This window comes from Neolamprologus brichardi, chromosome 15 (genome assembly GCF_056152115.1).
Source record: "Neolamprologus brichardi isolate AB-2024 chromosome 15, ASM5615211v1, whole genome shotgun sequence".
NCBI classification, from domain to species: Eukaryota; Metazoa; Chordata; class Actinopteri; order Cichliformes; family Cichlidae; genus Neolamprologus; species Neolamprologus brichardi.
Window position 1 is genome coordinate 15,030,217 of NC_142118.1, and position 266,675 is coordinate 15,296,891.

The 266,675-nt window shown below is 39.6% G+C and overlaps 6 protein-coding genes across 12 annotated transcripts; 5 read left to right on the top strand and 1 right to left on the bottom strand.

The window, feature by feature from the left end:
• The first annotated feature begins 8,489 nt into the window (after positions 1–8,489).
• nt5c1bb (5'-nucleotidase, cytosolic IB b) lies at positions 8,490–13,817 on the top strand. Its single transcript, XM_006792615.3, has 6 exons — positions 8,490–8,699; positions 8,836–9,003; positions 11,234–11,363; positions 11,486–11,608; positions 11,968–12,152; positions 13,395–13,817. The coding sequence occupies exons 1-6, from the start codon at positions 8,586–8,588 to the stop codon at positions 13,758–13,760; spliced, it is 1,086 nt and encodes a 361-aa protein (XP_006792678.1). The 5' UTR covers positions 8,490–8,585; the 3' UTR covers positions 13,761–13,817.
• A 14,325-nt stretch (positions 13,818–28,142) lies between these two features.
• Positions 28,143–67,498, top strand: si:dkey-174m14.3 (brain-enriched guanylate kinase-associated protein). 4 transcript variants are annotated; one of them, XM_087852614.1, is made up of 7 exons: positions 28,143–29,126; positions 32,126–32,163; positions 50,128–50,289; positions 55,415–55,481; positions 57,170–57,277; positions 58,719–58,799; positions 65,175–67,498. In XM_087852614.1, the coding sequence occupies exons 1-7, from the start codon at positions 28,143–28,145 to the stop codon at positions 66,585–66,587; spliced, it is 2,853 nt and encodes a 950-aa protein (XP_087708740.1). In that variant the 3' UTR covers positions 66,588–67,498. The 4 variants fall into 4 exon arrangements, with proteins under 4 accessions (XP_087708740.1, XP_035764317.1, XP_035764316.1 ...); XM_035908424.2 differs by lacking the exon at positions 28,143–29,126 and adding an exon at positions 45,327–45,524 and having other exon boundaries at positions 32,096–32,163; XM_035908423.2 differs by lacking the exons at positions 28,143–29,126; positions 32,126–32,163 and adding exons at positions 32,274–32,614; positions 45,327–45,524.
• A 2,044-nt stretch (positions 67,499–69,542) lies between these two features.
• rdh14b (retinol dehydrogenase 14b) lies at positions 69,543–73,257 on the bottom strand. Its single transcript, XM_006792617.3, has 2 exons — positions 72,847–73,257; positions 69,543–70,461 (listed from the first exon to the last, which is right to left on the bottom strand). The coding sequence occupies exons 1-2, from the start codon at positions 73,198–73,200 to the stop codon at positions 69,844–69,846; spliced, it is 972 nt and encodes a 323-aa protein (XP_006792680.1). The 5' UTR covers positions 73,201–73,257; the 3' UTR covers positions 69,543–69,843.
• Positions 73,258–79,135: 5,878 nt separating this feature from the next.
• On the top strand, positions 79,136–100,639 carry LOC102796574 (interleukin-6 receptor subunit beta-like). 4 transcript variants are annotated; one of them, XM_006792619.2, is made up of 16 exons: positions 79,136–79,541; positions 84,736–85,008; positions 85,106–85,232; positions 85,341–85,510; positions 85,587–85,702; positions 87,210–87,236; positions 88,476–88,662; positions 89,555–89,637; positions 89,730–89,940; positions 90,083–90,247; positions 91,257–91,358; positions 93,427–93,567; positions 93,653–93,793; positions 97,096–97,180; positions 97,399–97,480; positions 99,628–100,639. In XM_006792619.2, the coding sequence occupies exons 1-16, from the start codon at positions 79,487–79,489 to the stop codon at positions 100,036–100,038; spliced, it is 2,376 nt and encodes a 791-aa protein (XP_006792682.2). In that variant the 5' UTR covers positions 79,136–79,486; the 3' UTR covers positions 100,039–100,639. The 4 variants fall into 4 exon arrangements, with proteins under 4 accessions (XP_006792682.2, XP_006792683.2, XP_006792684.2 ...); XM_006792620.2 differs by having other exon boundaries at positions 85,109–85,232; XM_006792621.2 differs by lacking the exon at positions 84,736–85,008.
• Positions 100,640–101,846: 1,207 nt separating this feature from the next.
• Positions 101,847–218,947, top strand: rngtt (RNA guanylyltransferase and 5'-phosphatase). Its single transcript, XM_006792622.3, has 16 exons — positions 101,847–102,246; positions 104,262–104,371; positions 104,452–104,555; positions 104,661–104,749; positions 110,848–110,923; positions 113,196–113,445; positions 118,689–118,798; positions 120,519–120,620; positions 142,364–142,499; positions 144,663–144,734; positions 153,574–153,738; positions 169,981–170,049; positions 191,349–191,449; positions 201,246–201,312; positions 212,935–213,058; positions 216,991–218,947. Exons 1-16 carry the CDS (start codon positions 102,183–102,185, stop codon positions 217,155–217,157), a joined length of 1,806 nt encoding a protein of 601 aa, XP_006792685.1. The 5' UTR covers positions 101,847–102,182; the 3' UTR covers positions 217,158–218,947.
• On the top strand, positions 123,912–126,930 carry LOC148098428 (uncharacterized). The gene has a single exon (XM_087852119.1). The coding sequence runs from the start codon at positions 123,986–123,988 to the stop codon at positions 126,299–126,301; it is 2,316 nt and encodes a 771-aa protein (XP_087708245.1). The 5' UTR covers positions 123,912–123,985; the 3' UTR covers positions 126,302–126,930.
• Positions 218,948–266,675: the final 47,728 nt, after the last annotated feature.

A 266,675-nucleotide genomic window follows, 5' to 3' on the forward strand; every position in this document is an offset into this window, starting at 1 on the left:
GTGAGCTAGTTTGAATGAAGTGTCTGTGTCAAATAAAACAAGGGAAGCAAATTACTCTTTCATGTTCCTAATCTGCAAACACACAGAATGACTAAAATTTCCACATTGCGAGTGCTTGATTAATTTACTTTGTTTAAAGCTTTAAAACTCAGTGGCGTTTCTGGGACATGCTCGTTATGCAATCTGGAATTGTTGCTTACACATGGACCTCTGATACGAAACAAAACCTCCACTCTGAATAAATCATGAACACACAGCTGCCTTCTTTTGCTGAAGTGAACCTAAACTTGATACGCTGTGCATAATTCACACATGAACCGTGTGCTTGCTGAGAAAGCTATAGAAAAGCATTCTATACATCATATTTCAGTAAAAATTCACAAGCAAAAGAGAGCGCCTGGGGGTGGGGGATGAGCCAGTCTTCTCCAGTCATGCAACAGAAAGGCTTACAAATGCACACACAAAGGCCTGCTTAAGAAATGGCATTATATCAAAAATTTTATAATCTGCTTACATCAGAAAACTCACAAAATAAAGCTGAAACAAAGATCTGGAAACTTAAATCTTAGCAGAGGATTGAAAACCAGCTTGTGCTGTAATGCATAACAGATGGTGAATACACGTGTCCGATTAACTCGTTGTAACTGGTTAATGCGCACATATGTAGCACCTGCCAAGTGGTAAATTGGTAAGATAAAAAAATATATGCACTAAATTCACAGCCGCTAAAGGAATACTTATATTCCCTGTATTTGTTTTAATTGCTGTTATGTTTGCCCTTTTCGTTCATTTCTTCTTGATCTTTTTGCCAGGAGGGATAAAGTTCACACATCTACATGCCAAATGATTATTTTATACCTGATGAGGGTAAAGCTTTTACATCTTGAAACAGGAGTGGGTAATTCATTTTTCCCCAAGGGTCCATATTAGAAATTGGGATTGCTGTAGATGGCCTCAAACTATAGCTCAACTCAATTTTGCTCATTTTTTAAGCTTATTGGTCTGTCCCTCCACAACAGTCCTAATTACTCATGTGGCCCCTTGGTAAATATTAATTACTAATCCCTCGTCTACTGTGCAAACAACAGTAAAACTAACAAAAACAAAACATTGTCATAGCTTCCATGTTGGAAAAATGAAGCCAATGCATAAGTGCCTTAAAGCTGGATCGTGGTATTACCTACTCATACAATGACTAACAACTTGTCAATCGCAAATCAGTAGCAAGTTAGCAAGTGGTTCCCAGTCAGACCCATCTTTTCAAATCACATCCGTTTTCTGCAACCAATATGGTGACAGTGAAAAGGTTTCAAAATGGAACTTCAAAACCCAATGAAATTTTCACAGCAGCAACTAGGGCTGTTCGATATAACGATATATATCGGATGACGATATAAAAACGTCTATCGTTTAATTTTACGCCTTTCGTTTGTTTCGTGGTGTCGCAAAATAAACTGTTTACGGCAATATTTTTTCATCGTTTTGATGGTCACTGTAGTGGCTATATTAATTTCTTAAAGTTCTCTCTTTCTCTTATATTTAATATAACCACACTACAGACGGACAAGCGCCTGTTTTTATGTGTTGTCCTTAGCAACAACGACGGTAACACCATCGCGTCACGTGTCCGCTTGTTTATGTTCCACATAAAAATCACAATAAAGCTCAAGATCCTGTTGAGAATTTTCAAAATAAACTGAATCGCGTGAAAGAGTATGCAGAGTATTTTCGGATGAGAAGCAAAAAAAGAGCCGCCAGGTGCTAAAAAATAAACCTTAGACTCAAACGTTAGAACAGGCTTTCCCCCGCAGCACACCGTGTAATAAATACTCACAAAGAAAACGGAGGCCGTTACAACTTATGTCTAAAAATGTATAGTTTCATGCATGGGTTAAAACACTCGACTCCAGGTACACGACGCCCAGCTGGAAACACTCCACGCAAGTCGAGCTGCCCGAGATTCACAGAATTTACAAATTTTTTTTTTATATTTTTGTGATTTATATCGATAGATGTCTTATATCGGGATATGAGATTTTGGTCATATCGCACAGCCCTCGCAGCCACAGCCATCTTTAATACTGTCTATGGCAGGGGTAGGCAACTCCAGGCCTTGAGTGCCGGTGTCCTGCAGGTTTTAGATCGCACCCTGGGTTAACACACCTGAATCAAATGATTAGTTCATTACCAGCCTCTGGAGAACTTCAAGAAATGCTGAGGAGTCATTCAGCCCTTTAAATCAGCTGTGATGGATCATGGACACATCTAAAACCTCCAGGACACCGGCACTCGAGGCCTGGAGTTGCCTACCCCTGGTCTATGGTTACAACATGAAAACGGAGCATCACAAAATCTTAGAGACAATCCTGCTGCGTGTCAACCACTTGCCTCATTATCAGAATTTGCTACAGAGGTGAATTCTACAACTTCTTATTTCAGTTTCTGGATTTGCAGTTATTCATCAGGGCTGATGTCTGTGACATTCAGCATTCAGGAACTCTTTTTTTTTGAAGGGAACCCTGTCGGGAGGGCTGATAGACAGGGACAGCTACACTCCTGTGTGGAAAGATCATCCCTGACCTGACCGTTATTCACTGCATCATTCAGAAGTCCATAATCAGTCCAAGATGCTGTAGAACACTTTACCTAGCTGAGTCATTTTCAAATATTTCTTGATATTTAAACTCCAAAGCCTGCTGTTGATCTTAAAGTTGATCTAAAACATGATGCCGCCCTTCCTGTCTGGAGATGCAGATGTGGGAAAGAGACCAATGCACCGCAGATGACACTACACAAGAAATCAGAATCATCAGTACATCATCCAAGCAGGAATTTACTACAATAGGATATTTATTATTTCTCTGAACTGACTGCATTTTGTGCTGTTGCATTTTCACATTATTACATATTAAATATTAAATGGCACAGCTAGTCAAAGTGGAAGAAGTGGAAGTGGGGTTTAATTATGTCATGTTAAACCCATTTGTATTCTTTAAATATTATTGTCTAAAAAAGGAAATCATAAGACTTTTAATATTATGAATATTAAATTAATTAAATATAAATGCAATATTATTGTAAATACCCTGGTTAATTTCTTTTCTTGTTGTTTAACAAAATATACTCTTGAAAATGCACACACGCATGGTTTTAAATGTGTGGTTGCAATGTGGTCTTACCTCGTCTGGCACAGATGAGCTCATGAACACCACAGTTCCTCCCCCCTCCTGTGAGAAAGACGAAGTAAAGCTGGGAGTCAGAGTTTTAAATATGACTTTATGCAATGTAGAAACATATGGTCTGTCCTCAGGTTAAATGAGACAGATGAACATGTCAGCAAACATAAAACCAATAGGCTTGAATGACCTTGTTTGCTTTTCGTGGTCTCTGTTTCTCTGTCTTTAATATATTGATGGGTATATTAGCCTATAGAGCAGTGTAGGCTATCATTAATCATCTCTATACCAGTAATAACCACGGGCCACTACAAAGGAACACTTTTACAAATGTACTCTGCCACAGCTACTCTGAGGCTCAATGATGTCAAGAAGTCATGCATATTAAAGGAAGTAATTATAGCTCCATGCATTTTTTATAAGGCAACTAATAACTCATTACTGTAATGACTGGCATGGATTCTACAAAGTAATTTCCTGTTTTATTTTTTAATTCCACTTAGCTATGATGCCTTGTCAGTTTTACTCTGTGTCTCTGTTTGTTTTCTGGTTTTTTTTTTTTAATAATGCCTCTTTTTAATTAGCTGTCATTGTCCCTTGTTTATGCATCTCCTGTAAAGCTCTTGCCACTGGCCTTCAGTTCCCAGTCGAGCATTTTTTATTATTGCTTCTCCGTATCCTTTCCTGTAACTTTTGAGCACAGGGTGGGTTTTGTATTCTAGTTTGATTTTTCTGGAGACATTTACTGCACTGATTGCTTTGAACTGCCTTCCTGTGTAATCCCTTATTACTCACCTAGTCACCAAAAAAAAAAAACAATTAAAAGGGTAGGGTTCATTTTATCCTTATGCTAAACAAGAAAATAGAATATTTCATCTTTCAAATAAATGCATCTATTTTAGCCTTGTAGTTCTGTGGTTGTAAGGCTTTCCTTTTGGGTATGTCAAATAGAGGAAAAAGTCCGTGTACAGTGACAGATGTGAACCGAACCCTTCAACAAGTCACTAAAAGTTCCTCTGTCAAATTCCTATATTTGGGTCGGCTCCTTATTCAGGGGCCCTACAACTATAAGCAACAGCGTAGAAATTAAAAAAATAAAATTACATGAACTATTTCCTCGACAGACGCAAAAGCCCTGGCATGAGTTGCTTTGCTGGAAAATTATCAACATGATTTTGTAACGCAATGCAATGCAATACGCTGCTCTGTTTGGGTTATAGAGAAATAAGTTTTAGGATTTAGTATTTTCACTGGAATACAATTTCATAATGTGTCAACTGGTTGTTTTACATAATCGCTATGAGGCTTAAGTTAACAGTGCTTCCTCTCCTTCACATCCCCAAGTTTTTACAGTGACACATAATCTCTCTTGGCTGAACAGTTCAGTATTGAGGCTCCAGTATCATCATTAACTAAGATGTCTCTACTTAAGAGTTTGGCAAGGTCACGTCTTGGCTCTGAATTTAGGTTTATTATTAGATTAAAAATAGTGGCAATGTGTTTATACATTCTGAAATTTGTTGCTGAGTTGTCTCAAACCAAGAAACAAAATTTTAGTGCATTAAGAATCCCTTCATAACGTTAAAAAAAGGTGTATTAGTTTCTTCACATCCAGGACTGTACAAGATAGTAGAAGTGGCCTGAGGTCTTGACTTTAGTGCCAGAGCAAAGAGAAAACTGTGACTGAGGTAGCAGACAGACCCTGAGCGACTCAATTCATTCTATTAATTCATTAGCAGAAATTCTCTGTTGGCTATTCTCACCAAACTTTAGTAATTCTTAGTGTACAACAAGTACTTGCCTTAAAAGCACTAAAAGAGATGGATTTTTACAATAATAGAAGTAAATGTTGTCACTGTCTGTCTGTGTACAGTTGTGACTCATATTCTGCTTTCACTGAGCCAGACTTTAGGTTATATTTCTCCAGATTTTCTGAAGGTCCTTCAGAGACTTTCTATGGAAACTGCCTGTTTTTCCACTCATTTTTAGTCCAGTTCTCATATCTGACCATTTCCAGAGAATTGCTTTTTTTGTTAAGCCACTTAACACCGACCTATTAGTTAATATAACAATGCCTCCACATCAGTGCTGATACAGAAGGAGAAGAAGTCAAAACACTAGGCAAAGAAATTGTTTTTTTCCACAGTATTTCAAACTGTTTCAACAAGTCCTCTGTATAATCTGCGAATCTCTGAAGTTCTGTTCGCCAGCCACTGCATAGTAGGTATGGTGACGCCCTTACATTTCAACACTGGACCTCTCCACACCCTCATCCAATGATGTTCTAACATCAAGGTCTAAGACCAGCTTCCGGACCAGTGATTCCCAAAATGTGCCCCGGGAAGGTACTGCAGGTGGGCCGTGGTAATAACAGAACTTCAGTTTGAAATGACTCACAAGTATGTACAGTTACAAATTTATATAAATGTATTTATTCATATGAAAAGTATTAAAACTGGTAATATTTATAAACAACAGCATTTTGAATTAAATTTTCAAGGAAACATATCACCCTCTCTTATATTTGTATGGAGTAACGGTTTAAGATTTGTTGAGCCCAACAGATTTTCCGGTTTTTAAGTGGGCCGCAGCACTCTTGACTTTAGGAATGGCTGTTCTAGACCAGTGGCATTACTGGAAAGGTCCCCAGGATGGGAATTTGGGGCAAGTGCCACCCATTGCTACCCGTCTGTACACGCCCCTGCTCAGTGAAGACAAGCTGCTGCAAATTTCATTAAAAATTTGCAGTAAAACATCTAATTAAAAAAAAATTACACTAAAATTCTTCTGGAGCTGTCTATCTTTAATTAAACCACACCACCTCTCACAAGTGTCACTGCGCAGGAACAAGCGCCCGTGAAACAATAAGACCCGTATCCGTGACAGCACGGGACAAGGCACGAGCCTTTTTGTCGCTGCCTGGTGATGTGTCCCGGTCACTCTCACTAAAGCCTGTAGGAGACACTTTTCCCTCAGCATGAAGGCTGTTAGATCCGCTGCACATGTTAGCTATGAAGGTATCTACAGCACGTGCAGCCATCAAATAAAGTTTGACAGCAGCGGAGTGTTCTTCAAATATTACAACCCTATTCTTCCGCCAAGTTATATAGTTCTTTAACGGAAGAAAAACAAAAAGTCATGTGACGCTAAGCAGCGGCATGCTAAGACTTTATGTTAAAATATTCAAATTAATCGCTACGTGCTCACAGGTGTCCCATAACTGACGCTTTTGCTGCCGTCTAAAAACGTCCCTAGTTTAAAATCAAAGCACCGGGACTGCCTGCTTGTCTCGGTTTACTCGCGAATCACTTCACGTGCACATCCCGTGAAGATAATGAGACCTCAGCGGTCCTGCATCAGTGCGGGTGTCCGCACTTCAGCATCAGCCCCGCGCCTCCGGAGCACTGCGGTATACTCGCCGCGTGAGTTACAGAGAAACTGGACCAGAAATTACACACTCGGTGAATACCGCGTGAGATTATGGAAAGACGTCCTCCTTCAGTCCCGTGCAAAGTTTCCCACGAGTCCCGCAGGACACCTGAGAGCGAGTACCTACCGTCAATCGCCATGATGCTCCGTCCCGGACTCTACCAACTGTAGGGGGGTGGGGGTGTGATGGAGGCGGCCGGTCATTCATTTGTGTGTGTGTGTGTGTCAGAGAGAGAGCGAGAGAGGTTGTGTAACAGTTCTATATGTATATATGTATATGTGTGTATATATATGTGTGTGTGTGTGTGTGTGTAAACATCTAATAATTATATAAAACGGGCTACAAATAATAATATGTGCAGTATAACTGTATTATTGATGTAGGTTGGTTATTTTTGTTCTCCATGGTTACATTCATTTCGATTTCATTCGTTTGTCCAGTTGTAGTAACCTACACTTTAGAAGTGTGCTGTTATGCTACATTATTCCAGTTATTCCACCTCATTTCTGGGGCGTTTAACTGCAATCCAATTGCACTCTCTTTCCAAAAAATTGTAATTGTTGAATAAAAAACCTAAGACCCGATATTGATAAGATAATGATAAATGCTTCTGTTTCTTCTGGAGGAGGGACCCTCCTGCTTCCTCACTTGATCATGAGAAGGCGTAGCCCATCTTCCTCCACCGCTTTTTATCTCCTCAAACCTCTACCTCCCCTCTCTCCTTCCACCTCTCCATCACTCTCCGTTTTTTTCTTTCTCCCCTCCCTTCCTCATCATTTTTCTTTTCTTTTTTCACCCTCGCTTAACTTATTCTTAACTAACAATAAATATAATCAACCATATTTTTACTTGTGCCAAATCAATGTCTTCATTCAAGAATAATTCATCTTAAGAATAAAAACAATAAAAAAAAATAGTAGAGTTTATTCTGTGCTTACGTCTTAAATTGGCGCGGTAACCAGGTAACTTAAACAATCACTTGTTACAACCAAAGTAGAAACAAGGCTGTTAGATGCTCTTATAACCAAGAGCTCTGAATACACTACCACCCGTACCTTGAAGCAGCAGCAGAGGACCACATCGTGTGACACTCCTGTTAGCTAAGAACAGAAAACTGAGGCTACAATTCACAGAGACTGATCAAAATTAGACAACAAAACTTTGGAAAAACATTGCCTGGTCTGATGAGTCTTGATTTCTGCTGCGACATTCAGGTGGTAGGGTCAGAATTTGGCTTAATAATGAATATGAACGCATATGAATATGAATGAATAAATATGAACGCATAGATCTATCATATTGTATCAATGATTCAGGCTGCTGGTAGTCTAATTATGTGGGGGTGTTTTCTTGGAACATTTGGGCACCTTAGTACCTACTGAGCCTTGTTTAGACACCACACCCTGTCCAAGTATTGTTGCTGACTATGTCCTTCCCTTTACGACCACAGTGTACCCATCTTCTCATGGCTGCTTCCAGCAGGAGGACAGCATGCTGTCTCACTGCATTCAAATGGCCTTCACACGCACCACATCTCAATCCAACAGTGCACCTTCGGGGTGTTTTAGACCCGTAGATTCACATCATGAATGTGCAGCTGACAAATTTGCAGCAACCGCATAAGGCTTTCATGCCAGTATGAACATGTCTGAAGAATGTTTCTAGCACTGTGTTGAATCTCTGACATGAAGGATTAAGACAGTTACGAAAGCAATAAAATAGTCCAGCAAGTGGATCTAATATTGCCTGTAAGCTCAATAAAAATAAAATATTGCAGAAAAACAACGCCAGATCAGTTTCTCCTCGTCGTTAACAAACAATCAAGCATTACCCCACACTGCTGACGTCACTACGGGAAGTCACGCCCATTAGGCGTCCCCTTACTTTACATTTCCGCAAAGTTTTGGAGCTGTGGCAGGCTTCCCTTAATCAGGTTTATTACAGTTTTGTTTATAGACATTTATAAGCTAAGAGAAAAGATGAGTGAAATTAAGCCCAAAGATAAAGGGTCGAGTGAAGAGAGCGCCGCGGAACAAGACTGGGCAGCGGCTAAGGCTGCTTTCGAGAACCTCAAATCTAACAAACCCAGACCTGTGAGTGTTTTAATGCTATTTTCCTTTTCGTTAGCATGTTTGCTGTGTTATATACTTTCACGAAGAGTTGTTTGGGTAACAAACCCCTGAACATGTCTTGCATTTTCCTTTTTTCTCCTTGTTCATGCACCCCCAGCCCAAACCCAAGAATGCAGTCACCATCGCCGTCTCCTCTCGCACTCTCTTCAACATGAAGGCCGAGAGGAAGATCTTTGAGGAAGAGGGCTTAGAGAAGTATGTCGCTTTCCAGCAGGAACATGAAAACGAGCCTCTAAAACCAGGACCTGCTTTTCCCTTCGTCAAGGTAGGCCTGGGCCCCTGTACTGTCAAACCTGCTGTGCAGGGCGTGTCCCCTCAGAAGTGTTCATTCACTATTACAACTGTCTGTGATCACATAGTTAAAGCCAGGGAATACTTATTGATAAACAGTAATAGCTAACAAGGGGCTGCATATCTATCCCTACACCTAAGAGGAGGTGGTGTAAATGCAAGTTTTTGGCTGTTGTCACTGCTAGAGCAAACATGGCTAAAATAAGAGAAATACCTAACACCGCACCAATTGCTTAATATTTAACGTCTTCATTGCTTTAAAACCGGTTTTACTACTTGTTACAATGACACGGTACAAGCTAGGAAATCAAATCATTTTTCAACAAAGAAGACTGAGAAGTGTTCCTGTAAAGCCTGATAGGTGCTGAGAGCTGATGTTTGCACAGGTTTATCAGGTTCATTGTCTCACAGAGAGTTATTTTAAAACAGTTCTGGTTTTCTCATTTGACAGTTACTGTCCCTGTGGTTCATAATGAGGTGCTTCAACTTTGCTAGCACAGCTGGTACCATAGCCACTCCTGCCATTCATAACAGCCAAACTGTCCAAACACAGAGCATTACAACATTAATGAATTTGGTACTAAATGCAAGGTTAATGTATTAGGTTGAAGTCATTTTACATAATAAATTATCAGCACAGTGTGTTTTTGTGCAAGAATATACAAAGGGCCCTATCATCATTAATAGATATATACTTTCTATTCCAACAGTTGACTGTCGGATAATAACACATAGATGAAAATATACTGGTAGTGCCCACAGCATGGAATAATAAATGTGACTTTTTTAATAGTAATTTCTCATATGCATGCAGCCCAGAAAGTCTACTCTACCTAGAGGGTATTTTAGATGTAGGTGTCAGATGGGTTCAAGGTGGGGGTGGGACTACATCAGAGATCTGCTGTTGATGGATAAGTTGACAGAAGAGGTCAGCCAGGAGTTTCCATGGACTATGATGTTTGCAGACAACATTGTGATGTAGTGGGAGTAGGGAGCAGGTCAAGGAGAGTCTGGAGAGGCAGAGTTATGCACTGGAGAGAAGAGGAATGAAAGTATGTAGAAGCAAGACAGAATACCTGTGTGTGAATAAGTGTAAGAGTGAAGCTGTAAGGAGGAGAGGTAGTGAAGGTAGATGAGTCTGAACCATCCAAATCAACAGACAGTTCACAAGAGAGGTGTAGGAGAGTGCAGGCAGGGTGGAGTGAGTGGAGACGAGTGTCAGGGGTGATTTGAGACAGAAGGATCGCAGCAAGAGTGAAAGGGAGGGTTTACAAGATGGTAGTAATACCTGCTATAATTTGGAGATGATGGCACTAATAAAATGGTAGGAGGAGGACCTCAGAGAAGGTTCCTGGATGCAGTGTGAAAGAGCTGGTGTGAAAGAGGAGGTGGCTAGGGATAGGGTGAGATGAAGGTGAATGATCCACTGTGCCAACACCTAAAGGGAGCAGCTGAAGGATGAAGATCAAGGGGGGAAAAAATATTCATGGCATCAAGAATTATAATGTTGTAGGAAGTTTTTTTTTCCCTTTTTTCACAAAGTAGTTAAAAGTAAAGACAGACAAGAATGTGATGAATGATGTATAGTAAAGGTCAAGCCAGCTAGGAATTTATCTATTAAGTCATTGCTGGCCGCACTGCCGGTGCACCCATTTGCTATGTATCACCAACCAATCATCGCTCTATAAAGTTTATATTTGTTCCCATTTTTGGGAAATTAGCTCCATTAAAATTATACCAAATGATATACAGGCAACTATCATTCAGTTGCTTTGATACTGGAGAAAATGTGAAATCGTGATGACCTGTCTCGCTGTGAGCCCTCAGAAGATTTACGGACATTTTATGGCAGACATCAGAGTAATGTCTCGGGAAAGTGTCCCACAGAATCTAAAAATATGTGCGTAACCTTTCTGTGTGCAGATCTGACCAAGCTGTGACTTTGAGAAGTAGTGCAAATTAAGTGCTAAAGGTTAATTGTCTTTAACCCTTGAACCATTCTGCTTCCTCGTGGATAGGTGCACAAAATCCTCAGCGCTCTAATGCGTACCCATAGCAAGCATCCGAGACGCACTGACTTGGTTCTGCATTGCTTTAAAAGTGCGATTTAACCAAAAGAATAGTGGTTACTTCTGTTGAGGACTCATATGCAATATCCTTGCTTTGGGTGTATAACATGGTTTGTTTTCTTGTGCTTTCTTAAGGCGCTGATGAACGTCAACACTCGACTGAGGGAGCTCTATCCAGACAACGAGGAGCTGTTTGATATCGTCTTAATGACCAACAACCATGCCCAAGTGGGCGTGCGCCTCATTAACAGCATTAATCACTATGGTATGCTGCGTCGAGGTCTGAGTGTTGAGTGTGATGTTGGATCAAGTCTAGCAATTGCGCATCTAAAATGAGGAAGTCTTTCTTTTTCTGCACATCTTACTTGTTTTTTCTCCTTGCTTCAGATTTGACCATAGAAAGATTCTGCATGACAGGAGGGAAGAGTCCTATTGGTTACCTGAAGGCCTACCTGACAAATCTTTACCTCTCCAAAAGTGCAGACAAAGTCATAGAGGCCATAGATGAAGGTAAGTGATGTTGGTCTAATATTTTAATCAGTACTTTGCAGAGTCTTGGGCTTCCTTCACCACCTTCTAGATGTTTGAGCACTTCTTATATTTACAAGCCTCAATGTTGACTTTGTGACTCATTCACGCTTCAGAGGGAAATCTCAACTTCATAGTAAACTGCAAGAAATAGCTGGTTGAAGGCAGCATGAGATTTACAGCCCGCCCACCATTCAAATGAACACAGAATAAGCTTGTGTGTTACCATGATATTTATTTAAAACAAAGTGAATTAAGGGCTCTTGATAGGCTCAATTTATTGTGTACATACTATCTACTGTTTAGAGATTTTAATCCTTGCTTCGCTTACCTTTCATCAGGAATTGCTGCTGCCACAATGTTCACGCCGGACACAGAGCTGGAGCTAAGCGGCACTCAGTTGAGAGTGGCGTTTGATGGTGACGCTGTCCTCTTCTCCGACGAGTCAGAGATCATCGTGAAGCAGCATGGCCTGGACTCTTTCTTTGAGCACGAGAAACAGTTTGAGAACAAACCTCTCGCTCAGGTAACATATGGTTGTTTCCATCTTCTCCTACATCACTGATGATTTTTTTCTTCCTTTTTATTTTGTTCTTCAGGAAACATGAAGTGAGCATTTTCAAAAAGTTTAAGGACACAGAGAGAGTGCATAATTATAGCTTACATAAAATAGAAGATGGGCTTTGCCCATGAACCTCCAAACCTGTCTCAGGCATGCATGTACCCACACCTCACAAGGTGTGATCAATTGGCAATTCAGCCAAAAGACAGTGGTGGTTGCAGAGGTGTGTAACAACATACACAGAAATTCACATTAACTGCTTACATTTAGAATCTAGACAGAACCTCAGAGAACAAAAATCCCTCCACAAATACTGACATAGTTGCTGCAGGATGTGGCAACATAATCAAAATACAACCAGTTGGCATATGACTACGTCCGCTATTGCAGATATATATATTCTGTCCATCTGTGCAGACTGACTCAGATCCATTGCAACATGTTGGAGACAGGTTGCTTCCCAGCAGGCAACCTGTGCAATTACCTTGCAATCAAAAGTGGTCACCCAAAAGCTGAAAGTGTTCCATGCTACTTGTAATTGAACGCCATATCCCCCCCAAAAAATCAATGCTATCACCAGGCAACTGCTGATGATCCTTATGTTATTAGGATGTTGTCCTGTATTTACTGTTGCATGACTGAGCCACTAGTCAAATACTATAAGTGTAGCCATTCACACTTTTTAACAAGTGTTTTACTCTTTGTTTTTGTAGATAGTTTCACTGTGCAGTCATGGTGAACTGTTGTTTCAGAAGCTGACTCAGTATCAGTAGACAGTACTGGCTGTCACCGCATACTAATGCACCCTACTAGATTCCTCATTAATTACAGTGCAAGCTGCTGATATGAGCATATTACGCTCTGAGAATTATCTGTGGGGTTTACGAACCCCCTTGTGAGTTTGTAAATATGTTTCACATCATCTGAAGCATTTATTTTCCTTGTGTGTGCTTGTGGTTGTGTATATACTATCTGTATTATCAGTCCAGATTACAAGTAGTAGCAGTTTTTCAGTAACTGTGATGTTCTTCACCTATTGCAACCATCCATCGAATAGAAAGATGATTTAAAAGAGAGAGGGCTCTATGTAAATAAAAGCAAACACATTGCAGTGGATTTCTTCAAATCTAACCTATCACACACAGCTTTTTACCTTCATAGTCCTCATTTTAAATTCAATTTACTTTTATTCTTTGACTCTTTCAGGGACCATTAAAGTGTTTCCTGGAGGCCCTGGGAAAGCTCCAGAGAAAATTCTATGCCAAGAACGAGCGTTTGAACTGCCCCATCCGAACCTTCCTGGTCACGGCCCGCAGCGCTGCCAGCTCTGGAGCTCGGGTCTTGAAGACCCTCCGCAGCTGGGGCCTGGAGATCGACGAGGCTCTCTTCCTGGCGGGGGCTCCGAAAGGGCCCCTGCTTCAGAAGATCAGGCCGCACATCTTCTTTGACGACCAGATGTTCCATATTGAAGGGGCCACGGAACTGGGAACCATATCCGCACACGTCCCCTACGGAATCGGACAAAAGTACCACAAGGGCAAACTCATCGAGCAGCCTGAAAAAAAGGAATAACCTAAGAAAGGTTAAAAATAATAATAAATAATACTACTTTTGCTCCAGATTAAATATTTATATTCATAAAAAAATGTCCATTAAAGGAATCCTAATTTTTAAAGGATTTTGCTCATGAATTGGCAATAAGCATTTTCCTCATGAGAGGGAATAACTGATGAACAGGAGACTGTATTTTCACACCAGAGTTACACTAGGTGCTTTACTTTCACTTACTGCTGTCGAGGAAAAGCAACCTTTTGGTCGGTTTTAACGTATGTGCTTACTAGGGGTGCAACAATACTCGTATCTATATTGAACCGTTCGATACAGTGCTTTCGGTTCGGTACGCATATGTATCGAACAATACAAAATTTTTGATTTATTTTATCAACTTTTCTTCTGACGATGCTGTCTGTGTTGAGCGCTCAGTGGATCTGCGTTCGACTACTCCGACCGCCTAGGCTGCACTGTCGAGTGCAGATCCACTGAGCGCAGCGCAAGCTAGCAAGACAGAAGCTAAGCTCGTTGCAACATGGCAAATTGAACCTCCCCCACCCTCATTCAGATCTGGCCTTTGGAACTATCTTAGTTTTCATGTGAAGCATGACCCTGATGGTAAGCGTGTCATGGACAAAAGTAAAACAGTATGTCGGATGTGCCACGCAATGCTCAATTGGTGGGAACTACTGTGTTAGCGCAGTTAGCTTGTTGACGCCGTCCAGTACCCACGCACGGGGCAATCCTCGGTAACTCGTTAACGGCGATTTGCGGCGTTATGGCGTTAATGTCATTTTATTATTTTGTTGTTTCAGCAACATTAAATTTAAAAACTACTTTTGAGTTCAAATATATATTTATAATTTTAATAAATGACAAATTAAAAAGGCATGAACATTTTTTTGTATCGAAAAAATATCGAACCGTGACACCAAAGTATCGAACCGAACCGTAAATTTTGTGTATCGTTACACCCCTAGTGCTTACCACTTGAAAGATCTGCCGAATAAGTTTTCTGCTGTTTTTTTTTTTTATTATTATGTTCATAAAAAAAAGTTTATCCCTTTTATCTGTGAGGTTTTTGGCAAATATATATATAAATATATACATATATAAGTACTGGTACAGATCACCAATTCCATTATTTTTGGTGTTTGGCAAAATCCTCACCCATTTTATATTTTAAAAGGGATTTTAGGAGGTAGAATAACTTCAGCTTACAAGGAGCGCTGATGCTGTTTCTGTGTGTTACTGTACTCATTTATTTTTGAAGTGCCACAAAACTTGATCTTGTTCTGTAGGCTGTTTACGCTGAGTCTGTGTGTCAGCCAAGTCTAGCTGTAACTAGACTTTCTAGGATGGACCGACTACATCTACGTATGCATTTGTATATGTTTGCAGATATTTATGAAATTTATATTGCATAAATATGTACCTTAATGGTCTGCATAACTAAATGTCAGGAAGAAGTTGCACCGATACACTCACATGTTTTTATATGCTGGTATATTCAATCTTTTTCATTTTTGTACTCACATTGTGGTAACACAATGATAGCTTGTCTACACCATTTGACTTTTCTACCAGCGAGTAGTTGGATAAATAAAGGAATGCGATGAAACCCCAGTTGTTGTGTTTCGACAGTGTTGGGTAGTACTTAACTGCACGTACTGTAATTATTTGGAGGCGCTTTATCCTGCTTTATTCTTCATTTGACATAAAAATATACTAAAGATTCTCTCAGATTGTTGTGTTTAGGCAGAGTTTGCCTAGTGAGAGCAACATCTTTCTATAAAAGAGCTAGAAAGTTGCTTTTTTTCTTTTCTTTCCTTATGTCAGGATGCTTCTGATTTATCTCGAGGCCTTTTGAGAAGGCCTGACTGACTCACACACAAACAGATTAATGGCACTTAGTGTAATACTGCAGTTTATACTAATATTTCATATTTTTTGGCACACAGGTTATTTGCTTTAAAAAATGACACATTATGTATATAATACCTCGGTATTTATAGTTCAATAGGATTTTGGTTGCAGAGCTTTTACATTTAAAGGTATTTTTGTCCACCGCTAGGTGGTGCTATTTACCTGTAAGTGCTCCTCTTTGCATTCAGGGCCTCTGGGATAGTCTTTCTTTCTTTCTTTTTTTTTCTTTTCTTTTTTTAATTGAAAGACATTTTCATATACAAAACAAGTCAAGGAAACAGACCAGAATTGTAACAATTTACATTATAAAGATGGTGAAGCAAGTCATTATAACTTTACAGGGAGAAAATAAAGGTTTGTAGGGTAAAGTAATAAGGAACATAGACCTTTTGACACAGGCAGGAAAATTAGAATAGCAAGTATTTTGTGATTTTACAGTATAGTACAGCAGTTTTTTTTATTCATATTTGAAATAAGCTTAAGTGACTTAAAATATTGACAAAAGTAATTCAAGAAGGCGGTAAACATAGGAGAGGCATTCTTCCACTTACATAAATGAATAAAAAACTTACATAGCACTATTAAAAAATTGACAACATCTGAGATTTCAGAATCCAGATTGTCCATAAAGTAAAGAACATCCTTAGATGTGAAGGAAGGTATATTGGAAATTCTGAGTGAAACCCAACAGTGTATTTCAAACCAAAAAGCATTAACATACTGACAAGTGAAAAATAGATGCTCTAGTGTTTCTGGATCGGAAGAACAGAAAGCACAAGAGTCGGCCTCAAAATTAAACCTTTTATACAGGAATTCTCCAACTGGATAAATGCCAGATATGATTCTGAAGTGTGTTTTTTTTGTTTTAGGCGCAAGTGGGTATTTTAGGTAAAAAGAAAATGACTTTTCTTTCAACATGCTATCAAGGTCATGTCTGACATTGACATTATAGTTACAGAATACTATTTCCTTTTCCTAAGGTATTAGAGATTAACTTATTATTAAATTGTTTGTCCTTTATTGAGGTATTACCTATCGTCAGTGAAGGTAAGTTCTTATTAGTGAATACTTTTAAGTATTTACGATAAGATTTAACAATGGTATGGGTGCTGCTTTACAAACCTTATTATAATTATTAAATGAAACGTCTATTTTATACTTATCAATAAATTCTTCATAAGATAGCAAGTTTACGTTTTATCAAGCAGATCAACAACAAAACATACACCGCTATCATAGCAGTCTGATTTAAATAAGGACTTCTTATTGATGACTATAACCCTATTATTCCACAGCACAGAATTGTGAGGTGAAAAATTGTGGGTGAAAATTAGTTTCCCAAAATTCAAAGCTTGCTTATAGAAACTAGACAACTTAAGAGGAATCTTAGATATTTCATAATCACATCTGAGCAAAGAATCTAATCCCCCGACGTTATTAAAGAGTTGGGAATATGGTACCACATAGCATAGGAAGTGCATGTTTTTTATCCATCTGAGCCTGAATGCAGCAATAATGGATTTAAAGTCTAAAGCTCCTCTGGGATAGTCTTGTTTTCCAGGTTGGAAAGTTTTTCCTTCCACTTTCTTGTGGTTTCAAGATGGAATATGGAAAACAAAACAAAAAAAAATGATGACATGTATTTTACGGAAATGACTCTTTTGTTTTACCGTCTTGGTTACTGCTAATAAATCATTTTTAAACCAGTGTAAGTCAAGCTATGGCATTTTCTTCCCTGACTTGATCCTTGATCCATGATTATTACGACAGCACTTGAATGCACATCTTCAGTTACCTGTTTGACTTACAGCCTTAAAATTTTTCACAAGGAGTCACTTTCTTGCAAAAATAAATCTGTTAAGGGTGTTCATGTTCAATCGTCTTAGATGTGCATGATGGAAGGAACCACGAGGGGGCGCTCCAGCTTAACTAGATTAGGTTAGCCGTTACATTTCCTGCATAGACTCAGCTGTATAGAGAAAAAAAATATAGTAACACACGCATAGTTTAGAGAAGCCCATTAAAAGCCTTAAAATCATCCTACCAATACCATCATAAGAATGCTGAACCCTACAAACCTACAATAAGTCCTCTTTTTAGAATACCAAGTTCCCTTTCAGCACATTTCCAGGTAAATATTACTGCCAAGCGCAGAAAGAACAGCGAAATGCAAATCACTGTGTTCTCACTGAACATTAAATCTAATTAGAAGTTAATGAACTATATCCTGCAGCTTTAGATATATTAGAATATCTGAGGTTTACCATTCTTGGGCTGAGATTGCAGAGATAATATGTGGTATATGAAATAAGAACACATTTTATACACACTGACAGTGAACCCTCTCGCTGCCGAAAAGCCAGTCTGGCCATTAAAAAAAGGTCGTCTGTGGTGGGAAGGTGTAATTAATTCTGAAATTGGTTGCAGCGAAAAATGACAACAGGGAAAAGGAAAGATGATTTTCAAGGTTTAAGTCCGCTAGATGATGTGAGTTGATGATGATGATGATGATGATGATGAATGAAGACAGAAGAGCAGACATAAATTTAATCTATACCGTGTATGGACTGATATAACTAGATTTGGAGGTACATGCAAACATATATGATATATACATTATAGCTGATTCCACACGATTTTTCTTCTTCTTTTTCTTCTTCTCAAAACCTAGTGCTTATATCAAAATCTGGTGCTTTTATCAAAACCTGGTTCTTATATCACCCAGAATGGCAACAGGTGGCTCCAAGATTATGGTGTGTAATGCAAATATCACTTAATGCAATCTCAGGTTGTTTGTCAGAAGTAGATTTAAGAAAATGGTTACAGATGTCTGAACACGATTCTTTGTAACTCTAAACTTCAACCTCAACTCGTGCATCATTTGAGGCCTTCATCACCCAAATGAGTCTTTACACAGCTTTTTCCACCTGTGCACTCTTACTCACTGAGACCTTGAACAAAGTAAAGATATTAAAATAAATAAATAAAGATAACATTGAAAAACAGAAAACGATTTACATTTATGGAACAAAATGTAAGTAGCATGTCATGTTGTATTAAGCCAAGGCTAAGGTGGAGTAAAGGATTTTTAGAGTTACTATAACAGGAAAAGTGAAAAATGTGGCTATGAAAGATAGTGAAGATTAAATATAAAGTGACTTATATGGGTAAAATAAATTTCACTAATGTAACTTAGCAGATTTTTTGCAGATTTTTTGTGTCCCTCTTTCTGTTTTTGTAGAGCTTGAATTACTGTCAGCATCGCTGCCAATTTGAGGGGTTTTTTTTTGGGGGGGGGGGGGGGGGGGCTGCTCACTCTGCAGAAGATATTTTTTTAATTTGATCATATAGTTGAGTTATTCATCTTGTCAGGGGAGTAGCTTTGCAACGAAGCAAGGTTTTGTCAGGCAGAAGAAGTGTGAGCATCCCTGAGAGCTGGGACCAACTGGCTGTTGCCATGGATACTTGGTGCTGACACCACAAGAACTGTGTAGGTTTGTTGAAGATATAATTAATAACAAAGGATTAGAGGCAAAGGTAGCATGGGGCTCTGTATGAGAAACCTCATCACACAGTTACTATAATTGGCACCCTTTCCGTGTGTGTGCAACAAAAGTTCTTGAAAAAAACAAAAAACAAAAACAGTAGCACCCTCATTCTCTGCTGTCGCATTTATCTTCTTGACAAGCAATTTGCTCTAAATATGTTCCCTTGGTTTGAGTTTCAGAATGTTTTTTGGAAAGTAATTTATTTGTACCTGCATTACCGTGATTGGTCCATTGATGCATATCCTGGAGATCTTGGGAACATTTATTAGACATAATTAGATAATTGATATGTTTTTATGATACCGTGGCTTTCACGTCGCTGTGCAGAATCTTAAATATGGAACATGTTTACAAGGAGCAATTTACAGACTTAATGAAGGCAAAAGGCTTTATAACAATATGAATCAATGGATACTGGATGTGCAAAGAAAGAAAGAAAGAAAGGATTTGTTAATCTGTAATTTTTCTGTTGTGTTGGCTGCGGCGTTTTTAATTGCATTTTTCAGAAACTACAGTCACCCTAATATCCTAATCATGTCTTTTCTTTTTAGGCTTATTTAATATAAAAGATTTACAGACCACAGGAGTGTGTCTAAAGTTACTGCTTGGAGTGGCCATGATTTTCCCTATCATATATACCACTGGACTAGTGCTTCTTGAGATTCAACACATTTCATACTTTAGTTTTAATAAAACAGAAGAGAAATCACTTGGTTAACTGAATGTCATAAGTTCAACTATTTTGCTAATACAACACTTTCATTTTTCAGTGAAATTTCAAAGTCTTCAGTTGTCTCCAGCATTTCAGTAAAAGTTGCCATGAAACCACTGGCTTACCCATCCTAGCTACTTTTCTATTTTACATTATTGAGCAGTTTACTTAATTTATTTGTTATGTTTAGCTTATACGTAAAACCGTTTGACCCTTTTTTCTTGCAGTTTCAGTAGTTAATATATTAGCCAACAGTCCACAATTTCACAAATTTATTAATTATAACAATTTCAGTGAATTACCTATGCTGTTATCTTGCAGTTTTAGAAAGCAGTTTAACTCCTAGCCATATTTTATATAGCTTCTGTAGCTTCTTAAAGTGTTTATCCCAATGATTGTATGCAGTGTATGATTTATCAAGTTTAGTTATCAATTCCGTTTGCTTATTTATACTATTAGCTAATAGTTTGTTTGTTTTTTACTATTAGCTATACCTTTAGCTGGCGATTTTAGCCATATATTATATATTCCCTTTTCGACCTTTCCTATTACTGTTTTTTGAGGCTTTTTGTCTTTCCTGTGACTTATTTCTACAATCTTCAACCGAATAGGCAGATGAATAAACAGAAATGACAGCAGTGAGTTGTCCCTACTATTTTAATTGAAGAAAAAAGACAAATTAATAGTCTAAACAAGAGAGACTTATATAGCAAGCACTGAAGTGACTTGTTGTAAAACACTGGGTGATATAATTTCCTTGTGCAGTAATGAGCTACAAATATATTATGTCCAAACAAATCCTGTATATTTTGGTACTAGAGTGAGGACACTTTCAAGCGGCAGGAATAATTTTTTTTAACAGCCATTACAAGAAAGCTAAAAAAAAATCCCCTTGGTGTTTGAAGATGCCATGCATAGATAAACCATTTAAAAGAAAAGCAGATATGGTCGTAGGATGTGCTACACATAAGAGTTTGGATAATTTTAGAGCTTCTTCTAACCAGAAATATGGCAAAGGCAGGAAATCCCACACCATATCAATAAAAATGTCAGAGGCCTTTAAAGAGCAAAGGGTGCACATAGGGGGTCAGTAAACTTGCACATCAGGTGCATCATAGGAGGTGTTAAGTAGGTTCTTTTCAGTGATATAAGCATTCAGAAAGTGTAAAAGAAATCTGCAACAAAAGTAGCTATTAGCAGATATATTATTTTAGTGATTTTTTTCAGTGATTCTTTCAACCATTTGGCTAGCAAAAGTTGCAAAAACAGTGAGAAATGTGATCCCAGTAATTCCTTAATATTCTGTGAATCTGCAAAATGGTAAAATTGTTAAAAAGGAAAAAGAAGCTTATCTTCACATTTGACAACTGCAATTATGGAATGTTTGACATTTTTACATGAAAAATGACTCAACAATTCTGCGCACTCCTTTTGGCTTTACTCACGCTCATTGTTAGGTAACTACTGGCAAAGCAGAGCCTTTTTGTTTTCATTTACTTTTCAAAGCTGTCATATCATTGTAATAGGCCGAAACATATAGTGTTATCTGCTAAAATGTACTTAGGCAAAAGTATTGTGCCATGAAACTAAAGTAGTTAAAAATGGTACTCAAGTGGAGTACTGTGAATGTACTTTCACCACTTTTTCTGTAAATACAATTATAGTGTGAGTTTGTGGTGATGAAGTTTGGATTTCTGCAGGTGGCGCTCACTTCTTCGTCTGTTCACCCGTGAAGATGGTCAGCACTTGCAATAACAGCTCAGTGAATCTGCTGCACGATGCCACGCTCACCATTTGCTGTGTGACTGAGTTTGTGGAACACATTAAGTTTTGTGGCATTATTTGTTGAAAGAGGACTGTCGTATAATAATCGCATGTATTGAGGTCATCTGGTCCCCCTCCTCAGCTTCTTATGGAAACATAATGCAGAGTGCATACACTCTCACACAAAGCTATAGACGGTTAATCTACAGTATTCACATGAGGAATGTAGCTTTGCTGAACAAACTTTGATCAGGTGCAGAACTTTTGGTAGATACCTTTTAAAGATAGCTGTTGTCTATGCTAACACATTGGCTGTTTGAAACAGATGCTCATCACCCTTGTGATATGCATTATGTGTTTCTGTAATTGCTGCCTGTCTAGTGTTATTGCAGACCTAGCTGTGTGTTCTGCAGGGATCCCAGGAAACCTATTTCTACACCTCCAGAACGAGCTGGCTCTTATTCAATTTAGCCTATTCTCATTTGATTGCACAGTGTGGTTCTCTAAAAGCGACCCCACAGGTCCGGAGCCATTGACAAGTGTCTCTGCATGAGATGGATAACTGAAGCCACATCGGCACACTGTTTCCTCCTTTTGGCCTTTCATGAGTGCACCTGTTAGATATTATTGACAGGCTCACCTAAGATACAAAACACAGTTAGGAAGCTCTAGGCCTGAGCATCTAATACACATATCTAATGATTGGAAGAGTTTAAACGATTCTCTGAAAATGGTTTGAATGATTTGAAATCAATCACTCATCACTGTTGCTCTGAAAATCCAAGGGGGACAGAGAGGGAGTGAGCTTGGTGATAGCATGTTGCTGGTCCTTTTCTCAGGAGCTATTAATTCACTGGCACATTATATCATTTTGTAGGGTAAAACATTAAATAGTGCAGAGTGGAAATAAAAGATTTGTTTTTCTTCTATAGCATTTTAGATTTATCTGGCCCGAGTGAATGGCCCGCTCTTCGTCACTGACGTCTTTGATGCATGTACCCTGCATTTCTTTTTCATGTAATTGAGTTATGAGTTAAACTGGCTTTTGTCATCTTGAGATGCATCACACTTGCTTCTCGTCCAACCAGTGTTTAGCGTGAGGTTGCGTGGGCAGAAGGGAGAGCAGTATTAGATCAGCGGTAGTAACAGATGAATGCCGTACAGTCATAGTACTTCATGGTCAGTGCTGATCAGCTGTGGCATTTAGACTGCTCTCCGGGCTTAGTAGAGGACACAGAGTGTGGTCCCGGCAGGGGCTCAACCCAGCCAGGCAGCAACACAACTAGCCGGCAAGGGAAAGCAGAGTGCAACTAGTGAGCAAGGAAGCATCACCAATTATCTCCACCTCTGCGCTTGTAGCAGGAATCCATTTCAGCACCATTACCTCTGGGCAGCCATGGGCTGACAGTCTCTCCCGTCAGGGCGATAGTTCTAAATTGGCTCCCACCCCTCTCCTCCTCCAGAGATTGAAAAGAGATTATTAAAGACATTCATCATAGAAGAAGCCTGAGCCTGTCTGGAAAGTCTGAAAATGGTGAGAAATGGCAGCACATTGGAGAAGGCCTGAAGAAAGAGGGGAAAAGAGGGATGGAGCAGGAAGAAAATGATGAGGAGGTATGTCTTTGCTGAAGGCTTGGTGCTCCTAGGAGACAGGGTGGTCCCATGGGTAAATCCAATGGGATGCAGCAGTAGACGGGGTGTGGGGCCCAAGTCTGAGGGAACACATGCGAACAGCAGGCCACCCAGTCATGGCTAAAACCCTACATATCGGATGCAGCACTAATGATACCCCTTGAGACCGTAACAGTCTGGCTACAGCACAACAAGATGCTCCATAACAATCTGTACAGTGTATTATTTTTGTCTGATCCAAGTTGAAATCTTGAAGAAAGACTTTGCAAGCTGGACAAGCTGAAGGTCTGCTGTTGTTGTAAGCTCAGACATTAATTTACACCATAATGCCTTTGACTATTCCCACCAAGAAGATGTTAAAAATGCCATGTCCTGCCCTGGGTCCTAGTTTTGAACATGTATTGTAAGACTAATTTTCAGAACAACTTTGTACACTTTAATGCAGTGTTTTATATCCGTCAAACACTCACTTGCCAGTCTTTACACTCCACCCATGCACAGACTAACAGAGGTGTTATTGATGTAGTTATATAACCACCTGAATATTGATGAACATTACAGCTACAGTATACCCATAAGAATACATGCTCCAATATTGGAAAGCTGTCCTCATGACATAGATTGCATGCATATCAGAAAATGATTAACCTGAGAGTTAGAAGACAATGAAGTGCAACAACAAAATGTGAAGAAGTGAATTTAAAGAGGAATTCTGACAGCAGCAGTGTGTCAGCACACGAATGTGCATATTTTACTGTATATACATATGCGGACAATCGCATTTGGTAATAAAAAGAAAAAGAATCTCCTTTTTTGGATTTATTCAGCACAAGTACAGGTGAGGAAGAGGGTGCAGGGAGGGTTGAGATGAGTGTTAGGGGAGATTTGTGACTCAAGATACAAGAAAGAGTGTAAGGGAGGGTTTACAAGAGGGTAGTGAGACCTGCTGTGAGGAATGGTTTAGAGATGGGGGCACTAACAAAAACATAGGAGGTGGAACTTGAGGTGAAAGAGTTGAAGATGCTAAGATTTGGACAGGATGGGAAATGAGCATATCAGGGGGCCTGTTTCATGCTGAGGGTATAGGACAACTCCACTGCACTGAGGGGGTCAATGATTGGGCCCAGGTACCACAGAATATTGGATATAATTTTGATTTGAGTAACTTTTATTTGATGTACTTTGGTTGATCTTCTGTCTCTCTCCATTAAATGAAAATTACCATAAATATTAGACACTGTTTATTTCTTTCGATGCGAGCAAACATAAAAATTCAACAGGGTATCAAATAACTATTTCCCCCACTCCAAATAATCTTTGTAATAGAAAGGATTTTCAGCTGCTCCTTTGTCACATATTTGATTCTGCAGAGTTTTACACCAGAGTACAAACCCTCAAATTTCTGCAGTCTGCTTTTGATGTAGTAGAGTCCCATTTAACACGACTTGAGTTGATATTAAATAAAGGCAAATCCAAGTTAATAATTTTCTTAAATAACAAAAAATTGTTGCCAAAAAGTTCCTAAGATTAAAATCGTTTAAGGGTTTAAAACTGAAATAGTTAAGTATTTAGGGATCGTAGATCAGAATTTCTCATTTAAAACTGACATTAAAAGTATTGAAATTTAAATTTCTTTTTTAGAAATAAAACTTTTTTCCCCTCTACAGTTGAGAAAAGACTTGGATACTGTCTACCAATGTGCCTGTAACTACATTTTTATTAATGACTGTGGAAACTGCGTCCATGATATACCCTGCCTTTCTCACTATGACAGCTGGTAAACTGGAGTTTAGGTTAGCTTAGCATAAAGACAGCATCTAGCTCTGTTGACAGTTTAACACTATTAATATCTCAGAGCATTTGGCTTGGCTCAATTGGATAATTAACAGGCTACATCTGGCCACTGAGAAGTAGAGAAGACAGGAAACCCCTGTAAAACAACAAATTAGTATATTTATTAAGCTAAAGCTTGTTACGCTAATAAGGTAAGCTAATTCCTTAGTTTTGGTTTCTGTCTTTGTAGCTACTTCATCCCTTTGTAAGACTTTATACTCCACTCCACTCTGCTTGCAACTTTTATTAAGACTTAAAATTTGCATTATTACTATTATCAGGGACCACAGGCAGATGTATGGGCTCAAATTGTGGTCATAAATATTTTGTACTTGTAAATCAGGATTTGTATGTGTAAAAAGAATTTGTGTGTGTGTAAAAAATAATTTGTGTGTGTGTAAAAAAGATTTGTATGTGTAAAGAGAATTTGTGTGTGCGTAAAAAAGATTTGTGTGTGGCCAAAAAATAAGTGTGAAACTCTGCACTCAAGTTTCAAGTTACAAGTACAAATTTTGACCCTATTTTTCTTCTTTTCATGTGATTGGTCAATGTCATGTCAATCACAAATTTAACTATCCAATCAGAGAACAGATGGGTTTGGCTGTCGGAGGGGTGCTTTATGGAGCTTCAGGTCCTTGAAGGGAATAAATGCCCTTTTACATGCCAGCCCAGCATTTCCCTTCATCACCAGGAAGGAAAACAGTCTGTGGTGGTTCGGGTTTGGTGATTTTTGTGTCACAGGTTTACGTGCTTAATACAGGGACCTCCAGAGCCTTTTCAACAGCACTGCGGACCTCGGGAGGGGGGGCAGTGTTGTGGAAATGACACAGTCTTCACTAGTGGGGATAGTTACAAAGCTTTCTTCGTTATGAATTAGCGATACATGTTTTTATTGAACATTTAAAGAACCAGCAACAAAAACAGAAATTCTTGTAGCGGACATAAAGTCAGGGATAGAAATGACAAGAAGCAGGTGCATCTAGTACAGGTAGAGCTACCGCAAAAACCCACAGAGCCCAGCAGCCAGCGCAACAAATTCTGGACCTTTGGCTTTTAGTTGGCAGTTAGCATTAGCAGCACATGCTGCGTCCGATGTGAAAGGACCTTTATGCTGCGTACTGTGACTCACAGCCATGGTCCCGGGTCAGCCCTAACTTTGTGTTAAACTAATCCTAAAGTAATAATGGTATTTCTAACCACTGATATACCACAACTTTATCCTTTCAACAACTACTGTAAGTTAGGTGAACTAGCTTCTATCGGCTATTTATATAGAGATCCTCCAGCTTCAAACTGTATTACCCTTCAAGGACCTGCAGTTCAAAAAAGCGACAGCCAAAACCATCTGTTCTCTACGGAGCCCCGCAGGGGACATGGGAGAAAAAAAATTAAGATGGACTTTTGCGAGATCTCGCAAAACAAACTCGGGATCTCACAAAACAAACTCGGGATCTCGCAAAACTTTTGCGAGATCTCGCAAACGTTTTAGCCGCGTTCTTCGGACGCTGGCTTGAAGCCGACCGGGAGGTCGAGGCACGATGTGCCGGGAAAGCAGTGTTCCTCCCGGCTGTAGTAGGTATCGACCTCCCGTTAGCTTCGAGTTTTGCGAGATCCCGAGTTTGTTTTGCGAGATCTCGCAAAACTTTTGCGAGATCCCGAGTTAGTTTTGCGAGATCTCGCAAAAGTCCGTCTTAATTTTTTTTTCTCCCATGTCCCCTGCGGGGCTCCGTAGTTCTCTGATTGGATTGTTACATTTGTAATTGACATGACATTGACCAATCACATGAAAGGAAGAAAAATAGGGTCAAAATTCATACTTGTAACTTGAATGCAGAGTTTCACACTTATTTTTTGGCTAAGTCCACACACAAATCTTTTTTACGCACACACAAATTCTTTTTACACATACAAATCCTGATTTACAAGTACAAAACTGATTTACAAGTACAAAATATTTATGACCACAATTTGAGCCCATACAGATGCAGTCAAGCTGTAGCCAACAGCTGTGTGGTAGCTAACTAAACCGATCCTCGTGTGTTTTTTGGTGCATTTTTAATATAGTTAGATTCCTTTTAATTTATCTTTAGTAAAAGCCTGCTGCTGTTTTGATGATGGAAAGTCTTGCATGTTATTTCCTGTTAATTACCAGTAACTAGCAGGCATTTGAATCTATGTTATATGGATGCTTTGCTAATGTTAATTGATGGTAAAAGCCATGAAGCTAAAATCAGGACTTTGGAATGCAGGTCCTTCTTCTAACATACACTATGGGATATACACATAACAGAGACATTTGAGAGGAATAGATTGAATAAAGCAGTATAATTGCACACTGCAAAACAATTTCTAAAGTTCACTTGCTTACGTTTGGCATTATTCTGTAACAGACAACTCAAATTCCAACTTATTATTATTTCTCTTAGAATTTCTTAATGATTACGACTATTCTTTTAATGAGATATTGATGAGATCCCAGCAACCAATTACTCGACAAGCCCATCTAGTCTGTGTGTGAGTGTGTGTCAGCTGCCATGTGCTCTGTTGGATCAATTCTCTTCTACAACCACTGACCTGGAAAAAGCCGAAAAAGCTTTGCCTGCTCTGCTATCAATAGACAGTCTAATTAAGACCAGCACTGTCTGCTCAAATAGTAAAGACACTGGCTAGGATTGTATGAAAATTCCCTGTCAGTAAACCTAAACCTGAAGCTTCTGCAGATTAACTGTGACTCTCACTGTATTTGACTGTGGCCTCAGACTATGGATGCCCTTGCCTGTGATAGCAGGGAGTTAGCCTGGCACTGAAGGAGGCCATCTGTTCAGCCTAGAGTGAAATGTATTGGATCGCTGTGAGGTTGCTTGCACAATAGTGAGACGGGATTGGGTTAGAACTCTTTAAAATTGGAGCTATCCATTGGACCATGGATCATCTGCCTTTTAAAACAATTAGAGAGAGGACACATCTGTGTAGACTGGACTTAAGCCGATGGATGGGACAGGCAGCAAAGCCTGCTCCCTCTCTCAGAGAGGCACAGCAAAGAAGGGTCAGCATTTCTCAAAGTCATGGGCCCCCTTGAGTCCGGCTACCCCCATGTTCAATGGTGATCAAGTCTGGCTGGAGGAGCTGATAGACCCTGCTTCTAACCAGTCCTCTCCCAGTCAGCCATCTAGCCCCAGCGATCCAAGCAGCAGTCCAGGAGGCAGCAGGAGTAGCAGTGATGGCACTGACAGCCTGCACAGTTGGAACTCTGGGGTGACCTGCATCCTGCATAAGTCTATCAAGAAGCAGAGCCAGGAAGCTTTTCAGACTCGACTCAGAGGAGACAGAGAGTGGGAGAAGCTTGAAGCAGTTCCTTCTAGCAGGCCTCATGGCAGAGGACATCCACAGGCAGAGCAGGGAGGAGACAGCCACAGCAGAAATGCGCATCAAGGGAGGGGCTCTGTACTTTTACACACCAGCTCTAAGAGCGGCAAACCACAGTGTGTACTGGAGGAAAAGATTGAAGCCAAACTGAAGTTTTCACAGTTCCTGGATGAGGTGACGTCTAATGTGCTTGACCCAAACAGCCTGCAGGCATTTGGAAAACCAGCATCTCCCTCTGGCTTCACCAATACAAATGCTGATCAGCCTCAAGCAGAGATCCACGTGGTGAGCCCCAGGCTACCCTGCTCAATGGCCCAGCATCAAGGCCCTTTAGCCGAGCAGAAGACTCCAGAAGAGCGGACTTCTCCTGACCTGGTAGAAAAAAAGTATCTGGAGACAGACATCGACACTGTAAGGAAGGGCGATGAGCTGCACGAGCTGGAGATAAAAGCAAACACACCAGAACAAATAGATGAGAAATATGTGATTCCACCACCTCCAGAGTTCAGTCAAGGATTTAAGATGAAGAGTCACTTTCCTGAGTTTCACTATGACTTCCCCAGATACCCCTACAGATCTATCTCTCTGCCCAGGGGCATCAACATGGTGAGTGATGAAAGTCTTCCCAGTCTTTAATCAAAGCCAGGCCTCTGAACATATGTTGTGATTGGAACGGAAATTGTTCCTCTCAGTTTTTGAAGAGACATCTGAGTAAATCAAGCCTTTGTATGATTTGAGTGAGCCATTCCTGATTTTTCTGCTCTATTATTAAGAGCGTAAAGAGCTCAAGTAAGCACGGGCATGTCACAGAGTTACAATGTCTTTGTCTAGTGCAGTCTGTGGAGTTTTATTTGAATAATCCAAGAAGCAGTTGCATATAAAATGAATGCTAGAAAAATAAATAAATCAATAAATTATTAAAGCCAGAGTTATGGGGAGAAAATTTAAAAAGAAACTTTTATAGCCCCACTACAGAACTTTGTTATCGCTATCTGAACCAGAAAAACATTCATATACTTGACATTCCTGCCTTTATCCCATTTTGCAGTCTGTATGTTATATAGAGGCCTACTTGCATACACATATAAGACAAAACGAAAGATACAAAACATAACAGTCATTCCAGCATTTTGCCCACTTGAGGGCAGTAGAAATGAACGGCAAACACCACACAGACACCTTAAATGTTGTTGAGTTTCTGACCTCCAACCTATGCGCTAATTTTAGCTCTGATTTGCTCTCCACCATCTGTTAGTTATTCAGTGTGTTGATTTGACTCATATGCAGTTGTTTTTCAGGCTTTTTATTATTTTGCTGAAAAGAACACTGGGATAAAAGCAAAACATTTAAAGTTATGACCACCGAAACGCCTCTAGGTCTAAAAGAAGTTCGAGCTTTGGGGCGATGAGTCTCTCAGAGTCTTACACAGAGTCATTCAGTTTACTGCTAATTATAAAAATATGGCTTGCAAGTGACTTGGGTTCGCCCAAGTCAAGCTCTTTAAAGTTGTCACCTGACTGGTGATTATTGAACCTAGAATATGTAGTCAGAAAGCAGACAAAGCATGTCATCCTGGTGATGACATTATGAGTGTTCCATGCATGTTCTGCTGAGCTAAAGCTTCCAATTAATAGTAAATCATTTGGAGCAAGAATGAGCTGTGGGTGTACGATTTCTCCTGCTGACCCACATAGACATCCTCAGCTGATTCAACAGACTGGGTATACTGATGTGTCTATAAGTTTGCACAGGAGCGCTGCTTCATGCTGACCAATAAGAAGACTTTTATGGGACTCCTCATTAGCATTCTACCCATTAGCAAGTCCTCCACACAAACAATTTGAACTGAACAATGCTGTCATTTACTGACTCAGCCCACTCGCATTTATTTTGTGACATCCATCATTTACTCAGTTTGAAACATAACCTTGCTAAAATGGCTGTGAAAGCAGCGAACCTTGTTGCACAACTGTTTCCTTCTCGAGTAGCAACCAGTGTTTCCACTGGCTTACACCACTAGAGTGCATTACACGTGAGGACAAGCCCGAGGGCTCAATCAGCAATTACTACAACCAGCGAGGGTATTTTTGCAGTCTCAGCATGACATCCATGTCAGTGGTGGATGATGAGGATGATGAAGCACTTGGCTAAGGTTACCTAGTTGCTAAATGTGCACCGCTTTGCTGACTAGGAAGCGTGCAAGCTTATTGTTTTACATCTCCGGGTTTGGGGTCTGGTTTTTTTTAGCATTTCTCACCCCCCGAAAAACAAAACATACTTGACAGATCTTCAAACTCTGTGTCGCTCCCATTTAATAATAAAGGAGAAGATCACATTGCCTTAATTTATTGTCTGATTAAAATTCAGCCTTTGCCGTCACCTTAGCAACTGCTTGAAAAAAGGTGGGTGGTGTGTGGGGGCTGAGAGGCAGGCATGTGAGCCTGTTGGCGTTCATCTCGGTGTGAGTGTCTGTGTGTCGCTGCAAAGTTTCATCTCCTCACACAAGTCCTTGTACTTGTAATGAAACATTCTTTGCACTTGACCTTCTGCTGTGCACACACACACACACACACACACACACACACACACACACACTGAACACGTATTCCCCCCACCCCCCGCTTTAAGGTGTTTTTTGTTGGTGATCTGACTCAAATAATCTCTTTGCAACGACTGCTTCCTTCATTAATTACAGGAGATAAATATGGATGAACGTCTCCCCTAAGTGCAGATGGTAAATTCTGCTTTCTAGCATTCGTCAAATTATGAAACATGATAACATAACAGCGTGGATACCACCCTCGATCGGGCCTAAATTTGAACGGAGATGGGGGAATATTCTCAAATCGATGCATAATTCATCGCTTTTGGAAAAAAACAAAAATGAAAAAAAGCAGCCGATTCATATAAAACCTATTCTCCTTAACAGCCAAGGACTTGAGATGTAAGATTCAACAGATTGAACCACCTGTTCCCCCCACTCTCCACCCCCCCCCCCCCACCTCCCCCTTGTTTCCCCTTCTTTCTATGTCTCTCTCCACATCCTCCTCCCTCTCTTTCCCTCTGTGCTCCTTCTCTCTGATTCAGCACCTCGACAGAGATACTGAGTCGCTGCCAGTATCCCTCATGGGGGGGCTTGCCATGTATCTGCAGTCTGGCTGCAATGGAGGTTTTCACTCTCCCTCCCTCCCTTTCTTCCCCCTTTCCTTCGCCTCGCTTTCTCACTCTCTCCCCTCGCACTCCCGGTATGGTACGATTGTTCTCTTCTCACCTCAAGTGAGCGCAGATGTACACATCCGGGCGCAGTCTGATGAGCGTTGCATGGGGTTTCTCACTAGTAAGGGAAAAAGGGAAGAGGAGCAGATGAGGGAGCATGGATGTGAGTGGGGGGGTGGGGGTGGGGGGGGGGGGAGTGTGGGGACATAAACAAACACATAGGGAAACACAGAGTGTGCTTGCTGAATATGTATGTTTCTTTTCTCGTTCTTTCTTTTTCTTTCTTTCTTTTTTTGTGGAGGGTGTTTGTGCTGCAACGGTGCTCCACTTGGCAGCTTCTGGGCCAGTTTGATGGGTCCGCTCCACTAACATGCTGTCATTTCCTTTAGATGCCTGACGAAGTGATGAACAACATAGACACCATCAGGTAAGCTTCACCCTCTCCCTCTCTCACTCTCCCTCCTTTTCTGCACATATCTTTCAGCACTCCATCATCACGCCCCCACGTTCTCCCTGTCTTCTTCCTTTAAGCTCCTTCCCTCCCACTCTTCCTGTCTCTCTCTCTCTCTGTCTTTCTACTCTTGCACAGTCTCTCCCTCACTCCCTCTTGTCTTTCCTCCTGGCTAAGCTGCTGCTGCTGCTGCTGCTGCTGCTGCTCCGGAGTGGCGTGGTGCTAGTAGCGGCGACAGTTTTAGTGGTGGAGGAGGAGGTGGTGGGGTGGGTGCATGTGTTGGGGGTTTTCTCCGAGCTTTAAGGGAAAGCTGGGTAAACCAATCCAGATAGCATATAGAGAGGGGGTTTTCTCCATCCCCGGCGAGGCTCCGGCAGCAGGATTTTTATCTCTCGGTCTTCAGGATGAAGCTCTGCGCGAGCGGAAGGTACTGCTTCACTGTTTGAATCTTTGATTTGGATTACAAAGCTGCTTTTGGTTGCGTGTGAATATGTGTGTTTATGTGCTCATCTCTACGTGATGTGGCTGCACTTGCCGTGCTCTCTGTTTACTGATGCAGTGCTGTTAGGAATGATGTCTCTTCTCTGATACTTTGTCAAAGATAAAAGGGTGTATTTTGCAGAAGAAGGCTGACACGGTTCCATGCGGGGAACCTCTTGGCTGGAAATCCGCTGCAGTGACTATGGCGTTACTGTAAAAGCTTTTTTCCCAACAGATCAATCAGGAGTTTTTTTATTTATTTATTTATTTTTATTTGAAATAATCTTGAATCTTTTAAGGTTCCCAAAATGTCCATCCACGACTGTTACACATTGGTTTCTGTGTGATTTTTGAACTGTCACCTGTCGGAATGCACCTGTAACACTGATTAATTACTCTGCATGATAAAGCTGTTTTGCCACCACGAATACTTAAGCAAGAGCAGCTCTGATCTGTATGTGTTTCAACATGACAGTCAAAAAAAAACACAAACGTGAGCGCGTGCTGGTGTAGACGGATTTTAATGAGCTCATTACAAAATTGCACTTTTCTGATTTAAATATTTCAGAGAAATTAGAGCAGCAGCGGAAACATGACGAGATGCAGCCCCCCCCTCTACTTCCCACTCTCTGTTTTGCACCTCACTGGCCTACAGTAGACATGTTTTAATTAATACCAGTACTAATGAACCATTATTAATCCGGCTCAGATGAAAACAGATCCCAAGCTTTTCCTTTTGTGTTAGATTACCGATGGTGTTATTACGATTTCAGGAAGATTACAGCTTAAAAGCCATTTAACCAGGCGACGAGGGGTAATTAATCTTGACGGGGTGTTTCTTTAATAGGAGGCATCAATTGTCCTCACCTCTGTGTCACAGCTTTAATTGAATTATAGCAGCTGTGCCGAAATAAGAGGGGGGTAGCCCCGTGTCTATTCTGCTCGCTTTTTGCATAGGAAACCAGGTCACCTGTAGCCTATAAGCAAGCTGTGATGGGGTTAAAGAGAAATCAGGACCCACCTGAGAGTCTGACCCTACCTCTTCATCTCTCCTCCCCCTCACCCTCCACCATATCTGCGAGATGCCTTCGAGTCTAAATGATGAAATGTCCTGAAATCTCTCACACTCCGTTGCTCCTGCTCTCTTGCTCACTCTCTCTTCCTCTTTCGCAATCCCTGTCCCTCTCTTGTCCGGGCTCATGTGTCGGGGCCCTGGAGATGGAGATGTAAATTTTGCATAGCGACACATTGGAGCTCCAACGCAGAGGAGACCTCGGGTGGATTAAACAGATTTAAAGTTTCAAGGAGTTTAAAAAAATTGTTGTCAGAATACTCTAACGGATGAATAACAGTGTGAAGGGTTTTATTTTAAATATAAGATTGATACCGCTTTTTAAAAAGCACGATTGACAGCCAAAGATTGAGCAAAATTATTATGCCGCTGTCTCGGTGAGCGGTGATGGAAGTGACGTCCTTGAGAGGCAGTAAAACAAAAGTCTGGGTTAGTTTTTAGAAATTTAAGATGCTGATTGATGACATTTTTTTTTCTTCCATCAAACCCACTGCGACTGGATATAATTTCAGAATAATGTATGCACATTAAGTACCCTCATTATACAGGAAGAGAAGGCGATTAAAAGGTGCTTCACACTGTTAAGTTTCAGAATGTATCCTGCACTTTATATCTTGGTCTTTTTAAGCCTGTTTTTAAGTAGATCTTTTTAGATATATACAGATTAAAGAAAGAACAACATAAAGTGTCATGAAGAGGCCAGATAAGAGCTTAAATGCTCACTGGGATATGAGCTATAAATAGGCACTCACTCATTTGATGTGTTAATGATGGTGGTGGAGAGAGTTATCCAACACGTGACCTGCCAGGTGTTCACTTGGCTTGAACTCTGGTGACTTTGAAGACCACAGATCTTTTTCTTTTAGTCATTAAGTCATTCAGTGACCCTTTATGCCCTAAAGGGAGGGATCTGTATTCATTATGCTTCTGCACTTTTGCTTTTTGTTTTCTTTTAAAAAAGCTCAGTTAGCCCGCGATAATGTCTCGGCCTCGATCTGAAGGTAAACCGAATCTTCCTACTCCTCTGAAGCTCACTAATTAACATGTCCCGTCTTGTTCGTTTAATCTGCACAAAAGCCAAACGTGAAACAGCAGCTTGTAGTTTTTATAGCTTGGTTATTCCACAGCTCAAATGAACACGATACATGTCAATTATTGAGTTTCATTCGTGCTGCTTTGTGGACTTTGTTCCTTGCGACAGAGCCACGCTGCCTGTTTCCTAATCCAGACTGGCTGCCAGTGGTATGAGAGTGATATCAGTTTTCTCATCTAATTCTTGGCAAGAACACAAATAAAAGGCTCTCCTGAAGTCTTCCACTGCCGTTTAATTTTAACTTAAATTTGCCAACTGGAAGGTTTTTCTCTGCTCGATCATGTGGTAGTCGCTGTTTGTGCTGTGTTTCAGTTATTATTGTTTCTATTTGATGCTAATAATACATATAGAATACTGGGCAGCTGCTCTATTACAAATGAGTCAAACGGCCATGTTTATGTTATAGCAAAGGCACCTGTCAGCGTCTGGGATGTTGTCGCAGGTTAGCGAACAGTTTTCAAAGTCAACATGGTGGATAAATGGTGCCGAAATGGGTGAACACCAGAGTGACTCCGACAAGGGCAAGATTGTTTGCGTTGAAACATTTCCAGAACAGTGATGGCAGGTTGTGGGAGTCAGAGGATTGACAAAAAGATCTGCTGCTTGTGATCATATTCATATGTGTATTCATAGTTTTCACGCAATATTACATCGCTATAGGAACGCCTACCTAGAGGACAAATAGGGGCTTTCCCCGTTTGTTCTGCCAGCTGTTAACTTGGATGCACTTGGAAGTCCCTCAGTCCAGTTTCTTTGGCCATTTTGTACCAATCCATCCTTTTCCATAGCAACTCTGGTTTCTTTTAAACTGGTTTATTTCATAGAGATGTTGCCCGTTAATGGACATTAGTCTCAAAATACTGTATGAGACAGAAACATTACAGATTTTAGCAAAATGTCTAGTTTATATCTTTAGTTCCAAGGTAGATAACAAAAAATATAGCCTACTATATGCAAGACATCAATGGCATTCAGAGTGAATCATTTAAACTCACAATTATGAGACAAACCTCAAGCTGTTCAAAAATATTACTACTAATACCCATAAACTGGATCAGCATGAGATACGCTATATGGATACAATCTCTTGTCCATATAGGAGCAACATCTTTTAATCGTTGAATTCAGGTTTTCAGTCTCAGGTTTATAAAATCAACCATGTGGTCACGTAGTCTGCCTTTACAACCATTTGTGAATGAATGGGTTTCATTTGTGAAAGAGCTCACTAAATTCAAGCGTAGTACTATAATAGGGTGCCACCACCATTGTGGCATATTCCATGATCAACTCTCAGTAGTATTAATGCAAAGTTGAACCACAAAGCAGTAGACCACAATCATCATCAAACTCCTTAGGTAGCTCCTTTAGGTATGATGTATATGTGCACTCTTTTCCATATAGTGTTCCTCCTTCCCCCTCCAAACAGCAACATTATTGACCCATCCAGCTCCAAAATAAACAGAACTGTCTGTACTTTTGTGCACTTCCATCCTGTTGGCAGTCTGAGGAATTCTCCACAGTAAACACGTGTAAAATGCTGCCAAAATGATGCTCTTCCTGGGACCTCACTGTGGTGGGTGCTGTTTATCGATTGCAGATACATAAAACTTGCAGTATATTTACATAACTTTGTTTTTCTCCTTCTGAGAAATGACTATTTGTGGCTTGAAACAGCTGGAAAATTAACAGACTTTTGTTGCAATTCTATGGAGTGTCCCTTAAGTCAGAATGGTGAAAACTACAAAGACCTCAGGGCACCTTCAGATTCCCTGAGCTGTTCCGAAAGGGGAGTTTTGGCTGATCATTATAGATAGAGAGATGTTAGAGCAACAGAGAGGACGTGTTTGAAAGCGGCGTGGGAGAGAGGCTGCTCTGAAGAGGCGAGAACTTAGTTTTGACCTGCTGAAGTGGACAGTGTTGCTCTGACAGACTGATGCTCTCCACTGTCCTCTGTGGTTTGACCAGTCAGCCTCTCTCTCCCACACTGTCTGTAGGTCTCTCTATCCTGAAGCTCTGAGAGCTCCCCCGGGGGCCATTAAACCTATCTTATTATCTTAACCCCATTATTTCTCCTCCCCTTTGCCTTCTTCAGCACCAGCGGTCAGGTTGTGCTGGTCAGATTTATTCCTCATTGTGATGAAGCCTGCCTAATATGACAGCGGCTATAACTCAATTTTTTTGTAATTTGACTTGAATTGGACATTTACATAGTAATCTGCATTGTAGGTCAGTTTGTGGTCAATGGAAGTGACACCATTTTAATGAATTTTAAAGTGAGAGTTAGATTTTTTCTGAACAGAAGCCACTGTGAAAGCCAATGACAAAGAATGGTAATGCTAAAATATAGCTGGTAAGTGAGCTAAAATAGTGTTTAGCACAGAACTATAATGCTAAACTTGATCATTTTCAGACCCAGAAATCTGTCTTTTGTATACAGTCTATAAAAATACAGCAGTATTCACTAAATGGTTGCTAACCTTTGCATAACCCCTGCACAAGAGTGGTTTGTAATGCTTTTCATTTGCAAGGGAAGGAGTTTTGGATAAAATTCTCAAACATGTGTTTTTAGAAGTTGCTGGTGTCACATAGATAAGTACAAGGTTTCTGCTCTTACTATAACAAAATTCAACAACACAAGCAGCTCTGAAGCTTAATATCAAATAGGCTAATTTGAAGGATTTCTAAAAAAGGTGCATGTAAAATGAATCGCCAGGCTAAAAATGACACCAGTCATCGGGACATTGCACTGGATCTTTTGGTTCCTCTGGGTTGTGATTTTGGGCTCTATGGCTTGTTCTGTCAGATGTTTCTGGCATCACAGAGATACGTGCAAGCTTACCGTTCTTACAACTAGATGTAAGATGTAAAACCCGGCAGTGAGCACAAGTCATCAAGACGCTGAGGCAAAACAAATTATAAATCCCTTTTTTTGTTTTTTACCCTTTCCATAAATATAGGGCAAGCGTACTTTACACTACATGAATACGTGACACCACTCTGAGACCTGTAGGGGTTTTCCGTCATGCCGGGCATCAGGATATTGGACCAGATCTTTTGATTCCTGTGCACTGAAAGGGTGGCTTGTTGGGTGATCAACTTGGATTAGGTTCTGGATCTGTTCCTGTCCCTTCTAGAGCAGTTTTTTGCAACTTGATGGGGTATCTTATCTGTCATCGTTCACTTAACCTCTCTGTCCTTAAAATGTTGCGGCTGATTGGCATATAAAATGAACGCAACATATAAAAAACATGTTTTTGTACTAATCGTAGGAATCATGCAAGATTTTAAGAGACGCAGCTCCAGATGAGATGTCAGTTCAGTTGCTGTGGGCTAAATATCTAGTTAGCATGCCTGTGAAAATAGCAGACGCCATGTAAAATCCCAATCTGTTAAAAGTCTGACACAAACTCATGCCTGCACAAGAGGTTACATTGCTGTTGGACAGATACAATTGTGGAACCCATCTTCTCAAATCAAATAAATGCATTTCTTAAAATGTTGAACTGTTATTCAAAACCTTCTTTTTTTTTTAACCAAGCCATAAAGCATTTAAAAGCCAAACTGCAGGGACCTTTGTAATAAAGAGTATCAACCTGTGAGAGTTTAGAAGAAAATTAAACAGATAAATTAAAGCTTTTCAAGCAAATGTCTGCAGCTTATTTGCCTCGGTCAAGCCAGAGGTCACAGATTACCCTTGTTTTCTTTCTAAGCCGCTACATTAATGGGGCTATGCTGGAAAGTTATTAGTGCTATATTGCGTCTTCCCAATATAGTGCCTCTCTGTGTTTTTTTAAAGATCCATTCATGCATCCCTGAGTTGAGGCTTTTTAGGCAGCCTCTTGAGAGTTATGGATGGACCAGTAAGTACATCTGTGTATAAGTGCACGAGGTAAATGCTGAGGAAATGCACACACACATACACGCACAGAAACACAGAGCACTACACTGCAGGCTAGATATGCAGAGGTTGTTCCTTTGTTGCATCTAATCACTACCTGTCCATTCGAGCTCCACTCGTAAACAGCATGCTGCGATGGTGGGTGGCGTGCTGTGCGTGCGTGCGTGTGTGTATACACATGTGTGCACGTGCATCCATGTGTGTATTTGTGTCTGTTCTATTTTTAATGAGCTGAACCCGTTTGAAAGCCGCTTGTGTTTTTCCATCCCGTCTGCTTTTGGTTGTGGTTGCAAACGTGGCAAACACTGGCCTTGTTTTTTGCACCACAACAGCATTTTAACAGCTTTATTTTTTCCCCTCTTTCCAACCAGCAAAATAAATAAATAAATGGATAAAAAAGAAAAGACTGTGGACAGAAATGCTTTTATTTATTTATTTATTTATTTATTTTCTGCTCTCATCCTTTCTGGGAAAATTTAAATTGTGAAAGTAATTCAGAACCACTCAGATGGAACAAAGTAATCAGCGGGAAAACTTTGGTTTCAACTTGTGAAAGGGTTTAAAAGTTGGGGTTTTGTGAGAGGGTGTATTCTGGGTCGAGAAAGACGTGATCTCAGCGTCTTTGCTAGGACAGCTCTCGGAAGGCTTCGCTGGCACTATGAGTATCTTGTCTGAAGGATGAGCTCATTTTTCTTTTGTAGAGCAGCATGTTTTTATGTTTTTAATGCGCTCGGTGTGTGGGTTTGTTTTTTAGGAACGCGTAGGTCATTGTTTTTGCCACTCTGAGGCTCCTAGCTTGAATTTTATCTTTGTTTTTTTAATTATTTCTATTTGCAAATTTGAAAGCTATTTCTGTAGTTCCTCAAGGTGAAGGAAGTATTTGCAGAGTCGTTTAAATGATTTGTGTCATGTATTGTGTTGTTTTCCAGCAGGATTCTGTAAAAACTGCAAAGCCATTAAATAAAACTTGATCAAGACTTGAAGCATGGGCAAGAATAGAAGCAGTCCACTTCTGGAGTGGAATTGATCACGCTTTTTAAAATGGCAAAGTAGAAAAATGCCCGTGGCCAAGGATGTGGCTTCTGATTTTTTTTGACATTCAAATATCAAATTTTTGATTCGGACATGGAAAACAAATTTCTTCCAGGGACTTCCACAAATGCACTCAGTCAAAAGCACAATAAGCCTCCATAAACCCAACATACCTACCTGACCACTTAATTAGGTACACCATTCAACTGCTCATTAACAGCCAATCACATGGCAGCAGCTCAAAGCATTTTTACGTTTGCAGGAATGGGGTGAAGCTGAAGTTCAAACAGAGAATCAGAAAGGGGAAGAAAGAGGGTTTCAATGTGACATGGTTGTTCGTATCAGCTGGACTTAGTATTTCAGAAGCTGCTGATCTACTAGAATCTACTGAGAATGGTCCAAAAATGAGAAACGCAATCACCATTACACCACCAGCAGCCTAAACCGTTGATACAAGTGAGGATGAATCCATGCTTTCATGGTGTTTACAACAAATTCTGACCCTACCATCATACGACAATTCCTAATCGTCTAATGGACATGTCTATATGAATACATGCATTGAGTTTCTGCCAAATGAGTAGCTGACAAGATACTTGCATTAACAAGCAGCTGAACAGGAATACATAATGAAGTGACAGGCGAGGGTATTATGTGTTTATATATTCCCTGAACAAAAATGCCGTGGGGAGGCTTGAATAATTAGGGAATCACAAATGAGTGGTATGCTGAAAACAATACTCTGGTAGGGAAAGTGTTAATGTATTAAATGGTAGAGGCACTCTTGGAAGATAAATAAACAGATAGCATTCAAACCAGTTCTCTAGCTTTGCATTTCATCATTATACCGGTGCCTGTATCAAACCCTCTCTTTAACGCGATGCCATTTTCTACGTCTAAATGTCTGCCTGCAGCTTATTCTGTGGTTGATGTTGGACTCTGTTCTCTGTGTTCACTCCTTCCGTTTTGGCAGAACAGAACTGTTTGTATTTGGGATCGGCAAGCCTCCATCACCTCTTCCGCTCATTCTAAAATCCTCTCGGGATGTTGTCGTGATTTCACACTCCCCTGTGCCGGGTGCCATCAGCAGCACGTGAAATCCGTTCAGCGGGTCATTATCCCCTGCTGCCGCTAATGATGTTGGTAGTTGCTGTGAAACTACTTAGGTGTCTGCTCCCGAGTTAATCAATGCAGGACCGAGAAACAGCTAAGACATAAACCCACACACTGACAGAATAGCACCCTAATTTGAAAGCTGATTTTTGTCTGTGAGGTGGTTGAGTCATACTGTACATGCCATTGGACTGAGTGACTACTGCAGGTTGTTAATCTGAAGGCACAGGGGCCAGAAAGAGCATCATCTCTGCCTTCTTTCCCTGCTGCTGGATGAGTCAGCCACTCGGGTTGCCCCGCTCTAATGCTGAGGTCTGGGCCTGTGATAAGGGTTTTTCCTGAGAGCCAATCTTGCTGAAAGGTAGACGCAATCAGGAAGCCAGGAAGGAAGAAAGAGATTGACGGAAGAGGCAAGGAAAAGGAGAGGAAGGAGGTAAAGAAATGATGACTTTTCAGCAGAGACTTCACACCCGCTCTCTTTGCTTTTCCTTTGTAATTTGGCAAAGCTCGCTTCCTCTTTAATGTCTTTGGCTTTATTGTAAATACTCTGGCTAGCAACCCCCCCCCACAAACACACACACACACACACCCCTCTACTTTTCCATCTCCCTCATTCCACAACTTTAATGCCCTCCTCCTCTTTTACCACCTCCCTCTTCCTCTTCTTTTCAATGCGCTCGAATGTCAGCGTGGCACGAGTGGGTGGCAGGCACCGCCATCCGAACGAGCCCCTTGTAAGGTTTTGCTGCAGTGTGAGGATGGGCACAAGGAAGACGAAGAAGCAAGCAAGCGAGTGAATGAGTGAGGGTGTTGCGTGCGCGGTTGTGCGTTGGCGTTTTGACAGCGGCTGCCTGATGGGGCCTGAGACGTGTCGCTAACAGCTGTCCTTTTTCACTTTTATGGCAGACAGCGTTACTTTAATTCAAGCCTGGGAGAAGGAGGTTGAATAGGCAGAGCTTGTGCCGCAGAGTAAACACAGGCACACACACATACGAACGCACAAGCAGGAACACACCTAGACTTATAGATGCAAACAAATGTGTACATATGCATACGGACAATCAAGCGTACACCTGCACGGATAAACTCACACATTTCTGCCACTTTAATGCTCTCAAATACATGCTCGCACCTGCCAAATCTTAAACACACACACACGGGCGCACACATATTCGAAGCTGGTATGACTCAGAGGGGAGCAGCTGGAGTGAAGGCTCCAGTGGCGGTAGTGAGCTGTCACCATCTGGAGGAGTACATGTCTCCCTGCCTTCTCAGCCAGTAGCAGAAGTCACCTCCCAATAACTGGGCATTAGTAGATTAACATGTTTCTTTATTTCATAATACGTGCGTGTGTGTACACAGCATCAGTGGGTACAACACCCCAAACATGAGCTGTAACTCGCTGCAGTTCCATCCACAGTCGGTCATTGCTTCCTTCCCGGATGGTCAGCCCGCTGCTCGGATCAGAGGAGCTTTGATCAAGCTTTGACAGCCTATCTCATTCAATAACATGCGGCATTTGTCTGTGTGCTGAAGGCTGCACCTGTGCTGCGGACGCCACCAAGACGCAGAGGACTGGAGGGATGGAGGAAATATTTATACAAAAGACTTTCAGTCTTTCAGGCTTGTCAAACTCCTTCATTCACACTGCCTGGATGTGTCAGCTCCTCTTCTTTGTGTTTGGACATATACGAGATGAAGACACTGAGTCTGCAAGGGATGTTTGTTTTTACTGATAAGTCTGATATCCGCCTGTCACAGGAGACTTTCCCCCACCACTAGTGACATGAAACAAGTCAATGTCCTGCCAGGACCCAGAAGCAGTTTTTTTTTAACCTCCAACAGATTTTGTCTAATGGCTCCTGACCACAAGCAAAGGGATTCAGCATTAAATACAATATTTAAGAATGTAGAAAAGTTTTGTGAACATTTATGTTTTCTTAAAAAGATATAGACAAATGTTTCAAACATTTCATTTTTTGTATGAAGGCAGTTGTGGGGGTTGTTTGCTTATCTTCCAGAGTGCTTTCAAAATTTCATCAAACCACACTCATGATGAGGCAGCTTAGTGCTTCTTTGCGTGTTTTTCCATGTCAAACTGTTAACATTTTTTCTTTTAATATACAGCATTTGTGGTCACAAAAGAATACTTCTCATTCAAAATCAGGTTTTCAGTCCCCCCCCCCCCCCCCCCCTGCTGTTTGTGGGAGCCTTTAATTTAAGAAATAAAAATATACACAGAATGTACTCACCGGGCGCTTTATTAGGTACATCTTAATATTAATTGGTTGGACGTTCTTAAATGTTTGTGGCACAGATTCAACAAGGTGCTGGAAACATTCCTTCACTGGTACTAAGGGGCCCAAAGTGTGCCAAGAAAACATTGTCTACACCATTACACCACCAGCCTGAATCATGCAAAGCGGGATGGATCCATGCTGTACGCCAAAATCTGATCCTACCATCTGAATGTCACTTTAGTAATCGAGATTCATAAAGCAGGGAATGTTCTTCCAAGCTTCTGTTGTCCAGTTTTAATGAGCATGTATGAATTGTAGCCTCAGTTTCCTGTTCTTAGTTGACAGAAATGGCACCCAGTATGGTCTTCTGCTACTGTAGCACATCTGTGTAAAGGTTTGATCAGTAGCTTGTTTAGAGATGCTCTTCTGCATACCTTTGTTTCATGAGTGATTGTTGCTTTTGTATCACAGTCAGCAAATGTTGTCAAAGGCTTTCTCTTTAAACCCTAGAGATGGGTTTGTGGGAAAATCCCAGCAGATCAGCAGTTTCTGAAGTACTTTAACCCAGTATACCGGCAAAGCGTGTAACAGACCCACTGGTCCATCCCGTGAATGTCATGCTTTGCTTCACCTACGCATGAAATGGACAGGCATGCTTAAGTTGCAGTACCTTTCAGTGACAGCAGAGGGCGATAATGTATTTAAAAGCAACACAAAAACAGTCATGGACGAACTAATGAAACACATTTACACGCAAACACATATCAGCCACGTAGCTTAATATTACGTGGAACAGAAGGAGCCTGGATTGTACTTCATTCCTACTTTGGTCAGTTTAACTTGTTGGCTTTAAATAAACTATTGCCCTCTACTGGTACTACAATTTAATTCCATTTCACACTTAGGAGAGGCAAAGCGGGGCATCCACAGGATGGTCCAGCAGGTCTATTACATGCTTTGCTGTGATATTGGGTTGATGACTCAGAAAACCCTGCCACGACAATAACTATCTCATGTTCATAGTCCCTTAAATTACCTTTCGTCCTCATGCTGATGCTCAATTTGAACATCAGCAGGTCATCTTGACTGTGTCTACATGCGTAACTACAATGATCTGCTGCCATGTGATTGATTGGATATTTGAGTTAATAAGTGTTCAAACCAATGCAACTAACAAAGTGGCCCGTGAGCGTATATATTCCCTCTCCTTTAATGGATTCCCCTCATATGGTAGCTGAACTTTGCTAGAAAGCTGAAAGGAATCCCTTTATGTCTGAAGGACCGAGTCCAAAGCTTGACATTTACAGCTGTTGTCTCAGACAGTTTTACTTCTCATTTTCGCTTCCGCTGTTTCTTTGCAGGAAACGTTGTGCACCGTCAGTGGAAGAAGTAAGACAAAAATGGTCTTTACTCTGAATTTAGTGCCTTGAATTTAAGGAAACGGGACAAAACTTGTGGGATATTTGCCATTAAAGTGTCCACATTATGCTTAATGGGATTTCCATGTCATTTAGTCTTCTACACAGGGGCTTGCACAGTTAAAAAGACAAAGTCAACACCAAATAGAGTAATTCTCACCCACAAAGAAAAGCTATTGAAGTCCGTCTTATGCCTCATTTGTAGTCCAGACTTTTCCAGACTTTCTGTTACTCATCTACATAACAGTGGTATAAGAGTGGCTAGTTTTGGCACATATTCTCCAAAATATCTCAGCCATGAGCAAAGCACACCAAATGTTCTGGTGTCGGGTACTAAGAGTGAACGCATGAATCTTCACGGCATCTGAAGACCCAGTGAATTATTTTCAGTTTGATGCAATATCCGGAGGGGAAAGTTGCAAACGTTGCTATGTGTGTTCTGTGCTCAAAAGGGGTTTTATGTAGAATGAGAGAAAGTTGGATCATAGCAAATTCGGGTTTTCAGGGGGAGAGGCCATAAATAGACTGGAGCTAAAGAGCATTTCAGACAGAAGGTGAGAAGAGGAGGTGCAGCATGTGAGAAAAATTATGAGAAAAGTAATGCATTTATTTTATTTGTTATTTTTAGTAGCAGATCCCCTACATACAACTACAGGCCCTTTAAAAAATAATATGGGTTCTTTCATATGAATATGACCAACAGAATCTGTCCACAGATCTTAACATCAGTTTTGTCCTGCTTGACTTGTCCTTTCTAAAAGTTGCCATCCTGTCTGTTTGCTTTGTTTGGCAGGGTCAACACAGATAGATCACTCACTAATTCCAGACTTAGCTGGTCTCCTTTGGAAAACTAACATAAATGCTGTCTCCCTGTGGTCAAGCCCTTTAAACACATGAGAGGGAAGGAACACAGACAAACCATGAAAAAGATATACATTGGCAAAACCGCCTTAAAAGTCCCCCGAAATGGCGGCAAACATCCGAAAAAGAGGTAAGAGTGAACGTCTCAGACGCCATTTTTCCATCCATCCTCGTTTTTTATCTGTTTGTCCGTTCATCCGCCCACGAGGTGTCTCCTCTCGCCATCCAGAGGTGCTAAAGCAGCCTCATCCCGCCTCTCCAAGCCCAGAAGTCACGCTGCCTCGTCATCTCATCTCGCTGGAATGAAAACACTCATTATGTCTGACTCAGCTCCTGTTCACAGAGGAGGTCACTAATGGGGGATTTAACATCCCTGGAGCTACTTCACGTTAACTCATCCTCTACCAAACAACAAACACCTGTTTTCCCCTGATGATTCCAACCAATCACAGAGAGGCATGAGGCGAGGAGGTGGGGGCTGCTTGGATAATGCGGCACTCAAATGTCACTCAGTCATTTGAGACATTCATTGAATCACTCTGTGGGCAGGTTTTCGCTACTCACTGACACAGTTCCATAAAACATAAACACTATCCCACTTTCAGTCTGAAGTTAGACTGAAGCTAGAAGTTATTTAGTATTTAGCATTTTTGTATTTATAGTCGAGTAAATGGAGACTAGAGCTGTGCTTGAGGCAGGATACTCAATCTGAGTGCATAAAAAAAGTCTTACAAAGAGAACGTAAACTACTTTTACAGAAGCACAACTTACCTAACACGAGAAAAAATAAGTTCTAAATTTGATAAGATATTATGTTGCTTTGCTAAAAAAAGTGGAAATGAATAATTCAGATGCTCAGTTTTTCATAAACTAAAACTTAATTGGTTTAAAAATAGAAGCAATCCATATCTGTTACAGAGGAATCAAAAATATATGAAAATATGAGCACTGAATTATGTATCTTTTTGCTTTTCTTTAGGAAAAACAAAACATTGTGAGTTTGTACAAGGATCTAGCTGCATTTATGTGTGGCAGAGAAGACAAGAAAAGGTAGACGTGAGGTGATATTTATAGAGCCACAAAGTCTACATGCGGAGAAGATGGGGTGGATGGATGGGTTGACAAAACACTGGACTTTAAGACAGTAAACTGTATTAAGCTTTTATTATTGTAACATTGGACAGTGGTGGTATTCAGTTTTAATCCACCAGTGCTTCACTGACACAGGCCTTGAGCTCCTGGCAACCTCTGGTTACTAGGGCAAAATTAATATTCTCCAGCCAGTTGCTGAGTGCTTGTTGACCAGATGAAAGCTGCACCAAAGAGAGTGCTGCACCACAAACCTTGCTGTGATTGCTGTGTTGACCACATGTAACATGCTGACTTGTCTGCAAACACCCTCCGAATACTCGCCAAGTGGTAGTGAAGCTAAAAACATGATACACAAACCAGAAAAAGACACCATTCCCGATCAAAATAAAACCACCGCCTTACTGCTCCAACCAACACATTTCAAAAAGTGCAACTTTGAGCAGCTTTTTTAAGCAAATGCAAGGAGGTTTTTGGTACAGCTGGCTAAGAATTACACATTTTTCTCTAGCGACCTGTAGTTGCCAGGGGTTACCAACTGGTCTATAGTACAGGGTGGGCCATTTATATGGATACACCGTAATAAAATGGTAATGGTTGGTGATATTAAAGTCCTGTTTGTGGCACATTAGTATTTAGTATATGTGAGGGGGCAAACTCCTCAAGATGGGTGGTGACCATGGTGGCCATTTAGAAGTCGGCCATCTTGGATACAACTTTTGTTTTTTCAATAGGAAGAGGGCCATGTGACACATCAAACTTATTGGTGATGTCACAACAAAAACAATGGTGTGCTTGGTTTCAACGTAACTTTATTCTTTCATGAGTTTTTTACAAGTTTCTGACCACTTATAAAATGTGTTCAATGTGCTGCCCATTGTGTTGGATTGTCAATGCAACCCTCTTCTCCCACTCTTCACACACTGATAGCAACACCGCAGGAGAAATGCCAGCACAGGCATCCAGTATCTGTAGTTTCAGGTGCTGCACATCTCGTATCTTCACACCATAGACAATTGCCTTCAGATGACCCCAAAGATAAAAGTCTAAGGGGGTCAGATCGGGAGACCTTGGGGGCCATTCAACTGGCCCACAACGACCAATCCACTTTCCAGGAAACTGTTCATCTAGGAATGCTCGGACCTGGCACCCATAATGTGGTGGTGCACCATCTTGCTGGAAAAACTCATGGAACGTGCCAGCTTCAGTGCATAAAGAGGGAAACACATCATCATGTAGCAATTTCAAATATCCAGTGGCCTTGAGGTTTCCATTGATGAAGAATGGACCCACTATCGTTGTACCCCATATACCACACCAAACCATCACTTTTGTTGTTCCAACAGTCTTGGAGGGATCCATCCAATGTGGGTTAGTGTCAGACCAATAGCAGTGGTTTTGTTTGTTAACTTCACCATTCACATAAAAGTTTGCCTCATCACTGAACAAAATCTTCTGCATGAACTGAGGGTCATTCTGCAAATTCTGTGCGCCGATCTGGGTCATCCTCGTTGAGATGCTGCAGTAGCTGAAGTTTGTAAGGGAGCCATTTGTGAGTAGCTAATATCCGCCGAAGGGATGTTCAACTAATGCTACTCTCCAGTGACATGCAGCGAGTGCTACGCTGTGGGCTCTTGCTGAATGAAGCTAGGACAGCCACTGATGTTTCTTCATTAGTGACAGTTTTCTTGCATCCACATTTTGGCAAATCCAACACTGAACCAGTTTCACGAAACTTAGCAAGCAGTTTGCTAACTGTAGCATGGGAGATGGGTGGTCTCGTAGGGTGTCTTGCATTGAAATTTGCTGCAATGACCCGGTTACTGCGTTCACCAGATATCAACACAATTTCGATCCGCTCCTCACGTGTTAACCTCTTCGACATGTCAATGGCTGTGAACAAAGAGAGACTTGTAAAAAACTCATGAAAGAATAAAGTTACGTTGAAACCAAGCACACCATTGTTTTTCTTGTGACATTACCAATAAGTTTGATGTGTCACATGGCCCTCTTCCTATTGGAAAAACAAAAGTTGTATCCAAGATGGCCGACTTCTAAATGGCCACCATTGTCACTACCCATCTTGAGGAGTTTGCCCCCTCACATATACTAATGTGCCACAAACAGGACTTTAATATCACCAACCATTCCCATTTTATTACGGTGTATCCATATAAATGGCCCACCCTGTACTGTGTGTCTGGGTTCTTATTTAGCATCCTTATCCTTATTCCCCTAAACCGAACAGCTGTTGTAACACTTCTATCTAGGTCAGAGGATAGGAACACAATATGGTCATTCAACCCTTTGAAATGAGATAGCTGCTAAAAAAATGACACTAATGCACAAATAATGGTCTTTAACCATAAAAAACACTTTTCCGTACACAAATAGTGGTCCATAATAACAGGTGTAATAATAGTGGTCTATAGTGGCCTATAATAGTGCTCATGAGTCACCTTTTTTAGTTCAGCTCAATTGGTATATCCACACTTAGTGTGGATATACCAAACATAGCTACTTTAACCAAAGTCGTCCTCTGTGTCCATGTCTCCTGCACATATCTGGTGCATCTGTGTTGTAATTTGCCTTTAATGGGGAAATTAAAAGAGACATTTGGACGAAACCACTGAGAAATGATCGAGCGGAAATATTCATTTATACCCAATGAGGCTCTGTATGAAGTCTGGTTTGACCCGTTCTACTTTTCATCTTATCGATTGCAGAAAGATTATCATGCATGCTAATTAGATTAAACTGGGCGATACCTCATTTTAGTGTCCTGAAAAAACAAAATCCCTCAAAGGAACCTGTCCCTGTTCTTTTTTTTCCATGTCCCTCAGCCCTCGACTCCCTGAATCTATGATTTCGTTAAATAGTGAGAAAAAGAGACAAAGAGAGGAAGTGACAAAAACGTCGTGACCACATCTCCATCCAATCTGCTATCTGTTATCCGGTCTCAGATAGAGTCATTACCCTCCTTCCTCCATCTGTCCGTCAATATGAGGTCCATTAAGCCCCACCGTGCACACTCAAATCCATCAAGGCAACAGACATTTCCTCCTTTCCCACTCACACTTGCCCTTTTATTAGATTGAAGCTCAGGTAATGCACATACTCTAAAAATACTCATCATTGTGCTGTCTTCCCGTATTACATGTGGGGAATATCGTCGTTTTGTAAATCGGAGCCTTCGGGGTCTATTCGCATGACATATTAGATTTCATTGTCTCATGTTTCATCACTGATTAAAACCTCTTTTTTTTCTCCATTGGGCCTGTATTACTTTCTGATGAGGTTTCTGTGATGTGCTGCAGAGCTTTAATACTGAAAAAGATTGACTAATGCTCTAATGTCTTAAAAAGCTCTGTATCCTTACTTACCCCAGCCTGGATTCTTAATTAGAGATCTGTGTTTTGATCCCATGTTTTCCTCGCACCACGCACTTTTGCAAACAAGTTTTCTACTTTTATCACCCTCTCATGATGCTTCCATCATAACTGCACAGCCATTCAGGGGTGCATTAAAAAGATCTGTAGACTACTTAGATAAGCATGCACTCAAGTTAGGAGCCTGTTTCCTCCATCATGTGCTCTGAACCCGTGTGTGTGTGTGTGTGTGTGTGTGTTTGTGTGTGTGTATAGCTCATTGCTGGAGCAGAAGGAGGACTTACGGAAAAGACTTAACTACACAACACACAAGCTGGAGCTACTGCAGAGCGAATTTGACTCCACACGGCAGTACCTGGAGACGGAGCTGCGCAGAGCACAGGAGGAGTTGGACAAGTTTACTGATAAACTGCGCAGGTAGGCCCCTCAGTACAAACTGTACAACACCCAGGGGGCAAAGATGGTGGCAGTGTGGCACAGAAGATTTCACAAATTGTTTGTGGACTCTGTTTGCAGTCAACATTTCTCAGTTTCAGAAAATTAAGATTCTCTTTTTTTTCTCCACTCGTGAGAGCAAACATGAGCAGAGAGAGTAAAAGACAATAACAACACAGCTCTGTCACAGGAATGTAAACAGCAACAGCAAATGTTTTATATCCCATTTTTTTCACAAATGTTCTGTGGTGGATAGTGCTTGCACTGGACTTTCCACATTCAGCACTTACCCATGGGTATCCGCAGTTAGCCAGGCTGGAGTTCTGGTCCAATGAACACAAGCTTAAAACTGAGGAAAGATAAAATATACTGAGGGAGCTGTAGGAGAAGCCCATTACAGCCCAAACAACACAAGAAGTACGTAGCAGTTGTTTTAGTGGACTTTTTATGAAGTGTGAGATAAAACTTTTTATTTTATTTATTGAGCAGGAAAAAGTTAGACCTGTTGACATTAAACTGGCCTGACTAAAACAGGGTTAGCACAGGTTTCTGTTCTGCAGAACAATAATAGGAATGATAATATTAATATACAAATGTATTCTTCAATCAAATACTGTTTATAAGTCTGTATAAATCAAGGATGTCAAACTCATTTTACATCGGTGGCCCACTTTGATCTTAAGCTGGCCTCCTTTTTTTGTCAGTGTAGGAAAGTTGAACTGTAATCTCTTTAATCCCTGTAAAATCTCAATACAAGAAAAAGAAGCATAATTTCTATAATACATCTCAGTTTTACTACATGATAATAAATGCTGCTCTATTTAATTAAAGAAATCTATCAGCATGACTCTTTGGGTTTAAACCGTGAAAGATAAATATTAAATTTCAGAAGAAGCTCTGGATGCTCATGGTCTAGACCAGTGCTTCCCAAACTTTTTTCGCTGGGCCCCCCTTTGTTTTACAGAAAAATGTTTGCGCCCCCCCTCGCGCGCGCACACACACACACACGCACGCACTAACACATCCTCCAACCACACACACACATATTTTGCTCAATTGCGGTTTATTTCACACCTCAAACATTTAGTAAACAATTAAGCAAATACAAGTAATCTGCAATCAATTACAGGCAGTAAGAAAATAAACTACTAACTCTTTTACACTACGTCCACACTTTTGAAAACGCAGCTGTTTCGTCCACACGTAAACAGCGTTTGGAATCACCCAAAACTGAGATTTTTTAAAAACTCATTTTTTGCGTTTATGTGTGGACGAGGAATACAGAGTTCGTCAGGCAACGTCAAAGGTATGTGCCTTTTTTTCACGTCACGCTGTGCGCACGTTATTGCTTACATGATAGGAATTGCAGAATGGCAGATAGTCAGATTAACAGTATTTTGTCTCTATCTTCAGGTTTTACACACTTACATACACACACACAGTTACTGTCCTTCCATTTACAAAGTCAGAGGCGTCACGGTGTAATTATTTTACATGTAGTTGTTTTTTTCCTGTGTAATAATATTCAACATTGCTATCAATACATTTTTTTTTTTTAAATGCCTCTCTGTGCAAAATGGGTTTAAAAACATAAACAGCTGTGGGATACTGTTTGTCCGTGATTTGAACCGGGGAACAAATCGTGGCAGAATCAGCCTGATATTATTTGTATCCCACTGTAACTTTACTGTATAAAGAGCAAACATCTCCAAAATGTCAGGAGTAGTTAGTCATTACAACAAGTGTTTGTGAACTAAAAATCAAGAATGTGGGATACTGTTTGTCCGTGATTTGAAGAGCCCAACGCTGCTCCCGACGAAGGGAAAACCAATTTTGCAGGGGAGACCTACCTCGACACTTGTGCAGGTGAAGCCAAAGGAAGATATGCTTCACCATATTTTCTAGTCTTTGGCTTAGAATAAAGTTGGTTTGGAAGCATATTCAGCGATGCTTCATCTCCTGCTTTGCGTTTGTGTGGACGCCCCGTGCCAGCAGTGTCCAAGCGTTGTTTTGTTTTTTCCCTTTTCATGCCGCGCCCCCCCTGCAATGGCTCTGCGCCCCCCCTAGGGGGCGGGCCCCACACTTTGGGAAGGTCTGGTCTAGACTGTCCTGTAGTAATAAAGAGGAAAGTTGTTATTAATTCCCAGAAAATTCCCTGTTTTTTAATTTATTCTTTTTATTGTGGAAACATTGTAAAAAACTGAAATTGAAACTGAATAGTAGGTAGTAAAAAAACTGGGATTTTTTTCTGTTGTTTAATTGTGTAATTATTACTTTATTACACTGTTGTATGTGAATTGCTGTGGGGGAGGTCTTTATCAGTAGGACAACTTGTAAAATGTGAAAATACAGTTAGAAGTCCAAAATCTATGCCCTCATCCACATTTTCCAAAGACATGTAGTGAGCTGGATTGTTGTCTTTGGCGGGTCGATTCTGGCCCACGAGCCTTATGTTTGACACCCCTGATATAAAGCATAATACAGGACACAATGATAAACTGAATGCTAAACAAATAATATATATCAGTTTTAAGCGGCGCATGGTTATTCTGTCACCTAAAGGGAAATACACAAAATAAAGAGATCAAATTAGACGTTGGCAGCAGATTATTAAACTCTTTCCAGAAAAGTGTCACCAAACTCACTGCTTCCTTTCCAAATTCAGTTTTATTTCTCTTTCAAGAAGAGAAAGAGGAAATGATGATACTTGGAAATTTGGGTTCTTAAACATTTTGAGCTTATGTCAGCATTTGACAGATGCATTTAACGCCGCATCATTGGTGCTGTAACACAGTGCTACACAAAACAATGTTACTTTTGAAGATTAGTCATATTGAAATAATCAGGGCCCAAGAATGGCACACTGCAGTGTGCCTTTACGTACTGCTCAACTCAAATGTGTTTTGCTTGGAGATTTGACATTTACTGTACACGATGATGAACAATCAAACTACATGTCAGAAGTCTACAATATTACTTTAAAATTCCACTTCAGGGTGATTGCTTATACAAAAATATGGATGGGTGGATGAGCCTATGTTCAGCATCAGACTTCTAAGCTGAAACACAGCTGTACCAGGTGTTAGGAGTAATTGGAAGAGCCACCCTATGAATAACAGAAGGTGCAGTGGCCACTCTCAGAAAATGGTGCCGCTTGCGCTTCGCCGTTTCCAACTTGGCGCCAGGATAATAATATACGTTGCCAAAGAACATGAAAAGAAGCCTGATGAATATTGGCAGCACATTCTTTGGTCAGAAGAGACCAAAATAAATTTGTTTGGATCAGACGGGGTCCGGATTGTTTGGTGTGGACCTGGCCAAGACCAGTGACTGCACACAGCGCAGATCACGAGAAAGAGAAGTGGGAGGGTACTAATACGAGGCTACGAGACAGAAAGACTTCCAGGCAAGATGACCTGTATAGATGGTGCTATAAATTTCTCAAAAATCTAAGAATGTGAGGATATTTCCAGAAATAGCTACAAAAGGCTTTTAACGTAAAAAGCTGAAAATGATTGAATACAAAGATTGACAAAATTCCTCTTTACACTTGTCTAAAACTACTAAAAAACAATCTGAATTCTGCTTTTGTTTTACCTAAAACATGTGTAGGATTCGTCTCATCTTGACTGCTCTAAATATAGCACTTCATTCATGTGCCTAAGGAAAAATGTTTAATACTGCATCACTGTTTAAGCAGTAGACATATGAGGTGATTTTCTGAAACCCCTTATGATCCACTACAGAAAGTATTCCAATGTGATGTAAGCAGAAAATACCTGGAGACTCAAACATAGTGAAATAATAAAGATTATATGTCTACCACGAGCGTTCTAGATTTTATGTGAGAACCAAAGCGGGCTGAAGCTATTATTATTCTCTTTTCAATATCGTAAAGCACGTATTGAGGGGGTCTTTAAGTCATTATATTAGAGATCATCCTTCAATTAAGATCTAAGAATTTAATTGCACAAGTCAATTGTACCACAAGTGTTTGAGAGATCAGCAAATTATGCAGTTCTGCAGTGCAGTGTTTCTTATCTGGGTAACTCACAATACTGTATCATTTTAAATTACCTCCTGGAAAGTATTTTTTTTCTATTATCTTCACCTGCTGTTTATACATGTTTTTACTTGTGGTATCAAAAACAAATGCCAGTTTGTGTTTTAAATAGATTTCATAGATTTTATAGTCCGACACTTTAGTATGTGCATATACAAGATAGAGTGCATGGTTTCCTCAGGACATGATGTAAGTGTGAAAGGCCACACAAGTGTCTGAGTCTGCTGTTGAGGAATTGCTGTCCAATTCCTGGATGGGTGAAGGCTGCTGTTGTGCAGTGGTCATTGGTTGTAGCTGTTTCTGATGATCACGTCAACACGGCGTGTCTCAGGCATCCTCAACAGGAGCCATACTGGGACTAAATGCTGGCCAACAAAGTGTCTGGATATACTACCGATACTCTGCGCAGTGTACAGGTTAGAGCACCTCATCTCGGTACATCTGTCCATTTAGATTTCCACCAAGAACCATCAGATTGGTGACGGTGCTGATATCACTCAGTAAAAAACAAAAACAACAAAAAGCAATTATGGCGCTGACTCAAGACCAATTCCCAAAACTAATCACAGTATCTGCTTTGGTGGTGATTAGACAGATTTAAAACAAAGATAATAATAATTCGTTTCATGACATAAACCTTGCATTTACTAGTATTAAAATGAAAAAAGGAGTTGCATTTTTATATTTGAGGTACTTTTTAGAAACCCCGAGAGGTGTAATTATAAAATATAATCAAAACGTCACCTTTTTCCCTTCATTTTAATTACGTTGACATCCTCAGGCTGGGGTCCTCTGTCAGTAGTGGAGCTGCGGCTCAATATTTATTACTGGTGCCCAAAATCTTTCCATATATGTTACCATGCCTTGTGGGGGAAAAAATCCCTCTATTACGAGACATACAACGTGTTATTCAGCTTTGAATTGTGCAGTGCACTGCTGAGCCTGCCAATCTGCTTATTTCCAGTTGCAGAAGTCTTCGGCTGCTACTGTTTATGTTCAATCTATTACCTGCAAGTGAGCGCTGTTGTTTATTGTGTCACTTAGAATACAAAGTAGCTACTCAGCACTGCAGAGGATCAACCAGGATCTGGAGGAGAAGATCCACAGAAATGTGAGTATCTCAACAGGTGTCTGTGTGTTTTAAACCCTGTGTACATGCTGTACAACAAGCTCTCAGGTTTGCGGTCAACTATTTGCAGTATTTGTAGACAGAAAAGAAGCAAGTAGGCAAGCCTTGAGATTTAGAGATGATACAGAGCACTTGGTGAGCTTGTTTGAATATGAATGCCCTTCAGTTGGTACCACTGACGTTAATTATGGCTTATTACAATTGGCTGTCCTCCTTCCAACAGCAGAGTGATAGCAAACCCATTGTTCCTCAGTGCTCTGCACCTCACTTCATTTGTCAGACATTGCTTTTTTTTTGCTGGTGCAAAGATACAATTAACTAGTCTGCCGGAGAACACTGTATGACCATCAGGTGTCTTCGCTGTTGAATAGACAGCTGAAAATGCTCGTCGAATGGGTTTGTTACAGCACAAGATAATAATCATTGCTGTCGCCATCATTTTGATGACAATGTGAGATACCAAGTACAGGTAATAAAGAGCTGAAGGTCACCCAGCTTTTTGTGTAAAGAAAATTGGTGATTTTTAAAATAAAGGCTGGCAGCCTTTTTTTTTTTTTTTTTTTGAAGTGTTCTCATCAGCTGTTATTGATTCATTTCACGTACACCCTCCACAAGGGTTGGAGGGTTGGAGTGCTGAGTAAGTCTCTCTGTAATAGTAAAGCTTGTTTACTCCTGAGGTGCCGCAAACCCATCTGACCCCTTGGCCCTGCACAACTACAGAGAACGTAATTACAAGACTGATAAACACTGTGATATAGTTTGAGTCTGTTAAACTTTTCAAAGAGGCGGAACTACTGTACGCTCAGGCATTTTAATTACAGCTTCCACAAACCCAAAGCCCTTAGCCAAAATACATTTTACTGACAGGTGATGAAGCTAACGGAAACTTTGCTTTAAAAAAAGTGCAATAAAAAAATGAAGATTTAACTATATGGAAGCTCAGTTTACTGACATTAAAGTTTCCCATTCATCAACAGTAGCTAAGAAATAAGTATGTAATAGGCTGCTGTCGTATTCAGCTGTAAGCAATATGGATTAGGTGTGACAGCCCAAAAATAGGATGCAGGAGACAGAAGTAGAAACCAAAGCAAGCATTTAATCTAAAAAGTCCAAATGAAAATATCCAGAAATACAAAGAAAAGCTACTGAGTTACATGGACAACACAACAAAAGACAAAGGAACACTCTGGGAATATATACATGTGAGGTGGAAATAGAAGGGGAACTAAAGACAGCTGAAGACAATCAAGAGGGCAACCATGAAAAGTAAAACTAAACAAGATAAAGTAGAGCAACAGACAAGTACAAGCAAAAGGGAATTAAAACAGCAACACTCAGAACAGAAAGCACTTACAACGGGCACCAAAATCCAAAAGAGTTAGGTGAAAGGCTAAATATATATACAGTTGCCAATATAAACAGTACTGACAACCTAGATCTCAAAAGAAAATTAGAAAGATCTATCAAAAAATTTCTATTTATGTTTACCGGGTTCATATTTGAATTAAAAACATGTAAGAATCAATTTTGAAAGTTTGTCTGATAGGTCTCTTATAAACAATCTATTCTATAATTTCTATAAATTTAATTCCTAAAAAACACACAAGAAAGAATTACACAGAGGAAAGTACTTTAAAGTAATCTTTAAATCCCTGTTTTGTCATTGTCAGTCACAGCACCACGATGATGAAAAGCGTGCTCTGAGCAGAGAGATCATCGTCCTCAACAACCACCTGATGGAGGCAAAGCTCACCATCGAGAAGCTTCAAGAAGACAATGTAAGTAAAGCAGTGCCCAGCATTCAACTCTGCAGAGCCAGATGATGTTTGGCAGTTTGGGGTTTTCATAGTCTTGCCCGGTGACACTATGATATGCAAACTGGAGCACCAGAAAGGAGCTGCAAATTCTCAGATTATTGGACGAACTCGTGAGTGAGACATGCAAGCTCAGTAGTAAGAAGATGACCATTTTGCATTAAAGTTCAAAATGGACTCATGATTTTACTGTTCCATTACACTGTTGTTGTTATAAAATGAAAAAAGAAATATGACCGGTAGGATCTAACTTTGATTTATAGGCAGCGGGAACATAAATGGATAAGTTAAAAGTTGTTGTTTTTTTATTATTTTGTTTTTATTATACATTTGGTCACTAGGGGTAGTTACCTCTTGAATTATGGCATTTGTAGAGGAAGTGGTTCATTCATTCAGGTATCCCATTGTGGAAACTTAACACTTTTTACCACGTTCTCTGTAGCAGAGACATTGTTAGGCTACATAAGTTATGCTCAACTGGGACAAGAACTACGTGTTGTGTCTGACAAATAATAAAGAAGAAAAATGTTTGGTGTGTTACTGGGCATGTTACTGTAAATGCATAAACTTGTCGACAGATATTAGAATATCAGCAAATAAGATGGCAGTGTGAGTGATGCAACTTTGCACTGACTAAAGGATAAAAGAAGCAGCAATAAAGAGCTGAAGACTAAGTTCAGTGACGTTATATAATGAAGATTTCTTTGTCTCCAGGAACAAATGGCAGATAAACTACCAAAAACTAACATGCAAAATTAAAGCTACAAGGAGTGATGATAGGGCCCTAACACCTTTGGGGACACGGAGATGGGCTGCTCTTGCTGCAGTTGACACTTTTCTTGCAGTCGTGACAGTATTAATCCCTTGACAAGCTAGTTGCTTACAACAGCCTGTGGCCTCTAGTTGGTGTTAGATTACATCCACTAATAATATTTGATATTACATGTGTGGAACGCACAATGAAAACGTGATCATCCGATAATGCTTTCAAACAATGCTGATTTCCTATTGCCATAAGGTGGTGTACAGTGTGCATTAGAGTTGTGAGAATTTCTTGTGATCAGAATTTTCCACATATCCTTAAATGTAAACTCAAAAGCTTTATAATTTAGCATGGCCAAGATCTTTCTCGGAGTCATTTTGTACCCCCCATACCCCCATATTTGTACATTTACACCAGTACACATGTGTTTGCAAATTGTAGTTTTTTTCCCAAGCATGTTTAGTACTTCAAATAAGCAGTTAAATAAGAAGTTTTGTGTTTCTGAAGAAGGAAAAAAGGTTTGGGAGAATAGAGTTTAAGCAGTATTGATCCAAAAGAGAAAAGAAATTTAGCTGGCAACGAAAGTTTTAATATTCATTCTCTGTTCTTTCATTTGATTGTGGCCATTTTGTGCCTCTGCAGGAAATGTACAGAAAGGACTGTAACCTGGCTGCTCAGCTTCTGCAGTGCAACAAGTCTCTTTACAGGGCCCAACTCTCAGAGGTGAGCTGTGCACTCACTTTTACAGGCTTGATTTTTCCAGTGCTCTTTATCCTTTGTAAAAATGCATTTTGCATATGTTCCTCAGTTTTAGTGAGGCCTCAGTCTAATCCCTGGTAGCCTTTCTTCACAAAAGTTGCATACAACCAAGCTTAAGAACTGTATGAGCTTCAGGCTTTTTTGCGCTGACATTTGATGTGAACCCAGAAAGACAGAAAAATCTGTAATTTTTCAGTTCAGCGGTAGACAGGTAAAAGAAAAAGCTTTGGTAAAAGCTAAGGGGGAGGAGAGGTCTGAATGAGGTGTATCTCGAGCAGCACTAAGCTGAATTTTCAGCTGATGACATGAGATGAGCGAAGAGAAATTTGCTGTCTTGACTGTAACATGAAGGTCATCTTGCCCTTTGTGAGCCAGAAAAGATAAGTCTTCCCGAAGCGATGAGTACTGTAGGTCACTGGAGGAAGGACAGAAAGTGAAGAATTAAAGCTTCATGGGTTTTTTTCTTTAAATAACCTTCACCTGAGAGAGATGAAAGAGGCAAGTTTTCAAAAAGTCGATGGCTCTGAGTTAAAAAGACTTTTTTAGCTAGATGCAATCTGGATATATACTATAGATCTATACTATACACAGTGACTATGTGTTGAAGGACATGAACCACAGCTTGATTTACTCATTTTTCTTTTAAGTATAGCAAATCAGCATTAACATCTTCCTTTATAACAAATCAGATTTTTACCTTATTTCTATCCAAACTACAGTGATGTGCATTTACCATATATCATGTGAGAAATATTTAGTTTAGTAAACATAACTGACTTCTGCTTTTTCTCAAATGCAGATCATTTGAAGGCCTGACAATAAAAAGCTGCAATAGCATATACAATCAGATCGATAAGTATTTGGACAATGACAATGAATTCTTATAATTTTGCCTCTGTACAGCACCACAGTGAAAGCGAAATCAAACAAGCAAGATGTGAATAAAGTGCAGACCTTCAGCTTTAATTCAAGGGCTTTAACAAAAGTATTGCATTAGCTTTTTTAGGTGTTATACACATTTTATGGATAATGGTCCAGTTTTATATGCTCATAAGTATTTTGACAATTAACTGCATCTAGTTTTATGTCTAGATGACGCCTATTTGCTTGTTCATTCATGACAATTAAGTAGATAAAAGGTCTGGAGTTGATTCCAGGTGTTATTTCATCTGAACTTGCTTTTTACTCAATATGAGCCGCAAAAATGTGTCAATTCAAGTGACAGAGGCCATCATTAGGCTGAAGAATTGAACTCGACCTATTGGAGAGTCAGCAGTAACTTAAGAGAATGAAGGCTCTTTCCAGCCTAAAAGGCCTAAAAGACCACTGAAGACAACTAAAGTGCATGATGACAGAATTATTTCCGTGATTAGGAAAAAGAAAACCTTTACAACAGCTGATCAAAAACCCTTTTGAGGTGGTAGACATCATGAGAAAGACCTAGAATCAAACCTGTGTCTATGGAACTGGGCCACTAGTGCGTACTGATGACGTGACTGCTGATAGAAACAGCAGGATAAATTCTGCAGTGTGCAGGGTTGTACTCTGCTCAGATTCAGCCAAATGCTCCAAAACTGATTGGACAGTGCTTCACAGTGCAAATGGTTAATGGCCCAAAGCATGCTGGAAAAGCAATTAAAGCATTTGTCATGTTAAATAAAAGAGATATTCTTCAGTGGCCAAGTCAGTTATCTGATCTCAACCCAACAGGACATGCTTTTCAGTTATTTAATATGAAACTGAATGCAGAAAAATGTGCAAACAAGCAGTGACTGAAGATGGCTGCAGTAAAGGCTTAATAGAGCATCTCAAAGAGGACACAGAGTACTTGGTGATGTCCATGGGTTCTAGACTTCAGGCAGTCAGTGTCCGGAAAGGATTTTCACCAAAGTGTTAAAAGCTATCATCTTATTTAAAATTGTGTTAATTTGTTAGGGATAATAGAGGGATAATAAGATACAGCTGAAGTCAACAAGAAGCATCGAAAAAGGCAGAAAGATGGAAGCAAACAGAAATGGGGACACAAAGCAACCCACACAAAAAGGGAAACATAGACTGGGAAAATGCAGAAAGCAGCCAGAAAGGAGAGGGCAACAGTGTTTGTTCTCTTAGTTTTAATATTTGTGGTTTGTGTTGGATGCAATGTTTTAAGGTTTTGGTGATAACTGTTTTCCTCCATGACTTGAAACTGTGACAATAACACCTACACCTCTACTCCACGCACACAGACTGGTGTTTCTGTTCCGGTCACTCAGTGTGCAGTTTAGCCAGAGTGCGGTCACACTGCACCGGTTTTGTTAATCACGTAAAACCACAAAGCAGCATGGGAACTACTTCAAGGCACATTGTGAGCAATTCTGAAGGACACTCAACAGAGGAGGTAAAACTACTGTATGTGGCAAAATACAAATGGAGAGCACGGTGCAGCCTCATCATAGTGTCCTGCTGCTCCTTGTGAAAAGAATGCACGCGGGTATTGATGAGTGTTTTAACACTAGCCCAGCTTGGTGGCACTTTCCGCTGCATCAGCCGTGGGCCTTGTGCCTCGCCAATGTGACAAGGGTAGATTTGAAACTGGCAAGCGTCCACGATGCCTGTCCACGTGTTTTAGGCATATGGCTGAATGGAAATATCAATGCAAACTGCATTTGGTTGCATAAGACTCATAAAATATCCCCAACACTTGCACGGTACACACATTAACACACGCACGTAGGCACCGTTAACAGTATAGGGTCTATTATAAAGTGAAAAACTGTTCTGCAGGCACATTGCCAAACATAATAGGGGTCAGAGGCTATACATGCACTCACTGTATGTCCACCCGTCTGCTGGTCCTGTGGGTGTGAGCTAATCGAAAGTGTATTGATGAATGGCGCTGCAGCATTTTGAAAGGTGCAGTGGCTCTACAGAAGCGCTTTAGTCGTTTGTTCTGCTGCAAAACAATCACAGAGAGGGTGTAAAATGATCACGCTTGGATTTCTGAATGACGCATAAAAGCTAATTGAGATCTTGTTTAAAACAAGCCCAAATGAAAAAAGTGTGTGGACAGTAATTAAGTGGCATTTAGTTTTGTCCGAGATGCAATAAAAGTGCTATTATAAACCGTCTCTTTCATGTTCTCTGTAGTATTTGTCTTTTCTCCATCTACAAAGTTATAATTAGCTTCCTTCTCATTGCCAATTAGGAACAACTGACTAGATTCCTGTTGATGATGTGCTGCAGTTAGCTTAATGCTTGTTGCTATGGAGAGGTAGAGATAGTGGATGGAGGCTTTTTTTTTTATTAAGAAATGCTTGAAATAGAAGAGGAAAGCGACTTATTCTCAGTTCAAAATCAGGTATATTGTTCTCTTTGGTTGAGGTTCGTGACACTGAAGATTACACTTTTTTCCCTGCAGCTGTGAACACAATTCATGCAGTGAAGGCAGGTAAATGTGAACATTTAGGTTGCTGTATCATATTCAGAAACCACCTAAAGTACAATCTAACATAGTGACACACATACTGCATTGTGCAGGGATAACAGAACCTGTGAGCAGCTTGGATAAAACGCTACAATGCTGTGAAGTGTTTGCTCTTTCTTTCTTTTCTTTTTTTTAAACATGTTTGTCACATTTAAATGTTTCAGATCATTAAACAAGTAAAAATACAAAATGCAGTGTTTAAATTTTGATTTCATCTATTAATGGAAAAATAAAAGCATCATGTATCATATTAAAATTAACTGTAAATTTAATTTGACACAAAAACAAGACTTTACACCAGGGATGTCAAACTCCTTTTATGTCGGAGGCCACATACATCCCGACTGCGCATTTAATCTCTGAGATATCTTATTTAAGAAATAAGGTGCCATGTCACCAGAAAGAAATCAATCAGCATGACTCTTTGGGCTTAAATTCTAAGAAATAATATTTGACAAAATACTATACTAAAGATAGGACATTTCATTAGCCTTGTTTTTAAAGCCTTGCTTTTTAGGAACCGTTCCGTGACTATGTTTAGATGAGAGGGGGCTAAGTTATCAGCTAACACTAGATAGCTTGGTAGCCACCAAACCTACAAGAGGTGGTCTTGGTGCCTACCAAGGTGGAAAAAGGTGGGAACAATTCAGACATTCATTATTTAAGTTGGAGTACAGATACAGATAGTACAGAAAAATAAGTATAGACAGGGGTTAAAGTAAGATTCAGCAGGTGGGGGGACCCTAAGATTAGCTGTGGCGCGTGGAGAAAAGCGCCTCATCAATTTCTATCGTGAGCTCCAGTAAATTGTCTTTGTGTACATGCTGTGATCAGCTAACCTATACTGCTGCTACTGCTCTGAGGTTTACTGCTCTTTGTAGATTAACACAGCTGAATTTAACAAGATCATAGCAAATGTTTCACAAGTTATCTTGATGGATTTCAACGCCTGAGCTATTTACACTATCTTTGTATTAGATAGTACAAAGTTGGTATAAAGGTTAAATTTAGTGAATAAATCTAAGGATCATCAGCTTAAATTCAAATTAATCTCTGCTACACTTCATGTAACCTAACCTAGCTCATAAAAAGTGTTGCATTTGAAATTAACCAAAGAGACATATTACTTCTTTAATGCTAGCTCCTCTGCTGAAGTACCGCAACCATAACATATCATCATCATCATCATCATCATCATCATTGTTTATTTATATATCACTTTAAAAACACATAAGGCTGACCAAAGTGCTGAACAATAGAAACATAATAGATACCATAAGAATAATAAATACGATAAAATAATAAACATAGCGAAAACAATAAAATACAAGTCAGTCAACCACTGAGTCAAAAGCCAGTGAATAAAAATGCGTTTTCAATCTGGATTTAAAAACCAGCACTAATGTCGATTGCCTAATGTGAAGAGGAAGATTATTCCAAGGTTTAGGAGCCACGATAGAGAACGCTCGGTCTCCTCTCAGTTTCAGCTGTGATTTGGGGACTGAGAGCAACAGCTGCTCAGCTGACCGGAGCGAACGAGTGGGGACATAGGGCTTCAGCAAATCAGACAGATACGCAGGTGCCAGACCATTTAAAGATTTAAAAACCAATAAAAGAACTTTAAAATGAATCCTAAATTCAATTGGAAGCCAGTGCAGGGAGGCCAGGACCGGAGTAATGTGCTCAAATGTCCTTTTACCAGATAAAAACCGTGCCGCAGCATTCTGTACTAGTTGCAGGCGTGTCCGATTGAAATGTTAGAAAAAAGCAGGGATTCCAATGATCTTTCGCACATTGTCTTCTCAATGTATGTAGATATGCACCAAAGATACAGTTTTGGTTCACTTTAACCTCTGAGTAAATCCTAGAAATGATGCATAAAATATATAAATGTTCCTCTTTCATCTCTTTGTATGTGAAACGTCTGGTGATGGATACACCAATGAGATTATCTTTATGCATTAGCATTCCCTCCATATAGGCTGAAATTGGTTTGGTGTTTGAGGGGGCGCAGTGATGTTTTACTATCGCTTAGTGAATTCGAATAAAACTTCTTTTTTTTTTTTGAAAAAATTAGAATAAAACTAAGTAAACAAAGCATTCTCAGTAGAAAGAATGAGGACAAAAAAAACCCCTAAATGATGACTCAAACTACTGATTTCCTTTTCTTTTTCATTTAGCCCATTTAGGAACCACCAATATGGAAAAGAAATCGAAAAAAGTTATAAAAGACTTGCATCAGATTTGGCTTGCTTCATATAGTGAATCGTATAAGGCTTATATGATTTACTCATGAAAGTGGCCACTTTCTCATTACTTTCATATATTGTTTTAGGAAGTATGCAAAACATACAAGTTTCATTTATATAATTTTTCAAGGGATCTTATATCTGTTTTCACTCTTGTATGCTTTTCATACAAGTTTCACACAAGACAGATACAAACTTTATAAGATTTATATATATCTTCTCCATATGGGCAGATTAATTTTCTGTTTTTAAAAACACCCAGCACAAAACAAAGATGGATTCACTGCAATAATCTGATCTAATGTCTGTTGTTTGTGGAAGCAGTGTCAACATCCATCTGTGGTTCAGTTTTGGAGACAGCATCAGGGTGTCAATCATGCTTGCTGGTCTGTGTGTACATCCACCTGCAAAATATTAGTCTCAATAAAAATAGAATGGACGAATAATAAAGACATTCACTGGTGTTCTGTTTTCATATAGAAAAAAGTAGCTATAGAACCAAACAAATGACCATGCATTAAAAAAAAAACTAAATAAAGGTTTATAGCAAAGGTCTTTGCTATAATTTATAACTAACATTCACCGATTTTCCCTGCTTTACCCTTGTTTCTCTGATACTTTTAGCTGCCTGCTGACTTCCAGGAACGCCTGACCATGCACCTGGAGGAGTCTCCCCTCTGTCACACCTACTCTGACTCTGTCCCGACCTCTCTCATTGCCAAAGTGCTTGAAAAGCCAGATGAGGCTTGCAGCAGCAGCCAGGCCTCCCGCTCCCCCAGCCCGCAAACACAGGAACATGCCTTTATTTTGGAGAGTTTGGGTCCCGGAGAGCGTTTGGGGCTACGCGGAGCCTATAAAACTGACCTGTACAGCAGTGACACAGCCCTGTATTGCCCTGATGACCGTCACCGTGAGCGGAGGCCCAGCATGGATATTCACGGTGAGAGGAAGCTGCTGTACGGGCCCCAGAACTCCACCGACAGTACTCCAGAGGAAGGTTCGGTTGGGTTGAGAGCTGGCTTCTCCCAGGAGCACTTTGCTAAGTTCCCTCCCCCACTGGGTGCAGCCTCCAGTTCTTACTCGAGTTTTAGTGGAGGGGGGTCTGAGGACAAAGGCAACGGACCGCCCAGCAGTGCAGCTTCTTCCCCCCACCATCACTCCCTCTACATGGAATGGAGGGATGCAGGGGACTATGAGAGAAAGAGTGATTCATCCTGGGAGAGGGACAGTCCACGGGGCTTTGCCAATGCTCATCCCTTCCAACAGACAGAGCTGAGCCACCATCAGAACGGCAGCTCTCCCGTCTACAGCCGTACCATGTCCTCCTGTTTCAGTGAGCCCTATGAGCCGCTCCCCCCGTCCTCCTCCCCAAGTGTCGCCTATGGAGACAGCCGTAGAGGCAGCACATTGGCCCCCGAGGAAGAGGAGCTGATTGGTCGGTGGAGACAACTTAGCGTGGAGGACTTAAGTGCTCACACCTACCGCAGCCCAGGACGGGCCTCACCTTACAGCTTCTCGGAGCAGCACTTCTCCGTCCGTCCCGCCAAGATTCGACTTGGGCCACTCTACAGCAGTTTCCAGGAAGGGGCTGACTACTACCACCACGGAGTGGATGTCATGGACCCAGTGTGGGCAGCTGCCAGCCCCAGTCCCGAATGCAGCCCAGGGCTGCGCCAGGCTCACAGCCAAGCTCACCTGTACCGAGCTGAGGACAGTCAGGGGTCAGAGCACAGCTTGTACCACTCAGGGAGCTCTAAAGACAGGGAGGGAAATGTCGCATCTGGAGGCCAGAGCACTGATTATGTAGACCCCAGCCCCAACAGCTCCACCGAGTCTCTTCACCAGAGATCTCTGGAGATGGCTGCAGAACTGCAGCACTATCAAGTGGAGATGCACAGCGTGCCTGCACAGGTGAGCCAGTCGCCACCACCAGCCCCACCCCCTCCTCCTCCGTACAACCAAAAATTTGGCTCCCTGGGACTTTCCAGGAAGGACAGTCTGACTAAGGCGCAGCTTTATGGAACACTTCTGAACTGAAGGACTTTCCAATCAGGTTGCATCTTCAATAGTAGACACAGAGCCCTGGTTTGTTCAGCTACACCTTCTCGTAGTGGAGCCATTTTGACGGCTTGAATAGAAGCCAGGAGATCTTCAGTATCATGAACACGTAACTATTGCTGATCATTTAAAAGCACTGATGGCGCGGCAGTGGATGGCAATTGTTTACATTATAAATTTCTCAAGGCAGTAAGTCAAGTTAGGGGTCAGATGTGGGGAAACAGACAAAGAGGAGCTCACAGAGTCCTTAAAACTTTTGAGAATGTGTATGTGTTAAACTACAAATGTACAAATATATACTAACTTAAAATTGAGTGATATATTTTGTATGTAGCTGTTAGCAAGAGATACATTTAAAAAACAGTGCAAAATCCTATTGGTAATTCTGGAACTTGTAAATAAATTAAAAAAAATCTTCCACTGCTTTATTCTAAAAACCCTGAGAGAGGTATTTTAATTGCCCCTTGACGTGCACAGAGATTTGTTTCAGCCGTTATTTTTAATCTGCTGGAACAGCGATGGCCTTGTGATGATTTACATACAAGTGTTGAAAGGAAGCGAAAAAACAAAGACAAATTAGTACCTTAAACGAACCATGAGACATTTGTTTTGTTTTTCCTTCTGTTAAATGGATTTGACAGTATTGATGGGAGTGTTTTATTGTTATTGATGGAACGTTTGATCTGTTTTACCAGTCAGTATTTCTTTTTTTTTTGCTCTTCTATATCCCCCAAGAGAGAGGTTTCCTGTCCCCTTTCTACCTCAGATTTGGATGCCCACACCCCACCAAACCACTGTAACCCTGTTTATTTCACAACGATGCATGTTTATATATTTTGGTTGTTCTGTTCGCCTAATAAAGCACAAATTATACATACAAGCTCCCAGCCTTTAATGTACACATTTAGGGATTTGAAATGCCGCTGAATAAAAGCGATATCATGTTTTAATATCTTTCACGCAGTTGCATAGCGATCGGTTGTTGTTTCATGATAATTACATGTCTGCTGATCCGCAGTGTTCAGCTGACTGACTGAACCCAGTGGAAGACCTTTCATTATTCAGACTCAGATTGCTGAGTCACTAAGTAGCTCTGCTTTTTCACTGTTGGGAAAAAAATAATTGCAAAAAATAGGTTAGTAAAGAAGGATTTTTGCCAACAAATTCAGAACAGAGAGGAAGTTTATTTGTGTTTTCCCAGGAGTCATCATCAAGAAAATACTACAGAAAAGGAAATGGATCATATTCTGTGAGTGTCTGTGATATATAACGAACTAATTTAGAGCTACTAAGGAAAATTATATCATGGTATACTCCCCTTTGACGTATTAAAAGTGCCACGCCAAGCACTAAATAAATAGGAATTGGACAAAATACCTAAAAATAGAGAGTTTGACTGATATATTAGTCAGCAGATATTGACCAATTGCCTGACCAACAGAAGAAAAAAGTCACGTTCTAATATTTTTCTGGACCACCTTTAGCTTTGGTGATAACACATAATCACCATGGCGTTTTTTTCATTCAACTTGCGCGATGTGATTTCATTTTTCGCCAGAGTCCTGTACTGATGATGGGAGTCTCCAAGAGATTCTCAGTGGGGTTAAAGTGTGGACTCGGTGATAACCAATATATGTGTAAAAAGTAAATTTCCCGCTCTCTGAGCGACTGTTTTTCAATTTGATCCCAATTAAACCTTGACATTGTCACCTTGGAAGAAAAGTACTGATGGCCAAACCAGCTCATTCAGTGTATTTAGGTAGTCAGCTGACCTCCTTCTTTTGGGTACATAGCATTGCCTAACCTAAACCTGACCAACTGAAGCAACCCCACACACTACCCCCACAGACCTGTAAGGTAAGTGCTTCATCCACGTCTGTTCTTGTCCTGATTTGTCAATCACCAGAGTATAACCCCTCTCACCAGACTCATCACACCACATCACCTTTTTTCCATATCTCCAAAGTCCAGCTTTGGTGTTTCGATCTTGATTTCACAATCATTCAGGTTTTTTTCCCCGACCACATTTCTTCCTTGAAGACGATGGCATGTTAATATCATGAAGGATAGTTTTCATTTGATCGATTAACTGGGAAAAATTGATTATTCTGGTAGGAAAATGATTACTTGCAGTCCTTCTCTAAATACCCTTTGGTATCATTTGAAAACTGGTTCATTTAGCACACTTAGCAATTGAGTAAATGGTCTGGAAATGCTCTTGAATTTATTCAAATGCCTTTGAACTTTAAATAATAAAAATGAGGTAAGAGGACTCTCAATCCATCCGCAGGAGGGAGTTGCAGCGCAGCAGCTCACCGATCGGCATCGCTAACCTTGCTGTCCTAGCAGAAAGCATTTACACTTCAAACACATCAAGATGAAGGGAACTGGATCAACTGCTATCACTCCACCACCTCTCCTTCCTCTGCACAGCAAAGCAGATGCTAAAGCATGCAAAAATTTAGCTTTCCAACACCACAGCTGAACCTGAAACAGATACACGTTTCACTCCAAGAGCTGCAGAGCACAAGCACTGACGGGAAAATGTGACAACTCAGCATAGCTTTGAAGAACTCTCTGAGGCGATGCACCCGAGATTTTGCTCCTTTTGACCCGAGGATGCCTGTCTGACTCTAGGTCAACACACAAAACTGTAATCTATGCATTAGACTCATTACAGAATATAGTAAATTATCAAGTTTAGAGTTAATTTTCACATCTGTTTCTATGAAATGTTTTTGTCAGAGACAGGGAAATGTTTCTCCCCCTGCTGAGTCTTTCTAGGAAGTGAGGGTTTGTTTACATGCACTTATATAACCCTGCTACGGCTGTCTGCAAGCTGATTTCTTAAATGGTGTGGAAATTGGAAAGCTATTTAGCTTATTAAAAATTAGGGGAGAAGCAAACCTGGAGGGTTATTGAGATGTAAGCAGATTATTTCACATAACACTGCTTTATTGTTTTTTAAACATCACTTTGATAGGCACACCTTAAAATTAAAATCTTTATACAATCTCTAAGCATTGTGGCACTCTTGCACACACACCACTATCGCACTTCACTCTACAATATGCTCTTCAATTAATGTTATTATCGTCAGGATGGAAATCGTTCTTTTATTTATTGCAAGTGTACGCTTGTAGAATGGTGTCTGTGGGGCTGCAAGAGATTAGCTATCAGGTCCAAGAACACTTAAGTCCACTCCCCAAACTCCATCCACAGAGCTGGACTCTGCTCAGTCAGCGAGTCCAACCATCCTCCTGCTTATGTCCCACAGTTTCTTGGCTGCCTCCTCATCTGTAGCTTTGGGTAACAGCTCCTCCTCCTCGCAGTTAGCAAAGCACTTCCCCGACACTCCTTCCACCTCTAAGGAGCTGGCCAGATAGAGAGGAGTCTGGGCCCCCTCCAATGGACTCTTGAAAAATACCAACGAGGCAAGGTAGAACAGCGGCTTTGCCAGGAGGGGGATTTGGATGTGTCTGCCTAGCCTGGTCCTCACGATCCCCGGGGTGAGAGCATTGACTGTGACCCCCGTCCCCTCGAGGCGATGGGCCAGCTCCAGCGTGAACAGAAGGTTGGCCAGTTTGCTCTGACTGTAGCAGAAGGCCTTATTGTAGTTATTTTCACTGTTCAGGTCATCGAAGTTGATGTGGCCATATTTGTAAAGTTTAGAGGAAACCACTACGATGCGGCTAGGGGCCGAAGCCTTCAGGAGGTCCAGCAGCAGGTGAGTGAGGAGGAAGTGACCCAAGTGATTCACACCGAGCTGCATCTCAAAACCTTCGTCTGTCTTTGTGTAGGGACACTGGTAAATACCAGCGTTGTTGATGAGCACATCAACCTGGGATTCCTCCTGGCAACAAAGATACATTTGAAACATTTAAGACCCCAATTAAGGTTTTATTACAGCTTCTCCAGCATCCAGAGGCATTAATTGTCCATATGCATAACAAAAGATCAAATTTTAACCAAACAACTTAAATAAGTTTTTTCTTCCCTTAGAATGGGCAGTTATGGTGTGACAATGCACATGAGCAGGGCTGGTCTGAGTATAATGAAGGCAATCAGTCTGTATTATCTTATTTAACAAAAAGTATGCATTTTTCTGTCAATTTTCACTCACTTGAGAAACACAAATGCAATTTATGCTTGAATAAATAACCCCATACTCCAAAAAAAAAAAAAGCATTACAAAATATTTTTATTACAACCTTAATGATTCTTCTTAGGGGAAAAGCCAAAAACTTTTCATCCCTTTGCTGAGTACGACTTCTACAGGCTAAATGACCTAATTTATAATTTCAGCTGTAAAATGAAAAAGAAAATAATTCAGATTTTTCAGAAACCATTTGAATTTTTTCACGAACTCAAATGTTAACTGAGTTATGGTCATGGTTAAGAATGCTTGTGAAATGGGCCCATCGGCGGGCCTGTGGTAAATAAAGGGTTAAGTTAATTAATATAATACCTATTTTAATAAAACTTAAAGTATAGCACATTCTGGGTTGCAGAGATCTCCCTGAGACACCCAGTGGTTATACAAGGTATCTGCCAAATTTCTGAGTAAGTAATGTTTTACACCTAAACCACTTTGACTTAAACTATGATGTGTACTTATAAAGACATTATACCTGAATGCTAGAAGGAAGGACAAAAATAAAGCCCCAAAGCATTTCAGTGTGTTATATAACAATACAGTTAATCTGTAACTTTAATTATAACTTCTGTAAGAAACATAGTTTAATATGAACTTTTAAATTACAGAAAAAAATAGAAACGATAAAACTTTCTAATAGCGGAGGCTATACTGAATTGTATTAGATTGTATGTCTTTATCATTTAATTATATTAATTATGGAATGGTATGCTATAATAGCCTGTGGTTACAATTTTTCTTCATCAAACTAATACAGCATTGTGAATTTACCATCTTGAATGTCTATTACAGTACTGTGCAAAAGTGTCAAGCCACCCTTTATTTCTTAAAAGTTTGCTCTGGTGAAGAGATTTATTGAAAAATGTGTATAACATATAGAAAAACACTGTTTTATAGAGCAAAAGCTGAGTTTTCACAATCCTAAAAAGTTTGAAAGTCAATATTTGGTATGACCACCTTTATTCTTAAACACAGCCTGAGCTCTCTTAGGCCAGCTTTCTTCTCATTTCTTTAAGTAGTCTTCAGGAATAGTTCTCCAGGATTCTTGATGCACATTCGAAGCTCTTCTTTGGATGTTTGCTGCCTTTTGTTCTGTTCTTTGCAATAATGTTGAGGTCTGAACTCTGGGGAGGCCAGTCTGCACTGGCAGTGTGTCAGTTCTTTCCTGGATTTTTTTCTCCTATTTCTTAAGTACATTATTTTATCTGCTGCAGACAGTTTTTTGGGCCCACCGCTTTTCCCCACCACTTGTCCAGCTCCCTCAAATTTCTTAAGGACACACTGCTGAGATATGCCAAGTTTTCAACAAACAGCTCTTTGGCAATCACCTTGTTGGTACAATAATATTATTTTATGCCTGTCAAACTGTGTTATCTTTGGCATTTTTGTATATTCAACTTAAGAAATGAGAAGAAATGTTACATTTTGTTATGAAAGACTGACAGTATGTGCCATTATGTGTAGCAATAACACTGGTTCATCTCTTGAGTTGGGTGCTTTTTTTATGCTAGAATGAATGCTCTGAAAATGATCAGATACAAAGAGTGAACTGAAAAAATTTTCGGCTCATTGGAAGCATAATATAAGAAAATGAGTGGTGGCTCAAAATTTTGCACAGTAATCAATGTATAGGAAGCTTTTGGCTCCTCCTGTGTTTACTCTCATTTGTGACTCAATAGTCTAAGCACACAGAGTATTGTTTGTTGTATGAAATGTAAACCCACCTGATGAAAATCTGTGATATCGGACCACATAAACAAAATACTTGAAGCCTTTCAAGGATCACTGCTACAGTTAAACAGTATCGTCTTTGCTGAAGCTTACAATAAAATTGGATATTAACTCTTAACATCTGCCAGGAGACCAACATTTCTAGACTGGCCCCTGTTGGACAATAGTTTATTTGCATCTGTAGTAAATGTGGGTTTGGGGTCCAATACTTAATTTCAGCACCAAGGACAGTCCCCTTGGAGCAATGCCCTGTTTTTTTTCTGCTGAGTTGGGCTTAATAACAAAGTGCACCACAGCTGGTAAATAAACTACAAACATCTACTCTCTTGCTTTGTTTGGGTTCTCATTTACCTGAGTCACCTCCTCACAGAAATTTCGGACTGATCTAAGAGAAGCCAGGTCCAGGTGTTTGATGACCACCTCCCCGTTTTCTGGTCCCGCTTGCTTCTTGATGTCCTGGGCTGCCTCCTCGGCGCTCCGCAGGTCCCGGCAAGCCATAATGACCCGGGCGCGGAGCTTCAGAAGCTCCCCGGCCAGGGCCTTCCCTATCCCGCTGTTTGCCCCGGTCACGATGACTGTCTTGCCTCGCATATTTTCTCCTGAATAACGGAGCAACTTAACGGCTTTCTGACGGGGGAATAAACGCCGCATGAGAAGCAGGACCCCACCGCCAACAACAGCGGCAATTAGCAGAGGAGCGGACATAAAAGCTGTGACGGGTGACAAGTCGGTGAGAGAAACTGTTATGTATCGACAGTAAAAGCTGACCCGGAAATGATTATAGTTTATATATATATATATATATATATATATATATATATATATATATATATATATATATATATATATATATATATATATATATATATATATATATATATATATATATATAATGTGTGTGTGTGTATTTTTAAAGCAAGCACACGACTGAACGTAGGCTGAAACCGTTCACACGCTAACCAAGTTAGCAACATTAGCGACTTCAAACGGTCACATAAAATATCTTCCGGGTTATTTTCGTAACGGAACAATATAATCACGATATGCTAAACTAAACTGTACACCTGTTTGTTTTCACCGAAACAAATATTAAGTTTTTCCTAAAGATGTTTTCTATCGGCTACTACTTTTTAATTGAGCTTATAGAGGTCAGAAATATTACTTTACCTTTTTGTTTTTCATAATGTCATTTACCGCGATATCTGTATCAGCCACTAGATGGAGCTATATGAAAAGCCAAAAAATTTACACAGACGAGATGAGACCTATTTTATTTATCCCATATTCCCATTATTATTATTATTATTATTATTATTATTATTATTAGTAGTAGTAGTAGTAGTATTTGTTCCAGCAGTTGAAATGATTATGAAATAACAAGTAATACAAAAATAACATATCTGGCAGATGACTCTCCACCTCACATATATATTGCATTATAGGTGATCATATGTGGTGTAAAAGATTTTCAACTTATGTCTTAGGGGAGGTGGAAAGAAACATTTTCAACCTGGGCCTGTTCAGTAAGAGGTGCAGTGGTGGTCAGGATTGTCCGTGATGGATAACTGATGACTGATGTTACTTCCTCTCCACCGCAGCTTCGATGGGAGGGTCCAGTTTGCAGCCAATTACAATTTAAGATCCAGGTCTCCTGCTCTGTTTATTCAGTTTCTTAGTGTCACCAGCTCCAATGCTGCACCCCAAGAAGACCACTGTCCTAGCCACAGCATAGTGACAAAACATCTCCATAATTTTGCTGCACGCATGGAAGCCTCCTTAGGAAAGCCCCCTTTTTTGTACACTGGCTCTGTGTTGGCCTGTTGTTGGTGTGGGTGCCCAGGCATTTTGTACAAATACAAACTTCTATAATGATACTTACAGGCTGGAGGTTTTTTCTTCATTCTTTCCTTTCTCTCTCTTTCTGTTTGAGAAACCTATATCTTTAAGTCGCAGGTAGAAGGTTGTGGGCCAGAGTTTGTTGCTGGCCTCCCGTGTCAGAGTCTCCTCTCCTGGACAGTAACTCCATCTATCCGTCTGCAGTTGGAAAACCACTTTATGAGCCTTTCTTCCTGGATCCAGACTCATGAATACTGCCAGCAAAACGTACCTGAGACCTGTCAAACTCTGTCCCTGCACTGCTGCACTAACAGCTGTTTCAGAATCTTGCCTGCCTGCCAGTCATCCCTCCAGAAACTGTCCAAGAAACAGAGAGATAACGCCTCAGAAGCCATTTAAAAATCTTACAAAATAACTTTGTTCACTGAAACCGTACCAAGCAAGCATACTCTACCAGTTGACCAGCTTCTTAATATAACACAAATACACATTAGAGTATGAGTGCAGATTTTCAGTATATAAGTGGTAACAATGTTTCAATCCTTTACAAAAACACACTACTCACCCAGAACTTCATCTTTCGGGCCCTGCACAGCTCAAAGCCAAAGTCATGGTTGGTACATTTATCCTGCTTCCTACTCTCTTTTCTTTTTAGAGCTCTACATTTTTGCTCTGGCTCATTAAACACAGTTTATAATGCTGCTGTGCCGACAAACTGCTCTGTACACTTTGTTTTTTTACAGAAAAACAAAGTGTTGCATAGTTGACGTCAACACACACATTTTCCACAAATGACAGACAGCAAGGTCAGAAAATAAAAGTATACTGTTTTGCCTAGAAATTGCATGTATCATTAATATTCAGTGGAGTGGAAACTGACTGACTACTGAACTAACATTTTTTAAGTGATGGCTATTGGGAATGTTAATGTATTTTGCATTGAACCTGTCAGTAAACAATGTCATAATTATTTTTTTCCCCTCAGTTTTACTTGTTATAATGAAATTTTCTTGCCCTTTGACAGTTGGAATGAGCTCCTCTATAGCTAGGTCTCCCTACCCTGAATCGGTTAAGCATAAAAAAAATGGATGGATTAAATTTTCAGCAAAATATGTTTCGACCATTAGACGGAACTGTATGAGCACAAAACAAGAACAAGTGACTGATAAGAGAGCTCGAGCTTCATATTTCTTGTTGGAAAATATGTCTTCTAATATTTCTTGTTGGTTTGAAGACATAAAAGAAGAGTCTAAATAACCTCAAACAGGAACAGACAATAACAAATAATCCTCCTGGGGCTTTGATTTGTTTGTTGAGGTGCTGACTCATAATCCATCCATGTATCGATCGTATTCTGTTATACAAAAGGACTAGCTTCCTTTATAGCAGTTACGGTAATAGAGGAAATGACACTACAGTTGATTATTCACTTTCTCTGTAGATGATCTCATAGCACAGTGAGCGATAACTGTACCTGTTAATAGGAATTTTGTGTGTTATTTTTCTCCTGTAAGAGGTTTGCTTCTTGGAATGAATTTGTCATGTAACCGGTTGAGGTTGTCGGTTATAGCCGGAGTAACTTATAATTTCTTATTGATGGATTTACTGCATACTGTAACATATGTGCATATAAATTTTAGCAGTAACATGTTAAGAAAATGCTTACGCTGTTTCTAGTACTCCATAATAAGGAGAGCAGTTTTGTCAGACAAAATGATTCAGCTTTTGTGACCTTGTGTAATGGTCCAAACAGCTGAAGGCCAAGTAAAAGTGAATCATTTAAACTCAAGAAATCTGTCCTCTCTTTATTCTTCTATTACACTTGGGGCAATTGCTTCACTCTTTCTGGCTGCGTCTGAAACAAAAGCCCCTGAGTTTCACGGTGCTGAGTTCTGTAATGTGTTTTTAACAACTGCTCACAGCTAAACCATTCTTAACCTGTTATTCGTGATCTGTTCACCTTTTCTTTTTAAATAAATGTTTTGTAACAACCGACTAATTGTTGCCCTTGCTTTTTTGGAAAAAGACATGACTCACAGTGTGCATTAGTAGTCCTAGACAAAATAAATTAGCTGTTTGTTCATTAGCTCTTTTAGAAACTACACTTTTCCCTCCAAGCCTCCAACGTTTGTTGTTTTCATCTCACAACTCTCACTTAAAGTAATCTAAACACATTTCATAATATTCCTTTACCATATTAACTTAAAATAATATAGATATCAGTTTTTTTGATGTCCCCACAGTGTTATGTAAGTTTAACTTTTATCAAAGCATTCTTAAAATGACCAAGTAGAGATCACAAAGGACCTGGAGCTGATCCCAGATCACTTGTAGCACCCTGGACAGGTCTCCAGTCTCTCACAGCGCTGACACAGGGAGACAGACAAGAAATTTACATCCTATGGCCAATCTAGAATCTCGAATTTACACGTATGTCATTTGGAGGAAGCAAGAATACCTGAACAGAATCATAAGTACATGGAAAACAAACAACACACAGAAAAGTCTCAGCTGCCTGGAAGGTTCGAACAACAACATTTTCTTGTGAAATATCCGATTTGAAACTCAAATTCAAAAAAGCCCTAAATGCTCCCTGAGAATCTCCAGAATACTATAAGTCACTAAAAACTGATATTTTGTCACGATGTCATTAGAAGTCACTAAAACTGATTCAGTTTTAGTGACTTCATGAATTCAGTTTATCGACTGACACAACAAGCAAAATTTAGTTGAGGAACGTAGTGATAACATCCTCTATTGTCTCTTGGGTCTACTTAAAGTTTCAAGTCATTTAACATTAACATAAAAGTGGCTGCCTCTGTCAATGTTGGGAATAAATTACGTTCATGTTCTAACAAAATTATTGTTGATAAAGTTGTATTAAAAGAAAATTACCCCAACTTTGATATGATACATGTTAGTTTAAAAAACAAATGCGTATTACATAGTGTGACTGCAGAAAACTATGTGTAGTCTGGTGTTTTTGCAGCCACAGAGCAATGTTGTCACAGTGTCACCACTTGGTGTCACATGATGTGGCAACAGCATCAGAAATGTATTTGTTTGCAGGGCGTCATGGTAATCTAACCAGCATATTTCAGGAGTGTAAGAATGAACAGAGTGACACGGTGAGGCCTAAAAACAACATTTTTCAGTCTGTTGCCCATAAAACTCAGGGAGCAGGGAACATTGCCTACATGTCACTCTTGAATATTTGAGGTACTTTTATCATTTCAAATAACATGTTTAACTGAGGCTTAAGATATGTTGGAGACGTTACAGATTATAGAAGGTCTTTGTTCAGAATGTCGATGTCAGTCTGTCCACGCTTAAGCTCTTTGATGTTTCAGATTTGGTATTTTCTCATGCAGTGGTGCACACAGTGTAGTAGTTGTTAGTATATACTCATCTTAGCAAGAACCCAGACCTGTTAGTTTAAACTGTGATTCTAACTTAGCAATACTTGTGAATGGTTGTGTGACTTCCTGTATTAGGCCTGTGGTAGACTTGCATTTTGTCTAAGGTGTACTCCTGTACTCACCCTCTTCAACTTGTGAACCTATTAAAACGATCATGAAACAGAAAGAAACAAAACGTTATTCGAGTGAATGTACCATATACATCAGAGTTAATTACTATGACTCAAATAACCAATCACTGTTACAGAGGGATACAGATGTGCATATATGAACACACATACCATACCTTTGCACAGATGTGCTACAGCAACACAAGAACAGGGTGCCACTCCTGTCACGTAAGAACAGGAAATTGAGGCTGCAGTTCACAAAGGTTCATCAAAAATGAACAGGGTTGAGAAAACGCTGCCTCGTTTGGCTTGCCTCAATTTGTTTGTTTGTTTCTTTTTTTTTTTGCCTGTCATGTTTGGTTCTTTGGCCGTCAGAATTGTTGTCTGCTTTACACAACCAGTCATCCACCCATTCACACACACATTCACACACTGGTGATGGCAAGCTACATTGTAGCCACAGCCACCCTGGGGCACACTGACAGAGGCGAGGCTGCCGGACACTCTGACCAAAATGAGAAAAATAAGGGAAAATAAGCCAAAAAAAAGAGAGAGAGAGCAGCATAATAAACACAATGCCATCGCATTAATCCAGCTAAGTATAAATAACAGTAAATACTAAATGATGAATGTTGTTATCCAGCACGCAGGACCGACAGCGCACAATGTGCTTTAAGGTAGCAGCCAAGAAAGGTGTGGTTTGTGTCTATGAACAGTGAACACCTGTGTGCGCCTGTGTGCACACCTTTGTGGATGAGCGCGCTTGTATTCAAAAGGTTTCTCCATGTAATGATCTGCTAGAGCGTGTAGGGAGCCATAGCCCTGTCCCCCAGGGCATGAAGCATGCATGGAGAAGATCCAGGCTCCAGACATCCAGAGGCCCCAGAGTACGAGAGCACTCTGTCTGCCTGCCTCAATTTCTACTACAACATTCAGAATATAACATGACATGAAATCCTGGATTGATCCTGGATCGGTCAGTGGTTCAGGCTGCTGGTGGTCGTGTAATGGTGTGGGGGATATTTTCTTGGAGCATTTTGGAACCCTTAGTACCAACTGAGCGTCCTTTAAACACCACATCTGCCTGACAGACACAAGCCTGGAAACTGAAACATAACTCAATAAAAACTAATGAGAGGGGGAAAAAAAACCCAATTAACTCTGCTTTTGAGAATGTTGCTGATGTCCAGGTCATAAAATGCTCTGCTGCTATTGGCTGCGCGTCAGATTATACGAACTGATTTACCGGCAGTCACGTGTGGTTCGCGTGTCTCCCGAGCGAGGAGGTATTTAAATGAGCTCCCTTTCACGTCGCCAAGATAATAACAGACTGAAATAATCAAAGTTTGAAGGCGGTTGAGGAGTTACTTCACTTCCTCTTTATCTCTCTGTCTTTCCAGTTGGGTAATACCTCCTGTTCAGTTCAGGGTTTGCTTCAGTTCCTGTTACATGATGGCTGAAATAAAGCGTTAGTTAGGAAAATGTGGCGGAGGGTCGGGTGCCGTCTATCATAACAGCCTCGGTTGAAGCCGTTGGAGTGCTTCTGTGTTGCTCAGCGGAATAACTGTCAGCTCTAAATGCATTTGAACAGCGGATTTGCCTGAGGTCTGATTACAGGATAAAAAGATGTACACTTTCCAACTTATATTTATCCTGGCTGGAATCTCATCCATTCGTGCTGGTAAGTCAATTTTAGCATTTTATGCGTCGCATAGTTGGAAAAAAAAGTATTAAAGGGATTTCCAGATATGCTGAGCGATAAAACTCAGTTCTGGGCTTTATGGGAAATGCCCATTTTTTTGTTCTACTTTCAGTTAAGAAGGGTAGCTACTCTTGCATGTGTGCTTTATTTGAAATAAATAAAAACCCAAATTTACCTACAAATATTCTCACTTTGAAAGAATAATAACCTCCAGCATTTTAAATAATTATGATCTGAAACAAGATCAGAATCCTAAACTTGTTAACTGTATCAGTGTTTTGCTTTGAATGGTGTTATTTCTGTTTAAGTATGCATTACTAAGAATGACAAATTTTTCTTCTAAAAGCAAAGATCCGGACAGGTGGTAACCATATGTGGCTCCACTGATTTAAGAAAACACCTCATTTTTTAACCAAAGTGAGCAGAACCTGATGAAATGTTTGACAATCCTTCTCCGATTACTGAAAATCAACAAATATTCTACATGGAAGTGTCCCTGCTTGTCTAAATATTTTCCATGAGGACTAGAAGAGAAAAAAAATAAACTTATGCAATAACAAATCTAATCAGATTGAAAAGTTACAGTGCTTTTCCTTTCTAACTTGTACAAGGTTACACCTATTCTGGGAACTCCTCTAATGGTCTGTTGCTTTTCTTTATAACAGATGATTGCATTGTCCTTTTTAGATAAGTTAAAGTAACAACACAACAATTAAATATTGTAAAACTAGCCCATCCTTCTTCAGTGTAACAGTTTTATCAGGAAAAATGTGCTAAATAATCTAAACTATCCAAACTACATTACAAACTATTAACAAGTCTTTATACATATATTTCCCAACTTGAGGGTGAGGTACCTCCAGTGGGCCAGGGAGACCTCCGATAGTCTCATTGATTCATGGGACTCAAACACCATGAATCAAAGGTAAAAATATGTATTAACTCTGGCATAATATTCTTCACCGGTTTTATAAAACTACTATGAAATTATTTGTTAATGTTTCAATTCAATTCAATTGTATTTATATAGCGCCAAATCACAACAACAGTCGCCTCAAGGCACTTTATATTGTACAGTAAGTAATGCTAAGGTTGTGTTTCTGTCATGCCACCACAGGCGGCCCTGATCTCTTGGAAGTCAGGGAACAGGGTACATATGGTGCTACGCATGAGAAAAGCAGCTTGATTCAAACCAGATGCAGTGCAATACACGTTTCAGACATCACACCTGTTCAGAGGAATTTTGAAGATTTAGTTTGTTATTGTTCAGTCACTCAATGTGAGTCCAATGTGCGTAATCTAATCCATTATTATTATTATTATTAGTCATAGCACCAGGGATCATAGTTTTCACAGAAATTTCTCAGAAATTTTTCTTTATAATTGATGATGGTGTAAGAGATGCTGCTGTTTGGAGCATGTCATCTTGTTTATATAGCAGACTCAGGGCCGTGTCAGATCGTCACGATGCTATTATTTGTAATAATGAATCTCAAACAGCTCATGTACCGTTAATGTGAACTGAAATCTTTCTGTGGCTGCTTCACTTAATAAGCTTTAAACCTGAAAGTGTTAGTGAGCACTAACAGAAAGTATTGTGAATTGATAGCATACTTTCCATGAATTCCCCCTGAGGCATTCTGCAGTATGTTACAGATGCAAGGATGAGGATCAGGCGTAGGAACTTGAAATGAGACATTGTGGGAATCTGACTAAACTGCTTTCTGATCTAAATAAAGGTTCACAGGCTTCTAGATTTACATTATTTAAGTCATTGATTGTGATTGGGCCCTGGACCACCCCAGACTCTGTCTATTCTCTACTCTCAGTGCCCAAACAATAATCTTTTTTTTTAACCAACTATAAGCTTCTCTAAGGATGTAAGGCTTAGTCTACACAAAAACAAGCAAAAATGCATTTTTCACAAACGTTTGTTGAGAAGTGGATCATGGGTAGGTTTTCAAAGCGTAAGCTATTGCATTCCAATTAAGTGTTATTGTTTCCAGGGTTATGGCATTACTGGCCTGCTATGCTGCTTGTCTTACTGTAGCTAGGAACACCTGGGATTTTCCTGCTATAACTCATCAGAATGCCTCCAGTTAACACAGACATGGCAGTAAAAACTGTTTAAAATACTGAAGATATGTCCATCCTGCTGATTGATGATTGAGCTTTTCAGGATGATCACGGTTAAGACTCATTAAAAAAACAAAAACAAAACAAAAACCACCTGATTCAATGCTGGCTGTCTAAAATTGAAACTTCTGGTCATCAAAAAATAAGCTTCAAATGTTATAGCTAAAGCAACTTGCACAAGCATGCCAAATTAAGTAAAGTTGTGAGCAAGCTATAAAGTCATCGCATTAGAGGATGGAATAAGCATGATGAGTTTTTCCAGGTAAGAAAACTAACCTGGGCATGGACGGCATGGTGCTATGGTGTAACTTTGATGAAATTACAGAATGAGTCATCAAAGAAAGTCTTGTGTATCATATCGTATTCGTTTTAGGCTGCTGACATACTTGATTGGCTCATTCATCTCAGTTGCGAAACTTCTACGTTGCAGCAAACAGTGCAAGAACAGCTTGATAGCTTTGCATTATTCTGGATGTTACACTGGTTATTTTTGCATTTCAAATGCAATAGATTAATGTTTTAACATTTTTAGCGATCATAACTTTATTACATTTAAATCTTTGCATAAGATGCAAAGCCTAATTAACAAAACTTTCTCTTGTATCGCAGTCAGTCTCCAGTTTGCACAGATTTTTCTGCTGATTTAAAATTGTGTTGGACTAAGAAGTGGGATTAGATTACAGTTAAGTGAGCAAAAGTCTCAAGCCATTTTCTTGAGAAAATGGGGAAATAACAAGCTTAAAAGTCAATATTTGGTATGACCACCTTTATTTTTCAGCACAGCCCAAGCTTTTAGGAATAATTCTCCAGGCTCCTTGAAGAACATTCAAAGCTCTCCTTTGGATGTCGGCTGCCTTTTTGTTCTGTTCTGTGTCAAGACGATCCCACACTGCTCGATAAAGTTGAGGCCGATCCATGAATGATAGTGCTACATTGTGTGTTTTTATATCCTGGTATGCTTTCACTGCATTGGTGTATTTGGGATTATTGTCAGGTTAAATAATGAAGCCATTTCCAGTCAGGTGCTTTCCAGATGATACTTCATGGTGGATCAAAATTTAGTGGTATTTTTCTGTGTTTGGGTTCACATCTCAGATCATTTTTCAGGTTTTTGTTAACTTTTTTCCTCTTTCATGAGGTCGCGTTCATGTGATCATGTGCTGCAGAGTATCTTTTTTACTGCTTGCCACTTCTTCTTTTTTCCTCAGTTACTTTTAAGGACACACTGCACACCATGCTGACATATGCAGAGGTTTCGACTAATTCGCTCTTTGGGAACCAACTGGTTGATGCAAAATCCTATTTTATGCCTGTCAGACTGTGTTTTTAAGACTTTCCAAAAACCTAGAGAACTATTCCTTTTTTTTTTTTTTTTAAAGAAAAATGACAAAGTCTGATTTCCTGGAAGCAAAAATATGAAGAAATGAGAATTGGTTCAAGAAAAAGAAAGGAAGCTGGGTAAGAAGAACCTCGTATTCTCAGAGAAGCAGACTATGACCCAACCCAAGTGTAAAAAAACCCTCTGTACAAGAGGAAGTGTGGGCTAAATACAAAAAAAAAGTGAAAAAGTGAACAAACAGTCAAGGCTGGTATTGTTGCAGTAAGGAGTCAGACCCAAATGTAGCACTCAGAAACAAGGGTTAAAACTAACAAGCAGCTTTATTGCTGAACTTCAACTAACCACAAAATAATGCAGGTTAAAAAATAAGAAATACACTCTTTAAAAAGGGAAAATCAACAAGAAGCAAGGACACAGCCAAGAGGAAGAACTGAGACAATATATACACACAGAATAATGAAGGGAAGGGAAACAGGTGGGATCACAGCTGGGGCTCATTACAACTGACAAAGGAAATAGAACTACACACAAGATACAAGTAAGAACAGACACCAAAATAAAAGCGGAAAAAACAAAACACAAATGCGCAGGCTTGACACAATGACAGAAAGGTGAGCACACTGAGAGACCAGACAGACACGGGGACACAGGTGAGGAAAGGGGTAAGAAAAGATGATGAGTTAGATAAAACCAAGACACATGGACTCAATGAGACATAATCAGAGAAGACGAATTTAGAAGTTGACTGCTGGAGGAAATAAAAAGAATAAAATGAAGTGGTCCTTATAGATCGTTTTTTCTACTCTACCTGAGCACTCTACGACATGCCTCAGTCACCCGTTCACATCCATCCATCCATTTTCTACCGCTTATCCGGGGCCGGGTCGTGGGTCCAGCAGCCCAAACAGAGAAGCCCAGACCTCCCTCTCCCCAGCCACCTCCTCCAGCTTACCCGGAGGAACACCAAGGCGTTCCCAGGCCAGCCGAGAGATATAATCTCTCCAGCGTGTCCTAGGTCTGCCCCGGGGGCCTCCTCCCAGTGGGACATGCCTGGAACACATCACCCAGGAGGTGCCCAGGAGGCATCCTTGCCAGATGCCCGAAACACCTCAACTGGTTCCTTTCGATGTGGAGGAGCAGCGGCTCTACTCTGAGCCCCTCCCGAATGGCTGAACTTCTCATCCTATCTCTAAGGGAGAGGCCAGCCACCCTTCGGAGGAAACCCATTTCTACCGCTCGTATTCGCAATCTCGTTCTTTTAGTCACTACCTACAGCTCGTGACCATAGGTGAGGGTAGGGGCGTAGATCGACCAGTAAATTGAGAGCTTTACACTCAGCTCTCTCTTCATCACAACAGACCGGTACAGTGTCCACATCACTGCAGCCGCTGCACCAATCTGTCTATCGATCTCCCGCTCCCTTCTCCCATCACTCGTGAACAAGACCCCGAGATACTTAAACTCCTCCACTTGGGGCAGGGTCTGGTCCCTGACCCGGAGTGGGCACGGACGAGACCAAGACACCCATTCATGCAAGCGCTTTTTTCCTATGCTTTAGTGCTTTCTGTGAGCCAGCTGTTTTCCCTGTTTCTATGCATCTGATAACCTAAGCAATCCATCTGCCGGCTTCAGTTTTTGCTACAGAGACAAAAGAGGTTTTTTTTCAATTACCTTAATTAAAATGATCATTTCCTCCAGGCCCCAACAGCAACACCTGCAGTGTTTACCCTAAAGATCCATACATCAAAGCGGGAGAGAACATCACAATAACATGTCAGAGCGCGTGTGATGGCACGAGCAAAATCTACTGGAAACTGAACAACGATCGCATTGATGATAGCCTGTCCAGCATGTTGAACCGCACACACACAGTCTTGTCACTCAGAAATTTCACTCACCCTCGTGCGACATTGCAGTGCTATACTGCAGATACTCAGCAAGTCATTGGAGGCACCATTATAGAAACGTACTGTAAGAAGTCATTTTCTTCCATTACCAACATAAATATAGTTGAGCATTCCTGCATTAAAGGGAAATGTAGGACATTAATAACTTAATTTCTCTTCAGCAGCAAAACCCAGAAATATTTCATGCGTCCAGTATAAGCTTAATCAAGAGGAAAGCGGTAGCTTAGACAGCCTCACATGCACATGGGAGCATCACATGAATCCCCCAGTGAACTATACCGTAGAGAGGTAAGTTTTGTATTTTCTTTCTCTTGTGTATAACAACTAATGTAGATTTTTTTTTCCCCTTTGTTTTAATGCTTCTTAAATTATTTAATAGATTTTTCTTTCCTTCAGTGTTTTTTATAAACAAAAGGAAATTTTACAATGCCACTCGAAGAAAACAACATGCACACTCACAGAACTATACACACTTCGAGATGACAACATCACTGTTACCGTGAAAGCCACAACTCATCACTGGAATGTTTCCTCTGAGCCTCGTACATTTGCGCTACATGACATAAGTAAGTGACATGGATTGCATTGCATATAACTATATTTATGAATGTTTTTGATGATGTTGAAATGTCTGCTACTCAGGTAAAAGTCTTCCCCCAAAGGACCTAGCGGTGACTGACTCTGCAGGTTCTCTCTCAGTTAAATGGCGACGACTTTCTCCTTTAAAGCCGGGTCGCTGTGAAGTCAAATGCAGGAAGGTACGTTGCTCTTTCATTACATGCACAGCTGCTCACTTTGAAGCAATAACAAGAATTAGTTACGACACTGCCATAAAAATGCTGAATGAAACACAACAGTTTCAATGACGATAACCACAAGTTACGTCATTTTCATACATTAAACAGCAAGTTACATAAACAGATTTCCAGGAAGACAAAATAAAAAGGAAGTCCCAAAAAATGTGTCATCTCGCTCTACAGTCATGTCAAAAACAAATTCTCCCACTGGAATTAAGAGAGTAAGCAGCAGCCTGATGCTGCTATGCAAATGCACTAGATTAACTGATGAGCAAGTGTAACTAGCACTAACATAATCAGACAGTCTTTCTAGGAATTAATTTCCAAGTAAATTCACCTCCAGGTCAAACTTTGAAAGGACTCTTCAGGAGTCAGTTAGCATGTGAAATTTTAAACTTAATGACAGCAAAATTAGAAAACGACTGAACAAGTAAGACTTGTTTGGAAGGGATGCCAAGAGAAAGCATCTTCTCTCTAAAAGGAACATAGCAGCACAAAAATGTTTGGCCATAATGCACAAGACCACCAAACACAACATATCAGCACAAACAGCTCATAGCAGCTGTCACAGGACCTGGGCCCCTTGTAGTCATTGAGTCAACTATGAACTAGTCCCATCAGATGGGACGAGTATATCTGATAGTTCAAGCTTTGCTGGAACCGGGCATGTGCAACAGGACAGTGATCCCAAGGACAGCAGCAGAGCTACACAAGAATGGCTGAATTTCTCTGAAAAAGAAATGAATAAAGCTGTTGCAATGACACACTCAATGTCCAGTCCATCTGACTGAAATGCTGCGGCGGGACATTACGAGACAAATTCCCACAAACCTCAATGAAGCAATGTGAGAAGCATGTGAGAGACTGATGAAGTCAAACAGAAAATGGTTACTTCGACTTGTTGCTGTTAAAGTTTGTTCTACAAGCTATTAAATCCTGGGCTGTACTTATTTCATCTCATGTGTTGTGGAAGTTTAACTTAATAAAGCCCACAGACAAATGGTGAGCGTAGCTAGCATCCTTTAATCAAAAATAACAAAAAACGCAAGCTTGGTGGGAGCAGCCATCGCGGGGCAAATGACCAGCAGAGTCTCTCCTGAACCCAGAACAGCCCTGGGTTTAAATACCTTCTACAGAAACAGAAGGCAGTGCACAGCTGTTTACACTCCCTTGCTACCTGATACAGTAGTTGAAAACAAAAGACTCTTCCTGTGGAATTGTCTGCTTCCTCCCAACTTCCTGAAATAAAATCACATGGCTGTTCAATGGCATGAATAAGGTGTGAGACATTGAGACCTGCTAAAACCCAAGTAAATAATGTGAATAATACATAAATGCTATAAAGCCTTGGAATGGAAAATAAAATACATTAATTTGTGTAGACACTATATAAGCTCTTTTTGTTTCTGCCAACATGCTTGCAATATTTAACCCTTCATGGCTAACTGGGGACTTGTTTCACTTCCAGGTTTTAGCTGGAGGAGAAATTGTCGAGGTAAGGAAAAGCTGGCTTATCTCAAACCTCTAATCTCTGTGCTATTTGAGGAATGCAGAAATAAAAACACATTTGCTGCACAGGTAGTGAAGGTAAAACTCAAATTAGATAACCTGTAATCACCTAAAAATCATATGCAGTGGTCCCTCACTATAATGCGGTTCACCTTTCGCAGCCTCGCTGTTTTGCAGCACATTGTGTTCTGCGTCCTGATTGGCTGTAGACCATTATCAATCAATCTCGTGCTGTGTCTCCTGTACAGTACAGAATGCGTTCAGTTAGTCAAATGTACTTAAATCTTCAATCAGTAGCAGTGTGACTCTGAAGAGCTGTACTGTATGTTTGTAAGTTTTCTCCCCAACAAACTCAACAATGTTGACAAAATGTTTTTGCACCGTCATTCATTCTATAATACTGAGCTTATTTTTCTACGAAGGTTTGAACTTTGAGAGTGTTTAAACAAGAGATAAAAGTGTGAAAATGTTCATGCCTGTCTGAGAAAAGTGTATAAAGTGTGTAGTGAGGGGTTTTTACAGCCTTAAAACATTTATAATAATTGTAAAAACAAAACAAAGTTGGCTACTTCGCGGATTTCACCTATCGCGGGTTATTTTTTGAACGTAAATCCCGCCATAAACGAGGGACATAATGGACATACTGTGTTAGTTGGAAGAAACAAATAGAAAATAAATAAGCAGCATGTGATATTTCTATAGCTGAATATTTAGGCTGTATCCATAACTGACACAATTGATTTCTCAGTATATTCATTTTTAACTTCATTATAAAATATTTTCAGCATTCAATTTTGACAGCGATTTGATTCGAAACGTTTCTAAGAATTAAAAAATATTATAATACTAATATTATAATTTTCCTTTTAATTAAGTTACAATTAATTATCTTTAGATAAGATTAAACATTACTTTTAACAAATAAAAACATTCAGCTAAAGGATGACTTCTGGCAAACAGTGGTGGCATTTGGCAAGAAAAGTATTTTACTTAAAGTAATAAATTATTTAAAAAGAAATCTAAAACTCCTCAACTTCAAAAAAGTTCCTTGTTGCATGGATTTTTTTCCCTGGATAATCAATTCAACAAAATAAAAAACAAACCTTTATAAATCTCGATTCTTTTTAAACATGCACCCTATAAATTTAGTGACTGTTGGTAAAAGCTTTGAGTATATTTTAGAAGTGAAGTGATGTTCCTAAGAAGAAATGTATGTTTCTCCTAGTGTGACCACAGTGAGACTGGAAACAATACAAGACCATATTGTCTACTAAATGATGAAGCTAATGGGTCCATCACGATCAACAATGTGGATTCCTGCAGTACCTACAGCTTTTCAGTGCGCTGTGTTTTGGGGAAGGCCATCTGGAGTGACTGGAGCAAGGAAATACTATATGTGACCAAACTAAACAGTAAGCATGGGTGTAACTTTGTGCTGAACATTGGTGGTGGTGGTGGTGGTGGGGGGGGGGGGGGGGGGGGGGGGTTCAAGATCTCTGAAATGAGTAAAGAAAATCAACAGCCTACCCCAAAACACTGGCACCTGAATTGGGATACAGCCCATGTGTTTGCAACAAACCGTTTATTTTGCAAATCGAGCTCAACACTGCCCCTAGCGTCCTGGAACACTTCCGTTGTGTTTTGGAGTTTGCATGTGATTTGGATTTTGTAAGTGTTTTGGATTTTGTAAGTGTTTTGGATTTTGTAAGTGTTTTGGAGTTTGCATGTGTTTTGGATTTTGTACATGCTTTGTCTCTAGGGGCCACCTTAGGTTTGAGGCCCTGAGAGGGAACATTATCAAGGAATGTTAAAGGAATGAAGTCTGAAACATTTTGAGTTGCAGGTTTGGACTTGAATGTGATAATACAAAGTCAAAAGTTTAGTCTTTTATGCTGTGTAATATGACTGTAGTGTTAAAAAAAAAATACCTCCAGAGAACCGATGGCATGTAACACGAAGATGAGGGTCAGTCTACAACTTCTGCAGCAGAATTACTAAAAATAATGAACTGCGATGGACTTGCGGTCTTTGACGTACCCCACAGCTCACATTGAGAGAGCTTGGATAGGCTCCAGCTCCCTCCGTGACCCTGAACTGGAGAGGCAGTTCACAAAGTGGATGGATGATTGAATTATTCGCTGGAAACACGTATTTGTTTCCATGAGCTCCAGGATATTATTTAACGTGTGAACAGGCACACTGCTTTCTCTTTTCTTGGCTTCAGACCAAAACCGTTGACAGTTTTCAAATATAATAATATTCCTGCCTGCGTAAAATAGTTTTTTGTATTTTGACCTTTTACAGAGAATCATGTCAACCTGCGCTTGTGGAGAAAAGTGTCTGAACTGGAAGAAAATGGACTTAGAAAAGTCCGTGTCATGTGGACGGTAAGGAAATATCTCATTGGTGTCTTTAAACAGCAGATTTCTGTATGTTCTGTCTATTTTTTTATGTGACAAGCTTCAAATTATCCACACAGGGTATTCCTAAAGACTGTGGAGGCACATTTACTTACACCATAAAACAAACTCATGACAGTGAACACATGACTGGAGGGAATTATACCTTCCGTGGCAACACAACTTGTGATGTTGTTGTAAACCAAGATGCAGACAGAATAAATCTCACAGTCTTCCAGAATAAAGAAGTTCTTGTGGTGAAGTCAGTTTATGTTCCGGCCGTTGGAGAGAGTAAGTTTAAATGCTATTTACTGAGCATTTTTAATGGGCAATTATTATTGATGTACCAGATTGCTTCAGTTTAATGGACAAAGGCTTTGCTGTGTTGTCAAGCAATTTGCTTCTTTTTTCTTTCACTTTATCTAATCGGCAGGCCTTCCTCAAGTTACCAACATCCAGACCTTATCTGATGACAACGTTATTAATGTCAGCTGGATGGCTCCTATGCAGCCAGTCAGTGGGTATAAAATTGACTGGACCCAGGATGGAAGTCAGTACCACTGGAAAGAGAGCGAATACACAAATGTAACACTCAGCGGTACGTTAGAGAGCAGTGTGATAACGGTAAATTGATGACAGGCTGATAGATGGATGTTTAATAAATTCCAAGGGAGCCTTGTGGCTGGAATCTGAGTCATGCCGGTTTATCGGCAAAGACATGATCCATTTGTGTCTTATCTTCCAGCATTATTGGTTCATGGGTGTGGCAAATTATGCATAGTCTGGGTGAGATAGATGTTAAAAGCTGCTCTGTAATCCATTATACATTCTACAGAAAAACAGTTATTTCTTGAAAACTGTGTCCTAAGATGTGTTGCAGTTTGCGGTGTTTCTTTGTGCTCAGTTGTGTTTAAGCAAGCAGAGGAACAGTCAGGCTAAATAGATTTACTCACAATGTTTCTGTGAAGGTCTGGTTCCACGTGCTATTGTGAAGCTATTACTTAATTTTTTCTTGTTTATCACAGTTCTCACCCAAGTGCCTTTCTTAGTGTCCCCACTTTTATTTTTTCTACATTCCTAACCCTGTAGTCATCTCAGGGCTTCTCAAATCTTCTCTCATAACTCTTTGGATGTCTTCAAACCTCAGAAGAGAAAACAGATGAACTAAACTATTTAATTATAAACGTAACTGTTAAAACAAATAAATCATTCTTATCCATTGTTGCACACATATTAAATCTGAAAAGTATACTAGATTATAATAGATACTAATCCTAGGAAGCATTTCATCATATAAACAGATCATAAGAACCACTTCACTTGGTGCACTTGGAGCTTTGGTATGTTTAGATTACACAGCTTTTGGTACTTTAGTTATACTCTTGATAGGCTTCCAGCTAAAATGGATACATATAAAATATTAAAGGCGGTATCATATAAAGCATAGAAAAAATTCAAATTTGGCAGTAGCAGCACAAAACTCCTCTAAGGGATGCACGTAATCACTGTTGAGCTGTGTGGCTAAAAAGCTAAACAAGTATGCTGTAGCACTCACTTGCTAGTTCTCTGTCATCAGTTTTCAGACTAGTCTTCCCCCTCTCTTACAGGCCTCCAGGGAAAAAAGCCATATAATATCACAGTAACGCCCCTCTTTGGTGACAAGACAGGTCATGGCACAAAAGTCCTTCATGTTTGCTCCAGTTTTGGAGGTACGTAATTCAGATGTTTGGATATATACACTACCAGCAAAGGTTTGGACACACCTTATCATTTAATGATTTTTCCTTATTTTCATGACTATTTACATTGTTCTCACTGAAGGCAACAAAACTATGAATAAACACATATGGAATTATGGAGAAAATAGTGCTGTCAGCGTTAATCTCGTTAAAAATGACGTTAACGCCATAACCGCAACCCATAACCGACTGGCTGCACGGCGCTAACGCATTAATGAGCTAACCGCGCTGAAGCGTTGATGCTGTGCAGCCCTCACATGAGGCGAGACGCGTTAACTCACTAACAGAGATTTGCGTTAATGCGGTTATGGCGTTAACGTCATTTTAACGAGATTAATGCTGACAGTACTAGTAGAAAACAAAAGAATGTGAAATAATGAAAAAAATGTTTTATATTTTAGATTCTTCAAATTAGCCAAAATTTGTTTTGATTACTGCTTCACACACTCTTGGCATTCTCTCGATGAGCTTCGTGAGGTAGTCTCCTGAAATGGTTTTCCAACAGTCTTGAAGGAGTTCTCAGAGATGCTGAGCACTTTTTGGCCCTTTTGCCTTCACTCTGCGGCCCATCTCATCCCAAACCATCTCGACTGGGTTTAGGTCAGGTGACTGTGGAGGCCAGGCCATTGGGCGCAGCACTCCATCACTCTCCTTCTTGGTCAAATAGCCTTTACACAGCCTGGAGGTGTGTTTTGGTGTCACTGTCCTGTTGAAAATAAATGATGGTCCAACTAAACGCAAACTACATGGGATGGCATGTCGCTGCAGGATGCTGTGGTAGCCATGCTGGTTCAGTGTGCCTTCTATTTAAAATAAATCCCTAACAGTGACACCAGTAAAGCCGCACCATCACACCTCCTCCTCCTCCATGCTTCACGGTGGGAACCATGCATGTAGAGACCATCTGTTTACCTTTTCTGCATCACATGAAGACATGGCGGGTAGAACCAAAGATCTCAAATTTGGACTCATTAGATAAAAGCACAGATTTCCACTGGTCTAATGTCCATTCCTTGTGTTTTTTGGCCCAAACAAATTTCTTTTGGTTGTTGCTTTTCCTTAGTTGTGGTTTCTTAGCAGCTATTTGACCACAAAGGCCTGATTAACACAGTCTTTCACACAGTCTCTGCTGAACACTTGATGTAGAGATGTGTCTGCTACTGGAACTCTGTGTGGTATTTATCTGGGCTCTAGTCTGAGGGGCTGTGAACTTGCGATTTCTGAGGCTGGTGACTCGGATGAATTTATCCTCAGCAGCAGAGGTGACTCTTGGTCTTCCTTTCCTGGGGCGGTCCTCATGCGAGCCACTTTCATCGTAGCGCTTGATGGTTTAAGGCGACTGCACTTGGGGGACACATCTATTTTTTGTTTCTCTTTACTTAGCTGGTTGGTTTTTGCACAACTGCAGGAACCAACCAACTGATGGTCCCAAGCTCATTAAGAAAGCAAGAAATTCCACAAATGTACCCTGACGAGGCACACCTGTGAAGTGAAAACCATTTCAGGTGACTACATCATGCAGCTCATCGAGAGAAGGCCAAGGGTTTGCAGCACTGTCAACAAAGCAAATGGTGGCTACTTTCAAGAATCTTAAATATAAGACATATTCAGAATTATTTATCATTTTTTTCTTTGCTACATAATTCCATAAATGCTTGCTTCATATATTTGATGTATTCAGTATGTATAGGGGTAGGCAACTCCAGGCCTAGAGGGCCGGTGTCCTGCAGGTTTTAGATCTCACCTTCGGTCAACACACCTGAATCAAATGATTAGTTCATTACCAGGCCTCTGGAGAACTACGTCATGTTGAGGAGGTAATATAGGCTTTTAAATCAGCTGTGTTGGATCACGTACACATCCAAAACCTGCAGGACACCGGCTCTAAAGGCCTGGAGTTGGACACCCCTGATGTAGAAAGTAGTAAATATAAAGAAAACTCATTAAATTAGAAGGTGTGTCCAACTTTTGACTCATTCTGAAACAGTACTTTTTAAAATGCTGTCCCAAGCTGATGTTGCCCCTGTCGCTCCTACAGATCCAGACAGCATTGCTATCACAGTTGTACCTGGCCAGCGACAAGCCTTTGTGAGCTGGAATACGAAATCACAGAAGGAATGCAGCGGTGCTGTTCAAAGCTATACAGTCAACTACAAGGCGCAGGATGGACCGTATCTCAGTGAGTATGCAGCGCACTTGTGCAAAGTTTGCACACTTTCATTTAACACAACATTCATAGCATTTCTTTAATGGGTTTCTTCCAGATGTTACTGTGGATAACAAAACGAGGAACGTCTCTTTGAAAGATCTGAGTCCAGACACCCAGTACACCGTCAATGTCGATGCCAGGGCTCTGACCGGAATATCAACAAGCAGTGATGAGAAATTTACAACCAAAAAATTTGGTAAGTGGTCTATAAGAGCTCTGACTTAGAGGAATGATTCAGAATGAGCCTGTGAGCACATTATCTTTGGTTTGGTGCACCCAATACCACCCTGATACTAAGTTGGTGAATAATCAACAGATGCATCAGCACAATAATCATGCTTTGGCATGTCAGGCCAGTAAAGATTGTTATTTCAGTCAATAGGGACACAGTTTTATTTTTTCGTTTTGTTTTCTGGATTGAACAAAATACAGCAAAAAAAAAAACGTTTTTGCTTAGTTTAGTCCATTCAATGTCTGTGTAGTTTTATTTATTTTATGTTTTTTAGCAACCTTTATATTTAAATCCACTCAAAACATTTGTGAGTTTAATAACTCAATAGCTGTTGTTACCAGTCATGAACCTGTGTTTTCCTACAGTCGAGCTTTAACCAAACACAGCTCAACTGACTCATAGCAGTAATAACAGCCTAATCCCAACATCAGTGCCAAATATTACAATTTGATGATCCTTGGAGAAAATCTCTTTATGGCCTCGATCCAAAGCCTTTGTGTTTTCCAGCAGTTACCTTGGCATGTATCTAAGGACGCAAACAAATAGAAACATTCCTGAAAGTCAGAAACAGGATGCTGCAGTTTTACTGCTCTGAGACCCACAACAGCACTTATTTGCTGACGGCAGACTTGACAACTGCAGAAAAAGTTTAATAATTAATGACGTGTCATTTATTTTCCATAAAATATTAATTGTTTTTGCTGACAAAAAGGCGTGGCAGGATTTACTTTGCTGTTGTAATATTAGCTACAGGTCTATGACCATGGGCATTGCCGTGGTCTCAGCACAACAGCAAAAACTGAACCAAAAACCTAAAACTCAACAACTACTCTGGTTATTAAGTGGTTGTGAATCTCCACATGCAGTCATGGTAACAAGAAAGTACACCCTCTTTCAGCTCAGGTTTTTTTGTATCAGGATATAATACAAGTAACGCAGTTGTTAGTAGGTCTTAAAATTAGGTAAATGCAACATTAAAGCAACTACAAAACATGACATATTATGCTGTGCCATTATTTATTTAACAAAAAATAATCCAAAATGCAGTGTGCAATTAGATAGTGCAATTAGGAAAATGAACAAGTATGGCTTGTTTAGAAGAGTTGCACATGGCAGTTAGCTTAGGCATGCAAAGTTGCACCCGAACAAACCGAGACTTCCTGTCCTTTGGATGAAACCAAAGTGGTGTCATGAACTGGTCATGTAAGGCAGGCAGTAATGGACCCTAGGTGCAGACTCATGGAGGTGAAACCAGACACAAAGACACACACAACTCACATAAACACAGACACACAAAGAGGGACACAGAAGGACACAGACACAAGGGGAAATGTAATATTCAAGAAACTAAATGGGGAATATAAGAAACTCAAAACGGAATAACTAAGACTACTAATGAAAGTGACTCAGGTCTGTTGCCCCAAAGGATACAGGAAATTTGCTGATTTCCACGACACAGTCATGTCTGATTTTAATGCATTTTCCTCTAAACGCTTGATGGTTACTGACGTCATGACTTTTAGCCTAATTTTTTCTGCAGAGAGATTTCTCTAGAACAAAACAGTAAAGCATTTACGGTATATAATTTAATGAAGAAAAAACAGTATATACCTCTCTGCAGAAACAATGAGGCTGTATCCTTTGGGGCTACAAACCTGAGTCATTCTTTTAGAAAAGTACGTGGTGCAGCAGGTTGACGGGAACAATGAGGCGACTGCTGAATGTTACAGGTGCCGTCAGAAAGCCACCAAAGGCAGATTACAGTGTATAGGAAGGATACACCAGGCTTGTGATGTTCTCCTTTATAGTGGACAGAAATTATTTTTTGGAGTGGAACAAATAATTTGTGTGGCATCTTATTTAATGCAGAACACCTGATTGTTATTTAAATAGTTTGAAATTGTTATTTAAAAAAAGGTAAAAGGTAAATGGCTGCAAATAACTTTGTTGTCTGCAAAACTTGTGCATAGGATTTTAAAATTAGCAATTTATGTTTGCATTTATAGTTATGAAATATGATTCATTAAACATGTTTATGGTTTTTACAGTAAAAAATATAACTTTTTCTACTCGGATTTTATGTTTTTTGTCTAATTTTAGATCTGTTGTGTTACTACAGTATGTCAAAATGAAAACATAACTGTAGATTCAGACATGTGAGGTTATGCTGAAAATAATGATACCAAACAAGGCAAAGTAAATAGCAGAAAAATCAGAAGTAGTCAAAAACGGGCAATTATACTCTGGACCCAGAAGGTTAAACATTTTTTAAAGTAATGCAATAGTTACTTTTCCTAGTAATATATCACTTTTAGAATCTTATAACTCAGCTACTAACTCAGTTACTTTTTTGAAGAAGTAACTGGTAACGATAATTAATTACTTTTTGCCCAACACTGGACATGAGAGACTGATAAATTCATACAGAAAACAATTACTTCACATTTGTGTTGCTAAATGTGTTCTACGAGCTACTAAGTCACAAAGTATACTCGGTTTTTCACACAGTGCTTCTTCATTTTCACTTTTGTGAGACCATTTCACAGTGTTATATGTCACGAGCTGCTGGTGATCTCGGGTTATAGTTACCTAATTTCGAGACCTTGTAAGGATTAGATATTTGCTTTATTATGTCCTGATATACAAAACCTTATAGTTGCCTTTATTTTTTACATGACTGCACACAAACTGGTATTACCGAAGCTTGATTTTGTTACTATAAACAACACTTTAAAGTCATTTATTTTTATGTACACTTAAAATGGTACAAATGATCTATGTCTGCTGCTGATATCAGCAATTTAAACCATGAGAAGCAAGTGTTTGAGTGTGAAGTTGATTGGCTCATTAGGGCAAGGAGGGCTAGAGGAAGAGGTTTGAGCCACCCTTGCGGTAAACACTTGTCTGTCTGGGTAGAACGTCACCCAGATAACAGTCAAGAAGTACCTGAAGCTGTCTAGATGTTGATTCGCCTCCCTTTGGAACTATTTATCAACCACGAGAAGACACTGTGACAGATTGCCAGCCGATGGTTGATCAGTGTCAAAATATTTGTTTGCGTGCTAAGAACTAAGATCCTAACCTCTAATGTTATGACTCACTGGACTAGTATCTGAATTAAACCGAATGTTATGAACTTTTTTGTTCTTTGCTGTGGTAATACTAGTTATTTAAAACTGTATAAATCTAGTCAGTGATTTTTTTTTAAGAGTGTTTAATGTCTGTTCTGCAAAGTGCTCAATGATCAATTGAAATGTCTTTAACAGATCCGGATCTTGTTACTCCACTCTGTGTCGCTGGAAGCGTTATCATCTTCCTGGTGTTATTTCTCGGATTATGCTTTGCTGTTCAGTAAGTTTCAGTCTCTTTTTGTTACTGACGATTTGTTATGAGCTCCTTTTGAATGCAAACACTGAACCAAAAACATTTCCAGGCCATCAATAGTGGAAGACAGGCTCTGATGTGTTAAGACACTTAATTGTGGTCATGTTGTGATTACATTTTTGGCACCAAACACTTCTACAGATTTCTTCCTAACGATGTGTTAATGATGTGTGTTATTTGTTTAGATGGAAGAAATTCCAGGAGAAGCCCGTGCCAAATCCAGCCCTCAGCTCTGTGGGTGTTTGGGCGTCGCAAAGTCAACAACAGGTGACGAGGATGTCATAGCCCTTGATTTATAATGCTGAATTTTGCGGGATGGGGCGGTGATATTTTCACATGTAGTTTAGGCTTTTGAGTTATTGTTTCCTCTTCTCATTTTTACTTTTTTAGATTGCTTTCTCATTTGTCTTTTTTTAGTTTTTCAGATTTTTTTTTTTGTCCTGTCTTTTTCCCCGTTTCTAATCTCAAATCACTCCTTGGTGTATAAATAGTCCAGTCATTGTGTCTGTCCACATGGGTTTTCTAGATTTTCTTTGTGCTCATGTGTCTCTGCTTGTTTTTAACTTCACTATGTGTGTTATTATCTGAGGCTGTCCAATGGGATGCATTATATCTGCATTAATGTTGCTGAAGAAGTTGCATGATTAAATTGTAGGTTTTTCATTATCAAGCAAAAAAAGGTAGAAATACATCAGTTTGTGCTTTCTTGAATTGTAGAGAAGCTGAATGTTATTCTATATTTCTGCTAAAGTGACTACTCGGTAATTTACTTTAATTTCACATTTTACAGTGTGAGGGTTTTCTGTTTTACCTTGTCATATGTGTCAGCAAACTGAGTCTCCCTGACTTTGTTGTGTTGAATGAAAAAAGCTGTTTAAGATGTTTTTTCTTGATCGTTGCACATTCACCTCAAATTTCTGAGATCTGAAAAAGGATTCTGTGATTTAATCAAAAAGTTAACTACCAAAATCTGGCGGCCGGATTTATAAAAAATAATAATTGGTATTTTCCGTTGTCCTGAAAGTGGTTTTCTGAATATTATCTTAAACAGTTTCCCCCCAGACTTCCTGAGGCCTGTATTATAAAGGAAGTTCAACACAACCAGGCTTTCTTTGCCTTAGCTGGCTTGACAAAACATAAAACCCCAGTTGGAAATAAGCACTCAGCACTCTGATCAGGTTTATTAAAAACTATAAAAATTTGTATCCCACGGTCTACAAATTAGTATCCCACGGAGAAACAAAAATCCCTTTAGTTTGTCAGAAATTAGTATTATGAAATTAGTTTGACTGAACAAGTATTTTTGGTGTGTTCTGTATTTTTGTAGTCACAGTTCTAGCAGTGAAGACAGATTAGGCTCAAGTATAAAAATATGCATACATTCTTTGTATTACCAAATCCATATATGCACGTTTACAATGCAATGATGGTGCGATACATAGTGTGTAACTTTAGAGCTGGGCTTAGCTTTATCTCTAGGGGCAGATGGCCTTACATTTGACTCTATTCAGTGACTCACATGAATATTTGTGCTGATATGCTATGTTTGTATAAATGCAGAGAGCTCTAATATGTTCTGATGGCACTTTGGGTTTGAGTATAGTCATGCACTGAAATACAGTCAAATAACATTGAGCAACATTTAGTAAGGTGCGATGTCTGTAAATTCCTCAACTACTCCCAATGATAATCTCCAAAATCAATCTTACTGGGCTGACGGATATCGCAGGTCCATGAATAAACTGTCTTATGTGTTTGCTCCATTTCTTCAGTTTTTGTTTTCTGTAATTTGTCAGATTACAACTGAAAAATCTGATCTAAAAATCAAATGTAAAATTTGGTGGAATTTGAGCTTCAGCGATTAAAACAATTCAAGTTGGAGGATTTTAAATTACCTTTTTCTCCCCTCATGTTTTTTTTATGATAGCTATCATGGTCCAGATTCATAAGCATTCATGTGCTGCTCTTTATTTACCTGTTGCCATGGGGAATCCTGGTATCAGAGCTTCACCGATGATTGCTATCCTCTTTCACGCATGCATTCTTCACTCAGGCTGAACATAATCAGGGCTGTTTCAACTCTCTGAGTTAATAGCAACTCAGAGTTTATGCTTTGTTCCCGAGTTTGATGAACCTGCTTTCTGGAACGGCACACTGGTTTTTACAGATGTTTTTTGTCATAGTTTGAAGTTTCTGTCTTGAACTCATTTATGTGTCCATGCACTGTGACTCCTTTAACATCTTCCCTCTTCCAGAGGTCCTCTATCCTGAGTTATCATGTCTATGTAGGGTTTAGCTTTCACTGGCTACAGAAACAATCCATGCCCGAGTCTTGATAATATATAAAAGCTGCTGTAATTCATCCTAGCTTTTTGTTTTACGGCTCCCTTCTGTCTGTGTGTTTGTATCCATAGGGAATCTGCTTCCAGCCATTCAGAAATCCATCTGAAAGCCACTGTGATACAGTATACCCAGAGAAAGCGCAGAGCACATCTACCCCTTCATTAGTTACAGGCGATGATACTTACACAGCCAGTGAATACATAGTGGACTACGCAAACTCAGGAATGAGTCTTGGTCTTTATACGGAGGATGAAAGTCCAGTTGAACCTGCAAAGACGCCTCCCTCTCCTGGAGAATCCACTGCATTAATTTCCTCAGAGAGCAGCACAGCCAACCCCTATCGAAGTCAGAGTTCTGTGGAGAGTCCTGTCCCAGAGACTGCAAAACCGAGTAAGCATGTGCCAGTAAAACAGCAAGAAAGGGCATTACTTAAGACCATATATGTCACATTAGACATGATTGAACAAGATCATAACAGGTGAGAGCAGTGAAGGTAAATGATGCAGATAGATTTGCAGTCAGTCAGCTGTGAAAGAAATAGATATGGATTGATATGACTGTGTGTGTGTGTCATTAAGTTGCCTAGCACTGTGGAACAACAGGATACAAACATGTTTAACCGTTTTTATGTATGTAGTAGCTGCTTTATTAGGTCATCTTAATGTATTCAGCCGTACAGCAAGAATAGGTTTCATTTAATGTGAAGAGATGAAAAGATTTAAGGATATGAGTTATCACCACTGAAAATATGATATAGTGTTCCCAGGATTTAGCATTCTAGACATGCTTTGCTATGACACTGATCCTGGTTTTATGTATAGTCTGTATTATAGTATTGTGATATTTTGTTGTAAATATTTTAGCCATGTATTATATGCTTGATGTTTGTTGAGGTGTGACTCGCTGCATTTATTTTTTTTGCTTTACCGCTTTGTGTCATTTGTAAACTGGAGGAGTCATTAAAATGTAAATTTTGTTGTTGTGTTGATAAATATTTACCGCGCAGAAGCGTCTTTGCCATATGTCTCGTAAACAGACAAAAACAAAAAAGTATGAAATAAAGTGAATAAATGTTGTACTTGACACCCTGTTTTGTTATTTGATGACAAAATGTTTGAAATATTCTGCATGTAGTCATATATTAGTGTGAGCAAGGCTTTGTAATGTGCATGGCACTGAGTGTAATTGGAGAAACCACAGTACACATTCATAAGGAAGTGAGCCAGCTCACTTATATTTTCCACTAATGCACTGTTAGACTGGAAGGGAAAAATGTGTTAATATTTCAAGCTAAATTATGCACACATACACCAGTGTTCTATGGTGTTGTGTGGTGTACACTCAACTCCTGCATGAATTTGGCATAAACAACAGGATTGGATATATCCTGGTTGTATCAGTGGTGCAGGCTGCTGCTGCTGGCGTATGGTTATGTGGGACATTTTTTGGCACGATATCACAAAGCTCAGATCATCTCAAACTAATTTCTTCAACATGACAGTGAGTTCCCTGTATTCAAATGGCCTCAACAATCATCAGAACTCAATCCAAAATAGCAGCTTTAGGAGGTGGTGTTACAGGGGGTTTCCATCATTGATGCAGTTGGCAAATTTTCGTTTCACTTGATCTGGTTGGTGTAAAGAGATCTGCTGAAGTTGCCAATAAACTTTTGAAAACCTTTCAAAACAGAGCCAAAAGACATGAGACAACATGCAATAAAATAAATACTAGAGATACAGGATATTATATGTGTTGTTTAAGCCAAGTAATATCTACCCCACAGCTAAAACAGATAATCAATCAAAGACATCTAAATCTGTCAAAATATACCAAAAGAAAGGTATGAAATATAAAGACAGAAAGAAACGATTACACATTTTTGAGTATTGTCAACAGGTTGGGGAAATAAAAAAGAACTATAGGTCTACATAAAGAGGAGAGGAGCTAAACACGAATAGGATAGTATAGAATAGAATAGAATAGAATAGAATAGAATAGAATAACCACTTTATTGTCATTCAGAATATAAACCAGTTAGAATCAGAATTAAATTTTGGAGCATTTACTCACCATCAAACTGAAGAATATAAATAATAAATAAATTACAATTTAAAGCAGTGTTGACAAATAAACAAAAGAATAAGGTAAGAACGTTTGTGGGTTTTTTGTGTTTTTTTTCTTCTTTGTAAATAAATGAACAAGCTTTCAAGCTGCTGCAGCAACCATTTCAGTCCAAAGGGTGGCGATAATGCACGGATACGATTTGCCGCCGTATAAAAACACCAGTAGAAGAAGAAGAAAAAGGATCACTGAGGTGTTGCTAGCTGATTGCTAAAAACCTAGATTTATGGTAGACAAATGAAAAAGATAGCTGAATTTCTTCAGAGGCTGATCTGCAGTGGATCGGAACAGCCTGCGTTTCGTGTAAAATGCCTCCTAGTCTGTCAGAAGGTTAACCGGGCTTAAACCTGCTGGCTGATTCTCCTGAATTAGGAGCTAAAGGGCCCTGAGTCCGCAGTGCTCGGGTGAATATCTACCCAGCATCTGCTGTGGGGGAGAGAAGCAGCATCAAGCAACGGGGTTATTGATATTAGAGGCTTTTAGATATTACCAACCTCAACTCAACATGTCAAATAACGGACCTCCTCCTCGATGGCGCAATTGTCCTAGAAGAGGGCAACTTGTGGCAGGTTAGTGTGAATTTAACTAAGAGAATAGTGTTTTATTTACCAGATGAAGCTATTGCTACTAGTTAGCTTCGTTCAGTGGTGTTGCTGTGATGCTTGTTGCCTGATATATATCAGTTATTTATTATTTTAGACTGTCAGATTTAAGTAGCAGTAATGGGCTGTGTTGGTCCATGTTCGGTCTTTAAGTACAGAAAGATTATCACATATTTAAGCTCTGTTTCTCTGTTGTAAAAATGAATGCGTTATCTTTTAAATGAAGTGTAAATCAAAGCGCCGATTTCATTGAATGACGTCAACATATTTTGTAAGCTTGATTTAGTTAAAAGGGTTTGTTCTTTTGGTATTTATATGAAATTAACTTAATTTTGGCATTTTTTTTAAATGGAAATTTCTCTGACACTCTTCGTGCGCGCTCTTTTTGCTAGGTCGCTAACGGTAACTATTTAGCAATGTTTTCCGCTTCTTATCAGCTTTTAGGGTGACTTTAATGTTGAACAAACACAACGTATGGTAGTCCATTAGTTTTAAAAGAAAAAGTTTTAAAAAGAGCTTCAGAAAAGTGCTGCTAAGTTGGTATGCTTCACCGTCAAAGAATCACGTGTCCAAACAAACCGGGGCTATGGCTTGAGGAGCTCACGGCGAGCATACGTGTGTGACACGTTACTAATGCTGAGAGGCGTTTAGCACGAGAAGCATTTTATTTTTTTAATGTATTTGAATGCCACTTTTCTTTCTCTTTTGTTTTTTATAATCTATAAACTCTTAACTGTTATTGCAATTGCTGTTTTTGTCTGATAATACTATGATTTCCAGCAGGTATTTTGGTGTTATTCTGGTATAGTCTTTCTATTCTTCTGCTATCTGTACCTGAGCTGTGGTAACGCACAAATTTCCCCGCCGTGGGATCAATAAAATCTTATCTTCTCTTATCTTTATCTTAGGTATGCACCCATCAGCTGCTACATCTGTTTTTGAGCTTCAGGTTTCTTTTAAGATCCAAAAATAACTGAGAAAAAAATTAACCAAAGTATCGGAGAATTCACCTTCCACCAGTTTCATACAGTTATTAGATGTTTTAACTGACTGTAGCTGGATTTAATTTTAGTTGTGACTGTTTTCATCATATTGCACAAAATTCTGCGTGGCTTGTAAGTCTGTGGTCACTTGATGTGCTACATTATGTTCTGTATTAATAGCACAGCTGCCAGCTGATTGATGTGACAGGCTTGAAAGGATAGATGTGGATAAAACTGCGTTGATACGAATGCCAGTATGGACTGTGGATCTGTATAGATCTGTTCCTATATGTATTCCTTATTGCAATGTGCAACTGTCAAAATAACAGCCCAACATAAGTAGAAGGAAGTTATAAGGTCAAAGTTGGACAGTGCAAGTGGATTGATCTAAGTTCCCAGTCTTAAGTGATGCAAGGCTGTCTTGTTAACACTTTATACAAAAGGATTGGTGTTACTGTTTTATTTTGCTCATTCATCATTGTTATCATTACAGTTATGTGATGTTGAGACATTTCTGTAAAACCTGCAATTGCAGGCTTGTCTCCTCTCCGCCTCAACTTTATAACAGTGCAACAGTTTACACCGATGCTCTGTTTGAAGGCACAGCTGGAGTTGGTGGCACTTTTTAATCCAGGCTTTTATTCTAAGAAATTCAGTGTAGTTTACACAAATGGATCCACAGTTTTATTGGCTATTAACCGAGTTCTTTACAAAACAAATGCACTTGGGGTGCTGTCTAATGCTTAATTGAATGTGACCTTGACAAATACTTAGTCAGTGATTTGATTTATTTATTTATTTATGTTTTTTATTGATTTATCTGAATTTGTAGATTTGACTTGGTATGAAGTTAGACTCTTAGCCGTAACCCTAAAAACTAGTCATTAAATTAGGGACAAAGCTGCTGTCCCTGCTCACACAAGATTAGTTTACAAGAAGAGTTTTAATACTAGAATACTGCTGGATTTTTGTTTCATTCATTATATTTCTTCTTCTTAGAGAAATTCCTGCCAATGAAAACGATGTTAGGTCCCAGATATGATGACCAAGTTGCAGAGGAGAACAGGTTTAATCCGAGCATGCTGTCCAACTATTTAAAAAGTCTAAAGGTAAGTACCCTCAGCAAGGACAGAAATATTAAAGTGGCACAGAAAACCTTCCTCACAGTGCCCATTTCTCTCCTCCTCAGGTGAAAATGGGTTTGCTCGTAGACTTGACGAACACGACTCGCTTTTATGACCGCAGTGAAATTGAAAAAGAAGGGATAAAATATATGAAGCTTCAGTGTAAGGGGTAAGATTAAAAAGCATTGTCACAAACTAACTGTCCAAATTCATCATTTTGCAGAACTGTGAATGTTAATGTGTTGAATACTAATGTCATCCTGTACCTTTTTAGCCATGGGGAGTGTCCTTCAGAAGAGACCACTGAGATGTTCATCAGGCTCTGTGAACACTTCAATGAGAAGAATCCCACAGATTTGATAGGTGAGTATTAGGGCTGGGCTATATCATACCGTTCACGGTAATACCGGTGTAATTTTGGGCAACGATAGGAAAATGAAATATCGCGATAGAATATGGGTAAAACGCGCATGCGCAGTGCCTTTGTTTACATACGCACATGGCGGCGATGCAGAATGAGAAGAGCGAAAGTGGATTGTTAAATGAAACAGATGAACCAGAATTGGTTTGTAAAAATGCTGCAACTTCAGTGGTGTGGAACTGGTTTAGCTTTCGTCCGTCAGATACACAACAAAGCACTATTTTTAGTAGAGCATGCTAGCGGGCCGTCGTTATTACCGTGTTGTTTGGAAAATACGGCACGCTTAAAATCAATCCTTTGATTTTTCTGAAAATCGACAGTGCCCCTTATAATCCCGTGTGCTTTATGTTTGAATTCTGGTTGTGTTTACTGACCTCGAAACGATTTTATGTACATGGCGCTGGAAAATCTGTCAAATGTTTTAGTACGACTTTGCTAAGCTACGAACCCACACCGCTTGATGGATTGTCGGAGCATTACGGCTATCGTAGGCAGGAGCCTCGCGGAGTGATACGTACTGTGCTTCAACATAATATTACCGTATTGTGTGCGTATAACCTCTTTAAGTTTTGTGGATATTATACATGGTTATGCTGAGGACATGTCGGCCAATTTCCACTGGAAATGCCTTTTGGTTAAACTGTCTGCAAGGAATTTGCACTGTTATGTTTTTATATAACTTTAATGCACATAAAAAAACAGCTGCTTGTTTAAGTGAAAATACATTGATGGGGTTTTTTGCACTAATAAAGTTGTGGAGTTGTAAAGTATTTTGTCTAGTGTCAATTATATCGTCAGTTATATCGTTATCGCAAATTTTCAAATGTATATCGTGATAAATATTTTTGGTCATATCGCCCGCCCCTCATCATGTGGATTTCATCAATCTAATTGACAGACTAGGTGCACTTTTGAATCTAAGGTCCACCAGCAGAAGGTATACCTCCCAAAGCTTGCTATTGTAACAGGAAGAGTAAAAGTTGTACTGATCATTGCCGACAGCAAAGTAACAATTTAGGAGGTAGCTAATGAGAATGCCAGGGTTCATTTGCTTTGCCTTCCCCGATATCTATTTGCTCTTTTGTGCCTGGGAAACTAGGGTTGGGCTATCACCAGCTTCTGCAGCTCCATCAACAAGCATTTGGGCGCACTCTGAGGAGGGTACATTTGCTCGCCGATGAAAGAGGGTCCTATTAGCAAACTTACTCATGGGCAAATAAATAAATAAATCGCCCTTGTAAAAACTATTGACTATAGGCTCAACCTGTCGTCGATAGTCGATATATTCGTCCAATCGACCAACCCTATGGGAAACAAACAGATGCATATTATAAAAACCTAACCAACTCTTTAGCACACTATCTTTAAACACTTTGCACATAGTATCCCTGGTTACTTTATTTGTCGTGTCACTTTACATTTTTCATATATTATAATGTTGGATCCTGTTTACTAGTGGTGCAACGGATCAAAAGTCTCACGGTTCGGATTGGATTACGTTTTTTTTTTCGTCACGGATCGGATCAATTTTCGGATTAGCAGGAAAAAAAAGAAGACAAAAATTTAACTCGTCATTTACTTAAGTATTTTTTTTTTTCCTAATAAAAAAACATTCAACTCAAGACTTATTCCACGCAATTATATAAAAACAAATTATGGTGCAATATAGGGCAGTACAGAGCTTTCTGTCTACCACTCTGCTGTGATATAATGAGCGGTCACGGTCACGTAGCTTTCTGTTGCCCTGGAGGTCCACCCATTTTTAGTTAGGGCAACAAAAGATGCCTGGGACAGCTCAGCCATAACTTTAAACTTGTCCTGTTCATACATGCTGGGAGCGATCTTGTCACTAAAGTGGATGCGCGACGGGATGTCATAGCGTGGCTCAAGAACCTTCATCATAGTTTAAACTAGTGCTGCCCCGTAAATCTCGTTAAAATGACGTTAATGCCATAACTTCATTAACGCGGCAAATCTCTGTTAGCTAGTTACCGCGGATCGCCCCGTGCGTGGGGCTGCACGGCGCCAATGCGTCAACTAACGCGTTGACTAGTTTAAACCCCTTGTTTTGCACAACAGAATTCGGCCTCCTGTCTGCAGCTAAACACCCCAATAGCTTTTGTAATAGCTTTAGCCCGGTCGGATTGGGCAGCAAAGGGCTGCTTAAATACCGCAAACTCCTCTGCTCCTCCATTTGGACCGCTAGCGCTGACCATAGCTATCGCTTGACAGACTGACCATGCGCACCATACACAAACTTTTTTCTTCTTTTTTGAATCTTCGGATCACGTGCGTGCCGAACCGCGGAGTGGGATCCGTTTGGATTACGGATCAACCGTGATCCGTTGCACCACTACTGTTTACTTATTTGTGGAAAATTATTCAGGTTTAACAGTATTTTCTCTCTGACTAAAATGATACCAGAAGCTGAGTGTTTGGCCAAGAGAAGCCTCTGAGTGTGTCTATGTTTTTCATTTCTTAAGATATCAGATGTGCCAGTGTGACTGGAACCCATTAAGTACTGTGTTTATCACCTCTGCACACAGAAGGATATGAAATGAGACAGAAATAGACTTTAAGTGTAAAAACATCTGGTGCTGTAAATGAGTTTGCACTGTGTGTAATTTAGTCAGACAGTTGTAACAGCTTTGCTTCAGCAGTAATCAAATTCTGGCTATGACTTATCCCAGTCAGTATGAATCTTAATGCCTGAACATCATTTCAAAAACCCACACTTAAAGTACATAGACCTTCTGCTTCATTTACACTGCCACTTTTATTTTGCAGTAAAGAATAAAGTGTCACTGTGTCCTTGTAAGTGTTTTTTTTAAGAGTTTAGTGCTATGTAATTATAATACTACTGCAAAAACCTTGCTACACCCCTTAAAAGTAGACATCAACATAGTTTACTCGTACATTACAGAACACTGTTATTTATAATTTCTAGCTCTTATATTTTAACATTGATAATATTTTTGCGTATGTACTTTCAATCTTGTTTATTGTTACTTAAAAATATTTTTATTTGTGGCTTGTGGGTTGTAAACTTCAAAGAAACTGCTGTTTTTGCTTTGATTCTCTGATATAAGCGTGGTTGATCATTATGCTGATGCCTAGGCTTAGGAAGAGAATGAAGATCTGTATCGTGTTGCAGCTTCTAAATTCATACGCATACTCTCAATAGAAAAGTTTGCTTTTGGAAGAAATGCCTTTGCACTAAATGATCACTATATTAGGCATACCTTGGTATGGCATATTATTATTATTATTATTATTATTATTATTATTATTATTATTGGTAGTACTGGGTTAGATCCCCTTTTTTGCCTTCTGAATTGCCTTTTTTAGTTGATTCCCTTTTCTTTCTTTTTTTTGGTCCAAGTTAAAATGTTAGCATTACACAGCTGCTGGAAAATTTTGGACTGCATCACTGATGCAAATCTCCCGTTCCACCACATCCCAAAGGTGCTCAATTGGATCGATATCTGGTGACTGTGGAGGGCTTTTGAGTACAGTTAAATTTTTGAACTTCCAAAGGATTTGAGCTTTATGACGTGGCATATTATTATTATTATTATTATTATTATTGGAAGCAGCCGTCAGAAGATGAGTACACTATAGTTACAATACTCAGGTGCATCGTTGGTGTTAAGCTGTGCAAGGTTTTCAGTTGCTTTGGTGTTTGCAATGTTGTGTTCAGAGATGTTCTTTTGCATGCATAGTTAGTGGTTATTTGAGCTACTGTTGCCTTCACATTAGCTTGAAGCACTATCCTCTGACATAAACAAGGCATTTTGGCCAGTGAGCTGCTGCTGACAGCATAGTTGATCTGTTTCAGACCATAAACTCTAAAGACAGCTGGACGGGGAAATTCCCCTAGATAAGCAGTTTCTGAAATACTCAAAGTAGCCCGTCAGGCACCACCAGCCACGCCACGTTCAAATTCACTAGAATCATCTTTCTTCAGCTCAGTTTAGGCTTCAATGACTCATCTTGATCATTACATACATTAAATTAATTGAATTGGTGTTGTGTGATTGGTTGATTGGTAACGTTAGCTTTTGTGTCCAGCAGAGGGCAGCCTTACTCCAGGATTGGTTAAACGCAAATTGGAGCGAGGTCTTGTCAGAATATATTTTCACTGTTTAAAATTTCAGCAAACACATTCGTACACTCATGTCAAATATCAAACAGCTTCCCAGTACAACTAGTGCTCTTCTGATGTCTGCACAGTAGCACCATGTTCAGCCCTCACACGGAGTGTCTTTGTACATTTTTAAAATATGCAGTCCTGTGCAAGTCACTATTTTGTCAGCTTGTGGAGGAGTTGCATATCGCAAACAACACTCATCTCCCAGTGAACACTGTGTAGGTGATTTATAGGTGAAGGAATATCAATGAGCACCTTGGCTAAATAGATTTGATCTAAAAGGGAGCAATATAGATGCTGGTGTGTGGGAAGGTTATTTCCACTGTCCCCCCTCCTTTTTTTTTTCTCAAACTAGATTATTATTTTTTTCTCTGTAGCTCTTCAGCTTGTTATTATGAGCTCGAAACAAGCTATTCTAATTTCTAATGCAGGTTGTGACAAATTAAGTTATTATGGGTTTAGTTACAAGCTGAGTATAGACATAGTTAATGGATAGGCTTAAACACATGCACACGAAAGGAGCACCTTGCTTTGCCTTTAAATTAGGCTTACACTGATACTGGCTGATAATGGCTTAGTGCATGCATATCGGTATCAGGCCTGTGTTTAGTTGTGCCGAAACACCTTGCTGCATTTTACATTTACATAAAAAAATAGTTTGCCTATTGCTTTATTTGAAGTCTTTGGAGTGTTCTAGTGGCACACATGATATCCTCAATTGTCATTTAAATGTTTTTTTAGTGGGGAATTAAAAAAAAAAAAAAAGTTATCTCCAGCTATTGTAGTGGTATTGGTCTGTAATGTCCTTTGCCTGAAGGTTAGCCTAGGGGGTCCTTACCGGCCGAAGACGGGGTAACGCCGCTGCACTTTTATGCTACTGACAGCAGGGTGCTCTCTTACACCTCATCCTGTCCAGATTTGCTCTTAACTTGTAACTGCTGCCCGACTTTTAAATCAGACTGCTCAAACATCAGAGCAGAATGTGTGAATGTCATCCCAGCAATCTCATGCCTTTAGCCAGCTGGTGATTAGGCTTTGTTTTCTCCACAGTACACACGTCCAAATTAGACAATTGGTCTGTTAAATGTGATTTCTTTATCGCTGCTGTTGCCAGGCAAACATTCTAATATATTGGGAGACATGCGAGTCAGAAGGTTTCATTTTATATGTATTTTTTAAATTTTTTTTAATCCTGCTGTGCACCTGCTGAAGGGATCTTGTCTGAATAAATGTCAGTTTGTCGCAAATTAGGAGGGTTCTTGTCAGATATGACTGCAATCTTCAGAGTGCTTTTGTGGAGGGTTTCCTTTCCAGAATCTTTTCTTCTGAAAGAGCAGAATTTTCTCTCCTTGTTTATTTTTTCTCATGCTCTTTCCATTCCTTGGATGTTTCATCAATTCCCTGGGTCTTTTCTGTGCGTGCAATGGCTGGTGTCAGATTTTTTTGATGTAGGTATAAAGGCAGGACCCCTCTCTAAGGAGAAAAGGATCTGCCTGTGAGTCCTTTGTGTGTGACTTGATGCCCCTCCTCAAAACATCCAGTCAGCCGCGGTATATCTCAAAGGCGAGCTGGGTTTATTGATGTGAAAGATGTTACATTGGATGAAATTGTGCCCAATGGCATGTTTGTTGAAATAAGGGGGTCTCGTTCATAATTGCCACGTTGAATTGATTGAGCGTAAATTGAGGTGACGGTACACACATCCAAAAAATTGACAAGCTGTGTGAAATGGAAATAAGAACACTATTTATCGTTAAAAAATAAATGTAAATCTATTATTTATGTGAAAACAATAGGGACAGAAAAACAACAAAACAATATATTGTGTAAACTTGAGGTGGAGTTTTCTGAAAGGTTTGCATATTTCTTTTTTCTTTCTCTCTCCTGAAGGTGTTCACTGCACGCATGGCTTCAACCGGACAGGCTTTCTGATATGTGCGTACCTGGTGGAGAAAATGGACTGGAGGTAAGGGCTGACACGCTTCAATCACTTGCACTGCTGGGAGGGCAGTCTCACAATCTTCAGTCGTCTTGCATGACAACACAAACCCTACAACACGGAGCTCCCACCAGTGTTACTCTGGTTTCACTCTCCCAGCCGTATCAGTATTTTTTATTTTTTAAGCTGATATTCCCATCTTCTTCTCAGCATGTGTGTGACTGCAAGAGAGGTTACTCTGTCACTACCAGTCTAAATAAAGCTTTACAAAGAGGCTGGCTGGTTTTGAGTGACCGAGCAGCCGAGATAAATAATTTAGAGCAGCTGAGCAGGAGGGGTGAGGCTGCATCTTTTGTTAGAGGTGGAGCAGCAGTCTGTGATAGCAGAATCCCTGGAAGCTGCAGACATGGAGGCTGGATAAACACCCTCCCACCGCCCACTACTTCCTGTGAAATGAATATCCTGAGAACATTTACAGCTGTCATCCACTATTACGTGTTGGGAGATAAGTAACAACAATGGGCCTTTTTAATGTGTATTACCACATGTAATGTTAAATGGCTTCAAATTTATTTATTTTTTCCTCTGGGAAAAAATTACTATATCCGAAGGGAAAATGGCACATTTAGTGCACAGTAAATGGTACAGTATTAGCATGCTTATTCTGTGATTAAATGCACATAATAACTTTATGAAGGAATGTCTACTGTCTGGTAAATAATGAAGTTTTATTTCTTGTAAAAGCAGGTTTTAGTTCTGAGTTTCTCCACAGTCACCTTAAAATTTTTATTCCTAGCAGAGATTGTTCTTGAGAACAGACAATTTGGCAGTTCTTGAGCATACAAGAAAAAGGTTAAAAGCCTCTCCTTCACCTTTAGTCAGAATAGTTGGCATGCAGTCCCTCAACCTCCCGTCTAGGCACACAGGTCAGAATCAGACCTGCTTAATTTTCAGCTATTTGAAGCTTCTGCATTGAATAAGATAAGAAGAACTTTATTTATCCCGAGGGAAATTCTTTTGTCATACACATGCTCAATGCAGCAAGAGAGACAGAGGAACAGAGGACTAAGATATACAATATGTGCAATAGAATACTAGTATACAGTAATATACAGATGGATGTTTTTGTCAAATCCAAGCATGACCCAGCCTGCTTTACTGTGTTTCAAGGTCACTATTATTTGCTTCAATAAATTTCACATTTAACTGTGTCACGTGACAAATTTAACAGCTTTAATCTCGGAATCAGATAGATTAAGCTCCCCTTTTAGAACCAGCAAATGCTCCTGTAAAGTGGATTCAATTACAATTTGATCATTAGAATATCTGCTTCCCTAGTTTTCAACTGCAAGTAAGAAACTTTTGTAAAAAAATATCTGTATGCTTTTTAGAATTTTGATGGTTTTAAGTGAGGACAAGCTGAGCACGAGCTTTCATACGCCTAATAACAGTTTAAACTAAGGGGCTTTTAATGACTATAGTCATTAAAGCCCACGTGTAGAAGTGTTTAATAATCAAACTGCACTTTCTGTGTTGAAAGGTCTTTCAAACTTGAAACGATTGAATATATTTTGTTGAAACAGGCCAAAGTTTGGAGCTTACAAACACGTTTACTTCAAGAAAAGTGTATTTTCTTTTTTTGCCTCGACTTATTGCAAATGCGGTTTGACATTTCATTTAAAGTGGTAGCAAAAATCTCCTATACAGCTTTTTTTTTTTCTTTTTTTTTCCCTATTGCATTAAATTATTTTTAGTTTGTGTTATTCTGTAAATGTGACTGTTGTTTTTAAGTGTTCCTCCATCCCTGCCTTTGAAACGATGTGGCCTCCGGTTTTTGTCGTGTGGCTCAGCTGCTGCTGCTGCTGTTCGAGTCAAGGCAGTTGGTTGGCGTCCCTCCATCATGGGTTTTAGACAGACACTCGTTTAGAAACATTTGTTCTTGGTTAAAGTCAGCTCACTATCTTCTCTTTTATGCTTGTTCTACTCCACCCCTCTCTCACACATACTGAAGTCTAGTTGTAGATTAAGAGACACTAAATGATCATAACATTAAGGAAAATAAAGCAAATTAAATATTTCATTCTTTTTGTGTTTCCCTTTGGTTTCATGGGAGCCTCATCTTTAGACACCCTGGTATAAAGATAGTGCCTCTACACCATGTAAAAGGTCCACTTATTGTACAGAAAATCATCTATATACCCATATCTTTTACCCACTTTCATGATCGTTTGGTCAACTTGAAACTAGTCTGAAGTTTTTTTTAAAAGGACATCCTGTCTCTGTTATTCGTTCTTATCAGCATCGAGGCAGCGGTGGCTGCTTTTGCCCAGGCTCGGGCCCCGGGGATCTACAAGGGAGACTACCTCAAAGAGCTTTTCCGTCGCTATGGTGACGGGGAGGGCGCACCACCTGCCCCCGAGCTGCCAGAATGGTGCTTTGACGACGACGACGGGGACGTGGACGACGACGGCAACGCGGTTGGCCAGGAGTCGGGCCCCAGCTCCTCTGGGTCGGCGCCGGGCAAGCGGAAGAAAGAGAAGATAAAACTGGTAAGGCCTCTGTGTTCCAGGAAATGGACTCTTAAGTAGAAAATATGTTGATCCTTTTGCTGCGTGACTGGGTGATTTTTGAGTCTACGGGGAGGCCTCCCTTTTAAGAGGCACAAGTATATAATAATCCTGTAAGTCTGTTGCTGAATCCAATAAATCTGATGCTTAAATTTAGAGAAAATTACACTTTCCATTTTCTCAGCTGCTGACAGAGGTGTAATTTTGATTAGATAAAAGCTGCCTGCCAGTGTTAATGTATAGTATTCATCAGTGCCATTCTGAGAAATTACAAACCTCGAATCATCTCCTCTTGCTTATAATCAGTTTTTCCTTCTGTTTACATTGATCTAATGCTTCAGAGTACTTCAAGGAAGTGACTGTATAAGACGCCTAAATCTAAATGGTGCAACAACACGAGTAGCAGCCAGTGTAGAGGCAATGAAAAGACAGAAGCGGCACTTGTATGGTGGAAGGTATTAAAAACATATTTATTGGTGTGAAACATTTGTTCAGATTACAACAGCAGAACATCTGTTTATTACTTTTATTGCACACAGAGCTCACTGACAACCTGAATGGGGCCAAATCTAATATTTGAGAATATGATACAGCACAGGCGAGGTCCAGAGGAGAGAGGAGGAACAGTATACTGTCTCTTGGTTGAGTGGCCGGCTTCGCAGTCAGACTAGTCGGCGGCTATGTGCCTATCATGATCAGGAAGATATTTTGAAGGATAAAACATTTCCACAGTTTCTCTATATGTCGATTTTAATGGGTGAGCCACTTGAGGATATTTGGTGACTCATTTTGGCATGTTTTTATAGAGACACATAATCCAGAGTCAGTTTTCCAGAAGAACCGCACCCCTCACACCCACATTCCTATGTTTGACAAGTCATTTGCTGCTTCCTTGCTGGCCCTGGTCGTATCTGTCTTGCTTTTTCTTTACCAGATGGCTCACTGGCCAGTTAGTTGTTGTTTTGGTTTTTGATGGTTATTCAGCTTCTTCCTCGGAGATTCAGAGAGGATCTCTTCCCACGGTTGGACACGTCCAACTGCACTGTCTTGGGAGTGCCGCTGGAAACAGGAGTTCTGTTCTGCAAGCCAGAACGTTATCCCAAGCAGAACCTGAGGCAGGTGGAGAATCTATTCACGTGCCTCAATGCCAGATTCACTGTGGGTGCAGAGCAGAACGAGACCTACAGTCTCCAGCTGTTAGTAAAGTTTCCTCACTTAGGTCAAAGACCTGTAAGGAGAAGGATAAATTAGATTCCTGTCTCCTATGCACTTAAGAAGTAGCATGGATATATAGCTGATCTTAAATTAGAGAAAATACTTCCTTAAGGGAAGGCTGGTAATTACTGTTAAAATATATCAACTTTCAAAAGGAAACATAATTACACATATAAAAAAAAAAAAAAAAAATCCCCACTCGCCCCTGTGGGCGGTCAATCCTTCAAGCTCAATCCTTCAACCTCTACCAGAGGCCTGGGAGCTTGAGGGTCCTGTGCAGTATCTTAGCTGTCCCTAGGACTGCGCTCTTCTGGACAGAGATCTCCGCTGTTGTTCCTGGGATCTGCTGGAGCCACTCGCCTAGTTTGGGAGTCACCGCACCTAGTCTTTGGAGCCGCACCACTCCGATTACCACTGGGACCACCTTCACCCTCCACATCTTCTCGAGCTCTTCTCTGAGCCCTTGGTATTTCTCGAGCTTCTCGTGTTCCTTCTTCCTGATGTTGCTGTCATTCGGAACCGCTACATCGATCACTACGGCCGTCTTCTTCTGTTTGTCTACTACCACTATGTCCGGTTGGTTAGCCACCACCATTTTGTCCGTCTGTATCTGGAAGTCCCACAGGATCTTAGCTCGGTCATTCTCCATCACCCTTGGGGGCATCTCCCATTTTGACCCCGGGACTTCCAGGTTATACTCGGCACAGATGTTCCTGTATACCATGCCAGCCACTTGGTTATGGCGTTCCATGTATGCCTTGCCTGCTAGCATCTTACACTCTGCTGTTATGTGCTGGATTGTCTCTGGAGCATCTTTACACAGCCTGCACCTGGGGTCTTGCCTGGTGTGATAGACCCCAGCCTCAATGGATCTTGTGCTTAGTGCTTGTTCCTGTGCTGCCATGATTAGTGCCTCTGTGCTATCTTTCAGTCCAGCTTTGTCCAGCCACTGGTAGGATTTCTGGATATCAGCCACCTTCTCTATCTGCCGGTGGTACATACCGTGCAGGGGCCTGTTCTTCCATGATGGTTCCTCGCCTTCCTCCACTTTCTTGGGTTTCTGCTGCCTGAGGTATTCACTGAGCACGCTGTCAGTTGGGGCCATCTTCATAATGTATTCTTGGATGTTCCTTGTCTCATCCTGGACTGTGGTGCTGACACTCACCAGTCCCCGGCCCCCTTCCTTCCGCTTAGCGTACAGCCTCAGGGTGCTGGACTTGGGGTGAAACCCCCCATGCATGGTAAGGAGCTTTCTTGTCTTGATGTCAGTGGCTTCTATCTCCTCCTTTGGCCAGCCTATTACCCCAGCAGGGTACCTGATCACGGGCAGGGCGTAGGTGTTGATATTGTTAAAGACTATTGTTAAAGTGTAATGTGTTATTAAATGCCGTGTTGTTTCTGGCCAGCTGTCCAAAGTCTCCCAAAGCACAAGTCATTTAATATCTCACAGCCAGGCAGACATCATAAAATGACCACAGTGGAAGGAACAAATGATCAATGCTACAATCAATGATATGACAGAATAAATTAATCTATGTATAGTTGCTACTTACTTCTCTATTCGCTGGACGAGATATTGAGGTGATCCTTTGGACCAGTTTGGATCAAAAACAATCTACTGCTGTTGGTAAAATTAAAAAGTCAAACAAATGTCATGATTTTGTTTCTTTTACATATTACTACACAGTTTTTGCATTACAGTCTGATTGTTTTTACTAAATTTTTTTTACCACTGTATTTTGACAACTTCTTAACGCTTCCAACCAGTTGCGGCAGACTAATGCCTCTGAGCCTGGTGCTAATGGAGGTTTCTTCCTGTTAAAAGAGAGTTTTTCCTTCCCACTGTCGCCAAAGTGCTTGCTCAAAGGCGAGGCGATTTGATTGTTGGGGTTTTCTCTGTATTATTGTAGCGTCTTTATCTCAAAGAGTTAAATCTTCACAATATGCAAATTATACCGGCAAATTCTTCTGAAACCATACAACATGTCCTGACTTGCTAGACCTCGCTAGAATGTTTGCTTACTCCCTAGTATAAAGTATTATAAAGTAAGTTTTGTGTCTGATAGCAGGGTGTTACAAACCTACAAATCTTTGCCAGAATGAACAAGTGTTTGTTCTGGCAAATATAAAAATGAGCTCAAATCAAATAATTTTCCAATTGTAGCTCAAACTTAATCAATGAGTGAAAGAAGTGGAATTAACTTTGTGTCCAGTCCAATTGAAAGTCTTCATCAACTCAAATGTGCTTCACTTATTTTTCTTTGTTTTGGACTTGATTGGATTTTTAACCATTTAAAAGGCTGTTTTTAAATTCCTTTTACCCAATCAGAAATTCAAACAACTTTCGCAGAGACTTTTTTGTGTGAAATATGAGACATCTTGTCTAACCTGACGCGCAGATGGTTTTTTACACAGACCCATCTGGGAAGTTATCTTTGGGAACAGTGTGGGTAAAAAAAGGCAGACACTAAAAATAAAATAATATATATGGCAAAATATTGGACCATATTAACCATCTGTCCATTACAGGCTTACTTTGACCAATCGAGAGCAGAGCTGCCTGGTACATCATACTTACAGGGCCAGTCAGGAGACAACAAGGGAAAAAATTACTTGTCCTACAAGAAATCTGCCTAGAAGTAGTTGTCTTAAGAAACTTGTTGTAATGTAAAGACAGTATTTATGTGAATGCCCCAGCAAACTGGTGTTCCCTAATAGAAGAACTTCCTTTTAATTGTTTAATTTTTTTGGGTGGGGGGGCAGGGATAGCTCAGTAGGTAGAGTGGTTGCCCCATGATCGGAAGGTCAGGGGTTTGACTCCACTGAACGGCTACCCTGAGCAAGGTACTGTCCCTACACACTGCTCTCCGGCCGCTGCATTGGTGGCTGCCCACTGCTTCACTGGGTGAATGGGTTAAATGCAGAGGAGTAATTTCCCTATGGGGACTAACACACACATTATTATTATTATTGGAAGAGCCTTAGAAGAAATGAGGAGAGCACAGAGGTACCAAAGCAAAATAAAGGAGAAAGAAGGCAAGATCTTATAAACACATGACTATTATATATGATATTAAACAACATTTTTTTTTTTTTTAAATGCTGATTTAACTTTAGTTTCTGATGTCCTGTACTCTGATTCACTTCACCTTTACAGGGCCATTGGAAGATCATCTGGTGTGAACGTATCAAGAGTCTAGAATAGATGATAAATATATGTATATGTGCAGTAGCCCTAATATGAAATGCACATTGTCCCTCCTAGATTTAAAGGTGAGTAATTAGCTTTATACAGGGAGAAGCTCATACACAAGGTGAAAAGTTATGTATGAGCAACTGAGCTAAAGTGAAAAACGTGCACATTAAATAATAATACTAATAAATAAATATTTTCCTTTATATTTGTATTTTTACCCTTCAGTTTCTTGATAGGTCCTTGGATACTGTGTTGTCAGACTACAGAACAGAAATCATAATTTATAATTTATTAGTATATTAAATAGTATTTCCTATTTATTAAAGCGTGTAGCACAAATCTTCATCATCACATGGTTATGTGATATCAAGCATTTTGTTCACGATTTGCCTAGAAATAACCGGGAATTGCAGATTTCTCATAAATAAGGTAACACAGACCTTTTGCCATATCTTTATGCAGAACACTTGTGCTTGCGTGTGTAATCAACCCCCACAGGCTTACTTTGAGTCAGGAAAAACCCTGCATCTGTTTCCATCACTCATACTGGGAAAAGAGGGTTGATCCAGAGTGAGATGTGGATTCTTGAAATAATTAAAGTGAAAATAACATTCAAAATAGAGAGGAGTGAAAGCAGGATTTTTAATATTTGTACCTGTTGTCTTGCACAGGGATTCATAAAACAAAGAGGCAGCTGTTTGGAAAAGTATCACCGGCACTCAATGTGTTTTTCTTCTCTGTGTAGGAGGGAATAAATGTTTCTTAAAATTCATTCCAAGTTTAGCCTTCTGCTTTTCGTCTTTTATCTTCCCAGGGTGCAGTATTTCTTGAAGGTGTCAATGTGAAAGGCGTCACACAGGTCACCATACAACCCAAGTTAGGCGAGATCCAAAGAATGTGCCAGGAGATGGCCGAGTGGGACAAGTAAGAACCTTCCTTTTACCTTTCTTATTTTCCTCTGGGAAAGTGTGTGTGTCTGTTTACACATGTGTGGGTGTACTGTACTGTGCTATGAGTGACTCATTTGTCTTAAATCACCTTTTTTTCCAGAGAAAAAAATCTTTACACTCTCTGACAGGCGGCAAAGTCAGGAATAGATGTTGCTATTCTGGAGAAATATGCCGCTGCAGCTTTTTTAATGAAATTGCAGAGCATCAGCTCGACTGCAGTGGCTTGTGACAGCGCAAGAAAACAGCCCATGCTGCAATTTCCATGGCCTGCTGTTAAAATTGTTTTTGTTATATATTTGTTTGCTAATATACTAAAATCCTCACATATTTATAGTTTAGGATGTTTTTCAGTGTGTAGCGCCAAAGTTAGTTGTTGTTCTCTTAGTGCACTAGGTGTCATAAACTATGTTATGACTATGAAGCCACAAAGTCAAGCGTCTGAGAGGTGTTTCTTTAATGCATCCAGTTACTTTTGCAGAGATTATATTTGTTTTTGGGAACCTGTGTGTGTGTGCGCACAAAAACTCTTTAAAAATGCCTTCCAATGGTCTTGAGTTAAACAATAGATTTGACTGACTCTGTCAGAGGTTATATGTCAGTGTTGCATCCCAGCTTTAATATATTGAATATTCAAGACAAATAGTTCAGATGTATTTTCAATTATCAGCTTGTTCTTTTTGAACTGATGAGAGAACTATTAGGTTTGCCAGCTGCCTGTTGGTATCCTATCATATGTATGCATACTACACTGCCTGGCCAAAAAAGGTCACCACTGTAATTAGGCAAAGGTAAGAGGCTTCCTCTGGGTGACTCCTTCAGTGATTCATGTTTTGGCTGGCAACAGGTGATGTAACCCTTACTGATGCAATGATTCGCTTTCTAAACAACCGTGTATTAAGACATTGTTTTCACAACCATGTGATATCTCCTTTCAGAAGAGTCTAATTATTGGTTTGCTTCAAGCAAACAAAACAAAACCAAAACAACAAGGATATTGCTGAAACTACTAAAATGGGCTCAAGAACTCTCCAAGGCATTATGTGGTTGGAGAGGATTTAAGAGTTTGAAATCATGTCATCATAAGCACCAATAGTAAAACGTATGACTATGTTTGAGAGTGAAGAAATGGGATAGTATTTTCGCATGCATTCTGCAAAGAAGGATTGGGACTAAACGGCAGCGCAGCTTAAAAATATACAAAACTGAAGCTAAATCAAAAAAGGCTTCAGTTTACTAGTGAGCTTAAATATTTAAACATGCACCCATCATGTCTTGTGCCTACCATACAAGCCTGTGCATGGTGGTGTTATGATCTGGGGTTAGTCAGGTCGAGGTTAAGCCCAAAAGAAATTAGGACAGCTGACTACCTGGATATACTGAACCACCAATTTTGCTCGGATTTTTCTCCCCCCCTTCCCGATGGCACAGGCATAGTCCAAGGTGATGATGTCAGGATTTAAATTGCAAAGGACTCGTTCAGAGAGCATGAGACATCATTTTTAACCCCACTGAATATCTTTGGGATGTGCTAGAAAAGACTTGACTCCCTGATCATTAATAGAAGATCCTGAATGGAATAAATATGATATTTCGTAAGCTTACCGAAACAGCCAACCAAAAATCTTCTAAGCTGTGTTTAGAGCCAGGCTCAAGATCAGGCACACATGTAAGGGCTGTTGTTGCTGTTTTTGCAGGTCTGGTTTTCCTGGTGCGCAGCCTGTGTCCATGGACAGGCAAAATTTGCGTTTCCTCGAGCAGAATCCATACAAAGTCAGCTGGAAAGCCGACGGCACGCGGTGAGTTTATGAGAAATGACTGCTTGTCTTCATGTGTCAGTACAGGTATGAGACTTTGTGTCTCTAACTTCATTGTGTTCAAAGTTCAATGGGTTTTCTTTTGTGTCAGTAGGCATACCGTAAGTTTATGTCCTTAAGAGTTGTCCATCAGGGATGCTCTTTCTCATTAGCTTTTAATTACAGTGATTTTACATGGCTAATCAGCAGGAGTGCTCTTTGTCAATAGAGCACTGATGTCAGTGATGTTCCCTGCATAATTACCTTCATATAACCTGAACAGGATGACTGACTCCAGTCTCTTACCCCATATAAAAGAGATAGCATGGGGCACTTCTTCTGTCCGGTCACATTTTAGGTTGAATTTGTTGTTTTTCTTTTGTTTTATGTCTCTGTTATGTAAAGCCAGTACTGAGGGAAAAAGAAGTGTTAGTATTCTGGTAGTCCGCTGTGAAGCCCTGTTTCCCTCGCTGGTGCAAATGTGCAGTGTGCTGGTGAATATTTAATGACTGCAGTCATTTTAAATAATTTTACATATCGGTGCTTTAGTTTCCCCTAAGAGAAAGACTAGCAGAGTACAGATTTGGCCTCTGACCAAGATCCTGCTAATGTGTGTAATCATCTCGAAATTGTTGTTAAGCTCTGCTCTGACGTTAGACTGAAGAGGGACACTGACCTCTTCCTCTGCTGCCTCTGGCTCTCGTCTGTCACCTTATTTCCCTCCAGCACTTGATTTTGAAAAGTAACCTGATATTTTTTTCAGTTGTGAAAAACAGATGCAGATAGAGGCTCCGTATGCTATGAGTCACCACTCAAGCACAGGATATATTGAGGATATAATGCACCACCTTCTCCTCAAATTCAGCCATTTAAAAATGGTAAAATACTTTTTCAATTTTTAAAAACAGAGGACATATTGCTTGAAATAATATTTAAAATAATCAAAGAAGGTGGGAAAATCCATCTTGGTGAAATGTGCATGATAAAAACTTCAACTGGTGAAATAAAAGGTGTGCTACAAAAATGTATGAACAAACCAAAAGATGGAGCAAATATTGAATTGGTACATGAACTCTAAAATGAGATCATTCTTCCTTGTATTTAATTTCCCATTTTGAAGCAGTATAGTTACTCATAAAGGATCTGTTGCTTTCTTATGAGGTTTATCATTTGATCTAATTTAAAGGTATAGACAGAAGGCAGCAGGTACACAGATCAGCACCAAAAGCCCTAATACCTCCTCCCAAAGGATTAACAAATATCAGGAACTATGTCTTCATGGTCTGGTCTGGTACAGTCTTGACTTGGGCCAAGAATTTCCTAATAACAAATTTTAAACTACATATCATTATACAATGGATACATACCTGTCTGTCGGACACATGAATTTAGAATGTATGACATTTAATAAATAGATGATTAATGGAAAGTGTATTTTTATGTCTTACAACACTCATTTTGGGAGGAAAAACATGAAAACCAGCCCTAATGATTTAATTATATTTGCACTATTAGTAGTGGGAGGAATGCTTGCATGTATGGCATTCCCATGTGTTTAACCTCATTTAGCTCAGAATAATTTTTATTCTTACATGTTGTGGCTACTTTTTCTGGTTAACTTTAAAATAATGAATTTAGGGCATTTTTACTGCTGTCGCATGTCAAAACTGGTTAGATTTGACCCGAACAGTATCTAAGGGTTAACTTTGCTATTGCTTGCCCTTTTTAATAATGTGTTACTGTCATAATTGATTATGTCTTAATCTGCATGTGCATGTGGTTCTAAATGGCTCACTCTTGTCTGAGAAATACTGAAAACAGCAGTGACCACAGTGATCTAGAGTTGATAGTTTTACACAGACGGTGCTGTGGTCTTACTGCAGAATCTGGCTTTGTATGGTTGATGTAAGTACTGTGGAACACAGGGTGAGTGTGGAGGGCTCTAATCGCATGTATGGCAAATTTCTAGGCCAGTGGATTGGTAAACAAAGTAAATTCTGCTGCTAGTTTATTTCCAACACCACCTGATTTATTTATTTATTTATTTTTAACAGCGTCGACTTTCCTGAGCTGTTTGTTCATTTAGAGTCTGCAGATAATCCAGCTGACTGCTTCTTTTAGATCCTTTGGGTTGCTTGCTTGCTTGTTTTGACCCAGTTAAAAAGATAGTAGACTGTTGGAACATATTGTACCCTAGTAGGATCAAGACAGATTCTTCTGACTGAGGTCACAGGAAAGTCACAAACTATTCACAGACACATATAACTTTGGTCTTTCATGGCATTTGTTGACAAAAGGAAAAATACAAGATAACACCTTTCGCTTCAACTGCAGTGTGTTTGAGGTTGAGGCGAGCGACAGCAACTTGCTGTCTTGGTAAAGCTTATATTGGCTTGGGCTGTGTTACAGCCTCCTGTGATACAACTCTGTATTCAGACAGTGCTTTGCTAGATTAGAAGTGAAAGTGATTTCTAAATCCTAGCTGTAATGGGATGACTAATTCAATCGGTGTGATCCAGTCACTTTATTTGGTCTTGATTTCATACTTCCTCTAACCTCAGTCAACTCTTTCTTAAACTCTCCTAGTATAATTGGAGTGCTGGAGGTCCGACTGTCATGTTTGGGTTGTCCTAATACATAGGTGTCAAACTCTGGCCCGCGGGCCAAATTTGGCCCGCAGCCTAATTACATTTGGCCCGCGAAGCCATACCAAATTACTATTAGAGCTGGCCTACTGGTATTATACAGCTAATATATATATTGTTTAGTATTAAGCTTTGCTTGTTCCATATTCAGTTTTCCAGCAAAACTTATTTGAGTCCATAAGAAAAGATTCATTCTTATATCTGGAGGAAGATTTGTTTTTCCCAATAAATATTAATGTTAGCCCGCGACTTTGTTCCAGTTTTGAATTTTGGCCCACTGTGTATTTGAGTTTGACACCCCTGCCATAAGTCATTGTTGATTTTGTCTTCACTCTCCATCCCCTGCCAAGCTGCACCTGTGATTCTGCGGCTGCTCGCTGATGAGCTGATAGATAAGATCTTTTCTTATCCTCTGCATCCTTACCCTATCACCTCTGCCTCCCACAGGGCGCCAGCCTGCCCTGTTGAAACACTATTTTTTTCCAGTGTTTCAACTGAAAAAATAGAATGCAATTGAACAAAAATAGAATGCCTTTGATCCAAAGTAGAATGCCTTTGATCCCTTGTGATGTCATCATTTTGCTGAGAGAAAAAACCCTTAAGTAGGAGCTTTGCTCTGTTAAACGTTGCTGCTCAACGTGACAGTAAGCAAACCCTTTTGGAGAGTTTTGAGAGAATTTTGCGTTACTTAGCAATTCACTGACCAAGCCGACACATTTCACCATGTCAGCTAACCCATCCTTCTGCTCAAATGAGCTTGGAATAGTTAAAGGGAGCATTTTGGGAAACCACTACAAGGTAGAGGCTTTCCTTGGAGAAGGGGGCTTTGGTATTGTAGCCAAATGTCGTGATACCATGACCAACCAAGCTGTGGCTATTAAAGTCAACAAGGGCGACCCTGATATTCTGCAACAGGCAAAACTGGAAATTTTCATCCTGGAGCAGCTGAGAAGGTTGGATCCAGATGCCGCCAACATTGTTAAATGGAACGGCTTTTTCCACGACGGAGAGCGGGTTTGCTTAAAGTTCGAACTCCTTGATCAATGCCTGTGGGACTATATAGGGGACCGGAAAAACCAGGGTCTCCCCATAAACGAAGTCAGGCCAATTTTAGGTCAGCTCACAAATGCTCTGTCCCACCTGGGTTCTTTGGGAATAGTGCACGCTGACCTCAAACCCGGAAACATCATGGTTGTAAACCGCCATGAGTCTCCCATCAAAGTCAAACTTATAGACTTTGGCCTCGCATGTCCTGCGTCTGCAGTGATGCCTGGTGACCGTGTGGGGACGGTTGGTTATAGTGCACCTGAAGTTATGCTTGGCCTTCCTTACAATGAAGCAAGTGACATGTGGTCTCTGGGGCTGGTAGCTGTGGAGCTTGGTACAGGGGTGCCACTCTACCCTGGAAATGAAGACTATGATGTTTTGAAATTCATCATAGAGACTCAGGGTCAGCCACCAGATCATGTTCTAGACTCTGGCGTGTACACTGAAGACTATTTCATTGAAGGCAATGACAACCAACAGCGCTGGACATTTAAGACTGACCAACAATTTCAGTACGAGACAAGATATGAGTCCCTGGAGACAAGATACATAAAACTGACACGTCTCGATGACCTCGAACAAGTAATGATGTTTAGAAGAGGACCTGAAAATGGCCAACGTTTGTTTGTAAGCTTAATTAAACAGATGTTGGCCTTGGATGCAAACCAGCGCATAACACCGTCGGAGGTTCTCCGGCATCCCTTTTTCAACCCTAAGAGTTCCCCTTGCATTGACATGAGTGCTGAAAGACCACAAAACCCTGTGGTCTTTCAGCACCCTTCAAACTTGGAATGCAAGAGATCAGAGAAAATCAGCTGCAGTTTTCAAAACTCGGTTGAATTTTCTCAGCAAGTATTCGTACACACGTCAGCCAGCCCATCCTTCAGCTCAGATGAGCTTGAAATAGTTGAAGGGAGCATTTTGGGAAACCACTACAAGGTAGAGGCTTTCCTCGGAGAAGGGGGCTTTGGTATTGTAGCCAAATGCCGTGATACCAAAACCAACCAAGCTGTGGCTATTAAGGTGAACAAGAACCGCACTGATATTCTGCAACAGGCAAAAAAGGAAATTTTCATCCTGGAGCAGCTGCGAAGGTTGGATCCAGATGCCGCCAACATTGTTCAATGGAACGGCTTTTTCCTTGACAGAGAGCGGGTTTGCCTGAAATTTGAACTCCTTGATCAATGCCTGTGGGACTACATACGGGACCCGAATAACCGGCGTCTCCCCATAAGCGAAGTCAGGCCAATTTTAGGTCAACTCACAAATGCTCTGTCCCACCTGGGTTCTTTGGGAATAGTGCACGCTGACCTCAAACCTGGAAACATCATGGTTGTAAATCGCTATGAGTCTCCAGTCAAAGTCAGACTTATAGACTTTGGCCTCGCATGTCCTGCGTCTGCAGTGATGCCTGGTGACCGTGTGGGGACGGTTGGTTATAGTGCACCTGAAGTTATGCTTGGTCTTCCTTATAACGAAGCATGTGACATGTGGTCTCTGGGGCTGGTGGCTGTTGAGCTTGTTACAGGGGTGCCACTCTACCCTGGAAAAAAATATTATGATGTTTTGAAATTCATCATAGAGACTCAGGGTCAGCCACCAGATCATGTTCTAGACTCTGGCGTGTACACTGAAGACTATTTCATTGAAGGCAACGACAACCAACAGCGCTGGACATTTAAGACTGACCAACAATTTCAGTACGAGACAAGATATGAGTCCCTGGAGACAAGATACATAAAACTGACGCGTCTGGATGACCTCGAACAAATAATGATGTTTAGACGAGGACCAGAAGATGGCCAACGCTTATTTGTCAGCCTAATTAAAGAGATGTTGGCCTTGGATGCACACCAGCGGATAACACCCTCTCAGGTTCTCTGGCATCCCTTTTTCAACCCTGGCCTCTCCAACAGGTTCCCAAGTATCAACACTGAAAAACCATACAGAGTCAATCTCCAGCATGGCATCTTCCACCCTGGACAAAAGTGATAAAAACACAAACTGGGATTGGAAAAGGATATTAACAGCAAATTACACTGGAAATATTAATTAAGCTGCTCCAATAATTATCACTTTGGCTTTTTTTTTTTTATTTTAAATTTTCACTCCCCCTACCCCAGCCAGTCGCAACAGATGACTGTCCCTTCCTGAGCCTGGTTCTGTCGAAGGTTTCTTCCTTTTTAAAGGGAGTTTTTCCTTCCCACTGTCGCTAAATGCTTGCTCATAGGGAATCTTCTGATTGCTGGGGTGGCCAAAACTCTATGGGAAGTAGCAATTCTTGTGAAAATAAAAAAATTAAAAAATTAAAAAAAAATAAGCCTACCAATATTCAAAGCAGAGCAGCGGACACCTTACCATCACATCAGTCCTTTAATCTGACCTAAAACACCATGTTTACAGAAATAAATTCCATACAAATTGGAAATAAATTGTTGTTTTTGATTGTTGATAAATATATAGTGCTACCCTTCAGCCTCCTAGTAGACATACCTGTGTTATAAATGTGAAACTCCTCCGATTTTCGAAAAGTTGACCTCTGACCTTGAAGTCAAGGTCACTGAGATTTAAGCTTCACAGAGATTTTCAGTAGATGCAACCATGGTATTGATTTGAAAAATCTACACAATTACAAACTTGGATGTCCACAGCGCCTCGCCATATACCAAAGATTAAGAGGTGGTTTTTTCTAGGTTTTTATAAAGATTACAAAACACAAATAACAAAAATGTCAACGCTATTTTGATGTTGTCTAATGTAGTGCAAAAAAACAAATGAGGTATATACTACATAGTATACAAAATTTTAGTGGTCCACAATGGGGTCAATGAACAGAATGAAGGAAGTAAGTCTTTTATATGACAATGGTGTGAAAAAGCATTTTCCTATTTATTTGTATGTTTGTCACACTTAAACATTTCAGATCATCAAACTTTTTTTTTTCTTTTTTATGTATAAAGAAAAATCCTTTAACTGTCCAGTTTTCTTGATGTTATGATGCTTCTACCACTGGTTTGTCATTAATAAATCAGACTTTGGCTGCTGCAGCAGAAAAAGACAAAGAGAAAATGTAATCACACAAATCAGAGGTGCAGATTTACACTTTACCTGAAACAGAGCAAAAGTGCTTTTTAAATAGGTTAATGAATATTAAGTAATATAGGCTAGATGTCTGGACATTACTAGTTTCATTTGGGCCTTCTGGGCCATTAGTCCTTTGGCTTATTGCCAGTTACCAGCCAAATAGCTTGTGTATTTTATTATCTTAGTGTGTTAAAGATTCTAGTCCTTATTCTGGTCAAACTGTGCTTCATTATTTGTTTACAGCACAGCTACAGTTCCAGGTGACTTCAAGTCAAAAGGATACTACATGTCAATGGCCAGCAGCTTGTATTCAGTTTGAATATTGCAGTAAATGTACCTGGATCTGTTTCTATTGGGTTTTGAATTTGGTCTCACTGTTACATCCAACTTTTAGAGTGGGATAAAGACAAAAAGAAACAAGAGAGAATGGATTTGTAGTTAGAAATCCAAAGTTGCTTCTGTTTTGCCCACACACATTGATGATGAATTCACATCACTAAGCAGGTTATCAAATGTGGACAGAATGTTAGCAGAATCTTATAATTCTCATAAGATTCTGTTTTTGTGTCATGTTTATGTGTGACATGCTGATATGAATCATAGTCCATCCATCCATCCATCTTCATCCGCTTTATCTGAGGCCAGGTCGCGGGGGCAGCAGCCTAAGCAAAGAGGCCCAGACCTCCCTCTCCCCAGCCACCTCCTCCAGCTTATCCGGGGGAACACCAAGGCGTTCCCAGGCCAGCCGAGAGATATAATCTCTCCAGCGTGTCCTGGGTCTGCCCCGGGGCCTCCTCCCGGTGGGACATGCCTGGAACACCTCACCCAGGAGGCGCCCAGGGGGCATCCTTGTCAGATGCCCGAACCACCTCAGCTGGCTCCTTTCGATGTGGAGCAGCAGCGGCTCTACTCTGAGCCCCTCCCGGATGGCCGAACTTCTCACCCTATCTCTAAGGGAGAGGCCAGCCACCCTTCGGAGGAAGCTCATTTCCGCCGTTTGTATCCGCGATCTCGTTCTTTCGGTCACTACCCACAGCTCGTGGCCATAGGTGAGGGTAGGGACGTAGATCGACCGGTAAATTGAGAGCTTCGCTTTTACACTCAGCTCCCTCTTTACCACGACGGACCGGTGCAGCGTCTGCATTACTGCAGCTGCAGCCCCAATCCGTCTGTCGATGTCCGGCTCCCTTCTCCCGTCACTCGCGAACAAGACCCCGAGATACTTGAACTCCTCCACTTGGGGCAGGAACAACAACAACAAAGTGACTTTTATTTGCTTCATGGATTCGGTTAGGGTTAGGGTTTGTCGAAGATGACGAAAACCTTTTGTGGTCGTTTTATTTAATTCATCTTTAGGAAGTTATTTTATTAGCAGGCTTTTATTTTGTTTTTGTTTGTTGTGATCGAATTAGATTTTTTGGGGTTTTGAATCATAGTATCTTTTGGAATTCCAAAAATGGCTGCCAGGACAACCACACTGATGTGACACACTACAAATCAACTCTTTGATGCTCTGTGCTGAGTCTGCACAATAACCTGCACTTAAACATTCATTTAATATCACGTACACATATACACATACTGTCCCTCAAGAAGACACTGAGAAAAAAGAAAAAGAATAACATTGAGACTGTAACTTTGCCACAATACATTCAGCTCCCTTTCAGTTAACGTTTTTTTTCTCTCGCTGCGATTGCTTTCCAAACATGGGGCATCATGTAAAAGAGGAAGCTTGGAGATGTTTTGTGTAGAAGTATAATATAAAAATGTTGTCACTTTTCAGCCATATGAATTAATGTCTATTTCTTGAGTTGTGGTAAGCAATGTGCCCCATCTTATATTAATATATAAATAAAAATGTTTTCTGGCTTCTTTTAGAATACCTGCAAGTTCTTGAAACTTGTTGACACTCGGCTACAGACATACATATTTGTTATTCACATCCTGCTTTGTGTGTGCGTGTGTGCGTGTTTTGCATGCGCATGTGTGCGAACAACATCAGAATACAAACCACAGCATATTTACACGGCAAAAGTTTGATATGGTAGACTTTGATGGTCTTTGTTGTCAGCATAGTGTCAGCCTGCTGTTTGCGGTTCTCGTGCTTTTTCAGCAGTTCTCTTTATTTATCATTGTTGTCTTTTTGACACACGGTGCATGCAGTACGTCTGACAAAAGCAACGGGGTTTTTTGTAAAAGGATCATGCAGCATTGTGGATATTCACAACGCAGTCTTCGCTTTGGTCTACATACAAGTAATAAAGTTGCACTTGGAAAAGAGAGGCTTTTATCCTCTTTGCGAGGGACAGCCTTTTCTGATGTTACTTTATTGTCCAAAGCCAAGGGATGGATGAAAGCAATCGAAAATCATGTTTCCTTATTAGTGCCCGTGCTTTTTAATTTATCCAGTAAATAGCCATGTGTGTCATACAAGTTTATCTTTTGTGTGTGAAATTGAATTTACACAAAAGAAGTGATGATGAGAGGCGGTTTGGTGAGAAATAGATTTTTTTTCTTCTTTTTATTAAATCAGTGTTATTAAATTCCAACGGTGTAGATCTTCATTGAATCTGGACTGTAGGTTGGACTGGACAATATTAGTGGACTGTGATTGTGAGTCTTCTAGAGGGTGCAGAGCAGGGCCATGGCCCAGTCCTTGATGAATTTAATTGGTGTGACAAGTCTGGCTTCAAAATAAATGTGGCAAAAAACAAGTAAATGTTTATTGGCTTCTTTCCCCTCTCTCTGCACAAGTGCAGTGAGCTAAATGTTTTGCTTCTTGTTGACGAAGAGTTGAATATGTGAATAATCTAATGAACAGTTAAAGGAAGTTTTAATGTAGACATGACAGTGATGAAAATGTTTTATTATTCCTTTGCTGGTTCTTGGAGTCTGTTGTTTTTCTTTACCATGCTTGAGTCAATATCGTTCCAGTAGCAGTAGTCAGAAAACCTAGCTTTGCCTCGAGTAAGGTGTAGTATTCAGTTGTTCCATTTAGAGTAGAGGATCATTGTTTCTTTGTGTGTGACATATGTAGTGGTCACAAATACACAACAGTGGGAGTACAGATTACAAGTTTTACAATTCCAACAATCCCACTCTTGCATTGCAAAGCTGGGATTGTTGCGACTTGTCCAACATTCGAGTGGCAAATCTGACTCATGTGGGAGCACTTCAGCTGAAAATTCCATCTGGCATCTCAAATTTTTGGCTGTCCACTTCAAGTGCAACACAGCATTAATCTGTTTGTCATATAATTGCCATGATATGCTGTAAGATCAGTGGTACCTGCCTTGGTGATCATCAGTATGAAATGGGGATGTGTCCCGCGGTGATTCTTACATTAACATTCAATTCTCGAAATTTTCAAATGCAACTGTATAAGCTTTTTTATTTATTTATTTATTGGTACTGTAGTTGTTGTGGGCAGCATATGCACCCAGATGGCAATTCTTTAGGAACTGAAGGGAGCATACAAAAGGGTCTAGTCTGCCGTTACATGCTAAAAACGGAGATGATGCAGAAGGAGGTCCACAAGCACAGGAAAAAATACAAATGGAAGATGGCAGCTAGTGCACCTGCTGCACTATGCTTTGGTCCATTTACCTCAGAAAGCTTCACCCCAGAGTGGTGGTGGCAGATAAATGTATTTAGCAAAATATTAATATGTGGTGTCCTTGTATTGATATAATACTGTCACACAAAGTATAGTGATACAATACTGTATATATTTTTTGTTTCGTTTTTTACCCGCTCCTGTTGTTCACCTTACAAAATAGTGCCTAAACTGTTTTTGTGTTTCGGTGTTATAAGGATAAGATTGAACTGAAACGGGGAAAAGTCAAATATTGGAGCTGGGAATGACATCACTCCCGATTTAAACACGTTCCAGTAGCAAAATTGGAAAAGCTAGATTTGTTTCACTGATTTGAGGTGATATAACTATTGAATTCCGACTCGGAAACCTGGAAATTCTGACTTCCATGCAACACACTTGTAGCTTTGCTCTGACTCGTTAGTACGAAAGGCAAAGTAAATTATGGAACTGCTTTGCTGTTGACACATTCATTTGCAACAATTAAATATGCAATTTTGCATTATGTTAGATGATAATTGTAAGTAATGAACTAGGTGTCAAAAACACATGTATTTCTACTGGTATTGGTACTAACTACTAAATTTCTGATACTGTGACATCACTAGTATGAAATCCCTTCACTCTTTTTTTCACTTTTTTGCTAGGCCCCCCTTTGTCTGACAAGAAAAATGTTTGCGCCCCCCACCCGCACGCACGCACGCACAAACACATCCTTTAACCACACACACCCATATTTTGCTCCATTGCGGTTTATTTCACACCTCAAACATTTAGTAAACAATTAAGTAAATACAAGTAATCTGCAATAAATTACAGGTAGTAAGAAAATAAACTACTAACTCTTTTACGCTACGTCCACACCCACACGGGTATTTTTGAAAACGCAGCTGTTTCTATGCGTTTGGACCTTTTGTCCACACGTAAACGCCGTTTCGAATCACCGAAAACGGAGATTTTTTAAAACTCCTTTTTTGCGTTTACATGTGGACGAGGAATACAGAGTTCGTCACGCAACGTCAAAGGTATATGCCTTTTTTCACGTCACACTCTGCGCCACGTTATTGTTTACATGAGATGAATTGCAGAATGGCAGATATTCAGATTAACAGTGACAGTATTTTGTCTCTATCTTCAGGTTTTACACACTTACATACACACACACAGTTACTGTCCCTCTGTTTACAAAGGCAGAGGCGTCACGGTGTAATTATTTTACGTGTAGTTGTTTTTTTCCTGTGTAATAATATTCAAAATTGCTATCAATACATTTTTTTCAAAAAATGCCTCTCTGTGGAAATTGGTTTAAAACATAAAAAACTGTGGGATACTGTTTGTCCGGGATTTGAACCGGGGGAACAAATTGTGGCAGGATGAGCCTGATATTATTTGTATCCGCATACAAACAGGTACTTGTCCGTCTGTAGTGTGGTTATATTAAATATAAGAGAAAGAGAGAACTTTAAGAAATGAATACAGCCACTACAGTGACCATCAAAACGATGAAAAAAATATTGCCGTAAATGGTTTATTTTGCAACACCACGAAACAAACGATAGCGTAAGATGAAACGATAAGCGTTTTTATATTGTCATCCGATATTGTTATATCGAACAGCCCTAGTTTGGAAACATATTCAGCTATGCTTCATCTCATGCTTTGCTTGTGTGTGGGAGCCTCATCAAAAACCGGTCCATAAGGCTAGCAGTGTCCATGAGTTGCTTTTGTTTTTTCCCTTTTCCCTCCTGCAATGGCTCTGGGGCAGGCCCCACACTTTGGGAAGGTCTGCCCTACATATTGAATTCAAGATGTTTCTGCCAGGGGCGAAGGTTTGCCCTTCTCAAAACTAACACAAATAGATTTGTGGTCATTTGTTCGATGTGCTGCTGGGGTCTAATTCTAAAATTTCTCAAAGGATTAAAAAAAAAGTATACATAGGCAACAGCAGGACTTGCAGTCTAACATGATGGAAGATTGCCGGGTTGGTGGGTTTTCATTAAGATGGCAGTGGTAAATTGTCATTCTCTTGATGCATTACATGAAATGTGCAGAGCATTTCTTATTAAATGTCCCACTTTCTTTCCAGTGGCATTTTTAAGGCCTGAAATGGACTTTTAATAGGAAATTTGTCTCTCCAAGGTGGCCGTGAAAGATTTTTCTCTTTGCATATTGCCAGGGGTCCTCACTTTAGTTTTACATATTCTTAATCCCTTTGTTACCCTGGTGAGGATAAAAAAGTTTCCAATTCTAATGAAAGCAATTTTTACTTTTAAATGAGTAATTTCTTTTTTTTTTAAATATCACATGCAAGTATAATTTTTTTACAGGAAAAGGTTATGTGAGGAAGAATGTTAATTTTCAGCAGCCTGTAATGGTCTAACAGAGTTGCTGTCAGGATCAAATCGGTGATTCTGGCAGTCTCTTCTTATGACTACAGGGCAACGCATCAACACCTGTGACAGTTAAACTACCTCACTCAGTACCACGATAACATGCGTGACGGTGACAAAGTACTGACGCTTCCCCACTCACCTAAAAATATTATATAGCTTTTCTCGATGCAACCAGTCAGACAGTAAGGGGGGAAAAAAACAAGACAAAAACAAACTTGTCACTTGCCTGCAATCTGCCAAGGAGGTGGCTTCTAATGGGCTTTGGAAAGACAGCAAAATTAGTGGATTTGCCAAGAGGGGAGACATAAACTGAGTTGGGGTTTTTTCACCTCTTCTTATACAGCCTTCTGTCAGGGCTAGATTGGTTTGTGCCCCAAAGATGAAGAGGAGAAGGGCAAAGAGAAGGGAGAGAGCCAATTATGTTCTTAGGCATTTAAACAAACAATGTTGCTCAATTTGGACTCAAAGAAACTGGACTTGAGAAAGTCTTGGACTTTTTTAATTGTCTCTTTAAAGTCCTGTTTCATCCCTGATTACCACTCCAGTGATTTATTTAAAGAGAGGACACCAATCCAGTGCTTTTCTTTTACATCACAGATGAAATAATGTCAGTGAAAGAGACTTCAGTGTCATCTTTCCCATTTTTTTGGGCTCTTTGGTTTTATCCGTAAGACTGCCAGTGTTTTATATAACAAAATAAAATAACACAAAGATTAAAACATTTATTCATTAATCCAGTATGCTTAATAAATAATTACAAACACATATGTGTGTGTTTGTGTTTTATAGTTTCTGTTGGTTATTTAGTTAATTTCTTATTTCTTACTATAACACACAAAATCTTTAAGTGTGTGTATCTGTGAGCCTCCTGTGGGGCCCACACAGTCAAGAGTTTAGCTGCCAAATGGGATTCAAATGTGAAAATTATTATCTATATCAGAGTATTTAAATCAGATTGATATCCACAAAACTTCAGTAATGTATTAGGTATTAAAGTGCCATCAGATTTCCAGGCAACCACCTCACAAATGGCTAAAATTGGGCGTGGGGTCTTTGTTTGTTGTGGTTTTTTGCCTTTTGTGGACAGCACAGCAAGTGGTGTTGTATCGTTTTAATTTCACAGAAACATCTCATTTATATTAACAGAAGCTGACTTTTACATGATATATAATAAGGTCATTGTGTGTTCTACAACTACCTGTCAATTAGCTGATTTTACTCTTTTGTTTCTACACTCTTCATTTCATAACCAGCAGCAAAAACAGGCCAAACAACACTGTAGCAAGGGCGTGTACTAGCCTAGTGTCTGTGATGCCACTCAGCAGACCTTTTGTATAATAGACCGCACCAAAATTCTTTCTTGTAAGTTATTGAAATTTTGTTTCAACAGGGAACTTGTGGGTTACATTACAGGAATTTATTCTTACTGGTGTTCAGTAAGCTTTAAATTAGGGCTGCTCCTCACATTTAATTCACTAGTCTCCTAGTCAATTAAATGCATCCCCAAAAAATGTTTAACCAGTCAAAAAAAACTGTCAAAATTGAGCACAGTTAACATTGTCTATACAATTATAGTGTGTGTAGTTTTTGAACCCATAGTACTGGGTTCCTTAATCCTTGCCCAGGTAGTGGGCAACAATAAAGGATTAGTTGCCTTTGGCTGCATATGTAAGCCTCTTTATAAGAGCTTAAATTTGTAAGTATTTAAATAGTATTTTGAGTCACAAGAGTACTGCATCAAGCAAACAAATACAATATGTACATCCATTTGTTTTGCCCACTTTTTCTTTTTTTGCGCTTCCGTCTAAAATGAGAAATCACCCCGCCCTCCCTATGGGGGGAAAAAGAAAGCACCATCCCTTGAGCTGCCCCTTGACGCATCACTAATGATGTGCAAAGCTGTTGGATCTGATCTAAACCCTCCTCTGGAAATCAGCTGCTGTCAGTCATGCCTTGTAGACTTGCAGAGCCGATACAATGACCGTCTGTGCCTCATTAGGGCCAAAGAGTGTGGGGGATGTGGCTCGGGAATGCACATGCGAAGCACCCAGAGAGCCGAGGAGGAGGCGGGCAGAAGCATCCACTTGTCTGAATAAATGAGCATATTATATTTCACAATTTCCTGTTGTCCATAAGAACAGAATAAAGTATCTGCTGCCAACATAATTTAATAGAAGGAAGGAGGGGAGGAATGGTATTGTGGTATGAAGGTGTGACTGTGATGAGGAGGAGGACCACTGGGAGTTACACAGAACTAATGGTCTCTACTTTCCTCTGAACGTACTTGACAGCCGTGGCTAGTTGGCTAATTAGACAGCGGGGGAACCTCTTCTGCTCTGTGCAGACTTGTTGTGTCCCCACTGGTTGACAGATCTTCTCTGTTGTGACACTCAGCGTTTCTGTTTGATCTTTTTAGCCATTGTTCCTTTTCTGAGATAAAAGATGTTAGCCCTGCACACAAGTATATCTTTCTATCTGCAGGAGTTATCATTTTGCCTAAACTAGGCAACGCAGGCATTTCCTGTTCCCTTTCTTACCCTGCTCCATCCTCAGCTCCACTGAGGATGGAGTCCGTCCCCTCCCACCCAAAAAATGTAAGTGCTGGCCCACTCACCATTTTTTTTTCCTTCTCCACCAACATTTCTTTTCTTTTCTTTTTTTTTTCCATCCCCCTGCAGTTTCCACAGGACGTGTCTCCACCTGTTTTATATCTCAGGATTAGTGTGTTTTTACGCTTTCTCCTGTCAGGTGTGTGTGTGTGTGTGTGTGTGTGTGTGTGTGTGTGTGTGTGTGTGGTCATACTCTACACATAACACCATCTTATGACGGCCACTTTTCTTGACCAGAGTATTCCAGACGTTGTACAGGGTGGGCCATTTATATGGATACACCGTAATAACATGGGAATGGTTGGTGATATTAAAGTTCTGTTTGTGGCACATTAGTATATGTGAGGGGGCAAACTCCTCAAGATGGGTGGTGACCATGGTGGCCAATTAGAAGTCGGCCATCTTGGATACAACTTTTGTTTTTTCAATAGGAAGAGGGCCATGTGACACATCAAACTTATTGGTAATGTCACAAGAAAAACAATGGTCACATATACTAATGTGCCACAAACAGGACTTTAATATCACCAACCATTCCCATTTTATTATGGTGTATCCATATAAATGGCCCACCCTGTATTATAACTTATATTGTCATGTAAAAGTGTCCTGTCTGTGCATTATAAACCATTTGATTTATTTCAATAAAATCCTGGTTCACCACAATATTTGAAAAGGATGGATAATAATTTAATGTATTTAATGAGACGCAGGTGTCTGCGCAATAGGGAACCCACGCTTTGTTGAAAGATTATCTTGTCATGTAAAAAGTGGTCTTCTGGAAATATGAGTGGGCTCATATTGTGACAAATAATCATAATGCCCCCTCAGGGACAATGGTAGTCGACATTCTGCTCTACGCCCTTAGAAAACTTTGCGCAGTCACGTGAACCAGAACTTCAGCTGCAGGTAGTTCTGGTTAGTGTGTCTGGGCAGATTGTCAGTTATGCAGGTCATGGTAGTCTTAAGCACTTTAGTTGAAGGCAACTGCACTTCTTTTTAGGGTCTTGAAAGTGGATATGGACGCCTCTTATATGAGAGATAAAATGACTTCAAGAACCTACCAAAAAAAAAATCCACTTGCCTTCAACTCAGGTGCTTAGACTGTCTAAGTACTTTGAGTGCTTAGAGTGGCACTACTATTTACATCAGACCTCTAGAGCATGAGGACTACTGCTTCACGGACGATCTGATATCCTCGTGTTGGTGTTGTTCCCTCGTCATCATAAATAATGTTGTTCCAGGTTCAACATTGCGAGTGACCAATCACCTTCTGCTGACGTCATCCGCGACCTCGAAAAAAACAAACGCCTTGAAAAAAAATCTACTTCACTTGCGAGAAGAGAAACCGCCTCTGTAAGGACAATATGTATAATGCTTACCGTTTATTAAAGGAAAGTATCCTGAAATGCAAAGAATTCAAGTTCCTGGATCGGCGGACAGAAGCAGTTTCTCTTCTCGCAAGTGAAGTAGATCTTTTTAAGGCGGTATTTTTCAAAGGCACAAAAGGGGGACGTCACAACAATGTGATTGGTCACTTGCAATGTTGAACCTGGAACAACATTTATTATGATGATGTGGGAACAACACCGACACGAGGATATCAGATCATCCACTGCTTCACCATACTGTGGCCCAATATTAAGAATTAATTTGATTGAATCCAGTTTTACTTATCTGGCACCAAATCACAGCAACAGTCACCTCAAGGCACTTTAAATTGTAAGCTAAAGACCCTACAGTAATACAGAGAAAACCCCAACAATCAGACAACACCCCCTGCGAGCAAGTATTTTGTGACAGTGGGAAGGACGAACCCCCTTTTAACAGGAATAAAACTCCAATAGAACCAGGTTTAGGGAGGGGCAGTCATCTTGCATTATAATACATCTATTACAGATGTGCCCCAGCTGCTGGACTTGAAGCAGATTTTAAATAAATATGACCAGAATGACTATTTGGCGAGCAGCTCCCCAGATGTCTGTGTGTGTATCCATGTCTGCAATGAAGATTAAGGCATTAGGGATGAGAGGGGCTAAGGCTAGCTAGGGAATTATTAACTAGTACATTGGCTGATGACCAAAATAAAACAAGACCATACATAAAGACGCTCATATATCATCATATTTCACCAGATATACTTTGGTGCGGTCCGTGTTGGAGGTCCTGGGCCAGACATCTCCTTTGAGAGTCAGCAAGGGTAAAATGGCACTGGCACATTACTTGTGTAACGCACATCACTGTTGCTGGTGTAAACTTCTACACACCCTCACTCTTGGCATCTTGACAAGTTTCCCTTTTTGAACCAGCTGGTATTGGTGGCATATTTATTAGGTCTAATCCTGTTGTTTATAATCGTGGAGAGTCACAGCAGGTATGAGAAATTTTTGTCTTTGTCCTTTGGGAAGTCATTAATCTCAAATTCATCTCTGTCATCCAAATTGGCTTTCCGACAATGCGTACATCCCTTCAGTGTGTGTACTAGCTGTAAGTTGGTACCACATGAAAGTCTTCTACCAATTTTCTTCTGGTTTGAAATACAAGATAATTTGCTGCAGTTTTTACTCACATTGATTAGGATACTTAACCTTTCCAAATACAGCAGGGCTTTAGTTGCTCATTACGACATATTAGTTCTGCTTTATTCAGCACTTGGTATTTTGTTTTAAAGAGCAGCCAGCAGACTGCAGAGTGTAATTGAGTTCATAAGAGGTGTGTAATGAAGCCACTGGATTCTCTCTCAATGGAATTAACAAAGACAAGCCTACTTGACTCTTAACTAATCAACCATTAAACAGAATAATGTCACACATATGGATGGATGTTAAGTTAAACAACAAAAATAAGTTGAGAGTGACATTAATGGGACTTGTCAACTATGGTTGAGTTTCTGGGTTTTGTCATTCTGTACATATTGTTCTTTAAGTAAAAAAAGACAACAAACAGAGCTTAATAAAGATGTATTTGACATGGAAAATCTAATCAAAGCAGTTGGGTAAAAACAATGCTGAATGCTCACACCTGCTGTTATACTTGGAGACTGTTCTGGAGGAAACACAAAGGCAACAATGGTGTCTGTGTTTTTGGGTGTGGCCCATCTTTTTTTAGCTCATTTTTGGGGAACCAACAGAAGGGAAGATCAAGGATTTAAGTCTGTTTAATGTCCCTGTTTCGAAACTGCTTTTAATTATTTGCCAGCTCATTGTGTTTATTGATAAAGCAGCAAACACAACTGTGCCTCTCTGGGTATTCTCCAGGTATTATTTGGTACTGAAATGTATGTATCTATATAATATTGTAATATGTATAATATCTTTAAAACTAGCACCCCGAAACACATCATTTGTTAGCATTTTGTATTCAAATAATTGAAAAATATCAAAGGTAATGGAGTTTGACAGTAAAAAAGTGTATGTATTAGCTGAAAACTTGGCATATTCTGACAGTGGGTGTAGTGTGTCCTGGTAAAGGTGTTAAGTCGAGTCAGGGATTGGCCTCCTCAGAGCCCAGACCTCAACATTGTTAAAATTGTTTTGACAGAGAACAAACAGCCATCATCCAAAGAAGAGTGTTAAATGCATGAAGAACTATTCCTGAACACTGCTTAAAAAAGTATATAAGAAAGCTTATCTAAGATAGTCATACCAAACATTGACTTTCAAGCTTGCTAGAATTGTTCAAAAAAAAGTTTTTGCCTTATTTGCTGCACATTTTGATAGATCCTTGCACCTGTTTCTCATTTTCCTAGTAAAATGAAAAGAAATGAGGAACGGCTCAAGGCTCAGTATTTTCGAATATTGTTCGACCTCAGTTTTATGTATCTTAATGAAAAGATGATAAAGCAACCTGGCCTGATGCACAAAATTCATCTAGCACAGTTCAATTTAGCCCCAATAAGTAGAAAACATTTCATTAAATGAAATACATTAGGTCAGTTTTTCTAAATTAGACAGCACCAGCAGAAGGATGGATCCTTAAATTATAACTGGGTTTCAAATAATTTGGATGATTTATTTTCCAGATGGGGTGTCTACAAAATAATAGATTAACATGCATGTGGTGGGAACCCATATCCAGTTAATTTGTAAGCCCCACGCCTCTAAAGAAAATGCCTGAGAGAAGAACATCTCAGTTCACCTGTAGTGTTTACTTTGGTTATTCAAAGATACCCCCCACCCCATCCTTGTAGTGGTGCAGATGGAGAAATAAGGGTGATAAAAATCTAAAAGGGGTCTTATCCTTCATGCGCTGGCAGTGCGGCACACCTTATGAGTCAAACTAATACCAGCCACATGCTCATATCGTGACCCATGTTTGAAAGCGGGCCTGTTTTAACAGCTTTTAACAGTCCAACAGTCGCTGCTCTCAAGTTTTGAATCTCCCAGATTGGCCTACTCAAGGGTGGAAAAGTAATTTTCCAGCAGTGGATTGTCTTTTCACTTTCTGTTTTGCTTTTACTTAATATTACTTTTGAAGAATCCCAAAGCAGAAAAAAATAAAGATTATGATGGACAAAATACCAGCAAATCCCTTGCAGTGTAATACCATTTAATCCAATAACACAAACAATGTGTGACCCCAGACTGACCATGTTGGTTTTCTTTAAACAAAACAAAAAACCTTTAAAATGGTAACAGTAATAAATATATACTGTAGAGACAACAGCATGAAATCACACAAGGTATGTTACGTTGTTTTATTGCTGCAAAAGTTTAACTTGAGGAAAACAGACTGTAGAAATATTGTTTTGTGCCTCTTTATCTCACCTGCAAAGGTGTGCTGTGGATTAGCTGAGCATGGGCCACTGGTGATGTATGCAGTTTGAAAATAGGTTATTACTCTGTGCTAACAAAGTGTTTTTGTGCTAGTGGAAGACGCTAAGGGACTTCTGTAATAGGAAAAATAATTGGTTTACCATTGAGTGAAAATTTTATTAAGATGCTTTTTGTAAAAAGAAAACAAGTTTTAGTATCAGCCACCTTTTATTGTTTTAAAAGTAAAATAAGCAAGCTTTTATGTGTCTGTTCAGTTTCAGCCACACTGATCACAGCTTTTAGTCTGCAGTTCTCGTTAACTGCAGCTAGAGAAAAGGAAAATTGGGTGCTTTGGTAATTAAGCATCTGTTTGGTGATCTTTCCTTTTTCAGACATGATTAAAAGCTTTTGGACCTTTACCTATGGTTTTTTTTGTTTGTTTGTTTTCGTTTTGCATTTTCAATTGAACACAGCTCAATTGAACACAGCTCAATGGAGGCATACGCAGACTCTCTGTGTTGTTTCTCTTTGCCTACAACAATTAAGCTTTAAAGTATTATTATTATTATTACCATGCTTAATCATCCAAATAAGCTAATGAAAGAAAATTATAGGCCTCTTTGCTTGTCTGGAGAAATTACATGAAAACAAGCAATACGAAACATTTTAATAAAGTGGCACAAAGGCTATAATAGTTTGTGATTACCCCAAAGAAACAATTAAACATACTTTGAGTGAAATGGAAAACATGTACATTTTGAAACACTTATGCTGAGATGTTGTTTTTCTAATCTATTCTGTTCCTGTTCAGGGAATGTGTTGTGAAAGAGCTCTTGATCGACAGGGTCGCATGCCAAACAGTTGTTTTAGTAGTAAAGATTCAGCCAATAGGTGAGGCCAGTGCTTTGCTTTTTTGGGGTTGGAGCTGTTGTCTTTGTTGAAATTTAAATCCCCCCCCCTTTTGTGTAATGGAAACAAGGAAATCCTTATTCTAAAAAAAAAAAAAAAAAAATCATTCAACTTTTGGGTTAAAATTGATGGGAGACACGCATAAATATAAAGCTTATTTTTGGGGGGTATGTTGGAGATGTACGGATTTATGGATGTATGGATATGTTAAAAGATAAACGCTACACAGTACTAAACTTAAGCTAGTTTGCGATGACCATCCCTAGTTGGGCTTTTTCAACACATACAGAAAACATACCATAGTTAGAAAAGAACTGATATCGCATAATTTGTGCACCAGCCAGGATTTTGTAATATTTAATTTAGACATTTGTGACAGCTGGGAGGCTGTTTAATCACTGCTAATGAAATCTAATCTAATCAAAGCTCCCACTTGTAGTTCTGATGAGGATTAGCTTCATTTATGAAGATATCAACCAAGTAGTCCCCAACAGTGTTTTTGATTCATAGCATATAAAAAATGTAAGATTTATTGCCAGGATTTTATTGAATTTATGACAGTGTTACAGTTTCTAATATATTCTTTTAACTACTTGAGTTTGGGTTTCAGTGGTTCTTCTTATAATCATTGCTATCTCAGCGATTAACACAAATAAAACTTGTTAACTTGTACTTACAACTAGCTAATGATGCATCCTGTTTTTCCACAGGTACATGATGCTCATCAATGGAAAAAATGAGGTTTACATGATCGACAGAGACAATGCCGTCTTCCACATATCAAATCTAGAGTTTCCTTTCCGGAAAGAGCCACGTGTCCACCTATCAAATACTCTGTTGGATGGGGTAAGTTATGCTTCTTGTCCAGTGTCCCCTCCAATTCCAAATTTGCTGTCATCCTGCTCCTGCTGCGTAGTCTTTTTATGAAATTAGAAAAGGCTAATTGACACCAGCTGTCAAACCTGGTGCGAAAGGTGAGCACGTTTCAGTTTGAAACAGCAGACTCCAATTGTACACATTCTGGGGAAAGCACTAATGAAATGTTTCAGTTTTCAGTCTTTGTTCTGCGTTGTGTTTTTGTTGTTGCGCTCTGCTGTGTGCTCAGCAGGGGTCGGTGACTTATCCTTCCACTGTAATGCCAGGCTCTGACTTCTACTGGCGTGTCTGTGCAGCGTGTGTCACGCAGGTCCAAGCTGCACCACTGCAGCAGGTGCACATGTATGAGTCATCATGAAAACATAGGAAACTGCTTGCACGTTCATGTCATCAGTGATTATAAATCTCTGGCAGCCAGACTTTGTTTTTGTCTTTAAAATACTGAAGATTACAAATAAATTGCCTTTCATTCTTTATGTGTTGCTCCTGGCTTTGCTTCGTCAAAGTTTTGAGATTTTATGCAAACACTAGGTTTGCGCTTCGTCTTAGCTTAACAGTTTCTGATTGAGGCGGTGAATTTAAGTTCCTCGCTCAGGCAGGACGTCTAATTGCAGCGTGTTAAGTGTTCCTTTGAAGAAGCTGTGTGGCCGTGTGTTTAGATTGCTGCAAGGTTTGTTTTGACTCGTGTTTATTAATCTGTTGATGCTTCTGGCTCTTAGCTGATAGAGGCTGTATTTTGCAGTTTATGAGGATCTCTTTAGAACCCAGCTGTGTTGTCTGATATTCTTCATCTTTAGCCCAGAGCCTCTGGTCTTTGTCTTTACATGCTGTTTTGTGTTACAGTTTTAATGAGCTTTACATCAACTTGGGTTCCAATTTTGGATGAATGCACAGTGTAGATTGAATTCCTGGCAGTTTCCTTTGGTCACATTAATGTATTCATCCGCTGCTGTCTGTCTGCGCCATGGTTCAGTACACCAGATCCATAATGATGGCAGCAGCCTCCTGGAATTACATCATTTCTCCTCTCCAAATCCTCCTTCAGAGCTGTGCATGCCTTGCATTCACACCTTTTCTCCTCTCCACCAATCTAGCTGTGGAAATTTAGTTGTGTTGTCTGGTTCTTCGCCCTGTGAGATGTGAAGTAAAATTACGTCAGCCAGCAGGGGGAGTTTTTATTGTAACATACTTCAAGTAGTCATTAGGATGCAGGTACTCAAGCAGAAGTTTCTCATCTTGGGAAAGTGGCTGGTAGATGACAGATCTATAACAATTAAAAAAAAAAAATTCCTTGATACACTTTGATTCTTGGAATATATTATTTGCTATTTTAGCCTTCCCCCCCTCTTATTCCCAATCTTTATGCTAAGTAAAGCGTAAAGATTGAAGAACTATTTACGAGACTATGAAACAAATATCTTCAAAGCTAGTAGAGGTTAGTTTCTGATCTCAGTAACAGAAGTTTCATACTTCATACTGTTGGTGTTGTTGATAAGGTACTGTTGATATGAGCCTTTCGGCCTCCAAAAATACTCGTTTTGCGTAATAGCTGTGTCCTTGAGTGATGTCTTACCTGTTACTCGTTTATCTGTCAGGTACATCACTAGAGCACAGTTAGGTGCCTCTATATTTTATGAGGGGCGAGGGGATAAATATAGTTCTCTATACGTAGTGAGTCAGTCTCAAATATTTATCAGCTAAAGTATCTTCTTCACTGTTACTGTTGTGTTACTGTTGTGCACATCTTTTAAAACTAATCACGTGTTTCTTATGAGTGTTAACCGTCATGACTGCACCTGACCTCGACCTGACAGCCTTGCATAATAAATGTGCAGTGCTATTTCTGCTTCATGTCCTCCTTGACCACACAGACACACCCATGTGCACGTACTTACACACCACACACCTGGCTTGCTATCTTTTGCACTGCCACAGGCATCTTCCTCTCTCAACATACATCCTCTAGAGAGTTCCCACACTTTCTACATAACACGTTTCAAACAGGCACCTCTTTTATTATGCTGTAATGTTAAGACCTCACGTAATTCAGAACATTTACTTTCTGCATCTTCTCCCCTTTCCTTTGTCGTTTGTCCATCCCCCTTGACCGAATCTTTGTCTTACTCCTTGCAGGAGATGATCATCGACAAGGTGAACGGTCACCCTGTGCCTCGCTATTTGATATATGACATCATCAAATTCAATGTGAGTATGAGAAGGTATCGTCTTTTCTTATGATTTTTATTGCGGAAGAAGTGCCAGGTCAAGATGTCAGGTAGAATAAACTAAAAGGACATTGGATGCATTCTATTAATGTTGCGGTCCGCCTGCAGCTGCTTCTGCCCTCTGCTTTTTTTACTCTTTATTAAAGCAAAAAGGGTTTCTTATTTTGTGGTCTTAGTCGGTAGCTGGTAGCAGGCTGTATATAATCCAAACGGGGGGCTGTATTACGTGAAGAAGCACTGACATGGTTTAGGATTTGCTTATCCCTTATACCTGAAAATTCAAACTCGTGGTTGAGTTCCTTCAGTGCTATAATGCAGCAGAGCAGTGTTGATCCAGGCTTTGCAGTATTTGCATAGAGATGACAGAGCTTCATCATTCTGCATGCTAAAGAGAAAGCGTGGCTCCGTTTGACCCTGCAACATGTCATGACTAAAGCCTGACCTTAACAACAAAGCTGGGGCTAGCAAAGTTTTTTCCTTGTGTTTTGTGTTTTTCTCTTGTACTTTCAGTTGAATTGGTTTTGCCAGCTACACGGACCTGTTTTTGATAACCACTTAGACAAATGTTATTAAATATTAACCTTTAACATTGTCAGTATGATGCATTGTGCAGGATTGACCTGATGAGCAGTCCATTATTTGCTTCAGTGTGGCAGTAAGTGCCTGGTGCGTCTGTGTGTTCTTTTATATGTCTAACAGCATGTTTCTCCTGTTAAATTATTATGACCTTTTTCGTGAACTGCCCGGGAACAATACTGCGAGGCTGGTAACTACTTGCACTCTTTCAAACTCTAAATTTAATTTATCCCTTTAACATGTCTGCATATTGCTAATGGCACGCAGATAGTCACAAACACAAACGAGCCTGCATGTTTACCCTTAGGAGCCCTCTCCTGTCTTCTTTAAAAAGAACTTGATGAATACCTTGGGATGAAGTGGGCGAGGGGGTTACCTCCGCTATTATGTTTCTCTGTCGCCTCCCCTTCTCTATCGATCAGAGGATCACACAGGCAAGCGGCTCGATAGAGGGCTCCAGTGGCGAGGGGGAACGTCTGTGTGAGATGTTGTGGAGGTTAGCAGCACCCCATGACTCCCCACCCCGCTATCAGTAGAGCACTGTATTGATCCTTTCTGGCCTTCTCTATTACCTGGGGTGGGCTGCTCCTTGGTACTGAGGCTTTATCCTGAGATTGAAGGTGGAAATGCAGCAAGGGAGAGAACACAGCACCAGCCTGGCCCATGGCCTAATGTGACCCCCTGCTTATATTTAAAGTTGGGTTGCAGCTTAATAGAGGGATGCTTTTGATTTGAGTCCAAGGAGAAGAATGTTCCCTCTCGCCTTGTTGGGTAATTTCAGGGCATCTAAGGAGTCAGTAAAAAGTTTTACTGACGTTTTGATTGGAAAAACTTTGATTGGAAAAATAGTTGTGCCTGGTTACACTCTGAAAATGACCCCAAGCTAGGGCTAGGGAGTTCTCTTACTTCACTTGTTGTAGATAATTACAAATATTTTTTGTCTTTCTTGAAAGTTGTTGCAGCTTGTCAGTCACTGTCAGCTCCCCCACAGTGGGGGAACAGACAAGACAACAGCATTTACATACGTGCCCCCCAATTTTCTGATTTTTTTTTAAAAAAATTATTATTTTTTTTTTGAAAGCTGTTATTTTGAAATAAAAGAATGGAGGTTTGCAGTTGACATCACTGCCTATCTGCTGACACTTTGATTGACCTCATTATCTTTTATGCTGCTAAAATAATCTTGCTTTCGGTGCATAAGTAGACAAGATAATTGGCTTAACTTGATAAACGGTTGAGCAGAAAGGAGTGCTTATAGCATTCACCACAGAAATGCTATCTGTCGAGGCACGGGCAGGTTTTACAGCCGTCAGTTCCATTTACTTCTGCTTGAAAAGTTAATCTGCAGGTACAGTCTGTAGCTGTTGAATCTGCTCCATCATTTCTTTCAGATCAGCAGAATCAAACTGATAACCTGCAGTCTCCTTTTGTGCAGCTACTTAAAAATTATACTGCATTAACATACACCTTACATCTTTATCAGTAATGACTGTTACTTACAGCAGAAATGAAGAAGTGCAAGTTGCACAGATTAACACAAGACCCAGAGCTGGGTTAGTGTTGGCCTCTAGCTAGTAAAAGCTGCCATTCGATAATCGTGCCTTCTCAGTTGACCTCACGTGCTATAATTTGCTCATAAATCACATCCATTCTGCAGGGAACACAAGCCCTGGCTGCCTTTATTGAGTGTGGCTTACTCAAACAATGGTAATCCACCAATTCATGTTGTTCTACCGTGTTAAATACAAGTGGATTATGCAGTATATTAAGAGTAGTCATAATTCTAAATATGTTGTAGAAGTACTTATGAAGTACCTTGCAACCCCTTGTTAAACACAGCAATATGCTTAACTCTTTGCTGTATCTAAGATGCATTTTTTTTCCTGGTTTTGAACTCTGTCTGAGAAGAAAGACAGCATTGCAGTGACTCATAAAGGAGCAGGAACTGTATACTTCAGGGACTCTTCTCGTACACTTGGATAGAATGTCGTCATAAAATCTGGCCTAAGACCTGCCAGTCTACAAATTTAGACACAAATGTATTCCTGAAGCCAAAGGGAGCGACCCCGGCTCTCAGTGATGGAGGTGGATGACAGGAAATACATTTTCCGGAACTGTAAGCTTTTGTGTGTGTTCAAGGTTTAGATCAAATCTGCCCACAACTGTTGAAATGTGAATTTAAAGCCTGAATACTTGCTTCTTTATATATCAAGTGTTCGCTCATTAATCCGACTGCTTCTAGTCTCAGAAAAATATATAGAGAAAAAAATAGAGAAAAAGTGTTATTCTTCCTCCTTAAAATCTAACTGATGCACTGTATTAGCAGTAACTGATGTTGCCTGTTAAAATAATAGCTTGCTCCAATAGTGCTGTTGTCAAACAGGATGCCGAACAGTTTTAGTCCAAAACATCCTGAAAGCCTCTGTTTTTATTACGAATATCCCGAGGGAAGCTTGGCATTAAACTTGCTTTGACATCTCTTATTTTGCCACCGATATATAATGTAATTTATCCCAAATTATCTGCTTTCAACAGGATTTCAAACACTTTCACTGTTTTTGCTGTATTATTTTAGCCTTGCCAACCTCATGCTATTATCCTTTATTTCTCATTATATTGTTCTCTGGTGTTTAAAAGTTAATGCGTATATATAAACTGCTCAAAAAAATAAAAGAACACATTTTAATCAGAGTATAGCATTGAGGCAGGCAACCTCTGGGGTATTGCTCTGTCAGTTAAGTAACAGAGGGGTTTGTAAATCAGTTTCAGCTACTAACAGGTGCACTAGAGTAGCAACAATGAGTCAACCCTCAAAACAGGAATCTTTTTACAGGTGGAGTCCACTGACAGTTTTCCATCCTCGTCCTTAAAAATTGTTTTTTTCACTAGTTTTGCATTTGACTAGGGTTAGTGTCAATACTGGTAGCATGAGGCTATACCTGGACAATCTGCAGGGGTTGCATAGGTAGTCCAGCTCCTCCAGGATGATGCATCAATGCGTAACATTGAGAGAAAGTTTGCTCAAGAGTGTGGAGGAGATTCCAGGAGATGTGCAGTTACTCTCGAAGAGGGCAGGGCTTTAGAAGGTGCTTGACGCATCAGCAGAACCGGTATCTCCTTCTTTGTGCAAGGACAGCAGGATGAGCACTGCCAAAGCCCAACAAAATGACCTTCTGCAGGCCACTGGTGTGAATGACCAAACTATTAGAAATGGACTTCATGAGGGTAGCCTGAGCATCATCCATTATTCCTTTAGGGGCATTCTCAGGCATGGATATAAGGACACAGGGGAAGTACATACTACAAATACCATTTTTGAGCTGCTGCAATGAAATTTTGGCAGAATGGTGTAGACTACCGCATCAGTTTTTCTCTTTGATTTTCTGGGTGTTTTCAAATTTGGGCTTCTGTAGGTTTTTATTTCCATCAATGTGGCATGCTTTCATTCTTTACATTATCCAGTTCATGTCAGTATAAATGTACAGCATGATTTCTTTTTTCTCCCCCATTGCTACTCTAAACCATGGTTGTTATTGTGACAGCAGTATCAATATGGAGGATATCATAAGTGGCATATTTGCATTTATGATATTCTCTGTGACAGATTAACCCATGGAGTCACAGCCTGAAATGATATTTAGTCCTAGAAATGTTTGGTTAACAGGGTTTTTGTCTGCTGTTTCCCTGTTGAACAGTCGTGGACAGCACATGCCTTGAATCATCCACACTTACATCTTGTTCTGTCCCGATGACACGGCTGACAGATGGTGCCGAATGTGTGGGACATGATACCAGCTGTTGCTCCTGGAGGATGTAGTGCGGTTTTGCAGTCACCCTAAAAGAAAAAGAACTCTTCAAAGAAATGTTTAAACAAGAGTATCTTGAACTTCAATCTGTCTGTGACCTTATTTGAAGTTCCCAAATTGCCCTTATAACATTGTTAAGGCTACATTAAGCAAATTGGAGAGTCTATCACAAGGACACAGCATGACTGGCTTCTCGTTTCTCAAGTTATGGTTAATCTGTTTGCAGACAGTTGGCAACTTAAGCATCCTGCAGACACAGATCAGCATGGGCATCCTAATAAAGTCGCATCCTGATGAATGCAAAGCCAATATTCACTTTATTTCGATTTATTTATTTTTATTTAGTTTCCTGTTCTTAGCTGACAACAGTGATATCTGTAGCACCTGTAGCCTTCTGCTGCCGCAGCTCATCTGCTTCATGCTTGGATGTGTTGTGTATTCAGAGATGCTTTTCTGCATACCTTGTTTTTATCGAATGTTTTTTTTTTGTTGCCTTTGTGTCAGCTTAAAGCAGTCTGACCTTTTTCCTCTGACCTCTGACATCAACAGTGTATATTTTCTCTTTTTCAGAGCATTCTTTGTCAATCCTAAATATGGTTGTGTGTAAAAAAAAAAAAAAAAAAAAAAAAAAATCTCAGCAGTTTCTAAAATAATTAGAACACCAACAACCATGCCACATTCAAAGTCTATTAAACCATCCACTCTGTTGAAACTTCAGCAGGTTGTCTTGACCATGTCTACATGCTTAAATGCATTGAGTTGCTGCTATGTGATTGGCTGATTAGGTATTTGTTTTGGTCATGAGCCATACCTAATAAAGTGGCCAATAAGTCTACGTACCATTAAGTGGGTCAGATTTTACCTGTATTTCTAAAGGCATACACACATAGTGTAAGGGTGTGTGTGTGTGTGTGTGTGTGTATTAAAATTTGTATTAAATATTAATAATATGCCCGTTCAGTTAATTAGCTCTCTGAAATGCTCTCCTCTGTTTTCTCCTAATTTCCACCCTGTGAGTTTTTTCTTCTTCTCAACTTGGTTGCCTTCATTCACTTTACTCCCTTTCCTTTTCTGTGCACCACCATGAGTCAAGAGTGCTAAGGAAAGTCATTTAGTGCTGCTGCATGTGTATTAAACACACTCATTTTTACTACCAATCTGTCACCCATGGAAGCCAATAAGATATTTTGCCATATCAATTTTGTCTCTCTTGTAGCTGTATGTAATCTATGCAGCGTACATAATACAGAAGTCTTTCCAAAGTGCCTGTTTGAAAAGGTATACTTTTCAAGAGGGCTCTGATCTTCTTTTCTGTTTTGCTGAAAATCCGTGTGACTCACAAAATAGCACACTCTAGTAATGCGTCTAATCATAGCTAATTCCAAGGCATTCACTGTCTCGTCCTTTTATTCAGAAATCTTTTCCCCTGCCATTTCCAATAATTCCTTAGAAAGCTGTTGAGAAGAGAAGTGGCCTTTACCAAACACTTCGAGTAGAATACAAATGCTTAGGTCCTAAGCCTTCGGGCCTCTCGATACACATGAGAGAATATTGATCCATCCTGCTGGTGTAAGAGCTGTAAAAATTGCTAATGTTTCGATGAATTGTTTTGATAAATCGATGTTCTTTGTCTAAGAAGCTAAAACCTCATGAAATGGTCCAATACTCAAATAATTGCTGCTTAAAAACTGGCTTTTCATTAAGCTGTACAGTAGACCTGTAACAGTCAGTTCATTGATTTGTATATTTATTTATTTATTTTTCATTCATGTTCAAAAACTTTTGCCAGTTTCAGTAGAAAAAATGGCTGTTGGAACGTTTCTTTTACCCATTTTTTTCCTTGTCTTAGATTGCCATCATTTTAGAAAAATGTGTTAAACTTGTTGGCAATCATCATTTGACAAAAATAATTATCTAATTAACAAAACATAAATGCTTTTAATGTAGTAAAGATCATCTACAGTACATTAATAATTACTATCATGGGCTTTAAGATTGTTTATTTAAGCCCTACAAAGGAAAGATTATTGTATTTTCAATAAGCAGATAGAATGATGTTTGGAACAACATGCTGCTGTTATCGGTGCCAAACACATTTTTAAATTCAATTCCATTATTCTGTTTATTTAGTGGCTGTACCGGAGCCAGTGATTAGCATAGAGAATACTGTTGTGTAACTGCTCGGTTAAAAACAAGTCTATCTTGCCAAAGTATGTAGTTTTCTGGCAAATCATAAAGTGGTTTGAAAATGGATTGTCTGTTCTTTTATAATAAATATCAATTTTAACAGTCAAGGAGGTGTTTGGGTTAGAAATTAAAAAGTATTTTTGTGCTTATCACAGCCGGGTAATTTAAAAAAAAAAAAAAAAGCTTTCTGTGATTTATGATATGTTTTGGCACCAAATAAATTGCAGCTCAGTTGGAGTTTGAGCTCCATTTTTTTCAATTAAATGTCAAATTGTTGCCAAGTATTTGGTTCATGATCATCTGGCAGATTTTCATCACTAACGTCAGAAGTTTTGATAAAAGTGAAGTCTGTGCCTCGTTGTTTTTAATTGCTTTGTCGGCCGAGCAGCAGAAATATGTGGCGGTAACTGTCAAATGTTCGAGGCTTATCAGGCTGTTTTCATCGCAAACTCCTTGGCACCATTTAACACTTGTTACATTTTCTACCTGAGCTTTATTATTTATAACCCGGGACAGGAACAAGCTTTGCTGTACTTTTTCCTGTCAAAGTCACAGTGGACCAGCAGATGGTTGTGGCGGAACCTTTGTGGCCCCCGTCTGTGTAAACGAAAGTAGTGGCTCAGGTTGAAATGCTTGTCTGTGTGGAATAACAGTGATTGACCAACATTGTGGGGAAACTGTTGTCATGGTGACAAAGAAAAGCTGATTTAGCTGTGCAGTGCACTTTTTTTGGGACGAGTTCAGCTGATGTTAAAGTAACCCTTTCACAGGTTTACCATATATAAAAGTATTGGGCCACACCTCTTAATGATTGAAATTAGGTGATTTCTTGCCCATTACCACAGCTGTATAAAATCAAGCACCTAGCCATGCAGCCTGCCTTTATAAACATTTGTGAGTGACTGAGTTGTTCTAATAAGCTTTGTATCAAGCCAGTATGTGAAATTTCATCTCTCCTAGATATTCCACAATCAACTGTAAGTGGTATTAATGCAAAGTGCAAACGTTTAGGAATCACAGAACTTCAACCGCAAAGTGCTAGACCATGTAAAGTTATAGAGCGGGGTCGCTGAGGCGCACATAGTGCGTCAAAGTCCCCAACATTCTGCTTACTCAGGGGAATTCACGGTTTGGATTTCTATGGCATGCATGCATAATGCCAAGGGTTGGATGGAGTGGTGTAAAGCACACCGCCACTGAAGTCTGGAACAGTGGAAAGATATTCTGTGGAGTGATAACTCACGCTTTTCTATGTGGCAGACTGAGACGTCAAAAAGAACATTACCTGCCTCACTACATTGTTCCAACGAAGTTAAGTTTGGTGGAGGAGGGGTATTGCTGTGGGGTTATTTCTCTGTGGTAGGTCGAGGGGAATTTTAATGCTTCAGCTTACCAAGAAATTTTCTGGGAACCATTTGGGAATGTAATTTTCTCATGGTTGCATGAGTTTTGGTGTTTACTGGCACACACAGACTCCTGACTTAAACTCCATCAAACACTTTTGGGATCAGTGGTCTGACCATACATACACTCTTCTGGATGAATGGGCAAAAATTCCCACAGACACATTTCAAACTCTTGTAGAAAGCCTTCCCAGAAGAGCGGAACCTGTTATAGCTGCAAAGGACGGGAGCAACTCCATCATTATGCCGATGAATTTAAACACTCAATAATGGTCAAATATTGGCGAGATATGTAATTGCATTTACACATTTATGGAGTATTGTTTTGTGGTCTAATGTCTGATTGAATATACCTAGCAGTTTGTTTGCAGTTGACTGGGTCATCATGAAAAAAAGTCCCTCGTCCTATTTTCATCAGTCTGTTCACTCTGAGAAAGGATTTCAAGAAGCACCTCAAAGTGTACTTTATGCTACTGTCAAACCAATTGTAAAGTTCTTTTTGTTCCCCTTTTGAAAATGCCTGCCTTGTTCAGATGTACAAAAGTCCTAGTCCTCAACCTCACGAAAAGTAAAATTACCAGTGTTGCCATGGTGACAAAACTGGCAGTTCAGTAATCTTCACATATCTGTAATATGTTTTCACAAAAGAAATGCATTTTAAAATGTATGTGCTAATCTAGCCTCGGAACAACTGCAAGGTTAAATCAAAGTCCAAATAAATATTGCCGTATTTGTCGCATTCGTATAGATGTTAATTGTTCTTGTTTGTGAATAGCCAAGCATAGAATAATCTGTGAATGTTTGCAAGAGGGTAGAGTTGAATAACTGATTTTGTTTTGTGTTTCAGGGACAGCCTGTTGGCCAGTGTGATTTCAATATCCGGCTGTTATGCATAGAAAAGGAAATAATTTCTCCCAGGAACGAAAAGATGAAGACTGGACAGATTGACAAGACCAAGGAGCCCTACAGTGTCCGACAAAAGCCCTTCTATGACATTCATGCTTCACGCAAGGTATTGTAATCAACGGTGCTCTTTTCCCTTTCCAGTCCATTTCCCTCTCCATTTCTTAGACAGATGGCGCCCAGTTGAAGCAAAATCCAGCTTTTCAAACAAAGAAACACAGACGACCCAAATTCCTCACATATTGTTTCCTAAAATGAAATTGTTGAGCTAGTTGTGTCCCAGTTATATCCCTAGACGTTGTTTTCCAGGGCAACAGTAATTCATGAGCAAATTGGTCTGAGCTGGTGGGGGCAGACCAAGAGCAGCTGAAACACATCAATACACCAACTTCTTATAGCAAGCCCAGTCTCATAGAAGGAAGCAGGCGCCCTCTTGAGGTTTGGCCTAAGGGAGCAAACTCACAGCTACCTAGGCTGGGATGGATCATAATAGGTCCCAGGTGTGTGGTAGCTGTAAGCGTAACAATACACTGCTGGTGTTGCAAACTCTGACTAGGAGGGGAAAACGAAACTTCACTTTATAACATTTTGGAGTGGTCGTCTCCTAGCATTGCTTTAATTAGCACATTAATACCATGAATAAACATAAAATACATTTCTATGTTTACTCAGATATATTTACTGTCTATTTTGGGTGATGTTTTTATGCTTTTGTCCTGTCGTACATCTTCATGGCCCAGGTTAGAGTACTGTGCTGTTCATAGGCTGCAAATGGCAGTGACTTTATTTCTCTCAAAAGATGTTAAGCCTCTCTCAAAGGCCTGCTCTTGTGCCCTACAATCACGTCTGTGGGAGGTCAGAGCACAATTAGTTTCATGTTTTGCTCGGACAAAGATCAGTTGGGAATGTTGGCGCTCCATATTCGGCGACGATCAAAGTGTTTGGAGGGGGTGGAGTTTTTGACATTTCTTCTGCTTTTTCCACTTCTTCTTCTGCCAACATTGATATCTTGGTGTTTTTGTGCTTTTGTGCAAAATTCCTAGTATGAATGGTTGCGTTACCTCTGGTCTAACCCTTTGCTATCGTCTTTTCTAAGAACCTTTGTAAGGCATAACCTCTGCGAGCTTTGGGGTTCATGCTGATCGAGATTTTCTCGAAATGAAGTCAGTGCTGTCTGGTTTCTGACTGCTCTATTGTGTTTTTCACTGGCCATCTGCTTCCCATACAGGCATATCTCTGTTGTATGGGACATTAAGAGGGAGAAGCTGGAATCTGTCTCATTAATTCATAGCAGCACAACCATCTACTTCATGGCATATCAACCAGAAATTCCATTTTGGGGATATTTCAGTCACAGGCTGGAGTTGTATGATAGCTTTTGTCTGTTGCTAGGCTCCTGTTTTTTATCTCGCACACTTACACATTCATGTCGCCATTTCCCCACCAATTGGGAACATTTATTCTTTTTGCTTCCTCCACTTTTCCAATTATCTTACAAAGAACCCTTTTAGTTTTACAGAATTTGTCCATCGGGGCAACCAGATAATATATTTTTGGAATTTCCCTCTTATGAGGATTGAGTGGACTTGGCTGACAGTAGCCAATAATTCTGATCTTGCTCTACAATTAATTGTATTCATGGCATGTTTAATTTAGTTTGATATGATGCACACTGCTTCTTCATTAGTTGAAGAAAAACTGTGGCCAAATTAGATTTGCTTACATGAATCTGATATAAATCAGGCCCTTCAATTACAATTATCATAAATTACAAAGCTTGTGAAAAGAAATTGTGTGTAATTTGTTTTTTCATCATTGAATACAGCAAAATAAAATATCGAAGTATAATTTGAAATATCTTTATAAACTAATAGTATTAGTTTTCTGGTTTTTAAAAATTGTGATATAATTTTTTTTTTAATTGAAATTCAGTCACGGCTAATATTTATTGTGATATTGCTCGACAGACTGTGTAGTCCTGCCAAAACTAAATGTGAAGCAGCTGCGATAAGTTTTAATGGGGGGAATTAGATGTTATTGTCTTGAAACTAAAATGAGATGTGTTTATAAGGTTTTTCTGGGTATAAATGCTAGCAGTTGGTCATTTTTACTTGTTGCTAGACGTCATGACAATATCATAATATTTAATACAATATATATATACCTTAATTTGCCCAAGATGTAAATATCTGCCAAGTTATGCTGCTAAGCTCATGACTGTGTTGAAGGAGTTGCCAGACAGACAAAGAGCTAGTGTATTATAGTAATATGCATTTGTATTTACATGTATTTTATATACAAGTACCCATGTTGTCAAACTCCAGTTACACCCACTGTAATAATCACCTGCAGGGAGATGGGAAAAGTTTCAGTGTCTAATATTGCTATAACCTTAAATTCCTGCACTTAACTGTAGCTCTTTGTTTAAATACGGCAGTTTTTTCCTGGTTGTTATGATGAAATCTTTAAGAAAGCGCACTAACTGTCAAATATGCTTTTATCTCAACTTACTAATAAATGTTCACAAGTAAATTCGTTTGTTCTGTGCACTTGTACAATATTCTAAATATCATTTTGGATGGCTGATGTTTCACAATAAAAACAAAAATGCACATTATTCTCAATACATAAAAAAAATCCTCTGGTAAGAGGTACTTCTAAATTGGACTGAGAATGTATTCGGCAGAAATCTCTATATTCCCTTCGTGGCATTAGAAGGGAATGTCTGGTCATTTTCTTGCTTGCAGAGTTTAAGAGTATTGGCAATTTCTACAGAGGATCAGTTTACAAGGTAGAAATTCATATTCCTTCCTGGTTTACAGAAAAGAGTGTTACAGTCTCAGCCCACTGGAAGCTGGCAATATTCCCTTAAGAGTGAACTAATCATAAAATTCAAACAAGTCCAAGTTTTATTAACTTTTAGGTGTGTGACAGAACTTTTTCTAACAGGTGGTTTTTGACCTTGATGATGAACTCTTAAAAAGTTGGAGCTTATTAGTCCTGAAACCTAGCAAAAATTTGGTGGTTATTTTTGGCAGGTATGGGCTTCAGCAGAAGGTATTGTGTGGTTGAGGGCCAATCAGAAATATATATCCACACACGCACAGTGGTCTGAAGAAGAACAAGAACAATACTAGTAACACAGTGTCTAAAGACACAACTTAACTTGTCTCTTTGCCAAGCTTTCTATTATGTCTAGTTACAGTCCGGGTTCATTCCTTAAAGATGTTTTTTGTTTTTTTTGGTTATGCCTGAATGGTTCATAGGTCAGTGTTAAGGGGCTTAACAAACAATTAAAACAAAAGACAAACAGCCAATGTCCAAAGAAAGGCTTTGAAAAACCTTCAGAAAGCCTGTTGCTGAAAATTCAATAATAAAAAAAGTGTAGAAGAATTTAAGAAAATTATTTCATTTTTTTAGCTACTAAAATCCATGTTTTTGGTAGGCAAAAGAATGCAGAATTTGTTTTATTTTAATGAATAACATGAAAATGAGTTGCTGTTGTGAGCACATGAGCAGACGTCTTCTGGTGGAAAGGTCTGTCTGTGGGGGGAAGAAAGAGAAACAAGTTACATCTGTTCAACTCAATTAATTGCTCTTTAAAGTAGGAATAAATTTAAACGGGCTTTTCTTTTTTAATTTCTGTTTTTTAATTCCATTTTTAAAAGCAATCATGCAGTGAGGCCTTTTGTAAAGTGTGCAGTAATTAAATGTGGTTCAGGGTGTATTCAGATTCAATTAAGTCACAGTTTAGTAACCTTAACATTAAAAAAGGATATTAGAAGGTCTAGGTTTGGCTGTGCCCTTTTTATAGAGTTTCTAATATCTCACCATCATGTATCATATTTTAGGCCTAAGATGAATAAAGATCCCCTACAAAATACTGATATCTCCAACACAGCTAGCATCTTCTCCCTGACAACTAGAAAGTCATGAAATGGGGAAAGAAGAACCAACTTTCTTAGCTGAACTCAATGTCATCTTGAAACACCTTTTTTTTCCTAACTGAGATTGAATTTGGATAGAGACCTGAAAAATGGTTATCTGGACACTTTTTTTGTGAGATTGCAGTCTTTTCACAGAGCACGAACCTAATCACACTGGGCGAGATTAAGGTTTAGAGAAGCATGCTGAATATAAAAAAAAAGCAATGAAATCGACTTCCCTTTAAAATGTAAGTAGTGAAGTGAAATAGATTTTAGGGCGAATGCTCTATAAGCATTTTTGTTTGGTTGCTTTTTGTTTGTGTGCTGCTGTGATGGCTGCTTTTCTCCTGCAGTTTCCTGATGACAAAATAAGTTGAAAAGTTGGACCGAAAGTATTCAGAATAGTCGCTTAGAATATCTATTAGTTTGTGTGCAGTTCATGTTGTACAAGTGGCCCGAATAGTTTCCCTTGTTGGCAACGTTGTGCTTTGCTTTAGATTTCACTGGTATTCCTATTAAATGGTCAGTGAGTATAAATTAGTAGTGCACTGATTGTCAGCAGTTGGTGACATATGGCCTTGAGGCTGCCTACACCTGATAAGCAGCTGCAGAATCTGTGCTGAGAGTTTAACCTAACATCATTTGAGTTGTCTGCTTTATACTTTAGGCTGTGAAAAAGGCGAACTGAAACGCGTGCATGTTTTAAATTATACCAGGAATTTATCTCTGCAAAGCCAGAAGGAGACAGAGTTTCTACGTAAGGTTTTAACTAAATGGATGCACTTTCAAAATTCAGTTGGAAAAAGTTAATCCCCGATGGTAGTGCTGCAGATGTGCGAGACTGAAGCAAGCTACACCAACATTTCTCTTGTCAAATAAAACTAGTTCATGGTCAGAAGGCCAAAGTTACGCTTTCAGGTGGCCGATGGCCAAAATGTGATGAGGAGTGATAGGTTTGTAGCTTGAATCTATTCGCTGGAACGTTGAAGACAATATAATTACACAGCAAAGCAAGACACGAAGTAGGCAAAGTTCTTCATGTTTCTCGTGCACGGGAGAGAACCGGACAAACGCCGTTCCTTCGCTTGACCCCAGTTGCTCTCATCCGCTCCCCCGTAACACTGCTCTTTTATTGAGGGTACATGAATATGCATAGGTTCATTAGCGTACGACGTCTACATACAAACAAAGAGTACCTTGCCTGTGCGTTGTGTGTGTGTGTGTTTGTGTGTGTGTGGTGTGTGTGTGTGTGGAGGGTCAGAGTGTGACCCCATAAATGACTTCCCTAAACCTGCTGGTCTGGAAGTCCAGCAGTTCATCTAAACAAAAGGCACTTTGACTAAAACAGATATAGATACGTTTATCCTACCATAAAACAATAAGAGAAGGTACGACCTCTTCCATACTCCCAGAGTGTGGGTGTGGATGCCAGAACACTCTGGAATGCGCACAAAGCCTTTGCAGATTATTAAGGATCACACATCCTGTCACTACACAATCGATTATACACCTCTGCCAATCTAAAACTAATTATAAAACTCTAAGCATATATAAGTAGATATTTCTAAGCATAAATGACAATCAACATTACAAAACCTAACAAGGAGCCTTTTTATTCTTTCCCGGCTCCCGTTTCTCATTATTAGTGGTTCTTGATTTCATGTAAATGTCCTCCCTTCATGGTGCTCTTGTTGCATTTCCCTGACTCATGAGTCAGAGTCCATGTTTGTTAGTCTGAGCAGGTATACTGTGGTGGGGCCGGAGGAAAGTAACGCCTCCGGAACAGCATGTCTCATTAGCTGAAGGCTGTCAGTCGGCTGGTTTCCCGTTGCTCCCTGACCTCACACCTCTGTCAGTCGAGTCTCCAGCTGTTGGTGCTGAAGAAGCAAGCACTCAGGTCTCCATTTTTTTTTTTTTTACCTCCTTCATGTGGCTGTTTTAACTTGGTTAAAAAACACACACACACACAAACACGCTTTAATCACAGCTTAATATAAAAGTTCCTCTGTGGCGATCTACCCAACATACGGGATAATGGGCAAGCTAGTAAGATCAAATCTACATTATTGACCTTCATATCTACAAGATTTATTCGTCCTAATTAAGGCCAGAAAATTATCTAATTTGAGGTTGGGGGGAACTCTAACGGCTCAGCTGCATGTCCCACCTACTTTATGAAATGCACTGCAAAAAAAAGAAGGAAAAAGTGATTTGTCAAGCCTGCACCTAAGGCCATGGTAATACATCCTCCACGGTTAGGTTCAAGAACAAGCTGCACTTCATAACCTGCGTCCTCACTCTCTCTCTTGCTGCTGTGCCTGCTGCTGCACCCACTCATAGAGGGAAACATGTTGACTGTTGTATAAGGGCTTATGCTGCGTGGAAGAACACACAACATGGACTGGATGACTAATGTTTGTTTACCTCAGTTGCTTTGAGATTTTTTAGTTTTCTTCAAAGCCTCCAAGACATTATGTAAGAGCTGATGATGCATGGCATATCTATACAGTAAAGGTCGGATTCACTGATGGGAAAGCAGCTGAATATGTGGCAAAATCAAGTGAGGCAGCTTCTTTTATTTGTTCTGCTTGCCTGCTCTCCTTCCTCCTTCCAGGCTCTGGGCCGATGACGAAACACGTGTCCTCTGGGTCAGGTCAGCAGGTGTTCTTGCATTTTGCTACTCTGCTTTTAGGCTGCTGGTTTCTTCTTCTTTTTAAACCATGGTCATTTCAGGTTGTCCTTCTCCCCATCCATCCTAATAAAAAGCCAGCAGCACAACTTCTATTATGTTAAAAAAATAAAATAAAATTTTTTAAATAGAATTTTTCTTTCTTCCTAAATTTGTAATCATTTCTGTGCTGTGAATTTTAAAGTCAAAATTGTATTATTATTATTTTTAATTTGTACAATGACATAAAAACCTGAGTGATACTGCAGCAATTGCATTATTTCGTTCATAACCATGGAAACAGCATCTAAGCTTCAAGCTCGAAGTTGACATTTCCCATGGCAGCTGCTGGCTGGCTTGAACCTGAAAGGTGAAATTATTACAGACACACTATACATTCCTGTGAGGCCCTATGGACTACAAAATGTCACACTGTGTATCTGTATAGAGAATGTTTTTCACCCTCTTTCCAACACATGATCCTATTAAATGCATCTGTTTCAGAAGAAAGACCTACATAAAGGTAAATATCAATAAAGTCTTGTTTAAATTGCTTATGTAATACATGAGTGATAATCAACAGGAGATGAGAAGCAGCCAATAGACTGTGCCTGTTCATTTAAAACTCTCACACATGTACCATCCGTTTTGAAATGCCTCCATAACGTGTCTTCTTTCAGGCTAACTAAAAGAAACTGCCCCAAATACATTATTACTGCTCACCTGTGTAAGTTTGATATGTATACAACATATGTGTTATATGTATGCAAACTGCCACATAAAATTTTTATAAACTTTTAAAAAATATATATATATAGACATATTGTCTTCATGTAGGTAATCAACCAGAGAAATTTTGTGGTTAATCTAGTAATTCAGGCCTTTGGAAGTTTCATGGGAATATCATGCATCATTAGTTCTTACCAAGTTCACTCTCATCCCTTATAGAGGCATTTTTACAGGTCTCTGCTACAGAGTTTTTGCAGACACATCTTGAGTGTGGTCCATTCTCATACTTTGTAATTTTTCAGGAGCAAAATATACATTATTTAGTATAAGGTCAGTATTGCTACATTTGTTAGTATTAAAAGGTTGAATTGTATCCATTCTGTTTATGCATATACATTTTCTCCACAGCCCAATTACATATAGAAAGCAAGTGCAGTTGTTTTTCCTAAACAAGAAGGGTAGTCTAAAATATTTATGCTCCAGCGTGAAGCAAGAAATTTACTCAACTAATGATCCAATTAGTAAGGAAGAAAATGTCATCTGCAAATATTTTAATTGATTAGAATAGTTTTATTTTATCTGACAAGTAAACCTTTTTTTCTTTTAGACTTTTAGTTGTCTAGTCATTGGACAAGCACACAAATGGAATGGCTTTTTGGTTAACAAGGATTATTTGCCAGTGTGAGCTGTATGCCTGATTGTTAGGGACATACGAGATGTGCCATTACCAATGGCCTGGGTTTGATTCCTTACATAAGGGGATCTGTCTCTTGTCTACACACTCAACTGTCAAATAAAGTGAGCAGTTAAATCAATCTTTTTCTGCTAAAAGTTAGTCTTTTTTTAATGCTTTGGAGTATGCCTTTGCTATTCAAGGTTTTCATTTAATATCAAAGTTTAAGGTCAGTAATAGTATAACCACATCTAAATCCTGACATGTAACTCCTTTGAACTCTTCTACACAAAGTCCAATCTTTTACCTTTCAGATGTGCAGCCAACTCCAAAACCATCACACTCTCTTCTCTTACTTGACAGCACAGCATGCTATCGGAGTCCAGTAAAAGGCTGCCTCCTGGTCATTGCCTTTTCACACTGACACTCTGTCTGCTGTCTGTATGAATGTGTCTGAGTATGTGGGCTGTGTTCAGCACTGCTGTGCGTTTGCAGTAGTCAGTTTATCTTTCCTGTCTTGGAGGCAGACCGGCGATGTGTCTAACTGGCAGTGGTGTAGCTTCAGCTCAGACTTGGACTGGCTAAAGTCCCATCTCTTTCCTATGATCACTTAATTAATGCCCAAAATATTGATATTGCTCAAATATTGTCATTTTTACTGTCTCTTTGCAAAGGTTTCCACTGCTTGTACCAACTTGTAATTTTGTTTTTTTGGTTGTAACCCAGTCTTTAGACAGAGTTTGCTTAATTAGTTATCTATATTTTACAGATGTCCTCACAAAGAAAGCCAAGTAAATACAGTTACCTATATCTCTAAAATAGAATTCAGTCCAATGCAGAAATAACACTGTCAGAGAGGTGTTAACGAAGCTCTGCATTATTAATGCTTTAGTCAATAGGGTTACCGAACCAGACTTAATATTATTCATTATTATGCTGAAATTTTTTCATGATCTTGTAAAAACTTTTTCCAATTTTATGGCAAGAAATGTTGGACCATGTCCATCACTCATCAAGACACCTGTCCGGTTAAACCAAATTCCCCTCATAACACAGTTTGATTTCACGCTGCACCCTTGTGATTTTTCATCATCTTTGGCCTGTTCTAGTTTAATCGTCTAAGTGTTAATAATTGAGTTCTTCTTTTCTCTGTCACGACAACTGAATGCGTAAAATTTTATCTTGATAATGTTTTTTTGGAGTTCCAAATCAAATGCAATCAATTTTCTTTTTTTTTAAAGACACTGACATTTTCAAGACTGGATAACCATGTTTGACTCCAGGCCAGCCAGTGGTTTAGCTGCCTTGCACACTCTGATGTGGGCTTTTCATCTAATAGGCAACTGCACACAGCCTTTATAAAACCATTCACATTAGGGTTGAAAGGTTCCTCCAGCAACAGCCCCACAGTATGACTGGAATATCAATCCATCCTTTCCACCTTTGATTCAGCCCCCGCAACTAGACCTCCTTAGAGTAAAGAGGATGAGCAGGCTGCAGGAAAATACAAAGGCTGCAGGAAACCAAAGTGCATAATAACAGTCCAGCTGTGGTGAGGAAGAGATTGTTATATTGCACAAAAAATAAGAATGAGCTGCATTATCCTGAATGCTTGGATTATTTCTATAAAAACACACCATAAGATGCATTTTGCATACATTATCTTATTTTTACTCTTTATAAAATATCACTGTAGATATTCTTCATTACTTCATTACAAACATTCTGGGACAGATTCCTTATAAATATTTTCACACGTAGCTCTGTTTGGTCACTTGCAACTTTCGCAGTGGAAACATCAATTTATTTGTTTGTTTGTTTTTAGAAATTGAATAGGAAGAGTTCAGTGCACCTTTAATGCCTCCTGGTTTATTTCATCTTGGTAGGACTGCATGGCATTTTGACTTTTAGTAGAAATGCACAGAAAATGTTTCTACGTGTCCATTTTATTTTACTTGGTATTTCACACAAGCATTTGCAGTTCAGCCTAATACAGTCTGTCATTCTTAACCACATGGGGATGGGTCATTCAAAGTCATCTTCTAGAGCACAGCTGTAATTTTGACCAATGGGATGTTTTGTGGGAGCAGCAGAAAAGCTAAAAATGGTGCAGATTGGAGAAGACAACTGGATTAAATAAGAGTAAAATGTTAAAATCTTTACCACAGTAGTGATTCCAGGTTTTTTAGACCAAAAAATCCCCAAAGAAAAGCAATTTCATAACTTTTACGAAGGCTTCATTTTAAGTTTGTTTTTGAAGGTGAATCTGACTTTACTGCAGTTAAATGGATGAGAAATTATGGCGACACAGGTCGAGACGGTCCGATATGAAACTCCAAATGTATTTGATAAATTTGTTTGTTCTTCTCGGTTGACTGGTGGCATTTGCACATTTATTTCTCTGTCACTGTCATTTTTCTCCTTGTGCATCAAGTCATCAGAGCGTCAGGGCCATTACCTAGCTGGCTGTCACCAGCTGTCACTAGAGCTAAAATGATCAGTAGATCGAAGCAAAAGCAATCTGCAACACTTACAGTATCTGCATTCCCAAAGGGCAAATGCCCAGTAGTCTTTTGGTGTATTTTCCCTCCTAAAATCAGCTGCTTTTATTTTTTATGTATCATGAGGTAGTGAGTATCTTTAAAAGCTTTGGAGTGTTGGTCAAAGCAAACAACTTATCTGAAATGATAAAAAAACGTATAATTTATGTGTATACTTTTCACAACAAATTATTATTAAGTTATTCATAAAAAATATTAGTTGAATTTCAGTTCTGGTGAACTGAAATTAGCTCACTGACATAATCTCTGTGCTCCCGAAAACGTTCTAGTCCATCAAGGCATTGACAGAGGACCTGCGTGGTGTCCTGTGCGGTTTTACACTGGGATATTTGCAGTGTATCCTTTTAGATGCCTTGGGCTTCAGGGTGAGGCCTCCTGCTTGTTCCTGCTTTGGGCTCATTGTTGTGTTTCTCAGCTCGTTCCCGAGCCATTTTTGAGGTGTGGTAGGGCCTAATGTCCTGCTGCGGCATGTTGTTGCTCTCTGGCAGTGTCATAGTCATGGTTGGTCTGCCAGAACTGAAGGATTCTCAGCAAAGCATTGCATTCTTCACCTGGGAGTGGTTTTACTGTTTCGACTGGTGAGTGTATAGCTTCTAATAAATATCTATGTTCTGACCATTATGGCATTTTTATTTTATTTTATTTTACTGAATCTGTATATATTCAGATAACCTGAAATGACTTTCTCCTGTGTCCTTTGCTTATATAAAATATGCCTTTTACTCTGTTGCAGAGTAGCATACTTCATATCATTTCAATCCTGTCAGTATTTGCTGGATATCATTCATCACTGTGTCCCTTTGTGAAATGAGCTCGAACGTGAAACACTGGTAAAGAAAATGGTCTAACTTCCATCACTCTGTCATTCAGTTTCTCTCAAGGGGAGAAAACTGCTCTGTATATTACTGGTTGATTTATCTCCCCGAGCGTCTTCATTGTCCTGTCTCTGCCGTGCAGTCTACAATAAAGTCCTGATCTCTTAATGGGGCTTTGCTATTCACCTTAACCTACTTGTCCCAGGCTCAGCTCTGTGTTTCCTTCCTAAAGAGGTTTAACCATAAAAGCAGGGTCGCTGCCCCCTCTCTGCATTATCACTCCAAGGAACTTCCTTACTGTAGGAGTACGTGTGAGTGGAAGTCTTCTTTTCTGCTCATCACTCCATCCAGGGTTCACTGTGCTTGCCGAAGGTGGTGGGTGGGTGTGCTAAGATGGCAAGAGAACTGAAATGGAACTCCCAGATCTTACCGCCTACGTGCCATTCCTTCATAAAGACACCATTTCTTTTTAGTCTGGCTACCTGCCTTCTCCATGTCAGCATGGTTGTCAAGCTTTGTGTGATCTGCTGTGACTCATTCATCATTCTGGAGAGCACTGATGTTGCTCCACTTTCTTTGCAGATATGGCAGGGAGTGAACACTTTGCCGTTGCTTTAGATAAATGCATCTGCGCCCCTCTAAGGCTAATGACTTCTCTTACTTTTCTGGAACACATCGTCTGAAAAAAACGAAAAAGTATTTTGTGGAACTCCTCTAGTGGTATAATAGACATGCTATTTGAATGCAAATTCATCATCTTTGAAGAAGAACTGAATGCTGCTACACGCTTTATGCTGCAAATGACCCAAGGATCATACCATTTTCCATAGCATCCATTTCAGTAAAGGTGATGAGTTATTGTGTAAATCAAGTGGTATAACAGCAGGACAGAGATCAGTGGATGAACAAAAGAATAGATAACCGCAAGAGTCAAAAAAAGTCACACTCTCTAGTCCTGCTGCGCTGGTAAAATTTCATAGAAGCTGTCAGATTTTTTGTTTTTTTATGCTACCAAATGGATAAACTTGACTGTGGAGCCTTTTGACCACAAGTAGTGGAATGAAATGTTTTGAGTTTTTTCACGAGTGGGCCCCCTTTTCATTTTTACTGTGCATACAAGTGTGTGAAAGCAGGTTTTTGCTTCCAGCTTTACATACTCCACTGTCCTAACTGCTGGTTGCAGCACTGTGGAAAGAATCGTAGCAATATGTGAGCAGTAGAGGTAAAAAAAAAATAAAAATAAAAATAAAACTGACTTTGCAGATGTTCTGTGGAAAAAGAAACGCCTCAAGGACAAACACTAATTATAAAGCATATTGTTATTTTAACCTTTAACTTCTAATAATAAGGATGTCAGAATGTTTTGGCACCATGAATATTTTTTTTCAGTAAATAAAAGGTGATAAAAGCCTTTATTTAAAAATGACAGGAAAAAATAGTGCCATGCATGTGGTATAACAGGTAATTTCTATATTTGTGTCTTAATATCAGTATCTTTATATCCCCATTTCTTTTTAAAAATGCAATAAGTGAATAAGTGTCCTTCTTCACAGCAGATTTTTTCCTGATGTATTGTACAGCAGAATCTGCTCTCTTCAAAGAGAATTTTTGTGACAGAGTATATCATCATAGATCACAGAGCAGCTCAATCTGTTGGTCTAATGCTGGACAAAATACTCAGGTCAGCGGGACCTTAACAGGAGAGACCGTCTATATAAGAATTCTATGGTCTTCTGGTTTTAGCAGGCTTTTTGAGCCCTGCGCTGAGTGGAAATTTAGTTGTCTCATTCCACACTTTCTTGTATTTGTGATTGAGCTTATAATTTGGTTTGTCTCCAAGCAGCACCAGGACAGATGACAATCTCTCATCTCCTATACTACAAGTGTGTGTTAGCTCATCTTGGCTCTAATCATAGTTGGCAGTCTTCATATCTACTGAACACTTTGCTATCTCCTAGTCAGCAGGCACTTTACAATGTTCATGGCTGCTTATTGAAATGTCAAGGCTGGACAATAAGTGGAGATGTATGCAGGCAATGTTAATTAAAATTTAATGACCTCACTTTGTCTGTCATTACAGCGAAGACATGATAGAATATATTATAAAAGGTCACCCCTGTTCCACCTTTCAGTACCTTTCTGCATGGCTAAAATGCATTGCTTTCTGCTGTAGCACATCTTGATGGCTTTGATATGATACCTGATATCTACTGCAATGCACTAATGCATTTGCTTTCTGTTTTATTGACCAAAGCCATTTCCTGCTTGCCGACATATATTTACACTGTGCATGAACATACCAAATGCCAAAGATCAGTGAAGGTTTGCAAAAACAGCATAAGAAGCTTCCTCCAACATAACTACAGCAGATAATGATAACACAGACTTTTTTGTTTTGTTTTGGAGGGTTTTTTAATGACTGATACATCATGTTACAATTTCATTATTCTGTTTTAAGATGGTTCCTAAAAAAACATCTGATGTTTCCATATTTTTTATGCATTTGCTCTTGGCCAGCACAGTGAATTAAAATATAATACTGACACAAAGATGTGGGCCACGATGAACTGAGAGGAACTGCAAAGAATTCCTTGTGGGTTCATCTATATGAGTCACACCTCTCATAAATAGTCACGTAGATGATCATTCATATAGTGCATATTTTTGCAACAGAGAGTGTGACATTTCTTGCTTTGCAAGCCCTCTTTCTCAGCCGATTTTGTATTTTCTGCTAGTGTTTGGCCCTGAAATGCTTATATTCAGTTCTGCTGTGTAGCTGTGCAATCATTTATTAGGTTTGACAACTGGCAGAATTTTCCATGCCACATGACACGTTTCTATATCGATTTCTCCCTTTCCCAGCAGTAGCAGCAGCATTAGTAGGTTTCGCTTTCTGCCACTGTGAACATTGACTTTATATTGGCAATATTTCACAGCGAGCACAACACTAACATCCCAACATCACATTAAAGTCTTTGCACAGTTTTATTTTTGTGGAAGGTTGATTTGCCATGCGATTGCAGTTTCATCTCGTTTCTCTTGTTCACTCTTGAAACATTCGTTTAAAGGTCTTGCATTTCAGTTTCTACATTTTCAAATATCACTGAAGATGGAGTACTCGGCTAACCCTGGCTGGCCTCTTCACATTGACCTCCCCCCTGTCAAGCACACAAAAGCCTCAGTCTTCATTTTTATGCTTGACCGAACATGATTTTTTTTTTTTTTTTTTTTGGCATTTTATTTCTCTGCTTACACAGTGTTTGGATTAAAGCAATTAAAAGTTGTTTAATTTTCACAGTTACAGAGTTGTATGCTTCCATTCTCTACATTAAACCTGCAATGAGGCACTATAATTGTACTGCAAAATATGCAGGTTTATGAAATAAATCGAAGTTTAGTGTGCAATAACAAGAGTAAAGAGTATTACATGTTTCGTGGAAGGCATCCTAATAGGTATTAAACTAATTATGTTTTTGAGTTTTTCAAAAGTTTGCTTGAGTATTATGGATTCGAAAAGTTAAGTTCTGCCATGATTTCAGCAGATCAGTTGTTGGATCAGAGAAATCCTTCTAAGCATCCACTTGAGAAATCTCATTCAGAGTGAGCTCATGAATCTGCTTTAACTACAAAAACTGCAAGCTTCTTTGCAACTCACCTTCACCCCAGCTTCTCTTTTCAGGATATATCTGACTGAACCAAGACCATTTGTCTTGCTCTGTAGTTAAAGAGGTGTGCTATTCCCTCTTTATGCTTTACATAGATATGTTTGAAACAGCATTTGGATTCCTCCATCAGCTGACTAAAAGGGGAAACAACTGACTATGCTATGGGTAATAAATAGATATCTCTACACCACTTAATGGACAGGCAGTGGAAAAGTGGAAGCTGATACAGGAAATCTTTGTTAGGTCATACCAATAGACCGTATAAAAGATTAACGTAGCTACTGTGACATCATTCACCAGTTTTTTGAGTTTAATAGCCTTGAGATGAGCTTTTTTTTTCCCGTCACCATCTTGAAATGTGATTTGATGACAAGAGACATGAATAACTGTGAAACCTCACACTCATTGGCTAATGGCTTTCAAACACAAGGTGGAAGCCAGTAAGCATATCCCTGATAATCTTTGTTTTTGATGCTTAGATACTAAAACCCACACTTAATGAAACCGTGGTCTTTCTCCCCATTTCTCCTCATTACCCTCCATTGATGTTTCCAAGAGTCATCTAATAGGTAAACTGTGTTTTTACTGCAGCTCTGGAAGCATCCAGTGTAAAAACCTAAAACCGACTGTAGATGGGTAACAGTATTTATTTGAAAGACAGGACAAAAATTTAAATTGCTCTTGAATTGGGAGATTTCCTCATATGTTCCCCAATGCAGCTGGTATATTCAGCATTAATTTAGAAATGCTAATATCCTTGCTGTCGTTGCCATGGCAGTTGATGTGCTTCATGATGTAGAAAATTAGCTTTTGCTGTACAATAACTCTGTCTCCCCTGGGCATCCCTCCTCAAGTACGGTGCCATTGTTCTCCTTTTCTTAGCAACAGCGACAGTGGTTGGTGTTCATAGAAGAGATGAAATGCTGTCTTTCACGTCATCTGGGACCTAATGATTTCTTGCTATTTTTGTCCTTAACCTAGTCTGTCAAGTTATCTGTATTGATCTCTCAGAGATGCATTATCAGTCAAAAAAGATTAGTGCTTAGTCTCAAGGCTACAAGGAGAAAATAACATATCAGGCTTGTCCTTGTAACTCTGAGTGATTTGCCAAATATAAGCCTTCCGGTTATGCTGAAACTCGATACTTCATTGCTTTTAGAGTGTTAGGTAAGTGTTGGCAAGCTCTATAGCTTTAGAAAACTTCATAAATCAATGTAATTTCCTGTAGTTTAGCTAAAGCTGTCAGTTGTCAATCTTATCATTAATCTGTTTTACTTGACTCAAACTGGGCTTTTTTCTTGTGTTTTTTTCCAGCTCCTAGAAGGCAGTTTCACATCCCAGGTCAGCCATGAAGTCGATGGGCTTATCTTCCAGCCATGTGGGGTAAGCCTTCAACAGAGTGTGACAGTTTGTCATTTTTCAAACCCTTAGTCCCGTTGCTACAGGTTGATTGTCAGACTCTGCTTTGTCTTCCTACATGCGCATACAAAAGAATCGAACAGCTTGTCACTACCACCCACCGTTTGTCACTCTCTGTGCCAGTCTTGCCCTCGGTTATTGTAAAGAAAACTGCAATACATGAATTCACAGGCCTTCCTGTAAGACAGTGCGCAGTAAACTTTGACACATAGTGTTTTCTGTTACAGCCTAAACGAACTTGGTTGAAATACGTATTTGCTTGGTGTTACGGCAGCAGAAAATCCTATGGCGGTAACACTAAAACACCTCTTTTCATCATCTGTAATTGACTCAAGGACTTCTAATCCACTGCAGTATATTCTACTTTTGCGAAATAATTTACAAACATTAATGCAGAAAGACCCTGGACTGAAGTTTTTATATTTTACAAAAACTTCTGTCCAATTTTCAACACCATTACAGAACCACCATGGTTTTATATCGTCTGACCTTACCTTCCTAAAGTAGCAGGAGAAATCGAGACTGATCCGACCATGTAACATTTTTCCAGTCTTTGTTGTCCAATTTAAGTGAATTGTAGCCTCTGTTCTTGTGTAATGGGAGTGGCACCCAGTGTGTCCTTCTGCTGGTGTAACACATCAGCTTCAAAGTTTGATGTTTTGTGCATTCAGAGATGATCTTTTGCACACAAGGACTGTGCCATATTAAATTGTCCATGAAAATACCAGTATAAATGTTTACATGACATAAACGTCATCCTCCAACCAGGCTATGAAGAAGGAGACACGAAAAGCTGCTGATGTGTGACCCAAATGTAAAACAAGTGACTCCACTTGTTTAACTAAAGGATTAAGCAGTTATTTTATACTTTTACTTAAAAGTTTCAGACAAAACACTTCCTAGGCTACTTTTGTGCTTGCATTTGACTTTGTGCAATAGTAGTGACAAAGCATATTGCACTAATGGTAGCCTGTGGAAATAGATTTATGCTTTGAAATAGGTAGTGTGTCATCAATGACAGCAGCTTGCTGAAAAACAAGGATGAAAAGCCCTTCATTTTGTTGGCACTAATAAATAAATGCTGCTGCCTGTAAGCTACAGTCATGATAATGTTGCTCCGTTCTTTTTTTTTTTTTTTTTTTTTTTTTAAAGATATATATATATATATATATATATATATATATATATATATATATATATATATATATATATATATATATATATATATATATATATATATATATATATATATATATATATAATTGCCAAAAGTATCATAATCACACTATATCACTTCCCCCTGCTGCATTCATTGGATGTAACGAGTGTTTATTTGAGTTACTGTTCCTTCCTGTCAGCTCCAAGCAGCCTGGCCATTCTTTTCTGACCTCTGACAACATCAAAGCATTTTCATCCAGACTACTGCCTCACTGGATATTTTGTCTTTTTCATTCTCTGTAAACCTTGAGATGGTTATGTGGGATTCTGATAGATCAGCAGTTTCCGAAATACTCACACCAGACAGCCTGGCACCAGTGACTACGCAGCCATTCAAAGTCCCTTAACTTGAGTTGGGGCCATGTTGATTGGCTGATTAGGTATTTGACTTCACAAACAGTTCAACATGCGTACCCGATGAAGTGGTTGGTGAGTGTATGTTGACTAGAGGTGTAAAAGTTGCAAGTTTGTATTGTGACACCCCACATTGGCCACGTGCTTATTTAGCTTATGCTGTTTAGTCATGTGGAGCTGTTAATGCCTGGTTTAAAATAGGCCCGTCTGGTAAAAGCTGGAATGTTTGTTAGAGAGTGAAGGGCAAATAGATCAGAGTAATACAGTTTTAGACAGATTTTTGTTTATTCTGTTTATAATATACAGAATGACCCTGCTGCCAGGTCGCCTCTGATAGCATTGATTGCAAAGTGCAAAAAGAGAAAATGAAATCCATTTGCAATCTTATAATCCAAAGTGCGTGACCAAGTTGAATGTTAGTATTGTCTAACTAAATGTAGCTATGAATATTTTATTGTTTTGAGTCATGTACCAAGTAATGTTTTTGCTGTTTCGTATTCTGGGCACAATTTTGATCGGTGAGGGAGTTTTTCCTAATTACAACAAGAACAGCAGAATGTTCTTGGCCAGATTGAATCCAGCTTGTTTTCATGTAAAGAACTGGGCAGCCATCAGTTTCATTACAGGGATAATTGGTGTTAATGTTTTTTTGTTTAGACACCTGCTTATCTTTGGTTTTGACTCTGGAAATATTTACCATGTGTGAGTGAGTCAAATGTAAATAGCAGGGAATGCAAATTTTACTTTCCAGTTTTGGTCACTGCCTATTCAGGAATGTTAAATACCACGTATTGACATATATACATATATATACATATATACATATACACATATATACATATGTGTGTATGTGTATGTATACATATACATATATACATATGTGTGTATGTGTATGTATACATATACATATATACATATGTGTGTATGTGTATGTATACATATACATATATACATATGTGTGTATGTATATATATATATATATTAGGGGTGCAACGATACTCGTATCGATATTGAACCGTTTGATACAGTGCTTTCGGTTCGGTATGCATATGTATGAACAATACAACATTTTTAATTTATTTTATCAACTTTCCTTCTGACGATGCTGTCTGTGTTGAGCGCTCAGTGGATCTGCGCTCGACAGTGCAGCCTAGGCGGAGTAGTCGAACACAGATTCACTGAGCGCAGGGAAAGCTAGCGAGACAGAAGCTAGGCTAGTTGCAACATGGCAAATTGAACCTCCCCCACCCTCATTCAGATCTGGCGTTTGGAACTATTTTGGTTTTCATGTGACGTATGACCCTGAAGGTAAGCGTGTCATGGACAAAAGTAAAACAGTATGTTGGATGTGCCAGCAATGCTCAATTGGTGGGAACTAGTGTGTTAGCGCAGTTAGCTCGTTAATGTGTTGACGTCTTCCAGCCCCACTCATGAGGCGATCCGCGGTAGCTCGTTAACGGAGATTTGCCGTGTTGTGACGTTAACGTCATTTCAGATTAACGCTGACAGCACTAGTGGGAACACAACCAATATGACTGCACATTTACTCCGACATCATCCTAGTGCAAAGACAAGTGGAAGCAGACAAAAACAAGCACGCATGCTACAAACTTTACCCGAGTCATTTATACAGCCGTTAGCACATGATTCTCCTTATGGGGACCTGATATGTTTAATATGCTGCTGAGAATATAGCCCAGAAGAAGCGTATAGTATAGCTTTTATTTTGGAAAGAGACATTTCTCCATAATAAACTCTCTTTTCCAAAGATGAGTGATTCCTCAATCAGATACAGGGCTCGCAAAATCGCTAGCCCAACGTCCTGGGGCTTTTTTCCAGTCGGGCTACCAAAATCTATCTCTGCCCTGCCCGTTGGCCTATCGTAGGAAGGAAAATTATATGTCAATGCTTTTGCATTCTTTCGGAAATGTAGCTGGGTAATTATGTCATTGGCATCGGCCACTGTCAATATGTGACATACTGAAATCGCGTTTGAATTTGCGCTTGTTTTTTGCTTTCACTTTGCAATCGCGTGAACTGTGTATAGAGAGCGACAGTACTGATTGGTGAGTGATGATAATTTGCGCACCAATTCTTCTGACATCGTCTTATCAATCGTTAGCTTACTATGCAAACATGACAAGTGAAATCTCCCGCAGCTTAAACATGTGAGAGGTTGATCGCGCAGAGAATCGCTGAGCGTCATGTGAGTGCGTGTGTAAAAGCAGCAGGATATATATTTTAGTTCTGCTGAGCCAAATAAGACAGGTCAGGGTGAAGAAGTGACAAAACGGAAAAGTTATGACAAATCAGACTATAAGGCAAAAAGAAAGTGCAGCCCTATGGTTTCATGGACAAAAGAATTTCTGTGGCTGCAATATGATGAGCTAAATAACCAGGGCTGCACATAAGTGGTCCGCAGGTGCGCATTCGCCGTCAAAATAAAAACGCGCACAAGATAAGAAGTTGCAACGCGTGTTTGCGTACATAAGATTTTCAGGAGGAGGACAGACATTTGTTTAGAACTCTTAAAGATGTCGAAGAAGCTCCTTTAAGCAATTACTGTGATGTTCCTCCACCTCCAAAGAAATGTCAGAAGGAGTCCGAACCACAAAAGAAGCGCATATTCTCGGAAAAGTGGTTGCAGGAGGTGAGCTGGCTTCAAACAAATGATGAACGCACAGAGATGTGGTGCAGAATGTGCCGTGAAAATTTAATAAATGACAAATTAATAAAAAGGCATGAACATTTTTTTTGTATTGAAAAAATATCGAACCGTGACACCAAAGTATCGAACCGAACCGAACCGTGAATTTTGTGTATCGTTGCACCCCTAAAATATATATATATATATATATATATATATATATATCAAGATTTCTTCTAATGTACAGTAGATCATTTACATGGAAGTTAAAAGCTTCTGAAAATCCATTTCTGAGGGTTTTCCTGAAATTGGTACCATAATGAGGTTCTGTTCCCATTAGCATAGCTATGTGGAAGCCATTGAATTGCATTTAAGCTGATTTATATTAGAGCTATCATAGTTTAAACCTCATTGTTTCCTAACAAATCTAGTCAACACACAAAAAAGAGATGTAAATTGTGTAATAAAAACCAACATTTTTCATACAAATATGCAACTATTTAAAAGAAATAGGGTGACACTGGAAAGCAACACTGGATTGCTTTCTTTAGGCCTCAGACACGCATGACTAGAATTCAGTCAGTCGCCACAAGCAGTTTCCATTTCTGGTTTTGTATCTTAAATGCTTACGGAGTAGTTAGCAAGTGTTTACAGACAAGTCACCAACTAGGGGCAATCAAGGCAATCTGCTCATGACCAAAACAATCTCAAGGAGGTTTTTGTTGCAGTACTTAGTCATTGCCAGCAACCTTCAGCAGTCCATCGCCATCTGGTTGAGGAATGTATGTTTTTCCTAGTCCTCCCTGCCAGGGAGTAGCTGACCAGTCTCTGGGCCTGTGTGACTGGGACCTGAAGCTGGAATTTCAGACGATGAATGCAAAGGTCCATATAGATGTCCTTACGCCTGCCTGTTTTTTGTGATCACGTGGACTCATCCGCAGACATTACATTACAGTGCAGCAGCTACACATGCGCCCCAGGAGGCAGACTTCAAAGTTCTAAGTATAACAAGAACGACTACCTGGTCGTCGGGTCTCCAGTTGTCTGAGTCTGAATATTACAAATTTTTCTCTGACTACAAAAATTAAATTCAAAACTTAAATTTAGAGAACCACAAAAACTAAACTTCACTGGTTAATTGTTGGTGAGCATAACTTCTCTTTGTTAGTCACAAAAAAATAAAATATTAACTCTGTTGTAAAGGGAATTCTCATTGAGATTGCAGAATCCACACAGTAGGGCTGCTAGCCTGCAAAAAATAACCTGAATTCTAAATCGATCTGAGATTTAACCACAAAACACAGTCGTTGTGTTTCTCCCTCTTGCTGTTTTTCATGATTTAAGAAGTAATTATCAAACTGTAGCTATACCCGTTTTGTAGCCACAGTTCTCAGGAAATCTGGCAAAAAAATTTGCTGGAGGCAGGTTTACACAGCTGCACTTTTCCTCCACCATCTGCATTCCTAAGTAGTTTCACAGAGCCTGCTTAATTGATGCATCACTGTCTCAGTCAGTATGTGGTGCAATAAATTTCTTATGTTTTGCAGGTGTTTTGGTCCTTCAGCAGTATCATCTTTCCAATTTCAGTTTTCTTCTTTCGATTTGCATTTGCATTTTGGTTCTTTATGAATGTGGTTGGGTTACTCTTTTCTCTCTCATGAAAGAAAGAATCCCGATTAGATTTAGGGTTTATTATTTCTGTTTTGTTTTTTTAACTCTTTGAAAGATTGTTCTGTTATATTATATTATCCTTGTCATTTATAAATTATTTACAGTCTTTATCAGAAATTGTTTTGGAATCAGAGCACTACGGTTTTGTTTTTGTATTGTGCAGCTAGTCATTCATTTATGATCATATAGTCATCTGCAACCTCTGTGAAATGTGATATGGAGGAGGGTGTTGAAAGCACACTGGCTCCTTTGACGTCACTATGTATGTGTCTGAGAATATGAAAAACCTTCAGAGGAAACGGCCGCATCATCTGCATCCCAGTCATGGATTAGGGCGATGCTGTCAACTGGGGTTTGTGATTTGTTTTGGCAGCCGTGGTTTACAGAATTGAAATGATTGCTGTTCAGCAGCCAGGAAGGGAATCATCAGGTGCAAATGATCTCCAATGAGAAAACTGATTGCATAGACAGGTCATTGTTCAAACAATTTGTTGTCAGGTGCCTTTTTTCACCCCCTCCCCTGTATAAGTCTCACCTTTGAATTGGATAGAAGTCCTTTCACATCACTGAAAGGCTGTGCACTGTAAGAGAGATTTTTTCCAAGTGTCTGTACTCGGTTTGATTCGTGATTGAATCGCTGGTCTTTTAAGTAACGTTCTTCAGCTGTTTCACATATCTGCGAATGAAATCTTGCCAAACTTTGAAGGTCAGCAGCTACTTCCTCCCTGCAAAGCCAGGCAAACTAATGGGCTGGGACCCAAAAAGATGACAAGTGTTTGAATAAAGGATGAAGCAAGTAGAAGGGAAATGGAAAATATTATGTAACAATGTCTGTTTTTATTTATATTGAACAAATTTCTATCCATCTGCTCTAGATGGAGAAAAATAATTATGATATACTTCTGCTTTAACGGGAGTTAATGATTTAGCATGCATCTAACCACTCCGAACAGCGTGATAGTAGCCTGGGTACAATCTCAACAGTTAATAATAAAAGCTGCCATCACTAGGGTTGGTAACAGGCACAACGCTGACAACACTTTGGACATAACACAAGTAGGAAAGATGTGCACCTGCTGTTTTGAGGTTTATTTGAAAATAGTCTGCCGATGTCTTACTGTGTGCTGAAAGCACTATAGCTCCCAGTTTCACTATTTTATAGCACCACAGAACAAAAGTTATAACTAAAAAACAGTTATACCACTTCAAGTTGTGTCTTTCTGTGTTCTGGATATTAGAGAATAAAAAGAAACAAATCTTTCCGTGTTGCAGTACTTAGATTTTGGATAACAGAAGAGTCTTTTGTTCTAGTGCGTGCAGTATAGATGGAAATCTAGCATCAAGGTGGAAGTGAATACTAATATGTAATGGCCTGCACCAAATAAAACATGTTACAAGAGAAGAATTTCCCTCAGATGTTTACAATGAAGAATTAAGTATAACAGCATGAAAAGGGCAGATAACCCTAAGTTGTAGACAACTTGCATATTAAACCTACAGGACCTCCTCAGCCATGGAAACCATATCATGAAGCTCCTGACACAGAGTTATTATGCTGATGTTAATGCCAGAGAAGGTTTAGAACTCTAAAGTTACTGAGACAGGGACGTATGAAGGACTTGAGCACATTATATGGTTGCGAAATGCTTTCACTATACAATAATACCACTTGCGTTTGATTGAGGACTATATAAGGGAGGTGGCAACCTTTAACAATATCACGCTCAGATTAACCCTCTCAAGGCAGGCGCTGACGATTTGCAACAGTTAAAAACTAACAACCTGATTACCCCACATACATATTTTATTAGTTTTTTTAACTCAGAAGTACCACTGCAGGACTTGGTTGTGAATTAGCAACAAAAAGTCTGAGAGGGTTAAGTGAAGTCTTTAGAACAACTCTCTTTCATAAATGTTTGTGAAGGCAGTTTGCATGGCTGGGTACTTGATTTTTATACACTTGTGGCATTTGGAGTCAGAACATCTGAATTCAATGATTAAGAGGGTTTGATACAATAATATGTTATTCAGTACTTTAATGTATCTTAATTCATTATGTGTTTGAAAACACACACAAAAACAGAGACAGTCTGGCGTTAAGGCTTTTCTAGTTTCATTTTCACGTGAGGGTGCTGCCAACTAGGAGCTGGCGACCTGCACATTAGTCAGATTTATGGTTGGGATGCACTCATTCGCTTCAGGACTAATCTTATTTAGAGGATTGCGTGCTGGCCAGATGTGATTAGCCTGCTTTAGTGAGAGGTTTGTTTGCCATTTAACTAAGAGAGCAGCATCTGCCACTCGTATACTAAATTTTGTTTAAAAAAAAAAAAATTGTAACTAGGAAACAGTGCGAGCTGTGTCGTTTGTGGATTTCTAACATAAACCAAAAGAGTAACTCAAAGTAGTGTTTTTACTATATATTTGCCACCTTTTTTTGGGTCGTGACTAGGGCTGCCACAAACGATTATTTTGATAGTCGACTAGTCACTGATTATTTTTGCGATTAGTCGACTAATCAGATCATCATCCATTGGACTAAAACGTACAGCTTATTGCACCAGCAGCATCTGCTCTTATATAACTATCATTAGCTTACAGCTTTAAGTGTTTAAGGTATGTGCTAACTAAAAATAAAGACAAGATGATGGTTTATTAAATTTTAATGAAGTTTGCAGATTGTTTCGGTGAAGTTTAATAAACTCCTTGCTATCTAAAATATAACAGGACACCAGAGTAAATTCTTGAGCATCTCACACTTCTGATAATCAGTTGTCTGCTTGATGTTTATTCAGCTGTGTAAAAACTATAACTTTAATCTCAGCCAAACCGATTTACTCAGGAACAAATAAAATACTAAAAAAGGCCAAACATTAACATTTTAAGTTATCTAAGTGACTTATATATCATGTTTAACACGAGTAGCGAAAGACGGCGGTGGGTTTGAAAACGATTTGCCGGGAGTCCGGTGTTCTCACCGGCTCTAGTGAGCCTTGCCCCCGGCTAGCTATCGAGCTAGTGGGTAACAGACGTCTCCAAAAACGTTGGAGCGCTTTTGAAAATATGTGGTGTCTTGATAAACTGAGCAGATATTTGAGGTTTACACAGTTACATTCTCACCTGAAAATATGTTAAACGTTTATTTTGCGACCCAGAAAGAATAATAAGAGTAATATTAAAACTAACTAGCTGCCGCCATTGTTGACAACTGTTCTGGGCCGTGCTATGAATTATGGGACACAGCTTCTTCTTCTTCGGGGTTTAACGGCAGCTGGCATCCTTGTACATGCAGTGCTGCCATCTTCTGTTTCAGTCCGTTATTACACTCTTAAATCCTACTACTTATTCCTGCGGCTTTTGTGATCTTACAAAGCGTCAAACGACGCGTCGACTATTAAATCAGTCGTCGACGATTTTGATAGTCGACGTAATCATGACTAGTCGACTAATCGTGGCAGCCCTAGTCGTGACATCCATTTAATGCTTTAGACATGATAGCAGCATTGCTCTGCTAATGTATAGGTCTTTTTTAACTTTTATTTATTTTCTCATTTTAATAAAAGTCGATTTACAAATGTTAGATGTAGCTCCTAGCATGGTGTTAAAGTTCAAGTAAAAAGAGTAGGTCAGACAAGGAGATGAGGACTGGCATTAGAATTTATTAAAGATTAATGACTGGAGAGAAGCACTTTGGAGAAGTTGTGTAATGTTATCTTTTACTTCGTAAAAGGGAGAAAAGATGCAGTCATGCACTGCGACAGAGAGAGCACTGTTCTCTCATGTGTACTGGTTGCCTCCAGATACAGACACATTATGGGCTGTGAAATTCCCTCAAATAACAGAAGGCCAAGAGTTTAAGTTATGCAAAAGGCTTCTGATCTTTTGGTCAGCTTTATCCTCAAGGTACACAGTCTTTTAAGTACATTAGTCATTCAATAAAGGCATATTCACAGAGGTTGAAAGCAAAAAGCATTTACTGCCAACAGCTCCAGCGATCATTAGTGTGCAGGGAGCCAGTAACACTCCTTCATATTGAAATTGTTTTTCTAAGTCATTGATTTGTGTTCGTGTCTACAGAACCCTTCGCAACCTTAATCTCCTTTTGTGCGAATGGGATTAGGGTGGTCTCGGGCTTAATCTCAGGAGGGTCTTACTTCAGTGAATGCCCATTAATGTTAGCACAAAGGTTAGCGCCACACCAGCCATCAGTCACTAGTCGCGTTATCTCACCCAACACATGGTGTCCTTGGGATATGTTTTCTTTGTTTAGGGAACATCGGAAAGAGTTTGAATTAAAAGATTTTGAACGAAATTGCCACAGATGGCAGAATTGCTTATGGGAACACTCCAGATGGTGATCTCGGTGCAAAAAGTACAAAGAAAAATGTTTCTCTTCTCTTATTTTTTTAAACCACATCATTTAAGCTGTATTCACAAATCTAAGGCAGTGCAAATACTGTACAGTTTGGACCCGGTGAAGTTAAAGCTTTTGAATCATGTTGCTGTAGATTATCTGAGACAGATATTTGAGTTTAGAAGGCACAACATTCATTAAAGCACATTTTATTTGCTCCATAAATCAGCATAATCAGTTTCTGTAAACTCACTTATTCTTCAGTCTGTGTCATAGCCGCAGTTTACCTCAAGATTTTCCCCTGCCCTTTATTTCTCAAGCCGGTTTCTCCCAAGAGGGTTTGTTTTTAATGCAACGGCTCCATTTTGCATATCAACACTCAAACCATGCATCAGTGTGACTCACAAAGAAACAGACCAGTGTGTCTGAAGCTTTACTCGTGGGAACAGATTTATTGGACTTGTCCCGCCTTTTGTCTTTAATCCATGGCACACTCGCCTCGAAGGACAAGGATGTTATTAAATTGAGACATTAAAAAAAAACTGTAATCAAAGTACTTACGAGAACCCTTCAGTAAGCTTCCTTTTACAGTAAATCAGGCATTATACATAAATTAATATTTCATTTATTATGAATGATTTCTCTTCTAATTTGGCAGATTCACTTTGATTGTGGTGGTGTGTCTCAAAGCACAGCAATCAGCCTTTTTTCAAGATGCACTTAAGTGTTGATGGATAAATTGTGTAGCAATCAGAGGCTGAATTTGTTTTATGCTTTCTGTAATTATCAAATAATCAGTTCATAGATGACAGGATTTGTTTATTTAATAAATACCATAACCCTCAGTAGAGCTGGGCCATATCATACCGTTCACGGTAATACCAGTATAATGTTGGGCAACGATAAGAAAATGAAATATCGCGATAGAATATGGGTAAAACGCGCATGCGCAGTGCCTTTGTTTTCATACGCACATGGCGGAAAAAGCATGGCGGCGACAGAGAATGAGAAGGGCAAAAGCGGATTGTTAAATGAAACGGATGAACCAGAATTGGTTTGTAAAAATGCTGCAGCTTAAGTGGCGTGGCAGTGGTTTAGCTTTCGTCCGTCAGATACACAACAAAGCACTATTTTTGGTAGCACATGCTAGCGGGCCGTCGTTATTACCATGTTTTTTGGAAAATACGGCACACTTAAAATCAATCCTTTGAATCCTCTGAAAATCGACAGTGCCCCTTATAATCCCGTGTGCCTTATGTATGAATTCTGGTTGTGTTTACTGACCTCGAAACGATTTTATGTGGTACACAGCGCTGGAAAATCTGTCAAATGTTTTAGTACGACTTTGCTAAGCTATGAACCCGCACCGCTTGATGGACTGTCGGAGCATTATCGCAGGCAGGAGTCTCGCAGAGTGATACGTACTGTGCTTCAACATAATATTACAGTATTATGTGTATAACCTCTTTAAGTTTTGTGGATATTATGCATGGTTATGCTGAGGATATGTTGGCCAATTTCCACTGGAAATGCCTTTTGGTTAAACTGTCAGCAAGGAATTTGCATTTGCACTGTTAAATCTTTATATAACTTTAATGCACATAAAAAAACAGCTGCTTGTTTAAGTGATTGGTTTTTTTTTTTGGGTTTTTTTTGCACGAGTCAAGTTGTGAAAATGTAAAGTATTTTGTCTAGTGCCAATTATATCGTCAGTTATATCGTTATCGCAAATTTTCAAACGTATATCGTGATAAATATTTTTGGTCATATCGCCCTCAGGGTAAATATTTACAGTATGTAGATTTTAGTAGCAGTGCAATCATATAAACTCAGACGTTCTAAACTTTAGGAAAAAAGTTAATGTGGATTGGCTATATGATGTCATACCTGGGGAATATTACGCTAAAGTTGGATGAAACTGTGGATGCTTCTTCTTTTATTTTTCCTTTTCATATTCAAGCTTTAGTGTCTGTGAAACCGTTCATATGATTTGGACACTTTTAAAGAATATATGTATGAGAAGCTGTAGACAGCATGTCCTCTGCTTGAGTTTAAATGTCTCAGCAGCAATCAAATAACTTCCCATGAAACATAGTACAAGCATTAACATTTCTTTGACATTTGATCGCAATTCTTTAGTCATCCTTGGATGTTTCATATGGCTGGCCATCAGTTAAAACTGCGTTTTGACAAGTATTTAATTTTTGGTATTGTTGGTTGTTGACGTGCAACATGAAAATGATCCCAAGTCCAGCAGCAAATCTACAACTGAATGGCTGAAAAGAAAAGAATCAAGGCATTGCAATGTGTCTGTTAAAAAGAGACCTCTGTGTGATTAAAATGCTCCGAGGGGTCCTTAAGAGCTGTACATACATAAATGCCTGCACATGAACTACACCTTGAACTGAACCAACATTATAAAGAAAAGTGGGAGGAAATTCCTCCACAGTGCTGTGAAAGACTGATATAGTCATTCAGCTTATCGGCTATTGAGCCATGCACTTAGTTTTTCATACAATGCCTCCACATTTCTGCTTAGTTTTTGTGAATTAAATAGGGTTACTGTGCAATATGTCATGCGGTGTTGATCATTTGAGGTTAAGTTTTTACCTAATTTTAAGATTATTACCAGATAATTTTTATGTGCTAAACATAAAAACATTGAAATAAAAGAATTGAATTTGAATTATTTTTATTTTCTTTGGGGAAAATGTGTTTAAGTAGCGTGTGTACATGATAGTGTACATTAATTTAAAAAAAAAAAAAAAAAGCAGGGGTCCTGAATATTGATATTCAGCTTTACTGTTTTTCTCACAATTCTGTGCCACAGTGAAAGTGACAGAGGTAGATTTCTCCCAGTGAAAATATGATTGCACCAGATCAAATACAGACATTTATTTCTAGACTGAAAGGGTAACAAATCTCTGATCTGCAGCAAATCAATAACTTACCACATTGTCTGTTTGCAGTTATTTTCTTTAAATTCTCATGTGGTTTCCTTTCCTCCTCTCAGTTTATTTATTTCTCTTTGCTGACATCAGTGAAGGTCAATGATTAAGCACCAACAGTCACAACAAAGTGTTTAATTTATGTTAAAAGTAGCGTTATCACAATAGTGATAAATAGTGATAAAGAGATTTTTCTGACAACGTGTCAAGCTCTTATAAAAAAAGTAATAGTTAATCATGTTTGTTTTGGTGACTTTTATGAGCTCAAGATTTCTCAAGGAGCTGAAATTTACTTTTTGGGCTAAAGCAAAGACTACGGGTGCATTTTTCCCTCTTTCTCTGCCTGTCTGTCTTTTTTTTTTTTAATATTGAAGGTTGAAAGGTTTTCTGTGGCAGATTTGTAGACTCCATTTAATTATTTATTTTGGTCCCCAAAAAGCTGAAGTTTGTTAAAGTAGAAAACTGCAAAGTAAGCAGGCCTGGCTGCGTTGCAGCCTACAGTGTCATCATGCTGGGATTTCCGAAAGCTGGCCCAATTATAATGTTTAGTATTTTTATCCAGAGTCTTCAGACAAGAGATAAGGAGACGGAGTACAGGGCAGTAGAGGTGTAGAATTTAAAGAAGAAACCAAAACATATTAAAATAGAGATGGCAAGACATGAGCTACATATTCTCTATATATTGTTTTCACACAATAGACGTATTTTCATTTGATTCATCACTAACGGTGGAAAAAATAGATACATCATTTTCCTGGAGACACATAAGCTGCTGACTATTATTCAAGTTTGTTGACTGACAAAGACCACATGAGCTAACAACAGCAAAATAACAACAAAGAAAGGAAAAGAAAAAGTCTGAATAGTCTATTAACATTTAAAGTATCTTCATGACAAACTTGTTCCAGCACGAAGAACTAAAGCTGCCACTGCAATCTGGAGCAGGTTTTGGCTTCAGCTGATTTTGTTGCTCAACTTTCCCCAAACAAATTTTCCAAAACTTTTGAAAACAGTCCTTTAAGGCTCTGATAATCACCGTATTATCGCAAACAGATTGCATGTCATTTCCAACTCCAATTAGTCACAAAATGATAACATACAAACTCTGTGTCATTGATGTCTGAGGCGCCAAAGTCATTTTGAAGACCTGGTCCAGGTTTTCGAAGGAGCCATTGCCGAGGCAATGAGATTGCAAATTCATCACATGTAGTAGCAATCATTTGTCCAGTCACATTCCTTTTTTTCGATCAATTGCACTAGTCTGTAATTAGTGCAGGAGATTTTTGGGAAATTTGCAATAAGTAAATGTGCATCATATCTCCAGGCTTCTGAATTCCAGGTAAAGTAGGGCGTTATGACCAAAAATATTTATCACGAAATACATTTGAAAATTTGCGATAACGATATAACTGACGATATAATTGACACTAGACAAAATACTTTACAACTCCTCAACTTTATTCGTGCAAAAACAAAAAATCAACGTATTTTCACTTAAACAAGCAGCTGGGTTGTTTTTATGTGCATTCAAGTTATATAAAAAATTTAACAGTGCAAATGCAAAATCCTTGCTGACAGTTTAACCAAAAGGCATTTCCAGTGGAAATTGGCTGACATATCCTCAGCATAACCATGTATAATATCCACAAAACTTAAAAAGAGGTTATACACGCACAATACGGTAATATTATGTATCACTCCGCGAGGCTCCTGCCTACGATAGCCATAATGCCCATCAAGCGGTGCAGGTTCATAGCTTGGAGAGGCTATGGCTGCTGTGAATACTCAGAATAAGATCTCTGACTGCAGACTGGATACATCTCGGAAGGGCTAGCTCGGAATAACATCTCTGGGCGCAAATTGGATGACATCTCGGGTAGGGCTGCTCAATTAATTGAATTTTAATCACAATTACGATCTGGGCTTCCAACGATCATTGAAAATGACTGAGCTGATTATTAGCCCCTCCCTCGTGCTTTACTCTCGCGCTGCTCCGTGTGGCAAATCGAGCGCACCTCTCTGCATTTTGAACACGTGTCACAACAATTAAGAGCAGCGGTCCCCAACCTTTTTTTGCGCCACGGACCGGTTTATGCCCGACAATATTTTCATAGACCGGCCTTTAAGGTGACACGGATAAATACAACAAAATAAAACTAGTACCGGTACCGAAAAAAAGAAAATTTATTCATAACACACGTGAAAAGACCAAGGAAAACCGAGTAAACGATAAAAACGATAACAAAATAACGCTGAAAACCGATAAAAACCCTAAAAACTATACATTTCACACCTGAGCCTCAACTCTCGCAGCCCGGTACCAAACGACTCACGGACCAGTACCGGGGGTTGGGGACCGCTGATTAAGAGGACCCGAGGGAGGCTCGGAAAGCTAAGCAGAAGTTATTTGGAGAGGAGAGTGACTGCCGTTGGTTGAAAAGAGAGGTAAAAAAAACTTCAATGGTGTGGAAACATTATGGGTTCGCGGAGTCAGACGTGGATCAAGTAGACATAGTGTGTAAACTTTGCTACAGTGTCGTAGCTGCACCACAGAGCAACACTGCAAAGTTCACTAAACATAGATGTTTACATTTTTCATTTATTTTTTATATTGCAAACATTTGCACTGTTATCAGTATTTGCACACTATTTTATATTATTTTTTGACCATCTTTAAAGTCATTATTCAATACATTGTTATTGTTAAATAAATATCGTCAAATAATCTAGATCTCAGTTTCAGTGAAAATAATCGTGATTATCATTTTTGCCATAATCGAGCAGCCCTAATCTCGGGGAGGCACACTGCCGTGAGTTCTCAGAATCGGCTCCTTGAGCACAAGAAATGACAACATCACAGAACGCAAGTATGGCGACGCTCACGGCTCTCCAACGGGAGATTGAGAGACCAGTGTTGGACTGTAGAATTGCTTTGAAATTCATATGAGCTGTTCGCACTAAAGTAAAAACCACCATCACTCATGCGGATACCCACTCGGCGCCAGCTGCGGTCTCAAGGCTGGAGCTGAACAACAACACCCTGATAACGACTGTGTTGAGTCTGTTCCTTCCCATTCCATGCAAGGCCACCTGGGTTGGCTGGAAGACTGTTTACTTAGCCTAGCAGGGCGAAGGACACTGTCTCAGCTGAACTCCGGACACCCACACACATACATATACACTGATATGCACACACTCATCCCCCGTCCCTTTCCAAACGCCTTCAACGCTTATTCCCTTCCGATGCTGCACCCTTTACCCATCCCTGTTGCTTGTAATGTGTTTCTTTGGTGTATTAAGAGTTTTTTCATGTGCTATGTGCAGAGGTGTTTTTTTCTGTTCTCAAACTGATCTCCCTGTTGGAGCTCAGTCTGGGGGGAGTTATTTTTTTCTCCTTATCTTTCCTCATGTGGTGCATTTTCCATTGTTATACCTCTCTGACCTGTCTTCCCCATGTGATGTTTTGTGTAATGTATGTATGGTCGGAGGGTAAGATGGCGCCGCCATTGCGTGCAATAGGTCGGCAGCCTTATGAAATTTCTCTTTGTGGGACTAATAAAGGTATATCAATTCAATTCCATTATACCGGTATTACCGTGAACGGTATGATATGGCCCAGCCCTAATTCCAGGTGCCACATCTTACAAAAAAAGGAGTAAGAAAAAGTAACTCTGGTCAAAGCCCAGGCCTGATTCTTCAGACATTGACGAACGTTCATGTCTGACAACTGCTTTGAAGCCACCCCGCTTTACCGTGTGAGCCTCTGACATAAAAAGGGCACCAGTGCAAAGAAATGAAAAAAGTCTTGGCGTTATATGTGAGCAAAAACATTGTCCACAAGTTTGAAAGTAGATTTACAACACTAAACTTAGGCCATGTTTTGTTCAGTGTGTTGGCTAATGCAAGATATTCCTGGAGTAAACATTAAGCTGATTCGTTTGTTCCACACTCGATATAGACATTTGTTTTGGTTTTATTCTGTCCTTTTTAAAAATTAATGACACTATACAGCCACTCGTCTGCTTTCAAGCTGTGCATCTCCCCCCATTTTGTCTTCTCCTTCCCTTCACGCTGACACCGGCAGCCTCTGAATTTCTAACTTGAAACAGCAAGCAATTTGTATGCAATGGAACATCATTACCTGAAAATGAATTTGATAGATGAGAGATGAGTTCCTCAATGTACGATCGGGTCTGAAGGTCTGTTTTGCACTTCAATAATAAAGCTCTTGTTTTGCATGTGCAGTCACTTGTTGACAAAACTGCCAATAGTAATGAAAGCACAGGTTCAGCAGGCAGCACTTTTTCCATTTAGAAACAAATTTAAAGGTTGACTTTAAAGATTTTATCTTTGATTGGGCTTTCATGAGGTTGTTGCTATGGCTCTGCTGGCATGCATTCATTTAAAGCAAATATAACTTCGGTTGAAAATGTTAGCGTGCACATTTTAGTATGCAGAGTTGGGAGCAAGCCTCAATAGATCCCAAGGGGCAATGAGTTTTATGGGGGTCCGGCCATTCATTAACTTGACAGGTTCTGTCAGTTTTAAGACCCACAGTACCTGCAAACATTGTTGCCCTTTTCTATTCTAGCACTTTACAAGTTGGCACCATGTTAATTTATTTTTTTCAGCTTACTTATAAAGTCATTTTATCAACAGTTGTTGACCATGTAGTTCTTAGATTTCATGTTTTATTTTGCAAAAGTGATATAAGTAATTTGCTAATGCTTAGTTTGATACCTGTGCTGCATAGCATTACTAATTATACTGAAGAATGTTCCTTTCCACACCCACATTTTCAGAACAAAAGATGTACTCAGTCAAGGCTCTGTAAAAGAGCCACTCCGTCTTTTTCCTCCTGTCTAGCTCAATACGACGAAAAGCTTTTGTAGCGTGTGTTGGTTTCAAAGGCACACGAAGGCCACCTCCCACACTGAGAGCTCCATGGTGGACAAAGCTGGAGGACGCCCAACACTTGTGGTCCCTTCTCTTTACACCAGAAATGATAAGGTCAATCTGACATGTCAACCAGTTTATAAAGTTATCTTCAGAGTTTTCCATCAGTACAGGAATCTCATAATGATGCTTTTCGCTGTGTTAGCTCTATAGCACATTTATAAGATGTACGATAGCGACTTCTCAGTCACAAAGTAGCTCAACCCTAAACCGTGCCTGCTTTATCATTTATTTGACTCTAGGTGATCTAGAAAGAATAGAAGTTAAAGGGACTTTCACATCACTTTTTAGACCTGGAGGCTGTCTACAGGACTGAAAGTTATTTTTGTTTTGTTTCTTTGGGAGTGTAGGGAGCAGGTGCAAGAGAACCTGGAGAGGTGGAGGTATGCACTGGAGGGATGAAAGTCAGTAGAAGCTAGGAAGAATGAGAAGGAGGCAAGGAATAGAAGAAGTGGGGTTGGATGAGTTTAAATACCTTGCGTCAACCATCCAAAGCAATGTCCAGTGCAGAGAGAAGAAGAAGTGAGGCAGTGTGGAGTGAATAGAGACGAGTCTCAGGAAGGATTTATTAGAGCGTAGCAGCAAGAACAAAAGGGAAGGTTTATAACATGTTGTTCATGGTTTGGAGACGATGTGGCACTAACAGACTAAAGACAGGAGGTGGAGCTAGAGGTGACAGAGTTGAAGATCCTCATATTTTCATTGCCATGACCATGAGGGATAACATTAGAAATGAGGTCAGAGACAGCTCAGGTTGCGTGGTTCGGAGGCAAAGTAAAACCTGAGTTACATTTCTGCGCCAGATCTACAACTTAATTTCCATGATAACTGGAAACCTGTTTTAAGTCTATGATGCAACTGCAAGTCTTGTCAACACACACAATAAAGACTTGAATGGCATGGAAGCTTGCGGTGTAGGGATAAAAGAAATTTCCAGTTACTATGTAAGTTAGGACGTAGAGTCTAAATTAAGCTTTAGAGAGAGAAGCAAGACTGAGATGGTTTGGACAAAGTATCCTCCCAGGCAGAAGGAATTAATGCAAGACCACAGAGGACGTTCATGATTTAGTAAAAGAGAGCATGCAGAGGGTTCTTGTGACAGAAGATAAGGTTAAGGATAGAACCTGTCTTTCCAAAGTGTACCCTGGTTTTCATGGAATGTCAGCTGGAATACAATTCATCCACCTTCAGCGGCTTTCTAAATGGGTAAAACTGATATAGTTAGTTGATAGGTGAAGATGACAATAAAATACTAATTCATTTTTTAACTGTTTGTTGTGGTTTATGCTTCTTTATTCTCTGTGTCCCCTTGATGTGTTGTTCCATGACCCCTCATGAATTTGCACCCAATATCTCAGCTTTCATTTATAGTCGCCAGCAGAGGCTCTAAAATTCTTGACTGAAAGGTTTCAGAAGACGTGCTTAGATAACAAATATCTGGGGAAAATACAGAGCCCATATCACAAAGATTCACATTCACACGGGACTAATGTGAGCGCTGGATCTCCGTGTTTAATACATTATGGCAGGTAATTGGAGTTCTTCAGCTTTTAAATTACAAACTTGAAAGAATTGCACAAAATGGGGTTCACACACAACCTTCACTGTTATTCCAGATAACTGGAGCTCCCCAGTGAATGCTAGTCCTGTGAGCAGAGCTTTAGTGTTGCCACATTATGCAAAGTCCTTTCTATTCTATCTGCATGTCTTTCTCCAGCAGAACATAAAATGATAATTGGTTTGTATTCAACCTTTAGAGAGACACAAATTACCCTGACCAGAATTAAGATCTTGCAGTTAATGGTCAGAATCGTAACCACAGAGCTAAGGATGTACTTGAGGTATTTTTTTTTTATTCTTTCCTTTTTCTTTGCTTTTTTCATTCTTCAAACAACAAATAAAATAATGCTCGTGCCGTGAGTTTATGAAAGACGAGACTGCTCAAATCTCTGAACACGTAACCCCTTTTGCACATTTATTAAATTACCTAAATGGAGATATAAAAGACAGCTCTTGGAGACAGATCCATGAGGCATCATTATTTGGAACAAGAATAAATGTTTTTTTGCCTTTGCGCAGGCTCAGAAAACATATTGTACCACCAGCAATGGCCTTGAAAATTGACCACAGAGTCACACGATTTAGGTATACTTTTATACTTCCTAGAGATATCGGGTTGGCTTGATTGAAAACTGTTAGCTTGCTGAACTCAGACACCAGGCTTCTTGTTCTTGTTCACGAAGGAGCAGGGCAGGTTTTAGTGATGATTCTCTCATACTGTGTTGATTTACATTTCTTTTCTATAGTACTGCCATGGGGGCATTACGTGGGTTGAGCAGGAACTCCTTATTTAGTAATTTAGTCATGTGTGTGACGGTGCAGGCTCTCCTGAGGAATCCTGTCTGTTTTCCACACATTTCCTTGGAGTAGACTTCTGTTACTGGGCAACCTGACAGTGACAGAATCTGGTCATCTGTTCCCGCCTCCACCCGTCATGCCTTTACATTTCTCATGTTTCACTTCTCTTGATTCATGTCCTTCTGAAATGTCAGGCGTGCATGAATAATCGAAGCGATGGAGAGAAGCATGTTGTTCGCCGTGTGTCATATGTTGCTGCGCAGTGAAACGCAGCAGTGATGTGAAGAATGTAATCGTGTTGAATCACTATGCATAATACTTTGTCATATTTATATTTACTCTTCTATTCTGGTGTTCCCACCATAAATTTTTAATCTTTAATCATTTCTTTTCAAATTTGCAGTGCTTGCAAATTTTCTAATTAGTTCTCTCTCTTTTCACTCAGGCGCTTGTTTGCATTTCATGACGTTTTTGATACTCGAAGGCTAATTTTTAACCCGGGATCAATTAGTTGGATGCCAACAGTGCGTCTTAATAGAGGTTCATTTGTACGAGGGTTTTCATCTCATTAGCTGTGACTGTGTGAAAAATTCTGCTCAGCTCGTGAATTATTCAACCGTTAATTCTCTTGTGTTTTACGCACACATAAATTTACTCCACATAGGTCCCGCCCCTTCTTTGAAGGTACATTTCATGTATTTTTATTCCAAAGTGTCTGTCACATTGTAATTTTGTTGGGGTTTGGCTTCCTCCACAGAGGTACAAGCCTGGAAGGTGTGACGACATCCTCAAATGGAAGCCCCCCAACCTCAACTCCGTGGACTTTCGTCTCAAGATCACCAAAGTCGGAGGAGAAGGGTACGTCACTGTTGCCAGGGAAACGCTCTGCCTGAGGACTCTAATAGCACCTATGATTTTGTGACACACTGGAGTACTCAGAGACAACCACATGTGCACACATGTGTAAAGTCCAAAGCACACACATTGAATTTCCTTGACATTCATCTTTCAGTTTTTCATTTTTCATCCCATTTCTTTTCTCCTTTCAGATTTCCCTTCTGCCTCAGGGTTCACTTCCTTTTACAACAGCACAGCTACTGCATGAAAAGTTCATTTCTTTTTCCATTTTGCCTAAGCACTTTTTTTTTCCTTAAGTGCCAGAAGTTTCGTATATGCTGTATGTGCTTTGTGCTCCTCTTTTTCTTGCTTTTTTTCTTTTATTATCCTCTGCTACATAAATTATTCAGCTCCACTGATGTTCGCTCTAACCATTACCCAAGTATACATTACAGCTCCGCAGAAAACAATTCTATACTGGGGAGGGGGAAATCGAAAGGTAATAAAGGCTTACAAATGTGTTTCTTGGGAGGCAAGGTGGTGCAGTGGTTAGCACTGTCAAATTGCAGCTAAACAGTTCAGAGATTAAAGATGCTGGGCGACCGGGGCGTTTCTTTTGTTGAACAGTCTTTTTATTATATTTTTGCCATAAAAGAAAATATAATACAAACTATAATAACACAAAATAAGGAAAATATTTAAACATACTCCTCAAACTTCCCTCACCTTGCCCCTGTAATATCAGATCAAAAATATGAACATTGTTAGATATCATTCACATATTTTCTCAGTAATATATCAAAATAAATTGTCGTTTTATTACAGTAATAATGTTACGGTTATGCATTAATAATAATAACCTGCCATCCTTTTAACAAAGCTTATAAATGGAATAGAATAGACTAAAATTTCCCAACAGATCCTTTAATTACATGTCTGAACTTTTCTATGATGATATGATATGATCCTTTCATCCAGAAATAATACAACTTTTGACCAACTACTCTGGTCTACTTGTAAGAGCCAGGCCGTTTCTGTGTGTAGTTTGTGTGTTTTCCCTGTTCCAGTTTACATTAGTTCGCTCCCATTTTTTTCTCCCATTAAAACTATATTTGCTCAAGAACTCGAGACTCTAGACCAGGTTTGGAGATTCACACATGTACTTCCATGAGTACATGATGCCCATGTGTTCATTATGAAGTACCTGCTATATTCTCACATGAGCTTCATAAGATATCACACTGACTTTCTGCTGGGAAGCTGGCAGGTTAAAGACCAGCTGATGGCCCATCTGACTTCACCAGACATTTGCACTTCCATCTGGTAACGTCTAAATAAGTTCTGGGCTGCAGAGCAGGTGTGAAAATGGCTTACAGTAGGTTAATTCATCATTGTGATTCAAAATCGCTGTCTAGGAATTACCGTGCTTCTCACCAAATGTCATCTGAGATGGGACCCTGGTCTTTAAACTTTGATAAGTAGTTGAATGGACTTATGTTTTGACCACATTTTATTCAATTTAAGCTCAGTATTATTGGACTAAATGAGTAGCTTTGCATCACTCACAGTTCAAAATATGGGACCTTAGTGAAGTCCTGTATTTCAACTTTTGTCTGAAAAAAATCTGTTTTACTCTTCCCTCTCTAATATCGGGCTCCTTTTAAACAGTCTTCCTTCTGATTGGCTAACCTCTGCAAACAGAAGGTTGAATCAGTGGGTGGGGCTTCTGTGCTCACAATCAGAGTTGTGTGCCTGGGATATTTACAGTCTTTGACATTGACCTGTTTAGAACAGAGTACTTGGAGCAATCAAAGCAATTATATGCACATACAATGACTTCATCATTTGAAAGATTAGATTAGATTATATGAAACTATTATATTATATTCCTCTGGGAAATTCCGTTTCCAGTAGCACAGCACCGACAGAAGTTGCATGTTACAGATACAATAAACGGGAATGAGAGCAAGGATATAAACATAAATATACCATATATACACATATATAAATACAGAATATATAATATGGATGAATAGGAATACTAGTGGATTGCACATTTGAGTGAGTCTATTGCACAGTCGAATATAAGAAAAAATATTGCGAGTATTGCACAGTGGAGGAAAAAAAGCACTACAGCTCAGTTGTTCCCGCCCTCCTTTGTCCCCCTGTTTCCCCTCCCTCTCTCCTCCAACGAGGAGTTAAACAGCTTGATGGCGTGTGGGACAAAGGACTTTTTAAGTCTGTTGGTTCTTGACTTTGGGAGAAGCAACCTGTCGCTGAATAGGCTCCTCTGATTATTTATGACCGTGTCCATAATGTCCAGCAGCATCTTTAATGTCCTTTACTCTGCCACTGTCACCAGAGTGTCCAGCTTCATGCCGACCACAGAGCCAACCTTCCTGATTAGTTTTTCCAGCCTGGATGAGTCCTTCTTTGCTGTGCTGCTCCCCCAGCACACCACAGCATAGAACAGTACTTCTGCAACCAACGACTGGTAAAACATCCTCAGGAGCTTCCTGCAGATGTTAAAAGACCTCAGCCTCCTGAGGAAGTAAAGTCTGCTTTGGCCTTTTTTATACAGGTGCTGTGTGTTGCATGACCAGTCCAGTTTGTTGTCCACCCACAGCCCGAGGTACTTGTATGTGTTGTCCACCTCCACCTCCTCTCCCTCTATCAGAACTGGCAGGTGGACCTAGTCTGGACCCACAACCAGTTCCTTAGTCTTTGAGGTGTTGAGTTGCAGGTGGTTTGTGTGACTCCATGTGACAAGGTTCCTCACCAGACACCTGTACTCCTCTTCCTGGTCATCCCAGATACACCCCATGATGGCCGTGTTGTCCGCAAACTTCTGAATATCGCATAATTCAGAGTTATAGCAGAAGTCAGAGGTGTACAGGGTGAAGAGAAGAGGGGACAGCACAGTTCTCTGATGTGCTCCTGTGGTGCTGGCCACAGTGTTAGATGTGATGTCTTTCAGCCTGACGTACTGTGGTCTGTCAGTGAGGTAGTCTGAGATCCAAGCGACTAGGCAGGGGTCCACCTGCATCCTGCTTTGTTTTTCCTGAAGCAGACAGGGCTGGATTGTATTAAAGGCACTGAAAAAGTGAAGAAACAGGATCCTGACCGTGCCTTTTTCCTTGTCCAGGTGTGAGTGGGCTCTGTGTAGGAGGTACAGGATGGCATCCTCCACTCCGACATCCGCCTTGTAGGCGAACTGTAGTGGGTCCTGGGTATGTTGTACCTGTGGTTGGAGGAGGTTGAGGAGGAGCCGCTCTAGGGTCTTCATAAGATGTGACGTCAGTGCCACCGGTTGGAAGTTCATTCAGCTCATTGGGCCGGTTCTTTTTTGGGGACTGGGACAATGGATGTCTTCCAGAGGGCTGGCACTCTCCCCAGTCGCAGGCTGAGGTTGAAGACTCATTGTAGCGGCTCCCCAAGTTCAGCAGCACACGCCTTTAGCATCCTAGGACACACCTTGTCTGGGCCTGCTGCCTTCCTGGGGCGAAGCTTCCTCAGTTGTCTCCTGACAACTGGGGAGGAGGGGGATGTCATAGTGTCAGGGATGGGGGGAAGCGAGGGAGGTAGGAGAGTAGGGAGAGGGCTCTGTAGTAAAGGTGAGGGTGGGGGGGTTGTGTGCCGGTCAAACCTTAACAATAAGAGAATATATTATATATAAAAACAAGAAGAAGCATAATACATTGCCTTGAAGAAAATGAATTAAAGGAATGCATTTCCCTTGTTAAAGTACATTTGATTTTGAACAAAATCTAATCATGCATCTGCAAATCTCCAGGGTAGATATGCACAAAACATTGTGTTTATTTGTTTTTTTTTCCAGAAGACAAATTCAAATAACTCTTCATCTTTTCAATTTGTCCTCTTGTGCAGGTAGGAGGCTGGCGTTTGTGGTTTGGAGCGACTTAAAAATTATTGGATGGATTATTCTGCAGTTTTATAGGTGCTCATTTCCCCTCTGGGGGGGAAAATTCATCACTTCAGTGTTTCTTTCAACCATCATCAGGTCACAATTTTATTATCTCCAAAAGCAATGGCATTCTCGATAGCTTCAGCTCTGGTGTTTGCAATTTACCAAACATTAAACCTGCGGAAACTTGCCTTGTAACTTTGATTTGGCAGTTGAGGTAAATCAAAGCACCGCTGGGCCTGGGTAAAGTCTCACAGAGCTGCTAGCTTGGCTGTAAGATCTAGTGCTCTTTTTACTGTTTCTGCACATCCTTCAACTCTGTGTTCTTTTCTGCTGTCCAGTCTGTGAGTGCTGTCTGAGTCGCTGTCAGCTTTCTGGAAACGCTGCCTTTTCCTTCGAGAGCCAGCTGACCTTAGTGACTGTCCCAGCTTTATAGCCACGAGCCTGTTACCATTTACCTACAGCAGACTGAGAGGACGGCAGCAGAGTACAGTCACTCACACTACTCCGAATCCAGCCAGCAGGCCCACTAGTCAGCGCCTTGAGTCCTCCCTGTGTGTGTAGGAGAACACAGACGGTTATTGTTGCCATTTGAGAATGTTCTGATATTTCCCCAAAAGATGATTTTTTTGTTTTTTGTTTTTTTGTTGGCAGATGAGCTCTCAACAGACCTCGGTATAGCTTTTCAAATCTCTTCTTAGTCAGAGAGAGAGAGAGAGAGAGAAAGAGAGGCATGTACGGAGGTAACAACTGTTTATTCATCAGCCCACACAATCAATCTTTCAGCACATCTTTGCGTACCACAGAGGCATACAGCCTTGCAAGTTTTATTGCCATCTCTGAAAGCAAGCACAGAGGCAGACGGTGATTATTGTGTGACAGGAGAGGTGGAAAACAAGGAAATGGAAAGATGAAGCAGCAAGTTGTGTTGGTGGACATTGCCAGTGCCCCTCCCAAGCATAGAACAGTCTCGACTATTGTATAGATTACTTGAATTATGGATAATTCGAGTCAGTATTCTCTCTGAAGGCAGGATGAGTAATGGTTACATCATCTCTTTTTAAGTGTGCAGTGATTTTAAGAACTTAAAAAATGGAGAATGATCCAGTCTAAATGGCTTGGATTGTCTCTGTAGAGCCCAGAGCCCAAGCTTCTCATTACTACTCTTGTACTCTGGGGAGTTGAGTGTCATTACAACATTGCAAACCATATTTTGTGTGTGTAAAGGATCCACAGTCAGACCTCACACTCAAGTACCTGCCTTGGAAATGCACCAGAAAAATCAAGAGCAACACGAAGTCAATGCTGTTGAATTTTTGTACTTTACTCTTTTACTGAACTGTTGAGAACTATCCACTTTTGCATCCAGAGAGGAAAGATTTAGACTGTAATGGAGGCCGAACACGGTGTCAGAGAGTTTGTGTTCACTTATAGACTATGTGCATGTTAGCATATGCTACTTCCGGTGTCCTATTCGCGCCCTGTTTACGGTCCAAAACAAGTTAAGCAAATGAATGAATCAAGCGTCGATTTACATTTCTATAGATGTCTTGGGCATTTACCCAATATATCTGTAAATGATGTTCATCGACTTTATTATTTTTTCCCCCGTGCCTCAGAGCAAAAGAGAAAAGGGATTCAAATTTTATATTTCTCAGTATCTGTAAACAGCGGTCCCTCTTTTATCGCGGATGTTATGTTCTAAAAAATAACCAGCGATGTGCTTCTGAATGTGGACGATGTGTCTTCTGCATGCAGTAATGCAGTTCTGCTTGTGTTGAGTGATGTAAACAACTGATCAATCTAAACTCTTTAAACTTTTTATGACACAACAGTGGTGAGTGTTCCCACCTTCTCCTCTTTGTAACTTAACACCATCTTTCCGTTTTTGAGTTTTGGACATGATTTTGGAGTATATCTTCGCAGTAGCGATTGACCGCAAAGTAAAGCCCACATCCCCACATCCGGTCTCAAACCAGGAAGTTAGCATTTTCTTGTGCACAGGGTCTATTATGTACAAACAATTAACATACATTGCTTTTTAGAAGCAACACAGAAGGGTTTGGAATATACACCCACTATAAATCACCAAGTCTGCTGTGAGCTTGTAGCAATTCATCCTTCAGCACAAAGACAAAGGATTCTGCGAACTAGAGTGGAGCGTGTCTTTGAATGGAATTCTGTAGATGACATCTGAAGCGCAGGCCACTATGGTTCTGCTATCACTATGACCACAAGGACATGCAGCTGTATATAGCTGTTACATTTAGACTTCATTTACTGTGCAAGATTCGGAATACTGTTCAAGTGGATCTTATTGTGCTTATTCTTATGTATGGATATCTATATGATTAATACAACAGTTGTGGACAATGTCTATATCCTATAATGATATAGCCATAATGATAATAAATTGGTAAGCATAGCCAAAGATTCAGTTACTAACCCTAACCCTTCAAACACGAGTCTTTAGACAGATTCTTTTAGGGATCTGGATATTGTCACCGAGGGTAGATGTCTTTAATATGGTCATCTGCACGATGGCAGACAGTCGGAAGAAAGTTGGCGTATTAGACAATGACAAGTTAAAGCAGCTTGTTTCAGTCAGCGGATGAGGCAAATAAAGATTTATCCGTGAATCATGCTAAGCTATACAAGTTACCATAATATGTTAATTTTTACCATTTATTTTTATATTGAACAAATAAACTCATGATCATCAATTAGAAAGAGAGAGCATATTTCTCCTGTTTTGGCTTCCCTTCATTGGCTTCCTGTTAAATCCAGAATTGAATTCAAAATCCTGCTCCTCACATACAAGGTCTTAAATAATCAGGCCCCATCTTATCTTAATGACCTTGTAGTACCATATCACCCTATTAAAGCACTTTGCTCTCGCTCTGCAGGCCTACTTGTTGTTCCTAGAGTATTTAAAAGTAGAATGGGAGGGAGAGCCTTCAGTTTTCAGGCCCCTCTTCTGTGGAACCAGCTTCCAGTTTGGATTCAGGAGACAGACACTATCTCTACTTTTAAGATTAGGCTTAAAACTTTCCTTTTTGCTAAAGCATATAGTTAGGGCTGGACCAGGTGACCCTGAATCCTCCCTTAGTTATGCTGCAATAGATGTAGGCTGCCGGGGGATTCCCATGATGCATTGAGTTTTTCCTTTCCAGTCACCTTTCTCGCTCTCTATGTATTAACAGACCTCTCTGTGCTGAATCATATCTGTTATTAACCTCTGTCTCTCTTCCACAGCATGTCTTTTATCCTGTCTTCCTTCTCTCACCCCAACCGGTCGCAGCAGATGGCCGCCCCTCCCTGAGCCTGGTTCTGCTGGAGGTTTCTTCCTGTTAAAAGGGAGTTTTTCCTTCCCACTGTGCTTGCTCATAGGGGGTCATATGATTGTTGGGTTTTTTTCTGTATCTATGAAGCGCCTTGAGGCGACTTTTGTTGTGATTTGGCGCTATATAAATAAAATTGAATTGAATTGAATTGAATTGAATTAGTCCATCTCTTTATATTAGTTTTTTTATAGATACAAGTGTATATAGCTTGCACTACTCCCATATGTTATATCTGCTGCAGTTTGCAGGGCTGTGTTGGTAGGTTGTAGACGTACGAGATAAAGAAATTAGAAGATGACTTAAGCAATTAGGAGATTAATTTAAGAGCTCTTTATAGTTTCCCAGCAATACCTGAAGTTACTGAGGGGTGCCCCTAATGATCTCTTTGTTTTATGAAGGCTCAGTAATTTCTAAATATAGCTGTGGAGCATAAGAAAACATCAAAAGTTGCATTTCTGATAACTGTTTTCGTCTGACAACAAAATCTTTAACTACAACATGTGAACACCAGCTAGGTTGCGCTCTGGGTGGATCTGAGTGTCATGGTAATGAATTACTAATCATACTTGAGCTCAACGGAGCTTCTTTCCCCTATCAATCTGTCAAGATGTCATATAAAAATTTATATAGTACGTTAGAATTTTAGATATTTTTTGTGGAGGCTGATTTATGCAACAGAGTAATGTTCCAGTGTCACCCCTAGATATATGTTGTAATAAGAGTATTTCATAAAGATGGTGAAGCCATATTGGATAAATTCAGGGTTGTTTTAAGCTACAAACCCAAGAAATTACAGGAGATCATTTGCATTAGACACACTCGTTGCTGAAAATAGTTTAGTTTAGATGAGCCAGCTGCCTGAATGGCGCATGCGACCCCCACTTTATGACAGTGACGAACACTGTTGTGACATCAGAGGAATCGGGCATTGTAGCTGTCCGGTTGAAGTCATGTCGCTGTCTGATTTGACTGAGCAGGGTATTTGACACCTGTGTCAGAGGTTGTCCAAACTGCTGTGCATGTTCAAAAATGACTCTCTTTTATAGTTGTTTGCCCTAATAGGGTTTAGTGAAGCTCAATCCATTGAGGAAATAGCTCAGATACAGTGACCAGAGTATTGGTATGAGGCTAGTAGTGCATGATGCAGTATTTTATCATGCTTCAGTCCTAGTATTAATATTTTTTTTAAACCTATGTTTGTTTGTTTTTCATTGATACTGAGTGCTATGACCCTTTCTAATCTCTTGCTTAATTTACGTTTGATCTTTTGCTTCTAAAGAGTTATAAATCTGTTGGAATAGTGTTCAGCTACTATAGTTCCGAGTTCATGCTGTTTGCAGACTGCATTGACATTTAACAGCGCCTTGGTTGTTTGTACAGAATCTCCCGCCTTGTTCTGTGTTGAAAACCTTTTATTTTTCTTCTGTATGGTTAAATTGTCTTGTTGTAGCACTATTCGTCTGACCCCCAGCTCAGAGGAAAATTGATGCTTCGGTGTAATTTACACATGACCCTGTGAGTGAAACATCAGCTTAGAGCTGTGCAATAGTCTGTGAACCACAACAAAAGAGTCTCTGCTTTAGAGACTGTGTTGCAAACCTTATCTTATCTGTTTCTGCACCTTTTGTATGGCCTCTGGGACTATCTCATGGATGCTTTAGGAGAAATGGTGTCAGCACAAGGGCACTTTTCTTGTTTTTGAATCCTGCGTGTTTACAAAAGTGGTCACAATGTGTAGGTCCAAAGTAATAGTTGAGGTAATGATGGGACTGGACACGCTGTTGTAAGATCTTGGCGCTGGACAGTGTCCATCACTGCATGGCTATTTGGCTCTTTTAATGTCTCCTGCTGCTTCCTTCCTGCCTCTGCTAGCTATCATTAGACCAGAGGGGGTTGAAATGGATGGAAAGATGGTCTCCAATTTCAGCTCCGACTGAAATCTGTGTGCTGCATCAGACTGTGTAACTGCACTGTTGTTTAGCCGTCACTTTAGCTCAGCGGCCCCCTTATTTTCATTCTAAAAATGGTTAACTAATATGAAGCCAGTGCCAATGCTTGTATGCGCAGTCTGTGGCACACATAGCATCAGACAAAGTGTCTGGAAATAACTACAGGCACATGGGGGTGTTTTTGGTGGAGCATGCTGGGGAACAGTATGTGATTAAGACATCTGTTGGTGAGCTGTGGGACACATGTTTGTCGAATTGAGAGCTGCGCACGCAAGATCAAAACCTTCACTTTAAAACCCAACAGCCTGTTAAGATGACAGTCACCTGGAGATTAGTTTTATGAAATGTCCATGATGTTGTGTTTAGTCTGTATGTGACTTAGACTTTATTATTGCATTGCACTATAAACACGCCTATACTCCAGTTTAAAAAACATCAAGCCGAGTGACAGAAGGGCTTCGAGAGGTGTAATCTCACGTCTCTACCATTCTGTTACTAGCTGCAAAATGCAAGCGACGTAGTGATTTCTTTGCAGCTCTTACTGAGATCCTGTGCTGAGTGTGTTGCTGGTGTTAACCGGGATCATTTTGTCTTTGCAGGCTGCTACCACAGACCTTTGGCTTCCTCTATGTTGGCAACTACGACAGGCCCTTTGCGCAGATGAAGGTGAGAAATAAAATAAATTCAGCATTGTACCAAAAAACCAAAGCCTCCATCCTCATCCAGCTTTAAATTAGCTTTTTTTAAGGTGTGTGGTTAGGCAAAACTGCAGTTGAATATAAATTAGTCCTCCAACCACTTTTACAAGTGTAATCTTAATTTTCCTTTTCCATTAACACATTTTCTCATATTTTAAAATTGCCGGTTTCCCAGTTAGCTTCAGGTTTTACTTCCAGTGGCTCCATTGTGTAGTAGTTTGCGCAAAGATCCCAGGTTCAATCCCCAGAAAAAGCACAAATTCCTGATCTGTGGCACAACCTGCTGTGTAAAAGGAATCAGCCGAAAGTAGCTTTATTTCTATTTCTAGAACCTCTTATGTCTTCACGTGTGGTTATTAGATACATTCAGTGTAATGTTTAATCAGATATTTCTGCCTACTGCTCACATTTTTAAATTAAATAGCTGCAGTTTCCTTTTTCTTACATAAAATACCTGATCCTATTAGTGAAGTTTAAACTGTTTGCCCAGATATTTCAGTAAATTTATGTGTTTGATAACATGGAGTTTCAGTGTAGCAGAATTGTATATGTACATTTAATATATCTGCAGTACCGCGCTGATGAAATGTGTTATACCACCTACCATAAAACAATAAAATAACGATATTTAGAAATCCCAAATTGGACATTTTTAAATCCAAATTGGAACAACTACACTCGACTTCTCTGAGAAGAAGAAATTAATCAAGCATAACATTCAAATGCTAAATTTTGGGCAATTTATTAATTAATATCAACACCTTTTCTATGAAAGTTTGGCCTTTTTTTGTTTCGTGTCAGACATAAACAATTTGAATTTATGTTCCAGGATGCAGAAAGTTGATAAGGCCATTCTGGACTTTCTGACTTGCAAAACAATTAATAGGATAATGCATTTACCTATTAGAGACTGTGCCAAATCGTTGGGTGCTTGACAGATGTTGAGCAGGTAAACATAGAAGCAAGAAGACAACAAATGTACTGTTGGAAAGTTACTCTTACAGAATGAGTGTATGTGACGTTTCATCATGCTTGTGTCATGTGTAATTGATGCATGTTGCTGTAAAAAGTGGTAAAAAAAAAATGCATTTGGAAGCTTCACATAACAGTGATGTTCAGGTCAACGGGTTTCATAGTTGCATAATGTCTGCTGTGTGTGAATACACAGTTGAGATGACATCATCAGACATTTGACCCACAGCATCACAGACTCGGTCCTGTGCACTCCAGTGATAGCTACCATCTCATCACCATCATATATAGGTTAGGGTCCGTTAGTTTAGAATGAAAATTTGCCAGTCTGAGGCAGCTGACGAGCAACATGTGTTTCCATTTGTTTTACTTTGCTGTAAATTTCCACGAAATGACTTGCAGCATTTGTAGCCTTTCCAGTCATGGTTCAAAAACACAGTAAACAAGCTTTTCTTTTCCCTATCGTATCGTCTTGTCGTGCCAGATTCCCATGTATCAGCCCTGGGCTCTGTCACCAAACACGGCAGATTCTGTTTACTGCTCGGTCTCTAAGCTTCTCACGGGGTGTCGGAGCAAAAGCTGCAGCCCTGGGGTCATCCTCTGTCAGATTACATGTTGTTATTTTTGTGGTAAAATGTGTTTTACAGTAAGTCCGAATGTGAATATGCTAAAAATGGTAATTACTTGTCATCGCAGGACTTGATGACTTGTGGTTTTAGTCAGAAAGGCTGTTCCTGATAAATCTGACACCTCTACACAGCCTGTGTGTGCGTTTGTTGTCTGCTGTGCTCTGTCACACAATGGTTTTGACATTCATCGCTTTCCTTGTGGCTGTGCTAGTAATTTCAACGTGCCTATTAGATGCATTTGGTGGCATATCCAGTTTCCACTATATTGAAATCCGTTTGGCTGCTGTTGAGAGAAATCAAACCAACTTTGTCTGTGATAGGAAAAATGTTGTAATCTTCACAAAAACTTGTTTTATTGGCTCAATCTTCCAATTTAGTTCCTTATTGTTGTAATTTCTTACATTGTTTGCACCTACAGGGTATAGGTAAAGTGAATATCAGCTGAGCACTTCAGAAAGAAGTCTGCTGTCTCACAAATATTGCGAGACAGCAGACTTCTGGAAAACATTTGTGTGGCTCTCTAAATGCTGTTTGGAATTAATGAGTATTTACTGAAAAATGGTCTAATTATGATAAGCATGTCTGGACTTATTTATGACTTGCTGTTTGTTAAAAATTCAGCTGTAATTAGAATTTAGAAAGAAAGTCTTTGAAGTCAAGTAATGTAAATAAAAACAGTAATGTCAGTCAAGTCAGTGCAATTACAAGCTAAAAAAAAAAAACAAGTACTAAAACCACTCATAACAGTGTTTATTTTATCCTATTTATTTATTTATTTATAGCAGTATTTAATACGTTTTTCCTGTATTTTCTTATCCCCATCCCAAATTTTGCAAACATGTTGCTCACATTAAATTCATCATGAGCATGTTTTTCAAAACACTACAAAAAATGTTGGTTTCTTCCTTTTGATATGTTGTTTTTATACTTTAATTAAATGTACAGTATGAATCATTTGTAAATTTGTGTAATTTTCCTTTCTTTATTTTATCATTTTAGCTTTTTTGGAAACAGGAATTTATTTGTTACCCGGGTTAGGCCACAGGCCTAGAGACTGGTTGATGACTCTCTTGGAACCGCCACTTGCTTTGAAATGAGTATTCTCCAACTGGTTGCTGGAGGTTACCGGCAGTCACTGTGAAATCAATTGCTAAAGCCCCTTTCACTAAGGCTGAGAGACCCATCAGTGACCCCCTGACAACCAAAGGTTGCTAGGAAACGATGGGCACTCCTTGACCGGTTAGCAGGTGGTTGCTGTACGTTGAGTCACCAAGAGTGTGCTGCACTGAAAACCTCCTTACGATTGATTTGGTCACTGGCAGATTGCTGTGGGCGCCCATGGTATGCATGGAGGATGCTGACTTACCTCACCAACTACTCACCAAGCTGTGATGAAACTGAAAACGTGTATCAGAAATAGAAAATTGTTACATAATTAGACCTTTATTTTTTGACTTTACAGGTTCACAAACTGGGGTTGATTCACTTGCTTTGGTTGTTGTTATTCCTAGACTTTCAAAAACATTTCCACCGTCACGTCAGCATTTGGTTTGCGGGTTGCCATTTTGAAGCATCAAGTTTGCATTTCTGCCTTTGCCATTTTATTTTTGAACCAGAAGTGATCATAATTGGGCAAGAGGATGGAGTAGCACCCAAAACCTGGTTGAAGAAAAATACTCAATACATTTGAACTCTGAAATTTGTCACTAAAGGATTGCCTGGACCACAATCTAGGGACCACCCACTGGTCCCACATGGACCACTATTTAGCTAAAGTCATTCATTTAAAATCACGAATGATATTTTCGCTAGGGGTGGGTTTTAATAATTGATTCATCGATTAAAATCGATTCTGGCTTGGATAACGTGATATCGATTCATTAAAATCCTGAATCGATTTTTTTATATAAATGTATTTTGCTCAAAATTCCAGAATCTCAGGTGAAACGTCACAAAATTTCAACAACCACCAAACAGCTAAAACAGTAAATGAGAGCAGGTACATGGATTCTGCACAAAGACGTAAACACTAGGGCTGGGTATCGTCACTGATTTCTAGAATCAATTCGATTCCGATTCACAAGGTCCTGAATCGATTTGAATCTGGGAAATTTTGCCTCAGACAGTCAGAAATATTATAATTCAGATCAGTACATTTACATATTTTTGTATCTATAAAAAGTAAGCTGACACTTTCCAGACTTTATCAAAGGTGTACAGTGGGGCAAAAAAGTATTTAGTCAGCCACCGATTGTGCAAGTTCCCCCACTTAAAATGATGACAGAGGTCAGTAATTTGCACCAGAGGTACACTTCAACTGTGAGAGACAGAATGTGAAAAAAAAAAAATCCATGAATTCACATGGTAGGATTTGTAAAGAATTTATTCGTAAATCAGGGTGGAAAATAAGTATTTGGTCACCTCAAACAAGGAAAATCCCTGGCTCTCACAGACCTGTAACGTCTTCTGTAAGAAGCTTTTCTGTCCCCCACTCGTTACCTGTATGAATGGCACCTGTTTGACCTCATCATCTGTATAAAAGACACCTCACAGTTGAAGTGTACCTCTGGTGCAAATTACTGACCTCTGTCATCATTTTAAGTGGGGGAACTTGCACAATCGGTGGCTGACTAAATACTTTTTTGCCCCACTGTAAGCATCACAGCAGATGCCTTTGTGTAGCTGAAGATAAAACACAGAAAAGCATGAAGGTGATTTTCCTGGCCTGGGATTTTATTAAAATATTCTGCAGTAGATCAAAAACGAAAGAAAACCATTAATCAACATATGAACATTACCTCTGAAGTTACAGCGGTTTTAGTAGAGACACAGCTAAGCGTTTTGCATTTTGTATAATTTTAAAAAGTTTAAATTTGTTCAGAAGCCTATTGAACGACAGAAATTAGGTTTTCTTTTCGGAAGTAAGGAAAAGGGAAAAAAAAAACATCGGCCGACAGTGCTGTAAACAACGGTAGACTTGTGCGTAACAAGCAAGCAAATAATGCAGAAAACGGGGGATAGACGGGAAACTGTTCTTGAAGTACAGAGAGAGAGAGAGAGAGAGAGCTGTGCATGACGTGTGATTTTATTGTGGTGGAAGCAAAACAGCAAAAGTAAGAGGGAGTCCATGACGATGTTTATGTGAAGCGTGGTTTGGATCTTCTTTTGCTGCTGGTTCGGTCAATATTGTTTGGAGAGAGATAAAACTAACAGCTTTAGAATCAGCGCAAAAAAGGGCGCAAACACAAAGCGCGGACCCGCCGAAACATCAGAATCAGCGAGCTGTCGGCTTTCAGCCCCGACCGTGTCTGTGCCGTCGGGTGAGAAAGGCGACATCTCACTGATTCTGATCCGTCGGCGCGTCCGTGCATTTTCCTGCCTTGTGTGTTTTTTTTCAGAATATACAACAGTTTCACCTGAAATATTGCAAAAGAAATGCATAAGAAGAAAAGAATGCAAATTAGTAAATTTTACAGCTTATCTGCTCCAAAGCAGGGCATCTTCTATGTGTACGTTTTGGTTGCTCCTACTCCAGATGCATCTTGCCAATAAGTGCATTGAACTTCTCATGTGGTTTGTATTGATGCATTTTGACTGGAATTGCGAAAATGAATCAAATGTCATACACTTTTGTTACATGACTTAATTTCAAGGCATTCAGACTTAGGGTCTAATCAAAACACCTACGTCGGTGTGTCAGATATATAAACATAAACCTTGAGTTTTGACTTTAAACCAGTTTGTGTACTTCTGTGAAATGACTTTTCAGTCCTTCTGGGTGCTGTTGATTCCTCGTCTAGGTGTAGTTTCACCCCTTCATGGAGTCAGTTCCCTGTGCAGAACTATATACAGCCTGTGCTTCCGGCTTATTTATCCTACATCTTTCGAAAACTGCCACAGAAGTAGTCACCCGACTTTTCCTGGATATTGTTGAATCTAAATTGTGGGATTAAAAAAAAAAAGTATGAATACTGTGTAATTAAAAGTTCTGCCCACAGGAAAACACTCAGTCATGCTGCAGACCAAAACAAACCAATCAGTTAAAAGTTTGAGAAGTTTTTGGAGCAGTTGTTGTTTAACTGCCAGATTCGACAGTGCGCCACATGCCTGCTCGCCTCTAATTTGCCTCATTTACACATTATTACCTTGCTCATCTTTCTTTTTCGATGCGGCAGCCAATCTGAATGTGTGGGATAATGATTGTTATTATACATATTCACCAGAGACCTCAATCCTGATGTCATCTCGCACATTCAAAAGGAGTCGTGAAGTGGTCGGAAGTCCCATTTGTTTGTTCTGGCACAGCTATTCAAGGGCACATATAGCTGTAATTACATAGTAGATAATGCAGCTGATCTGTGACAAATATTTTAACTTTACTACTGAACATTTGTCTTGTGAGTCATCCTGTTGAATTGTGTGTGTTTTAGTGGAAGCTAATATTAATAGGGAGGAGATGTTACCGTATTCTTTTTGAGCATGCATCATATATTAGGATTGAATATTGATACAGTCTATCCAGAATCTTATTTCCTTCGAGGGTGCGTTTTTTTTATAGTTGTATTTTTGCATCTTATATCATTTCCACACTTATACCTTATTTCATCCAGTTTCTCGTTATTAAAATGGGCCCGGGTGCTGCAGTGCCGCAGACCTCCGGGCCCCTTCTGATTAAGTCGAGAATGAAACAAAGGCAGGGTCAGTTGCAGAGAGGCGTGATGGGGAAAATAAAACAGCTTTTCAAGGAAATTACAAACTTTGTTTATTCGTCTGACATCATACTGTAGCATAATGCGCTCGTACAATAGTCCCCACAGGATCCAGTATTTGATAAGGAAGCAGGGCGACTGCCTGCGTGCTATGTACAGGTTGGTAAAAGGTCAGGTATCATAAATTCCAGTAGTCTGGAGCTAATTTTGGTCCCACTGCTTTTTTTTTCTTCTTCTTCTTCTTCTTCTTCTTCTTTTTTGCACAATGTAGTAGACATCATGCAGTACATGCTTGGTAAGGGTTAGGGAGTCTATATTTCAATATTTTCCTTGACTTCCTGCCAAAATCTGCTTCTTTATTTGTGAAAAACACCTGGGGGATTTTAACGTTTGTGTGCACAAGTTAAGTTAAAGGGATTATGTACTGTACACTGTGCTTGCTGAAATATACATTATATAATGCCTTTCCAAACATCATCAGCACTACAATACAACAGTTGGCTATAGACACTTCAACCTTGGTATGCTCTTCTTAACCATATCAAATCTTCAGGCTGGAAAGATCTACTAAAGACAAGTCCAGATCGCTGCAGATTTCCTTCTGTGTGATTTGTAACTAGGGCTGTGCGATATGACCAAAATCTCATATCCCATTATAAGACATCTATCGTCCGATAACAATATAAATCACAAAAATTTTACATTTTCTGTAAATTCTGTGAATCTCGGGCAGCTCAACTTGCATGAAGTGTTTCCAGCTGCGCGTCATGTACCTGGAGTCCAGTGTTTTAACCGATGCATGAAACTATACATTTTAAGTTGTAACGGCCGCCGTTTTCTTTGTATTTATTACACGGCGTGCTGCGGGGAAAAGCCTGTTCTAACATTTGAGTCTAAGGTTTATTTTTTAGCACCTGACGGCTCTTTTTTGCTTCTCATCTGTAAACACTCTGCATACTCTTTCACGCGATTCAGTTTATTTTGAAAAGTCTCAACAGGATCTTGAGCTTTATTGTGAAAGGTTTATGTGGAACATAAACAAGCGGACACGCGATGGTGTTACCGTCGTTGTTGCTAACGTCAACGCATAAAAACATGCTCTTGTCAGTCCGTAGTGTCGTTATATTAAATATAGGAGAAAGAGAGAACTTTAAGAAATGAATACAGCCACTACAGTGACCATCAAAACGATGAAAAAATATTGCCGTAAACAGTTTATTTTGTGACACCACGAAACAAACGATAGCGTAAAATGAAACGATAGACGTTTTTATATCGTCATCCGATATATATCGTTATATCGAACAGCCCTATTTGTAACTTGAACTGCCTGAGGTCAGCGCTACTATAAACTCCCTGACCAGAATAATAAAAATTGATACACAGGACAAGATAACAGCATTGTTACCTTAATGATTGGCTATTTTTCTTTTTTTACTGCTGCATATATGAAGCGATAATGCCTTAAAATTTTTAAATTAAAATTTCTAAACAGTGGGAGACAGAATATATTACTGGGAAAATAACATTGTACAGTCACAAGAAATCCTTAGTGGGATTATCAGATGACACACTGGCACTGTACCACTAATGTGAATGGAAATTGCATTCATTAAGACATAATCACGTCATGAGTAATTAGTGTTTTTATGAACATGAGCCTGGATATTAAAAATACCACTCTACAGCATGCACGATGCAGTGAAAAGGTTTCAGGAATCAGATTCAGACTTTAGTCACTCCCTGGAAATCCTGTTCTGTTTTCTTGCGATTGTTCTTCTGCAGTGCTCAGAACAGCAACCCTTCAGCTATAGTGTCGTTTTGTGGAAGTGGATGAACTCGCAGGTGGAGGGAAAAACAAAAAATGACTTATATCCAGCAGACGATACTACAAAGGTACACACCATGGTTCATGTTGTTTCAGCTGAGTGTTCTACACAAGACGCTGTGGAAATGGAGCTCTCATCAACAACGATGATGCTTGACATGAAACAAAGTTGAGTCAGTTTGAAAGAGAAGTTGTTTCTCTCTTGCAAGTGGTCATAACAGTGGTTTGATCGGTCAAGTCCTGGAACTTTTTCAGTATGACCAATCATAACCTCCGTGTCTTTTCACTGACCCTTGATACTTGGGGAAAAAAAAGAGCTCTCTCATCACGTTTTAATAAAAAAATAAAAAAAATTGTCCACAACAAAAAGCTGCTTTTCTTCCTTGTCAGCCATGTTAATATTAGCTGTATATATTTGGATTTGAATAGAAGGCAGGCAGCAGAGCGCTTCTGCTCTGCAATAGTGCAACATTGGCTGATAAAGAGTTTGACTGCCAAAGTCCCTGATAACTGGTGGCACACGTGTGCTGCCATAATGAGACAGATTTGGATGGATTAAGCACCAAGTGGTGATGGAAAATGGCAGCCAACATGTCACCCTTCACCAGCAGGAAGAGATCCAGCCTGTAGCAGCACGTCCCGCCTGCCTGTACTGCCCTTCACAGCTTGCTGGCAGTTTGATGTGTGGAGCTTTAGGAAAGCTCAGAGATTCTGTCGCTGCTTTACATCATGTGCAATTCTTCTCCTAGTAAAAAAATAAATGTTTGACTTGGCTTCAAAATAAGATTTCGGTACTTTTGTCAATATTTAACAGTTACAGCTGCAAATCAATTTAGAGGCCATTTAGTGTGTTTATCTAAAAAGCCATTTTTAAAAGATGTCTGTTTAGTCTGGATTCTTTCTCTCACTTTCTGTCTTCCTTTCTCACAAGCGTTCTTGCTTCCTGTATGAATTCAACCCCCACTGTTATCCCAGATGCACCACACTCCAGGATCACATAAGCTCTTACTTTGTGTTTTTAGCGTCTTGCCAAATACTGGTGCTTTCCTGGCAACTCAAGTCACTCTCTGACCTCAGCTAAAGGTCGCGTGTTCACGCTGAACCCCGGAGGCATTCGTCATTTTTACTCTCTGCGAGGCCAAGGTGAAAAGTCACATCACAGCACCTCATAGACCTCATGTCATTGCTTATTCTATTGCGTATTTTAAAAGCGTGCAATTGCACGTGACCGCTTCAGCTGCACTTTTTGTCTTCCACGTTCCCAGCAGCTACAAGATTTGCATTTTTCCAAGTCTCGACAATCCTCTCAGTCCCTCGACAAATAAACAACAGATGCTCAAATGTCTTCTTTGACTCATACTTGATCTTCAGTATCGTGTGCCATTTTCTTATACTTCAGCAGTGTTACAGTGTGCTCAGTGTGTAGAGCTGATTTTGTTTTCAAAGCAAAGTGTGATGTAATAAGTCAGTGATCCTGTGTAGCTCAGTAGGTGGAGCAGGAGCTGTTGCACTGCTTTATTGAGAGATGAAATACAGACACTCGTGTTGTGTTAGTGTTTGTATGTGCTGATGTGTTATTGTAGGTCCTTCTGAAGCAATGCAGCTGTGTTTAATGATCAAATATAAAGATTAACTACATGATTAGCTTCCGTCATACTTCTGCATGAAGCATCAGAGCCTCGTCTTACATTCAAAGAAGCATGCTTCCTAAAATCACACCACAGTTGATTTCTATTTATTACATTTAAACCTACCTTGTCTAAACTACAATACTTTATTGCCTGTGCTTTTGATATTTTCATCTTCTAAAAGGTACAGTTACACAATAATTTAATGCTGATGCTAAAAATCAATTGAAACTTGAAGGAAATGTGTGACACAAGAAGAATAACATAAGAATTTAAACTACTGTACATAAAAAAAGCTTGTGCCCAAATAGTATTAAAGACCAATACAAATAGCAATATACATTCATTTAATAGAAACCTAAAATCTATAACTGTGGCAAATGGATGTTAATGTGAACATTTTCTGTGTATTATTCTCAATTAAATGTATTTATTTACTTACTTGTTTTTATTGTTTGTCAAACTAAGGTAATCTGAAGATGCCACCTTGGGTTTTTGACATTTTATATACTTAAAAAAAATGATTAAGCTATTGATTAATCAGAAATTAATTTACTTGTTTCTTTACAGCTTTGGTGTATCCAAACTGCCTCCATGAGTGCTTATGCTTATGTTGTTGTTTTTTTTCTCCTCCAACCTGCAGAACTTATTGTTTATTATTTGAATCTGAGCAATATGTGTCAGAGAGTTGCACCAGCATTACGGTGTCTAGGATAAATTAACTGATGCGCTGAATGACTTTAAATATTCCCTGCAGTAAATAAACTTGATGGCACTACACATGTTACATTTATCCTTTGATATCAAAATTGTCACCCAAAATATTTCTGTATAAGACTTCTGAGTCTTCTTGAGTGTTTTCTCTCTTAGAGAGATCCTTGGTCTCAGAAGATTCCCACAAGACATGTCAGTATTTGCTTCAGTCAAATGTTGCCGCTACTTGAATAAGACATTCAGTTAATCTGCACAGTGAGCTGCATATTACTGTGTTTCAGTGAAGACCAGTAAAGTCAAAATAGATTATTTCCATCTGTAGTAATTTGGTGACATGGCTCTGTGCTGGAACCTCCCTGATGCGCAGAGACCTGCAGCTCACTGGATATTTTCTCTGTACACCCTAGAGATGGTTGTGGGAGAAAATCCCAGCAGATCACCAGTTTCTGAAATATTTCCACCAGCCAGTCTGGCACCATCAGCCATGACACATTTAAAGCCACTTAAATCACCTTTCTCAGCCATTCTCATGCTCAATTTCTCCATGACTATAAACAAAAGTATAACAAGTCATCTTTAAACACTGTTTCCAGAATTAGTTGTGCCATTTGGATGTTTAGAGTGATATCTGCTAAGCCATCAGCTAATATGCACTGAGATTAGCTGATCTTTGTGGCCTGTATGAACCAACGCTGTGCTCAGTTTAATCCCAATTTAGTGCTCTGTCATTGCAATTTGCTTTGCTTTTGTAGAATTTAATGCATCGGGCATAGAGCAGCCTTAAGCTTAAGTCTTTTTCCTCTTGATGTCTTCTAAAAGTATCTAATTAGTATCAGTAATAACAAAATTGATGATGATGATAAAGAAAATGTGAAGAAATTGCAGTTGTGTGTGTCATTTATCAAAAGTAGCTGCATTGATCAGTTGTGCAGCATGTGCCTGAAACCTTTTACAATGATTCAGATCAAAGTAAAAAAGCAAGGCTGTGGTAAACCAGACCATAATACGCCACCTAGATTCACAATTTTTAACGTGTGATAAGAGAAAAGAATATGCTTTGTATTCGCTCACATTAAAGGCACGCGCCGTCTCTCATCTCTGTCTGCGCAGGCCACTAAAGAGCTGAAACAATACGACAACAAGATCATTGAGTGCACCTTTACCAACAACAGCTGGGTGTTCATGAGGCAGAGGGTGGACAAGAGCTTCCCCAACTCCTATGATACAGCCATGGGTGAGTCTTTGTCCTTCTCCTTCCAGCCGTTATTTTTAATATCCCACTGTCTCCTGTATCTAAGTCTAAATCTGTGCAAATAACAGCCAGTCAGCCTGTGATTAATGGGTTATTTTATCTATTTTTTTTTTTTATTTGCAACAGTCTCCCGCCTCAGTTTTATTTCTGCATTGTGAGACTGTGTATGCGGAGGGGCAGATGTTATGTTGTGTACTCTCCATGAAGAATGCACACTGACACTGTGGCCTTGTCTTTGGAGCTGAGGACAAATTGTTTTCTTTAGCTCCTCACTGTGAATAGAGTAGCTGACATTTTGCCACACAATTTCCAATCTTTAAGAGGTTTTACTGTCGTGAATGGGAATGCGCATAATATATTATTGGCTGATAAGCGAGAAAATGAAATCATTGTTACTGTTTCAATAATGAAAGTTCAGCAATTCAATTAAATCTGATAGCACGGTGCATGCTGCGGATGTTAGCAATTATTTTTTACTTTTTGCTTTTTTTTTTCTTCTGCTCTTTGCTGGCTGCCTGAGGGCAAGGCTGAGCTCCTCATGCAGAACAGTGGAGTTAAAGAAACTTTAGACGACGCTCGTTCATCTGTACGACAAACTACTAACAGTTTATCAAACAGGTTGATCAAGTAGAATATAAATGTCTTTAACTGCCCGCTGAGATGTTAACCTGCTGCCTCTGCTTCATCCACAGCCATCTACAGACTAATAATTAATCTCCGTACCGATTAAGCTTAATGTACAGTGTCTTTTTTTTTTTTTTTTTGTCTTAATATTAAAATTAAACGTTTTGTCTGTTGCTAAGAAATCATTGGCAGCATCACAGTATTTATGAAGACTTTCTGGGGGCCTTACAAGACAGCATTTTCCAAGCACCTGTTTACAATCCCAGAACCAATTAAGCTGGTTTGGGCTCAAAATATTTCCATGTACTGTTCAGCTAGCTACCTGGGTTGCTAATAAGCCAAGCTGCTAGTCTGCAGGAAAGGTTCACTTGAACAGACGCGTGGTAAGAGCGAGACATGACAATCAAAGGAAGCTAAATGGAAAACTGTAGCAGCAAAGATGGCCTTTCTCCTGCCCCTGACCCCAAAGAACCAATCAGTAGGAACCATAAGTCGGTCTTATGGTTGTGCTGATTAATGCGCACAGTGGAGGGTCACACAGTTTCAGCCGTATGATGCATCTTATTACTTGTAGGTAAAACTACTTGTCGTCTGTCTTTGTAGTAAAGCTTACTAGGAAAAAAATATGCCTTTGGGGCAAAGTCACCACACCACACATTTTTTCTATACATGCTGGTTTTTGTTTAGTGGTCCAGGGTTTGACCGCTTTGAGCGTTGACATAAATTGTTGTTCTCTCCCTGTTCAGTGAGACAGGGTCTTGTTTATTGGAGCCACATTGGCTGCAGAGGGGCAACACCGGCTTGTATGTAGGGTGGTGTGAGATTCTATCAGCTGTGGTGCTTACATGATGCTCAGTTGGAACTTAGGGCCCCAAATTGTGCTGAGAAGAAATCCCCGTACCATCAACATCACCACCAGCCTGAACCATTAATAGTAGACAGGATGAATACATGGTTTCATGGTGCTTATGCTAAATTCTGAACAAATCCCAACCATGCAAATGTAGAAATGGAGACTCATCTGATCAGGCAGCGTTTTTCCAATCCTCTATTGTCCAATTTTGGTGGTCCAGTGTGAATTGCAGCCTCAGTTTCTTCCGCTGCTTTGAGGCTCTGCATTTTTTACGCTGTTGGTCTTCTGCACACTTTGGCAATAAAGTGTTTTGCTGTATAGTTTCTCTTTTTTGTACATATATAATGATGCATGTAATAATTTATAGCGAAACCCTGTTTATGGATGAGATGCAGACTCAACTTTGAGAGCCAAAAAACCTTAAACTGTCAGTGCTTTAAATAAGCATTTTTTAACTTTTTTTTTTAAGTACAAGAATTTGCTTGTCTTGTGCTTGTACATTTAAGTCTCTTTAAAGAGGTTTTAATGAGCTATGGGTCTTAAAGTTAGAATAAATCTTGAGTTCTCAGTCTGAGTACCCTTTCTTCCTCTCCACCAGCAGCACCCCTAGAGCAGTAAAGAGGTAGATGTTGTGAGAGAGGATAAACGCTACCACAGAGCTGTCAGACAATTTATTAGTTCAAGGGCTTTAATCTGGCCCGGGTTATGGTCTCTCAGACCTACTTCGGTGCAACGACATCAGTCAAAAATCAAATATGTTTGCAGTCGATTCACACGAACACGCTCGAAGGTGGAATGAAAATCCAGCTGTGATGGACTGCAAACGTTATCCATGCACATTTTTAGGCCATCTCTTGCAGTTAGGCAATGCAACCTTAGGCTTTCATTTCACCTCCACAGTTAATGGCTGTCTTGAAGACAATGCAGATGTGGCACTACTTCTAATATATTTTCAAATAATGGACTTATAATGGGAAATGCATGAAAAGGGGAAAAAGATTACAAATTCAATGCTTCAATCAAATTGGGTTTCATTTCACAAGTTGTGATTTTTGTTTTAAACTTTAAATAAGTTCTCCCCCACATGCCACATGCTATGAAAATGCACAGCAGCCACAACAGGAGAAACAAATGGACACAAACAAAGCAGAGGAAGGCGAGGACATAATGCAAAAATAATAGATAAACACGGCAATAAACCATGTTTGTGTAGCACTTAATCTAAATGCTGAGTTCACAGCGCTATGCAAGGAGGAGCATAAAAGTACATATTGAAGCAATAAAAACAAGAAGCACAAGCGAGGGAAAACACATTTAAAGAATGAACGAAATTGATTGAAGAAGATAGAAAAGATGGTCCTGAATTATTGAGCTTTAGATCCCGAGGCGGACTGTTGTACAGCCTTGGAGCCCAGATGGCAAAAGCGCCTTTTATCTCAAATCTGGACAGATAGTAACACATTTGTCCCCGAGCTGATAACATTTCGCTTCATTTAGAGGCTGGATATAGTCGTCTGTGTGCTGCTGGTATTATGGCACTGTCATAACCGTGCAGAGGGAGCTGTGGAGCAGGAGGAGCTTTTTTCTAGCACGCAAAAGCAAAAAGTCCATATCATGTTTCCGTAGACAGTGGGAGTGACTCAAAAGTTGTTGTGTGTCTGTGATAAAATAGTGGTTAAAATGTACTTTAGCAGCTTGGATGCGTGTCGAATCCTCTCTGAATCATAGAATTCTGAATTATTAATTTAGGTGTTTTTGCATGATCCACACCATCATCAGAGAATGCAGTTGTTTCAGGGGCCTGAATCTTTCTGTTATGCACAAGGTGTCTCTTGCTTTTAAATCTCGAGAGTGGACGGTCAGTGATGACGTTAAGTTTTTCGTTTTTTCTACCAGGCCATCTTAGGTTATAAAAGAAAAATGGCTCCATAGTATAGCGGGGTTGTGTTAGGATAGACATTTGGCACACAAAAATCTGGCTACTGAGACATGCAGAGTTACCTGCTGTGGCGACGTAACTTTTATGCCAGGACATCTCTGAGGTGGGCGTGGCTCAAGAGGCAGAGCAGGTCATCTACCAGTCGGTTCAATCATTGGCTCATCTTTTCGACATGCCCACAAGATACTGACCCCTAAATTGGTCCTGGTACAGCCACCAGTGTGTGTGTGTGCATGTTAGAAGGTGTGTGAATGGATTGTAGGACTTTGAGTCATGATACATGAAACAGGCAGTTCCAGTGTACATCATGACTCGCCTTTGCATCTTGCTTTACTTTGACTCACTGGTTCTGTTTAGGAAGAGATTAGCAAGAGACAGACTGCATTATTTGATCACCTGGGAATGAGAACGTGCTTTAAAGAACCATGAATTCACTGTTGCTGCAAAACCCTGTCGGCATCTCTATTGTAACTTCCTTTCTCCTTTTTTTTTGTCCAGCTGTGTGTCAAAGCATCCGGGAGCCCGTCACTAAGGAAATCCTTTTTGAGTATCTGGACCGCTGTGCTCAGGGAGCACAATCCCAAAACCGGAAAAACCCGCGAGACCCAGACTCTGAGCTAATGCCCCCTCCCCCTCCAAAGAGACCCAACCGGGCCATCCCGTAGCCCACAGCTACGCCTTTGGGACTGCTCCACGGTTACTGTGTACATCCAGCCACTCACACCCCTACAGATAAAGGACATTTCAAGGCTTTCTTACCTGCAGCACGTTTGCTTTATCAGCCCATACATGTCGGAGCACCAGAAAACCTCGATGTCATTAAATTACATTGTAGACCTCTTTGTAGCTTTAATTGCCTGTGTTCTTATTAAAATGTAAAAAAAAAAAAAAAAAAAAATTACGCTTAGGTAATTTTTTTTTCATTGTTTTGCTGTTTATAATTTTAAACAACTGAGCTAATTGGTATTTATTTACTTGGGAATTGTTATAGCAACAAATAACACCTGACAAACCGTGTTCATGTTTTGTCAACTAGTTCCTTAATTTGATTTTGAAAGAGGAGTAAACATCTTTAAAGCTCAGTCTGCTGTCTTGATGAGTCTACACTACAAAAATAGTTTCCACCATCAGAGGTCTCATGTAGATTTACACAAAGCTGCGCAGATGTTCAATTAACAGATTAAGGTTTCTCATTGAGTTCCACCTGTAAGACTCAGGCGGGGGTTTCCAAATGTTTTCATATCCCAGATAAGGAGTAGATCTCAGTACTCTGCCTCAGCCCATCTGTGTGGACTTTTGTTTTAAAGGCCACATGGGTGGGCGGGGGAGATGACAACGTGATTACACAGTCTCTACAAAGTAACTACAACTACAAAACCAGTGAAGTCAAGCTGCAGATAGGTGGCACACAAAAGGAAACAAACATCAACAAATTGTCTCGCAGAAGTGAAGAAGCTTCAAACGGAAGGATAAATACAACTCTTCCAGAAGATTAGAGCCTCAAATCGCTTGACTTTGATGCGCTCGTTGTTCCACAGTTTTCATCTACACCGAGGTATTAAAGCTAAAAGGTTTATGCTATATCCAGCATCAAAGTGAAGAACACTGGTTTTTGTGTTTAGCCAATTAGGATTTTGTTTTAAAAAAAAAATGTCTTGCCTGCCATGTGATTTGGCTTCAAAAAGGCAAAAAGAATCTTAGACACTTTTCAGTCTAAGAAACAGCACATCTGTGTGAAAAACATCTTCATTTTAAGGTGTATTTTGTTTGCCAAGGACGAGGTAAAAGTTTAATAGAAAAGTTGCTTCACTTAGATTTAACTGATTTTCCTCTGAAGGCCCCGGGGCAGGAAGACAAAACAGAAAATGCTTAAAGCATGTTAAAGCAAAATCAAACAGAAGCTTAAAGAATAAATGCTGACTGTAATGTGCTGTTGTTACAAAATAAACAGTAATGTTTATACTAATTGTTACATAACCACCTGCCACAGAATAACATCTGTGAACATGTGAGTAGGGATACTTTTAGTTGGGTCTTTTATGTATTTGGACTATAATCATAGATGATGTTACTGAATTATGAGTTTGCAGCATTAATTCAAGAGGATTAACAGTTTGGTCATTTTTCACACATTCCCTTCATTTTTTTCAGGGTATGAATTGATTGGACATTTCACCGATGAGCTCTTTCAAGGCTAGGTGTGACTTTTTTTTTCCCTCATTATTTCATGATGGTTCTGTTCAGACTTTGTACCAATGCCCCAGAGCCATAAAAAATACTGTTTTTGTACACCCTGGCAAAAAACAATCTGTCCTGTTTGTCTGAACCTTTGGTGTGTTGACATGTTCGAAAAGGTGGCTGAACTGCATTAACAGTCAGTTTTACACCATCAGGACATTTAAATTAGTTTCAGTCTTGAGTTAGTCACCCCTGACATTAATTTAAGAAACAGACCAAATTTCTACATGTGACTTTTATAAAATGATAAACTGGTCCTTGGTTGATTGTTTTGTTTTTTTTGTTTTTTTTTAACTGTGTGTTTGAGTTTTAAACTTTACACTGACACCAAAATTAAACAAACAAACAACCAAAACAACAACAACAAAAACAAAAAAAAACAACAACATAGCAGAACGAAACAAAACAGACAAAACAAAACAAAGAGACAGGCAACCCGGCTCATGAATACAAAGAAATAAGTGGAATGGTGGATCTTAAAATGATAAAATACAACTTCAGATGAACAACAGCACATGACATATTACATCATGTTATTTATTTACATAACAGAAACGAAGTCAAAATGAAGACTGTTTGTTGCTTCTATAGGAATGAAAGGTAAGTGGCAGCCAGGTGAAGCTAATCAAATGCACTTAATTCACTGCTCATCTGCTGCACGTGTGAGCACCTCCAACTTGCTACCCATCAATCTACACAGGGTTTTAAAGTCATTTCCAAACAATTATTAACAGGTGGAAAGAGGTACTAATAGTCTAGTCTTCCCAGGAGTGGACATCAAAGTAAACTCACCACAAACGCTGAGATACTGCAAAAAAAAAAAAAAAAGGGAAGTCTACGGACCTCAGCATGTTAAATTTCATGACAACACGATTGGAAAAAGACTGGACAAGAACGCCGTGTTTGGAAGGTTTACTAGAAGAAAACCTCGGGTTTGGTTTGTAAAGTTGCATCTGAACAAACAAGCCGACCAAGAGCAAAGTGCTTTAGACAAACGAGCCCAAAGTGGAAATGTTTGGCCATAATGCACAGTGAAAACCAAACACACCGCACCAAATGTCAAGGTTACGCTGGTGGAGGAATGATGATTTGGGTTTGTTTTGTAACCACAGGACCTTCCAGGCCTGGAGTCGGTCATATGTGCTTCTGTATATATTCTACAGTCAATAGACGACATCTGTCTGACAGCTAAAGCTTGTCCAAAACTGAAAAAGGACCAAGTACCGCAGCAAACCTGCAACAAAATGACTAAAAATGGGGGGAGAAAATCACTGCTGCAATCATCTAGTCAAAGTCCAGATTTCAGTGCTGTGGTGGGACCTGAAGAAAGCTGTGCCTGCGAACCTCAATGAACTGAAGCAACGCCACAAAGAAGAGCGGTCCAAAATCCCTTTACAATGATATGAGAGTCATCATGTATTATGTCCCCACATGAAGGGTAGGCAAAGAGGGTGGGGGACAGTAACAATTGGATCCGGATTGGAATGAAAAGGACACCAGGCAGAAGTGTTTAACACAAAATAAGTCTTTATTATAACCAATAACCATATAAACCGTATCAACAGACAGAGGCAACAACGCTGCTATTAGCAATAAACCAGGCAGGCCAAACCAAGAAAATGGAGGCCGCTTTGCATACACGAAACAACTGCCCAGTTGAGAGCTACTCACAAAGAGCCACGCACGGTGGGGCTGGTCGGTCGGTCGGTCGGTCACTCACTCACTCACACACACACACACACACACTCCCACTGCTGTTCATCTTAGGTTGTTTAAGAACCTAGAAAGATCCAGATGTATGTAAACCTCCACAGTTTAATTGTGGAATATGTGAGTGGTGTAAAGAGAAAAAAAAAAGCTCCACAATATCCCTCAGCAACTTGAGTGAAACATTAATCCTGTCTTTTCATATTAGCACCACATATGCAGCCATCTTTCTTGATGTTCAAATCAAGTTTCAGTGGAAATGTCAGTGAAAGCTTGTGCCTAATCTGTATGCTGCGAGCATAGAGAGTCACAAGCTGTGGCCATGCAGAAAAAGCTAATTAGAACATTTAACATACAAGATTAATCATCGGCCCCGAGACAAACAAATATTTATCTTTTTAATTAAGTGTCCTGCTGAGGAGTATGACAGGAATAACAAGTCATCAACCCTTTTCAAAACAGACACATGCCCAGGTCCCCAGGCAGCAGTTTTCCACCACCTCTATAACCCATTGTGTTGCGCTTGACCTCTGACCTCCCCGTGAGGCCCAGGCAAATGAAGATAATTCCTCCTCCAATTATTAAACGTGGTCAACGTGCTTTGTTTTAATCCCTTCGGTAAAGCCTGTTGCCAGGAAACATATGGATTATTTTCTTAACCTGTTGCCCACATTGTTTGAGTAACTCCCATCTGCAGCGCTCATCGCCCACTGTTGTTTTTGTAGAAATGATTTACACAGAGGACTATGTAATCAGCTATATTTAATTGTTTATTACGGGTCTGGATGATACCACTTCGACGTTCGGTGACTCTATTTCTGCTTCTGTGTGACTAAAAGTTACCATTTCAGAACAATTGTGAGGTGCAGCTTTCTTTGAAATGTGTCTCTCTGCACCCCCGTGCTGCGAAGGATTTTTTTTTCCTTCTCTTTTAGGATCAAGAGTCAGAATTTGTGCTTATTTTAAGATTAGTGTGACGTCGAGCGGTTAGTCATGCAGCGTGGAGAATTTAGATCTGGAGTTAGGAAATGAATGTAAGTTAGGGGAGCGTAACACACGAGTGTAACAAATCATGTGTGTGTGTTTTTTGAGTTCCTGTCGGTTGGCGCCCGAGGCGACCGTTCTCCTTATAGCGGGGATGGATGAGCTGCACTCCCAGGGCTCTCTTCCCCCTCCGGCTGCACATGAAAGCTGGCTGATTTTCATCAAAGCCTCCCCTCACCTTTTTGTCGTGAGGCTGCTGCCGCAGAGATGCCGCCGCTCTCATGCAGCAGGTGCAGGATTCATACCTGTTTTTCTGTTTTCATTTCTTTTCTCTACGAGCTTAAATTTCATTCAGTTAAATCCATCCTTGCAAACTGTTCTTCTAGATTCAATATTGGCCCAAACCTGTTTTATTTTTCCAAAACCCTTTCGGCACCTTCTGCGTCGTGTTCCTCACGAAAACATGGCGGAAGGCGGAAGCTCGAGGAAGATCCTGCTTCGTCAATAATGCGTTTCCTCTGGGTGTGTTTGTGCCCCAGAGTGGAGGAGGTGAGGAAGGGAGCGCCGCTGCGGCTGTATGGATCTGGAAATCCAAACACACTCTGTATGAGCACAGGTGGTGTAGCAAAGATTATAAAAGGCTCTCACTCTCAGCTCAGGTGTTGGAGGCTGAAAGCCACTGAGCTTCACTGCAATATTAATTCAGCAGAGACGACTCACGGGTCATTATTGTCTCAGTATTACCTGCATTTTGAATAATGCATCTCTGCGGCTCTCACTGTTGAGAGGTGCAGAAATGTTCTGTTTGCAGCTCAGAGCAGCTCGTGTACTGACGGTGTTTGCGATTACTGTAAACTACATTTTTGTTATCTTGAAAAAAACCCAATGTGTTATTCAAATTAATAATAATTAAACGATGTGTGGAAATTAATTTGATTTCATAATCAAACCACTCCTTGTACAGTAAAATTCATGATGTTATCATTCAGTTTATTCTTCAAGTGATCAAATAGGGCCAAATATGGCCCCCCAGTATATTTAAATGTGAGTCGTGTAGCACGATTTACTGCAGCAGAAGCCTTGATTTTCAGTATTTCTGCACAAAAAATTAAATGTGATGCATCTATAAACAAAATGTATGTTTAGGCTTTGTTTTAAACAGGTAGTAACTAATACCCTGTACGGCAACTTCATTATAATTTGTTGGGTCTCTGCATTCATGTGGATGTTCCTACAACATGCACCACCCATCTAAACATTTTTGCAGATCAAGCCCACCTCCCCAATGACAACAGCCTTCTCTGGCGAGACATACACTCTGAAACACTCCAAAAGCAACTCAGGAACACATCAACGAATATAACAAAGACCTTCGATCTCCACCAAATCAAGAACTGGTGCCTAATATTGGGGTTTTTTTTGATCAAGGTCTTTTTATTGAACAAAGAATTACTTCCAACAACAATTACGGCAATATTAACAAACAGTCCATATGTTAAATGCCTTGTCCGTTAAGGATGGGGAGAACATGCAATGTCTATGCGGTGGTGCATTAAGAGAGAGTTCAGTCTGTTTAAAGTGCCTTCTGAGCTGATACCATAATTTCAGTGAGTGGACAACAAGAGGATTCGTGGTGAAGCTGGAAATCGGTCCCGCCAGAGGTAATCTGGCACACAGCAAAGACATCAGGGAGGATTGACTCACCGACAGCTGCTCCAGTGTTACCCATGATGATGATAAATTATCATGGTCTTTTATCCAGTACAATAATGCCCTTATATTAGCTGCCCAGTAATAAAACAAAAAATTTGGGAGTGCTAAGCCTCCTGCGCTCCGCAGTTTTGTAATACACTCTGTTTCAGCCTAGGTGGTTTTTTGTTCCAAATGAAGGAGATTTGATTATTTAGATTATTAAAAAATGACTTAGTTAAGAAAATTGGAAGACACTGAAAAAGATATAGAAATTTAGGAAATATAGTCATCTTAATGATATTTAATCTACCACCCAGCGACTCCCACTTTCCAAAATCCTCTTTTAGTTTAGACAATAAAGGAAGATAATTAGTTTTATACAAGTCTCTATGGTTCTGCATAATCCAAATGCCCAAGTATTTGAACTTGTTATAGCTGAGTTTGAAAGGTGCTAAAATAGACGAAAGTTCCCCGGTTATTGTACCTAAAGGCATTGCCTCGCTTTTCCCGAAATTCACCTTATATCCAGAAATTGTCCCGAATTCCTTAAGTACATCTAAAAGTTTAGGGAGGCTACTTGAAGGGTTGGAAATAAACAAGAGCATGTCGACCTAATATTGGTTTGATTGGTATATGTCATAATCCAAATTTCTGTTGGAGGTGGTTCCTGAACACTTCTACTTTGCAGTAACACCACTCACACTTAGATCAATTCATTCTTTTAGAAATGTTTCTAAAGGCACGGCTCACAGTCAGGTGATTGATTTTATATACCTGTGGCAATGATACTGAAACACCTGAAATTAAAGATTAAGGGCCAAATTTGCTAAATGGGTCAAAATAGCAAGTAAGCTGTCATAGCTTTGCTGAGTTTCCAACACACAGTTCCCATCAGTTAATATCAATTGCCAAAAAAATAAATTTTTTATGTGTTAAATTTCGACACAATTAGCAGTAAATTGCGTGCCACAAACATCAGACACTCACTTTGCATGCATTTAGTACCGCTCTTCCTATATTTTTTACCTTGAGAAAGGAACTTGTAAAAATCTCTGAGTTCCCTCATACACACAATCACTACGCTCTCTTTGTAAATAGCGACAGTAGGCTTCTTTCCTTACTCAAAAACCCAATTTGCCCTGGTGCCACGTGTTAGTAATTACTTTTGCACATGTAGTGAAATCAGGCACTGCATCCAGTTCTGTGTACCCACCAGAGACATTTTTACACATTGCTCAATCTTTTTCCACCTCCTCTCAGCCTGTACATCCTCACCTTGACTTTATTCTGAAATCTTAGTTTAATTTGTATGATTCCTGAGAGCGCAGCCCTTCTTAAGATCCTGATTAGGTTGCTCATCGACTTCCCTCCAGTTTCCGAGCTGCGTTATTAGCCTCACATCTGATGATATCGGAAACATTAAAAATAAAAAGTTTGGGGACTTAACAACATCATCAGTGAACCCCAAAGTCACGACTGTGAATCAAGTCTTCATCCGACTGATTTTAATAACAGGCTTTAGTCCTGATAATAAAGTCAGACAGTCCTGACCTGATTACCCCGATGAAATTAAAAATTTAATTGCATAAATTTTTCAGCTGATGGACTTGAGCAGGCATTGCAGCACAAATCTATTACTAGCAGATTCTCAGCTTGATGCCATGAGGTAACAAATGACTCCCATTTGGAGCGTCGGCCGATGAAGCTGCAGCACAGGTCTTCAGTCTCCATCAGAAGCAGCGATCGGGGGGGGTCTTTGTTCGTGACACCATACAGCTATTCTGTGTGCTTTGTTTCTTACAGCAGCACGGCGAGGCTGCCAGTGTAGTGTCAGCCCACTCTGTGATCAGCTTTTCAATGAACGTGACACACAGAAACTGCACTTATGCCTGCTGCTGCATTTTCAAAGACTCCCAAAATACCTGTAAACCTGCTTGGATATCAGGCATAAACACCAATCCTGCTTAAAGCAACCAGAGGGCACAAACATCTAAAGATAAGTGACATGGCGAAAAATAATATTTTTTATTTATTTTAACATTATTTTAAATGGGTTTTTTTGTTTTGTTTTTTTTCCGTTGCATCCCAGAAAGACACCCATGGCCTTTAAGTGAACTGCAGTCAGTGTTGTTTGCATTTGCTTGTGAGCATCAGATAAAACAGCCAGGCTTGCACTGTTGTATGCAGTGTATGCCATTCATGTAGCTGAGCATATATACTTGTGTATAAGCTATAAATGCAAACTTTGTAGTGAAGTTGTAATTTGGCGGCTAACCGTGCAAAGCAGTAATTAGTTATACACTTTCTCTTTGTATCGCATTTGACTAAAAGCACCAATGTTTGATGTAACTGTCAATTTGACAGAATTTGACAAACTAGTTAACCACAATTTACACTCAAATATGAGCTTTGCAATAATGTGGGCAGGCAAGCAAACTGAAATGAGCAATTTTGATCTCCCAAAACCAAACAAATGTCCCTCCATGAATCAAACACCCTGATTGTGATCAGCCTAGTTTTTCCTCAACAACAGACATATTTGGTTTAGGTCAAAATGACTTCACTAGATTAAATCTGGCAGCCTTATGACCTGTTATCACCTGGCACATGTTACCAGGGTCACAAAAGAAATGTTAAAGCTTCCCAGCATGGGCATGATTTGCTGCTCTTATAGCACGGTTGAGGGTTGGCTCTTCCTGTTCTAAGCGCAGCCTCATCACCAGACTTGAAAGCGGTACTCCGTACTTTAGCTTTTCACTTACCTTCTGCATCATCCATGTTTTTTCATTGGCCCAAATGGACATGTTCTTCATGACACAAATGTCCTCTGTGCTGCATGAAGTATAGCAGCAGGCTGATGAACCTCGGCTTGAGTTGTAAAATGTGTGGAGTTGCTTTGTTTATTCAGCACACGCTCCGTTATATCCACTCACTGTGGCTTTAAATTGGTAGCAAGTAAGCACCAATGTTCGTCCATATGCTTGCATTTATACTGAAAAGGTCAGGCCTTTTTTTTCCTTAATGAGTTCCCACATTTTTCCCCCCCAAAGGATTTCTTCAGCGGTTAACACTGCTTATATCAGAGCCAGTATTTGTTGTAATCAACATCAAATCACAAGTTTTGTGCAGTTCCACCAAGTTAGTACAACGTCAATGAATTTTCCTCGCTCCAGGCTACAAAGGTGTAAAACCACAGAAAATTAAAGAATGAGATGAGATTCCTGTTTTTTTCCTTTACTCCATTAACTTGGTGAAGTGAGAATGTCATCGCTTGAGAAGAAAAGGTGGAGGGACGCCTTTAACCTGAAGGTGTAATTTTCTAACTGACATTTTACAAAATCTTTCAGAGTGACTGCAGGTTGACCTCACGGGATGTACCAGCGCACGGACAATAGAAAACGAATTGTTCTTCAGAACAGTCAGACTTAACGTGAGACTGAAAGGCTTGCGATTTAATACGAGGATAACTGCCCAGTGGAAGACCCGACAAAGTGATGAGGTAAATGTGAGAAGAATGCTAAAAGAGAGGTAAAAGGTTCAGACCCTTTGTACTTTTTCACCTTTACCGGTAAAGTGCCTGTAAATGACGATAATAACCCACAAAGGGCACAGAGTACACAGTGTTTGACACTTCTGCCACATGCTCGGGAGTAAAAGCCGTGATTTCTCACCCGCGACCAATTTTGACCTCCTGCTTTTGTAGTCTGTGAGCTTCTAAACTACCGGAGTGCTCTTTCAACATCGGGGATTTTTTTTCATCCAGAAAAAACGAAAACACGTAATTTTCCTATTTACGTGAACATTTCACAGAACATTACCTTATTTTCCTCTGGTGCATTAGATGATTCAGTTTTGTGCTATTATTGTATTTTACAGTGCAAAGTTGGGACGTTCTTTACCTCAGTGCTTGAACAGTCTCTTCTATCTCCCACCAGTGTTTAGCTGCCTCCATTCTGCGACTATATCAGGTGGCTTTTAACGAGTAAAAACCAGAACATGGATTAAAAATCAGTTTTCAGATTCCTGCAGAGAAAAAAAAAACCCTCAAAAGATGATGATTCCTTCAGCTTCATGACTTGGACTACATGGGTGACCAGATCGGCATAAATGTCCACAAAACATTTCTCCCACCTGGTAGAATACTTTTGTCAGTATATATTCACTGTGTTCTGCTTCTTGCAAACTTTCGGACTCTTTAAATTAAGCTTATTTTCGTGGGCAGCACATTGACTAGCACTGCGGGTCCTGGGATTGATCTAAATCTAAATTGGCTGTCGCTCTTTGATGGACTCGTGACCTCTCTAGGGTGTACCTCGCCTCACAACCCAAGACAGCTGATAGGTTCAAGCCCCCCGTGACACTCAATAGATAATCTTTAAGAAAATTAAAGGACGGATAAATTAAGTTTTTGTGTGAGCTTTCCCGTGTTTCTTTGTTGTATTTGATTAAACCCAGAAAAGCTTGATGCCTTAATCTTTTCTCTGCATTTTACTGCTTTTCCTCACATAATTCTCACCACATTTATGTTGTTTTTACATACTTCAAACTGGTCTTCAGCCTGAAGAAGGTTTTTTCTTTTATTGCCATCTTATCAGCTTTGTTGCAGCAGTAAGGGAAATCATGTTTGCTGTTCACATGAATTGTGAAAAACACTGGGGAGAATCCTTTCCACTGACGGAAAGTAAAACATACAAACTTGTGGAACATTTTCCAAATTAAAAAGTATCAGTGGAGAGCTCTGTCCGCAGGAAGCTGGGCGAGGCTGATATTGTGGGCCTTTTGTCTCTCAGCAGTCCTTTGGGTTGCAAAATGTTGGCTGTGTGCAGCTGGCAACCTTTTATGCAATTTTAAGTACTGTAATTCTTAAATTTAAGCTTGGTTTGTTTTCCCTGGACAACCAGATTGAGCTCAGTTGCATGCACGATAATGCGTTGGTCATGTATTCTGCGAGGTCAACTCATTCTCTTTCCTAACTTGGTTAGCAGGTCCTTCGTTTCATATTTAACCTGCAGTCTCACACTGTCCATTTTAAATATTCAAGGTCTGTTGCTGAACTCTGTCGAACTGCTTTGCAGGTGGAAGATTTACACTCAAATGTGAAGCTTATGGCTCCCGACCAAGAACGCTTATGCAATGAGCTGGGCGTGACAATGCCACCATCTCTCTCGCCACACTTTCAAAAGTTTAATCTTCATCATAAAGTTCAGCTCATCCAAACGATCTCAGTTTAGCTCAAGTGATTCTTCATATTTCTTGGTCTCACTGCTGGTAAAGTATTGACTTGAATTTTTTAAAAGAAAAACAACTCCCCCCCCCCCCCCCAAAAAAAAAAACAAAACAAAAAAACAAACAAACAAACAAACATCAAATCGCCGTCTCTTTTTCTCACGAAGAGGGTAGCTGAAGGATGAAAACTCATTGGACTCATCAGACCAAAGTCCAGCTTTCCACTAGTTTAATATCCATTTCCTGCCTAAGCACTTCTGTTGTTCTTACTGAGCTCTCTCAAGTCTTCGCAGCAGTTCAACCGTGAAAGCCCAATTCAAACTGTTAGCTCCCAACAGCTGATGCTGAGATGTGTCTGCCACTTGAACCCTGGTAATCACTGATGTGGGCTCTAATCTCAAGTGTTAATTGTTGATTTGTGAGGGTGGTGACTTTAAGGAACTTATTCTCTGCAGCAGACTTTTTGTCTTGTTTTCCATGTGAGCTGACGGTTGCGGCCACTTTCAGAATTGTTTAGCTCTTCCAAGCTGTCTGGTCATGCTCAATCAACGAGTGGTTAGTCCCATATAATAGACTAATAGTAATAGTAATCATAACAATACTCCTCATTCATGTACATCTTTCAATTCTGATTAAATCGTAAAAAAATGTAAAAATCACTTGGTCCTTGCCAGGTTCTAAAAGTATTTAAATGCAACCTCACATGAACAATATGTGAGCATATTACACGGTTTGTAGAACCAGCTTTAGCAGCAATAGCTTGAAGTAATGGTTTTCTGACATCTTCAGTCTCGCTCATCATTGTAAAGGAATTTTGGTAATTTTTCTTTCCATCATTGCTTCACTTCATGGAAGTTTGCAGGCATTTGTTTATACACAGATCTCTTAAGGTCTGGACACAGCATTTTAATCAGGTTGAGGTCTGGACATTGATCGGGCCATTACAACACCTTTTTTATTGTTGTATATTTCATGCTATACTTGGGATCAGTTTCCTGTTGCATGAACCAGACTCAGATTTACTTCAGCTGTAACTCAGATGGCCTGATATTTAACTATAGAATACTTTGGTATACAGAGGAGTTAACGGTTACTTTAATGACTGGATATGTGCAGAAGAGGGATAGTGGACATACTGGACAAAGTATGTTTAATATGGAGCTGCCAGGAAGGAGGAAAGATGAAGATCACAGAGAAGATTCAAGGACATGTGGAGGGTTGGTGCGATAGAGGAAGATCTTAGGCAGAGGGTGAGACAGAAGCAGATGAGCCGCTGTGTTGACCCCTAAAGGACAAGCCACATTGGTGCTTTAGTGGTTTTAGAAGCAGATAGGAACTCTGAGTCCAATCTCCACCAGTCTGCACGTTGAGGTGTCCCTGAGCAAAATAATAAACCCAGATTGCCCTAATGCATCCATCAGTGTGTGTTTGTGTGTGTCCGTGATAGATAAAACACTGTGAATAAAGCACTGTATGAGTGTATATCTGTGTGTAAGTGCTTTGAGTGCTTTGGGGAAAGTGCTATATAAATGTCAGTCCATTTATCTTGGCACAACACAGGAGATGGTCTCAAATACATTAACAAGGCAAAAAAAAAAAAAGGAATCTGTGTTTGAGGTTTACCTGCTAAACAAAAAACATTCCAGGTGATGACCTCATGCACCTGGTTAAGATAGTCGGAAAAGCTTCAGTACCATCATTAAGGCACACAACTCCGATCTCTTCAGTTTTGGTATGCACTGTAGAAAATAGTAGAAAAAAAAAGCCTGAGCTTAAAGGGACAACATGCACATATGCTGACCTCTTGCTGCTGTTGCAGCACCACGCTGCAACAGCACGTTCATTTTTCCTGAAATGTAATAAACCTAATAGTCTGTGAAAGAGTAACATTATATCTGCCTATAGAGAAGAGTTGGTCCATAGGCTACACATTTGCTGCATTTATATGATTTCTGAAATGTCTTTGAGGGATTTACATCCACATTGCTGCCAGTTATGGATAATCTTGCAAAACCTGTATAAAGCCTATTTGTTGCTCCTGTTTCCCAGTGGATAAAACACCATTTTTACTTAAATGTTTGATGCTGCCTAGATTGAGCTGTATATTTACCATCTACAGAACTGCACTGTTTTCTTTCAGGTGTAATTTACAGCCGTAATAACCCCCAAATTCCACCTACAATTGCACTAAAAATATGGAAGCGTCTCCTTATCATATTCAGAGAGGTAGCGGAGTGATTTGGAAACTACTAAATTGGATTTGGTGGAAGTGAGGAAGGAGGGGGCAGCTTTTGTCACAGCAAAAGTCATTTTTCATGTGATATAGCTGCAGGAGTGTGTGCTGCGGCTTCTGCTTTGTACGGAAATGATGGAGGGAAATGGCACAAGTCCCTGCTCATTGGGCATTTCCATAAACTTAACTTTTTCTTTGACAAAGTTTCATCCTAAGAATGCCAGAAGGTACAGGTCTCATCTTGCTGCACCTCATTACGTTCAGGCAACAGCGAGGCGCGGGGAGTGCTGGTGTGTGTCCTATGAAGGGCCGTAAAAGGAAATAGACTCCACAAAGTTTCCTTGAACAAGACGGCAATAGTAATGACAGAGTTGACACGGGAGATAGGCTTTGTTGTCTTTGGAGAGGCTTTTTGGTATACAGTGCTTCCTATAAACTGACAATCACCACCACCCAGAGACAAAATACTGATGAAATATCTATACATTATTGATATGGCTCCCCTGCGCGTCACGCTCATTTCACCACTTCGATCTCTGTAGCTCTCGATCTTTGTCTCCGAAGCTCCCTTTAGGGTCCCTTTTATGAAGCAGTGAGGCTGAATACAACCCATTCACTGACTTGCTGGTGTAGATCCGCCTGATTCATCACACTGATGCACAATAAAAAATATAAAAAAAAACACAACAGAAGAGTCATCATTATATTATATGTCCAACTCTGAGGGGCTAATTAAGATCGATACTGCAGTGGAACTCCATCAGAGAAAGACTCATAGTTTACCTGCCTCATAAGGACTAATAAATAATCAATATTTCAATAAAGCTCCCATTTGTGGTGAGATTGAGAGGCTTAATTGTTCTGTTTCTCCAGTTCATGGGTGGTCTTAGCCCATAAAAGAACACTTAATCCTTAAGTGTTTCTAAAAACATGTAACTAAAGATTTATCACTGAAATTCCAACAATTTTCCAAGTGGCTTAAACAAAAGCTAATCTGCTTTCCCCCTCTTTGCATCCATCTATACTGTGATTTTTTTATCCCTCAAATTACACTAAGCGGATTTTACAATTCAATAACTATGTTTATGTGATAATGTCCTTCTGTCACCGTAAACTCAACACTTCTCATTGACTTTTACATTAAGGGACTACCACATTTTACATTAAAACAGCTGGAATTAACAGCTGCACTTACAGTGTCATAAAATCAATCAAACATTGGGTATCAGACGTGCAGCCTGGAGGCTCAAGCTCCAACTGGGTCCACTGGATGGCTTTGCAGTGGGAGAACTGCAGTGAATTTTTCCATAAAAATGAACTACTCTTTCTTTTGTGGGGATTCCAGCTTTACATAGGACAGAAAATTGGTGGAAAATTTATTAGTATTTCTAAAAGACAAGTTTAAATCATTAAGATGTAAAATACTGTTGTGAAACAAAGCGATGTTTGAAGCCTTTGTGACCATCCACCGTCCACATAGTAATGCACAATGTGTATGCACAAATAAAGTAAAGAATAAATGTGAAGGGCTGTTTTTTGTTCGTTTGTTTTTATTTTAGATATGCACTTTGTTTGTTTTTTTGTTTTGTTTTTTAAATTTGTCTTGAACTTTCTGAAGGTCTTTCAGTTTTTCTTTACACTTCAGCTGCTTTTTCACCCATCTTCAGTCCAGTCCTTGTACTTGCTTATTTTCAGAGGAAAACCTATGAATTATTCAAACACTAAAAAAAAAGAGCCATTAGCTGGTGTGCGCAGTGTCCTCAAAAAAAAAACAAAAAACAAAACTGCACAACTGAAGGACAAAGTAAGATGCAGCAGACCCAAAAACTATTTAGAGCAGATAAACAATATCTGAAAGTTATGTCCTTAACCAGGAATAAAAACAGCAAACCTGACAGATGCAGCTAGACCTTCATCATCAGAAATGGCTTCAGTGGAAGATCTGACAGTCAACAAGCCATTCTTGAAGAAGGGGAACAAAGAAAAGGCTGGGGTATGGCAAATTACACAAACTCTGGACTGAAATTTAGTGGCAACAAGTATTTATAGACCAGCGGTCCCCAACCCCCGGGCCTCGGACCGGTACCGGTCCGTGAGTCGTTTGGTACTGGGCCGCGAGAGTTGAGGCTCAGGTGTGAAATGTATGGTTTTCAGGGTTTTTATCGGTTTTCAGCGTTATTTTGTTATTGTTTTTATCGTTAACTCGGTTTTCCTGGGTCTTTTCACGTGTGTTATGAATAAATTTTCTTTTTTTTGGTACTGGTACTAGTTTTATTTTGTTGTATTTATCCGCGACACCTTAAAGGCTGGTCCTTGAAAATATTGTCGGGCATAAACTGGTCCGTGGCACAAAAAAGGTTGGGGACTGCTGTTATATACTGATGAACCCAAATTTGAAATTTCTGCTTCAAATTGTTGTCGCTATGTACGATGGAGGTCGGAGGAAAGTGAAAGTGAGTGTACACAGCCAACTGTAAAACACAGGAGGCTCTGTTATGGTTTCAAGCTGCATTTCAGCGGAGGTCTTGTCAAAATAGAAATGACAGTGATGTTGAACACACTGCCAGTGCATTAAAAACATACCTGGATAGAAAGACACACAACAGGACACAATCAGTCATTGATGGGTCTCCCCAGAGCCTGGACCTCAACATTACTGAAGCATTGTGGGATCATCTCGGCAGAGATCAGAACAAGAGGCAGAAACATCCAAAGAAGAGCTTTGAATGTCCCCAAGCCTGAACTATTGCTGGGGAACTATTCCTGAAGACTGCTGAAAGAAAGCAGGTGGTCATACCTTATATTGACTTTCCAGCTCATTAGAATTGTACAAAGTCTGATTTTGCTGTATACACTGTATTTCCATCTACTTCCCATTTTATGAGTAAAAAAATAAAGAAATGATGGGTACCCCCAAACTTTTGGCCAGTATTATACATTATTATGAAATAATGTAACTGGTTTGGCCCACATGGGATCAAACTGGGATGTACATTTTGTGCCCCATGGACTAAAATAAGTTTGAAACCCCTGAATTAGACAACAGAGGAAAGTGGAATTAATGGATTAATTGTAACAGACACAGTAAAATGAACACATGAAAAATGAGAACATCAGCAGTTCAGACTTTGAGACAGTAACCTGCAAAACTTTGGTATCAGCACTTAAGAATGTGTTCTGCAGCAGAAGACGGGCATTAAATGCAAATGTAATGTTTGAGCATTTTGAATTATTAACTACTTTAGAAACCAGTCGATATCCAGTAGGCAACTTATGGAAATGTGATGTGGAAACTTAAAGCCCTCCGGGATCCACTGAGAATGGACATTTAAGTAGGAAAACCTTTTTATGAGTTTTAATTAAAATGATTGAGTTTTTAAAAAAAAAAAAAAAATCAGACAAACTAGAGGTTTTCTAAGCATAGCCTGAAAAATGACAGAATTTAAACTGTGACGCCTTTCCATAAATCCACTAATCCTGTCTGCGAGACTTTGACTTTCTCTCAAATGTTACTGCTCTCAAAAACATTACTTGGTATGGCTACGATTGCTGCCATCCTGTATTGGTAGTTTTTGAATGTTTATGTAAAAGTGTTAAAACACTGAAGGTGATCCAAAACACACTGAAACACACTGTTTGACAGATAGATGATTCTGTAACAGGTGAAATTCTGATGTTTATGCTGCATGTCTAAAGTTTGGGAAATCATCCCCGACTTTCCATCTCACTACATAAAGCACACACTTCTTGTATTGGTGCTGAAGGCACTTTTTGCATTATGGGCATTATTCTGAGGGATAATGGGCTGTAATCCACAGACCTCGAGCTTCTTAGAGATTGCTTTCAATCTATAATCGTCCCTGGAATGACTACAGGTTAATTTTTATTGAATGAAAACCATTAACTGGAAATGTATTTTATATTAAAGTGTTGTAGAGCTTCAAATTGCCTCCCCCCCCCCCCCCCCCCCCCCCATACTATACCATCATTGCATTTAAAATAGTGCTAATATAATAAACTTCTGCCTTGTGTTTAAATGCTATGTCAAGTCATTGCAGCAGAGTTATTACCAACAAGTGCCTGCAGCCAGAGAAAATATATGTGCGACAAAATTTAGCGAGATGTACAAAACTAATGAGTCACATCTAGCTTTAGGACTTTAATATGAGTGCGAGTCAGGGGGATTTGTCTGAGTGTTAAATATAAGGTGATATATGTATTATCAGATCATTTGTCATGAAAGCTGGCAGCGTGACCACAGAAAAGGCGTGACTTGTTCTGTGGTACATTTAGTTTGTTCTCTGCAAGTGTTCAAGGTGAAAGAAAATAGGGATTTTAATAGAGGGTTTTATGAGTGCAACAGCAACACTCGACTTTATAACAAAAACAGCAAAAAACAAAGCGTCAATGCAGGCTTTGCATCATTTTTTAGTTTTGTCTTGTAGCTTCTAATTGCATCTGTCTGGAAAACTGAAGATGTGAAGGGTGGTGTTTTTTTTTTGTTTGTTTGTTTTTCTGCCACAGACTTCAAAAATGATCATATTACAATTTTCTGTGTAGCTTTTAATCAATACCAAACATTTCTCTCACACAATGGATGGACTGTATACAAGTAGTGGGATTTAAAGACACATTTAACCCTCCATTCCTCAGTCTAGTGCTAAAGGACAATGTTACCGTAAAGGTTTTCACAAGCCTCAAACCTGTTATCCTGTATGTAAAACCTGACAGTGAGTCTGTCGTGTAGTGTCAAAGCCACTCAATCTAAATCCCAAACGGGAAAGCTGGGGACCAATCACGCTTGTTGTTTTATGTCCAGGGACAAAGAAGTGGAGAGCTGTTTACTGCCCTGCTGCTAAAGTGGAGTGGGAATCCAGTAAAGTGCAGACACAGAAGCACAAATTGGAAACAAAGCACCATTATTTTCTCCTCTGCAACACACAGTCTAAGCTAAAGGTTCAGACCAGAGTCTATTTTACATCTTTATGCATGAAGATAGTATGTGAGTTAAGCCAGCTCTCTGAGTCCATACTTAAGCATGACAGTGCTGATGCTACCAATAGCTTGCAATTATCAAGTGGCCACCTCCAAGGTAGAAAAATCAAGCTAAGATGGAAATATTAAAAACAGCTGCTCCTCTGATGGCCACCTAGGGCTGCCACCATAATAGACCCACTCCACATAGACTTGCATGTAAAAAAGTCCAATTTTAACCATGAAGTTCAAGGTCGATAGCGTGGTTAAAGGAAACATTTTGGTCTATATGGGTCCTTTTGGATTATGTTAATGGCTGCTTTGGTGCCTAAACCCGTCTGCTGGGCTACACCTCAGTGTTTTTGCCTTTTGAAGCATTTTCTCATGCTGTTATAAAACTATTAAACCCCCCTGTGTTGTACAACCCAACTAAAAAGACAGTGCTGAAGTTTTGGTTGTTGGGATTTCTTTAAGCTTGTCACTTAGCACCAATTACCAGGTATGTGCCTGGCTACACTGCACCTGTGCAGTTTATGGATGTATCATGGTAACCAGATCTTCCAGCATCAGCTGATGACTTTGCCAACTTGTCCAAATATAGTATCTTCTTTTTAAAACCCAGGATGTTATGTTGAGGCTTTGAAATGTCTAAAAACCAATGGGTGACGTGATGGATGTCATTTTATATACTCTTAAATATAAAAGAGGGACATAGCCTTTGGTTTGCCATGAGGTGATCTTTTTTGTTGTGTCCACGTTGGTGTTTGGAATTTGGATGTAATGAGTGAGGGGTATATTTGACTGGGCAATGTGCAAACTCATTGGCTAACAAGTTGTCAATCACACGTTGTAAGAGGATATGAGCGTAGGTCCATTAATGTTTGGACAGAGACAGCCGTTACTCTTCATCATGGAAATGATTCTGCGATCATCCACCACGACTGTCTTCCGTGAACATCCAGTTCTTTTTGCATTGCTGAGTTCACCAGTGCTTTCTTTCTTTCTCAGCATGTACGAAACTGCAGATTTTGCCACTCATACTATTGTAGCAATTTCTCATATGTTTTATGTTTTTGCAGCTTGAGGATGGCTTGTTTCATCTGCAAGGAAAGCTCATTTGACCACATGTTGTCTGTTCACAGCTAAATCTTCCAAATGCAAGCACCACACCTCAGATCAACTCCAAGCCTTTATCTGCTTACATTAAGATGACATAACGAGTGAATTGCCCACAACTGTCGATGAAACAGAGGGTTAAAAAGAGAGTGGCACATGTTAGGGAGCTGAAACTCCTAAACCCTTTGATATTAGACCTTTGATATGAAGACCACACTTGTTAACAGGGGAAATTTGCTGTTGTTTCTTATTTTCATGGCGCTTTACAGTAAGGAAAATATTAAAAATCACCTAATTTGAAGCCCTTGAATACCAAGAAAATATCTTCTTTTAACAGTTTCTTTTAAAGCTCTTTTTGGGAAGATTTCTGGTGTCAGTTACAGTCCAGTATAACTCAAAGCAAGATGCAATCTGGTAATCTGGCTGCACTTACCCTGAGTTAATTTAATAGAAAACTCTCCTAATGTAGCAGCCAAAGTGTTGCAGGTTCGTGCCGCTACTACAACTGTCACCGCAGGGATCCATTTGATTTCTGTAGGGTCCGCCTCCCTTCAGCTTTCAGTCTCACTAATGACATGACTTGATGTCATTTGAGAGGCATTTGAAACACAAGGATGAGACTCAGTGTGGGGAAACTCCAAGCTTCATTTAGCCAACAGTTTCCTCACAGCAGCTTTCAACATGCTGCTTATAAAGTGGCACTTTTAAAAAGGACTGAGACAGACTGATTGGCGTGTGGATGAAAACATACAACAGAGCCTTTATATGCATTTCTTTGAACAGAGAAAGAAAAAATCATAAGCCAGTTTTCATGCTCTTGAATATTATAAACTATGATTGACACAAAAGAAAGACAAGCCCACACAACAGCGGTAATATTGCAAATTGCTCTTCAAAAAATTCTATGCATCAAAAAGACATTTCAGCACAATAAATCATCCAGTTTGGCCACGAGGCAGCGAAGAAAATAGACGTTGGAAACAGCACCCCAGCTGCTATTTGTAATTATGCATTTTTTGAAATCCAAGAGCAGAAAATTGAGTCAGGATTTTAGTGTGAGGGGGTGTTTGTAATTGATATAATGGAACTAGGGGAAAAGCTTTGAAATGGGAGCTTTAGGAAGGAGTGTGGAGAAAAGCCTTTGTGGCACAGCAGCAAAACCTCTTTGTCTCTATCTGAAGCAGAGGTGACACAAAGCACCGCTGATCTGAGTTATCGCATCATTCTGTAAGGATTTAAGAGGCTGAATTCCCCACAAGATCGGCCTCCGCCACATCAAAGAGTGCCCTCTAACTCAGAGTAAACAGGCTCGCTGTTGTTCAGCGCCTGTAGTGGTTTAATAGTGTACAACATTAATGAATGTCTCCTTGTGCTGGAACAGCTCAGGACTAAATCCTTCAGACGAGCAAACATACTCTCAGTCTGTTTTGGTTATTTTTCAGTTACACAGAAAAATACTGTGCTGTGGTTGAAGATAGCAGAGTAGCGTTAGTGATCCCATTGGATTGTGGAGAAACAATTTAAACGTCCACTTCTTACCTCTCTGCTTTTTCCCCAACTTATTTACTTAAACGTGGATTATATTTTGGTAAAGTCAATGGTACACTAACTGGGGTGCAGGGCTCATGGTTGGGGTATTTAAAAACTAGACATGGGGCGAGGAGAAAGATATGGACAGAAAAAAGTACAATGAATGTGATTTATGCTGTGAAAACATGGAAATCAGGCTTTTCTGATGCTACAGTTCTATTAATAAAATTGAACTTAGATCCTGTATTTGGGGTTATGATCATGGTAAATATAATATGGTATAGAGGTTTAGATGCAAGTCAGTGATGAATTCAGACTGCATTGAGATCTGATGTATTCCTGACCACTAAAATGCACCATGTGCATAAACCGGATTGATGGTTGATTTAAGCTTTTAACTGCTGTCATGCCTTGGTTCAGATGTCTGTGGCACCACCACAAGGATTTATAGTGCTCAAAGTAATGGATCTGAATCCTACAGTGAGTCAGCCTTATTTCATTAGAGTCAAGGCTTAACTCCTCTTCTGCTTAACTTTAATGGGGGAAAAACGTTTCCTCTGATAGCAGTTCCCCTTTTTACGAAACACCAGATTTGAAGACCAGAAGGTTGAATGGGGACAGTTTTGGAGGTTATTAGAAATAAGTGGGACACAAAAAACATAAACATGAAATTATGTGACTTGAAACTGAATTTTATGGTTTAAAAATGTTCACTGGTGTTTTTTTTAAGGTATTCGAGGTCAAACGTGGTTCGTGGTTTTCAAAATGCAGAAAAAACATGCTGGAAATGTGCCAATGGACCATGTTTCCAAAAAATATGGCTTAAATATGCTTAATTTATAAAAGCTAAAATTTCACTACTAATTCTATACATGCAAACTTTAGACCATGAAATTCTGAGGCAAATTGAGCAGAAGGCCCATTGGTGATTTTCACCCTGTTTCTAGTAGAGAAACTGTAAAAACAATCCATTCTTGTATCAAGCCACTCGAATTTGAAAGTAGAGAAAACATTTTAGTAGCAAAAATGTAAAGCATCCAATCATCCAGCATACGATTTAACAGCATTAAAAAGCATACAGGTTTTTGCCTCTCTTGATAGTTTCCTCCTTCATAAAAACTTCCCATTATTATTTTTTATTACTCATCCACCAGGATGTTTTTGTTAGGCATGTGCCCTCTTTCACTGACAGGAAGCTGTAGTCAATTGCTATCTGCTAATTGTCACCTTGGCTAACTGGAGTCACTGAAGTGGACTCAGTTAAGCTTTTGCTTAGATTTTGGTGTTTGATATTGCACTAGTCACTTATAATTAGCAGCTATCTGTGTCAGTGCATTGTACCTGTATAGTTTATAAATGTGGCATGCTGACCAAGCTTGACAGGCTGTGAAGTGGGCGTCCCAAAAAGACAACAACCTGTGTTTGCAGGATGATATGGCTACCATCTCTCTACCCAGATAATCCGGAACAGACTCCACAAATTAAAGGGCAACCAGGAAACCCTCCATGACTACCCTTCACCTTCAGGCCCATTTAAGCTTGAGTCAGCAACACAATCGTAAATAAACCTGAATATGTGGAGGACCGTTTCCAGATTCTTCCTTCAACAGTTAGAAAAATAACCCTTGTCATCACTGAAGAAAATTCCCATATGTCCCCAATCTAGGATCCAAGATGACCCCCACAGAGTGGGCTTTATCAGAGAATACCTCCAGAACTTGGAAGTGGAGAGGATGAAATGACCTGCCTGCGATTTTGGAATGAATAGGACACCATCCCACAGCAGTGTGTGACCGAGCTGGGGACAAGCATAAGGAAGAGGTGCCAGGCTGTTGTGGCTGTGCACGGTTCTTCCACACCATTTATGCAATCTATGTGACTCCTGCTGTACTGTCAAGTGAGCATCCTGGGCTTTCTATTGATGCCATATTGGTGTGGGCTGGGCTAATAATGCACATGGACAAAAAGGATATTTTTTTTGCAGATATTATGATTCTATTGCTTAAAATCAAATCGAAATGCACAGTAATTTGACCCCTTCCACAACTAAACTTTTATTCAGTGTCCTTTGTAGGACTTACTACCTTACATTTTTAACCAATGTATATACTCTGAGAAGCAGAGGGTAGGATGATACAGAAAGGATTTTACTCAAAACTGATGAAAGAGGTAGAAGAAGGCCAGACATCAGAGCAGGAAGGTGAAAGCTCAGAGAAAGACATATCAGTTTTTTGTAGAGACTGAGCAGGGACAGCATGATGGCATCTACTGTCCATAACAGGAAGAACTGGGTTTTTAGGGATTATGATATGTAGAAGGGGAAATAAATACAAACACCAGAGTTTGATTTCTTCTTTTATCCTGTCGATTTCAGTAATCATAAATATGGTAGCAGTGCATTAAACTGCACATTTCCTGTCTTTATCAATTCAGTTTCAACCATACTGATATTGTCATTTATTTTTATATTATGTGCCATGAAAAAAGGGAACCAATCAGCCACAAACAAAAGTGAAATTCTCATTTCTAATAAAAAATTAAAAACATTCACCACATGTGTTCACCACCAGATAACCTAGGATCCGAACTGACTGTTTCCTATGAGCCAGTTCAATAAGTTGAGACAGATTTTAAGCACAATGCAACAAGGCTCCCATGGAAAGATGATTCTCTTAGCATGCCGGTGTCCTGTACGACAATTGAGAACCCAAATCCCACAATTACAGAGTGTTACAATACTTTTTATCCATAGTGGATGATGGGTGTGGATGTTGTCATTTTGCCCCTTCTCAGGCCCCCTGAAAAGCTGGTACAACCTCTGTCTGACTTTCAGCTTCTTGATGTCTTCACAGCTCCAAGTATGGCTCCAATTCCACAGTAAAATCCTTTCTGCCACACTCGGTCATCATATTATTTTGTGATCAAACAAGACCCTATGTCCCCTTGAAGGGTCTGAAGATTTAAAAAACAAACAAACAAAAAAAACCCCAATTTTGAAAAATAATGCTTAAATTATCAAAACAACCAAAACTAACTATTAAGACTTTTTTTTCTTCTGGTTGTGTTTTCAGCCTGATAGAAAAATAGTTATAGATTGAAAGTTTTTATAAAGGAAAACCATTTGAATCATCCATTTGGATACTGGTGAGGCTGGCAAGGAACAGTCATTGTGGGAGTGATATGGTCAGCGGACATTAAATGACCCTGTATGGCAGTTTGTCATTCTCTGTGTCTCACAAACAAACTCTCTGTCCCGGCTCCCCATGAAAGACTTTGGTTCAATTATCACTGTATTGATGGAAGACATGAGGTCCTGTGGCTCATTTATCAGTTCATGAGGTTTCCTTTCTTCTGTCCATTAAGTGTGATTGTTCTTTTTGTGAGCTTTTCAGGGTTATAGCCTCTTTTCTCCACCTTTGAACACAAAAAAACACAAACTGCCCAATAAGGAACATTAATGTTACTGGGATTTAGTTTTTATAAAGTTTATTTAGTAAAAATGTTATGGTCTAACACATAGGTGTCAAACTCTGGCCCGCGGGCCAAATTTGGCCCTCAGCCTAATTACATTTGGCCCGCGAAGTCATACCAAATTACTATTAGAGCTGGCCTACTGGTATTATACAGCTAATATATATATTGTTTAGTATTAAGCTTTGCTTGTTCCATATTGAGTTTTCCAGCAAAACCTATTTGAGTCCATAAGAAAAGATTCATTCTTATATCTGGAGGAAGATTTTTTTTTCAATAAATATTAATGTTAGCCCCCGTTTTAGTTTTGAATTTTGGCCCACTGTGTATTTGAGTTTGACACCCCTGTTTTAGAGTAACTGACTTAAAAGATAAAACTTTACGAGGAAAAGTGTGACGAGAAATGGACCGAATTTATCCATCAATGATAGGGTGAGGAGTGAAATATGGATGTTACAGAAGCAAATTGTGAGACTAGCCGATCCAAATTGTTCACGGGTTGATGTAATGTTTTGCTTTACAGTTCTGATTCGATCTGAAATGTGAAATTTACTTTGTTCTCGCACAAACTGAAAAAGGCTCTGAACCCTTTTTTCCCTCATTTAAATCTTGTTAATAAAGCAGTGTCTCCTTCTAACTACAACTGTTAAGATATCAGATTTATTGTGGTCTAAGAATATTATTATATATGTTAGACCAGGGGTGTCAAACTCACATACACAGTGGGCCAAAATTCAAAACTGGAACAAAGTCGCGAGCTAACATTAATATTTATTGAAAAAAAAATCTTCCTCCAGATATAAGAATGAATCTTTTCTTATGGACTCAAATAGGTTTTGCTGGAAAACTGAATATGGAACAAGCAAAGCTTAATACTAAACAATATATATATTAGCTGTATAATACCAGTAGGCCAGCTCTAATAGTAATTTGGTATGGCTTCGGGGGCTAAATGTAATTAGGCTGCGGGCCAAATTTGGCCCGCGGGCCAGAGTTTGACACCTATGCTCTAAAACATATATTTTATATATTCATATTTTCACCCTTTCATCTTGTGTTGCTGGATCTGGTCTTGCACTCTTTGCGATAGCTTCTTACAAGCAGTTAACACAAATATCTTCTCTTGAAATGATATTTCCTTCAATGTAACGTAAATACTATTTAAATACTAATACAATTGCCTAAATTTTGGAAATTACACAACTAGCTCCAGTTCCCTTTTCTGTTGAACCTATAGTGGTGTATTTCCTTTGCTTTCCATTAGTCGTTGGTATAATTTAGATATTATTCTATATTTCTTTGGTTCTAATTATGCCGTTTTTTCTCAATTTGATCTGTTCTCAACTTCTTGCAGCATCTCCGTTTTCTTTTGTTTCCACTGGAGATATAATATTTTAAAGCAAGACGGATCTTAGAACAGCTGGTCACTGTATGTTTTAGCTGACGTAACCTTAGCATAGTGCATTCGTTTTCACCTGCAGAATAATACACGTGACTAAGGGACAAATTTGCGAGTGCAGCAGCACTGAATAACTAACTCTTATATACTTTTGCAGATTTAGTTGGTTAACTGAAATTAAGTGGAGGAGTAGAAGGGTGAAGGGAGGGGTGAGGTTTGGCAGAGATTAGAAAAAGATTTAATGATGAGGAGATGAAGCTGCACAACAGATGAAAGTCAGAGATCAGGGTGGCTGGAGGTGGGTGCAAAATTTTGTTGATGAAGCATGTCGAAAATACATCTTTTTCTCCCCCGATGTTCTGAAATGGGAAGAAAGGAAAAGGGGAAAGGGGGAAATGATTAAGAAGGAAAGTGAAAGCAAAGAAAAGCATGATTAAAAAAGGATTAGCTATTCCATTACGACGTTTTGTGGCAGGGAATTCAGTGCGATGTGTGATATGCGATTTAGAGCCTAAGCTACAGTATGGTGATGTATTTTCTTGTGTAAATGTAAGTGGTTTTAACAGCTAATACCCAGATTCCAACACAAAATCCAGAATTAAAGTACAGACAGTGCCAGTGCTTTATCTCAGTTAGACAGTGCTTTAGATAACAAACACCTCAGAGCTGCAGTCTCATCTGATTTAAATCCCCAAATCTGAAACTGAAGCACAAGGCCACCTGTTAGGATACAGTCTCAACATTCCTGACTTTGATTAGACTTCATTTGATCCCAGTAAAAAACTTTTCTTAAATCTTAGATTCCCTTAAAATTTTAAACTCTAATCTGGCTCTTTATTATCTAAGTCAGTGATAAAGTAAATCTGACCAATCTGACTTGGTTTTACACAAATATTCAACAGTATTTGCCTTCACTTCTTTCTTTGATGTCTGTATTATATAATGCAAGAACTACATAAGCCCATGACTCGTGTTTTACGTGCAGAGTCTAAGGCCTGCCAAAACATAAAGGCAGCAAAATAAATCTGTAGAAACATCCACGCACAATCCACAAGGTACAAAAAAGATTCTTAAACTTAAGCCAGTGTCGCCTATTCATCAGCAAGTACTTAATATTGCTCACTAGCTATTCTATACATGAACAAACACTGGTGAAACACTAATACCAAGGAACCAAATGATGTGTTTTGTGAACCCTTGCCCGTTCATTTCTTTTCTTCTTTAAAAGCAGGGGAGGAGCCATGAACAGCACAGACTAAATTCATTCAAGCAAGGGTTATATTTAAAGCTACATGGTTCCCAAAACAGCTCTTCTTCAAGTATCCAGTAACATTTTAATGAGTAGTGTTATGGTTCAGCAGGGTTTTTTTTGTAAACTTTCAGTCTTAGTCCCAGATGGAGTTCCTGGGCTGTCATTGATTCTTCATACACTCATAGGTGTAGTTTTCCTGCCAGGGCTGACCTTCCCACATCTGCTTCTCATGGTGTAATCAAGTGCTGGTCGTTTCGAGGTTGATGGATGCCGCAGTTCTCTGCTGGACTGCCCTCGCCACTATATTGCCAATACCTAACAGTTCCCAGAAACCAGCTACCTCCAAGCCACACACACTCCTGATGACTGCAAACACCATCATGCACCTTTATGGTGCTAAAGATGCAGCTAAATGCTAACATGCCACCTACACACATTAGAGGGGCGATCGTGGCTCAAGAGTTGGGAGTTCGCCTTGTAATCGGAAGGTTGCTGGTTCGAGCCCCGGCTCGGACAGTCTCGGTCGTTGTGTCCTTGGGCAAGATACTTCCTCCTCCTCCCCTGCTAAGATACTGCTGCCTACTGGTGTTGGCCAGAAGGGCCGATGGTGCGATATGGCAGCCTCGCTTCTGTCAGTCTGTCCCAGGGCAGCTGTGGCTACAACTGTAGCTTGCCTCCACCAGTGTGTGAATGTGTGTGTGAATGGGTGGATGACTGGGTGTGTAAAGCGCTTTGGGGTCCCTAGGTGGGACTAGTAAAAGCGCTATACAAATACAGGCCATTTACCATTTAGAGTGCATTTAATTCCACTGAATATTTGTGTATTTTTTTTTACATAGTTTTTAAAAAATATTTATAGTGATTGAATAAGGATAATAATTTAAACATGGAGCTTCATATTTTACATGTCTGATCCTTGTATTTTCTAATATTGATGTATTTCTGGTAGGTTTTTAATGGCAGCTGGCACCAGTGAAAGTCAGCTTTCTATATCTATATATCTATAAATGTGGATCAGTCATGTATTTTGTATCTTATAATCTGGATAACTTTCATCTCAGATAATCATAATCCTCAAACAAATTGTCTGTCTATAGGATTAACAGTGTGCCACAATCAAATTAGGTAAATCATTTAATTGGATTAATTCAGTGGAATCTGTAGTTTTAACATGATTTTTTTTTTTTTTTATAAACACTCAAGGTACTGCACAGGAATTTACAACAAAGAAAGCCACATGGTGAGTTTCAGTTCACAAGGCTGGGACAAGTGTTTGAATTCATTTAGGAAACAGGAGGCAGAGAGGGTGACAGACTGGAGTCTTTCACAGAAGATGAGGAGACGTTAAAGGGCGGACAGGCTGGTGACTTTAATGAGACAAGTGACAACTTCCTCCTTTTTCAGAAATGGACCAGCTCAGGATTGCAGGTGAATAATTTCCACAGAGGGAGAGCTTCACCTGACAAGGAAAAAGCGAGCTCAAATTGGTCCTTGAGAACTGGTAAAATAGTAACAGGCGTGTCGGATAAGGAGTGGGAAGCTATGGGGTGGAGTCCAAGGCTGGACCTGTCCATCGCCATCTGAGAGCAGAGGAAAGACAGGAGACGAGAGAGAGAAAAAAGAGGGAGAAAAACTTTAACCCACCCTAGACCACAAGCCAAATTGGACGAGAGGAAAAGAATGGATTGTGGAATTTTTCCATTAAACCCTTTTGCACATGGTTTCAGAGAGATCTATCCACCTTCCCACACTTGTTTTCAGAATTCAAACCATTAAGGACAAAAATACAAAAGACAAAACAGATGAAAATGACTGATGATATTATTATTTTCATTTTTAATATTAACAGCAGTCATAATAATTGTGTCCTGGGCAACATGGGTGGGAGTCAAATTACCTCCTAAATTATTTTGCAAGTGTGTCACTGTGTACTTCTGCATGGCAGTCATGCCTGAATATGATAAGAGCGAGTGACCCCAAAATGTTATATTTACCTTACAAGGCCAGAAAAAAATAATTAATAAAAAAAAAAAAATTCAGTACCATACCAGTTTGAGTAATGTTGTTCTCAGCATGGCCACATTAAAAAAACTGTGTGGCTGTGTAACTGTTTGATAGTGTAAATGTGTTTTTAAATCACTTAATTGTGTGAATGTTCAACTCTGAAAACTATACTTTTTATTTACTCTGCGAACACAAGGGCTCTCCGAGTGTTCCAGATAATAGAAAAGGTCAAACAGCACTATTATAAAATAGAAACAAGCTTTTACAACCTCGCTCTCAGATGACACTTGTCTTAAAGGAGCGTGCTTCAAATCTTAAAATCTGCTCCTTAATAATGCCCTGGCACTTTCCTTTCTGTCCTGACAAATGAGCACCTTCAGCTCTTCACTCCTTGTCAGTTCAGTCAGAGCTCTGTAAAATGGTGTTAAACCTCCACCTCCTCCTCCTCCTCCTCTTCCTCCTCCTCTGTTGTGATGAAGAAATGTGATGAAGTCAGTCAGTGTGCGCGTGTATGCCTGCAAACTCTGTAAAAGATGTAAATAGCACATGGGAAGATGACAGTCCTTTCTCCCCTCCTCCGGGTTGTCCATCAGCTTTCTTCCCACACCAGCCTCCACTAGCAGCCTGCCTGCATCATTCAACCTAAACTCCAGCTTAGACAACACCTCCCACCCTCTGGGTCTGCATCATAGTTTCTGCTGCACAAGCTGCAAACACACATATTCACATTTCAGTGCCCGGGGTTCATCTCTATTACAGGAGATTGGATCTTAATGCATATGTTTGTTCTGTGTACATATGTGGAAAATAAAGGTTTGGAACAATGAAGTAACTTTTTTTCTTTATTCTGTGATGCTCTGTACTTTCATGAGCCTGACAAAGTGCTGTTCTGCATAATTTTCTATTTGTTAAAATGAGGACCAGAGACAAATCTATAACTCCGTTCAGTCTGTAAAACAAACACGCTTGCCAGCATGTGTGTTCATGCAGAAAAAACATGGTTAAACTTAGCTCTGTGTATTATAGGCTGTCGATGGAGCTCCCTGAAATGAAAACACTTTGTTTCTCATGTAATTTGGATGAGATAGAAGATTAAGACAATTTCACATTTTATTGCTCATCTGTTCTCCTCGTTGGATGTTTATAACAAGCATCTGTTATGTGTTTGGAGGAGCAAAGTCCTTATTATACTCACCACTATGCCATATATATATATATATTTGAATTGTATTACTTACATGTAATGCATACAGTGTGTTGCAAAACTGTTGAGCCACCCCTCATTACAAGCCAATATTTGGTACCACCTTTATTTATCAGCACAGTTTTCATCATCATGCCATTTCTTTAAGCCTTCTTCAACCTTTTGTTCGTTTCTCCGTCACACTGCTTCTACACTGCTGATGTTCGGGCTCTGGGGAGGCCAATCCATGACAGATAGTGTTCCACTGTGTGTTTTTCTTTTCAGGCATGCTTTTACTGCATTGGCAGTGTGTTTGAGATAATTACTATGCTGACACTTCCCACATGGCATTGCATGGTGGATCAAAATCTGGTGGTACTTCACCAGATGGATCTGGCAGGTCCTGTGTCAGGTCTTTCCTCTTTCCTCTTTGTTTTTTCCCTATTTCTTAAGTACATAACTCTCTGATTGTGTTCATATACTGTACATAGTTTGTTTTGGGGTTTTTTTTGGGGGGGGGGGGGTTAGGGCTGCCACTTCTTGTGTCCTCCTCCTGTCCAGTTTCCTCATTTAAAAAAAATAAATAAATACATTTCCTGGTTTGTGCCTGACAGGTTTATGACTGTCCAAGTGTGGTATCTTTGCCATTTTTCACAGCTTAAGGTACAGAAGTTCTCTATTCCTTAATTTAGGGTCTTTTTTATGCTTGAGTCATTCATAGGTAAGTGTTTAGTGGCCTAAAAAATTAAAAGCATTACTCTGAAAATTATAAGTGCAAGGACTGAACTGAAAACGAGTGAAAAAGCAGCGAAACCTTTGCACCATACTATACAGAGCTAGCAAAAATTTTGAGCTTGTTTTTTTTTTTAAAACAAAATCGGTCTTTTAAGCACCTCCCTTCTGTTAAAAAAGATTCTCTATCTATCGTTCATCCATCCTTCATGTGCTTCTGCTTCCAAAGTTTATTTCGCTCTCGTCCAAGATCAAAATCCCATTTGTTCTGTTCTTTTTTTCGATTCCCCTTTGCAGTGTTTTATTATTGTTATACTTTCTGCTGCAGCATCCTTGTTTCCCCCAAAGAGTAATTAAAGTTTTTCTCTATCTTATCCTCATCTTCATTTAAGCAGAGAAAAATCAGATTTTAATGTGTTTGTAGATGGCAAATGCAATCAGCGCAGATAAATCAAACCAGGAGAGCGTGGATGCAACATGAATACTAATGCCAGCTCTGAAATGAGCCTCTGGGACTCTGAAATTTTAGACTTTTCACCTAAAGCTGATAGATTTCATCAGCACACATGGATCTGGAGATTTCAGACACAAAAGCCCACAGAGTATTCTTGCTCTAAAATGTATAACTTTTAAAATATTGACTTATGTCTTTATGGTAAATATGAAGCTTGCGCCAGCAGCAGCAATGGTTTGTTACATCATGAACTACATAATTCTGCAGTAGTGATTTGTATGAGATTGTAGGCCAAATGGAAAATGTACCTATCCAACTTAAAAGATGGACATCTGCTTGTCGAGTGATTATTTATTAACCCTGCAATTTGTTCTTGTTTTTGAGATCCAAATGAGATCCAAAGAGAAGAAACAAAAGCTTTCTCTCTCTGCTTTTCCAGCTTTTTATCAACACTTTTGATGTGTAGCACATCTTTAAACTACAGTTTTAAAAGCTCATGGTTTCCTGAACAACAAATCTTTTAAACCTCTCTCAGTATGAAGATTAAATAAGGACCATAACTTTTCTTATGCCAAGTAATCTAAACCACAACATTAATGACTAACCTCGTGTTGTTGATGCCGCCTCAGCTATTGGCTGAGGCTCAAGTTTGGCTCAAGTTTGCTCCTTTTTCTGTGTTTTCTTCTTTCTATCGACAATGATGCTGATTGGTGATCCTCAACATGTATTCTTATATTGTGAACAGTTTAACCCTCATTCTGTTTGTTTGTTTGTTTGTTTACGCTGCTGAAGAACATTAAGGGAGCATGTGATCATCACAGTACAACACAAGCACAGTTAAATAGAGACACCATTCTGTCCAACTAGGAAGAATAAACTATTGTCAATCTGCTTCGTCTGCTTTGGAGCAAATAAAAGTGACAACAGGTGCACTGGAGAGGCATCAACCAGACACCCCCCGAAAAGAGGAAACGTTTTGCAGGTGGTGGCTTAAGATCATTGTTCTCCCCTTAATCCTCTTGATTGAGTTTCTCTAGTTTTGCTTTTTCTTAGAATCCTCAGCGGTGTATTAGCTGGCATTTAGTCCACAGTTGCTGCAGTTCTTTACATTTTTTGTATTGATTTTTTCTTCTCCCTCCTAAACCTCATGAATCCTGACTTGAACTGAAGTGAATAGAAGACATTGCTACCTAGTTATTGACTTTGGGCCATATCCATCCATCCATTCCATCTGTCCATCTGTTCATCCACTGCTTATCTAGGGAGACACGCCCAGCTACTTCCTAGGAAGGTAGCTGGGAAACCACCATGGTGTCCTCAAGCCAACCCAAAGATATAATATCTCCAGTATCACCCACCTATACAGACAAACGTGAGAGTGCTTCCATTGCTGGGCTGATAGTGGTGTGTTAAGTCTGCACCACAGCACTGTGTGCTGCAGGGTAGCGCATGCTGTAGCCTGAGGTGTACATTTCAGAATCATATCTACACATCTCAGCAAAGCAGACCTCAGCAACTGTGAGATGTCTGTTTAGTATGTGCTGTGTAAACACAGTATATGATTAGCACAAGGATAATAATGTGAAACAAGATGTAACATGTAGGCTGTAATTGCAATTGTGTAACATGCTTTTATCAGACTCTGTTGGTTCAAGGTTAAAGTCTTCTCTTTTTCCTAGTAACTGTTGTTCAGGATGTATTGGCTCTGACATAAAAAGCTTCACTCATGGGAGAGCAATGCAGACACTCGAATGCACATGTATGAATGCAAACAAGGTAATTGCTTACTACAGCATGGGCTTAACAAATGTAAAGACCAGAATGAGGGCCTTTACTCCAGAGTCTCAAACAAAGCTGGGTAAATATTCATCTTTAATTCTGTCGGCCCAAATGTGATTCTGGAGCTGGGTAATAACTGCTGGTAAACTGAAACATTAGAGAAAAGAACTTGCACAGAACTATGTACAACTATGTACTATGTTTAAAAAAATATAGTAAATCTGTGTTTATTCCCCTCCACTATTACTTTATTTACTTATTTATTTTTCTTTTTTTAATGGCTTTTACAATTTTTTTATTGTTCTTATTTTAACTGCATCTGCTTTTACTTTTGCTCCTTTTTGAGTTCATTTCCATTATCATACTCTAAATTGGACTTAGCAGTACAATTTTGGGCTGCCATAGAGCAAACATTACCTTCTTCGCTCATGAGGCAACGAAGACCAAATGTTTACAGTCAGAGGTTTAATCCTCTCTATGCCCTCCTGTATGATAAAACTGAAAGTTTGAGTTTGTGCCGATGAGGCAGGGAGAGGAGGAAGGAAAAGGTTATCGTGGGGGAGGGAATAAGTTTGCTAAATTAGTCAGAAAACCGAGAAGAATACTAATGCAATCAAAGTGCCTCCATCTGTGCAGATGAGACACATATCTGTATTTTCTCATTAAATGCAAAGACAGACGGCAAACACAAAAGGCGCAGCGCAACAAACTGCAGTCTGCTTTGCTTGTTTTCAGCTAGAAGGACATCAGATTGCTTAATGTCATGTACATCAACATAATTGCTTTGAAAAGTTGCATTTAATTTTAAAAAAAAGTTGAAAGTTGGTAAAAAGTTAAACTAAGCGTCGAAATCAGGTGTATTTTTAATGTTTTAACATTGTGTTTTGATGTTGTTTGTAGTTCAGCTAATGTTTTTCACTTACATAGGGTAATTTAGTTGATCACATTTTGTAGGGTGATTTTTTTAAATATAAGTTTTATCTGGAAAATCTCCCCCTATGACAGCTGGACCCTATCCCAGTTTTCATAGGGCGAGAGGTGGGATAACCCCAAGCATGTCTTTGGATTGTGGGAGGTACCCAGAGAAAACCCACGCAGATTTGAACCCAGGATCACTGTGATGTCCATGTAGGTCATATGTAGTAATGTAGTAAAATAAAAGGGATTGAGGCCTACATATGCATGTTACAGTATATGTAGTAGTTAATACCTTTTATTCTGTATTTATAAGCTAAAGCAGCTCCTCATAAAAGTGCATCTGCAGTGTCTTTATAGTTTTACTTTTTGCTGTTACACTTTCTTCTATTTTATTTAATGGAATCCTGGAATTTTAACCAAGTAATTCAGCATGATTAGTTATGTGAAACTGAAGCAAATAATAAAGTGCAAAAGAATCACTAAAAAATGAGAAAAGTGCTCTTTTGGATTCACGATTGTAGCATAAATGGCATGCGTACACGGTCTAATAAAAGTCCTTAAAGAGTCTCATGTCTCTGGTTGAATTCTGTTTAAACAAAGGCTTACATAAAGTCACCTCATATGGACAAAAAAGGCCCATCCATTGTGTTTCTCATAGCACTGAGCCTTTTAATATTCCTACACTCTCGAGGGACAGATGTTGGACAGTATAGTGTGAATGACTACAGCCCCTCAGTGTACACACTTCAGCTGGGCTCTGTCCAGAGGCCTGCTATTCAGCCACATGATGCCGCACCACCAACATCTCATTCAAAGGGACTCAGTTGCTATGACAGCCAAGCTTAGCCTTGGTTCAGATAGCAGATGTTACCCATTTTCTGCTCATTTTTCTTTTGTTCTTTGTCTCCTCACCCTTCCTCAAGCAGCTGTAATGCACCATTTGTGCACAGTTCGATAGTACTTGTCAGATCACGATGTGCTGGGCTGGAATAGACTCCCACTTCAGATGCGCTGCGCTGCAGAGGAGGCATGCTTGCACCCACTGGGTGTCCCAGGGATAATTGGCTCAGAACATCTTGTTATTGGCCCCTTTCTTTGATGCACTGTCTGCTGTAAAATCTTTACCCTGCAGCACAAATTAATATGTTCCCGTGTTTTGTCTGTGCTCAACCTTGGCTGTGTCATGTGACTAGCCATTTCAATCCTCACTGGTTGTCATGCCAACCGTACATCTAAGTGAGTGTGCTTGTTCGGTGTTGAGATGGGATGCTTGCGCTTCACAGAGAGGCAGGTAGGTGCATACTGAGTGTAAGCTTCGTCGTGCGTCATGCACTCTCAAAGGACACTTATGTGCTGGGATTTTTCGCACTAAAGTTTTGCGATGATTCAATTATTTGACATCTGGGGTAAATTTATTGGGCAGAGTTATAAGAGAGTGTCCTAGAGCTCAGAGAAACCTGGACTGAAATCTGTAAGAGATCTCAGCAGCAAACATGCTGGTAGAAATTCTATTATACGCATGCAGTTTTTGTATATTGGTGAAAACTAAAAACGTTTGTAGATACTTGATTCCTCTCCTTTTATCCTCACCGTATCCCTCCCACCAACAGAGGAAGCAAGGAAGTCAAAATAACTTCTGAATGCAAAGAAATATTTCTCCTCCTGGTGTGATTTGTATATTTTCTTGGTGCCCCAGCTCTTTCATGCATCATACATAAAAACACTTCCTCAAAGAATACACCTGTGTGTGCATGTGGTCGATTAAAGCTTCTCCGGCAAGGCTCCTCTCTCCTTCACTGAGGTGTACAGAGTATGATTCCCAGGTCACAGTTGGGAGGACAGAGGAGGTACAAAGTAGAGAAATGAGAAAAGCCTCCTGTCATGTTTTCCCTCTTTCTGTTTCCCTGATGTCTGTTATTGTCACTTCCTGTTTTATTTGGGTAATAGTTTCATGTGTCTCCTGTTGTTTTACTTCCCATTTTGTTTGTTTTTCCCCCTTTTGTAATCCTCCTCCCCACCACCATCATTTTTACCTGCGTGTTATTAGATCCCTGTGTATTTATAGTCTTTTCTTCACTTTGTCAGATGTCTGTAGGTCTGTAGTCGCTGGCTGTGTACTTTCACAGTGAGTCTGCTTTTCTTATATATGTTTTTAACCATTTTTTTTTCCTGGTTATTGCTTTGTTTGGATTTTTTTGGTTGTCTTGTTCTTTTGGCAAGTTATTTTAAAATCATGACACCTGCTAGCTCCGTCTGGTTTTGGCTCCTCTTTTGTGAGGAGCCCTCATCAGATTTTTATTCTAATGTTGTTTCAAATTTGTACATGCAAAGACACGCAGAACGGTGTCATGCTAAATAATCACATATGAGCTAATTTCTGCTTTTCATCTGAATCATTTTCATCTTTTTGATTCCCAATTTTTAAAGCTGGCATAGCCTTCAACCCACCGTGACCCTCAATTAGATAAGCAGGTTAAAAAAGTGGGGGGATGGATGTTTTTTTCCTTTAATGCTGCCTTTTTTGTATCAAATATATAGAGGAGATTAAACCTAATTGCATTAATTCATGCCGTCCTTTACTGAAGAAAGACTGATAATGACAGTGATGACACCATAACATGAGTTACTAGATTAAACATGGGTAAGAGTGCTGCCATTAGTTTCTGGAGAGGAAGCTGTAGATATTTAGCAATCACTTTGTTTGGATAACTTTGTTTTGTTTACAGTTTATTTGGGCAGTAAAGTTTGTCTGGGGTAGTTCATCATCACCTTAATTGCAAATGTTACTGTTGTCTGTTAAAATGAGTATTATTATTTTTGAGCAAAACAAAGATCCCAAGATTTATTACTGAGTTTTATGAATAAGGATGATTTCATGTTGGAACCCTCCTGGATTCAAATTTGTGTATCACTGATTACTAATTAATTTTGTCCTTTTTAGACTGATTAAACATCCGAACTTCTGGCTCTATTTCTAATTCATATGCAGCTACTGTTGGTGTGAGTGGTACAATTTAATGAGTTGGAGCCTGAGGCAGTCCCGGTCTAACTGGGATACTTTGAACTCCAGTGTGTCTTGGGTGGGCCCAGGGTCTCTTCCCAGTCAATCTTGCCCAGAGCTTCTCCAAACAGGAGGCACTCGGGGGCATCCTCACCAGCTGCCTCGCACAGCTCAGCTCCCCATATCAGTGTGACACAAAACCTCCACGACAGGCTGCCAGGCTCACAATGTTTCTTAAAGTCTCTAAAGAAAGAAGCCGCGATGTGGCTGCCTTTATCTCTCACCTGGATGGGTCGGGCTTCTTTGTCCAGTGAGAAACGTTTCAGAGGTGGTGATCCCCATTTGAGCGGTGTCAAAACGTCATGCACACTGCTCTGGTCGACTTTGAGCATCAGTCCAGGGAAACTTGGAGGAAAAAAATTTAAAAGTAAAATAACAAACTGTTACTAACCCACAGAGAGACTCAGTAGTGTGTGATACCCAACAGGATTTGTGGAATGCAAATGTGCCTGCAAACATATATCCTTGAAGGTTATATTTTTCCCCTGATTACAAGCTTTGCATCCCAAAGTACTTTTCCTTGTTTTACTTTTGCATTTTAAGGTAGCTGTAATTTCCATGATTTATGCTGTTGTTTTAGATGTAAGATTTTAACCTTTTCCATGTTTTATGTTCTGTTAACATGCTGTCACCCCTCGAAGCATTTTTAAACAGTCCACTGCTGGGAAGGCCAATAGGACGATTCACTTATATTTTGTACTCTCCATAGGTGTTAATAAATTCTGGAAAGATTTACAGGGTCTGCTTGTGTAAGCATAACCATTACAAGCCATCATTTGCCCCTTTCTCAGTTAAACAAACAGCTCCTGCAGGACAGACACAACAGTGAGTTTTCTGTTGTCTTGTTTTTATTCAGACGTTTTTCAATCATCCCTTGAGGGCAATAAGTCAGAAACTAAGGTTTGAAATCAATTGTAGGAAACTCATTGCACAAAATATGCAAAGTAAAAGCTTCTAATGCAAAACAGCGTTAGTTATTACCAGACATTTGTGGCCGTAATAAATTGTTGTCACCGCGGGAGCTTTTAGCATGCAGACTTTATTTCTTTGTTTCTAACCTCGTACTTTGTAGCTGTTCCTGAGCTTTCCATTATTTAACGCTAATCAACATCAGTTTGCTAAGTTTAACTGGATCATACCAAGAACACACTCAGAGGCAGGAATTGGACGCTACTCAGGATAAAAGACTAATCATTAATAATTACAATAATTACAATTTAATGTGCAAATGGGGAATCATGCACACAGGTAGGCAGTCAACAAAGGAAAAACTGAGCAAAGGGGTTGGGGAAATGTGTAGTGCAAAAGAAACTGTTTAGAATACAAAATCCAAGCAGTGCAGGTAAATAGGCAAAAGCAAACTGTCAGGAAAAATGCAAGAAAAATTCTTGCTATGTTCAATGAAAACCAGTGGAAGGAGAGGAGTTTGCACTTTGGGTTGTTATCCTGTCACAGATCTGACAGGAAAAGCAGAACTAATAGCAATTTAAAATAAATATTTTCACAATAAGAGTGTAAAAGCATATGTCATTGCACGTCATCGCACGATCAATTTTCTGAAGAATTTTAGAAGAAGAGACTAGAGGGATATAAGTGACTTGGACCCAAAGAAGAAGTCTAATGCAGGTCAAGCATTAACAGTCTCCAATAAATAGCACTAACAAAGTGGGCCAGTTTAAAATGTACCAGAGGTCCAGAGATGGACAGGTAGGGCTTCACAGAATCAGTTGAGGCAGGCTACTATAACTGGCACAAAGGATAAGGCGTCTGATGGTGAGTGAATTACAAACTGAAGCATTGTACTGCAGGTGAGCAGAAGATGATAAACAGGCACCATTAAATACATATCCACACATGTTCACAATAACCTTTTAATTCACAAGATATTATTTTTCAAAATTGATTTTCTGGGCTTTTCAGCCTTTATTGCAATGGGACAAGAGACAAAGAGGTAAGACGGGAAAGCTGGGAGAAAAACACGCAGTAAGACCTCAGGGCGGATTCAAACCTCATGCTTCTGCATTAGCCTTACAGCATATGAGTCGCCTCCTCAGTCCAGTGACATCAACTGGCACCCGATAATTTGTACTTAATCAGAGCAACGAAATGAACAAGTGTATGGGTGCAAACAGCAGACAGACACTTCTCACATTTTTTAAAAAAATATTTTGTTATATCTTTTCATGGGACAACATTGAAGATATGAAACGTTGATACAATGTAGTCAGTGTACAGCTTGTACAACAGTGTAAATTTGTTGTCCCCTCTAAATAACTCAACATACTGCCATTATTGCCTAAACCGCTGGCAACAAAAGTGAGTACACCCCTAATTGAAAATGTCCAACTTGTTCCCAATTACCCATTTTCCTTTCCTGGTGTCATGTGACCCATTCGTGTTACAAGGTTTCAGGTGCAAAGGGGGAACAGGTGTGTTGAATTTGGTGTTATTGCCCTCACACTCAATTCTTTTCTTTTTTTTGCTCACACTCAATTCAATTCAATATTATTTATACAGCGCCAAATCACAACAACAGTTGGCTCAAGGCGCTTTATATTGTAAGGTAGACCGTACAATAATACATACAGAGAAAAAACCCAACAATCATATGACCCCCTATGAGCAAGCACTTTGGCAACAGTGGGAAGGAAAAACTCCCTTTTAACAGGAAGAAACCTCCGGAAGAACCAGGCTCAGGGAGGGGGCGGCCATCTGCTTCGACTCTCTTTTACTGGAAGTCTAACATAGCACATCATAGCAAAGAATTCTCTGAGGATCTGAAAAAAATAATTGTTACTCTACATAAAATATAGGAACATTGACAACACCCTGAAACTGAGCTGCAGCACGGTGGTCAAGACCATACAGCATAACAGGACATGTTCCACTCAGAACAAACCTCACCACGGTTGACCAAAGAAGTTGAGTGCACGTGCTCAGTGTCATATCCAGAGGTTGTCTTTTGAAAATAGATGTATGAGTGCTGCCACCATGGCTGCAGAGGTTGAAGCCATGGCGGGTCAGCCAGTCAGTGCTCAGACCATACGCCGCACACTGCCTCACATGGCTATTGACCCAAAAGGAAGCCTCTTCTAAAGATAATGCACAAGAAAGCCTGCAAACAATTTGCTTAAGACAAGCAGACTAAGGGCATGGATTACCTGTGGTCTGATGGAACCAAGACAAACTTATTTGGTTCAGATGGTGTCAAGGATGTGTGGCGGCAAAGGGTGAGGAGTACAAAGACAAGTGTGTCTTGCCTACAGTCGAGCATGGTGGTGGGATTTCATTGTTTGGGGCTGCATGATTACTGCTGGCACTGGGGAACTACAGTTAATTGAGGTAACCATGAATGCCAACATGTACTATGACATCCTGAAGCAGAGCATGATCCCCTCGCTTCAGAACCTGGGCCACAGGACAGTATTCCTACATGATAACAACCCCAAACACACCTCCAAAAAGGCCACTGACTTGCTAAATAAACTGAGGGTAAAGATACTTGACTGGTCAAGCATGTCTACACCCTATTGAGCATCTGTAGGGCATCCTCAAATGGAAGGTGGAGGAGCGCAAGGTCTCTCACATCCACCAGCTCCATGATGTCATCATGGAGGAGTGGAAGAGGACTGCAGTGGCACCCTATGAAGCTCTAGTCAACTCCATGCCAAACAGAGTTACGGCAGCGTTGGAAAATAATGGTTGCCACACAAAATATTGACAGTTTGGGCACAATTTGGACATTTTCACCTAGGGATTTTCTCTATATATAAGCAATTCCATTAAAGAGGCACCAACAGCACAAACACAGTCGAGACGTCCAGTTCATTGATTGTCATTGGCGGAGATGAGGCCTAATAAACAGCTGCGGGCTGCAGCTGCCTGTGTTGTTGTCAACCAATGCAAACCCTCCACCACCCCCCCCCCCCACCCTCACCCCCGTCCTAGTTCACAGTTGTAATAAAGAAGGGAGCTATTAATAGAGCACAAAACTGTGAATGTTTGATATGATTCTAGAAAAATCAGCTTAAAAAAAGAAAATTACCCTTGGTGCTCAAATAAATTAAAAGACTTTCTGTAACACTGAGCACTCCCGACAGTCCGGCTTGATTTTCATGAGCAGCACACATGCCTGTCTCAGTAGATGGAAGGCTGACTTCCTTAAGAACTTTTGAAAAAATTCCTCATATTCAGCTCAGACTGCAGCACGCTCACCCACATTAGGTGTTTTGACATATAATTCATAAAATGTGTATGAGGATGCTTAAAAAGGCAGTAGGCTATCATCAGTCCGCATGTAGCAGCATCAGCAGAGCACTGCGGCGTTCACCCATGTGAGACATTCTGACTTCATTGCATAAGCAGGAACAAATGCTGATTCCTTTTTTTCCAGCTTGAAGTGCATTATGTTTGCTGTTGTCACCACCAATATGTTTCTCTCTGCCACTTTTGACTCAAGTTCAAGACAAATGAAAATATATTCTGTATTGCCTGCATAAAGCCTCCTATATACTAACATAATGAAATACTTTTAGTCTACTGGGTTTCCTTTATGCATTCATTATTTTCACCTTTTGAATAGGAAGATGGTTTTTAGTTACAGTCAAAAGAAGCTTTTTCAAGAATTAGAAAACAATGATGAAAGAATGCAGGGAAAGTTACTTTTCAAATGCAATAACCCAGTTACCCTGTTTGTCTTTCTAACATATGTTCAGGGACAAAGCATAAATTTAAATTCAGCACTTTAAACCTTACAGCAGAACTCAGTAAAGATTATTTTAAAACTGAAGTTAAATAAACACAATAGAGAAGGAGGTATTGTTGGTGACTGCGGTCATAATAACTTACCTGCAGACTTTTCATAGCAAACAAGTTTTACAACACTCACCTTCCTTTACGTGGTTGTTATTTTGCAGCCTTATTCCTTCATGTTAATAAGATTTGTACACATTAAATTAAATATAAGAATTTAGGGAAAGCGTTCATCTAAATGGTATTATTATGAGCAGCCAAGAATGGGTTCATTACTGACCAACAAATTTACCCTTAATGGTCTTGATGACTTAGATCATTGAACTATACGCCAAGAGAAATCATTCCTGCATGGGGTAAAATGCAAAAACAACAGAAGGGATGTTATTATTAACATAATATTTTAAATCATATATTTAGAATTAACACCTTCACAATCACATTTCAGTTACTAACTATAATGAAATTGCATATCCTTACAAGGTAGCTGATTAAAATCTTTCTCATTGCCTAATGTCTCCAATACAATTATGTCTATTTTATACTTCAGTAAGATTTAACTATCCAACACTTTCTGTCACAGGGCTTTAGTGATTAAGTCTGCAAAATAAATGACAGACCGTTAATGCAATGCTCCATTTTTATTTAGTACTGTATGTTGGTGTGCAAACAAACATATTCTTTTCTCATTCAAAGACAGACCCTTCTGCTAAAGGAGACAAATTTAGGCTGTAGTATACACAGCAATAATTGAACACAATGATGCACGCAATGTAAGCATAGCGAGTTTTGCATTTTCCCATGGTTCAGACAGAGGTTTTGTGAGCCACTCACTGTGAAGGATCTTCTGGCATAAAACTTGAATTTTTTTCAGATGATCCATAATTCCATAACTCAGTACTTATAATATAATTCAATACTTTGCTGGGATTAAATGCAGATGCTCCTTGGAGTGATTTGTTCTTGGCATGGTTTAGTATGTCTGTGAGCCTCAAGCTTCTGGAGTTGTAGTGTGCAAACATTAACTAATTAGCACTAATCACAATGTAGGCTGATGCAAATGTTCTTTTGCAGTATCTTCCTATAATATAGCAAATGCCTTTTTGTCTGTTTGGTCGTTTCTTTGTCCACCAACTCGACCTAGATCATCAGGAGTTGAGTAATCAAACTGGGGCCCAGGGTACATCTTAGGCCCCTGAAGGTTCTTATCTATATCAGATATTATGATATCAACGTGTTGCCTAGCAACTGTCTAATAACAGGCTAAAAATACATTTATATACCTATAACACCTTGTAAAGGCATCATCTCAACAGTAACATCTCATTTCTATCCATAAATCTTGAATTATGCGTGATGTATTATGACACCATCATGTTGCCTGGTAAGCACCCAGAAGTGGGCTAAAATAACCTGTTTTAGACTTTATCTTTCAAAAACATAATGAAAACATCCCATTGTTATAATTTCACAGCAAAAGCATTTATTTTATAACCACATGATTTTAATTTCAATACCTAGCAACCACCTAACAGGCTAAAACCGCCCATTTTCAGCATATAAACAACATCTGCTATGATTGAGTATATCATCATGGGAGTCCAAACAGGCCAAACAAGCTGTAGGATGGATATGTATGAGTTAGCAAAATTTAAACCTTGATCTGATGCTTAGGCTGTATGAGGAGTTCATGCACCTCCAAGGTTTCTACAATTCAAAGCCAGTATGATTTATAATCTGTTTAATAAACTGTGACAGCACATGCACTGAAGTCTGGGCCTTTAGCCAAACACTGCTGCCAAACAACAACCAAAACCCCCTGTTATAATAAAATAATGCAATTATGTGTATAGTTGTTTAAGAAAGTAAATGCTAATTGTCTTAAACTGTAAAGCACATGCAAGCACACACAACGGAGAGGAATAAAAATTTAGATAACCAAACTCTTTTTAAAATTCAACACATTGCCTGTGACGAGAAGGAAAACATGCAGGATCAAACTGCAGTCACTTGTTCTCTTTCCTATTATCAACCTTTTATTTTCTGTTCTGTCGTTTTATTGAAGCAAGGTCACAGTGAAAAGGGTTTTCAAATACAAACAATCACTTCAGTAACGACACAAACAAACGAGATGTTTGCCTGACAGCATTTCAATGTGGGTTGTCCTTCTGAAATGACAGCGCCTCTCAACGGGGAAGAGCTAACAATGAAAACATCCATCTACCAGTAATGTGAACAGAATATGGCCCGTTCTTCGGTCATAATAGATACAGATGGGATTCACCAACAAATGACCCATAAATAGTGTCATAAAACTAATCAGATCTATTCATCACAATTTTATTTATTGTTTAGCATAAATAAGAGGAAGTTTGGTTATTGCTGCAGAGCTGGAGTAAACTGGAATTTATCATGAACTGATGGTGCAGCTGCAGCTCTGTTACATACAGATTTTATAGCTAGTTTGGGTCTATTTATGGGGGACTAAACAACGGCTCATTTGTCTCGATAGGTTTCCAAGCATATTACACAGAATGATGAGTAAGTGCCACATAGGAAAAAAAATAAGCTCTAAGTTAGTTGGACTGCTTACTGGCAAAAAGGCAGAAGTATACATGTGGCCTATTTTCAGATGACTCATCCACATGTCATGCGATAACCTTACTCACTGGTTTCACCTGTTTGAGCAAAAGCATGAGCAACTGAATGCTCATGTTTCCCAAGGAATTTTTAGGATTCAAATCAGGGGAATACCGCTGGGAGACCAGGATCAGACGAATGCAGGAATGTTTTTATTTTTGATGTTCTGTTTGTTTGTTTTTTAGCTGGATATTGATGAGTTTGTTACTGATGTATTAGTGAGGTATCTGGGATTTTCTGTTAGAACTTCCTCCTAAAAAAAATGCTGAATATGGAAAAAACCTGCAGGGAAGAGGCAGGAAGTTAGGATGGAGTAAACAGCCTTGATGAACTTTTACCTGACAGCTTCAAGTCCTTTTGATTTACATAAATATTCAAGAAATGTGTACAATCTGAATATAATTTCTAATTTATTATTTGGTTGTCAAACTTTTGTAATTGAGGTATTTTGGTCTTTTTTTGTTAAAGTCTTCCAAGCAGATTATTTGCATTGCTGCATTTAGATCACATGTTAGCCCAGATATGTTGTCCATGTTTCATATATAGCTTTGAGTAAAGTGAGTCAAATTCACACAATTGTATAGTTACACCTGTCAGTTACTAGTGAATATGTACATGCAGGACTGATAAGAAGCAGTGTGATGCAGTCATTTTTGAGGCTCGCCAAAAAAACAAACCATTAAAAAGTTAGATTTCTTTTGAATCAATTTCCCAGTACATGATTTGAATCTCTTGGAAAACACAAACATATTCTGTGAGTAGTTTTCTCGTTGATTGGTTTCACTCAGTGGTGGGAATTTTAATTTGTTTGTCAAACGCAAATGAATGAATCTGTACACCTCAGAATGTGTTCAGTTTGCTGCATTCTTAAGCCAGTGGTATCAGAAAACAAAACAATAGTTTGTGCAGAACACTGTCACAATGCCACGATGGCACAACTGAGGGCTTGCTGTTGGGATGCTGGATGCGATTTGCCATCCCAAATCTGATCGTTCTTGGGGGAAAACTGAGACACCTGTACTTGTGCGATTCTTGTGATAGCACCCTACCCTGTGGCTTTTTCAGCAGGACAATTCCTGTCTCCATACAAGTTGTGCTAGTGTAGCACAGGACTTTCTGGACACTTGTCCTGATACGTTGCCTACTGAACATTCCTTAGACAGGCTGAGCCACAACTAGTGACCACTGCACAGCTGCAGGGTCCAACAGCAGGGGCGGACACTTGTACAGTCTGTGTGCAGACTATTTGCATTACATCCAGAAAAGGCGGTACCTCGTATTAATCGTCTATCTACATGTTATAGTACTGGCCTATAAAATCAAAATCTATTTTTTTCACTAGTCCTTTTACCGGGTTAACACAGGCTCTACAAAACTACAGCAGCAGCTTATTTCATGCACCATTTACATAAATAGCTGTTTCCTATTTTCAGCCTATATTATAATGTAGACAGTTGTTTATGCACCTTAATGTTGAAATAATGACTTCATGCATTCGGTGAGGTAACAAAATTACTTCTGACTAAGAAGGTACTTTTCCATATACGCTTAATAATGGGCTTAAATGGCTGTAAATGTACCTAAACTGGAGAGTTTGACATTTTGTACTGAATAGCAATTAGTTACTTAAATTACATCTAGTAAGACTTCCTTCCTCTGACTGTTTTTTTTTTTTAAATTTCCCCCTGAGCTCTTTGTCTGGTCCATGGACTCGAAGTGAGTCACTGGAGGACAAAATGTTATGTACCACAACTGAAACGCAGATGGCCGTGAGCTTTGCTTCAGCCATCACTCATTGCTCACTCACAGGTTAGCATGCCAACCAAGTCAGAGAAAACTGTCACAGTACACCCGTCAGTTTGGCAAACCACCCTGCTGCCTAAAGTCTAACTGCTCCATGTGGTGGATATTACAAAGTCTCAGAGATTGGGAAGAGAATAATAAACAGATGAAATTCGGATGTTGGACATTTTTGCTGAAACATTTTGTGGTGTCTATATATTTAGAGTAAAACTGCAACATACTAGCGGATGTTTGAATTTTTCACAGGTGTTGAACTCCACATAAGAAGGCAGTATTGTTGAATATAAGTGACATATTAGAATTTTGTTGTTTCCAGGTGTCAGTCAAATAGATGTTGATGCTTAAAGGTGAGTTCTGCAGAAATAATGCATAAAAGAAAGAAAAGTGCCTTGATCTTAAATTTATCCCCTTCTGTTTTAATACTACAATCTGTTGCTGTTGTTTCCATTCAAGTGGCATCAGTTCCTCAAATGGCCACATGAAGTTGGCTTCAAAAGTGAGATGGCCCCTATCCACCTGGGAACCCACTGGCCAGTTTATTGACTTCTCTGATTTGCTTTCATGTGCAGCCACAGCCAGGCCATGATTATAGTTTCTGTCAGCTGGCCATTGTTTTCAAATGCAGATAAATTTTTAAAAAGTAAATAAATGCTTAATCGCCAGCGGGTGATAACTGATCGTTATCTGCTGTTTGTGTTTTGCTTGTCACACAGGTTGTTTACCTTAACCAAAGCCTGCTTAAACCTAATGTTAGATGGAACTCGGATAACAAAGAGAAGCCTGAAAGCATCGCGTAGCAAAAATCCCCTCACAGATTCTTATTATTCATCTGAAGCAATATGTATTCATGATAAAATACCCAAAGTTTACAGCCAGAACATGTATCCTAGTCCACAAACTAACGCTGTAAACTTTATACTGACATTCTGCATCCCACGAATACAGTCCACCCTATCAAAACTGCCACCTATAGCACAGAATATCTTAACTCAGGATCAACTGTATCTTTCCCGACCTTTTATCTAGCACCGCCCTCACCCTGACGTTTCAGGTTGTCTGATACTTTAAGAACAGCTGCACAGTTAATCATACTGTGCTCAATCATGCCTTCAAAAGCTCCCTTGGTAGTGCAGAGGACTTTAGAGTGATCACAAAAGACACCCTTGGGTTGCTAGTTTGATTCCATCGTGAAGGATGTGGTGTTCTGGGTGCCTGTAGCTCAAGCGGCAACGCTAAATGTAAAGAATAAAAGCACTCTACCAGTGTGTGGTAATAGATGAATGTATCTTGTAGTGTAGACAGTGTTCTGAGTAAAACTAGAAGCACTGTATGAATATAAGTCTTTACCTGTGTTTGGTACATTATAACCTTTGCTGCTGAAGATGGAAAGCACCTACTGAACATCAACATTTTGATTAATATGAATATTATGCTTAAAGCACAACTGTGCTTTGTTCCTTATTAGTAATTACACCTGCCAGGAAATATTTTCATGCCCTTAACTTTAATTGCATCAAACTACTTCTGCAGCTATTAAATTGTAGGAAATACAGCAAGGAAGTTGACAAAAAGATGCAGTGAAAGGGTGAAGTACAGCATTTGATCAAAACACAAGTGCAAAGGATGTACTGCAACATCACAGTTGGCTTTTTAGCAGTGAAAGTGCATCTGAGGGAACCATTCTCCTTTCAGAGGGAGATTAAAAACAGTAAGATCATTACCTCAAGCTTGTGTACCAACTGAGAAACCCAGAGCAGGCAATGTGAAACAGTGTCTCTCTCCTCACACTGCTTTGATGTTTCCTAGAACAAGGCATTTATCTCCCAGTTAGTCTTTTAGAGTTTATCAGTTATCAACAGAGGAGGAAGAGGGCTTTTATTTTGGTCTTCACTCAGGTTTCAATCAGTATGTGAAGCTCAGATCTTATCGAATCTAGTCTGGCTGATCGTGACTGTAAATAATGTGTTCTTTCTCAGTTTTTCTACAGATTATTGAGAATTAGCTTGGATAAAATCTACAAGTAACTCACAGGCTCATACTAACAACCTTGACCTCATTTAAGCAAAAAGACAAAAAAATAATCTAAGTTCTTTTTGGCATTTCTGTCATTTCCTCCCCATGACAATAAATGAATTCACACTTTGTGAAACAGTACACTTTGTTCACTTCAGACATCACCGGCAGCCATGGGGGAACGATGTTAATAATTACACCTGTGATGATGACAGAGGCACAGTCTAATTTCAGTCCCAAAGAGCCAGCAAGTTGGCTTTTTTTTTTAAATTGTCTGTCTGCTGAGGCAGCCTGTGACCAACAAATGTCCAATTTTAATGCATCTATTCTGATTTTATCTGCAACATTACTGCTATCATCTCCTGCCTCCTTGGCCTGCACTGCCAATTCTGCCATTGTGCTGGCCTGAAGCCATGTGGGGAGAAGAAAACATCACTAAAATGTCTGAATAAATGGATATTAGATCATTCATAATCAGTGAACTGAATCTTTATTTATTAAGACCATGCACATGGCAGGGCTTTGCTATTGTGATTCATAACAGGATCTGACTCTTAATTTGTTGGTGAGTAATCTGATCGAATGTGCTGATAACTAGTCGGCCTGTCCAGATGAGAAGGGACACTGGAGCAAATCTGAAGTGTACAAAGAAAAAACAAAAACAAAGAAAATGTCCTTGAATCATCACCGATCAGGACTGTGTGTGAAATGTGAAGTGTTTTAATGTTAAATGCGACTAAAACTTGGATAGGTGGGGGTGATGGGGTTCAACAGTTAGAGATAGCCAACAAAATATATGAAGTGTGCTATCTGCGCTCTGAGATTGTCAATCGTGGTTAATTATTCACAGAATAAACAGGCATGGAGTGACTATCAATGAAGTCTGCAACCTCCATCTGTCTTTGAAAGCATTCAAATTAAAGTTAAGCCTACTCAAGGCAACTGAAACGTGCAGCTATTTGTTCCTGCACAATACAAACGATTGTGATCACAATAACGTCATGAAGTAGGAGGACAGCAAG

What these genes read in the sequence shown, in the direction of transcription:
- nt5c1bb (XM_006792615.3), top strand. Translation starts at nt 8,586, where the DNA reads ATGAGTGAAATTAAGCCCAAAGATAAAGGGTCGAGTGAAGAGAGCGCC. An exon ending in CTGCTTTTCCCTTCGTCAAG is followed by an intron (nt 9,004 to 11,233) that starts GTAGGCCTGGGC and finishes TGCTTTCTTAAG; the next exon opens with GCGCTGATGAACGTCAACAC. An exon ending in CATAGAGGCCATAGATGAAG is followed by an intron (nt 11,609 to 11,967) that starts GTAAGTGATGTT and finishes ACCTTTCATCAG; the next exon opens with GAATTGCTGCTGCCACAATG.
- si:dkey-174m14.3 (XM_087852614.1), top strand. Translation starts at nt 28,143, where the DNA reads ATGGATGGGACAGGCAGCAAAGCCTGCTCCCTCTCTCAGAGAGGCACA. An exon ending in AGGAGAAGATCCACAGAAAT is followed by an intron (nt 55,482 to 57,169) that starts GTGAGTATCTCA and finishes TGTCATTGTCAG; the next exon opens with TCACAGCACCACGATGATGA. An exon ending in ACAGGGCCCAACTCTCAGAG is followed by an intron (nt 58,800 to 65,174) that starts GTGAGCTGTGCA and finishes TGATACTTTTAG; the next exon opens with CTGCCTGCTGACTTCCAGGA.
- rdh14b (XM_006792617.3), bottom strand. Translation starts at nt 73,200, where the DNA reads ATGTCCGCTCCTCTGCTAATTGCCGCTGTTGTTGGCGGTGGGGTCCTG. An exon ending in TCTGTGAGGAGGTGACTCAG is followed by an intron (nt 70,462 to 72,846) that starts GTAAATGAGAAC and finishes CTTTGTTGCCAG; the next exon opens with GAGGAATCCCAGGTTGATGT.
- LOC102796574 (XM_006792619.2), top strand. Translation starts at nt 79,487, where the DNA reads ATGTACACTTTCCAACTTATATTTATCCTGGCTGGAATCTCATCCATT. An exon ending in GTGAACTATACCGTAGAGAG is followed by an intron (nt 85,233 to 85,340) that starts GTAAGTTTTGTA and finishes TCTTTCCTTCAG; the next exon opens with TGTTTTTTATAAACAAAAGG. An exon ending in CGTCGCAAAGTCAACAACAG is followed by an intron (nt 97,481 to 99,627) that starts GTGACGAGGATG and finishes TTGTATCCATAG; the next exon opens with GGAATCTGCTTCCAGCCATT.
- rngtt (XM_006792622.3), top strand. Translation starts at nt 102,183, where the DNA reads ATGTCAAATAACGGACCTCCTCCTCGATGGCGCAATTGTCCTAGAAGA. An exon ending in TTATCTTCCAGCCATGTGGG is followed by an intron (nt 170,050 to 191,348) that starts GTAAGCCTTCAA and finishes CTTCCTCCACAG; the next exon opens with AGGTACAAGCCTGGAAGGTG. An exon ending in CTCCTATGATACAGCCATGG is followed by an intron (nt 213,059 to 216,990) that starts GTGAGTCTTTGT and finishes TTTTTTGTCCAG; the next exon opens with CTGTGTGTCAAAGCATCCGG.
- LOC148098428 (XM_087852119.1), top strand. Translation starts at nt 123,986, where the DNA reads ATGTCAGCTAACCCATCCTTCTGCTCAAATGAGCTTGGAATAGTTAAA.